Here is a 231,895-nt window from a genome sequence, read left to right as displayed (position 1 = left end):
AGCTCACTAGCTTGGGTGCAGGCTTTTAAGAAAGTAAGATTTTTTTTTAATTACCATGAAAGAAAAATCAGCACTACAAACAGAACCAATGCCATACTAAAAGCAACGTGTTCCATTTTGAAAGGCCTGGACAAATTTGATCCCTGAATGGAAGCTGACCATCCTGATTCTGTGACCACTGCAAGTTCTACACCAATTAATCAATTTTAAAATAAATTGTACTGTATTTTTTGACAAACAGGCATGCAAAACTGCCTTTCATAAGCATAGTTACCCTTCTTCTGCTTTAACAAAGCCATCCTTGAAAATAAGACTCAGCTCATTAACGTATTATAAAATTCTTGAAGGTGGGAAGGCCTCTCTAAATCTCTACTCCTGTGTGAACTTGTTTGGTATATCCTCAGCATCTGTTCAGAGTTGGGAGGAGGCATAAAACTTTCTCTTAAGTCACTTCCATTTTATTAGAACATCTTTTATGCCTCAATAATATGACAGCGTCGAGTAGTACATGTCAACATTGGGGTGGGGAAAATCTCTCATTGATTTCCATAAGCGGCAAAAATTAGGATACTAGTTTTTCACAAAACCAAATGTATTTGGTGTAAAGAGCTGTCTTTTCTTCTGAGATGGTCCTACCTACATCTTTAATGGTAAAATGACTTTCCATTTATGAAGTAATACTGACGGTAAATTGTAGTAGGATTTGAAAAATTGCTTTGAAAAAATGTCAAATCTCTGTTGGTCCCCCAAATTAGTATTTCATGTAATCCTAAAGTCACAGAACCACAAATCACCTCAATCTCAACTAACAGTTTCCACCCATATTATCAAGCCAGAGAGAGGAAAGAACTCCAGAATAATTTGTGTCAGACGAAGGGGGATCATCAACTCACTAGGGAAGTAATCTTGAAATATTTATTATATTCCTTATTAAAAATCCATTGCCTGCTTTTTAGCATCTTCCATAATTGACCAATCCTCACTGATATATGGCAGATATTGTCAATAAAACAGGACCTATTCATTTCTTACGCCTTCCCAAAAAGGATCCTCGAGTCTTCACATTGTGTCCAAGTGATCTCTGCTTATTTTAACTCTGTAAGACATACAAATCCCATCATTCCAGTCCACATTTAATTCACACTTCCTCTTTATCTTCCCCAATTACTCCATCCTACATCAAACATTTCCTTGTCCAGATGTGTTGTACTTACAAAATCTACACTATGTTAGCAATTATACATTGCCTTGGATTATTCTTCCAAACTACAATGAATTTGAACAAATGGCCTATGAGTATGAGCCCTTAATAAAAGGCAGCTTTGGACCAGATACTGGGTGCTTTGTGTGTGCTATTTTTAATAGTGAGATTAACCCTGCCTGATATTCTCTTATTTTAGACACAGAAACTTAAGATTCAGAAAATTCAATTTGTTCAGGGTCACACAGCTACAATAACCAATATTGCTTAAAATAGAGCGCTAAAGAAATGCTCTGGTGTGCCCTCTAGGGATTCAAGTTCCAGCTCTCCTGTGCAACGTTAGACAAGTCACCTATCCTCTCTAAGCCTATTTCCTCATCTAGGGGGAGAAAAGTTCTAGAGAAGGATGAACAAGATTAATTAATTTTTTTGAAGTTTGGGCTGGGCACAGTAGCTTATGCTTGTAATCCCAGTGCTTTGGAAGGCCGAGATAGGAGGATCTGTTCAGCCGGGAGTTCGAGACTAGACTGGGCAACATAGGGAGACCCCCATCTCTACCAAGAAAAAAAAAAATTAAAAGGTAATATAGCCATAGACCCATACAGCAAGGGCATCACAAAATAGAGAACGTAACAATTTAGCATATATGCTGTATACAGGTTAGTTGCTATTACTGCATGACAGAGCTGGGGTTTTCACCCAGATCTGATCCCAAAGCCTGTGCTATTCCAGAATGCCTCCATGCAGTCTTTTATAACCCACCATTTATATACAAAAGCACAGTGCTGCTGAGCATAGTGGGTGCCTAGGGATTGAGTGGAATATACTTATGTAGTATTTTCGTTGACAACACAAATCTATAAATGTCATGCATTTTTGAATTAAGAAAACATTTGAATGATCTAAGCCAGCATAAGCCTACTCTCATGAGGGCACAAATTCACCAGTAAATTGATACGGAAATAGAAAACAGGAGGGGAATGCAGAACCAACCTTCCCCAAGCATCTAGTGTGTCTGGCATCATGCTAGGGGACTTTCCAAATGTTTCTTTTTGGTTTACTACCGTGTATTTCGTCAGCATCACTACACACTGTAAATACACAATTTAAAGAGTTGTGATGATCTCATGAAGCATAGTTCTGGGCACTGGATCGAGGTTGTAACAATAAACATTGCCTTTAAAGAGTTGGAACACTTAGCTCAGAGTCAAATGCAAAACAAAACAAAAAAAGTTTCACTTTTGTTCACCAGTCAAGCAACCAAGTGGAGGAATAAGCATTTTTTAATTTCTTATATAAAATGCTAACTTCTTGTCAGGACATACTACGGACTATGCATTAAATTTTTTGACAAACTTCCTATAATCTTTTTATTAATTTACACTGAGGGAATATAGCACCTTTCATCCAAAGAACTGAAGGTGCTTTACAAACATTAGCATTTAAAAAACAATTACATTTAAAAATCTGGATTCTTGATGTTAAATCTCTTCGACTCCAGATACACAATTTCCTGGAAGCTGATGGAAAGTGATTCTATTTCTGACAATGAAAGAGGCTCAGAAAGAGTCCTAATTTGCTTTCACAGTACAGGCATTTTCCAAAACCTGGTTCTGGGCTTACAAAGCACACACACACAAATCTTAATGCAATGAACAATATTTCAAACCTTATTTCCCAAAGCAAAACCTAGGGCTTAAGACGTCAAAATCTTCCAACAGTTCTAGACATCCAGACAGAATAGGAGCTGATGCAGATTGCATATGAGATATACTGTTGATCCAGGTGTTTTAGGATCACACTCAAATGAATATAAAGTAGTGAAACTTTTTGGGGAAACACATTAACTTATAAAAAGCTAGCCAAGAGCATATCGGCCAAAGGAGGAAAGGGAGTAAATGGCAATTCAAAGTAGACAGTTCTCACTAGAGCCTAGGGCACTTTATTAGAAACCAAGTATATCATAGGCAAATAAAAATAGTTTTTACCCCCATTGATACAACATAAGGGATTTTACATTCAGCCTAGATATAGGGAGTAACAAATCCTCCTGCCCATAAATCTATGACTTGCAAGTATCTTCCACCACATGATAACTCTATATAGTACATATAGTACATAGCCCTTATTTATTGAAGGGATCCAAAATATTCCTTGTAGGCTCACAAAGTCCAATACATTAGCTCTCTCTTCCCTTTACACGTCTAATAGTAAAAACTATTTTTTCCATGCAAAAAGCCATTATTCAGTTGAAGAGAAATCAGGCAAAACAGAGATGGCAGATAAGGAATGGAGAGAATATTATTGGCACGTGCCCAACTAGTGACAAACAAATGCAGTACACAATGACTTAAAAATAAAAGTCACATTATAGGGATAACAAAAACAACTACATCAATCTAAGCTAAGGAGTGTCAAACAGGGAGGGCTGGGAGTTACCGGTTCTATTAGTACAACTTAAGTGGAAAGCAAGCACTTAAATACAATTTATGGTAACAGGAAAAAAAAAATACTGCAGAGAGCTGTTCAAAGACCACACCAAGTTGTCTGCATCATTAATTTCCAGTGTTTCACAATTAGTAAAATACATAGCTACATATCCCTGTGAGATAAAAATACCTTTCCACCTGAATTACACTGGGATCAGGGCAGTAACACGAAGCTACTGACCCAACATTAGTTCAAGCGTGTGCAGCAAATGTCTTAGCCACCTCTTTCATATAGCTACATAATTAAAAACTATGTAAGGAGCTGGGTGGTTTGAGGGAAAAAAATTAAATCAAAACAGTATTGTGCTCATTTAATAAAAGAAAACCCTGATGAAAAATTATATGCCAAGAAGCTTAGACTATAAAGATTTTTATTGCATTTTTAGGTAACCTGGAAGTTCTTATCCTGAAGGGGAAAAGTTGGTTTTCAAAACTACCTGAACAGATGCTAAAGTGCTTTATTAATTGGCTGGCTTCACAAGTATTTCCTGGAATAACAAAAATTAATCATAGTAAAGGGATACCAACTATTTCACAAAATGTACATTCCAACATCATTTATGACTACAGTCATAAGAGATACTGGAATACTTGTCCTTATTAAGTGGACAGTTGCATATTCAGAACTGATCATCACAACCCTTTGGATATTCAAATTACTTACACAAAGCTGAAATATGGTATCACAGACCTTTGCAAAAAAGAACAACTTGTTTCTTTTTCTACACTTTAAATAATCTGCTTCAGATTACAGTTCACAAATACAAGAGTCCTAACTTTTCAACCTTTCCAGTTGCAGTTTAAAAATGAACACTTTTTAAAAGTTAAGGTCAAGTGTTACAGCAAGAGAAGAATGATTCCTATTGAAAAGTACATAGATTTTAGTTAATAATACTCATGATAGATTGTAAACTGGATTGATCACATTCTACTCAACTGGTATCAAATTAACACATCAGCATTACAAGTATTAAATGTTTTTCTATTACTATAGAGGATATAAACCAAAACATTAATATGGCAGTTATGTTCTTTAGGCACAGTTTAGTGATTTTTTTAAAAAATAAATACTATTGAATTTCAATTGAAGTTTTAAACTCAATAACCAAAGGGTCAAGAACTCTGATTAGGAAAAAAGAAAAGACAACTTTACGCTAACAATGTAAGCTGTTTAAAATTTCTAACACTTAACCTATCTGAGTTTTATTTAAGATTACTTTATTAAAAAATACAAGGAATCTGAAAAAAGATCAATACAATTATCTTAAAGTACAAAGTCATAAGCTGTAGCAGTTTTTAACTAAAATTTAAAAACACAACAAGGAGGGCAGCCCTTTAGACCAATTTATTATATATCCATTTAAAATATCATCCAACAAAGGACAATGAAGTTTACATCTGGGACAGGTATACATAACTTGAGGCATTTGGAGTCCATCGTGCCCACTGAATAACAACTTTGCTGCTGAAATTTCTTAAAACTTACCAAACTAAAACAAAAGGCTGAATGATACAAAAGGAGGAGTATTTAGGTGTAATCTGTCAATTGGCTTTTAAAAAAAGGAAACACATCCTGTTTCCCAGACCAGTAAATAAGCAAGAGCTACATGCAGCAGTGTGAGTATTAAGACATTTCTCAAGTCTTCTCAAATGAGTCCAGGGTGGGGATGGGATGGGGGAAAACTGATAGAAAAACTTTGCTATAGACACCACAACAAACAATAAATTTAGATAATTTAAAATTAAAAAAAAAAAAGGCAAGAGGCAGCATTTCAGCAGCAAAGTGCTCAATAAAAAGTATATTGTAGAGGGCAATACAAGAAAATTGGGGTAAGAAGAGGGCAGAAAAATGGGTCAGCAGGATGGGCGAAGGCCTCAAAGGAAATATGGCGTTGTCGTTCTGGGAGGAATAACACGTTCTGAATCTGGAACTGCCCGGAATAACTTTGGTTCTCTTGTATTTACATCTTTGAAGACCATGATCGAAGCAATATTTCCACAACGATAGCAGTAATTAGGAGCAGACCATACTGTCACCAGCTTCTCATCAAACATAAATTTATAGCCTTCGTGCACTAGTTGATGTGCTCTGCAGATGAGTTTTAAGTTGTTGATATGAACAAACTGCAATTTAGAAAGGCACTGTAAGTACTTAGCACTTAAAAAACAATCGGCCTACATAATCATTTAAATAAAATACCAAATCCTATTACTACTAAAGGCATCAAGATTATAGAACGCACTCTATAATTATCTCCAACAATTTAATAAGTTTAGGCAAACAGCAATTTTGGCCTGAGTCAAGTGCACAACTATGGAAACTGTACAGCTACATAAACAGTTAGAAATTTCTGGAAGAAAAAGCATTCAATAGGTACTATGAAACAAAATTTTGTGTTTTCTGATTTAATAATAAAAATATTGCTATCAGTATCTACCATTTACTGAAGGTTTAGTATATGTAGATGTTGCAATAATTCTGAAAGAGATTATTCTTTTGCAACTTAAGGAAACAAAAGCTCAGACTAGATAAATAACTTATCTAAATTAAGATACACTGATGCAGGATCAGAATCTAGTTTTTTGACTTCATTATGATGCTGGAGCACTTCCCAATATAAGGGGTGTGTGTGTGTGTGTGTGTGTGTGTGTGTGTGTGTGTGTTTTAATTGAAAACAGTTGAAAGTCCAAAGTGTGTGTGTGTGTGTGTTTTAATTGAAAACAGTTGAAAGTTCAAAGTATTGCCTATCTTGAAGATGGCGGAGTAGCATCGCAAAGAGATTAGTATTGAGTCTCTGGGCCGACTTTGGTTGCAGTCTCTGCAGCAGCAGTGATCACTTAGTGAACAGTGCTTAGGGTAGTTGGCCAGGATCCTGAATATCAAAATCTTCAGCAGCAGCTCCCACCAGGGCTTATCTCAGAAAACTGCCAATCGCCTGGGCCTGCAGCTCGGCAAGGTAGTGATTGAGAAATTCAGCAACTAGGAGACCTGTGTGGAAATTGGCAAAAGTGTACGTGGAAAGGATGTCTACATCATTCAGAGTGGTTTTGGCAAAATCAATGACAATTTAATGGTGCCTTTGATCATGACTAATACCTGCAAGACTGCTTCAGCGAGCCAGCTTACTGCAGTCATCCCATGCTTCCCTTATGCCCAGCAGGATAATAAAGAGTCAGGTGACAATCTCAGCCAAGCTTGTTGCAAACATGCTATCTGTAGCAGGCGCAGATCATATTATCACCATGGACCTACATGCTTCTCAAACTCAGGGCTTTTTTGATAACCCAGTGGACTATCTGTATGCAGAGCCAGGTGTCCTGAAGTGGATAAGGGAGAATATCTCTGAGCAGAAGAACTGCACTATTGTTTCATCTGATGCTGGTGGAGCTAAGAGAGTGACCTCCATTGCAGACAGGCTGAATGTGGACTTTGCCTTGATTCACAAAGAAGGCCAATGAAGTCGACCGCATGGTGCTTGTGGGAGATGTGAAGGATCTGGTGGCCATCCTTGTGGATGGCATGGTTGACACTTGTGGCACAATCTGCCATGCAGCTGACAAACTTCTCTCAGCTGGAGTCACCAAAGTTTATGCTATCTTGACTCACAGAATCTTCTCTGGTCCAGCTATTTCTCACATCAACAACGCATGCTTTAAAGCAGTAGTAGTCACCAATAACATACCCCAGGAGGACAAGATGAAGCACCGCTCCAAAATACAGGTGATCAACATCTCTATGAGCCTTGCAGAAGCCATCAGGAAAATTCACAATGAAGAATCCGTTTCTTACCTATTCAGTCATGTCCCTTTATAATACAGTAACTTCTGAGGCTTTTTAAGAATAAAATCCACCCCACCCCTTGTTTTCCCTTGGTATTTGATGACGAATTCAGCAGAAGACCCAGCTTGCTCCAGTGTAGCTTTCTATATCCCACATCAGGTGTATCTGAGCTTATCCGAAATGAAGAAAGAAGGATTGAGATTAACTGCTGGGACTTCCTATCTGCATTGTCTCATTCTGGCTTCCTTGATGATTCTGTGAGCCTTGCAGCTTTAACTATAGCTCAGCTGTTACAAGATTTCAGACTTTTGAGGATGTTGTGTGGGGGTGTTTGACTGTGACTGGAGAAGCTCAGACTACTCTGCATGTGAATGCTTCAGGGTTTTCTTTGTTGAGAACAACCAGCAGCAAAGCCAACCCACGTGTGAGCAGTTCTCCCCAAGGTCTATGCTAAATTATGGCAAGAGCCCTGGGCAACCCCAAACCTAGTCCCGGTGGCTGAGCACCCTGTAAGGCAGGAGTAGGCAGTTGGGCTTGAGCAGCCATTGGGTAGGGGGTGGGGGGTGGTTGAGGGGGGAGGCAGCACAGTGCAGCAAATGTTTCTTGGGAGGAAGAAGCCTGATCCATCATCATCTGCTTGACTATGTAGCTTGGATTCTCTTTTGTACCTACTCCTTTGATTTGGCTTTACCTTCATCCATCTTGATCCTTTCCTGGCCAAATATCCTCTTGGGCCCAAATGAACACTGTACCGTAGTCTTCTGGAAAGCAAATGTGCTTCCTGCTATGTAATCGCTAACATTCACATTACATGATTTGCTGTAGCTTGATCTTCCTTAGCCTACTACCACTGCGGCAGTAGGTTTTAGGTGGTATCATAGTGCCTTTTGATTAACTTAAGTATTTAATTTTCATCTTCCTTCTTTGGATCTATTTGGCTTTTCAAATGAACAGAGATTTCTGTTAAAAAGAAAAAAAAGATTTGACGTAGGCTGGGCGCGGTGGCTCACGCCTGTAATCCCAGCACTTTGGGAGACCAAGGTGGGCAGATGACCTGAGGTCAGGAGTTCGAGACCAGCCTCACCAACATGGTGAAACCCCGTCTCTACTAAAAATACAAAATTAGCCAGGCGTGGTGGTGTACACCTGTAATCCCAGCTACTCGGGAGGCTGAGACAGGAGAATCGCTTGAATCCAGGAGGCAGAGGTTGCAGTGAGCCGAGACTGCACCATTGTACTCCAGCCTGGGCAACATGAGCGAAACTCTTGTCTCAAAAAAAAAAAAAGATTCATGTTATTGTCTCTTGTAGAGGAAACTAATAAAGTGTCTGTATCTGTGTGATTTGAGGTCTTTGAGAAAAAAAAAAAAGTATTGCCTATCTTGGTCTTGCCATTTTGTTACTTAACTATAGTACCTGAAAGGAAAGGGGCTGGCCAGGTGCGGTGGCTCACACCTATAATCCCAGCACTTTGGGAGGCTGAGGCGGGTGGATCACCTGAGGTCAGGAGTTCAAGACCAGCCTAGCCAACACGGTGAAATCCCATCTCTACTAAGAATACAAAAATTAGCCAGGCATGGTGGCGCACGCCTGTGGTCCCAGCTACTCAGGTGGCTGAGGCAGGAGAATGGCTTGAACCTGGGAGGCAGAGGTTGTTGCAGTGAGCCAAGATCACGCCACTGCACTCCAGCCTAGGTGACAGAGCAAGACTCCATCTCAAAAAAAAAAAAAAAGGAAAGAACATTTACTTTATACATTATTACCAAATGGATGCTGGAGTAGGTGCTTTCACTGTGTCATCTTATTTAACCATTAAAGAAAGACATACGTTAATAACTAAACTAGAAATTTAATATCCACAGCCACCATATTTTGAGTAAGCTAGACTACAAGTTTGTTATCTAGGGCCACCATAGTTCTCTATGCAGCCCATTAGCAATCCACAAATTACTTTTCCAAAAATGTTGGCTTTACCTCATTTGTGACCTTTGCTCCAAAAAGCCAACCTGCTCCTCGGGGACTGATAGCCCAGGTATCCACATCTTCAGGATCTGACCAAACCAGATCACAAAATGCTCCTTTATGAGGAATTTCCTGATTCCGTTCGATGGTTCGAATTTGATCCAGTGTTTTGATATCAGGAGATAAACCACCATGGACACACAAAATCTGCTCATCTATTAACTAGCAAAAAAGGATAACAAAGAGTTGAACATATAACCTCAGGCATATCTAAACTCATCAGTGAATACTAAAGATATCAGTATAATTGAGATGACAACTAGATAAAAATATGCAATGTGTTATTGGCAGGAACGTACATGAGACTTTAAAAATAGAAACTTACAGCTGCTACTGTGAGCATGTCAAAAACTTTGGTACAGTATCTCCAGGCATTAGCATTTCCATATTTGGTTTGGCACTCATCTGTGAAAGAAACAGAAGGGTTTTAATTAATGAATCTGCCAATAAAAATAAACAATATATCCAATACTAGAGCAGCCTTCAGTACAACAGAAATTCAGCTTAAACTAGGATAGCAAGATATGACACATATTTAGTCCTGCTAGGACCTCCACATAGAGCCAAAAGAACGCTAGTGACTAACTACATACAGTTATATGTCCCTTAACCATGGGGATACATTCTAAAAAATGCATTGTTAGGTGATTTCATCGTTGTGTGAACATCATCGGATGACCTTACATAAACCTAGATGGTCTAGCCTACTACACACCTAGGCAATATGATATAGCCTATTGCTCATAGGCTATAAATTTGTGCAGCATGTAACTGTACTAAATATCATAAGGAAATAGTAACACAATGGTAAGTATTTGTGCAATAGGAATTTTTCAGCTCCGTTGTATCTATGGGACCACTGTCATATATACAGTCCATCATCGACTGAAATGTCATTATGTGGCACATGACTGTATTTCCTAAGGATGTAGTACTGCTCTTCATTCCTGGAATGGACCTAAGAAGCAGCTGAAATTATTAGCCAAAATGCTATCATTAGAAGAGTTAAATACTAATTTCACACAACCTGAAGCAAATGTTTTAACAGTTATGTTAATATTAGGCAATTCTGGTAAGCAGATAAATTTATTTAAGGAGACAATTCTAGCAGGATAAACAGATCAAACAAATTAGAGGATCCTTAGTTATAGGAGCATGAGCAATTCCTAACTCTTCTCAGGGCTAAGTTGTCTCTTCTGAGATTTTCTGCAAATCGCGCGACTAAACACTTGAGCTTCAGTGGATCACAACTGAGGACAGATTGCCAATCAGGTTCTTACAAATTCTCAGTTGAACACTCTTTCTGCTGCCTACGTAGTTTTTTGTTTTTGAGACAAGGTCTCACTCTGTTGCCCAAGTTGGAATACAGTGGCACAATCAGCAGTGGCGCGATCACAGCTCACTGCAACCTCAACCACTTGGGTTCAAGCGATCCTACCACCTCAGCCTTCTGAACAGCTGGAACTACAGGCAAGTGCCACCACACCTGGCTAATTTTATTTCTGGTAGAGATGGGGATCTCCCTATGTTGTCCAGGCTGGTCTTGAACTCCTGAGCTCAAGCAATCCTCCTACCTCAGCCTCCCACAGTGCTGAGAATACAGATGTGAGCCACTGTACCCTGACTGTCTACATAGTTAATAGGGTACACACTTCCTTTGTTAACACCATGGAAGCTCTGTACTTTGGCTTCTTCCATAATTTTAGAAAAAAAAAACCTGACATATCACTATTGCCTTAAGTGAAGCTGAAAATGATATAGGAAAGAAGTCTGCAGGTTATGACCAATCCCCAAGATTTTCTCAATTATATATCTATGTGAAGCAAGATTGTTATGTAAACTTGCCATAAGAGAGCCCTAACAATGAGCTCAGGTTGCAGGCAGGGATCTTGAAGTTGGCTCAATATTAACTGCCCAGTATGTGTTTATCAGTGTGAACTGAAGTCCCAGTGTAAAGTCATACAGGGATATTTTACTCCTTGAAAATCAATATAAGTCCTATAATAACTAAAATTATCTTATTCAAAACATATGTCATATGGCTGGACATGGTGCCTCATGCCTGTAATCCCAGCACTTTGGGAGGCCGAGGCGGGCGGATCACAAGGTCAGGAGATTGAGAGCATCCTGGCTAACACGGTGAAACCCTGTCTCTACTAAAAAATACAAAAAAATTAGCCGGGCATGGTGGCGGGCGCCTGTAGTCCCAGCTACTTGGGAGGCGGAGGCAGGAGAATGGCGTGAACCCAGTAGGCAGAGCTTGCAGTGAGCGAAGATCGCACCACTGCACTCCAGCCTGGGTGACAGAGCGAGACTCCATCTCAAAAAAAAAAAAAAAAAGTCATATATTAGCCATATATAACAATATGTATTTTATATATTATACATGTAGCATTAGTTACATATATATAGTAGGTGTGTGTGTTTTTATAACATTAGTTTTAGTACTGTTTTCACTGAGCTAATATCATAGTATGTTATCCAAAATATTGATTATTTTGCAAAAGAATCCAAAAGTTGTATTTCAATTGGTGTTTATTTTGTGAATGAAAATAAAAAGTAACCTGTAGAAAGGAGATAAATATTACCTAACTTTACACGTATTAAAAAAATCATATAAAAACAATAAATTCTCAAAATTTCTCTAATTGATAATGGCAGACAAACTGAAGAGTAAGAGAGTTCAGATTATCTTTGCTTTGTTTCATTTTGAGACAGCCTCACTGTCATCCAGGATGGAGTGCAATGGTGCAATCTCGGCTCACTGCAACCTCCACCTCCCGGGTTCAAGGGATTCTCCTGCCTCAGCCTCCCGAATAGCTGGGACTACAGGCAAGTGCCACCAAGCCCAGCTAATTTTTGTATTTTAAGTAGAGACGGGGTTTCACCATGTTGGCCAAGATGGTCTCGATCTCCTGACCTTGTGATCTGCCTGCCTCAGCCTCCCAAAGTACTGGGATTACAGGCATGAGCCACCACACCTGGCCCAGCCTATCTTTATAATGAAAGAAGATAATTCAAAATATAAAATTTAAATCTAAAGGGTTCTGCAATTAATGTTTCCAAATCTCTCAATATCTGTCTTAATTGTGCTCAAGGAAAATCCAAATTCATAATCTTGACAGTTCTATTTCCCTGAAGGGGCTTCCTAATAAGCTCGCTCTCTCTTTCTCTCTCTCTTTCAACCAAATAAAAGTTTTAAAGAATTAGCTAGTTTGCTTTTTTTCCTTTCTTGAGACAGAGTCTGGCTCAGTTGCCCAGGCTGGAGTGGAATGGAGCGATCTTGGCTCACTGCAACCTCCGCCTCCTGGGTTCAATCAATTCTCCCTGCCTCAGTCTCCTGAGTAGCTGGGATTACAGGCCCCTACCACCATGCCCGGCTAAATTTTTTTTATTATTATACTTTAAGTTCTAGGGTACATGTGCACAACGTGCCGGTCTTTTACATATGTATACATGTGTCATGTTGGTGTGCTGCACCCATTAACTCGTCATTTACATTAGGTATGTCTCCTAATGCTATCCCTCCCCCCTCCCCCTACCAGTGCCCGGCTAATTTTTGTATTTTTAGTAGAGACAGGGTTTAGTTGACCAGGCTGGTCTCGAACTCCTGACCTCAGGTGATCTGCCCGCCTCAGCCTCCCAAAGTGCTGGGATTACAGGGGTGAGCCACTGCGCCTGGCCTATTTTGCTGTTTATGACTAAGTTCTGCTTCTGATCCCTGAGGTCCTAGCATTCTCTGGAGTGAGCATACAGAGATATATGTAAAAGGATGTATAACAGCAGCTTAAAAACAACTCTAAAGTCCAATGATAGAGGAAAAACTGATACATCAATTATGCTACATCCATATGGTATATGAAGCAGCCATGAAAATAACATTAATAAAGTGAAAAAATCAGGTATGTCCCCATTTTAGTGTGCACGTGTTTGTACATATATAAACACACATAAACACACACACACACATACAAAATGGATGAGAATGGACTCTCAAATTTGTGCAGAACATTCACCTTCAGCAGATTCTAGATTCCCACTCCAAAATATTTTGGTTAATAAATCTGTGGTGAGGCCCAGCATTCTCCTTTTTTTTTTTCTTTTTTTTTTTTTTTTTGAGACGGAGTCTCCCTATGTCGCCAGGCTGGCGTGCTGTGGCATGATCTCGGCTCACCACAAACTCTGACTCCTTGGTTCAAGCAATTCTCCTGCCTCAGCCTCCCGAGTAACTGGGATTACATGCACACACCACCACGCCCAGCTCATTTTTGTATTTTTAGAAGAGACGGGGTTTCACCATATTGGTCAGGATGGTCTCGATCTCCTGATCTTGTGATCCGCCTGCCTCAGCCTCCCAAAGTGCTGAGATTACAGGTGTGAGCCACCCCACCCGGCCGGCAATCTACATTTTTAATGAGAACCCAGGTGATTCCAGCTACACTTTGAGGCACAGATCTAGAAAGATGCACACCAAAAAGTTAACAGTGGTCTTCTCTCGAGCATAAGATTTTCAATTGTTTGGGAGGAGTGAAGGAGTGAGGATGTGGGGAAAATAATATACATAAAGCATGTGTATGACTTGTGTAGCTTTGTTTTCCAAAGAGGAAAGTAAAATAATATTCAGAATCAGAGAAATAGGAATTCTTACCATAAAATCCATAGACCTGTGTTATCTGTCTACTCTCATGATTTCCTCGCAAAAGTGTAATACGATCAGGCCATTTAGCCTTTAATGCAAGAAGGTAAGTGAAGGTCTCCAAACTATAGTAACCTCTGTCTACAAAATCACCCTGTGAAGTAAAAGTTTACAGTTACAAACAATACAATAGCCACAATATTCTTTTCAAATTATATCAAACTGTACAAACATGTAGTTTATAACTACAATAAAGAGTTACATACTGAATTATTTGGAAATTTGATTTTAACAAAAAAATAAAATAGACGTAAACAAATTTTTTCTATTAAATGTTTATACAAACAAGATTTTTGATTCCAGGGAAATCTACAAGAATCTGCTGTGCCATTCTCTCAAAAACTTTCCCTGAAAAAAAAAACCACCATTTTTTTTTTTCTTTTTTTTCTTTTTTTGAGACAGAGTATCACTCTGTCACCCAGGCTGGAGTGCAGTGGCACAATCTCGGTTCACTGCAACCTCCACCTCCCGGGTTCAAGCGATTCTCTTGCCTCAGCCTCCTGAGTAGCTGGGATTACAGGTACAAGCCGCCACCACGCCCGGCTGATTTTTGTATTTTTTGTAGAGACGGGGGTTTCACCAGGTTGGTCAGGCTGGTCTCAAACTCCTGACCTTGTGATCCACCCACGTTGGCCTCCCAAAGTGCTGGGATTATAGCTGTGAGCCACCACACCTGGCAAAACCACCATTTTTTCAATCCTCTATTACCTACATTAGTTGATTTGGTCATCTGCTAACCAGTATTTTTTAAGTTTTGGTTTTTTTTTTTTTTTAGATGGAGTTTCACTCTTGTTGCCCAGGCTGGAGTGCAATGGCGTGATCTTGGCTCACTGCAACCTCCCCTTCCTGGATTCAAGTGATTCTCCCGCCTCAGCTTCCTGAGTAGCTGGGATTACAGGCATGCACCACCAAGCCCGGCTAATTTTGTTGTTTTTTTTTTTTTTTAGTAGAGACGGGGTTTCTCCATGTTGGTCAGGCTGGTCTCAAACTCCTGACCTCAGGTGATCCACCTGCCTCGGCCTCCCAAAGTGCTGGGATTACAGGCGTGAGCCACTGCGCCCGGCCAAGTAATTTAATTTTTAAAAATTCAATTTTTTTTTTTTTTTAGAGATGGGGTCTCACTATGTTACCCAGGTTGGTCTAGAACTCCTGAGCTTAAACAATCATCCCACCTCAGCCTCCCAAGTAGCTGGGACTACAGGCATGTACCACCATGCCCAGGTAAAATAATTTTCTATTTTAAGAATCATTTTAACTGTATTGGAAGAGTTGCCTACTTGAAGAAAAAAATTTTTTCTAAAAGCAAATACCATAATTATAACAGCGTTCTAGGCTCAGTTTTGCATTTAACAACCATATATGATAATATACTATTTACACTTCCCATTAATGTCTGACTTGGGCCAATATTACACCAATAGGAAAACAGTTGAAAGAATAGGAAAGTGGCCGGCGTGGTGGCTCACCCCTGTAATCCCAGCACTTTGGGAGGCCAAGGCAGGGGCCGAGGTGGGCGGATCACGAGTTCAAGAGATCCAGACCATCCTGGCCAACATAGTGAAATCCTGTCTCTACTAAAAATACAAAAATTAGCTGGGCATGGTGGCGCACGCCTGTAATCCCAGCTACTCGGGAGGCTGAGGCAAGAGAATCACTTGAACCCAGGAGGCAGAGGTTGCAGTAAGCCAATCGCACCACTGCACTCCAGCCTGGCAACAGAGCGAGACTCCGTCTCAAAAAAAAAAAAAATAGTAAGAAAGTGACCCAGAAACTTTCAGAAGGAAAGAAAATGAGAGAAGGATCCAGAAAAAGTTCAACAGTAACATTACATTCCAAAAGAAAAGCAAACATCTATAGCAAATGTGTATGTGTGTATATTAATCCATCCATAGATTAACGAGAGATAAAAATGAATGCTCGAAAAGTCTGAATAAATAATAGTCAATTGAAGATTTTTGCCTTAAACCAAGGGTTCTGGGTTATTTTTTATGCCCAACCATTACTGACAGCTACAACCCAACCCTATCTACAGTGGCTTACTAAGGCAATTAATTAGAGGACATAGTTAAATGTAGAAAAGTATACAATCACCTTGATATGGTTTGGCTGTGTCCCCACCCAAATCTCATCTTGAATTCCCACATGTTGTGGGAGGGACTCGATGGAAAGTAATTGAATCATGGGGGCAAGTCTTTCCTGTGCTGTTCTCACGACAGTAAGTCTCATGAGATCTGATGGTTTTAAAAACAAGAGATCCCTGCACAGTCTCTCTCTCTTTGCCTGCCGCCATCCACGTAAGATGTGACTTGGTCCTCCTTGCCTTCTGCATGATTGTGAGGCCTCTCCAGCCATGTGAAACTGTTAAGTCCATTAAACCTCTTTTGTAAATTGCCCAGTCTCAGGTATGTCTTTATCAGCGGCGTGAAAACGGACTAATACACATCTTTTAATATACTGAAATAGGGACTGTCACATGGTAAAGAATTATTATGCAATTTACATTTAATAAGTCAGATCCTTTCCATTTTAAACAAGCACTTGATATCACTGGTGTTTACATACCATAAATATGTAGTTTGTGTCAGGAACCTGACCTCCAGTTCTGAACAGTTCACAAAGGTCATAAAACTATAAAAGAAATGCAATATATGCTGATTACAAATTCCTGTTAAGAAGCAAAGCAACAAAACTGAGAGTGAAATGTGTAAAGAAGCAGCTAAGAGGACTCCAAATATTTACATTTTTAAGAAATAAAGTGTAAGCCAAACTGCCAAGCACACAGTTCTCAAGACTAAAAAAAGCACTAAATAAAGCTCAGTTACCATAAAGTCACTCCTAGATTATTATCATAGGATTCCCTTTCTCATTTTCTTTCATACATCTCCCCATCTATCTGTTGAGAATTCTGACATCCTTTATCAATTGTCTAATTTCTCAGTAAGCTAATCTAACAGCCCACCCAAATTCTGTATCTATTTTAATGAGACAAAAGATTACAGAAACAAGTGGATACCTCTTTTTCTTCCAAACTGAACTTACATGACACTCCAGTGTTATACAGAGATCTTCCCACATTCTACAGTTAGAGTTATATACCCTCAGGCTCCACAGCCATGGAGTGTCTCCTCAATGATCAGTTAAAAAAAAATTATATATTTCATCATATTTTTTGTTTTTTGTTTTAAGACAGGGTTTGGCTCTGTTACCCAGGCCGGAATGCAGTGGTGCAATCATAACTCACTGCAGCCACAAATTCCTGGGCTCAAGTGACCCTCCTACCTTGCCCTCCTCAGTAGCTAGGACCACAGTTACACACCACCATGCCCAGCAAATTTTTATAGAGACAGGGTCTCGCTTTTTTGCCCAAGCTGGTCTCAAACTACTGGCTTCAGGCAATCCTCCCACCTCAGTCTCCCAAAGTGCTGGGATTACAAGTGTGATCCATGACACCCAATGATATTTCATCATATTTCTATTTACTGAAATTTGGTAACTGGCAAATTGTGCATTTGTCAAATTTCAGTCCACTAGATTATTACCCTAGCCCTAATTTCCAAAGAAAGCATTACAGTTTTTCTGGAAGAAAAACGATTTTGGATTAAGGGAATTGACTACAATACATTGGACCAACTACAACTAACAACTTCTAACACATTCATCTTTTACACTTGAAATAAAATTATCATTTAAACTTTTAACACTTAATAGGAATCTTACTCAAAGTGAAGAAAACTGAAAGTGAGATGTTAACTACTGAAAGAAATAAAGTAACACCTTTTATAACAATGTTCCATAAGTCTAAAAAGTCAGACAAAAAAAAAACAACTTTAGGAAGCTTAATATAAAATGTATCTGAAAATTAGCTAACAGGCCAAGCTGCTCACACCTGTAATCCTGGAACTTTGGGAGCTCACGCCTGTAATCCCAGCACTTTGGGAGTCCCAGGCAGGCAGATGACTTGAGGTCAGGAGTTCAAGACCAGCTTAGCCAATGTGGTGAAACCCCATCTCTACTAAAAATACAAAAATTATCCAGGGGTGGTGGCCTGCACCTGTAATCCCAGCTACCTGGGAGGCTGAGGCACAAGAATTGCTTGAGCCCAGGAGGCAGAGGTTGCAGTGAGCCAAGATCATGCCACTGCACTCCAGCCTGGGCAACAGAGCAAGATTCTGTCTCAAAAAAAAAAAAAAAAAAAAAAGTGTTATGGTCCGGGCACAGTGGCTCACACTTATAATCCCAGCATTGTGGGAGGCTGAGGCAGGTGGATCATGAGGTCAGGAGATCAAGACCAGACTGGCCAACATGGTGAAACCCTGTCTCTACTAAAAATACAAAAATTAGCTGGGCATCATGGTGGGCACCTGTAATCAATCCCTGCTACTCGGGAGGCTGAGGCAGGAGAATCACCTGAACCTGAGAGGTGGAGGATGCAGTAAGCCAAGATCACGCCACTGCACTCTAGCCTGGGTGACAGAGCAAGACTCCGTCTCAAAAAAAAAAAAAAAAAGTGGGCCAAGCACAGAGGCTCACGCCTGTAATCCCAGCACTTTGGGAGGCCGAGGCGGGTGGATCACCTGAGGTCAGGAGTTCGAGACCAGCCTGGCCAACATGGCGAAACCCAGTCTCTACTAAAAATACAAAAATTAGCCAGGTGTGGCGGCGGGCACCTGTAGTCCCAGCTACCTCAGGAGGCTGAGGCAGGAGAATCATTTGAACCTGGGAGACGGAGGTTACAGTGAGCCAGGATGGTGCCACTGCATTCCAGCCTGGATGACAGAGCAAGACTCTGTCTCAAAAAAAAAAAAAGTGTTATGACAACATTTAAAATATCAAAAGAAACAGCCTTCATGACTAACGTAAGTGAATATCTTAAATTAAGATCTAGGAACTCAAGGACCTTATGAGGCCATGAATAAAAATTATGACGAAAACCATGTAGCAAAATGCAAAAATCATTAGGGAAAAGAATGGAATACAAAACTATACCTATAACTACACAATTCTATTATGTAAAAAATTGAGTAGTTATATACACAAAGTCAGGAAGTGAACATTAAAAAGTTTTGTAAGTCAGTTTTTTAATAAAAATATGGTAGAAGAGTGAGTATCCTTAAACTTTTCTATTGATGTTTTACAGATACCTGTTTTTTTGTTTTGTTTTGTTTTTTTGAGACAGTCTCACTCTGTTGCCCAGGCTGGAATGCAATGGTGCAATCTCGGCTCACTGCATCCTCCGCCTCCCAGGTTCAAGTGATTCTCCTGCCTCAGCCTCCCGAGTAGCTGGGATTACAGGCGCGTGCCAACAGCCCCAGCTAATTTTTGTATTTTTAACAGAGACGGGGTTTCACCATGTTGGTCAGGCTGGTCCTGAACTCCTGACCTTGTGATCCGCCCGCCTCGGCCTCTCAAAGTGCTGGGATTACAGGCGTGAGCCACTACGCCTGGCCAGATATCTGTTCTTAAACAAAAGCTTTTAAAGTTTGTATTTACCAGACACACAGGTAGACGATTAAATATTCTGTGTCAGTGATACATAGGTTCCCATTTCCCGAGAACTTGGGCAATTCTTTTTTTTTTTTTTTTTGAGACGGAGTTTCGTTCTTGTTGTCCAGGCTGGAGTGCAATGGCACGATCTCAGCTCACTGCAACCTCCACCTCCTGGGTTCAAGTGATTTTCCTGCCTCAGCCTCCCGAGTAGCTAGGATTACAGGTATCTGCCACCGCACCCCCGCTGATTTTTGTATTTTTATTAAAGACGGGGTTTCACCATGTTGGCCAGGCAGATCCCGAACTCCTGACCTCAGGTGATCCACCCGCTTCGGTTTCCCAAATGCTAGGATTACAGGCATGAGCCACAGCACCCGGCCCTATTTTCATCCTACATTACTAGACACCTACCTCATCGTCAAATAATATCTACCATCTACTCTATGTCTCTCCCTCACTCTCTTTTTTTGAGATGGAGTCTCACTCTGTTACCCAGCCTGGAGTCCAGTGGTGCAATCTCAGCTCACTGCTGCCTCTGGCTCGTGGGTTCAAGCAATCCTCCTGCCTCAGCCTCCCAAGTAGCTGGGACTACAGGCACGTGCCACTACACCTGCCTAATTTTTGTACTTTTTTGTACAGAAAGGGTTTCGCCACATTGGCCAGGTTGGTCTTAAACCCCTCACCTCAGGTAATCTGCCCGCCTCAGCCTCCCAAAGTGCTAGGATTACAGGCGTGAGCCACTGCACCCAGCTACTCTGTTTTTCATATTTCAGATACTCTGCTCCCATTTTAAACCAAAAACAATCTTGAGAAGTAGATTTTTTTCTTTAATTATCATTATTTTTGAGATGGAGGCTCACTATATTGCCCAGGTTGGTCTCAAACTTTTGGGATCAAGCAATCCTCCCACCTCAGCCTCCTGAGTAGCTGGAACTACATATATGTACCACTTTACCCAGCCTGGGAAGTGGATTTTTTTTTTTTTTTTTTTTGAGACGGAGTCTCGCTCTGTCACCCAGACTGGAGTGCAGTGGCATGATCTCGGCTCACTGCAACCTCCACCTCCCAGGTTCACGTCATTCTCCTGCCTCAGCCTCCCGAGTAGCTGGGACTACAGTCATGTGCCACCATGCCCAGCTAATTTTTGTATTTTTAGTAGAGACGGGGTTTCACCACATTGGCCAGGATGGTCTCGATCTCTTGACCTCGTGATCCGCCCGCCTCAGCCTCCCACAGTGCTGGGATTACAGGCGTGAGCCACCGCGCCCGGCTGGGAAGTGGAATTTTTTTTTTTATCAGAGGCAAGGAAACATCCAGTCTGCCCAGTAGTTCTCAAACTTTTTGGTTTCAGGATTCATTTGTGATCTTAAAAACCAGAGGTCCTGAAAATCTTTTATGTAAGTTTTACAAATCAATATTTACCATATTAGAGATTAAAACTCAGAAGTTTTAAATATTTAAATGAATTTTTAAAAATTAATAACATAGGCCAGGCACGGTGACTCACACCTGTTATCCCAGCTACTTGGGAGGCTGAGGCAGGAGAATCGCTTGAACCCGGGAGGCAGAGGTTGCAGTGAGCTGAGATCACACCATTGCACTGCAGTCTGGGTGACAAGAGTGAAATTCCATCTCAAAAAAAAAAATCAATAACATACCCATCAAAAAGTATCACAAACACATTTTAATGAAAAATTAACTTTTCCAAAACAAAAAAAATTGTTTAGTGAGAGGAGAATTCACATTGTTTTACATTTTCACAAATCTCTTCAGTGTCTGGCTAAATAGAACATGGCTAGTCTTAGAACTTGCCTCTGCATTCAGTCTGTTGGGAATATACTAAGTAAAGCAGATGAAGAAAATCCAGCTTCACAAAGATATGCAGTTACAAAAGGAAGGAGTATTTTAATAACATTTTCAGGTAACTGTGCATACTCTTTAAATACTGTACCAAAATTTGACAAGTGGCAGTTTATGACACTTAAAAGTTAATCGCAATATGAAATCTGAAACCATAACAGTAATCTTTTGCTTTTTTTTTTTTTTTTTTGGAGACAGGGTCTCTCCCTGTTGTCCAGGCTGGAGTACAGTGGCACATTCTCAGCTCAGTGCAACCTCCACCTCCCAGGTTCAAGCAATTCTCATGCCTCAGCCACCTAAGTAGCCGAGATTACAGGCACGTACCTCCACACCTGGCTAATTTTTGTATTTTTAGTAGAGACAGGGTTTCACCATGTTGCTCAGGCTGGTCTCAAACTCCTGGGCTCAAGCGATCCGCTTGCCACGGCCTCCCAAAGTGCTGGGATTGCAGGTGTGAGTCACCAGGCCTGGCCTATAATAGTGATCTTTCACACCCTGTTACATTTGTTATCTTACACTTTGAGTAAATGGTAAACTAGTAATTTGAAAAATGAAAATGACATTGCATTTTATATCATCAAAAAACCATATTTGTTAATATCACTGCTCATCTCATCTCAGGAAAGTCTTGTAAGTGTCGGAAACTGTTAGCCCCATAGTGGTGGACTCAGATTTTCCAAAATTCCAATTTTTCATTAGTAAATTCAAATTTTGTCATCGGCAACAAATACTGTCAATTGTTCTCCTTGAAGTGACTGGCCCACTTCCTTCACTTTTGCAAATATAGTTGCCAAATACCCAAGTCTAAATAATCACAGTTTGTCAGTCATTCTCAAGTAAAAATAGTGTTCCATAAAAAAGCAGTTATTTTAACTCATGACTCAAAGAATTTCACAAGTATTTTTTTCTTTTTTTTTTTTTTTTTTTTTTTTTTGAGCAGAGTCTTGCTCTGTCACCCAGGCTGGAGTGCAATGGTGAGATCTCAGCTTACTGCAACATCCGCCTCCCAGGTTCAAGTAATTTTCCCTGCCTTAGTCCCTGAGTAGCTGGGATTACAGGCACCCACCACCACACCTGGCAAATTTTTATATTTTTTTAGTAAAGATGGGGTTTTGCCATGTTGGCCAGGCTGATCTTGAACTCCCGACCTCAGGTGATCTGGTGCTGGGATTACAGGTGTGAGCCACCGTGCCCAACCCACAACTACTTTTCCTTGAGTAAACTATCTTTCTTCAGCATGCAGTAGATATGCTTTATGCATACTTCCCATTTCATCACACAGACTTTTTTTTTTCTTTTTAGATGGGGTCTCACTCTGTTGCCCAGGCTGGAGTGCAGTGGCACAATAATAGCTGACTACAGCCTCAAACTCCTGGGCTCAAGCAATGCTTCCACCTTAGCCTCTTGAGGAGCTAGGATTTACAGACTCACACCACCAAACCTGGCTAATTTTTTTCTTTTTAATATTTTTAGAGATGGGGGCCAGGTGCAGCGGCTCACACCTGTAGTCCCAGCACTCTGGGAGGCTGAGGCAGGTGGATCACAAGAGGCCAGGAGTTCGAGACCAGCCTGGCCAACAGGGCAAAATCCCATCCCTACTAAAAATACAAAAATCAGCCAGGCGTGGTGGTGCATGCCTGTAGTCCCAGCTACTCGGGATGCTGAGGCACAAGAATCACTTGAACCCGGGAGGCAGAGGCTGAACTGAACTGAGATCACACCACTGTACTCCAGCTTGGGTGACAGAGCGAGACCCTGTCCAAAAAAAAAAAAAAAAAAAAACAAGAAATAAAAAAAAGGCCGGGCATGGTGGCTCACGCCTGTAATCCCAGCACTTTGGGAGGCCGAGACAGGAGACAGGAGGATCACATGAGGTCAGGGGTTCAAGACCAGCCTCAGCAACATGGAGAAACCCCATCTCAACTAAAAATACAAAAAGTTAGTCAGGCGTGGTGGCACATGCCTGTAATCTCAGCTACTCAGGAGGCTGAGGCAGGAGAATCGCTTGAACCTGGGAGGCAGAGGTTGCAGTGAGCCAGGATCGTGCCATTGCACTCCAGCCTGGATAACAAGAGAGAAACTCTGTCTCAAAAAAAAAAAAAATTTTTTTTTTTTTTAGAGATGGGGAGTCTCAGGCCGGACGCAGTGGCTCACGCCTGTAATCCCAGCACTCTGGGAGGCCAAGGCAAGTGGATCACCTGAGGTCAGGAGTTTGAGATGGGGGGGGGGGTCTCATTTGGTTGCCCAGGCTGGTCTTGAACCCATGGCTTCAAGTGATCCTCCCACCTCAGCCTCCCAAAGCGCTGGGATTATAGGCATGAGCCATCATGCCCAGCCAGACTTTTCAAATAATGGATATTCTAAAGGATTGAGAGTTAAGTGAAACTGGCATTTTATTTTACTGTGCAGGCATGTTGGTGAAGAACTCAATGATAATCAGCATATTCTAGTGTCATTCCCTTGGTTCATGCTAAGGCACGAGCAGTTTTACCCTCCATTGCCTCTGTACCACCTTAGAGACCCAAGGGTCCACAGGCCACACTTAACGAATTTGTGAGCTAGCTGAAATGGCTTCTTAAACAACTAATATATAGCCAAGCCAGGATTTAAACCAAGTTGTATCTGACACTGAAATCTATAACTCCTCACTATATTACACAGCTTCAATGCTTCTCAGCACAACATGCTTGCTAACATGTTTATTCATACTTATAACCCAATCCTGCAATTCCAGAACAGGCCCCAGAGGAAGATAAGTCCCAAAGGATACATTTTACATTGTATTTAATCAGTCAATAGCTATTTAGAGGCTCAAATCCCATGTTTCTGATTAGCAATCTTTTGTTTGTTTGTTTTTCATTTTTTTGAGACGGAGTTTCGCTCTTGTTGCCCAGGCTGGAGTGCAATGGCGCGATCTCGGCTCACCACAACCTCCGCCTCCCAGGTTCAAGCAATTCTCCTGCCTCAGCCTCCTGAGGAGCTGGGATTACAGGCGCCTGTCACCACACCTGGCTAATTTTTGTATTTTTAGTAGAGACGGGGTTTCACCATATTTGCCAGGATGGTCTCGATCTCTTGCCCTCGTGATCCACCCACCTCAGCCTCCCAAAGTGCTGGGATTACAGGCATGAGCCACCGCACCCGGCTTATTTTTTATTTTTTATTTTTTCGAGACAGAGTCTCACTCTATTGCCCAGGCTGGGGTGCAATGCATGATCTCGGCTCACTGCAACCTCTGCCTCCCGGGTTCTAGCGATTCTCCTGCCTCAGCCTCCCGAGTAGCTGGGATTACAGGCACGCACCACCACACCTGGCTAATTTTTGTATTTTTCGTAGAGACAGGGTTTCACCATGTTGGCTAGGCTGGTCTTGAACTCCTGACCTTCTGATCTGCCTGCCTCGGCCTCCCAAAGTGCTGGGATTACAGGCGTGAGCCACTGCACCTGGAACAATTGTTTTTTAAGGAACACATACAACATAAACAATTGTTCACGGTTTGGTGGTGGTCTTAAAATAACATGTACAAAAGAAACCCAAATTAGTTTCAAATCTCAATCTGCCCTGTAGTAGCTGTGTGTGAGTTTGGGCTATTTCTCTTCAATCTTTCAGTCTCCCTTTCATTGTCTACAAAATAATCCTATCTCACAGGACTTTGGGAAAAAAACTGACACAGAATATGTGAAAAAGTACTTTGTTAACCTCAAAACACAAGATAAATGTTAGCAAGAACTGCACATTTGACTGAAGGTATATATAATAGAAAAGTTCAATTTTATGCTTCCAATTTTAGTAGTTCGAGGTTGGTCTCTAACTTTCTGACCTTTGATCATGGCTGTACTTCACATCTTAAAAAGTCTACAACTGGGGGAAACACTACACTGGGGGAAAACATGACTTGGTTTATTCCAGTTTTCAGGAATGTGTTAAGACACTGCTTATATTAATATCCTTTATGTTAGCAAAATACAAATGTTTATTTTGAGAGAGAAGTTACATAGAAACTTCCACACTACACTGGGGGAAAACATGACTTGGTTTATTCCAGTTTTCAGGAATGTCTTAAGACACTGCTTATATTAATATCCTTTATGTTAGCAAAATACAAATGTTTGAGAGAGAAGTTACATGGAAATTTTAGGAAATCAATTCCTAAAGTCTACTCTAAAGAACTGTAATTTTAACAATCAAAGATGACATAATGGGACCTCCATCTAGGAGGTGATGACATGCAAGTGTCAGATTTTTTTATAATCTAAAAAATCCAGAAAACACCTTGAAAAACCAAAAGAAAATCAGCCTGTAAGTAAGTAGCCAAAACAAGACTTTACTCATGGAGCAGCCCCTAATCAGAGTCAATTTACACACATTTCTGCTCATTTACACAGTCATATTTAAGGCAGGGAAATTGCACAGGTGACAGTAAGTCCTGTCGGCATCCTTTAAAGACTACATTGTTTGCAATGTATTATTAAGTCTTATGGCCCCAACTACACTGTATGCATATAGCACTCTATGAGTAATCTGTTCAGCTTTCATTTCCCAGTGAAAAAATTCTACAAATATACATGAGACTAAACACTGACAACAGAATCTAAATATGAGGTATGCCCCTCCTGTTACTGCTTTGAAATTTTTTTTTTTTTTTTTTTTTTTTTTTTTTTTTTTTTTTTACACAGAGTCTTGCTCTGTTGCCCAGGCTGGAGTGCAGTGGTGCGGTCTTGGCTCACTGCAACCTTCACCTCCCGGGTTCAAGAGATTCTCCTGCCTTGGCCTCCTGAGTAGCTGGGATTACAGGCACGCACCACCATGCCCAGCTAATTTTTTTGTATTTTCAGTAGAGACGGGGTTTCACCATGTTGGTCAGGCTGGTCTCAAACTCCTGACCTCACGATCCACCCGCCTCAGCCACCCAAAGTGCTGGGACTACAGGTGTGAGCCACCACGCCCGGCACTGCTTTGAAATTCTTACAAACACCCAGCAGATGAAAAATTGAGCTAAATATTTTCTAGCTCATTCATCAGTGATTTGCTGTGACATCATGGACCAACAATTTTATTTTTCTGTACCTTTGCTATTCTCATTCCCACTAAAGAAATGATAAATTTTCAACAATATATGACAGGAGAACAGAAATGAACTGAATGAAAAAAGTGCCTGACACCAAAACATCTCCTGTTAATCATAGTTATTATGAGCAGTATGTGTTTGTACTTTATATCTTCTACCTACCCCCAACCCCACCATTCCACAGAAAACTAATGCTGCATTATTCACTTCACAAATGTAATTATCAACAAATTCCATCACTAATTTGACCACTGCTTTTATTCACCAAAAATGTAAACCAGGAATCATTTGTGTCACAGAGACTGAGGCAACCTAGCTTACCACCAGTTGTGTTTGTTGATGTTGTTGTTGTTTTAATTTTGCAGCACATGTGAAAACACACATGGATCATGGACAGTACAAAACTTAAAAATCTGCTCATGAAATTTTACCTGTCCATGGATATCTCCACACACTGTTACTGGTGTTGATACTGGCTGAACATTTGACTCTTCTAAGAGGAGGTCACAAACGTAGTCACATAGCCGCTATAAAAAGAGAAAATAAAAGGGAAACATTTACTGCAACATTAAAACTAAAGATAAAATACCAAAAAAGAAAAATACCAGGTCTAATACTTACAAAACCCAAGTATACTTTTTGAAAGGAAAGTACCCTGTGATAATTCGGGGGTTGGATTTCTGTCAGCTGTCACACAGAATTCTTAATGCAATGCAAACTACCTACAGAGACACTAAGGTTCTAGGAGACAGACAGCTTTACAAGAACTGTAAAATGATGCTTTTCACCAAACACACACACACATATACACACATATATATATATATGAAGAAATAATTTTAACAGTAAAAGGTTTTTGGTTTTTTTTGTTTTTTTTTTTTTGAAACGGAGTCTCACTCTATCTCCCAGGCTGAAATGCAGTGACACGATCTCGGCTCACTTCTACCTCCATCTCCCAGATTCAAGCAATTTTCCTGCCTCAGCCTCCCAAGTAGCTGGGGTTACAGGCATGTGCCACCACACTCGGCTAATTTTTGTATTTTTAGTAGACACAGGGTTTTACCATGTTGGCCAGGCTGGTCTTGAACTCCTGACCTCAGGTGATCCACCCACCTCAGCCTCCCAAAGTGCTGGGATTACAGGCGTCAGCCACCGTGCTCAGCCAGTAAAAGATTTTTATCTGGTAATTTAAAAAATAAATTGCAAACCACACACTTACCATTTGACCCAGCAATTGTAGTCTTGGCAATAAAAACATGTTCAAAATCTGTATATAAATACTCGCAGAAGCCTAATTCATAATAGCCCAAAACTAAAAACAAATCAGATATCCTTCAATGAGTGAATGGTTAAACACATTTTGGTACATCCACACCATGTAATACTACTCAGCAATAAAAAGAAACGAATACTGCCACACAACAACCTGGATTCATCTCAAGGCATTTATGTTGAGTGAAAAAAATGAAACAACAGAAAACTGTCCCAAAAGGTTATATACTGTATAATTCCATTTATATAACCTTCTTTTTTTCCCTTTTTTTTGAGATAGAGTCTTGCTCTGTTGCCCAGGCTGGAGTCCAGTAGCACAATTTCAGTTCACTGCAAACTGCCTCCCAGTTCAAGTGATTCCCATGCCTCAGTCTCACAAGTACCTGGGATTACAGGCACACACCATCATGCCCAGCTAATTTTTGTATTCTTAGTAGTTTCACCATGTTGGTCAGGCTGGTCTCAAACTCCCAACCTCAGGTGATCTGCCCGCTTCGGCCTCCCAAAGTGGTGGGATTACAGGCATTGAGCCACTGCACTCGGCCGTGTTTACACATTCTTGAAATGACAAAATTAAAGAAATGGAGAACGGATTAGTTGTTGTCAGGGGTCCAGCAGTTACAGGAAGGAAGTGGGTGTGGCCATAAAAGGGCAACATGAGGAATTCTTGTGATGATGGACCTGTTCTGTATTTTGACTATAGAGTTGGAAACATGAGCCCTTACCCAATAAAACTGCAAAGAACTGAATACACACACACACACACACACACACACACACAAACACAAGTAAAACTGAAGAAATCTGAACATCATGAGGTGATGATCTTGGGTTGTACCTAAAGATCATGAGTTGTATCAGTGTCAATGTTGGCTGATGTTGTATTGGTCGTGGCATTACACTATAGTTCTACAAAATGTTACCACTGGGGAAAACTGGGTTATTTTGAAATAAAAAGGCTAACTATAATTAATTATAAAATTCAAATCTAAAACTGAGGAGCCAGCTGGGCACGGTGGCTCTCGCCTGTAATCCTAGCATTTTGGGAGGCCAAAGTGGGTGGATCATTTGAGGTCAGGAGTTCAAGACCAGCCTGGCCAACATGGCAAAACCCCCTATCTCTACTAAATATAAAAATTAGGCTGGGCACGGTGAATCACGCCTGTAATCTCAGAACTTTGGGAGGCTGAGGTGGGTGGATCACGAGGTCAGGAGTTCAGGACCAGCCTGGCCAACGTAGTGAAACCCCGTCTCTATTAAAAATACAAAAATTAGCTGGGCGTGGTGGCAGGTGCCTGTAATCCCAGCTACTCGGGAGGCTGAGGCAAGAGAATCACTTGAATCCGGGAGGCAAAGGTTGCAGTGAGCCGAGATTGCACCCATTGTACTCCAGCCTGGGCAGCAGAGAGACTCCATCTCAAAAAAAAAAAAAAAAAAAAAAAAAAGGTAGCCAGGCGTGGGGTGCACAGCTGTAATCCCAGCTACTCGGGAGGATGAGGCAAGAGAATCGCCTGAACCCAGGAGACAGAGGTTGCCGTAAACCGAGGTGGCGCCACTGCACTCCAGCTTGGGAAACAGGGCGAGACTCTTTCTCAAAACAAACAAACAACAACAACAACAAAAAGATGAGCCTTTTTTAATTTTATTTTTTTGAGACAGAATCTCGCTCTGTTGCCAGGCTGGAGTGCAGTGGCGCAATCTCAGCTCACTGCAATCTCTGCCTTCCAGGTTCAAGCCATTCTCCTGCCTCAGCCTCCCGAGTAGCTGGGATTACAGGCATCAGTCATCATACCCAGCTCATTTTTGGATTTTTAGTAGAGACAAGGTTTCACCATGTTGGCCAGGATGGTCTCGCTCTCCTGACCTCATGATCCGCCCGCCTCGGCCTCCCAAAGTGCTGGGATTACAGGCGTGAGCCACCGCACCCAGCCAAGCCATTCTTTTTGTTAAAGGAACTCTAAATGTTTGCACTTCAAAAATATTTGTCCACTGAAAGTAATCAAACCAAAAAATGTCATAGAAAGCATATGATTCTCACACCAACGTTCTGGAAAAGGAAGTATACATCCCTGCTATATACAGGGAACTGGAGGTCTCAGGTGGAACCTTCCTTCCTACCTGAGACCAGTTTGTACGATTGCCAAAGGCTTATTGGATTTTACGATAGGTCTGCCAAGAAAGGAGAAATTAAACTAACAAGCATAATGAAATCACTTAAACATTAATTAAGGAATCTAAATGCTATAATCTCATTAATATATGAGAAACACTTTAACAGTTACAGCTACAACAATAGCTACACAGTAGCAAGAACAGAACTCAATGGGAGGGGGAGGAGGAAAAAAAGGGCTCCCAAAAGAAAATGAGGGGAAATAGAGTTGTTAATTTCCTAAACATTATACAAAAAATCAGAAAACTTCAAAATAAAATGATTTGCCTTCATTCCTAGGGTAAGTTCCTGATCTTAAAATAGCACCTCAAAGGCAAGATCTTCTTTTTGGCCTGGAATCCTTCTGGCCTTGAGTCCCTGGGTAGCTAGCTCCTGTTTGTGTTGAATTTTCCACACCTAGATGCTTCAACAAATCAATCCATGGTCCTGCCATATAGTACATCCATCACTCATTAAAAAAAATAACAAAAACAGGCCAGCCGTGGTGGCTCACACCTATAATCCCAGCACTTTAGGAGGCTGAGGCAGGTGGATCATTTGAGGTCAGGAGTTCGAGACCAGCCTAGCCAACATAGCAAAACCCTGTCTATACTAAAAAATACAAAAATAAGCTGGTCAGTAGAGGCACGTACCTGTAATCTCAGCTACTTGGGAGGTTGAGACAGGAGAATCGCTTGAGCCTTGGAGGCAGAGGTTGCAGTGTGCCGAGACTGCGCCACTGCACTCCAGTCTGGGCGACAGAGTGAGAACCTATCTAAAAAAAAGAAAAACAGGCCAGGTGTGTGGCTCACATCTGTAATCCCAGCACTTTGGGAGGACGAGGCAGGTGGATCACCTGAGGTCAGGAGTTCAAGATCAGCCTGGCCAACATGGTGAAACCTCATCTCTACTAAAAATACAAATACTTAGCTGGGCGTGGTGGCAGGGCGCTGGTAATCCTGTACTTGGGAGGCTGAGGCAGGAGAATTGCTTGAACCCAGGAGCAGAGTTTGCAGTGAGCCAAGATCACGCCATTGCACTCCAGCCTGGGTGACAGAGTGAGACTCTGTTTCAAAAAAAAAAACAAAAACAAAAGCAAAAAACAGATGCTGGTGAGTGAAACAATGTTTCTGAACTTTGAGCCTTAAACTTTATACTGAAAGATGTTCTCGAAGGTTCCATCAGAATTATAAATTCTGGTTTGCATTAGAAATTACCTACGCCGGCAGGGCGCGGTGGCTCACACCTGTAATCCCAGCACTTTGGGAGGCCGAGGCGGGTGGATCACGAGGTCAGGAGATCGAGAACATCCTGGCTAACACAGTGAAACCCCGTCTCTACTAAAAAAAAAATACAAAAAAATTAGCGGGGCGTGGTGGCAGGCGCCTGTAGTCCCAGCTACTAGGGAGGCTGAGGCAGGAGAATGGCGTGAACCCGGGAGGCGGAGCTTGCAGTGAGCAGAGATCGCGCCACTGCACTCCAGCCTGGTCGACACAGCGAGACTCCGTCTCAAAAAAAAAAAAAAAAAAAAAAAGAAATTACCTACACCAAATTTCTCACTTGACTTAGATAATAAGACTGATGTTACTTAATCTTAGCAACAGATCTAGAATCCAAGTTTCCTACCACTTTCCACTACACTATATTGAATATTTAGTTGTTCAATGCAACAAATATTTATGGAGTGCCTGGTATGTTACCAGGTATTGTTCTAGATACAAAGTAAATAGCAACAACCAAAACAGACTAAAAGCTCTGCTCTCAAGGGGCTTACATTCTAATAGAATGAGACAGACAATAAATAAGTAAAATATATAACAGTAATTTGTCACATAGTGGTATCAAGGAAGTATAGAGCAAACAGACACACTAGAAGAGGGATGGGGTGCTGGGGTGGAGAGTAGGTGCTGTTATTTTAAACAGGGAGAGTATGGAAGCCTCACTGATAAAGTGAATTTTGAGCAAAACTCTAAAGGAGGTAAGGCTATGGGGACACAATACTGCAGGCAGAGAAATAAAGACCAAAAGTCCTGATGTGAAGCATGCTTGTGTCTAAGAAACATCATCAAGGCTGGTGTGTTTAGAGTAAACTGAATGAGAAGAAAAACAGGAGAGCATCACAGAATTATTTAGGTCACTGGTGGTGAAAATAAGGACCTGGGCTTCTACTGAGTGTAACGGGAAGCCATTAGAAGTTCTAGAGCAGAAGACTGACATGATATTAAGTCAGCTGTTTTGAAAACAAACTGGCCAGGCATGGTGGCTCACACCTATCATCCCAGCACTTTGGGAGGCCGAGGTGAGCATATCACTTGAGCTCAGGAGTTCGAGACCTGCCTGGGCAACATGGCAAAACCCAGTCTCTACAAAAAATACAAAAACTAGCTGGGCGTGGTGGCATGTGCCTGAAGTCCCAGATACTTGGAAGGCTGAGGTGCAAGGATCGCTTGAGCCCGGGAGGTCAAAGCTGCAGTGAGCTGAGATTGTGCCACTGCACTCCAGCCTGGGTCACAGAGCGAGACCCTTTCTCAAAATAACAAGAAAAGAGAAAATGGATTGATGGTGGTGGAGGGGTGGCTGGGCTGGGGTTGGAATTGGGACAAAGGAGTAAGCAGGGAGATCAGTTAAGTGTCTTCTATAATAATCTAGGTAAAAGTTAACTGGCTTGGACAGGGTAGTAGAAGTAGAAAATAGTGAAAATAGATTCCAGATGTTATCTGAATGTAGCATCTACTAGATTTATGACCAGCTGGATACAGGGTGTTAAGAGAAAGTAAAGAATCAAGGATGACTCGGGATTTCTGGCTTAAACAATTAGAAGGCTGGAAATAATCATTACTGAGACAGTTACAACTCCAGGGAAAGTAGATTTTTTTATTGTGTTTTTTTAACCCCTGTAAATAGACTATTTTTTAGAGCAGTTTTAGCTTCACAGCAAAATTGAGCAGAAAAGTACAGAATTCCCGGCCGGGCGCGGTGGCTCACGCCTGTAATCCCAGCACTTTGGGGGGTCGAGGCAGGTGGATCACGAGGTCAGGAGAGTGAGACCATCCTGGCTAACACAGTGAAACCCCATCGCTACTAAAAATACAAAAAATTAGCCGGGCGTGGTGGCGGGCGCCTGTAGTCTCAGCTACTTGAAAGGCTGAGGCAGGAGAATGGCGTGAACCCGGGAGGCCGAACTTGCAGTGAGCAGAGATGGCGCCACTGCACTCCAGCCTGGGGTGACAGCAAGACTCTGTCTCAAAACAAACAAACAAAAAAAATCTTAAAGTACAGAGTTCCCCTGCTGGGCACAGTGGCTCGCGCCTGTAATCCCACCACTTAGGGAGGCAAAGGCAGGAGGATCGCTTGAGCCCAGGAGTTCAAGACCGCCCTCAGCAATATGGAGAGACCTCGTTCTCCATAAAAAGGGAAAAAAAGAAAAAGAAAAAAAGAAAAAAGTGCAGAGTTCCCATATACCCCCTGCCCCTCCCCACAGCCTCCCCGCATCAACATCTCACACTTGAGTGGTACGTTTGTTACAGATGATGAGCATCCACTGACATATCATTATCATCCAAAGGCCATAGTTTGTTTAAATTAGGGTCACTCCTACTGCACATTCTATAAGTTTTGACAATTGTATAATGACATGTACCTACCATTATAGTATCATACAGAATAGTTTCACCTATTCAAATTCACCTCCCTCCAACCTCTGAAAACCACTGATCTTTTTACTGTCTCTATAGTTTTGCCTTTCCCAAAATGTCATATAGTTGGAATCATATATATGTAGCCTTTTCAGGTTGGTTTCTTTCATTTAGTAATATGTATTTAAGGTTCTTCCATGTCTTTTTATGGCTTGATAGCTCATTTCTTCTTAGCACTGCATAATATTTCATTGTCTGGGTGTATTACAGTTTGTTTATCCATCCACCTAGTGAAGGACATCTTGGTTCCTTCCAAGTTTTGGCAATTATGAATAAAGTGGCTATAAAAATCTATGTACAGGTTTTTGTATGGACATAAGTTTACAACTCATTTGGGTAAATATCAAGGAGCAGGACTGCTGGATTATATGAAGAGTTTGTTTAGTTTTATAAGAAACTGCCAAACCGTCTTCCAAAGTGGCTGTACCATTTTGCATTCCCACCAGCAATGAATGAGAGTTCTTGTTGCTCCACATCTTCATCAGCATTTGGTACTGTTGGTGTTCTGGATTTTGGCCATTCTAATAGGTATATAGTGGTTATCTCATGGTTGTTTCACTTTGCATTTCCCTAATGACACGGAAGGTAGAGCATCTTTTCATACGCTTATTTGTCATCACTGTATCTTCTTTGATGAGGTGTCTTTTGTCCATTTTTTTGGCATATCTGTATTTATTTTACTTTATTATATCTTACTAATATTCTTTAAGGGACAAACCAGGCAAGTAAGCTACAGTGAGGAAATCTTAGAGAGTTAAGAAACCACTATGATACTTCCAGGTATTATCTTCAGTGATGCTTATCTTTATTCTGGGACTCCAAGTAATATTCAGCTCCTACAGCTACCACAAATGCAGCAAATCCCCATTTGAATCTTTGTAATAATGCACCAACAAAGGAAACATTTCTGCAAAGCCACCCACGTATCACCAAGCTTCACTGAGGCCCAATAAATCCCTTAGCCCTCCTGCAGCCAGCTTCTTCTAGACAGTTTCTACTGGTGTCCCTTCTATCTTCCATTGTTTATAATCTGGAAGTTCCATTTTACTATCTCCATGTTCATGTCCATGTCCATGTCCATGGGCCACGTCTTGCAAGACTGTGAGAATTGAGGAAAACATATTGTGATGTGCCTTCCACTTTCACACCTAGGTGGTGAAACTGTAATTTAGCACAACCATTCTGAAAAACTGGCATGATCTGACAGCAACTTTTGTCCATTTTTTAATCAGATTGTTCATTTTCTTATTGAGTTTTAAGAGTTATCTGCAGGCCAGGCATGGTGGCTCACGTCTGTAATCCCAGCACTTTGGGAGGCCGAGGAGGTCAGATCACCTGAGGTCAGGAGTTCGAGACCAGCATGACCAACGCAGAGAAACCCCATCTCTATTAAAAAATACAAAATTAGCCGGGTGTGGTGGCGCATGCCTATAATCCCAGCTACTCGAAAGGCAGAGGCAGGAGAATTGCTTGAATGCGGGAGGCTGAGGTTGCGGTGAGCTGAGATCGCGCCACTGCACTTCAGCCTAAGCAACAAGAGCGAAACTCCATCTCAAAAAAAAAAAAAAAAAAGAATTATCTGCATATTTTGGATAACAATACTTTATCAGACACGTCTTTCGCAAATATTTTCTCCCAGTACATGGATCATCATCTCATTCTCTTGATAGGGTCTTTCACAAAGCAAAAGCTTTTAATTTTAATGAAGTCTGGCTTATCAACTATTTCTTTCAAGAGCAGATTGTTTTGATTTGTTTAGGTTTGGTTTGGAGGGTGGGGAACTATGAATATAATTTTTTATTTTTATTTATTAGATAGAGTTTTGTTCTAACTCCTCTCCATGGAGGCTGCCCCACACACCAGCCTCACCAGGTCTGGGTGGCTACCTAGGCATGCTCCCTCCTCTGAGGCTTTGTACCTTCTGTTCACTCAGTCAAGAATGCTTTTCCCTAGACATGGGCTTGGCTATCTCTCTTCATCCAGCTTTCCTTTTCTCTCTCTGTCTCTTTTTTTTTTTTGGAGACAAAGTCTTGCTTTGTTGTTCAGGCTGGAGTACAATGGCGTGATATTGGCTCACTGCAACCTCCACCTCCCGGATTTAAGCGATTCTCCTGCCTCAGCCTCCCAAGTATCTGGGATTACAGGCACCTGCCACCACACCCAGCTAATTTTTATATTTTTAGTAGAGATGGGGTTTCACCACGTTGGCCAGGCTGGTCTCGAGCTCCTGACCTCAGGTGATCTACCTGCCTCAGCCTCCCAAAGTGCTAGGATTACAAGTGTGAGCATCACACCCAGCCCGAATATAATTTTTTAAAACAACTATTGCAACATAATTCACCTACATAAAATGCATCCCTTTGAAGGTAAGAGTCAATGGTTTTCATTATATTCACAGTGGTGGCAACCATCACCATAATCAATTTTAGAACACTTTCATCACCCCAAAAAGAAACCATATACACATTAGCAGTCACTCCCCTCATCCCCATACCAACACCCCACAGCCCTATGTATTACCTCATAAATAATAATAATCACAACCTTGACCACAACCACTCAATCCAGTTAGTCCTTGTGGATAGACGGCTGTCTTTCCAGTCAATTTCAAAATATCAGTGTTGCACAGCATCCTACTTCTATTAATAATCCATTAGACCTATGATACATATTTATTATTTTTATAATAATTAGCATCCAAAGTTTGCAACCTATTTGCATTAAAGAACAAATATGCCAGGAACTGATGAATGATTCTAAGTTTGGCCTGTAATTTTTTCTTTTTTTGAGATGGAGTTTCGCTCTTGTCACCCAGGCTGCAGTGCAATGGCGTGATCTTGGCTCACTGCACCCTCCGCCTCCCAGGTTCAAGCGATTCTCCTGCCTCAGCCCCCCAGTAGCTGGGATTACAGGCACACGCCACCATGCCTGGTTAATTTTTGTATTTTTAGTAGAGACAGGGTTTCGCCATGTTGGCCAGGCTGGTCTCAAACTCCTGACCTCAGGTGATCCACCCACCTTAGCCTCCCAAAGTGCTGGGGTTACAGGCGTGAGCCACTGTGTCTGGCCGGTTCCCATATTTCAATGTGCCAGAATTTTCGCTGACATGTAACTGGTTCTCCTAGTCCATAAGGCCTCCTAAACTTGAAGTCATCCCTGGTTATCACCCCATACACTATGTGCTAGCCTGAAAATAACAGTGGACTATAAACTGAAGAACATCGCTGTGAAACTCTGTCAATCTGAAAGATTGAGTGTCTGGAGAACACGTGTAAACTACCTAGCAGCAGCCTTCAACCAGGGCCCAGGCACACTAACTAGAGTAAAATTACAGCTGCGTCCTACGACTGCCACCTCTGCTGACCCCAACTGAGGATTTAGAGAGCTATGTCTCTAAGCCAAAGCTATTGCCTCTCATCTCTAGTTTGGCAGTAGCTTACAAATCGCTATCACGCGCACACAAAAATAAGAAGTCTATGCAATCTCACTATAAACGCTACGTGACTCAATCAACTACACTCACAGCGGCCTCAAAGAGCCCTGCCTTGTCATCATGGTGAAGACACATGCTCCTCTCCTCCCAAACCCTTTACAGCTTTATCCCAAATTTAGGGTAAACTATACCCCTTTCTCTTCATCGTGCCCAAATATTTTTTCTTTCTTTTTTTTGTGTTCTGTTTTCTATTTATTTATTTTTTATTATACTTAAGTTCTGGGATACATGTGCAGAACGTGCAGGTTTGTTACTTAGGTATCCACATGCCATGGTGGTTTCCTGCACCCATCAACCCATCATCTACAATCGGTATTTCTCCTAATGATATCCCTCCCTTTACCCTGGACCCCCTGACAGGCCCCAGCATGTGATGTTCCCCTCCCCTCTGCCCATATGTTCTCATTGTTCAACTCCCGCTTACGAGTGAGAACATGCGGTGTTTCGTTTTCTGTTCCTGTGTTAGTTTGCTGAGAATGATGGTTTCCAGCTTCATCCATGTCCCTGCAAAGGACATGAAATCATTCTTTTTATGGCTGCATAGTATTCCATGGTGTATATGTGCCACATTTTCTTTAACCAGTCTATCATTGATGGGCATTTGAGCTAGTTCCAAGTCTTTGCTATTGTGAATAGTGCTGCAATAAACATGCAAGTGCATGCATCTTTATAGTAGAATGATTTATAATCCTTTGGGTATATACCCAGTAATGGGATTGCTGGGCCAAATGGCATTTCTAGTTCTAGATCCTTGAGGAATCGCTACACTGTCTTCCACAACAGTTGAACTAATTTGCACTCCCACCAACAGTGTAAAAGTGTTCCTATTTCTCCAAATCGTCTCCAGCACCTGTTGTTTCCTAACTTTTTAATGATTGCCATTCTAACTGGCGTGAGATGGTATCTCATTGCGGTTTTGATTTGCATTTCTTTAATGACCAGTGCTCTTTTTCATGTGTTTGGTGCCCAACTACTTTCTAATCCTTGAACAGGAAGGGGTTCATAGCCATCATTCTTAGCAGACCTCTATGTCTCTTCTCTACCTTTTCCTCAAGACATTTGTTCACAGTTCCATTCTATTCTCTGTTCTGTCTCCCAGTTCCCTCTTGCCCCCACAAACACTGGGTTCTAAACTTTTAAAATTACTTGTTTAGTTGATCTTGTTATCTAAAACATACTACTTCCTTTATCTACTTTTACATACTGGTATTTATAAAACACTCTTAGCTTTAAAAATAAAGATCTCACAGCCACGTGTGGTGGCTCACACCTGTAAAATGAGCATTTTGGGAGGCCAAGGCAAGAAGATGGCTGGAGGCCCAGAGCTCAAGACTAGCTTGGGCAACATAGCAAAACCTCATCTCAACTAGCTAGCTAAATAACTAACTAAATAAATATCTAGCTAACATTATATTTCACACAGTCTTTATATAAAGTCTCTACTATAATACAGATCACTGGGAATGAGAAGTTAGAAATCTGGAATGACCATGATATTCACACGCTTATGATCCAGAAGGTAGTATCTGTATCCTCGGGCCAGATCAGAATTTCTCAACCATGGCACTACTAATTATTCATTGCAGGGGACTGCTTGCTGTCTTGTGGATGTTTAGCAAAATCTCCGACATCTACGCCTACTAGATACCCATAGTAACTTCCCACCCCTCCCCTGCCCCAGCTGTGACAACCAAAAATGTCTCCAGACACTGCCAAAAATTCTTTGGGGGGCAAAATTGCCCCCAGTTGAGAACGACTGGTCTAGATCTTTCTCCTGAGTTTAATACTATTAGAACAGTGTTTAGAGCACATTTGGCAATCAACAAGTAGTTGTTATCTAAGTAACATAAGTATCCAAGAGTAATTCTGGACACCTCTATCTCAATGTCTTAGCTTGGCAGCATCTCAAACTCAATATGGCCCAAACCAAACCTCCCGTATTCCTTAATCTAGTTATAGTACTAAGTAATCCTTGCCAGAAACTAAAAAATTATGCTAAACTCTCTTCATCATAACCTAGACCAAATCTGTTAACAGGTGCCACTATACCTTCTTCACTTCCTTTCCAACACAACAATCACTTATCATTGCCTTATCTCAGACTCTCATATCACCGGGCCTACTGCTTCTATGACATTTTTCCTGCATTCCAATCCATGGTCCACAATGCTGCCAGAATAAACATTTCAAAAGCCTACTGTCATTCTCCTTCTTAAAAACTCCTCAAGCGTATTCCTCCATTTATGGCAGTGTTTCCCAAACACCAAATACCATTTTCATTATTTTGTCATATTCCTACCACATACAACAGTGTATCCCTGTAATAATTTTCTTTGAATCTACTTTTATTTTTAGTTAGCTACATTTTAAACAGTATCACGAATCACAGTATGATTTTTCCCTAAAATATAAAAACATTTCATAGTGTTCATGCACCACCTAAAAGATAACAATCTAAGTTTAACAGCCTACTCTTCTATGATTTGGCATCTTTCTTTCCAGAACCACCTCCAGCCACACCAAACCACTTCAAGTTCCCCGAACCAGCCATGTTCTTGCAAATTACATTATACTATTGTACATGGTGTTTATTCTGTTTGCATGTTCTTTCCTTCTCATTTTGTCTACCTGAACTCTGCCCCTCGTAACTGCTCCTTTATGAAATCATCTCTGACTCTAAAGTTACATACTGCTTCTTCTGTTTGCCAACACCCTGGTCAGCCTCTATTACAGCCTTTGTTTACCTCCTTACCTCCCTTACTATATTGAAAGCCCCTCAAAGGCAGACACAAGTATCCGATTCTGCCCCTGGCACCCACAGGGAACAGTACTTAACACAAGGAACCATGTAAATAAGTGTTTGTTGGCTGGGCACAGTGGCTCACACCTATAATCTCAGCATTTTGGGAGGCCAAGGCAGGAGAATCACTTGAAGCATTTGGGACCAGCCTGGACAGCATAGCAAGACGCTATCCCTTAAAAAAAATATTTTTTTGCCAGGCGCGGTGGCTAACGCCTATAATCCCTGCACTTTGGGAGGCCAAGGCGGGTGGATCACGAGGTCAGGAGATTGAGACCATCCTGGCAAACACAGTGAAACCCCATCTTTACCAAAAATACCAAAAAACTAGCCAGGCATGGTGGCATGCATCTGTAGTCCCAGCTACTTGGGAGGCTGAGGCAGAAGAATTGTTTGAACCCAGGAGGCAGAGGTTGCAGTGAGCCGAGATCGCGCCATTACCCTCCAGCCTGGTGACAGAGTAAGACTCCATCTCAAAGAAAAAAAAAATAATTAATCAGCTGGGCACACTATTGCACACCTGTACTCCCAGCTACTTTTGAGGCTGAGGCAGAAGGATCAATTGAGCCCAGGAGTTTGAGGTTGCAGCAAGCTACAACTGCACCACTGCACTCCACCCTGGGCAGCAGACTGAGACCCTACCTCAAAGAAAAAAAAAAAAAAGAAGAAGAAGAAACAAGTATTTGTCATAAAGCAGTATACAGTTTGAGTCAATAAACCTTTACTGATTATCACATACAGGGCAGTGTTCTAAAATTGTGGAAAACACAAATAAGGAATGGCCAAACACAGTGGCTCACGTCTGTAATCCCAACACTTTGGGAGGCCGAGGTGGGTGGATCACCTGAGGCCAGAAGTTCGAGACCAGCCTGGCCAACATGGTGAAACCCCATCTCTACCAAAAAAAATATATATACAAAAATTAGCTGGGTGTGGTAGTGCGCACCTGTAATCCCAGCTGAGGCAGAACTGCTTGAACCCAGGAGGTGGAGACTGCAGTGAGCTGAGATGGTACCACTGTACTCCAGCCTGGGCAATAGAGTTAGATTCAGTCTCAAAAAAAAAAAAAAAAAAAAAAAAAAAACCTCAGGTAAACATGTCACCCTTAAGAACTGTCCAAGAGATTAGACAACCTCCAAGTTATAGAACCCCTGCTCCCCAAAAATATTAATACTTAAATATAAGTATTCAGTAAACCTGCCTTTATCATTAATTCTTCCATTTAGCCAGGTATGGAATCTGTACCTTTTATTAATCTCTCTGAAATCTTTCTTGTGGATAAAATCACATGAGCTCTTTATAAGAAAGGTTACACTGTGGTCCATTTACTTTCACATATGTCATTTTTTTTTTTTTTTGAGACAGGGTCTCGCTCTGTTGGCCAGGCTGGAGTGCAGCGGCATGATCTCGGCTCACTGCAACCTCCATCTCCCAGGCTCAAGCAATTCTCCTGCCTCAGCCTCCCGGCCCACATATGTCATTCTTATTCCTTCAAAACTGTTATGTATGCCAGGCATGGTGGCTCACGCCTGTAATCCCAGCACTTTGGGAGGCTGAGAAGGGTGGATCACCTGAGGTCAGGAGTTCGAGACCAGCCTGGCCAACATGGTGAAACCCCATCTCTACTAAAAATACAAAAATTAGCCAGGAGTGGTGGTGGGTGCCTGTAATCCCAGCTACTCAGGAGGCTGAGGCAGGAGAATCGCTTGAATCCGGGAGGCGGAGGTTGCAGTGAGCTGAGAACGTGCACCTGCACTCTAGCCTGGGCAACAGAGCAAGACTCCGTCTCAAAAAAACAAACTAACAGGCCAGGCTCACACCTATAATCCCAGCACTTTGGGAGGCCGAGGTGGGTGCATCATCTGAGGTGGGGAGTTCGAGACCAGCCTGAACAACATGGGGAAACCTGGTCTCTACTAAAAATACAAAATTAACTGGGCGTGGTGGCGCATGCCTGTAATCACAGCTACTCAGGAAGGCTGAGGCAGGAGAATCGCTTGAACCCGGGAGGCGGAGGTTGCAGTGAGCCAAGCTCACGCCATTGCACTCCACCCTGGGCAACAAGAGCGAACAAACAAAAACAGTTATGTAGATTTGATCCAGTACTAGTGATGTGACCATTTCCAACTTAGCGAAACAGAAATTGTGATTAAATCTGGAACATCGTATGCATTTAGTATTTTATCTTCTAATCAATTTAAAACACAAGTAAATTTCTGTCTTTTCTACAGAACAAATCTTTTCCATCATGCTCATTAAGTGGCCTCAATGATTACTTTTCTTAATAGAATGTTTTATTTTGCCTTTACAGCCTCAGAAAAAGTACTCCTGGCATACTTTCTTGGCCTAATTTTAGGTTGCACTTCATGCCAAGAAACAGAAAAAAATTAAATTTCTTTAAATACACCAGAGATGAGCAACTGTTACAAATTAAAATGATAAAAGCATTTCCAAGACAGAAAAAAAAGTCTCTACCTATAAAGAAAAATTCAGAATACTTTTGTCTTGGTTGCCCAAAACATATATTTTTAAGTTTATTAAGAAATGGAGGCCGGGCGCGGTGGCTCACGCCTGTAATCCCAGCACTTTGGGAGGCCGAGGCAGGCGGATCACGAGGTCAGGAGATCGAGACCATCCTGGCTAACACGGTGAAACCCCGTCTCTACTAAAAAATACAAAAAATTAGCCGGGCGTGGTAGCGGGCGCCTGTAGTCCCAGCTACTCGGGAGGCTGAGGCAGGAGAATGGCGTGAACCCGGGAGGCGGAGCTTGCAGTGAGCCGAGATCGCGCCACTGCACTCCAGCCTGGGCGACAGAGCGAGACTCCGTCTCAAAAAAAAAAAAAAAAAAAAAAAAAGAAATGGATACAGGCCAAGTATAGTGGCTCATGCCTGTTATCCCAGCATTTTGGGAAGCCAAGGTGGGAGGATCGCTTGAGCCCAGGAGTTCAAGACTGGCCTGGGTAACATAGCAAGACCCTGTCTCTACCAAAAAAATAAATAAAAATTAGCTGGTCATGGGGGCATGTGCCTGTGGTCCCAGCTTCTCAGGAGGCTAAGGTGGGAGGACTGCCTGAGCCCAGGAGGTCGAGGCTGCAATGAGCCATGATTGTGCCACCACACTACAGCATGGGTGAGAGTGAGACCATGTCCCCGCTCCCCCACCAAAAAAAAGATTTAAAAATTTTTTAAGAAAAAAAAAGAAACAAATACAAGTCAAGTACAATGCAGCTATGTTTCAACAAGAAATAAAATGGTCTAAAAATTGTACTTCCTTAAGGTAAGAAGGAAATCTAATGTTTATCAAACTAAGAGGTACAAAGAAGTCCAACAGATTTTTCTTTCTTTTTTTTTTTTTTTTTGGTGAGACGGAGTCTCCCTCTGTCACCCAGGCTGGACTGCAGTGGCGCAATCTTGGCTCACTGCAACCTCCGCCTCCCTGGTTCAAGCGATTCTCCTGCCTCAGCCTCCCAAGTAGCTGGGATTCCAAGCACCTGCCACCACCTCCAGTTTATTTTTGTATTTTTAGTACAGACGGGGTTTCACCATGTTGGCCAGGCTGGTCTCGAGCTCCTGACCTCAAGTGATCCACCTGCCTCAGCCACCCAAAGTGCTGGGATTACAGGTGTGAGCCACTGCACCTGGCCAGATTATCTTTCAAATCATTTCAGTGCCCAATTTCCTTTTTTTTTTTTTTTTTTTTTGAGACAGAGTCTCGCTCTGTCTCCCAGGCTGGAGTACAGTGGTGTGATCCCGGCTCACTGCAAGCAATTCTCCCGGGTTCAAGCCATTCTCCCTGCCTCAGCCTCCCAAGTAAGTAAACTGGGATTACAGGCACCTACCACCATGCTCGGCTAATTTCTGTATTTTTAGTAGAGAGGGGCTTTCACCAAGTCGGTCAGTCTGGTCTCAAACTCCTGATCTCAAATGGTCTGCCCACCTCAGCCTCCCCAAGTACTGAGATTACGCCACTGTGCCCTAGACACATTTTCATAAAAAGCAACATTTTATTCATCATAAACACAAAGTTCAAAAAAGCTTTATGCATGATAAATAAAAAGAAAAAATTCCACGTCAATTCACTGACATGCAATAGTCAACCTCACCTATGGGATTAATAATGCTACTAAGAGGTCTGGTTAGTTTTCCATGAATTGGGTCCCAATGCTAGTTGTATTCTTATTCCCTTAAAAAAACCACACAGCAGAAAGAAGCCACAAAAGGAATGTCTGAAGGACTCAGATGAGCACAAATGCTACATTACTACTAACGAAGGCTGTCCTTATTTGAAATTATTCTATTAAAAACGGGAGAATGCACAAGAATGACTCCCCTATCATATGCCACATAAAATTAACAGGTAAGTACAATTCAGTCACATTCACAACAGCACGTGTGGCCTCAAATATTATGCATACTTGTTGACTGATGTTAAGTATCAACTTACTGCACAAAGAAGAAATAAAACAAAACCCACAGTAATATATTTCCTTAAGAATACACTGAGTCGGGGCTGGGCACGGTGGCTTACGCCTGTAATCCCAGCACTTTGGGAGGCCGAGGCGGGTGGATCACGAGGTCAGGAGATCGAGACCATCCTGGCTAACACGGTGAAACCCCGTCTCTACTAAAAATACAAAAAATTAGCCAGGCGTGGTGGCAGGCACCTGTAGTCCCAGCTACTCGGGAGACTGAGGCAGGAGAATGGCGTGAACCCGGGAGGCGGAGGTTGCAGTGAGCCGAGATGGTGCCACCGCACTCCAGCCTGGGCGACAGAGCGAGACTCCGTCTCAAAAAAAAAAGAATACACTGAGTCGGATAAATACTAGCACGAGCTGATAAGCACTGCTAGAAACCTAAGCTCTGACTTCAGCAAATGCATAGAAACACTTTTCCAAGAAGCAGTATACCTAGGCCGGCGCGGTGGCTCACGCCTGTAATACCAGCACTTTGGTAGGCCGAAGCGGGCGGATCACTTGAGGTCAGGAGTTCAAGACCAGCCTGGCCAACACGGCGAAACCCCGTCTCTACTAAAAATACAAAACAGCCGGGCGTCGTGACGGGCGCCTGTAATTCCACCTAGTCGGGAGGCTGAGGCAGGAGAATCGCTTGAACCCGGGAAGTGGAGGTTGCAGTGAGCCAAGATCGCACCGCTGCACTCCAGCCTGGGTGACAGAGTGAGACTCTATCTCAGTTAAAAACAATAATAATAATAATAATTAAAAAGTTTTAAAAAAGAAAAGCAGTATACCAAAGTCATTCCTTTACCCATACATACATTTACTCTTACTTGGACTCAGGAGTAACAAGGAACTCACCTCCTTTAGAAAACGAAGAAAATGAAATACTGAGTTAAGAAGGGGTTAAGGAGAAAGTATTTGTATTTATTGAGAACCAACTACTTTATCTACTTCAGTAAGCTCAACAACATACTCAGAAACGGGATTCACCTCTGAATTAGCAAAAGAAAACCGACGATCCTAAAAAGCAATTTGGAGGAGTGGCAATGAAGAGGGACGACCTGACGTTCGCTCCCGCCAGTACCAAACCACTCGGGCCCACCGCCTTCCCCTTCCTCAGAGACCTAAACACACTGAGGCCGCGTTCCGGTAGCCGGTGGCATCTCCTGTCAGACGCGGGCCACTCCGCGCTCCTGTCACCTCCGGTGGAGGCGACCCCATCCCGAGGGCACTGCCGCGGGGGCTCGGCTCCGACTGCGGGAGACCCAGGGATGGGGTGGGGAGCCAAGCCTTCTAAATAAAGCTGTTACAGCTGCGGGTCCTGGGGCAGCCCGAAGGCCAGAAGGGGCGACCCTGGGACAGAGGCCGCGACATCCCTCGGGATCCCCACTGAGGCAACCGGGACAGCATTCGACGACTCGGCTCGCGCCACCCTCGGCGTGACGCCGGGTAGGACCGGGTCGACTGGCAATGGGGGAGGCCCTCCACCGCGACTGGACTGGATACCCGGCGGGGGTCCTGGAGAAAGGAAGGGCCGGCCGGCGGGCGCCCCACAGCCGGAAGGGGCGAGCCCGCAAATAGGGCTCACCTTCAGGTCGTTCTCTGGCAGGTACTTGCACAGCCGCGCTATTTCCACATACTTGTCCAGGTCTAGTGGCGCCATTTTAAGAATAACAAGCCGTGGCAACAGCGGCGGCGGCGGCTGTAGCAGCGGCGGCGGCAGCGGCGGAGGCCGAAGCCGGAACTTTCCCTGCGTCACGTCCGGCCCGTGAGTGGAGCCTGCGCAGCGCCGTTAAAGCTCGACCCGCTTCTCCCCGCTACGTCGGTACGCCCGGCGCCCCCTCTGGCTGAACCCCGACTGCAGGCCCCAAGAGAGCCCGCTTCGGTCCACCCGGCGAAACCTGCTGGGACCCGTAGTCGTCTGCCGCGGGGGTGCTGGGATGTGTAGTTTTCTGTTGTGGACAGCCACCCCTCTCTTTTCCTCCCGTTCCTCCAGACTTTCACCTCCCGGCAGCCGGCGAGGCTTTTCCGAGCCAAAACAGCGGAGTAGGTGGTCCTAGCCACTCACTGGTTTGTTTTTCCAACCCTTTTAAGCACTCTCTCTCCAGAATATCTTCACTTAACAATTGGGTAAGCCTGGCCGTAGTAACCGTTTGCACCTTTCCAAGTCCCTGTGAAAACCTCGCCTAAGCCTGTGGCAGAGATGTCAGGCCCCAGTCTTCCAGCCTGAAAGGAAGGGAAACGAATATTATTAAAGCATTTCTGATGCTAAATGCGATACAAATGATATTTTTCCTTTTAATCTTCGTAACGATTGATAGGAAAGTGAGGCTTGGAAACTGCAGTTCACCCCAAATCTCACAGGGAACAAAATGGTGGGGTCAAGATTGAAAAATGGCTTAAGCTTAAGCATGCTTCCCGTGAGAATCCCACGAGGGCAGGGAGTTTTTTGCTGTAACTCCAGCACCGAGAACAGTATCTGGTACTAGCATACCTTCAGCGTTCGTTTATCCAACCACTCTTTGCTGAGCAACAAAGATGCGCCAGGTACAGCTCAAGGCGCTTGCAGTACTTCGTGAACAAAATAGACAAAGATCTCTATTCTATCTGTAGCTACAAAAAGTACCAAAATTAGCCTGGCGCGGTAGTGCGTGCTTGTGGTCCCAGCTACTCTGGAGGCTGAGGCAGGAGAACCGCTTGAGTTGGGAGGCGGAGGTTTCAGTGAGCTGAGATCGCGGCACTGCACTCCAGCTTGGGCGACAGAGCGAGATCCTCCTCAAAAATAAATTAGTAAAAGGAGCTGCTGTATGGGACTAGGGGTGGGGGTGCAATGCCTATAGCTAAGAGACCAGTTAAGACACTGTTATGTAATCCAATAGTAGCAGGCGCTCAATAAATATTTGTTGCTCAAGAGACCCTGGAATTAATCCTCTTGCTCTCTAAAGTATATTTTGTGGACAATTGGCTAACCCTGAATGAGATATCTGGGTGAACTTCTTTGTATTATTCTTGTAACTCCTCTGAAAGTATGAAATTGTTTCAAAGTAAAATTAATTTTTAGAAGTTTGTTGCAGAATGAATGATGCCCACAAGCATTCATTTCTTCATTCATTAAACTAATAGTTACATAGTGCCTATTGGCCAGGCCGCGGTGGCTAATGCCTGTAATCTCAGCACTTTGGGAGGCCAAGGCAGGCAGATGACCTGACGTCAGGAGTTCAAGACCAGCCTGGCCAACATGCCGAAACCCCATCTCTACTAAAAATACAAAATACTGGGGAGGCTGAGGCAGGAGGATCACTTGAATTGCTTGAGGCAGAGGTTGCAGTGAGCTGAGATGGCGCCACTGTACTCCAGCCTGGGCCACAGAGTGAAACTCCATCTCGAAGAGAAAAGAAACCAGAGGTTACACAGTGCTTATGATGTGAATAAAACAGATATGATCCCTGCCCTAATCAGGCTTACAATCTGCTGGGAAGAGACAAACAGTATTTATTTATTTATTTACATTTACTGGTTTATTATTAATATAAAGGATATTACAAAGGATACAAATGAAGAGATGCATAGGGTGAGGTAATTAAAATTTTTGTTGTTGTTGAGGCTGGGTGCAGTGGCTCAAACTTGTAATCCCAGTAGTGAAGCCAAGGTGAGCAGATATCTTGAGGCTATCTGAGAATTCAAGACCATCCTGGCCAACATGGTGAAACCTGATCTCTACTAAAAATACAAAAATTAGCTGGGCATTGTAGCACATGCCTGTAATCCCAGCTACTCCGGAGTCTGAGGCATGAAAATTGCTTTGAGGTGGGGGTTACAGGGAGCTGAGGTCGTGCCACTGCACTCCAGCCTGGCCAACAGAAAAAAAAAAAATTGTTGAGGTGAGGTCTTGCTGAGGCTGGTTTTAAACTCCTGGCCTCAAGCTATTCTGCTGCTTTGGCCTCCCAAAGTGCTGGGATTATACGTGTAAGCCACCATACCTGGCAGTGAGCAAATATTTAATTGCAAATTGTGATTATACTCAAAAGGGAAAATAGGAGGTACTATAAGCAAGAAAAATGGAGTAGACGAGGTCTACCTTTGGCTGGGCACAGTGGCTCACGCCTGTAATCCCAGCATTTTGGGAGACCGAGGCGGGCAGGTCTTTTTGAGGTCAGGAGTTCCTGACCAGCTGAGATCCCACTACTGCACTCTAGCCTGGGAGAGAAAGTGAGACCCTGTCTAAAAAAAAAAAAAAACAAAAAACTACATTTTCTCACCTGTACTTGTGTCCTTTGGGGGAAAAAAAAGGGCCCAGCATGGTGGCGCAGGCCTGTAATCCCAGCACTTTGGGAGGCCGAGGCGGACGGATCACGAGGTCAGGAGTTTGAGACCAGCCTGGTCAATATAGTGAAACCCTGTCTCTACTAAAAATACAAAAAATTAGCCAGGTATGGTGGTGTGTGCCTGTAATCTCAGCTACTTGGGAGGCTGAGGCAGGAGAATTGCGTGAACCTGGGAGATGGAGGTTGCGGTTGCAGTGAGCTGAGATAGCGTCATTGCACTCCAGCCCGGGTGACAATGCAAGGCTCCGTCTTAAAAAAAAGAAAAAGAAAAAAAGAAAGAAAGAAAAAGAAAAACTTAGCCTGGTGTGGTGGCACATGCCTGTGATCCCAGCTACTCAGGAGACTGGGGCAGGAGAATCACTTGAACCTGGGAGGCAGAGGTTGCAGTGAGCCGAGATCGCACCACTGCACTCCAGCCTGGACAACAGAGCGAGACTCCGTCTCAAAAAAAAGAGGCCTACTTTAGGTTGATAACACAGAGGAGGTAAAGTACAGGATGTAGCTTCTAGCACCATGTGGGCAGAGTTCAAATACAGGCTCTACCACTTATTGTGTGATTTTGGTTTGGGGAAGTTATTTATCCTTTCTGTACTCCAGTTTTCTCAGCTCCAATATGGAGATAATAATAATGCTTACCTCCTCTGGAGATTGTAAGAATACTACTTACCTCATAGGCTTGTACAAAGGTTTAACAGAGTTGGTATATGAAAATGGCTTAAAACAATGTCTAGGCCGGGCACAGTGGCTCACACTTGTGATTCCAACACTTTGAGAGGTCAAGGCAGGAGGATCACTTGAGCCAAGGAGTTCAAGACCAGACTGGGCAACATAGTGAGACCTCATCTCTACCAAAAATAAAATAAAATTAGCCAGGTTTGGTGCTGGCACATACCTGTAGACCCAGCTACTCTAAAGACTGATGTGGGAGGATCACTTGAGCCCAGGAGGCCAAGGCTGCAGTGAGCTGTGATTGTGTCACTGTACTACATCAGGGTGACAGTGAGACTCTGTCTCAAAACAAAAAACAAAGACAAAAAAACATTGTCTAGCACAGAGTGAGTGCAATATGAGTGTTAACTCTGAGTATTAGGTGGGCAGGAAAGGCATTTCTGAAGGTGTAACATGTAAGACTTCAGAAAAACAAATGTAGGAGGCTGGGCATGGTGGCTCATGCCTGTAATCACAGCACTTTGGGAGGCCCAGGCGGGCAGATCACTTGAGGTCAGGAGTTCAAGACAGGCCTGGTCAACATGGTGAAACCCCGTCTCTACTAAAAATACAAAAATTAGCCAGGCATGGTGGTGCATGCCTGTAATCCCACCTACTGGGAAGGCTGAGGTAGGAGAATCGCTTGAACCCGGGAGGCAGAGGTTGCATTGAGCCGACATTGCGCCACTGCACTCCAGACTGGGTGACAAAGCGAGACTCCATCAAAAAGAAAGAAAGAGAGAAAGAGAGAGAGGGAGGGGAGGGGAGGAAAAAAAGGCAGGACAGGTGCAATGACTCATGCCTGTAATCCCAGCACTTTGGGAGGCTGAGGTGGGCAGATTTCTTGGGCCCAGGAGTTCGAGACCAGCCTGGGAAACATGGCAAAACCCCATCTCTACAAAAAATATAAAAATTAACCGGGCATGCTGGCATGTGCCTGTAGTCCCAGCTACTCGAGAGGCTGAGGCGGGAGGATTGCTTGAGCCCCAGAGGCGGAGGTTGCAGTGAGCCAAAGTTGTGCCACTGCACTCCAGCCTAGGCAACAGAGTGAGACCCTGTCTCAAAAAAAAAAGGAAAAAAAGGTAAAGGGATAATCTGCTCAGAATTTCTTGGAGAAAAAAATTCAAATGGAAGAAGATGCTGTTCTTGTTTAGATATTTTTCTTTTTTTTTTTTTTTAGAAACTGATGTTTATGGCCAGGCACGGTGGCCATAAACACACACACCTGTAATCCCAACACTTTGGGAGGCCAAGGCGGGCGGATGACCAGGTCAGGAGATCGAGACCAACCTGGCCAACGTGACGAAACACCGTCTATACTAAAACTACAAAAATTAGCCTGCCTGTAATCCCAGCTACTCAGGAGGCTGAGGCAGGAGAATTGCTTGAAACAGGGAGTCAGAGGTTTCAGTGAGCCGAGATCGCGCCACTGCGCTCCAGCCTGGTGAAAGAGCGAGACTGTCTCAAACAAAAAAAAAAGAAACTGATGCTTATTTTCCATCAACCTTATTTCCATGTTGCTTAAGAGTCCCTGCAAGAACAATTTAAGACCATTCAGTGGTCTGAACAGTGGGAGCTGCAGACCAGTCTTCCGTGGCAGGCTGAGTGCTCCAGTCTTCAGTAGGGAACTGCTGAATAGGCACAGAGGATACCTGCACCCTTCAGACCAGTCTGCAACCTCAGGCTGAGTAACGGTGAACTCAGGAGCTGGAGCAGTCCATTCACCCTGAAATTCCTCCTTTGTCACAGCCTTTTCAGCAGCAGCTTGCTCTTCTTTTTCAATCTCTTCAGGATCTCTGTAGAAGTAGAGATTAGGCAGGCCGGGCACGGTATCTCACGCCTGTAATCCCAGCACTTTGGGAGGCCAAGGCGGGCAGATCATGAGGTCAGGAGATTGAGACCATCCTGGCTAACACGGTGAAACCTCGTCTCTACTAAAAATACAAAAAAATTAGCCGGGCGTGGTGGCAGGCGCCTGTAGTCCCAGCTACCTGGGAGGCTGAGGCAGGAGAATGGCGTGGACCCAGGAGGCAGAGGTTGCAGTGAGCCGAGATTGCACCACTTGCACTCCAGCCTGGGCGACAGAGCGAGACGACGTGTCAAAAAAAAAAAAAAAAGAAGTAGAGATCAGGCATGACCTCCCACAGGTGTTCACAGGAAATGGTGCCACGTATGTGCAGAACTTCCCGAGCCAGCATCCACCACATCAAACCCACTGAGTGAGCTCCCTTGTTGTTGCACGGGATGGCAATGTCCACATACTGCAGAGGAGAATCTGTATTACACAGAGCAATGGTAGGTAGGTTAACATAAGATGCCTCTGTTTGAGGCTGGTGGTCAGCCCTGGGGTCAGTAACCACAAAAAGCTGTGGCTCCCGGAAGGAGCCTGGATCTGGTTAGTGAAGGTTCCAGGAGTGAAGTGGCCAGCAACTGGAGTGGCTCTGGTGGCAGCAGCAAACTTCAGCACAACCCTCTGGCCAGTATTCCTAGGGGATATAACACTGGCATCAGCAGGGTTTTCAATGGCAACAATGGCATGAGCTGCCAGCAGAAGCTTCTCCCAGGTCCTCTTCAGATTTATGATGTAGATGCCATCACTTTTCCTTTTATAGATGTACTGTTCCATCTAGAAGTCAAGATTGGTGCCACTAAGTGGGTTCCTACTGCAAGGAACTTAAGGACATCCTCCTCCTTCATTTGCAGGACAGCAAGGGCTCTGGACATTGTGAAAGTTTCCCTTTAAGTTATGATGGGAATCCATAACAACCCCATATGGACCCCTCTGTGGGTAGCATAGAAAACTGGCTGTTTTTCTTTCTTTCTTTCTTTCTTTTTTTTTTTTTTTGAGACAGGCTGTCGCCTTTTTTTTTTTTTCTGTCGCCTAGGCTGGAGTGCAGTGGCACAATCTCGGCTCACTGCAACCTCTGCCTCCTAGGCTCAAGCAGTCCTCCCACCTCAGCCTTCCAAGTAGCTGGGATTACAGGCATGCATCTCCACACCTGGGTAATTTTTGTATTTTTAGTAGGGACGGGGTTTCACCATGTTGGTCAGTCTGGTCTCGAACTCCTGACCTCAGTTGATTGGCCCACCTCGGCCTCCCAAAGTGTTGGGATTACAGGCATGAGCCACTGCGCCCAGCCACAATTCACTCTTAATCTCTGAACCTTAGTGATTGGGAATAAATCCTATTCAAGAAACCTTCTCAGAAGTGGGAAGGAAGACAAATAGGGAGATGGATGTGAATGTTCTTCATAAACTGTAAAGTGCTTAAAAGGAAGGTCTCACCGGCATTCATTACTTCCCTTGCTGATGCATCAGTAAAGAGGTCAGTGGTGTGCTGTTCCAGTGAAAATAGGTGGCAGTCCTCACATGACCACACTATCTGACAGGAGGAAGCTCCCTCCTGCAGACCCACCTCATTGAGTGAACATCATTCTTCACATCCACAGCAGAGAGAAAAGAAGAAAGCGTGCGTCAGAGTGTTGGGCAAGCTTTTAGGAGAGGTGTTAGACACTTCCAGTGGTTTGGTATGGAGATGGGGTAACAGAGCTTGATGACTGGAATGCATTCTTAGTCTTCCTTGCAAGAAATAAGAGATCTGGGTTCCTGGTTCTGCCATTTTATGTGGGGTAGTTATTTTAACTTCTCTGGGCCTTGATTTCCATTTTTAAAAATACATCTCATGCCAGGCACAGTGGCTCACACCTGTAATCCCAGCACTTTTGGAGGCAGAGGTGGGTGAATCATTTGAGGTCAGGAATTCAAGAGCAACCTGGCCAACATGGTGAAACCCTGTCTCTACGAAAAATACAAAAATTACCCAGGCATGGTAGTGCGCACCTGTAGTCCCAGGTACTCAGGAGGCTGAGGCAAGAGAATTGCTTGAACCTGGGAGGCGGAGGTTGCAGTGACCTGAGATCATGACATTGCACTCCAGGCTGGGCGACAGAACAAGACTCCATCTCAAAATAAGTAAATAAATAAAAATAGAAATAGAAAATACATCTCAGGCAGCCTGGCGCAGTGGCTCACGCCTGTAATCCCAGAACTTTGGGAGACCGAGGTGGGTGGATCACGAGGTCAGGAGTTCAAGACCAGCCTGGCCAAGATGGTGAAACCCCGTCTCTACTAAAAATGCAAAAAGCTCTATACTCCAGGAGCTCCTGTTTCTAACCTGAGCTGTTTTCTCTATTTCCTAGGACACAGCGACAGTTTCAGAGACTGGAGTTCTTTGAAACAGACATAAGAGAGCAAGCCACCTCTCTATTTTCAGGAAAGACACAGAGAACCTATGGTTATGAACTAAAACAAAGATAATGTAGATTCTGAATATGTCTAGAGACATTGTTCATTTATAGTCAGGAATAGCTTTACCCTTGACAGAGAACTCTGTGCCAGCTGCTGGCACTTTTATTTACATTATGTCATGTATTCCCCACCACAACTACGACATACATCTCTCTTTTTTTTTTTTTTTTTTTTTTTTCTTGAGACGGAGTCTGGCTCTGTCACCCAGACTGGAGTGCAGTGGCACTATCTCGGCTCACTGCAACCTCCGCCTCCCAGATTCAAGCAATTTTCCTGCCTCAGCCTCCTGAGTAGCAGGGATTACAGGTGCCCATCACCACGCCTAGCTAATTTTTGTATTTTTAGTAGAGACGGGGCCAGGTGGGGGGGGGGTTTCACCATGTAGGCCAGGCTGGTCTCGAACTCCTGACCTCGTGATCCGCCCGCCTCGGCCTCCCAAAGTGCTGGACTTATAGGCGTGAGCCACCGCGCCCAGCCTATGATAGAAATCTTATTAGCTCCATGGTTACAAACAGACAACCCTGAGGCCTGGAGGAAAGTAACTTCAGAACAGATACTCTCCTGGCTGAACTTTTTATTTATTGCACTCTTGGCAGTCGTCCCTAGTTGTCTTTTTCTTTGATCTCTCTCTAGTTAAGACTTGCTCCTGGAGGCAAAGGGTGGTGGTGTCTGGCTCAGCATAGCACCTGCCATAATTACAAATGGCAATTATGGAATGAATCAGCTGTTTAAAGCACCAAATCTTGAGCTGGCCCGAAGACTGCGCAGGAGGATTGCATGCTCAACTCTCCCCTTTAGAAACTGTTAACCGTCGTTGCAACTGGAAATGTAACTGTTATACCCTCCCCCCCTTTTATTTATTTATTTTTTTGAGAGGGAGTTTTTGCGCTGTTGCCCAAGCTGAAGTGTGGTGGCGCCCAGCCCTGTTAGTCCCTTACAGAGTAGATCAGCTGCCGCAGGCATCTGGGTTCCCCAAACGGACGCCCGAACCCGGCATTGCGCAAATCGTTGCCAAGTAGCCCCGGCTTATTTATCCCGTCCGGGAGGGAGGGACCCAGGGAAGGCCCACCCCACTTGGTTCCCGAGAAATGCAGAGCCTGGCGTCCACTCCCGGTCTGGGGGACCCCTCCACCGCCAGCCCAGGAAGTCAGCGCCGGGCCCTCGGGGCGGAGCAGGGAAGAGGGAGCGGTTGGCCCGGACGCTCTTCCGGGTCCTGGGAGGAGGGCCCGGACCTAAGCCCCGCCCCTCCGGGGTGGAGTCACGGCTCGCGACTGGCCTAAGTCGCCGCAGGTATTGCGGTCCGGGGCTGGAGGGTAGGGGCGAGGGTCCCCGGATACCGGGTCTATCACAGTCTCGGGCAGGGAGTCTGAATCTTTTAGGGGAGTGGGCCCAAGCCGGGTGCAAAGAACGGGGAAGGGCCTTCCCTGGCTCCGTCCCGGCCACTTTGACCGAATCAGCCTGTTCTTTCCCGACCCCGTCTCCTATCCCCTAGAACTGCCACGTGGGGATGAGATTTGCTGGGCTGGTAGCAGCGGCTGCTGCGGGAGGTCCCGCCCACGTGAAGCCAGCCTAACTGAGCTCTGGACTTTGGGGACAGCTGTCAGTGGCCTAGGCCGCAGGTGAGATTTATCCATTCATCTCTCAATCTATTTTCTTTCTTCATTCACTAGCCACTCCCCCACTTCTACTCTATGCCAGGTCCATTGGTAGGTTCTCGGAATGGATCTGACAGGCCCAGCCCTCTAGGAACTTAGTCTAGTGGAATTTAATCTAGAATCTAGTCTAGAAGCCTTAAATAGATAAACATTCGAAATGATTCCTGCAATGGTGATGGCTAATACCTTCAGAGCCCAGTGGGTGGAAGAAGGAAGTAACTTGGAAGTGGGTGGAAGAGAAAAGGGCAAATCAGGGAAGGTTTCATCAGGGAAGGGACTTTTGAACTGGGCTTTGAAGGTTAACTAGGAGTTTGCAAATTTCCCAGAAGGGAAGCGACATTCCAAATAGGGGAAGCAGAACAGGCTGCAAAATTATGAAAAGGCCTGCCGTATTACAAGAACAGCAAAAAAAACAATAATGCAAGAGATTGTGGAGGTGAGTTCACGGGAAAAAAGCTCAACAGCAGAAGGCCTTACTTTCTATGCTATGTTGAGGCCAAGATTTATCCCAGAGCTCAGTATTTCTCAGCTTCTTTAAATATTTTGTCCTTTGAGCAGAGAGCAGTGGCTCACACCTGTAATCCCAGCTTTTTAGGAGGCTGAGGTGGAAGAATTGCCTGAGGCTAGGAGTTCGAGACCAGCCTGGACAACAAAGCGAAACTTCCATTTCTATTTTTTTTTTCTTTTTTTTGAGATGGAGTCTTGCTCTGTTGCCAGGCTGGAGTGCAAGTGGCGCAATTTCGGCTCACTGCAACCTCCGCCTCTTGGGTTCAAGCAATTCTCACGCCTCAGCCTCCTGAGTAGCTGGGACTACAGGCGTGGGCCACAACGCCCAGCTAATTTTTTTTGTATTTTTAGTAAAGACGGGGTTTCACCATGTTGGCCAGGATGGTATCGATCTGACCTCATGATCCGCCTGCCTCGGCCTCCCAAAGTGCTGGGATTACAGGCATGAGCCACTGCTCCCAGCCCCGTTTCTATTTTTAATTAAAAAATAAATAAATGGCCGGGCTCAGTGGCTCACGCCTGTAATCCCAGCACTTTGGGAGGCCGAGACGAGCCAAGTTCAAGACCAGCCTGGCGAACATAGTGAAACCCCATCCCTATGAAAAATACAAAAAAAATTAGCCAGATGTGGTGGCACTTGCCTGTAGTCCCAGCTTACTCTGGAGGCTGAGGCAGGAGAATAGCTTGAACCCGGGAGGCAGAGGTTGCAGTGAGCTGAGATCCTGCCACTGCACTCCAGCCTGGGTGACAGAGTGAGACTCCATCTCAGAAAAAATAAAAATAAAAAATAAAGCCAGGCACGGTGGCTCATGCCTGTAATCCTAGCACTTTGGGAGGCTGAGGCGGGCAAATCACCTGAGGTCAGGAGTTAGTGACCAGCCTGGCCAGTGTGGTAAAACCCCATCTCTACTAGAAAAGCTAGAAAAATGAGCTGGGCGTGGGTGGGCACCTGTAATCTCAGCTACTCAGGAGGCTGAGAAAGGAGAATCATTTAAACCTGGGAGGGGAAGGTTGCAGTGAGCGGAGATTGCACCACTGCACTCCAACCTGTGCAACAGAGTGAGACTCTATCTAAAAATAATAATAAAGATAAATACATCCAGGCACGGTGGCTCACACCTGTAATCCCAGCACTTTGGGAGGCTGAGGCGGGTGGATCAGCTGAGGTCAGGAGTTCGAGACCAGCCTGACCAACATGGTGAAACTCCATCTCTACTAAAAATAGAAAAATTAGCTGGGCGTAGTGGCACATGCCTGTAATCCAAGCTACTTGGGAGGCTGAGGGAGGAGAATCGCTTGAACCTGGGAGGCAGAGGTTGCCATGAGCTGAGATCATGCCATTGCACTCCAGCCTGGGCAACGAGAGTGAAACTCCATCTCAAATAAATAAATAAATAAATAAATAATAAAAATAAAGATGAAAAGTTGGTGATTCTTATTCAAATCAATCAGGCCTAAAAATTAGTACATTCAACAGGAAAGGTTTAAAAAGGAGGTTGAATTGATTAAGATGATAATCATAAGTGTCTAAAAAGTGCCTTTCTTTCTTATGCATAGGACACCATGAAGCAGCTGCCAGTCTTGGAACCTGGAGACAAGCCCAGGAAAGCAACATGGTCTGTAAGGAAGGATCCAGACACAGAAAAGCATGAGTTTTTGTTTCATTTATAAGTAGTTTACTAACATATTTGATCATCAACAAAAAGGGGTAGAGATGAAACTGTCTGCAGTTTCTGGTAATTAGACTCAAACTGTCTGAGAAAGTCTTCAGAGGAAAGATAGGGGGGCAGTAATTATCACAGAGCAGATGTTAATTTTATTAAAATCCATTTACCAGAAAGAGTAAGGCACTGACCATCTGGCATCCTCAGCTCCAATGCTGTGTCTTCCCCCGAGCTCTGACTCATTTTTAAGATTTTTAGGAAATTAGATTTGGATTAAACTGGCTTCACTGTTTCTTGGCTGTTTGTTCAAACAACCCTTTATTCAACAACTAACATTGGCCTGATGGGGGCAGCTGCTCTGTGGGTGCTGGAGGTAGAATTGTAAATAGTCTCTGTGTACTGGGGACTACAGACCAAGCAGGTGATGGTGATAAAATGTGATCTGCTCTGAGTCAGGGCCCACAGAAGGTTGTAGAGAGGTGGCAGTTCTTCAACAGGACCTTGAAGGAGAGACTCCAGACTGGCTTCCATGCATCTGTCTTGCTCTGTACCCAGAATACAGCCAATCATGGCATTTCCTAGTTTAAAACCCTTTTGTGCCTCCCTGTTGGTGTTGGGATAAAAATCAGACTCCTGGGCTGGGCACGGTGGCTCATGCCTGTAATCCCAGCACTTTGGGAGGCCAAGGCGGGTGGATCTCCTGAGGTCAGGAGTTTGAGACCAGCCTGACCAATATGGTGAAACCCCATCTCTACTAAAAATACAAAAATTAGCTGGCATGGTGTTGTGCAACTGTAGTCCCAGCTACTAGGGAGGCTAAGACAGGAGAATTGCTTGAATCCGGGAGGCAGAGGTTGCAGTGAGCTGAGATCATGCCACTGTACTCCAGCATGGGCCACAGAGCAAGAATCCGTTTCAAAAAAAAAAAAAAAAAGGCCGGGCATGGTGGCTCATGCCTGTAATCCCAGCACTTCGGGAGGCCGAGGTGGGCGGATCACGAGGTCAGGAGATCGAGACCACCCTGGCTAACATGGTGAAACCCTGTCTCTACTAAAAATACAAAAAATTAGCCGGGCTTGGTGGCGGGCATCTGTAGTCCCAGCTACTCGGGAGGCTGAGGCACTCCAGCCTGGGTGACAGAGCGAGACTCCATCTCAAAAAAAAAGAAAAATCAGACTCCTGACCAGGCACAATAGCTCATGCCTATAATCCTAGCACTTTGGGAGGCTGAGGTGGGTGGATCACTTGAAGCCAGGAGTTTGAGACCAGTCTGGCCAACATGGCAAAACCCCGTCTCTACTAAAAATACAAAAATTAGCCAGGAGTGGTGGTGCATGCCTGTAATCCTGGCCACTCGGGAGGCTGAGGTAGGACAATTCTTGAACCTGGGAGGTGGAGGTTGCAGCAAGCAGAGATGGTGCCACTGCACTCCAGCCTGGGCGCAACAGAGGGAGACTCCGTCTCAAACAAACAAACAAACAAACAAATTAGACTTCTTAAACTGGCCCAATGGTCCCTGCAAAATGTTTCTGCCTGTATTTCCAACCTCAAATCCCATGACTTGTTCCTTTGTTCTCTTTCTCTTCTTTATTGTGCCCTGTGCACTGTTCCACTCAGGAGCTGTTCATGCTGGTCTCTTTGCCTGGACTGCTCTTTCTGCCTGGAGTGCTCTTTCCCTCCACTTTTTGTCCCTCTCTTTTCCCAGCTTATTTTATTTTATTTTTGAGACAAGTTCTTCCTCTGTGGCTGGCCACCCAGGCTGGAATGCAGTGGTACAATTGTGGCTCATTATAGCCTCGACCTCCTGGCCTCAAGTAACCTTCCCATCTCCATCTCCCAAGTAACTGGGACTGTTGGTGTGTACTACCATGCCCAGCTAATTTTTTTTTTTTAGAGACCCAGTCTCGCTATGTTGCCCAGGCTGGTCTCAAACTCCTGGGCTCAGGCGATCCTCCCACTCTAGCCTCCCAAAGTGCTGAGATTACAGGTGTGAGCCACCACACCTGGCCTACCCAGCTAATTTCTACTCATACTTTAGATCTCTCTCCAAATGGTGCTTCTTCAGGAAGCCTTCTCTGACCACCCTATCTCCCTGGCTCCTTACAGGGTGAGACCCTCCTAAGACATGCATGTCCTCATACTATATATTCTGTACTCGTTTCTACCACAATTGAAGTGAAACAGATAGTTGTGAAACTGTTGAATGTTTCTTTTCCCAACTAGTCTGTAAGGGCTATCAAGGCAGGGACTTTTTTTTGTTATATCCACCATCTCTGGATGGCTGTGTGCTTTTGGTAAATTACTTAACCTTTCTTAGCTTCAGTTCCTCCGTTGTAGAACTCAGATGATGGTAACAGCTGTTATCCTCAAAGCGTTTTTTTAGTTTTTGTTTGTCTTTGAAACGGAGTCTCACTCTGTTGGCAGGTTGGAGTGCAGTGGCACAATCTCGGCTCACTGCAACTTCCGCCTCCCGGGTTCAAGCGATCCTGCCTCAGCCTCCCAAGTAGCTGGGACTATAGGTGCATGCCACCACACCCAGGTAATTTTTGTATTTTTAGTAGAGATGGGGTTTCATCATGTTGCCCAGGATGGTCTCAATCTCTTGACCTCATGATCTGCCTGCCTCGGCCTCCCAATGTGCTGGGACTACAGGCGTGAGCCACTGTGCCCGGCCCTCAAAGGGGTTTTATGTAGATTAAGTGACATCAGAATAGAGATCTGAATGGGAAACAAATTTGGCAACCACTGATGAATATATAGATGAGTGATAATTGAAGTTATCACTACAGATAACATTAATCAGGTAAGCAAATGTAAAGTGAGGAAAAGAGAATCTTGAGAATGACGGAGAGTCAGGAGGTGGCTGGTAGGAAAGGAGTCGGAGAAGGAAGCAGAAAGGACAACCAGAAAAGTGAGTGCAGAACCAAAGGAAGGGATGTGGGAAAGCCTGGCTGGGAGAAAGGCACAAGAAGCGGGGAGAGGTCAGGAGTCTCAAACACCAGAGAGGTCAAATAAGACAGGGCCTGAAAAACAGCTACAGAATTTTCTTTTCCAATCAGGAAGCTTCAAGTGTGTTTTCTCAGTCAGCATTCAGAATCACTGTGGAGAGTGGAATGGGCTGGGCGCGGTGGGCGCGTCCCTAGCACTTAGGGAGACCAGGGCAGAAGGATTGCTTGAGGCTGGGAGTTCAAGGCTGGCCAACATAGTGAAACCCCATCTCTACTAAAAATACAAAAATTAGCCAGGCATGGTGGTGCACGCCTGTAGTCCCAGCTACTCGGGAGGCTGAGGCAGGAGAATCACTTGAAGCCTGGAAGTGGAGGTTATGGTGAGCCAAGATTGCACCACTGCACTCCAGCCTGGGCAACAGAGCGAGACTCCGTCTCAAAAAAGAAAGAGAGAGAGAGAGAGATAGTGGAATGACCGAATTCTGTATGTGATTTTTCAGAGTGCTAGCTTTGGCTTCCATCAGATTGAGCTTTGGGGGTAATCTGGAAAAGCTCTGAAATCAGTAAATTCTGGATAATTTTTTTGATGGAGAGGAATCACTGGCTAGTGGCAAGAGCCCCAAGGCTGTTGGTTACCATGTGGTGGCACATAAAGCTCTCGCCACCATTTATTGAGTCCTTCCCTGCCCTGTTTTGACGTCTTGTCTCAGTCTTCACAATCATCTTTTGCAGTAAGAACTGTTGCTGTCCAGCCAGGCACAGTGGCTCACGCCTGTAATCCCAGCAATTTGGGAAGCCGAGGCAGGCGGATCACCTGAGGTCGGGAGTTCGAGACCAGCCTGACCAACATGGAGAAATCCCATCTCTACTAAAAATATAAAATTAGCCAGGTGTGGTGGCACATGCCTGTAATCCCAGCTGCTAGGGAGGCTGAGGCAGGAGAATCGCTTGAACCCGGGAGGCGGAGGTTGCAGTGAGCCGAGATCGCACCATTGCACTCCAGCCTGGGCAACAAGAGCAAAACTCCATCTTAAAAAAAAAAAAAAAAAAAGAACCATTGCTGTCCTCATTTCACAAATGAGTAAACTAAAGTTCAGAAAGGTTAAGTGACTTCCAAAAGGTCACACATCTAGGAAGTACCTGAGCTGGAATATGAACCAGATCTGTCTGAATTCACACACCATGCTCACAGCCACCATCCTGTGCCAAGACCCATCACTGAACATTTGTGGAGGTCAGTTTCCCTATCTACCAAATGGGGAAAAATAAGCCCAGTGCATTCCTACCAGATTACTGTGAGATGAAGACAGTGACAAAATTGAAAAGCCAAAGAGTGTGTGCAAAGGGGAGGTACTATTATTAATCAGAGAAGTGCTGCTTTATTGGGTACAATTTAAAGTGTCTGCATAAGGCCCTTCATTCTGGTGAATATTTCATGAGGAATGGAAAGAACACACTACCGCGTTTATTCTCTGCTCAGGCCTCCTGAATACATCCTTCCTTTGGCAGGTACACCTTGACTGTCCCTGGAGACAGCCCCTGTGCTCGAGTTGGCCACAGCTGTTCATATTTACCCTCAGTTGGTAATGCCAAGAGAGGGAAGGTCTTCATTGTTGGGGGAGCAAATCCAAACAGAAGCTTCTCAGACGTGCACACCATGGATCTGGGTAAGATCAGCAGCTGCAGAGTACATGCCCTGTGGCCAGAGAACAGGGCTGTGTGCTGCTAGCCATGAGCAGGGCATTCCTAAAAACACCAGCAGGGTTTTCCTATAAGAAAAAATGGCCAGGACCAGGTGTGGTGGCTCACGCCTCTAATCCCAGCACTTTGGGAGGCCAAGGCAGGTGGATCACCTGAGGTTAGAGTTCGAGACCAGCCTGACCAATATGATGAAACCCTGTCTCTACTAAAAATACAAAAAAATTAGCCAGGTGTGGTAGTGGGCACCTGTAGTCCCAGCTACTCGGGAGGCTGAGACAGGAGAATTACTTTGAACTGGGGAGATGGAAGTTAAAGTAAGCCAGGATCATGCCACTGTACTCTGGCCTGGGTGACAGAGCAAGACTCTGTCTCAAAAAAAAGAAAAAAGAAAAAGTGAGCATCACTGACAGATCCCTCAGGTTTCTTAGTAGGCCCCTGGCACACATTCATCTGACCAGTACCTCCTTGTTTAGGGGGAGAGAACCCTTATGGAGCCCTGGTTGTCCAGCCATTTATTCATCAAATATTTCTGTAGGATACATTGATGACTACCACCACTCATTCTATTCACATATCCAATATATCACTAAGCCCTACATATCTCTTATCTTTGTTTTCTGTTTTTGTTTTTTTGAGATGGGGTTTCGCTCTTATTGCCCAGGCTGGAGTGCAATGGCGCGATCTTCACTCATTGCAACCTCTGCCTCCCAGGTTCAAGAGATTCTCCTGCCTCAGCCTCCCCAAGTACTTGGGATTACAGGCATGCGCCACCATGCCCAGCTAATTTTTTTTTTTTTTTAGACGGAGTCTCACTCTGTCGCCAAGGCTGGAGTGCAGTGGCGCGACCTCGGCTGACCGCAACCTGTGCCTTCCGGGTTCAAGCGATTCTCCTGCCTCAGCCTCCTGAGAAGCTGGGATTACAGGCGCCCACCACTACACCCAGCTAATCTTTTGTATTTTTAGTAGAGACTGAGTTTCACCATGTTGGCCAGGATGGTCTCGAACTCCAGACCTCATGATTCACCCTTCTTGGCCTCCCAAAGTGCTGGGATTACAGGTGTGAGCCACCACGCCCAGCCTACATATCTCTTATCTTTATCCATGTCTGTTCATTTCCACTACTACTACTGTAGTCCAAGCCACTGTTATCTCTCAACTAGACTTACAAGAGCCTCCTCACCAGCCTCCCTGCTTCCAAGTTTACCCCCTATACAGTGCATTTTCTCTACCTAGCCAGCGAATATCATCTAAAATACAAATCTAACCATGTCACTCCCTATTTCAGACCTTTCTCAACCTCCCTTTTTTTTTTTTTTTTGAGACCAAGTCTTGCTCTGTTGCCCAGGCTGGAGTGCAGTGGTGCTGCAAACTCAGCTTACTGCAACCTCTGCCTCCTGGGTTCAAGCAATTCTCCTGCCTCAGCCTCCTGAATAGCTGGGATTACAGGTGTGCGCCACCATGCCCTGCTAATTTTTGTATTTTTAGTAGAGATGGGGTTTCACGATGTTGATCAGGCTGGTCTTCAAATCCTGACCTGGTGATCCTCCCGCCTCAGCCTCCCAAAGTGCTGGGATTATGCATGTGAGCCACCACACCAGCCTTTTTTTTTTTGAGGCAGCGTGTCGCTCTGTCACCCAGGCTGGAGTGCAGTGGCACAATCTTGGCTCACTGCAACGTCTGCCTACTGGGTTCAAGCGATTCTCCTGCCTCAGCCTCCTGAATAGCTGGGATTACAGGCGCGTGCCACCAGCCTGGCTAATTTTTATATTTTTAGTAGAGATGGAGGTTTCACCATGTTGGCTAGGCTGGTCTCAAACTTCTGACCTCAAGTGATCTGCTTGCATCAGTCTCCCAAAGTGCGGGGATTACAGGCGTGAGCCACCGAGCCCGGCCCCAACCTCATTTCTTGGCTCTCTCCAACCCACATTTGCTGCACTGGATATCCTTCAGTTCCTTGAACACAGCTTGAGCTCTCTGGCCTCCATGCCTTTGCACACACAGATCCCTCTGCTAGGAATGTTTTTCCCTTTTCTTATCATCTGGCTTCTCTATATCTTTCAGATTTCAGATTAAATGTCACTTCTACCAGGAACCTTTCCCGTTACCTCTGGACTCGTTCAGGCGCTACATGACTCTGTATGTCCGTAGTCTCATGTGCTCTTCCATCCTGTCTGCCTTCACAGCCCTATCACATGTGATTGTTTCTTGTCCATCTGCCCCACGAGAACATAAGCTCCTCAGAAACAGATAGCATATTTTCCTCATCATTGTATCCCAGACACTACCACAGGGCTTAGTACAGAGTGGGTGCTCTATAAGTATTTAAATGAATGAATGAATGAACCTGCTAATAAGAAACAATTGGAGCTGGGCGCAGTGGCTCACGCCTGTAATCCCAGCACTTTGGGAGGCTGAGGCGGGCGGATCGCTAGGTCAAGAGATCGAGACCATCTGGCTAACACGGTAAAACCCTGTCTCTACTAAAAATACAAAAAATTAGCCGGGCGTGGTGGCGGGCACCTATAGTCCCAGCTACTCGGGGAGGCTGAGGCAGGAGAATGGCGTGAATCCGGGAGGCGGAGCTTGCAGTGAGTGGAGATCATGCCACTGCACTCCAGCCTGGGTGACAGAGCAAGTCTCCATCTCAAAAAAAAAAAAAAAGGAAATGATTATTAGCTGGGCGTGGTGACTCACGCCTGTAATCCCAGCACTTTGGGAGGCCGAGGCAGGCAGATCACAAGTTCAGGAGATCGAGACCATCCTGGCCAACATGGTGAAACCCTGTCTCTACTAAAAATACAAAAAAATTAGCTGGGCATGATGGCTCTTGCCCGTAGTCCCAGCTGAGGCAGGAGAATTGCTTGCATCTGGGAGGCAGAGGTTGCAGTGAGCCAAGATTATGCCACTGCACTCCAGTCTGGCAACAGAGCAAGACTCCGTCAAAAAAAAAAAAAAAAGAAAGAAAAAGAAACGATTATTCTTTGCTCTACACAAGGGCAGAAGTTGAACAATGGTGGCCCACTTACGTATTTTGTTAGGTCCATGTAACATTTCCCTATTGTTTTAATCTTAAGTTTTTTTTTTTTGAAATGGAGTCTCAAACTGTCACCCAGGCTGGAGTGCAGAGGCACGATCTTGGCTCACTGCAACCTCTGCCTCCTGGGTTAAAGTGATTCTCCTGGGCCGGGCATGGTGGCTCACCATGCTGTAATCCCAGCACTTTGGGAGGCCGAGGTGGGCGGATCACGAGGTCAGGAGATCGAGACCATCCTGGCTAACACGGTGAAAACCCATCTCTACTAAAAATAAAAATAAAAAATTAGCCAGGCGTGGTGGCGGGCGCCTGTAGTCCCAGCTACTCGGGAGGCTGAGGCAGGAGAATGGCATGAACTCGGGAGGCAGAGCTTGCAGTGAGCCAAGATCACGCCACTGCACTCCAGCCTGGGTGATAGGGTGAGACGCCATCTCAAAAAAAAAAGAAAGTGATTCTCCTGCCTCATACTCCCAAGTAGCTGGAACTACAGGCACGCGCCACCATGCCCCGCTAATATTTGTATTTTTAGTAGAGATGGGTTTTCACCATGTTGGCCAGGAGGGTCTTGAACTCCTAACCTCAAGTGATCCACCCACCTCGGCCTCCCCAAGTGCTGGGATTACATGCGTGAGCCACCACGCCCAGCATAATCTTAAATTGTTTACCAACCAATTATGCAGAAATCTACATATAAAAATTTAAATGGTTTGGCTTCTCTTGATAATGTTGGAAAATCTAATGTCAGTAGGCCTCCCTGTCTACATGGCAACAATTATTTGGAACTGAGCTGCCACCTATCAAGAGGGCTCTTATTCTCCAGTTTGCCACAGTTTTTGTTACTCCCACCTAGGCATTTGAATTTCTACTCCCTGCACTAAAAAAATCAAAGGTAGGCTGGACGAGGTGTAATCCCCCAGCACCTTGGGAGGCCGAGGCGGGCGGGTCACTTGAGGTCAGGAGTTTGAGGCCAGCCTGGCCAATATGGTGAAACCCCCATCTCTACTAAAAATACAAAAATTAGCCAGGCATGGTAGCTCACACTTTTAATCCCAGCTACTTGGGAGGCTGAGGCAGGAGAATCGCTTGAACCTGGGAGGCAGAGGTTGCAGTGAGCGGAGATCGCGCCAGTGCGCTCCAGCCTGGGCAACAGAGCAAGACTCCATCTCAAAAAAAAAAAAAAATTCAAAGATAAATCACTTCTAGCCCTCAATTACATTAAATTAGTTCAAGTTACATCTTTATTGCAACCTATTAATAGCTTTGTGACCCTGGCTACACCATCTCAACCATCTGGACCTCAGTGCTCTATAAAGTAGGGATAATAACTTGCTTCAGATCTAACAAGATAATGCCTGTAAAAGTCTTGTGTAATTGGTTAACCAAGTAAAATAATTGTTAATAATAAAGGTTAGGGTTTTTTGTTTGTTTGTTTGTTTTTTGAGACGGAGTCTTACTGTGTCACCCAGGCTGGAGTGCAATCTCAGCTCACTGCAAGCTCCACCTCCCGGGTTAATGCCATTCTCCTGCCTCAGCCTCCCAAGCAGCTGGGACTACAGGCGCCTGCCACCACGCCCAGCTAATTTTTTGTATTTTTAGTAGAGACAGGGTTTCACCATGTTAGCCAGGATGGTCTTGATCTCCTGACCTCGTGATCCGCCCACCTCGGCTTCCCAAAGTGCTGGGATTACAGGCATGAGCCACAGCGCCTGACCAAGGTTAGGTATTACTATTCTGTGAACTTGTCTTAGCCAGCCATCATTTATTTGCAAGTAACAGAATCTCACTTAAACCAGAGGAAAAAGGGGGAATTTATTTAGTCAGATACAGGCGTGTTTCTTTCTTTCTTTCTTTCTTTTTTTTTTTTGAGACAGAGTCTTGCTGTGTTCCCAGACTGGAGTACAGTGGCACAATCTTGGCTTGCTGCAACCTCCGCTTGGTTTACCAAGTAAAATAACCCCGGGTTCAAGCAAGTCCCCTGCCTCAGCCTCCCGAGTAGCTGGGACTACAGGCGCGTGCCACTATGCTCGGCTAATTTTTTGTATTTTAGTAGAGATGAGGTTTCACCATGTTGGCCAGGATGGATTCGATCTCCTGACCTCGTGATCTGCCCACCTGGGCCTCCCAAAGTGCTTGGATTACAGGCGTGAGCCACTGCACCTGGCTGATACAGGCGTGTTTCAAAGAATTCAAGGACAGGAAGTAGAGCCCAGGATCATGAGAAAGTGGAAGCACTTGATCTGGTTGGCTCATTCTGGTTTCATTGGCTACCTTCAACCCAATCAGCTAAAGCTACAAAGTCAAAGCGTAGTACAAACATGTCATCTGGGATCTATCCTTGTGGTTGACAAAGTGGGGACAGTTTCCATAGAACGGGGTCTATGGACTAGGCAGACAGCCCCCTAAGTATCTATTATAGAATTTTCTGGAGGTTGACAACATGCCCTTTAAGTGATTCAGTGGTTTTCATTTATGTTTATGGCCCTCTTCTCATGACCCTCCCCAAGTGTGCCAACCAATATAATAATTGGCAGCCCCAATCTAGGAACTGGGTGAAATGTTTTCCAGGAAAACACCAGTGGGACTTAGATACCTGCAAGGGCCTCTTGCCCCGGTATGAACATGCTAGCTTCATTCCCTCCTGCACACCTGACCGTATCTGGGTATTTGGAGGTGCCAACCAATCAGGAAATCGAAATTGTCTACAAGTCCTGAATCCTGGTAAGTAGCCAAAGGTTATTTTATTTACGTACATACAAATAAACTTTCATGCACACACACACATATATATATAAATCCAATTATAATTCCAGTACATTTGGATTATACTAATTACCATTTAACTTTGCTGACATAGAAAATAGGAATTTTAACTTGTAGCATAATCTGAAAACAACAGAATAAAAACAATTGTTGGTAACACATACAATTTTTAACTTGTTAAATGTCAAAGCTGGAAGGGACTTCAGAGAACAGCTATGTCAAGTGGGCTACTCAGGTTTATCAAGGGCAAAGTGACTTTCCTAAAGTCACAAGAGGCCAGGCATGGTGGCCCATGCCTGTAATCCCAGTACTTTGGGAGGCTGAAGAAGGCAGATCACTTGAGGTCAGGAGTTTGAGATCGGCCTGGCCAGCATGGTAAAACCCCCATCTCTATTAAAAATACAAAAATTAGCTGGGCGTAGTGGTGGGCACCTATAATCCCAGCTACTCAGGAGGCTGAGGCAGGAGAATCGCTTGAACCCGGGAGGCGGAGATTGCAGTGAGCTGGGATCATGCCACTGCACTCCAGCCTGGGCGACAGAGTGAGACTCTGTCTCAAAAAAAAAAAAAAAAAGAAAAAGGAAAAAAAAAATTTTTTAAAAATAAAGTCACAAGAGAGTCAGTGACTGAGCCAGGCTTAGAACCCAAGTCACCTAGATTAGTAGTCCTCCAGTAAAGGCGATTGTGCCCCCGGGGGACATTTGGCCATATCTGGAAACATTTTGGGTTATCACAACTGGGGGTAGCGTGGGCTACTGGCTTCTAGGGGGTAGAGGCCTGATATGCTGTATATATATCCTGTCGTGCCTAAGACAGCCATCACAGGGAAGAATTGTCTGGTCTAAAATGTCAGTAGTGCCAAAGTTAAGAAACACTGACCTGGATCCTCCTAGTATGTTTCTTTTAGCCAAAAGTACAAAGTTCCTAACTTGTCTCACTGGCAAGACATTTTGTTTGTTCGTTTTGTTTGTTTGTTTGTTTTTGTTTTTCATATCTTGCTGTTTCCATCACTGGCAGTTTTATTATAGAGAAAGCAGTTTGGGAACGTCACTACTGAGAGGAGGTTGCTAAACCACCTGTGGGGAAGTGGACTTGTCTTTTTGCCTTTTGTTTGTTTGTTTTTGTTTTTCTCTTTACAAATATTATTTATGTTCATTGTAAAATATTTGAAAAGTACAAATAAGTGGAAAAAGTCATCCACAATCCATTATTATATTAAGGCTATTACCAATTTTCTGTCTTTTTTTTTTTTTTTTTTGTGACGGAGTTTCACTCTTGTTGCACAGGCTGGAGTGCAGTGGTGTGATCTCGGCTCACCACAACCTCTGCCTCCCGGGTTCAAGTGGTTCTCCTGCCTCAGCCTCCCAAGTAGCTGGGATTACAGGCATGCGCCACCATGCCTGGCTAATTTTGTATTTTTAGCAGAGATGGGGTTTCTCCATGTTAGCCAGGCTGGTCTCAAATTCTTGATCTCAGGTGATCCGCCCACCTCAGCCTCCCAAAATGCTGGGATTACAGGCATCAGCCAATGTGACCGGCCCAGCTTTCTGTCTTTTTCCCGTCTTTTCTCTGTTTTTACAAGCCTGAGATCATACTATATTTACACATTCATAACTTTTTCCTTTTAATTTCATAATCCCAGGAGAAATAGGTGGTTTTTTTTTTTTTGGCTTTAGCAAAAATAATTGATTTGTTATTAATAACAATGCTTTGTTAATATAATATCATTTGTTTGTTTTGTTTTGGGTTTTTTTATTGTTGGTAACTTTTTTTTTTTCGAGGCAGGGTCTCACTCTGTTGCCCAGGCTGGGATGCAGTGGTATGATCACAGCTCACTGCAGCCTCGACCACCCAGGCTCAGGTGAACCTCCTACCTCAGCCTCCCGGGTAGCTGGGACTACAGGCGCTTGCCACCATGCCTAGCTAATTTGTTTGTATTTTTTGTAGAGATAGAGTTTTGCCATGTTGCCCAAGGTGGTCTCAAACTCCTGGGCTCAAGCAATTTGCCTGCCTCGGCCTCCTGAAGTGTTGGGATTACAGACATGAGCCACTGCACCTGGCCAACATCATTTTTAATGGCTGTATCATACTCCATTATATATAAAATACTCCATAATATCATAACTTCTCCATTTATGAACGTTTAGTTCTTTTCAGGTTTTTACCATTATAATTAACAAAGCAGTGAACATCTTCATTCAGAAGTCATAGACTGTATTTCAAATTATTTTCTTAGGGTTCCTGCCAAGAAATAAAAAGGCTGGGTAAAATACTGTGAACCTTTTCAAGGTTTTGATACATACTACCAAATTGCTCTCCAGAAAGATTTTTCCGGTTTATCCTCTCTCCAACTGTGTTTAACAGTGTTTCTTTCATTACTGACCAGCACTGAATTTATCAGTTTTAAACATTGCTAATTTGATAGGCAAAAAAACTTGTACATAGTTTAAATATGCATTTTGGGCCGGTGCGGTGGCTCACACCTGTAATCCCAGCACTTTGGGAGGCTGAGGTGTACAGATCACCTGAGGTCAGGAGTTCCAAAGCAGCCTGGCCAACATGGTGAAACCCTGTCACTACTAAACATACAAAAATTAGCCAGGCATGGTGGTGCATGCCTGTAGTCCCAGCTGCTGAGGAGGGCGAGGCAGGAGGATCGCTTGAACCCTGGAGGCAGAGGTTGCAATGTGCCGAGATCACGCCACAGCCTGAGCAATGAGTGAGACTCTCTCTCAAAAAAGCATTTTTTGACCTGGACATTTTTCACATGTCAGCCAACTCTTGCTCAGTTCCCTCTATCAACAATATATTTGGGGTGTTGCCCACCTACTACATTTGTTGAGTATTGCCCGATACAAAAATTAAAATAAAAAAGAAACTATTGTACAATAGTTGGTCAGAGTTCAGGAACTAGGACCAAATTTTCTTATATGTCAAGTATTTAAATTCCTTCAGCTAATTTAGACAGTATGTTATCTTTTAATTTGATTTATTTGTTTGGGTATTTATTTCCTGTCTTCCCTCCTCTTCCATGCCCTCCCTCTGTGGAACATAAGCGCTTTGAAGGGAAGAGTTTGTTTATTGTTGAATACTCAGGGTACAGAACACTGTCCGAAATAAAGTAGACACGGCTGGGCATGGTGGCTCATGCCTATAATCCCAACACTTTGCGAGGACGAGGAGGGCGGATCAAAAGGTCAGGAGTTCCAGACCAGCCTGGCCAACATACTGAAAGCCCGTCTCTACTAAAAATACAAAAAAAAAAATTAGCTGGGCTTGGTGGCAGGTGCCTGTAGTCCCAGCTACTTGGGAGGCTGAGGCAGGAGAATCGCTTGAACCTGGGAGGTGGAGGTTGCAGTGAGCCGAGATCGCGCCACTGCACTCCAGCCTGGGTGACAGAGTGAGACACCGTCTCAAAAAAAAAAAAAAAAGAAGAAAGTGATAGAGTAGACACTTGGCAGACCATTTGGCTAATTGTGAAGCAAATTTGCTTGGAGGACTAGCAGTATAATATGGTGGTTAAGGGCACAGATGAGGGTCTCTGTTTTGCTATGCACTAACTATGACCTTGGACAAGTGATTTAACCTCTGTCTGCCTCTGTTTTCTGTCACATTGGTTAGTAATAGTTTCTACCTTGTTAATTTGTCAAGGATTTAAATAAACTCAGTATCTGGCACGTAATTAATGCTCAGTAATTGTTGTGGTAGTTGATGTAGTTAAGGTTTGGCAAAGGGAAATCAGTTCTGGAACCCTGGCCTTTTGATTTTCAACAATGGTATCCATTGAAATAAAATAAAGTGAGAATTTGGAAAGCTGTCAAAGAGGGTGATTTTATTTTATTTATTTATTTATTTATTTATTTTTATTTTTGAGACAGTGTATCGCTGTGTTGCCAAGGCTGGAGTGCAGTGGCGCAATCTCAGCTCACTGCATCCTCCACCTCTTGGGTTCAAATGATTCTCCAGCCTCAGCCTCTCGAGTAGCTGGGATTACAGGCACATGCCACCATGCCCAGCTAATTTTTATATTAAAGAGGGTGATTTTCTATCATATCCCTTTTCTCTCCTAGAAAATGTAATTTGACATCATGCCCAAGAAATATGAAATATGTACTTAGTTGCATTTGTTACCAAGTCCCTCAAATGCTCAGGACTCCTTTGTGATTCTTTGTGCTGGTGTTTGAGTTGGCAGCAATACAGCCCTAGGGTCTTCTGGGCCTGGAGGTGACATGTGTACCTTTCTAGCTCCCTCTAAGATCCAAAAGCTCTCCAACATCTGTAACTATAGAGACAGCTACATTTTGCTTTGGATATAGGCTGAGACTTTTTCAGTCTCCAGGTCCCCATTTGAGTCCCACACATATTACAGATGTTTCCTGTGGCATTTTATATATTGGATGTAGACCTTTTACAAAAGACAGAATTTCTTGGTGTGTTATGGTAGAGCAAGTATGGGACTCTGATAGAACTGAGTTCAGGCCCGGCGCGGTAGCTCATGCCTGTAATCCCAGCACTTTGGGAGGCCGAGGCGGGCGGATCACGAGGTCAGGAGCTCGAGACCATCCTGGCTAACACGGTGAAACTCCGTCTCTACTAAAAAAAAAAAAAAATACAAAAAATTAGCCGGGCATGGTGGCGGATGCCTGTAGTCCCAGCTGCTCGGGAGGCTGAAGCAGGAGAATGGCGTGAACCCGGGAGGCGGAGCTTGCAAAGTGAGCCGAGATCGCGCCACTGCACTCTGGGCTGGGAGCCACAGCGAGACTCCGTCTCAAAAAAAAAACAACAACAAAAAAACTGAGTTCAAACTCCTGCTCTGCTACGCACATATGCTATAACCTGCAGGAAAGGATTTAAATGTGCAGAGCTTCAGTTTCCTCATCTAAAAGTAGAGATACTTCCGCTCACTTCCCAAGCTTGAGTGAAGACACCAGGGATGGCAGTGCCCAGGGCAATGATGCTGCCCATTGAGGGTGCTCAATTAATGCATCTGCTTCTATAAAACCCAGGCTTCATCCTTAAAAGAAATAAGCTTCTATACATCTATCTAGGTGGTGAAATTTTATTCTCCAGTCAGAGGAGTGGGAATTAGAAAGATCTTGATGTTACTGAAAGAGTTTAAATTCCAACTCAGCCATTTCTTAGGCATGTCACTTTATCTGTCTCTCTCTCTCTTTCTCTCTCTCTTTCTTTGTCTTATTCTGTAACCAGGCTGGAGTTGCAGTGGTGTGATCTTGGCTCACTGCAACCTCAACCGCTGCAGGCTCAGTATATCCTCCCACCTAAGCTTCTCCCGTAGCTGGGACTATAGGCATACGCCACCACACCCGACTAATTTTTTTTTGTATTTTTTTGTAGAGACAGGGTTTTGCCATGTTGCCCAGGCTGGTCTCAAACTCCTGGGCTCAAGCAATCCACCTGCCCCAGCCTGCTAAAGTGTTGGGATTACAGGCATGAGCCACCGAGCCTGGCTAGCCATGTCACTTTTAAAAAGTTACTTAATCCATCCCTACTTCAATTCTCTTATCTGTAAAATGCGGAAATTAATATTTGTTTAGCATTTACTGTTTAGTAGGGACTGTTATTACTGCTACTGAAATGTAATAGTATTGTCTTTTTTTTTTTTCATTTCTTTCTTTCTTTTTTTTTTTTTTCAAGATATGGTCTTACTCTTTTACCCAGGCTAGAGTGCAATGGCACGATCATAGTTCATTGCAGCCTCAAACTCCTGGGCTCAAGCAATCCTCCTGCCTTGGCTTCCCGAAGTGCTAGGGTTACAGGCCTTACAGCCACTGTGCTCAGCCTAATTTTTTTTAATTTTTAATTTATTTTATTTTATTATTATTATTTTTTAAGATGAAGTCTCGCTTTGTCAACCAGGCTGGAGTGCAGTGGCATGATCTCAGCTCACTGCATCCTCTGCCTCCTGGTTCAAGTGATTCTCCTGTCTCAGCCTCCTGAGTAGCTGGGATTATAGGTCCCCACCACAACACCTGGCTTGTTTTATTTATTTATTTATTTATTTATTTTTAGTAGAGATGGGATTTCACCATGTTGGCCAGGCTGGTCTAGAACTCCTAACCTCAAGTGATCCACCCACCTTGGTCTCCCAAAGTGCTGGGATTACAAGTGTGAGCCACTGCACCCCTGGCTGATTTTTTGTAGAGACAGGATATTGCTTTGTTTCCCAGTCTGGTCACAAACTCCTGGGCTCAAGCAATCCTCCTACCTCGATTTCCCAAACTGCTGAGGTTACAGGTGTTAGCTGCTGCACATGGCCTGCCTACTTTCTTTTATTGGCCGCATTTTCTGGGAAATCTGGCACACCTGGACTCTGGCATCTAGTGGGAATGAATGTTAGCAGATGTTAGGGGGAGCAATAGTGAGCAAAGTAGAAGAGGGTTCAGAGAGGATATTTGAAGGCCTCCAAAACAAATTGACCTCTTTTTTTTTCTTCTTTTTTTTTAATATGGAGCCTTGCTCTGTCACCCAGGCTGGAGTGCAGTGATGCAATCTCAGCTCACTGCAACCTTCACCTCCTGGGTTCAAGCGATTCTCCTGCCTCAACCTCCTGAGGAGCTGGGATTACAGGTCCCCACCACCATACCTGGCTAATTTTTCAGATTTTTAGTAGAGATGGGGTTTTACCCCATGTTGGCCAGGCTGGTTTCGAACTCCTGACCTCAAGTGATCCGCCCGCCTTGGCCTCCCAAAGTGCTGGGATTACAGGCATGAGCCACACTGCACCCAGCCTGACTCCATTCTTGTGCTTACAGCTTTTAAATCTTGGGGATTTTGGACTGTCTTGGCAAATCCTAAGTATCATCTTCATTCTTCCTTGATGTTTGTGAGTATGAGATCCCTGCCCAAAACTATGCTGGCCCCCCTGGGGATTGGAGTTTGGAAACTGACTTCACTCAGCCCCAGAGTCAAGGTCAGAAGCCCCTCTACCTGGGTATTTTAAGTGCCTGCATTCTCTCTGGCCCAGAAACCAGGACGTGGACCACGCCAGAAGTGACCAGCCCCCCACCATCCCCAAGAACATTCCACACATCATCGGCAGCCATTGGAAACCAGCTATATGTCTTTGGGGGCGGAGAGAGAGGTGCCCAGCCTGTGCAGGACACGAAGCTGCATGTGTTTGACGCAAGTATGGACTGGTGGGCACCTTGGGGCTGGTCAGGGCCATCCCAGTTTACACATTACCTAATATAAGAAGCAGAAGTTAGAAAAGGAAAGCCTGACTAAGTGTCTCACTTCTAGACTTCTTTGTTATATCTCTTAGCTGATATCTTTTTCCCACAGCAAAATTGGCATTTAAAAAGGGATAGTGAGGCCTGGCATGGTGGCTCACACCTGTAATCCCAGAGCTTTGGAAGGCTGAGGCAGGTGGACCACTTAAGGTCAGGAGTTCGAGAACAGCCTGGCCAACATACCTTTTCTCTACTAAAAACACAAAAATTATCCGGGCATGATGGTATGCATGTGTAATCCCAGTTACTCAGGAGGCTGAGGCAGGAGAATCGCTTAAACCCAGGAGGAGGAAGTTTCAGTGAGCCAAGATTGGGCCACTGCACTCAGCCTGGGCAACACAGCAATACTCCATCTCAAATAAATAAATAAATAAATAAATAAATAAATAAATAAAACTAAAAAGGTAGGCCGGGAACGGTGGCTCACGCCTGTGATCCCAGCACTTTGTGATGCCCAGGCGGGAGGATCACCAGAGGTCAGGAGTTTGAAACCAGCCTGGCCATCATGGCAAAACCCCATCTCTACTAAAAATACAAAAATTGGCCGGGTGCAGCAGTGGGTGCCTGTAATCCCAGCTACTCGGGAGGCTGAGGCAGGAGAATCACTTGAACCCGGGAGGCGGAGGTGGCAATGAGCCAAGATCGTGCCATTGCACTCCAGCCTTGGCAACAGAGCGAGACTCTCTCAAAAACTAAATAAAAAAATAAAAAGGTATAATGATCAAGTTAAAAAGTTTAAACCATACAATTTATAAGTAAAAAAGTAAAAGAAAGAATAAGAAAGACAAAAAACAAACAGAAGTAAAAGATTCCCCTTTAGCCTTTCCTTTCCCCGCCTCAGGTACATGCCTGGGTGATTTTTTTTTCTTTTCTTTTTTTTTTTTTTTTGAGATGGAGTCTCGCTCTGTTGCCCAGGCTGGAGTGCAGTGGCCCGATCTCGGCTCACTGCAACCCCTACCTCCCGGGTTCAAGCGATTCTCCTGCCTTGGCCTCCCAACTAGCTGGGATTACCGGCATGCACCAACATGTCCATCTAATTTTTTGCGTTTTTAGTAGAGACAGGGTTTCACCATGTTGGCCAGGCTGGTCTTGAAGCCTGACCTCAGGTAATCTGCCCACTTCAGCCTCCCAAAGTGCTGGGATTACAGGCTTGAGCCACTGCACCCGGCCAGATTTTTGTATTTTTATTGTAGAGATGCAGTTTTGCCATTTTGCCCAGGCTGGTCTCAAACTCATGAGCTCAAGCAATCTGCCTGCCTCTGCCTGCCCACCTCTGCCACCACACTCAGCCAAAATTTTTACCTTGCAAAGTAAAATTGGGAAAATTAAGAGATAGCACATTCCCAAGCCAGAGTATTTGGGGAAAAAAAAAAGACACATCACAGTGTGACTTTTCTCTTTCCAGAAAGAATGGGCTTTGTGATTCTTTTAAAGCAGTTTTAAAAGTTTAAATAATATTGGTTTTGAATATATAAAACTATAAGGAACAAGAAAAAAAATATGTATGTGTATATGTGTGTGTGTGTGTACATGTGTATGTACTATCACCCCAAAATTAAATTACTGTTAACGTCTCAGTGTATTATCAATCTTTTTTTTTAAGAACAGAGATAATTCAAACCAGATGTGGTGGCTCACGCCTGTAATGCCAGGACTTTGGGAGGCTGAGGAGGGCAGATTGCTTGAGGTCAGGAGTTCAAGAGCAGCCTGACCAACATAGTGAAACCTCGTTGCTACTAAAAATGCAAAAAATTAACTGGGCGTGGTGATGCACACCTGTAATCCCAGCTACTTGGGAGGCTGAGGCATGAGAATCACTTGAACCCTGGAGGCGGAGGTTGCAGTGAGCCGAGATCTTGCCACTGCACTCCAGCCAGGGTGAGGGAGCAAGACTCTGTCTCAAAAAAAAAAAAAAAAAAGAACAGAGATAATTCTATATGTTACATTTGCATCCTGTATTTTTCACTTAGGCATTGTTCCATGCAATCAGAAAGTCTTCACCAGGATTTTGAAATGATGATTATTATATAAATATTAGAGTCAGGGTCTCACTGCATTGCCAAGGCTGGTCTCAAACTCCTAGCCTCAAGTGATCCTTCAGCTTTGGTCCCTCAAAGTGCTGGGATTACAGGCATTGAGCCACACCACCCGGCCTTCACCATCATTTTTAATAAGTGCTTAGGCCAGGCGCGGTGGCTCACGCCTGTAATCCCAGCACTTTGGGAGGCAGAGGCGGGTGGATCATGAGGTCAGGAGTTCGAGACCAGCCTGGCCAAGATGGTGAAACCCTGTCTCTACTAAAAATACAAAAATCAGCCAGGAATGGTGGCGGGTGCCTATAATCCCAGCTACTCAGGAGGCTGAGGCAGCAGAATTGCTCGAACCCAGGAGGCAGAGGTGGGTGGATTACCTGAGGTCAGGTAATCCTGGGCAACATGGTGAAACCCTGTCTCTACTAAAAATACAAAAAATTAGCTGGACGTGGTGGCAGGTGCCTGTAATCCCAGCTACTAGGGAGGCTGAGGCAGGAGAATCCCTTGAACCTGGGAGGTGGAGATAGCAGTGAGCTAAGATCACGCCACTGCACTCTAGCCTGGGTGACAGAGCAAGGCTCTGTCTCAAAAAAATAAATAAATTTTTTTAAAAGTGTGTAATATTTCATCATGGCTATACCAATAATTAAACCTGCTCATGGACACTTAAGCTATTTCCAATTTTTCTCTATTATAAACAATACTGTAATGAACAAGCCAGGTATGCTGACTCATGCCTATAATCCCATCGGCTCAGGAGGCTGGAGGACCGCTTGGGCCCAGGAGTTTGAGGATGTAGTGAGCCATAATTGCACCACTGCACTCCAGCCTTTGCAGTAGAGCGAGACCCTGACTCTAAAAAAAAAAAAAAAAAAAAATGCTATAAGGAACATATTTATGCAAAAACCATTTCAGGTAATTTTAAATTAAATTCCTTGGGACACTGGGGACTCCTTGAACAACCAGCAGGCATACCATAAACAGTAATTCAAAGATAAATTGTTTGGCAGACCTTTGTTTCAAAGAGTTTTTGCAGGCCGGGCGCAGTGGCTCATGCCTGTAATCCTTTGGGAGGCCACTTTGAGACACCAAAGCAGGTGGATCCCTTGAGGTCAGGAGTTCAAAACTAGCCTTGACAACATGGTGAAACCCTGTTTCAACTGAAAATACAAAAAATTATCCAGGCATGGCGGCAGGTGCCTATAATCCCAGCTACTCGGGAGGCTGAGGCAGGAGAATCGCTTCTCCTGGAGGAGGCAGAGGTTGCAGTGAGCCAAGATCGCACCACTGCACTCCAGCCTGGGCAACAGAGCAACACTCTATCTCAAAAAACAAAAACAAACAAACAAAAAAAAAAACAGAGTTTTTGCAGTATCCTTTAAGACTTTTCTGGTATATAGAAATGATTAATTTTCCAGAATTCTATATATGTACAGCTTTGAAGATAAGAAGGGTTGCCTGCAGTAAAACATAATAATAATCATATTCATAACTCTCATGTATTGGGTACTTTTTTTTCCTTCAGGCTTTATGTATATTATCTCGTTTAATTCATACCTCAGCTCTTAGAAGTAGGTATTGTCTTTTTTTTTTTTTTTTGAGATGAAGCCACGCTCTGTTGCCCAGGCTGGAGTGCAATGACACAATCTTGGCTCACTGCAACCTCCACCTCCCGGGTTCAAGCAATTCTCCTGCCTCAGCCTCCCAAGTAGCTTGGACTGCAGGCACATGCCACCACGCCTGGCTAATTTTTTAAATATTTTTAGTAGAGATGGGGTTTTACTGTGTTAGTCAGGATGGTCTCGATCTCCTGACCTCGTGATCCGCCCATCTTGGCCTCCCAAAGTGCTGGGATTACAGGCATAAGCCACTGCGCCCGGCCAGTATTGTCTGTATCCTTATTTTACAGCCATAGAAACTGGAGCTTAGAGAAGTAATTGGTGAAAGGCCACATAGTTATATAGTGAGATAACCTGGTTTCAGCTCCAAATCCCATATTCTAACCATTATCCTATACTGCCACATCAGGAGTCCCTGCTAACTTTTATTTAAGACTAGTCTGTTTTTTTCCCCAACCCCTTCAGCAAATCAATTAAGTCTAGCAGGATGCAGTGGTGTGTGCCTATAGTCCCAGCTACTTGGGAGGCTGAGGTGGGAGGACCACTTGAGCCTAGGAGTTCCAGTCCAGCCTGGACAACATAGCAAGACCCCATCTCTAAAAATAATAATAAGGCTGGGTGTGGTGGCTCACACCTGCAATCCCAGCACTTTGGGAGGCTGAGGTGGGTGGATCACTTGAGCCCAGGAGTTCAAGACCAGCCTGGGCAACATGGTCAATCCCTATCTCTACTAAAAATACAAAAATTAGCCAGGCATGATGGTGTGCACCTATAATCTCAGCTATTTGAAAGGCTGAGGCAGGAGAATTGCTTGAACCTGCGAGGCAGAGGTTGCAGTGAGAGCTAAGATCGTGCCATTGCACTCCAGCCTAGGCAACAAGAGCACAACTCCATCTCAAAAAAAAAAAAAATGGCTGGATGCAGTGGCTCATGCCTGTAATCCCAGCACTTTGGGAGGCCCAGCGGGGTGGATCTCTTATGGTCAGGAGTTTGAGACTAGCCTGGCCAACATGGCAAAACCTCAGCTTTACTAAAAATATGAAAAAATTTAGGATGGGCGCAGTGGCTCATGCCTATAATCCCAACACTTTGGGAGGCTGAGACAGGTGGATCATTTTAGGTCAAGAGTTTGAGACCAGGTTGGCCAACATGGTGAAACCCCATCTCTACTAAAAATACAAAAATTAAGGGCCAGGAGTGGTGGCTAACGCCTGTAATCCCAGCACTTTGGGAGGCCGAGGCGGGCAGATCACGAGGTCAGGAGATCGAGACCATCCTGGCTAACACGGTGAAACCCCGTCTCTACTAAAAAACATACAAAAAATTAGCCAGGCTTGGTGGTAGGCACCTGTAATCCCAGCTACTTGGGAGGCTGAGGCAGTTGACTCACTTGAACCTGGGATGTGGAGGTTGCAGTGAGCTGAGATTGCACCATTACACTCCAGCCTGGGTGACAGAGGAAGACTCTGTTTCAAAAAAAAAAAAAGAAAAAGAAAAAGAAAAAAAATTTAGCTGGGCGTGGTGGTGCACACTTGTAATCCCAGCTACTCAGGAGGCTGAGGCAGGAGAATCGCTTGAACTTGGAAGGCAGAGGTTGCAGCAAGCCAAGATCGCACCACTGCACTCCAGCCTGGGTAAGAGAGTAAGACGTTGTCTCAAAAAAAAAAAAAAAAAAATTAGCTGGGTGTGGTTTTGGGTGCCTGTAATCCCACCTACTCAGGAGGCTGAGGCAGGAGAATCACTTGAACCTGGGAGGTGGAGGTTGCAGTGGGCGAAGATCGCACTTGTGCATCCTAGCCTGAGCAACAGAGCAAAACTCTGTCCCCCGACCCCCTGCAAAAAAAAAAAAAAGTTGAGTGCCACTGACATAGACAAGTAACTTGTCCAAATATTAGTCATTAAGGGATGAAATTGTTATTGAAACATTACTTATAAAATAAATAAATAACAAGGCTAGGCACAGTGGCTCACGCCTATATCCTAGCACTTTGGGATGCCGAGGTGGGCAGATTGCCTGAGCTCAGGAGTTTGAGACCAGTCTGGGCAACATGGTGAAACCCCGTCTCTATGAAAATACAAAATATTAGATGGGGCCGGGCACGGTGGCTCACGTCTGTAATCCCAGCACTTTGGGAGGCCAGGGTGGGCGAATCACGAGGTCAAGAGATCAAGACCAGCCTGGCCAACATGGTGATACCGCGTCTCAATTAAAAGTAGAAAAATTAGCTGGGGGTGGTGGTATGTGGCTGTAGTCCCAGCTACTCGGGAGGCTGAGGCAGGAGAATTGCTTGAACTGGGGAGGTGGAGGTTACAGTAAGCCGAGATTGTGCCACTGCACTCCAGCCTGGGCGACAGAGCGAGAGACTCTGTCTCCAAAAAATAATAATAATAAATAGAAGCCAGGCGTGGTGACTCACGCCTGTAATCCCAGCACTTTGGGAGGCCAAGGTGGGCAGATCACCTAAAGTCAGGAGTTCGAGACCAGCCTGACCAACATGGAGAAACCCTGTCTCTACTAAAAATACAAAAATTAGCTGCATGTGGTGTTGCATGCCTGTAATCCCAGCTACTCTGGAGGCTGAGGCAGGAGAATTGCTTGAACCTGGGAGGCAGAGGTTGCAGTGAGCTGAGATTATGCCATTGCACTCCAGCCTGGGCAACAAGACCGAAACTTTGTCTCAAATAATAATAATAATAATGATAATAATAATACATTAAATAAATGAATAACAAGAAGATGACTCTGAAGGGCTGTCACAGAAACAGACTCATTCATTTTGACTTTGTGGCAGTTTTAGTTTGAAGCTAAAGAGGAGATCGTTTTTATTTCATAGCAAGAAATGGCTTCCGGGTGCTGAGTAGAAGGGGCAGGCATGTTTGGTAGTGAGCTCTCCAGCCCTAGAAGCATGCACGCAGAGCCTCTGTAGGACTTTTTTTTTCTTTTTTTTAAGACAGAGTCTTGCTCTGTCGCCCAGGCTGGAATGCAATGGCGCAATCTCGGCTCACTTCAACCTCCACCTCTCGGGTTCAAGCAATTCTCCTGCCTCAGCCTCCCAAGTAGCTGGGATTATTACTAGGCACCTGCAACCACACCTGGCTAATTTTTTTTTTTTTTGTATTTTTAGTAGAGACAGTGTTTCACCATGTTGGCCAGGCTGGCCTCGAACTCCTGACCTCAGGTGATCCACCTGTCTCGGCCTCCCAAAGTGCTGGGATTACAACTGTGAGCCACCGCAGCAGCCTATAGGATGTAAAAGGAGGGATGCCTGGATTGGCTGGGGGAGTTGGAGTGAATGACCCCAAGGTTGCTTCCTGCATGGGACAGCTCCTCTTGCTGGGAGGTGCTACAGAGGCTTGGGCCTGTTTCTCGTGTTCTTGTTTAATAGTTTTGCCATTTGATGTTATTGAATTTACTTTTCTAGACACTCTGACCTGGTCACAGCCAGAGACACTTGGAAATCCTCCATCTCCCCGGCATGGTCATGTGATGGTGGCAGCAGGGACAAAGCTCTTCATCCACGGAGGCTTGGCAGGGGACAGATTCTATGATGACCTCCACTGCATTGATATAAGTAAGCAGGGCATGGGGGCTTGTCTGTTTAAAATTGTTATTTTTATTTATTTATTTATTTTTAGATAGGATCTCTGTCTGTCACTCAGGCTGGAGTGCAGTGGCATGATCTCAGTAGCCTCAGCCTCCAGGGCTCAAGTAATCCTCCTGCCTCATCCTCCCCAGTAGCTGGAGGTACAGGTGTGTGCCACCATGCTTGGCTAATATAAAATTTTATTTTGGTAGAGATGGGGTCTCACCATGTTGCCCAGGCTGATCTCAAACTTCTGTGCTCAAGTGATTTTTTAGTGTGCTTTGAAAGAATATAGCCTTGCTTGGCCAGGTGCAATGGCTCATGCCTGTAATCTTAGCACCTTGGGAGGCTGAGGCAGGCATATCACCTGAGATCAGGAGTTTGAGACCAGCCTGGCCAACATGGTGAAACCCTGTGTCTACTAAAAATACAAAAATTAGCCTATTGTCATGGCACATGTGCCTGTAATCCCAGCTACGTTGGTGCCTGAGTCAGGAGAATCGCTTGAACCCAGGAGGTGGAGGTTGTGGTGAGCTAAGATTACGCCACTGCACTCCAGCCTGGGCCACAGAGCAAGACTCCATCTCCAAAAAAAAGAAAGAAAGAAAAAAAAAAAAAAAGCCGGGCTTGGTGACTCACACCTGTAATCCCAGCACTTTGGGAGGCTGAGGCTGGGGGATCATGAGGTAAGGAGGTCGAGACCAGCCTGGCCAACATAGTGAAACCCCATCTCTACTAAAAATAAAAAAAATTAGCCAAGTGTGGTGGCATTCGCCTCTAGTCCTAGCTACTTGGGAGGCTGAGGCAGGAGAATTGCTTGAACCCGGGAGGCAGAGGTTGCAGTGAGCCGAGACCACACCATTGCACTCCAGCCTGGGTGACAGAGTGAGACTCCATCTCAAAAAAAAGAGCTGGGCACAGTGGCTCACGCCTGTAATCCCATCACTTTGGGAGGCCAAGGCAGGTGGATCATCTGAGGTCAGGAGTTCGAGACCAGCCTGGCCAACATGGTGAAACCCCGTCTCTACTAAAAATATAAAAATTAGCCGGGCGTGGTGGTACATGCCTGTAATCCCAGCTACTCGGGAGGCTGAGGCAGGAGAATTGCTTGAGCCCAGGAGGCAGAGGTTGCAGTGATCCAAGATCATGCCACTGCACTTCATCCTGGGCGACACAGCAAGACTCCGTCTCCAAAAAAAAAAAAAAAGAAAAGGAAAAAAAAATCAGCCAGGCGTGGTGACAGGCACCTGTAGTCCTGGCTACGTGGGAGGCTGAGGCAGGAGAATCGCTGGAACCTGGGAGGTGGAGGTTGCCGTGAGCCGATTGCACCCCTGCACTCCAGCCTAGGCGACAGAGTGAGACTCCGTCTCAAAGAAAAGAAAAAAGAAAAAGAAAATATAGCCTTGCTCTTATGTGTAGGTAACTTGACCAGCTGGCAGAATCTTCATCAGATTCTGTTACCTCTGGACAGAATACTAATAATAAAAAATCATAGCACTAAATAATCTCCTGAGTGCTTACTATGGACCCAGCCATTTATTGTCTCTTATCCTTCCAACAGTGCTCTCCTTTCATTACAACCCATTATGCTTTGTGTTGGCCTACTGGATTTCTTTCTGGTGTTAGCCATTAACCCATGAAGGATCTGGATAATGTGGATGTAGATGACTAGAGTTTCATGCTTTTCATGCTAAATGGTTGAAAACAGTGGGAAGAGGAAGGTTAGAGAGAACATGAGAAATATCTTTTAAGTATCTGAAGGGCTGATATGCTGTGGGGAGACCCTGGACTCATTCTGGGCAATTCCTTCAAGCTGTGAGGTCCATTATGGTAGGGAACTGGTCTATTTTGTTCTCCAGTACATTTCTAGCACTTAGCACAGTGTCTGGCAGATAGTGGGTGACAGGTACTTTCTTTTTTTTTGAGATAGCGTCTCACTTGGTTGCCCAGGCTGGAATGCACTGATGCAATCTTAGCTCACGGCAGCCTCTGCCTCTCAGGTCAAGTGATTCTCCTGCCTCAGCCTCCCGGGTAGCTAGGACAACAGGCACGTGCTACAACACCCAGATAATTTTTTTATTTTCTGTAGAGATGAGGTTTCACCATGTCGCCCAGGCTGGTCTGCAACTCCGGGACTCAAGGGATCCACCCGCCTTGGCCTCCCAAAGTGCTGGGATTATAGGCGTGAACCACTGCTCCCAGCTCATACCTGTTATTGAGTGGAGGGATGAAGAAATGAACATGTTCTGCATTGCTCCAGACTACAAGAACTGGAACAATGGGCAGAAGGCATGGGAAGTCCTGTGTAGTGTATCGGGCTAACTTCCCAAGCCCTGAATTCTCTGGCTCCGTGACAGCTGAGGCCAGGGGACACCGGCTTTGTATTCTTGCATTGGCTAGAATTTTGGCCACACCGGGTGATTCTCCCTTCTTACTCTGAGATGCTGGACCCCTGCCTTGCATTGACAGATGGAAACTATTTTTTTTTTTTTTTGAGATGGAGTCTCGCTCTGTTGCCCAGGCTGGAGTACAGTGGTGCAATCTTGGCTCACTGCAAGCTCTGCCTCCCGGGTTCATGCCATTCTCCTGCCTCAGCCTCCTGAGTAGTTGGGACTACAGGTGCACACCACCACGCCCGGCTAATTTTTTGTATTTTTAGTAGAGACAGGGTTTCACCGTGTTAGCCAGGATGGTCTCAATCTCCTGACCTTGTGATCCGCCCACCTCAGCCTCCCAAAGTGCTGGGATTACAGGTGTGAGCCACTGCGCCCAGCTGACAGATGGAAACTATTTACACAAAACCATTCCTTGCAGGCAGTCAGATGGGGTCTTAATGCTTATTTTTAAAAAGAGCCTTTTTCTGGTTTAGGAACTACTTGTTGACTATTTTTCCTGCCTACCCAAGTAGTTCTCTAAATCTAAAATCCAGTGATAGCTTGCCTTATTTAAATGCTTGTTTTGGCTGGGTGCAGTGGCTCACCCCTGTAATCCCAGCACTTTGGGAGGCCGAGGTGGACGGATCACCTGAGGTCAGGAGTTTGAGACTAGCCTGGCCAACATGGTGAAACCCTGTCTCTACTAAAAATGCAAAAATTAGCCAGGTGTGGCGGCACGTGCCAGCTACTCTGGAGGCTGAGGCAGGAGCATCGCTTGAATCCGGGAGGTGGAGGTTGCAGTGAGCTGAGATCGCGCCACTGCACTCCAGCCTGGGTAACAGAGTGAGACTCTGTCTCAAAAGAAAAAAAAATGCTTGTTTGAAAAGATGCAAGTTTCCCTGCAAAAATAGGTTGGAAGTAGGCGCTAAGGCAGCACATTATCGTGTAGAGATTTTGGAGACACAGGCTTTGGAGCCACACCTAAGTGCAGTCTTGCTGTGCCACTTACAAGCTATAGGGTCTCGGACAAGTCTCTTTCCTTCTCTATTCTTGTTTGCTCATTTGTAAGAAGAAAGGGGAGGCCAGGCACCAGGCCATGGCTCCTGCCTGTAATCCCAGCACTCTGGGAGGCCGAGGTGGGTGGATCACGAGGTCAGGAGTTCAAGACCAGCCTGGCCAAGATGGTGAAACACCGTCTCTACTAAAAATACAAAAAATTAGCCAGACCCGGTAGCGGGTGCCTGTAATCCCAGCTACTCGGGAGGCTGAGGCAGAGAATTGCTTGAACCTGGGAGTCAAATGTTGCAGTGAGCCAAGATCAAGCCACTGCACTCTAGGCTGGGCAACAGAGCGGAAAAAAAAAAAAAGAATAAGAAAGGGGATAGGCAGAAGTAATAGAAATTTCATAGGGCTGTTATGAAAATTAAGTGAGCAAAATTTGTTGTTTAGCCAGCACTTACAAAATCGCTAAGGAACTGTATTTTTTTTTTTTTTTTGAGACGGAGCTTCGCTCTTGTTGCCCAGGCTGGAGTGCAATGGCGTGATCTCGGCTCAGCGCAACCTCCGCCTCCCAGGTTCAAGTGATTCTCATGCCTCAGCTTCCTGAGTAGCTGGGATTACAGGCATGCACCACCATGCCTGGCTAATTTTGTATTTTTAGTAGAGACGGGGTTTCTCCATGTTGGTCAGGCTGGTCTCGAACTCCCGACCTCAGGTGATCCGCCCGCCTCGGCCTCCCAAAGTGCTGGGATTACAGGCGTGAGCCACCGTGCCCGGCCCAGGAACTGTATTTAAAGTACACACACACACACACACAGACACACACACACACACACACACAGAGACAGAGAGAGAGAGAGGAAGAGAAACTGAGCTAATTCGAGGCAGTTAATAGTGAATGGTTGAAGGTGACTGTTATTATAAAGGTTGTATCACATTTCTGTGTGATCCAAAGACTGCCTACATCAGAATCGCCTGAGATTCTGGGAATCACTGAGCCCCTCCCTGCCTTCCTCCCTGGACTACCCAATCATAATGTCAGAGTTCCCCAAATAATTCTTATGTGCACTAAACCTCTCAGAGCTCTTGGTGAATGACTTTCAGTGATTGGTGTGCAAACTACAGTAGATAGATAAGTTTGAAAGCACATCTTAGCCCATGCTGCGCCAAAGCTCTTTCTTTCTCTTGGCAGGTGACATGAAATGGCAGAAGCTAAATCCCACTGGGGCTGCTCCAGCAGGCTGTGCTGCCCACTCAGCTGTGGCCATGGGAAAACACGTGTACATCTTTGGTGGAATGACTCCTGCAGGAGCACTGGACACAATGTACCAGTATCACACAGGTGAGCAGGTGTCCATGGGGGATCTTTAAACAAATCTAAACATTCTTTGAAACGTGATGCAGTGGCCGAGTGCGGTGGCTCATGCCTGTAATCCCAGCACTTTGGGAGGCCGAGGCAGGCAGATCACGAGGTCAGGAGATCGAGACCATCCTGACCAACATGGTGAAACCCCATCTCTACTAAAATACAAAAAATTAGCCAGGCGTGGTGGCGGGCGCCTGTAGTCCCAGCTACTCGGGAGGCTGAGGCAGGGGAATTGCTTGAACCCAGGAGGCAGAGGTTGCAGTGATCTGAGATCACACCACTGCACTCCAGCCTGGTGACAGAGCGAGACTCTGTCTCAAAAAAAAAAAAGAAAGAAAGAAAAAAAAAAGTGATGCAGTGCTTCCAATTTGGTTCCTCTATATCTAAATCCAAAAGAATGAAAACTCTGTAGGGGATGACATCAGGAAAGCAGCAATGCTGCCATAAGGTTTTTTTCCTTTTACTCCTGTTTGTTAGGACTCGGCTGCTACAGTAAATCACTGAGCATTTCTAGAAATTTCATTACTTTTTTAAATTTTATTCAGATTTTGGCTTTCACTATCTGGAAATTTTTTTTTTTTTCTGAGATGGAGTCTCACTCTGTCGCCCAGGCTGTAGTGCGGTGACGTGATCTTGGCTCACTGCAAGTTCCACCTCCTGGGTTCACGCCATTCTCCTGCCTCAGCCTCCCGAGTAGCTGGGACTACAGGTGCCCGCCACCATGCCCAGCTAATTTTTTTTTGTATTTTTGGTAGAGACGGGGTTTCACCGTGTTAGCCAGGATGGTCTCCATCTCCTGACCTCGTGATCCACCCGCTTCGGCCTCCCAAAGTGCTGGGATTACAGGCGTGAGCCACCGTGCCCGGCCTATCTGGAAATTTCTTAACATGAAGCCTTTTCCCTCCCCAACATAGAAGAGCAGCATTGGACCTTGCTTAAATTTGATACTCTTCTACCCCCTGGACGATTGGACCATTCCATGTGTATCATTCCATGGCCAGTGACGTGTGCTTCTGAGAAAGAAGATTCCAACTCTCTCACTCTGAACCATGAAGCTGAGAAAGAGGATTCAGCTGACAAAGTAATGAGCCACAGTGGTGACTCACATGAGGAAAGCCAGACTGATACACTGCTCTGTTTGGTGTTTGGTGGGATGAATACAGAAGGGGAAATCTATGACGATTGTATTGTGACTGTAGTTGACTAATAAAACCCACATTTTTATTACCTGTCAGTTACTTTCAGAATAGTTAAGTAAAACATTAGCTGTTTTATACCTCCAAAATATCTTCTGCATTATATATCTGTTTTTCTCCTACTTTGGTAGGTGAAGAAACTAATGCAAATAATTCTTATGTGCACTAAACCTTGCTATATTGCCTCTCAGAGCTCTTGGGAATGACTTTCAGTGACTGGTTTGCAAACTGTAGTAGATAGATAAGTTAAGTTTTGCCCAATGCAAAAACCTCCCCTGCATTAACATAAAAGGCTTTGGGCCAGGCTTGGTGGCTCACGCCTGTAATCCCAACACTTTGGGAGGCTGAGGAGGTGGATCACCTGAGGTCAGGAGTTCAAAACCAGCCTTACCACCATGGAGAAACTCCGTCTCTACTAAAAACACAAAATTAGCCGGGTGTGCTGGCACATGCCTGTAATCCCAGCTACTCGGGAGGCTGAGACAGGAGAATCGCTTGAACCCGGGAGGCGGAGGTTGCGGTGAGCTGAGATCACACCATTGCACTCCAGCCTGGGTGACAAGAACAAAACTCTGTCTCAAAAAAAAAAAAAAAAAAATATATATATATATATATACACACACACATATATATGTATACATATATACATGTATTTATATATGTATACATATATATATATAAAAGGTTTTGCCAACAATACAAACCTAGGTAGGTGTGATTAGTGTATTAAATGCTAATCACAAGGTTGCAATATGGTTAGGGTTAAAAAAGAAGTTGCAGAATTATAATTGGTAAACAACTAACTATAGACATCAGACACATTTATTAGTTGAAGTCTATCTTTCTTTTTAATATTCAGTAACAGCTCCTCAGAAAGAGGTACAGACTAGGTGGTCCACGGTAGTGAGAGCCTTTGAGGTAAGGGAAGACTAGCCCTAGTTGCTAACTATCATTTAACCCTATTGCCCCAGGGTACACAGCACTGTGGGTCATCTTCAATGGCTGTATTGGGCTTGGCCTGAGACCAGTATTCTGCTCAGGGTCTGCCCAAATGCTTTTCGGGCAGTGCAGCTGAGGCCTAGGTCTAATTAAGAGTTTGGTGTTGGGATCCAGTTCTACTAGCCCTAGAAAATTAACCTTTCAGCCAGTTGCCCATCTATAAAATACCTATCCTTGGGCAGTATTGGATTCTTTTTTTTTTGAGGTGGAGTCTCACTCTTGTCGCCAGGCTGGAGTGCCGGGCTGGAGTACAGTGGTGTGATCTTGGCTCACTGCAACCTCTGCCTCCCGGGTTCGAGTGATTCTCCTGCCTCAGCCTTCAGCTTGCACTACCACGCCCAGCTAATTTTTGTATTTTCAGTAGAGATGGAGTTTCACCATATTGGCAAAGATGGTCTCTATCTCTTGACCTTGTGATCCACCCGCCTTGGCCTCCCAAAGTGCTAGGATTACAATATTGGATTTTATGTTAGCACCAGCCTGTCCTTTATTGATCATACCATTTACCTGGACTCTTTTCTTCAGGAACACAATCTAAGTAATCCTAAACCAGTTTTGACACAAATCATTGCCTTTAACAACCCATTCATAGTGAGGGGATTTAGTGTAGTTTCAATGTCACCATCCAAGATCCCACCCCAGTACCACTAATGAGAAATTTCAGGGATGGAGATTCTGACACAGCTAGGGTTCACAATATACCTTTACATCCTAAAGTTACAAATTAAATCCAAGTGTATAAAGTTAATAATACCAGTGATCACTCACTCCCCATCATTTCTCAGAGAATCCAAGCAGCTATAAAAGCATCATTAGTAATAATTAAAAAAAAAAAGCCACCAGAAAGGCAGTTTTAGAAAGATAAGGGGAAATAGGAAACCAAGTATGTTCAAGAAAACCCCACTCTTGGGCACTGTGAAATGCCCCTTGCCTGAGTAAAGATGTGGATTAACTTCTCTCTCCTTTTCTTAGATTAATGCAAAAAGCCGAGCATGGTGGTAACAAGCCTGTAGTCTCAATTAGCTGGGAGACTGAGGTGGAAGGATCACTTGGGCCCAGGAGGGTTAAAAAAAAAAAAAAAAAAAAATCCCTGGAAGCATTAAATAGAAGTGTTTCCTTATCCCAACATACCAAATACTCCCCCTCCCCTCAGCCCACACACGAGAATCTAGCCTTAAATTTCCTAAAATAAATAATTGATCTAATTAGAAGCTTCTCACAAACATTAGACCAGTGTAAATAACAAACATTTATTGGTGTCACTTATGGTAGAAAAAACTTCCTACACCAGATGCACATGACCCAGTTGTTAAATAGAACATTTTGAAGGTGAACACACACCCTAACCCAGGTTTTTTACCCGCTTTTTAAGATGGCCAATTCTTCTTCTCCCCCCCACCCAAAGACATGTGAGCAACTGCTAATGAAAAGCAGTAAACAGCCGCTTGGGCTATAGCAGTTTCAACTCCACTCTGAGGTGAAGATTCCAATTACATTCGAGACTTAAGTTCTTTCAATTTTTTCCTAACAAAAGTTCCTGAGTCCAGTATTTACAATATTACAGCACTAGCAGATCAGTGTCTACAACTCATCTTTTTCTGCTGTATCCTCTTCACCAGTTGGGGGAGGGCCTGCACTTCCATAGAGTTTGCTGATAATTGGTTGAACAATTTCTTCCAGTTCCTTCTTCTTAGCTTTGAAGTCTTCAATGTCAGCATCTTGGTGGCTTTCCAGCCATTCAATCTTTTCTTCTACAGCTTTTTCCATGGTCTCCTTATCTTCAGAGGACAGTTTACCTCCCAGCTTTTCTTTATCTCCAATCTGATTCTTTAGAGAATAGGCATAGCTTTCCAACTCATTTCTAGTATCAATGCGCTCCTTGAGCTTTTTGTCTTCCTCAGCAAACTTCTCAGCATCATTAACCATCCTTTCGATTTCTTCAGGTGTCAGGCGATTCTGGTCATTGGTGATTGTGATCTTATTTTTGTTCCCTGTACCCTTGTCTTCAGCTGTCACTCGAAGAATACCATTCACATCTATCTCAAAGGTGACTTCAATCTGTGGGACCCCACGAGGAGCAGGAGGAATTCCAGTCAGATCAAATGTACCCAGAAGATGATTGTCTTTTGTCAGGGGTCTTTCACCTAGAAGTTACATACAGAAAAACTTGTTAGTTGTTACTGACAAGCATTAGCACATCTAGATCCCCGCATTTCGTTCTGAAGCATAAAGTGACACTTTTGGTTTTATCGAGCTAAAAGTAATTTCATATTGGTCTACAAGGAGCAGCAACTAGTACTAACAATGAGTTAGGTTACTAACTCAACTGAATTTTACCTATTTTAAAGTACTGTGAACTCCTTTTTCTTGTACTCTAGGAGCCAGCTCAGATGCTATTATTAGTGAGAATGCTAATCATTGGCTGGGTACAGTGGCTCACACCTGTAATAATCCCAGTACTTTGGGAGGCCGAGGTTGGTGGATCACCTGAGGTTAGGGGTTCAAGACCAGCCTGGCCAACATGGCGAAACCCCGCCTCTACTAAAAATACAAAACTTAGCCGGGCGTGGTGGTGGGCACCTGTAATCCCAGCTATTCGGGAGGCAGAGGTTGCAGGTCATGCCATTGCACCCCAGCCTAGGCGACAGAGCAAGACTCCATTTAAAAAAAAAAAAAAAAAAAAGAATGCTAAATATCTAGATATAAAACATTATTCAAATTAAGACCTCCATCGGAAAACAGCAGTTACTTAGTTCCCTAGCCATTTCAATAGGACATATTAAGTCATGTTCTTTTAAAATATGCCATGATAGATAGATCTGGCTTGGTGGCTCACGCCTGTAATCCCAGCACTTTGGGAGGTGGAGGCAGGCAGATGACCTGAGGTCAGGAGTTGGAGACCAGCCTGGGCAACATGGTGAAACCCCATCTCTACTAAAAATACAGAAATTAGCCAGGTGTGGTGGTCCACGCCTATAATCCCAGCTACTCTGGAGGCTGAGGCAGGAGAATCACTTGAACCCGGGAGACAGAGGTTGCAGTGACCCGAGATCGTGCCACTGCAGTCCAGCCTGGGAAACAGAGCAAGACTTCATCTCAAAAAAAAAGCCATGATATTAACAAACTTAAGTAATTACCTTCATAGACCTTGATTGTAACGGTTGGTTGATTATCAGAAGCTGTAGAAAAGATCTGAGACTTCTTGGTAGGCACCACTGTGTTCCTTGGAATCAGTTTGGTCATGACACCTCCCACAGTTTCAATACCAAGTGTAAGGGGACATACATCAAGCAGTACCAGGTCACCTGTAAGGATAAGTTATTTAACTTTTAATTCAAGTTCTCCCTATGAGCTATGTAAAGTTTATCTCTCTAACATTTGGTTAGGTTCTAACACACACATTTTAAAGGCAGTGAATTAAACAGTTGCTAATGATCTTGAGACTACCCCAGTCTTGTCTTCACTTATACCCTTTACTAGCTGTGTGACCTTGTTGCTCATATTCTGGTATTTTCTAAAGCAATAGCTAATGAGTCTTCTATCAAGCTACTGAATCACTAAGAAAGATGCTGCGATGATGACCTACCTGTATCTTGATCACCAGAGAGCACACCAGCCTGGACAGCAGCACCATACGCTACAGCTTCATCTGGGTTTATGCCACGGGATGGTTCCTTGCCATTGAAGAACTCTTTAACCAGTTGCTGAATCTTTGGAATTCGAGTCGAGCCACCAACAAGAACAATTTCATCAATATCAGACTTCTTCAAATCAGAATCTTCCAACACTTTCTGGACGGGCTTCATAGTAGACCGGAACAGATCCTAGAAAAAAGACATGGTTACTGTGATGTCTGTTATCTAAGTATCTAGATGCAATGTCCTGAATTCAGAATCTAAGGAGATCTCATTAGCAAAGCAGAAAACAAGGAACATACCATGTTGAGCTCTTCAAATTTGGCCCGAGTCAGGGTCTCAGAAAAGTCTTCTCCTTCATAGAAGGACTCAATTTCAATTCTTGCTTGATGTTGAGAAGACAGGGCCCGTTTGGCCTTTTCTACCTCGCGCCGGAGTTTCTGCACAGCTCTATTGTCTTTCCTGACATCTTTGCCAGTCTTCTTTTTGTACAGTTTGATGAAGTGTTCCATGACACGCTGGTCAAAGTCTTCTCCACCCAGATGAGTATCTCCATTAGTGGCCACAACTTCGAAGACACCATTGTCAATGGTGAGAAGAGACACATCGAAGGTTCCGCCACCCAGGTCAAACACCAGGATGTTCTTCTCCCCCTCCCTCTTATCCAGGCCATAAGCAATAGCAGCTGCTGTACTATTAGATTGAAAAAGGGAAAAGTTTTGTCAGTACTTCACATTTCCACTATTTGGCAAATATGCCGTATCCCTGAATTTCATACTTACGGCTCGTTGATGATCCTCATAACATTTAGGCCAGCAATAGTTCCAGCGTCTTTGGTTGCTTGGCGTTGGGCATCATTAAAATAGGCTGGTACAGTAACAACTGCATGGGTAACCTAAAAGGATAAAAGATAATTAAGTGTATTGTCACATAGTTTAACCCTTAAATTACAGTCTGGCCAGGCGGTGGCTTGTGCCTGTAATCCCAGCACTTTGGGAGGCTGAGGCAGGAGGATCACCTGAGGGCAGGATTTCAAGACCAGCCTGGGCAATGTGGAGAAACCCTGTCTCTACTGAAAATTTAAAAAAAAAAAAAATTAGCCAGGTGTGGTGGTGTGCCTGTAGTTCCAGTTACTTGGGAGGCTGAGGCAGGAGAGCTGCTTGAACCCGGGAGGCAGAGGTTGCAGTGAGCTGAGATCGTGCCACTGCAGTCCAGCCTGGGCAACAGAGCAAGACTCCATCTCAAAAAAAAAATTATAGTCAAACCATCACTTTAGTTTTTAAGCCAACTTATTGATGAATACAACATACAAAATTTTATGTCCCTGGAATTGTAAGCATTAAATAATACATGAAAAGTCTATTTTGTTTGGCTTATAGTAAGGGACTCAATAATTAAACCTGACAAGCATGAATACCATTCTGATTAAAATTTTTGAAACCCTTCACGAAGGCTTCTATACATGACAGCCAACCGAGAATACTAATGATCAAAAAATACTTAACATTGTTCTAGAAATATTTACCTTCTTTCCCAAATAAGCCTCAGCGGTTTCTTTCATTTTAGTGAGAACCATGGCAGAAATTTCTTCAGGAGCAAATGTCTTTGTTTGCCCACCTCCAATATCAACTTGAATGTATGGTTTAGTTTTCTTTTCAACCACCTATTTTAAAGAATTATTGTTTTCAGACACAGATACAATGACATCTCAAAGTTTAAAAGACACACTACCATCCCCACAATTTGGTTTATTTTGGTCCCTTGGGGCTGCAAATTGACTAGAAATACTTCAGGGAGTATAGGTGTCTTACAAAGTTCAGTTTTAATCGGTCTTTTATTCCTAAACTATCGTAGACAGTACGACAGCAACTGTCTTAAGTTTTGTAACATACTAATAGTATTAAAGTTATTACATACATCATGTCTATAACCTTCAACTGTTGTCTCAACACTTTTCCAGAGACTTATAACTCTAAATACTCCCACCACCCACCCGTTCTCTAACTGGATGAGAAAAACCCGGTCGAACCTTGAACGGCAAGAACTTGATGTCCTGCTGCACAGACGGGTCATTCCACGTGCGGCCGATGAGCCGCTTGGCGTCAAAGACCGTGTTCTCGGGGTTGGAGGTGAGCTGGTTCTTGGCGGCATCGCCAATCAGACGTTCCCCTTCAGGAGTGAAGGCCACATAGGACGGCGTGATGCGGTTGCCCTGATCGTTGGCGATGATCTCCACGCGGCCGTTCTTGAACACGCCGACGCTGGCAGAAAAACCCGACAGAGGGACATCAGCACCGCACTTCTCACGCCAGGCCAGGCGGCCACGCCCCGTCCCCCTGCATCCGCAAACCCCACTTACCAGGAGTAGGTGGTCCCCAGGTCGATGCCGACCACCGTGCCCACGTCCTCCTTCTTGTCCTCCTCCTCGGCCCGCGCCGCGCTGAGCAGCAGCAGCATCGCGGCCACCAGGGAGAGCTTCATCTTGCCAGCCAGTTGGGCAGCAGCAGGCAGTCCAGCCACAGGCCGGAGCACAGCGCAGCTTCCGACTTGCAGACGGCAGGGGCCCGGGGTCACAAGGCGCCACGAACCAGGCGAAGGGCAGGTCTAGAAATACAGGCCGCGGCGCTTCCCTCTCACACTCGCAAAACACCCCAATAGGTCAATCTGTCTGTGCTGTCTTGGCCGGCGTCGACCGCGCCGTCGCCTACTCGGCTTATATACCCTCCCCCCAGCCCCGTCGTGGAGGCCGCCGATTGGTGAAGGCCCTGCTCGTTGGAGGCCGTTCATTGGCCCAGTCCACCAAGCTGGCCGCCGCCGATTCGAAGCGGCCCCCTCCGCAATAAACGTCACTGCTCCGCCCCCCCAGCTGATTCATTGGCTGCTATTCGTTTCTAACGTTCACCAATGGTAGATAATATCCGCCCCATCCGCTGGTCCCATTGGTTCAGCAGCTGTCTATCTCTCCTGCGACTTCTGACCCTGAGGCATTTCCGCTGGTAACCGCACAAGTCCCGTCTTCACTCCCGGCCCTAGGGGGTCGGAGTAGGTCCAGCACGAGTGACCCCCCGGGGCTGTGGGATCTGAAACTTTTCCTTCTCTACTGCTTGTTCTCCCTTCCTCCATCCCTCACCCCGAAGCGGGAAGCAGCTTTCTCTTCCCAGCTTCCATCCAGTCTCTGAGTAGACCAGTCGCAGCTTAGATGCTGGGATCGCCTCAGAACACATTTCTTTGCCCTTCACGGCCACTACCGGTACTGGGGTATGCGAGTCTCAGGGCCGTTCGTTGCTCACAGGTCGAGCTGGTCTGGACTCTGTTCGACCACGAATCATGACTCCTTCCTGCCAGTTATGTCCCCTCCGCACCCTTGCCCAGCCATTTTACCAGGCCTCTCCACATTGCGCTGCCCCACGGTAAGTCGCAGGACAAGCCCGGCCAAAGGAATTGCCTCCAGCTCTGAGTCCCCTCCCTACTGTGGCAACCCACTCCAGTGCCAGCCCTCCCACACTGGATGTCTAATTTTTCTAGCTTGCCACCCTTTACTTTCCCCTCCGCTGCCTATCGTTTCCCTCTGGGGCAAAGGTTATCATTTACGGGGCTTTCTCCATCCTTTATTGTTGATACTTTTCTACCTTCATTCCAGGAAAAGGTCTGATGTACACGCAGACAACACATTTGATAGGCGAAAATCGTCTTGATAATGCCTTATTCTTATATAACATCCTGTTGCAAAAAATAATAGAGACCACTATTTGCTGAAAGCCTACCGTGGATTAAGCATTGTTCAGTGTGCTTTTCATGTGTCATTTAGTCTTGACAGTTCAATACTCGGTAGGCATTTCCCGTTTTCCAGATGAGGACATTGAAACTGAAAAAGATTAAATAACTAAACAAGTCACAGAGCTGGTGAGTGATGGAGTTAGGATTGATAACCAGGTGGAGTTCACTCTATTGCCAATACTTTTTTTTTTTCAAGACGGAGTATCACTCTGTCACGCCCAGGCTGGAGTGCGGTAGTGCAATCTCAGCTCACTGCAACCTCCGCTTCCGGGGTTCAAGCGATTCTCCTGCCTCAGCCTCCTGAGTAGCTGGGATTACAGGCACGCACCACCATGCCTGGCTAATTTTTTTTTTTTTTTTTTTGGTGGAGATGAGGTTTCACTATTTTAGCCAGGCTGGTTTCGAACCTCCCAGCCTCAAGCGATCTGCCCACCTCGGCCTCCCAAAGTGCTGGGATTACAGGCGTGAGACACTGTGCCTGATCTCTTAACTTTAAAACAAAAAATTCATTTGTGGCCGGGCGTGGTGGCTCACGCCTGTAATCCCAACACTTTGGGAGGCCGAGGCGGACGGATCACGGGGTCAGGAGATCAAGACCATCCGGGGTAACACGATGAAACCCCGTCTCTATAAAAATCCAAAAATTAGCTGGGCGTGGTGGTGCATGCCTGTAGTCCCAGCTACTCGGGAGGCTGAGGCAGGAGAATCGCTTGAACCCGGGAGGTGGAGGTTGCAGTGAGCCGAGATCACGTCACTACACTCCAGCCTGGGCAGCAGAGCTAGACTCCATCTCAAAAAAAAAAAAAAAAATTCATTTGTTTGAGGAATGTTTTTGGAGGACCTACTATGGAAAGGGCAAAGCTCTGATATGAAATATTTGAGATTCATGGGTATACTGTGTCCAGATACCACTAAAACATCCTAAACACACTTTATTAAGATGTTGAGCCTGTGACTCAGTACTCAAGAATTTTCTTTTTCCTTAGTGCTTCTCAAAGGTTAGACTGGTGACTCAAGAGTTGACTCTGTTCACTACAGAGGTTGCATCATGCATCTCTTTCAGCAGGGCTTGTAATCCTGCGGCAACATTGACCCTCTTTGGCTTGCATCAGTCCAGCATTAAGATAGAAATCATCATTTGACCACATTACAGCTTCTTTCATTTCAATCAAATGTTTTTATAGTGCAGTCCATTTCCATTAAAAAAAAAAAACTCTCCATTTCAGCCTTATCCTTGATTAACAGAGTAACGTTTTGTAACTCTCCTTTTTGTAAAATTTAGAAAAGCGATACATGGCTAACTTCCAAAGGGAATTGAGTATATTGTGGTTTCATCTTTTTAAAACCAGACATTTTACATACATTTTCTAGTATATTCCAAAGCACAGTCACTTACGAATAGGAAAGTACATGGTCAAAACTAGCTTGCTGAACATTAAATGCCAAAAATAATATCCAGGTCAAGTTATCAATACTCAACTGTTAGACACTGTGCTAAAGACGTACGTGCGTTATCTCTTTTTATCTTTAAGAAAGCAGTTTTTTGTAATCCCAGTATTTTGGGAGGCCGAGGTGGGCGGATCACGAGGTCAAGAGATCGAGACCATCCCGGCCAACATGGTGAAACCCAGTCTCTACTAAAAATACAAAAATCAGTTGGGTGTAGTGGCGCGCACCTATAGTCCCAGCTACTGCTACTCAGAGGATGAGGCAGGAAAATCGCTTGAACCTGGGAGGCGGAGGTTCAGTGAGCTGAGATCGCACCACTGCACTCCAGCCTGGCCACAGAACGAGACTCTGTCTCAAAACAAAAACAAAAACAAAAAGAAACAAACAAAAAAGCATTTTTTTCTTACCCCTATTTTAGAGTGAAGGAATCTGAAGCCCCAGGAGGTAAAGAAACTTGCCCAGGAGATTGCACACCTAAGATAATGAGCCAGTATTTGAGCCTTGGCAGTTTGATTTTTAACCTCTATAGTTTGTCATCTTGAGCTTCAGATTTATAAGACTTAATTTTGGGTTTGTGCATGGTGGCTCAGATGTGTAATCCCAGCACTTTGGGAGGCCAAGGTAGGTGAATCACTTGAGGTCAGGAGTTCGAGACCAGCCTGGCCAACAGGGCAAAACTCCATCTCTAATAAAAATACAAAATTTGCTGGGCATGGTAGCACACGCCTGTAATCCGAGCTACTCGAGAGGCTGAGGCACGAGAACCACTTGAACCTGGGAGGCAAAAGTCACAGTGAGCCAAGATTGCACCACTGCACTCCAGCCTGGGCAACAGGGTGAGACTGTCTAAAAAGAAAAAAAAAAACCTTACATTTTGTTTTAGGATATAGAGTAGTCACATATTTTGGGTTTTAAATTTAAAGTTTATAATTTTCATAGATATGGGGTCTAGCTACATTGACCAGGTTGGTCTCAAACTCCTGGCCTCAAGCAATCCTCCCACTTCAGCCTTCCAAAGTGTGGGAATTACAGGAATGAGCCACCACATCCAGCTCCAGTTACACATTTTGTAAATATTTTGATAACAGATGATATGCAAATATAAATTTTTATCCAGAAATTTAAACCAGCCCATTTCACTTGTGCTCCTATGGGTAAGAAAATTGCTTTCCAGGCTGGGCCTGGTGGCTCACACCTGTAATCCCAGCACTATGGGAGGCCGAGGCAGGCGGATAACCTGAGGTCGGGAGTTCGAGACCAGCCTGGTCAAAATGGAAAACCCCGTCTCTACTAAAAATACAAAATTAGCCCAGCGTGGTGGCTCATGCCTGTAATCCCAGCTACTCGAGAGGCTGAGGCAGGAGAATCACTTGAACCCGGGAGGTGGAGGTTGAGGTGAGCCGAGATCATGCCATTGCACTGCAGCCTGGGCAACAAGAGTGAAACTCTCTCTCAAAAAAAAAAAAAAAAAATTGCTTTCCATTTCCTACCTGATCTCAGAAAGCTAATTAAGCAGAGGTAAGACTTATTAGGATTGGATGTCATTTAGCTCTTAAATCTTCTTTTGTGGCCGTGCGCGGTGGCTCACGCCTGTAATCCCAGCACTTTGGGAGGCCGAGGCGGGTGGATCACGAGATCGGGAGATCGAGACCATCCTGGCTAACACGGTGAAACCCCGTCTCTACTAAAAATACAGAAAATTAGCTGGGCACGGTGGCGGGCGCATGTAGTACCAGCTACTCGGGAGGCTGAGGCAGGAGAATGGTGTGAACCCAGGAGGTGGAGCTTGCAGTGAGCTGAGATCGCGCCACTGCACTCTAGCCTGGGTGACAGAGCGAAACTCTACCTCAAAAATAGAAAGTAAAAAATAAATCTCCCTTTGTGAAAGAGGACTAATAATAAATGACAAGCATCCAGCAGGAAGAAAAAGGAAAGGACCTATGTAATTTACAAGTTTAATATTAACATTTAGATCCTGATAATTGAGAATTTTCCATATGTTTTGTTAGAACATTCAACTAGGTGATAGGGCACATAACTTTGACAAAAACCAATTTCTCAGAGCCACAGTTTTTTTTTTTTTTTTTTTTGAGATGGAGTCTTGCTCTGTTGCCCAGGCTGGAGTGCAGTGGCATGATCTTGGCTTACTGCAGCCTCTGCCTCCCCGGTTCCAGCGATTATCCTGTCTCAGCCTCCTGGTAGCTGGGATTACAGGCGTACACCATCATGCCCAGCTAATTTTTGTATTTTTAGTAGAGATGGGGTTTTGCCATGTTGGCCAGGATGGTCTTGAACTCCTGACCTCAGGTGATCTGGCCGCCTCGGCCTCCCAAAGTGCTGGGATTACAGGCGTGAGCCACCACGCCCGGCCAAGCTCAGATTCTTAATCTATTGAATGTCAGGAATTTCTGTCCTGCCTGTCTTACTGGACTGCTTCAAGGATCAAATGAGATATTGTATGTGAAAGTAGTGTGAAGGTTGTAGAACAGTGGTAATGCCATTGCTAATCATAGAAATATAACGTGAGAAGAAATTTTAGAAGTAAGGCCAAGTGCAGCGGCTCATGCCCATAGTCCTGCCACTTTGGGAGGGCGAGGTGGAAGGAAACTTGAGGCCAGGTGTTTGAGACCAGCCTGGGCAAAACAGAGAGATCGCCTCCTTCTGTGAAAATATTTAAAAATTAGCCAGTCATTGTGGTGCGTGCCTGTAGTTCCAGATACTCAGAAAGCTGAGGTGGGAGGATCACTTGAGCCCAGGAGTTTGAAGCAGCAATGAGCAATGATTGTGCCACTGCACTCCAGCCTGGACAACAAAGGAAAACACCTCTCAAAAAATAAAAAATAAATGGTACATCTAATTATTCCTATATTGGTCACATAGATGTCTTTTTTTTTCTTTCGAGACAGAGTCTTGCTCTGTTGCCCAGGCTGGAGTGCAGTGGTGCAATCTCGGCTCATTGCAACCTCCGCCTCCCGGGTTCAAACAATTCTCCTGTCTCAGCCTCCCGAGTAGCTGGGATTACAGGCACACAGCACCACACCCAGCTAATTTTTGGATTTTTAGTAGAGACAGGGGTTTCACCATGTTGGCCAGGCTGGTCTCAAACTCCTGACCTCGTGATCTGCCCGCCTTGGCCTCCCAAAGTGCTGGGATTACAGTTGTGAGCCATCTGCATCCAGCCCACATAGATGTCTTTATTAAGGTGCTAAGAATAATTTATTCACCCTTCATCAAACAACTCTCGAATAAAACAAAAGTGTCACCTTAACACCTGAGCCAGAAGCAATAGTAGGTATAAATCATGTATTTTATTTTTTTTGGTACTTCTGAAAGTACAATGTGCTATGCAATTAATTTCCTTCCTTGTCTTCAGTTTCTAAAAGTAAATTTATAATAGAGAACTTTCCCCTCTCCACACATACATAGAAATAGTGCATTTTCTATCACATTTTGTGCGTGTGTGCCAAAGGCATTTAGGAGGGCACACTGTGTTAGATAATGTAAAAGAGAGGCAAGACCATAGGATTTGGAAGCGCTAAAACTATTTGAGTTCCAGTTGTGTTACTTACTGGCTGTGTAACTTATGGCAAGTCAATCTCTCTGAGGCTCTGTTTATGAGTGTGTAAAATGGATATAATTCTGCCACTTAACAAGGCTGGTTTTTGTTTGTTTGAGACAGGGTCTCACTTTGTCACCCAGGCTGGAGTGCAATGGTGCCATTATGGCTCACTGCAGCCACAACCTCCCAGGCTCAAGCCATCCTCTGGCCTCAGCCCCCCGAGTAGCTGGGACTACAGGCACACACCACCACAGCCTACTAATTTTTGTATATTTTGTAGAGACAGGGTTTCACCATGTTGCCCAGGCTGGTCTTGAACTCCTGGGCTCAAGTGATCTGCTTGACTTGGCCTCCCAAAGTGCTGGGATTATGTGAGCCACTGTGCCTGGCCAAGACTGTTGTCATGATCAAGTAAGGTAATACACGGTATTAGAGATGTCCATGTAAACTTAAAAAGAAAAATAAGAACAACAGAAAAGAAATAAGGTAATATAAGTAAAAGTGAAGCTGGGTGTGATGGCACCCCCTGTAGTCCTAGCTACTCCAGAGGCTGAGGTAGGAAGATTGCTTGAGCCTAGGAGTTTGAGGCTACCCTGGGAGAAATAGGAAGACTGTCTCAAAAATTGTTTAACTGGAAAGCACTTAATTTTATATAAAAAAATGCTACTTTTATTTTTTAAATTTCTTTCTTTTATCTTGAGACAGGGTCTCCTTCTATTGCCCAGGCTGGTCTCGAATTGCTGGCCTCAAGCAATCCTCCTGCCTCAGCCTCCCAAAGTGCTAGGATTACAGGCATGAGCTACCACACGCGGCCAAAATACTACTTTTAATTTTTCTTCCTTCTGTCTTATAGTTTCCTTTGAAGTAAAATAAGCTGCAAAATATGAAGAGCTGGCCGGGCGCCGTGGCTCACACCTGTAACCCCAGCACTTTGGGAGGCCAAGGCGGGCGGATCACGAGGTCAGGAGATCGAGTCCATCCTGGATAACACGGTGAAACCCCGTCTCTACTAAAATACAAAAAATCAGCCGGGCGTGGTGGCGGACACCTGTAGTCCCAGCTACTCAGGAGGCTGAGGCAAGAGAATGGCGTGAACCTGGGAGGTGGAGCTTGCAGTGAGCCGAGATCATGCCACTGCACTCCAGCCTGGGTGACAGAGTGAGACTCCATCTCAAAAAAAAAAAAAAAAAAAAAAAGACGAGCTACCTGTATAGAATTTGATAATATTTGATATATCTTAAATTTAAATTGTTTTTCTTTTCTCATTTCTTTCCTTCCTCTTTTTTTTTTTTTTTTTTTTTTAGAGATAGGGTTTTACTATGTTGTCCAGGCTGGTCTCCAACTCCTGGGCTCAAGCAATCTGCTTGCCACAGCCTCCCAAAGTGCTGGGATTGCAAGCATGAGCCATTGCACCTGGCCTTAAATTTAAAATTTTTAAAATAGTAAATGTATATACAAGGCATAAAATTCAAAGGGTCCAATAAGTCTCCCTGCCACTCAGTCCTCAGCCCTGTTCCCCTACACTGATAGAGGGAACCACTGTAACCACTTTCTTGTGGAGCCTTCTAGAAATGTTTTACTTTTTAATTGATTATTTTTTTCGAGACAGATCTCACTCTGTTGCCCAGGCTGGAAAGCAGTGGCTCAATCACAGTTCACTGCAGCCCCCATCTCCCAGGCTCAAGCAATCCTCTGTCTCAGCCTTCTGGGTAGCTGGGCCTACAGGTGTCTGCCACCACACAGCACTAATTTTTTTTTTTTTTTGAGATGGAGTCTTGCTCTGTCGCCTAGGCTAGAGTGCAATGGCACAATCTTGGCTCACTGCAACCTCCGTCTCCCGGGTTCAAGCGATTCTCCTACCTCAGCCGGATCCCAACCTGTAGCTGGGATTACAGGTGCCTGCCATTGCATCCGGCTAATTTTTGTATTTTTAGTAGAGATGGGGTTTCACCATCTTGTTCAGGCTGATCTCGAACTCCTGACCTTGTGAACCACCCACCTCAACCTCCCAAAGTGCTGGGATTACAGGCGTGAGCCACCATGCCCGGCAATTTATTTTTTGTAGTGACAGGGTATAGCTATGTTGCCCAAGCTGATCTTGAACTCCTGGCCTTAAACAGTCCCCCTGCTTCACCCTCCCAAAGTGCTGGGATTATAGGCATAAGCTGCTGTGGCCAGCTTAGAAATGTTTTATTCACACACAATACGTGTGTTTGTGTGTGTTTTCCTGTTTTATTTATTTTATTTATTTATTTATTTTTATTTTTTGAGACAGAGTTTCACTTTTGTTGCCCAGGCTGGAGTGCAGTGGCTCTATCTCGGCTCACCACAACCTCTGCCTCCCGGGTTCAAGCGATTCTCCTGCCTCAGCCTCCTGAGTAGCTGGGACTACAGGCGCCCACCACCATGCCCAGCTAATTTTTGTATTTTTAGTAGCAAAGGGGTTTCACCATATTGGCCAGGCTGGTCTCGAACTTTTGACCTTGTGATCTGCCCACCTTGGCCTCCTGAAGTGCTGGGATTACAGGCATGAGCCACCACACCTGGCCTATCTATTTTATTTTTTGAGATGGAGTGCACTGGAATGATCACGGCTCACTGAAGCCTTGACCTCTTAGGCTGAAGTGATCCTCCTGCCTCAGCCTCCTGAGTAGCTGGGACCACAGGTGTGCGCTACCATGGCCAGATAATTTTTAAATTTTATTTATTTAGAGACAACATCTCACTCTATTGCTCAGGCTTGAGTGCAGTGGCCAGATCATGGCTTACTGCAGCCTCAATCTCCTGGGCCCAAATGATCCTCCCACTTCATCCTCCCAAGTAGCTGGGACTACAGACATGCGCCATCACCCCCAGCTAATTTTTTTTATTTTTTGTAGAGATAGGGTTTCACCATGTTGTCCAGGCTGGTATTGAACTCCTAGGTTGAAGCAGTTCGCATGCTTCGGCCTCCCAAAGTGCTGGGATTATAGGCATGAGGCTCTGTGCCTGGCCATAATTTTTTCATTTTTTGTAGAAATGCTTTACTATGTTGCCCAGGCTAATCACGAACTCCCAGGCTCAAGCAATCCTCCTGCCTCAGCCTTCTAATGTGCTGGGATTACAGGTGTGAACCACCCCACTCTGCCTAGAAATGTTTTATTCATATAAAAAATGTAGGCCAGGCGCGGTGGCTCATGCCTGTAATCCCAGCACTTTGGGAGGCCAAGGTGGGCGGATCACCCGAGGTCAGGAGTTCCAGACCAGCCTGGCCAAGATGGTGAAACCCTGTCTCTACTAAAAGTACAAAAATTAGCCAGACATGGTTGCATGCGCCTGTAATCCCAGCTACTCAGGAGGCTGAGACAGGAGAATTGTTTGAACCTGAGAGTCAGAGGTTGCAGTGAGTCAAGATCACACCACTGCACTCCAGTCTGGGCAACAGAGCAAGACTCTGTCTCAAAAAAAAAATTATATATGTATATCTACACACACACACACACACACACACACGTGTATGTGTGTGTGTCTGAGTATATCCATGTTTTAATTTTTTTTAATTAATTTTTTTTTTGTGATGGAGTTTCACACTTGTCTCCCAGGCTGTAGTGCAGTAGCACGATCTTGGCTCATTGCAACCTCCACCTCCTGAGTTTGAGTGATTCTCCTGCCTCAGCCTCCCGAGTAGCTGGGATAACAAGCATGCACCACTACACACAGCTAATTTTGTATTTTTAGTAGAGATGGGGTTTCACCATCTTGGCCAGGCTGGTCTTGAACTCCTGACCTCAGGTGATCCACCTGCCTCGGCCTCCCAAAGTGCTGGGATTACAGGTGGGCCCACCCGCCCGGCCATATCCATGTTTTAAAACCAGTGATGGAGCACTGAAGCATAGTGCATATATGGTTCTGTGTCTTTATTCAATTAACTGCATTTCTTGGAGATTGTCACAAATCAGTACCTGTGGAGCTGCCTTTTTTTTTTTTTTTTTTTTTTTTTTTTTTGAGATGGAGTTTTGCTCTGTTGCCCAGGCTGGAGTGCAATGGTGCGATCTCGGCTCACTGCAACCTCTGCCTCCTGGGTTCAAGCAATTCTCCTGCCTCGGCCTCCTATGTAGCTGAGATTACAGGTATGCACCACCAAGCCCGACTAATTTTTGTATTTTTAGTAGAGATCGGTGCGGGGGGAGGTCTCACTGTGTTGGCCAGGCTGGTCTTGAACTCCTGACCTCAAGCAATCCACCCGCGTAGGCCTTTCAAAGGGCTGGGATTACAGGTGTGCGCCACTGCGTCCAGCTGGAGCTGCCTTTTGTTGATATGTAAAGAGTAGCTACCCTTTATGTATGATGTGCCGGATGTTTTATTTTTTAATTTTATTTTATTATATATATTTTTGAGACGGAATCTCGCTCTGTTGCCCAGGCTGGAGTGCAGTGGTATGACCTCGGCTCAATGCAATCTCTGTCTCCTGGGTTCAAGTGATTCTCCTGCCTCAGCCTCCCGAGTAGCTGGTATTACAGGCGCCCGCCACCACGCCCGATTATTATTATTATTATTTTTTTGTATTTTTAGTAGAGACGGGGTTGGTTTCACCATGTTGGCCAGGCTGGTTTTGAACTCCTGACCTCAAGTGATCTAGCCACCTCAGCCTCCCAAAGTGTTAGGATAACAGGCATGAGCCACCGTGCCTGGCCACGCTGGATGTTTTAATTTTTTTTTTTTTTTGAGATGGAGTCTTGCTCTGTCGCCAGACTGGAGTGCAGTAGCATGACCTCAGCTCACTGCAACCTCTGTCTCCTGGGTTCAAGCAATTTTTGTGCCTTAACCAGCTGGGACTACAGGCACGTGCCACCACACCCAGCTAATTTTTGTATTTTTAGTAGAGACGGGTTTCACCGTGTTGGCCAGGATGGTCTCAATATCCTGACCTCGCGATCCACCCGCCTTGGCCTCCCAAAGTGCTGGGATTACAGGTGTGAGCCACTGGGCCCGGCCTTTTTTTTTTTTTTTTTGAGACAGGGTCAGAGCACAGTGGTGTAATCTCAGCTTACTGCAGCCTTCTCCTCCTGGGTTCAAGTGATCTCCTGCCTCAGCTTCCCAAGTAGTTTTCTTTTCTCAAAAAAAGAAAAAAAAAAGATATTCTTTTTTTTGAGACAGAGTCTCGCTCTGTCACCCAGGCTGGAGTGCAATGGCGCAATCTCAGCTCACTGCAACCCCCGCCTCCCAGGTTCAAGCGGTTCTCCTGCCTCAGCCTCCCGAATAGCTGGGACTACAGGTGTGTGCCACTACACCCGGCTAATTTTTTTGTATTTTTGTTAGAGATGAGATTTCACCATGTTGGTCAGGCTAGTCTCGAACTCCTGACCTCATGTGATCTGCCCACATTGGCCTCCCAAAGTGCTGGGATTACAGGACTTTGTAATCAGGACCATGCCCAGCCAAACTTTGTCTCACTATAGCTTTCTGATGTACTTATTTATTTATTTACTTATTTTTTAAATCTGTATACTCAGAGTGCTTTATGATGTCTTGATATCGTTTAGAACAAGTCCTTCCACATTGCTCTTCTTCTTCAGGAATGTTTCTGACTATTCTTGGCGTTTTGTATTTCCATGTAAGTTTTAGAATCAGTCTATCAAGTTCACAAACCAAACCTGTTACATATTGTTAAGTTAGAAAAAAAAAAAAGCAGGGCCTGGCGCAGTGGCTCACGCCTGTAATCCCAGCACTTTGGGAGGCCGAGGCGGGCAGATCACGAGGTCAGGAGATCAAGACCACCCTGGCTAACACGGTGAAACCCCTATCTCTACTAAAAATACAAAGTATTAGCCAGGCATGGTGGCAGGCACCTGTAGTCCCAGCTATTCAGGAGGCTGAGGCAGAAGAATCACTTGAACCCAGGAGGCGGAGGTTGGAGTGAGCCAAGATCTTGCCGTGAGCCAAGATCTTGTCACTGCACTCCAGCCTGGGCAACAGAACGAGACTCCGTCTCAAAAAAAAGAAAAGAATATTGTAGGCTGGGCAAGGTGTGTTCCCAGTGCTTTATGATGCCAAGGCGTGAGATCACTTGGGGCCAGGAGTTTGAGAGCAGCCTGGGCAAATAGCGAGACGCCATCTCTACAAAAATATAAAAATAAAATAATAATAATAATAGAATTAACCAAGCACAGTGGTGCACACCAGTAGTCCCAGCTAGTAGACTGAGGCGGGAGTATCAGTTGAGCTCAGCAGTTTGAGGCTGCAATGAGCTACAATCACACCACTGCACTTCAGCCTGGGTGGAAGACGAAAACTCTGTCTCAAAAAAAAATAAATAAATAATAAATGGTATAGTACTATCATACTTTTGAGTAATCTGCTTTATTATTTTTTCCTTTTTTTTTTTTGAGACGGAGTTTCACTCTTGTTGCCCAGGCTGGAGTGCAATGGCACGATCTCGGCTCACCACAACCTCAGCCTCCTGGGTTCAAGCGATTCTCCTGCCTCAGCCTCCCAAGTAGCTGGAATTACAGGCATGCACCACCACATCCGGCTGATTTTTTTGTATTTTTAGTAGAGATGGAGTTTTGTCATCAGAAATAAAAAATTTCCATTTTGAAGTGAAAAATTAGGATACTTCAGTATGGCTGGGCGCAGTGGCTCATGCCTGTAATGCTGGCACTTTGGGAGGCCGAGGCAGGCAGATCACTTGAGGTCAGGAGTTCAATACCAGTGTGGCCAATATGGTGAAACCCTGTCTCTACTTAAACTACAAAAATTGGCCAGGCATGGTGGTGCATGCCTGAAATCCCAGGTACTCGGGGGGCTGAGGCAGGAGAATCACTTTAACCTGGGAGGCAGAGGTTGCAGTGAGCCGAGATCACTCCATTGCACTCCAGCCTGGGCAACAGAGAGATACTCTGTCTAAACCAAAAATAAATAAATAAATAAATAAATAAAAAGGAAGGATACATCAGTACATCAGTATGATAAAATATTCAGGAACCATTAAAATTGCTGATTTTTGGATAGGAGGGGATGGAGGAAAAAATTGCTGATTTTTATGTTTTTCAAAAAGTAAATTATGTCCACTCCACTGCTTCACTTGAATAGCCTTAAAAAAACAAAGTAAATTGTTAGTTTTTTCATCTACATCTTCTTTTTATTTAAACACCTGTTTATCTATTAGGACCTTATCAAGCTTGAAGATCTTTAAAAAGAAAAGTAAAAGTAATGCAAGAGAACAAAAAAGATTGTCAGTGAAAGATATATAATTGCATTAAGGTAAGACTTTTTTTTTCCTTTCCTTTTTTTTTTTTGAGACAGAGTCTCTCTCTTTCACCCAGGCTGGAGTGCAGTGGCACCATCTCAGCTCACTGAAATCTCCGTCTCCCAGGTTCAAGCGATTCTCCTGCCTCAGCCTCCTGAGTAGCTGGGATTACAGGTGCCCACGACCATGCCCGGCTAATTTTTGTATTTTTAGTAGAGACAGAGTTTCACCATGTTGGCCAGGCTGTTCTTGAACTCCTGACCTCAAGTGATCTGTCTGCCTTGGCCTCCCAAATTGCTGGGATTACAGGCGTGAGCCACTGTACCCGGCCAAGGTAAGATATTTCATATGTTATAATGAACGATGGGTTAAATTCAAATACAAGTAATATACCACTTTTTTTTTTTTTTTTTTGAGACGGAGTCTTGCTCTATCGACCAGGCTGGAGTTCAGTGGCGCGATCTCGGCTCATTGCAAACTCCGCCTCCCGGGTTCACGCCATTCTCTCGCCTCAGCCTCCCGAGTAGCTGGGACTACAGGTGCCCGCCACCGCGCCCAGCTGATTTTTTGTATTTTTAGTAGAGACGGGGTTTCACCGTGTTAGCCAGGATGGTCTTGATCTCCTGACCTCGTGATCCGCCCGCCTCGGCCTCCCAAAGTGCTGGGATTACAGGTGTGAGCCGCCGCGCCCGGCTGTAATATACCACTTTTATGTTGCATTAACTTTACAGCTCCTGGGCCAGACATGGTGGTTCATACCTGTAATCCCAGCAGTGTGGAGTCTGAGCCATCAGTATTGCTGGAGCCCAGGAGTTCAAGACCAGCCTGGGCAACATAGCAACACCCTGTCTCTACAAAAAGTTAAAAAATTAGCCACGTGTATGGAGAGTGCCTCTAGTTCCAGCTACTTGGGAGCATGAGGCAGGAAGATCACTGGAGCCCAGGAGTTTGAGGTTGCAGTTAGCTATGATTGTGCCACTGCACTCCAGCCTGGGTGACACAGTGAGACCCTCTCTCTAAAAAACAACAAAGAATTACAGCTCCTATCAGTTTGGATGTCCCTGGTACTTGTAGAAAAATAAGGATTACAGTAGACTTCATTTGGCTGAAGTCTTTGAGTTGCAGGATTCATAAGCCTGTTCTATAGGAGCCACTTTCCTCATTTTCAGTTTTCTCAGGTTTTTTTTTAATTTTTTTATTTAGAAATTTTTTTAGAGACTAAGTCTTGCTCTTTTGCCCAGGATGGAGTGCAGTGGTAAAATCATAGCTCACTGTAGCTTCAAGCTCCTGGGCTCAAGCAATTCTCCTGAGTCAGCATCTTGAATAGCTGGGATTACAGGTGAGAACCAGTGCACTCGGCCAGCTGATAATTTTAACTCCTTGCTAAATGTTGCAAAGCCATATGACTGTGAATACATTGCTAGGATCTTTGAAGAGTCTCCAGGCAAGTGAGGGCCCCTAAATCATAAGCTCCATTAGCTTCATGGATCTCAGTATTATTATTTCTGAGCCTGCCAGTGGGGGCCAGTGTAGGACCACCAATGACCCAGAACATGGACTATGGCTATGACGGGAACAAATTAATTGCTCCAAAGTGAAAAGTATTTTTTTAAGGAATACTTTCTACCACCTGGGTCTTACTGGATTTTTTTGCTTGCAGGATTCCTAGAGCTCTAACCTGGGAAACACAGCAAAACCTCATCTCTACAAAAAATAAAAAAGTTAGCCAGGCATGGTGGTGCGTGCATATGATCCCAGGTACTCAGGAGGCTGAGGCAGGAGGATTGCTTGAGCCCCGCCCAGAAAGTAGAGGTTGCAGTGGGCTGTGATTACATCACTGCACTTTAGCCTGGGTGACAGAGAGAGACCCTGTCTCAGAATTAAAAAAAAAAAAAAAAAAAAAAAGCTGGGTGTGGTGGTTCCTGCCTGTAATCCCAGCACTTTAGGAGGACGAGGCAGGAAGATTACTTGAGTCCAGGAGTTTGAGACCAGCCTGGGCAACACAGTGAGATCTTGTCTGTATAAAAAATAAAAAAATTAGCCAGGCACGGTGAAGGGACTTCGCATGTGTGAAGTTCCAGGTACTCTGGAGGCTGAAGTGGGAGGATGGCTTGAGCCAGGGAGGTTGAGGCTGCAGTAAGCAGTGATGGTGTCACTGAGCTTTAGCCTGGGTGAAAGAGCGAGATCCTGTCTCAAAAAGTAAATAAACAATGAAAACTATTTTAGAGTTTTTTAATGGTAAAATTATGATTTCTATTCATGTTATTGCTGTATTTACTTACTGCCTAGTTTATAATTTGCTTGACTCTTCCAGATGTGGCCCTAATCTTTCCACAGTCAAGCGTGTACTACTATTTCACAGCATTTTCCTTTCCAAACTGTGTGCCAAATAAATCGGGGTCTCCAACCCCAGAGCCGTGAACTGGTACCGGTCTGTGGCTTGTTAGGAATGGAGCAGCACAGGATGAAGTGAGTGGTGGGTAAGTGAGCATTACCACCTGAGCTCTGCCTCCTGTCAGATCAGCAATGGCATTAGATTATCATAGGAGTGCGAACCCTATTGTGAACTGCGTATGCAAGGGGTCTAGGTTGTCCACTCCTTATGGGAATCTAATGCCTAATTATCTGAGGTGTAACAATTTCATCCCGAAACCATCCCCCCGACCTCCTCCACCCCCTACCACCATTTCCTGGAAAAACTGTCTTCCACAAAACCAGTCCCTGGTGCCAAAAAGGTTAGGGACTGCTGAAATAAAATCATGTCATAGGTGAAGTCCTTGTTTCTTCCCTTTTGTCTTCCTCTTTCTCTGTAATCTTTATTTCTTATGGCCTGTTTTTCTTTCTGGTGTGGTTTGGTCTCACTTAACTCTCATATTTCTTTCCTAAGTGTAGATGTATTGTAACTTAAACAATGTTACTTTTCGGTCTTGATGGATGGCTCACACCTGTAATTCCAGCACTTTGGGAGGCTGAGGTGGGCAGATCACCTGAGGTTGGGAGTTTGAGACCAGCCTGACCAACATGGAGAAACCCCGTCTCTACTAAAAATACAAAATTTGCTGGCGCAGTAGCTCACACCTGTAATCCCAGCACTTTGGGAGGCCGAGGCGGGCGGATCACGAGGTCAGGAGTTCAAGACCAGCCTGGCCAACATAGTGAAACCCTGTCTGAACTAAAAATACAAAAATTAGCCAGGGATGGTGGCGTGCGCTTGTAGTCTCAGCGACTCTGGAGGCTGAGGCAGGAGAATCACTTGAACCTGGGAGGCGGAGGTTATGGTGAGCTGATATCGCGCCATGGCACTCCAGCCTGGGCAACAAGAGCGAAACTCCATCAAAAAAAAAAAAAAAAAAAATTAGCCGGGCATGGTGGCCCGAACCTGTAATCCCAGCTGTTCGGGAGGCTGAGGCATGAGAATTGCTTGAAACTGGGAGGCGGAGGTTGTGGTAAGCCAAGATCGTGCCATTGTACTCCAGCCTGGGCAATAAGAGCGAAACTCTGTCTCAAAAAAGAAAAAGAAAAAGAAAAATTAGCCAGGCATGGTGGCGTGCACCTGTAATCCCAGCTGAGGATTAGGCATGAGAACTGCTTGATCCCAGGAGGTGGAGGTTGCAGTGAGTCGAGATCATTCCACTGCACTCCAGCCTGGGCAACAGAGTGAGACTCCATCTCAAACAAAACAAAACAAAACAAAAAACAAACAAGCGAGCCCAGCACAGCGGTGCAAGCCTGTGGTCCCAGGTACTCAGGAAGCTGAGGCATGAGGATCCCTTGAGCCCTCACGATAGCACCTGTGAATAGTTACTGCATTCTAGCCTGGGCAACATAGCAAGACCTATTTCTACAACAAAAATGTAGACAAATTATTACATTCTAGGCAGTACGCCCAGTGGTGAATAAGATGGAGTCTGCGCCCTCAGGGACTATGTGTTGGTTTAAATTTTCGCCTCAAGTTAACATTTGTGATTCAATATAAGTGATGAAGTTTGGGGGCCTTTGAGGGACCTGGGGATAAAGTGTTTTTTTGTCCAGAAATACTTGCCAGAGGCCCCTTAAATCACTTGGCCATAGCATCTGCTTTCTTGGCTTACTTCTAAGACTGGCTGTGTACACATAGAAGGAAAAAGAACATTAAAGAAAATGTTTTGCGATTCTAAGGCAGAGTAGTTTAATAGAGTATGGAGTTGGGAAGCTGAAGAACTAAACTCTACACAAGGTCCAGTATGAATCTTGTGACTATGAACAAGTAACTTCATATCCTTCTATGTCAGGGAAGACTGAGTTGTGTAGTGGAAAGAAAGGGGCTTTGGACAGAGTTTACTGTGTATTCATCCATTCATTTAAAAAGCAAAAAACAAACATTACATTCTAGGTAGTATGCCAGGTTCTAGGGAGACAGTGATCTGCCCTCAGTGAGTACTACTTATTGATTTTGAGCAAATTTTCACCTCTTGAGTTTACTTTCCCATGTGTAAAAGGGATGAAAATAATACCTATTCCATATTTCCCAAGAATCACTGTTGTAGTGATCCATAGTTCTAGCAGGAGATTTGAATTCCTTGAGTGTGCTGACTGGAAAAAAAAAAAGAAAATTGCTTGTTAGTTCAAGTTCTTCATTTGTAGGTGACAGAACAGGGCTCAGAAGATTAACTGACCATTCTAGTTCCTTTTTTACTTCTCACATGCAATGCAGCTTCCCTGAAGATTCTTTTGCAACTTTTGGGGCCTCTCCTTCCCTTCCTCCCTGGCCTGGGTGCTCCAGCCTACCCAGACGCAGTGTTCCAGAGCCCACTGTGAATGTGGTTTTGCTAAGGCTGAGTTCTTCCTTAGCAGTCCATGAATGCCATCTCTTGTCTTGAAATCCAGCCATCCAGTAACTCCTAACTGTCACCTCTTCCATAAGGTCATGACCCCTCGACTTGAAAAGGCCATTCTCTCTGAGAATCTCAGAATGCTTTGTACCTTGGCTTATTATGATGATCCTTAATCTGTGGCAGTTTCATCCCACCCTAGACTGTAAATTGTATCCTCTTGCTTATTTCTTTTCTTTTTTTTTTTTTCTTGAGACAGAGTCTCGCTCTGTCGCCCAGGCTGGAGTGCAGTGGCGCGATCTCCACTCACTGCAAGCTCCGTCTCCCGGGTTCACGCCATTCTCCTGCCTCAGCCTCCCGTGTAGCTGGGACTACAGGCGCCTGCCACCATGCCCGGCTAATTTTTTGTATTTTTAGTAGAGACAGGGTTTCACCGTGTTAGCCAGGATGGTCTCGATCTCCTGACCTCGTGATCCGCCCACCTCGGCCTCCCAAAGTGCTGGGATTACAGGTGTGAGCCACTGCGCCCGGCCTCCTCTTGCTTATTTCATGCCAGCGGTGCATTGAGTAATGTCTTGTAACAGAGCTGATTGAATTCCTGAATGAGTTGAATGGCAGCACGATAGCAATAACATCTGACCAGCCTACCATAGGTGGTTCTATTACTACCTATGTAGTCATAAAACGAGGCAATAAATATGAAGTAATTCTGTCAATGTTGTTGTTGCTGTTTTGTTTTGAGACAGGTTTCACTCTGCTGCCCAGGATGGAGTTCAGTGGCATGATCACAGCTCACTGCAGCCTTGACCTTTTTGGGCTTGGTGATCCTCCCACTTCAGCCTCCCTAGTAGCTGGGACTACAGGTGCACGCCACCATGCCTCGCTGATTTTTGTATTTTTTGTAGAGTTGGGGTTTCACTATGTTGCTCAGGCTGGTCTTGAACTGGGCTCAAGCAATCCTCCTGCCTTGGCCTCGCAAAGTGCTAGGATTATAGGCATATGCCACCATGCCCCTAAAGGTGACATCAAGAGAGGTGAGTAGATGGAAAGCAGTTTGGGAGTTGATTGACATTTGAAATAGCTGGGGAAATGATTATTACTTTTTTCCTTTTTTTGCCTGGAGACTCCCAGTATTGGAGGATATAATCATTGTTCTCAATTTTTTGAAGAACTGTCAAGTGGAAGACATTCTGTATTGCTCCAGGCAGCCTAACTACCAGCAATGGAAGGAAATAAAGGGAAACAGATTTCAGCTCAGCAGGAGGCAGAACTTTCTAACATTTAGAGCTGTCCAACAGTGGAGCAGGCTGCATTACTTGAGGGAGTGAGCTCCCTGAAATTTGAACTGTTGAACAGGAAGATGACCATCTGGCTGAATGTACAGGAGGGAATTCCTGCCTGGGCAACAGTTGCACTAGTGACCTTTAAGCAGGTATCTTCCAATTTTAAGGTTTCTAGACTGTTCAACTCAGCTAACTTGACCTCTGAATATATGAGTTATGGTGTTACAAAAATTATTAGACAGTTCATTTATTGACTTACCTAAAATAACTGCATGGTGAAGTTTATGATAAGCAAGATTTTAGAAACTGAGAAGTGGGAAGGCAGGTTTTACACTGAAAATCCAGATACCATCCAAACCAATTAATGGCACTTAGAACAAAAGGGAAGGGAGGGGCCGGCGGCGGTGGCTCACGCCTGTAATCCCAGCACTTTGGGAGGCCGCGGCGGGCGGATCACGAGGTCAGGAGATCGAGACTATCCTGGCTAACACGATGAAACCCCGTCTCTACTAAAAATCAAAAAATTAGCCGGGCGTGGTGGCGGGCGCTTGCAGTTCCAGCTACTTGGGAGGCTAAGGCGGGAGAATGGCGCGAACCCGAGAGGCGGAGCTTGCAGTGAGCCGAGATTGAGCCACTGCACTCCAGCCTGGGCGACAGAGCCAGACTCCGTCTCGAAAAAAAAAAAAAAGGGAAGGGAGGTTTGTAAGTAGTGTGTGCGTACGTGTGAGAGAGAAACAGAGAAGAGAGACAGAGAGTCATTCATGCGAATAATGTGTCCTGGGCAACTGAGCGTTGTCACAGAAAGCATAAAACGCTCTACATTTTTGCTTTACACATACTTGCTCAGTCGGATTTTTCACGTCCAGCATTACTGCAGGCGGAAACCAGGGCCCAGGCCTGGTGAACAGCCTTCCGGAAGACAATTCCGGACCCGGACACCCACGACAGCCTCAGGGGGCAGCTGACCTAGGGCTGCCTAAGGCGGAAGTGGGAGCCCGTAGCCGCCCGGGCGGAACTACAGCTCCCAGGGGCCCCCGCGGCGCTGCGCACGCGCGCTGGCGTGGCGGCAGCGCCGCTGCAGGACGCAGGGAAGCCAACAGCCGAGTGGCGAAGGTGGCGGCAGCGGCGGCGGGGGCAGTCACCGGCTAGGGCGACGGCTCCGAGGCCGAGTGGCGGTCCGACAGAGTCCTCCGTGTCCTCCTCCGCATGAGCCCCTTGGTGAGTACGCGTCCCGATTTAGTCCGCGCGCTGTGCGCGGCTCCCTGCCTCGCGGCCGGGTTGCTCCGGCCTAGGGCCGCAGCCTGTCTCTGACTGCCCGGCCGTCAGGTCCAACTGACCCCGGGGTCCTGGGCTCTTCCCGTCAGTGTCGGGCGAGGTAGGGGTCGGGGGACACTGGGTTAGACCCAGGGGAGAGATGTGGCGGCGCGCAGGAGCCAGGGCGGCCTGGGGCTGAGGAGAGGGAGAGACGCGTGGGGGATGGGATGGGAAGGGACAGGAGGACCGCGGGGCGGCCTCGGGTGGGGGCCAGAGACGAGAGGCCTGGCAGGTAGGGAACTGAGTATAGGAGGCGAGAACGAAATGGAATGTCTTCTGAGTGTCGCTGATAAAGATGTCGTGCTGCAGGGAAGCTTGACAAGCTGGACACACGGGTCTGGGGGCAGCCCACCTAACACAGACACTCACTATACTTGGCATCTTTCCACTTGCTGTCGGAGGTCTGAAAGTGAGGGAGCTGTTGGTTGTTTCCATCCCTTTTCTTTTAACTTCACCTTTTATTGACTTGCAAAATTGTAATGAGTGCTGGCTAGGCAAACCACAGAAGTACACCCAGGGTTCTGTGTATAAATGTGCATAAAAACAGGGAGACATAGTGATAGATTCAGATGAGAACTAGGTCAAAGGAGGAATCAGTGTTTTTATTTTTAAATTTATGACGAAAGTCAGTTCTGAGCAGGACTTTGAACTAGAGAGGGGTTTTAAACTGGAGTTCATTGATGGATAGAATTAGAAGGGTCCTTTCACTAGAAGGAGGATAAAATGACATCATTATTTTTATTGACTGCTAACTGAAACTTATTATTTCCTTCAGTTACGAATGTGGACAACAAGCCAGAGTAGCATTAGCAGCGCCTATGACTTTGTGATCAATAAAAATTACGGATATTTTTGCATCATGTTTACAGTTGCAGATAGCTCAGAATATCATTTATGGTTATCACTTCTTTGAATTTCTGGTGTTACTAGACCCGCCGTTAGACATTGTTATTTAATGTGATAATAAGGCTGTACATATATTATGACCATATTAGTTTGTTGTTTTGCTAATATTTCCATATAATTGGTTTCCCTTGTAATCACATGTATTTAATTATGCACTTAAAAGAAATCTGAGAAAGGGACCATAGGCTTCACCAAACTGCCAATGAGGTCCATGCACAAAAAGATTAAGAACTCCTGAAATACTTTGGGAGGCCGAGGCGGGCGGATCATTGAGGTCAAGAGATTGAGACCATCCTGGCCAACATGGTGAAACCCCATCTCTACTAAAAATACAAAAATTAGGTGGGTGTGGTGGCCCATGCCTGTAATCCCAGCTACTTGGGAGGCTGAGGCAAGAGAATCACTTGAGCCCGGGAGGTGGATATTGCAGTGAGCCAAGATCACGCCACTGCACTCCAGCCTGGCAACAGAGCGAGACTCCGTCTCAAAAAACAAAACAAAACAAAAAAACTCCTGAAATAGAAATAAGGTTTTTTGGATTTATAAGTCTACTTAGAAGAACTGTTGTTTTTTTTTTTTTTTTTGGTTGTAAGTTTATTCAATGCAAAAGAATCCTCTCCAATTTTACTGAGGTGGCTGACCACGTCCACGACCAAATCCATCTCTAAACTGGAATTTGGCTGCTGACCCAGCCCCAGCCTCAGCTTTCTTGTCGGCACTAAGTGGCACAGCACTCTGTCTGTAGGTATGTCTGTCAGCTTCCCCTCTTGTGAGTCTCGCAGGTCACTCACCCTCCAGACCTTTAGGCTGAGGCCTGCCGGTCTCTGGACGGCTATGGCGTAGGGTAGCAGGTACAGTCTCCGGGGGCAGATGAAGGTAATCCCGGAGATACTGGATACCCTCATTGGTAAGGTACCAGTAGAAATGTCTCCAGGCAAACTGTTCCTTCATGTAGCCTTGAGGCTTGAGAGACTGCATGGCCTTCATGACATGAAGGTTGGGCACGTTCTTGTCTGCCAGCTCTGGGTGCTTAGGCATGTGGACATCCTTCTTGGCCACCATGACTCCCTCCTTAAAAAGGAGTTCATAAATGGCAATCTGGTTCTTTAGAAGAACATTTGAATTATTGAAGGCAGACAGGATGACAGTGTAGACGAAAGAGAATTTCATAATCAGGGAGATAAAAAATTTGGATGGGATCAGGGTAGTCTTTTGTTTTGTTTTGTTTTGAGACGGAGTCTGGCTCTGTTGCCTAGGCTGGAGTGCAGTGGCATGATCTCCGCTCACTGCAACCTCAGCTTCCTGGGTTCAAGCGATTCTTGTGCCTCAGCTTCCTGAGTAGCTGGGACTACAGGCACCAGCCACCACGCCTGGATAATTTTTATATTTTTAGTAGAGGCAGGGTTTCACCATGTTGGTCAGGCTGGTCTCAAAGTCCTGACCTCAGGTGATCTGCCTGCCTCGGACTCCCAAAGTGCTGGGATTACTGATGTGAGCCACTGCGTCCTGCCCAGAGTAGTCATTTTGAAAGAATAGACCATAGATATTTCATTCAGGGTAATGGGGAATGAACAAAATAATCGGAAGAAGAAAGAAAAGTGAATATGTTGGCCTTTAAATTTTTGTATTAAGGCACCTCCCCACTTCCAAGGGATTGCAGCTCTACAGAGCTGCTCTAATGTAAGCCTGAGAAAAGAAATTTTACTGTTTGCTGGTTTTCTTTAAATCATGGAGGTGGATTTTTTTTTTTTTTTTTTCTGAGATGGAGTCTCAGGCTGTCGCCCAGGCTGGAGTGCAGTGGCGCGATCTCAGCTCACTGCAAGCTCTGCCTACCGGGTTCATGCCATTCTCCTGCCTCAGCCTCCCAGGTAGCTGGGACTACAGGTGCTGCCACCATGCCTGGCTAATTTTTGTATTTTTAGTAGAAACGGGGTTTCACCATGTTGGTCAGGCTGGCCTCGAACCTCCTGACCTTAAGTGATCTGCCCGCCTTGGCCCCCCAGAGTGCTAGGATTATTGGCGTGAGCCACCGCGCCTGGCCATCTTACATTTTTTAAAAGACAGAAAATTATTTCCCAGCACTATGTTGTGCTTTTGTGAGCATTTGGTTTCATATGGGGACTAATCATTCTTAGTACATGCTGCCATATAGGTTTGATTATTCTTCATTTTGTATGAGGTAATAAAAGGGAAAGTCTGTAAGTGAAGTTCTTGTTTTGCTGAGGTTCTTTTACCTTTTACTGTGTGATCCTAGGTTGTTTTATTTCTCTTCATTCTTCTTCCTTCTTTCTTCTTCCTTCTTTTTTTTTGAAACAAGGTCTTGCTGCATTGCCCAGGCTGGACTTGAACTCCTGGACTCGAGTGATCCTCCTGCCTCAGCCTTACCAAGTAGCTAGGACTATAGGTCGGCACCACCACACCTGGCATTGTTTCTTTTTCTGTTCTTCTTTTTGAGAGGGAGTCTTACTTGTCTCCCAGGCTGGAGTGCAGTGGTGTAATCTTGGCTCACTGAAACCTCTGCCTCCCGGGTTCCAGCGATTCTCCTGCCTCAGTCTCCCTCCTGGGCTGGGACTACAGGCGGGTGCCACGATGGCTGGCTAATTTTTGTATTTTTTAGTAGAGACGGGGTTTCACCATATTGGCCAGGCTGGTCTTGAACTCCTGACCTCGTGATCTGCCCGCCTTGGCCTCCCAAAGTGCGGGGATTATAGACCACACCCAGCTGCATTGTTTCTTAATTGCTCTCTTATTCAGTATGTTGAGGGCCACAAATTTGCTTCTGTCAAAATGAAAGCAAAGGAGCTCTAGAAAGGGGTATTGGTGCTAGAATTAACATTGAATTATAATCAGTATAACTGATTAGTAATCAAGGAAGTGAAAGCCAAAATAAGTGAAAATGCATCAGATTGAGATTTCAGATTGATAACAAATCTAATGTTTTTCACATCAGATTGATAAAAAAAATTTTCATGTCTGGGCTGGGTGCAGTGGCTTACGTCTGTAATCCCAGCACTTTGGGAGGCCGAGATGGGCGGATCACCTGAGGTTATGAGTTCGAGACCAGGCTGGCTAACATGGCAAAACCCCGTCTCTACTAAAAATAAAAAATTAGCTAGGTGTGGTGGTGCATGTCTGTAATCCCAGCTACTTGGGAGGTTGAGGCAGGAGAATCCCTTGAACCCGGCAGGTGGAGCTTGCGGTGAGCCGAGATCGCGCCACTGCCCTCCAGCCGGGGCGACAGAGCCAGACTCCACCTCAAAAAAAAATTTTTTTTTCTTTTCTTTTTTTTTTTGAGGCGGAGTCTGGCTCTGTCGCCCCGGCTGGAGGGCAGTGGCGCGATCTCGGCTCACCGCAAGCTCCGCCTCCTGGGTTGACACCATTCTCCTGCCTCAGCCTCCGGAGTAGCTGGGACTACAGGTGCCCGCTGCCATGCCTGGCTAATTTTTTGTATTTTTAGTAGAGGCGGGGTTTCACTGTGTTAGCCAGGATGGTCTTGATATCCTGACCTCGTGATCTGCCCACCTCGGCCTCCCATAGTGCTGGGATTACAAGTGTGAGCCACCGCACCCGGCCAAAAAAAAAATTTCATGTCTGACGATATCAAATGTTGGTGAAGATGTGGCAAAAATGGTAATTTTGAAACTACTGGCCAGGCGTGGTAGCTCATGCCTATAATTTTAGCACTTTTGGAGTTTGAGGGCCACTTGAGTCCTTGAACCCGGGAGTTCAAGACCAGCCTGGGCCTCAAAGTGAGACCCCTGTCTCTATTAGAAAAAATTTATTAAAAAAAAAAAAAAAGAAACTGCTACTGGTTACTGTTAGGAGGAGAAAAAAAAACTGTTGGTTGAGTGTAAACTGGTATAGCTGCTTTTGAAGACAGTATTTGCAGCCCTTAGTAAAGTTGAAGATAGGCGTACTCTATAATTTCACGTCTATAAGGGATTATGAATGGGAGGTAGTGGCAAAGGGGATGATATCTATAATTTTTTTTTTTTTTGAGGTGGAGTTTTGCTCTTGTTGCCCAGGCTGGAGTGCAAATGCGCGATCTCGGCTCTCTGCAATCTCCGTCTCCCGGGTTCCAGCATTTCTCCTGCCTCAGCTTCCCGAGCAGCTGGAATTATAGGCATGCACCACTATGCCCGGCTAATTTTTATTTTATTTTATTTTTTTTAGACGGAGTCTCGCTCTGTCGCCCAGGCTGGAGTGCAGTGGCGTGATCTTGGCTCACTGCAAGCTCTGCCTCCCGAGTTCACGCCATTCTCCTGCCTCAGCCTCCCAAGTAGCTGGGACTACAGGCGCCCGCCACCACGCCCAGCTAATTTTTTGTATTTTTAGTAGAGACGGGGTTTCACCATGTTAGCCAGGATGGTCTTGATCTCCTGACCTTGTGATCCACCTGCCTCGGCCTCCCAAAGTGCTGGGATTACAGGTGTGAGCCACCGCGCGCAGCCTGTTATCTATAATTTCTTTTGAGGATATCTATACTTTTTTTTTGAGACTAGACACTACTGTGACAACAGTTAATTCTGGGAGGCAGAATATACGTGCTAAATTATTATTTGTATCTTTCCCTATTTTCTGCTGTTCGTTTTGTTTTTTTCTTTTTGTTTGTTTTTTGAGACGGAGTCTTGCTCTGTGGTCCAGGCTGGAGTGCAGTGGCGCCATCTCAAGTCACTGCAACTTCCCCCTCCTGGGTTCAAGAGATTCTCCTGCCTCAGCCTCCTGAGTAACTGGTACTATGGGCACGTGCCACCACACCTGGCTAATTTTTTGTATTTTTAGTGGAGATGGGGTTTCACCATGTTGGCAAGCCTGGTCTTGAACTCCTGACCTAAAGTGATCTGCCTGCCTCGGCCTCCCCAAAGGGCTGGGATTACAGGCATGAGCCACTGTACCTGGCAGGCTTTGTTTTTTTGTAATCCGTAACTTCTAAATATTGTTTTTGCAACTCTTTGAAAAATTGTAAGCCTACAGAAGGGTTGTTCAGTAAACATTCATATACCCTTCACCTAGATTTGCTGTTAACATTTTGCCATGTTTACTTTACACATAGAAGATGCACATTTTACTTTGGGAATCCGAGACGGTCAGATTACTTGAGCCTAGGAATTTGAATTTTGAGGCAAGGTCTTGCTCTGTTGTCTAGGCTGGAGTTCAGTTGCGCTATCAGGGGTCATTGCAGTCTCGACCTCCTGGGCTCAAGCTGTCCTCCCACTTCAGTCTCCTGAGTAGTTTGGGATGTGCTACCACACCCGGTTAATTAATTTTAGTTTTTTATTTTTTGAGGTGGAGTTTCACTCTTGTTGCCCAGGCTGGAATACAATGGCACAATCTCAGCTCATCGCAGTTTCTGCCTTCTGATTCTCCTGCCTCAGCCTCGCGAGTAGCTGGGATTACAGGCATGTGCCACCATGCCCAGCTAATTTTGTATTTTTAGTAGAGACGGGGTTTCACCATGTTGATCAGGCTGGTCTTGAACTCCTGACCTCAGGTGAACTGCCCGCTTCGGCCTCCCAAAGTGCTGGGATTACAGGGGTGAGCTACCATGCCTGACCAATTAAAAAAAGAATTTTTTTTTTATTGGGGAGACAGGATCTCCCTATGTTCCTCAGGCTGGTCTCAAACTCCTGGGCTCAAGCAATCCTCCCACCTTGACCTCCCAAAGCTTTGGGATTACAGGCGTGAGCCACTATGCCTAGCTGCTAGAATTTAAAATAAACTTTATTCGGCCAGGCACAGTGGCTCACACCTGTGATCCCTGCATTTTGGGAGACCGAGGCGGGTGGATCACCTGAGGTCAGGAGTTTGAGACCAGCCTGGCCGACATGATGAAATCCCATCTCTACTAAAAATACAAAAAATTAGCTGGGCGTGGTGGCTCGCGCCTGTAATCCCAGCTACTCAGGAGGCTGAGGCAGGAGAAGCGCTTGAACCCAGGAGGCTGGGGTTGTAGTGAGCCGAGATCACGCCACTGCACTCCAGCTTGAGCAACAAGAACAAAACTCTGTCTCAAAAACAACAACAACAACAAACAAACAAACAACCCCCCCCCCAAAAAAAAAACCAAGAACTTTATTCTACTGGTGCTTTCTTAGCCACCGTCACAATGTTGTCACTTCTCACTTTACGCAGCTGGCTCCACTGAGGGTTTGTGAGCTGGTCTCCAGTGATGGCACATTACCTTACACGGTAACACTACCTGATCATGGCGTTCTGGAAATTGTGACAATATGTACTGATCTTTTGTTGGTGCAACTAACAATACAAAACTTGCTGCTCTGTAAATGTATGCTTCAGTTTCATTAGTTTATTTGGAATAATTACCCCTAACATTGTTTTTTTTTTTTTTTTTTTTTTCGAGACAAGGTCTTGGTCTGTCACGCAGGCTGGAGTGCAGTGACGCTATCACAGCTCACTGCAGCCTCCACCTCCCTGTCTCAAGAGATTCCCCTGCCTCAGCCTTCTGAGTAGCTGGGACCACAGGCACATGACACCATGCTTGGCTAACTTGTATTTTGTATTTTATTTTTGTTTGACCAGACGAGTTTTAAATACAAGTTTTGTAGTTTTTGTAGAGGTGCCCACACTGGTCTCGAACTCCTGAGTTCAAGTAGTTCATCTGCCTCGGCCTCCCAAAGTACTGGGATTACAGGCATGAACCACTGCGCCCAGCTACTTGTAATGTTTGTAGGTAGTTTAATAGCGAAAGTAGGTACATTCCAGTGATAAGACATTCAGTTTATTATTTTTTCCTTTTTCCTTTTTTTTTTCTTTAGGGGTAAGTGTACTGGAGAGAGTTGGTTATACATTCCAGGAATCTCAAAGGTAAAGTATGATTTAAAAATATTTTTTTAAAATAATTTTTTTAAGTTTGCCTACAGCTACAAATTTTTAAGTTTTATGTAAGTGGAATCCTTTTTTTTTTTGAGACATATTCTCACTCTGTCATCAGAGTGCAGTGGTGCCATCATAGCTCACTGAAGCCTCAAACTCCTGGCCTGAACAGGGCGATCCTCCTGCCTCAGCCTCCTGAGTAGCTGGGAATACAGGAGCATGCTACTTTGCCCAGCTGAGTCCTTCTTATTTGCTTTGGACAGACTAGTACTTGAAAAAATAATTTTCAAATGTTTAGTTGAGTGTTTTTTTTTCCTTCAACTTTTGGGAGGCTGTTTTTTTGTCATACATATTTCCTTCTCTGGAGTTAATTTTCTGTTAAGCAAGAAGGATTTCAGTTATGTATTTTTTACACTTGAACTGCCTAAACTTGTGCTTGCATAGAATTATTTTCAACTTTAACTCCTTAAGTAATCGTTTTCAGGATATTTTAGTTTTTGTTCTTGTTTTTTTTTTTTTTTTTTTTTTGAGTTGGAGTCTCGTTCTGTCGCCCAGGCTGGAGTGCAGCCTCCCGAGTAGCTGGGATTACAGGTGCTACCATGCCCTGCTCATTTTTTATATTTTTAGTAGAGACAAGGTTTCACCATGTTGGCTAGGCTGGTCTTGAACTCGTGACCTCTGGTGATCCACCCGCTGTGCTGGAATTACAGGCATGAGCCACCATGCCTGGCTTTTTTTTTTTTTTTTTGGAGACAGAGTCTCACTCTGTTGCCCAGGCTAGAGTACAGTGGCACGATCTCTGCTTACTGCAACCTCTGCCTTCCAGGTTCAAGTGATTCTCCTGCCTCAGCCTCCCTGGTAGCTGGGATTACAGGTGACTGCCACCATGTCCAGCTAATTTTTTTTATTTTTAGTAGAGACGGGGTTTTACCATGTTGGCCAGGCTGGTCTTGAACTCCTGCTCTCAAGTGATCTGCCCGCCTTGACCTCTGGAAGTGCTGGGATAGGTGCAAGCCACCATGCTTGGGCAGATGTTTTAATTTGTAAAGGAACTAGGACCAATAATTTTTTTTACTGTATACACATTTTAGAATAAGTTTTAGGCACCTAGCTGTTTGATTTCTGGTAACTAAGATTATAGTCAGTTAAACTTTACTGCTGGCCAGGCATGGTGGCTCATGCCTGTAATCCTAGCACTTTGGGAGGCCGAGGTGGGCGAATCACTTGAGGTAAGGAGTTTGAGTCCAGCCTGGCCAACATGGAGAAACCCCGTCTCTACTAAAAATACAAAAATTAGCTGGGTGTGGTGGCGCACACCTGTAGTCCCAGCTACTTGGGAGGCTGAGGCAGGAGAATTGCTTGAACCTGGGAGGCAGAGTTTGCAGTGAGCTGAGATTGTGCCCCTGCACTCCAGCCTGGGTGACAGAGCTAGAGTCTGTCTCAAAAAAACAAAAAAGAATCTTTCCTTCTTTATGCTTACCTATATTTTCTAACTTTTCTGGATATGTTTCAATATGTATTATGATTTTGTAAAAAATTTCAGAAGGGTGGTTATTTTTTGTTTCAAAGCTGAAACCCAGTTTAAAACTCTAATACAGTGGTCAGAGGAAGTGGTGAATATCTTGATACTTCAGTTTCTAATATTTAATATATATATAAGTGAATGGTTGAGGCCGGGCGCAGTGGCTCACGCCTGTAATCCCAGCACTTTGGGAGGCTGAGGCGGGTGGATCACCTGAGGTCAGGAGTTTGAGACCAGCGTGACCAACATGGAGAAACCCCATTTCTGGTAAAAGTACAAAATTAGCCAGGTGTAGTGGCACATGCCTGTAATCCCAGCTACTCAGGAGGCTGAGGCAGGAGAATCTCTTGAACCTGGGAGTGGGAGGCAGAGGTTGCGATGAGCCGAGATCGTGCCATTGCACTCCAGCCTGGGCAACAAGAGCGAAACTCCATCTCAAAAAATAAAAAAGAATGGTTGAGTGAAGGACTTAACAGACTACATAGGGGTTTCTATAAATTTTTTTTTTTGAGTTTGAAGATGAACCAGATACCTGATAAATGCTTGTGTCTGAAAGAAAAGTATAAAAGTATAATTTAATTCTAATACTCTTTGTGTGTGTGGCCAAAATTATGTTTTTGTATACCTTTTTTTGTAAGCCATTTAAAAAATACAGGCTTTAAACATACTCTTGGAAGTGTATAAACAGATACTGTGTCTGCTTGTTAATCTAAGATGTCTGTCCGAAAAGGTGCTTGCTTGGTCTTGCTCCCTTATAATGCCGGTACACCCACGCTGGAGACTAGTAGAAAGCATGTTGTCAGACGTGTTTAGTTCTTTTTTTTTTCCTTACCAACTTATGTGTTATTATTTATTTTCTGTGAATCTTTGGAAGGATTAAACCCACATGGTTTTTCTATCAGAAAAAAGACAAAATTAGTCAAGGCATATTAGTCTTTTTCCTTTTTCCTAGGATCAGAGTGTAGTAATATCCTGCCAATCTTAATTTTAACAGATACTTATATTTTTCGGACTTAGATTAACTTATTTTTTTATTTTTTATTTTTTGAGACAGACTCTTGCTCTCTTGCCCAGGCTGGAGTGCAGTGACCTGATCTTGGCTCACTGCAACCTCTGCCTCCTGGGTTCAAGCGATTCTCCTGCCTCAGCCTCCCGAGTAGCTGGGATTACAGGCACCCACCACCACACCTGGCTAATTTTTGTATTTTTAGTAGAGACGTTGTTTCACCGTGTTAGCCATGCTAGTCTTGAACTCCTGACCTCAAGTGATCCACCTGCCTCGAGTGCTGGGCTTACCCACCGCACCTGGCCCTCCTTTCACTTTCTAATGCAGAATTCTAATCTATCCCTTTGTTTTACTTGTGTTATTTATATTTACTTACTTCCATTATCTTGGCTACTTTACAAAAATGCATTAGGTCTAAAAGTTATAACATTTAAGGCTGAATTGCCAAATGTTTAAAAATATAGATTTCTGTACCAGAAAAACTTTGGAAAAACTACATTAATTCTTTTTTTTGAGGTGGAGTTTCACTCTATCTCCCAGGCTGAAGTGCAGTGGCATGATCTCGGCTCACTTCAGCCTCTGCTGCCTGGGTTCAAGCGATTCTCCTGCCTCAGCCACCTGAGTAGCTGGGATTACAGGCGCCTGCCACTCTGCCTGGCTAATTTCTGTATTTTTAATAGAGAAGGGGTTTCACCATCTTGGCCAGGCTGGTCTTGAACTCCTGACCTCGTGATCCACCCGCCTCGGCCTCCCAAAGTGCTGGGATTACAGGCGTGAGCCTCCGCGCCCAGCCAAAAATACATTAATTCTTTATGCAGAGATTATTTCATCTTTACTAACTCCTTTGGAACCCGAGGAATCTAACTTTGATTCCTCTAAAACAAAGTCCTTTTAATATCTAACTATTGCAGGTTGTGATAGGCCAACTTGGATTCTGACAAAGTAACTTCTTATTAAGGCCTCTCTATGAATAAGTTTCTGTTCCTTAGTTTGAAAACATTACCATGATAATAGTAATGGTAATAGCTGACATTTATTGGATTCGTTCTCTTTTTCTTAGGCATTATGCACATTATTTGAAATTATGAATTCCATAATTCTATAGAGACATCTTAATGATTGATTTCTTTTTGAAAACCTATTTTAACAAACTGGATAATATTGTTGACTAGGAGGTTTCTTTTGGGTAGAACCACAGTAATGATGGTAACGCTGTTTGGAGTTTGATAATGAATATGTATACTTTTTATGAAACACCACTCTGGTAAATGTGATGAAATGTACATGACAGCCCTCTGTTTACATTCTTTAATTTTGAGGGTGGACTCTTGGATCTTGAAACAGGCTTTACCAGTATTACAGCTCAGCAAAAATGCAGCTGAGGCTCAAAGTTCTCTTTCTGCTCTTTCATTCGGTTGTTTTGTGTACCCGCTGTATTTATGGAAGCAGCTTAGTTTATCCAGGGAACCAAAGCTTCCTCAAAGCATGGGGGTTGTGAAAACTTCCTCTAAGTTTACAGTGTTCTAAGGATTTTAGATTGTTCTTAGTTACTTGGTTTATCTTGATCTCCAGATTTATATATATCTTACTGAGTTGTCATTAGAGATTGTTAAATTAGATTTGGTGGTATTTAATTTCACACTCATACAATTAATGGAGGTTTATCTAATTGTGAAAGTTCCAGATAGGCACCCATTTCTAGATTGGTTGGATACTTCTATGTTATTTGTTTCCTCTGGGAAATAATGGGGTATAATTTTAATGCCATTGCAGTTCTGCTTATTAGTGTGCAGCTTGTTATTGTTGAACTATGTCTTATTTTGAAGTTTAGTACTATGCCCTTTTTGTGGCACTTAAAAATTTTCTCATTTTTACAGAATTTGTCTTGTCTTGAGTGTTTCAGTAATTGCACTAGTAGGTCTTCAGCAGGGAAGAGCTTGGTGCCAAATTTTTATGGTTTTTCTTTTCTTTTTTTTTTTTTTTTAAATTCTTCAGCTAAGACTGCAGAAGAGGTGATTTATTGTATGGATGTTATACTTGGCCACAAGGAAACACAGAAATAGTGCAGAATGTCACAGGTCCAGGGCAGAGGACCAACATGGGCAGTTTTGGTTATGAGCGAGGTGGGTCTCAGGTGATCGGTGATCAGAGGGCGATGAAGTTCTAGATCCATTGAGACAAGCTCTAGACAGTAGCATGCAGTCCCACAACTTGTACCAGCATCCCCAGCATTCCATGTTTCTGCTCCTGTGGCCTCCACAGTGCAACAAGCTAGCGGTTTTCTTGGACCTCTGCCTTATCTTTCTTCTTTTGCGTATTCACTTCTTCCTCCACTTGGCTGTCATGGCGCAGAGGTTTCCAAGAAAATGGCGCTAAGGCTGAGAGCTCTTTTCTTTTTTTTTTTTTTTTAAATTACTAGAGTAATAAATGTTCTTTGTTTTTTATTTTTATTTTTATTTATTTATTATTATTATTATCTTGAGATGGAGTAGTGCTCTGTCACTTGAGCTCAGGAGCCTGCACTTGGCCAGGCTGGAGTGCAGTGGCGCAATCTTGGCTCACTGCAACCTCTGCCTCCCCGGTTCAAGCGATTTTCCTGCCTCAGCCTCCCAAGTAGCTGTGATTACAGGCTAACGCCACCACGTCCAGCTAATTTTTGTATTTTTAGTAGAGACGGGGTTTCACCATGTTGGCGAGCCTGGTCTTGAACTCCTGACCTAAAGTGATCTGCCGGCCTCGGCCTCTCAAAGTGTTGGGATTACAGGTGTGAGCCACTATCCCAGGCCTGTTCTTTGTTTTTTTTAAAAAAACCTAAAAACAATGGAAAAAAAATGAAGGGTTTTCTTTCTCACATATGCATGCACTTACCATTTGATTTGAATTATTTTCCCCCAAAATTATAGTTAACATTATATATAATAAGCGCTTTGTACATTTTTTTTTTTTTTTGAGTTGGAGTTTCACTCTTGTTGCCCAGACTGGAGTGCAATGGTGCAATCTCGGCTCACTGCAACCTCTGCCTCCCGGGTTCAAGCGATTCTCCTGCCTCAGCCTCCCAAGTAGCTGGGATTACAGGCATGCACCACCACGCCTGGCTAATTTTGTATTTTTAGTAGAGACGGGTTTCTCTATGTTGGTCAGGCTGATCTTGAACCCCCAACCTAAGGTAATCCACCCACCTTGGCCTCCCAAAGTGCTGGGATTATAGGCGTGAGCCACTGTGCCTGGCCGCTTTATTCATTTTAATTCATTTAACTTTCAAAAGCCTGTGAACATACCCTATGAAGTAGGTTCTGGTGTATGTGTTTGCAGATGAAGAAACTGAGTCATAGAGAAGTAAAGTAACTAGCCAAAGATTGCACAGCTAGGGAGTGGCAAACCTGAGACTTGAGCCCAGGTACTCTTGCTCCAGCGTTTAACTCCTAGACTGCCTCTGGGATCTTATGCATATTGTTCTGCAGTTTGCTCATTTCGCTTAATGATGTCTGATGGACATCTTTCTTTTTTGTTGTTGTTGCTGTTTTTCGTTTTAATTTTTTTCAATTTTTAAATTAAAAAAAATTTTTCTTTGAGACATCTTGTCACCCAGGCTGGAGTGTAATAGTGTGATCTCGGCTCACTGCAACCTCTGCCTCCTGGCTTCAAGTGATTCTTCTGCCTCAGCCTCCCAAGTACCTTGGATTACAGGCGCCTGCCACCATGCCCGGATAATTTTTGTATTTTTAGTAGAGACGGGGTTTCACTATGTTGGCCAGGCTGGTCTTGAACTCCTGACCTCAGGTGATCCACCCACCTGGGCCTCCCAAAATGCTGGGATTACAGGCGTAAGCCAGCACGCCCAACCTAAATTGTTTATTTTTTTGATGGACATCTTTCTACATGGTTTGAGTGTACCATTACTTATTTAACTTAATGCCTTTCAAACTTAATCTTGTTGCCAGGCATGGTGACTCAGGCCTATAGTCCCAGCACTTTGGGAGACCAAGGTGGGTGGATTGCTTGAGCCCAGGAGTTTGAGGCCAGCCTGGCCAACATGGCAAAACCCTGTTTCTGCAAAAAATACAAGAGTTAGTTGGGCATGGTGGCACATATGTGTAGTCCCAGCTGCTCGGTGGGAGGCTGAGGAGGTAGGACGATCACCTGAACCCGAGGAGGTTGAGGTGGCAGTAAGCTGTGATCTAGCCACTGCACTCTAGCCTGGGGGACAGAGCGAGACTCTTTCTGAAAAGAAAAAATAAAAAGACAATCTTGTTTAACATTGCCAATTTCATTAGTAATGATTTCAAGTTATATAAAAAGTCAAGGTTTTTGAATTGGAATAGTCATGGAACATTAGTATTTCCTAAGTAATGCATATTAGCTATTCATGTGTATTGATATTGTCTCAGTTGAGTTGTATAATAAAATCCGAGCTTAACCCACAAACCATTTATTACGAATGAGTTTAATTATTTTTGTAGTTATTCTGTCTTCTTTAGCTCTGGAAAATTAGTGTATTGAGGGTAAAATCAATAATCTGTTTGGATTTCGTTTACTTTTGACATCTTCCAGAATTCTGTTGTTGTCACAAGAAGTCTGTTGTGTTGATTTGAACTGTGAATACTATCTGACATTATATTACCTGTATTTTCAAAGTAATTTGCCTTTCAATTCCTTGTGCTTGTGCCAGGCAGCGTTAGTTGGTAGTAAGCCCATTCTTTTTTCTACAATGTTTCACTCTTGCTTCAAATATACCAACTATTCTGTAGGCCAGAGTTCAAAACAAAACAAAACATACGAAAAACCAAATAATACTGACTAAAGATACTAAAATGTCACTAGTTTCAAATTTTTTCTCATTTAATATTTACTGCCTAATTTTGAAGAAATATCTTTCCAGTCTTTAATAAAAATGTTACACCTGTAATCCCAGCACTTTGGGATTACACAGGCGGATCACTTGAGCTCAGGAGTTTGAGACCAGCCTGAGCAACATGGTGAAACCCCATCTCTACAAAAAATACAAAAATTAGCTGAGCGTGGTGGTGTACGCCTGTAGTCCCAGCTACTCAGTACGCTGAGGCAGGAGAATTGCTTGAGCCTGGGAGGCGGAGGTTGCAGTGAGCCGAGAGTGCACCATTGCACTCTAGCCTGGAGAACAGAGTGAGACCCTGTCTCAAAACACACAAACAAATTTCAGATGTGCTCATTGGAATGTGAGAAGATATTTTCAACTAAATTTAGTTGCAGGTTTTTTTGTTTTGTTTTGAGACAGGGCCTCGCTCTTGCCTGAGATGAAGAGCAGTGGGACCATCACAGCTCACACCAGCCTCAAACTCATGGATTCAAGCAGTGTTCTCACATCAGCCTCCTGAGAACCTAGGACTACAGGTGCATGCCACCACGCCTAGCTAATTTTCTAAATTTTTTTTTCGTAAATATGGAGTCTCCCTATGTTGTCCAGGCTGGTCTTTTGAATTCCTGGCTTCAGGCGATCCTCCCACTTTGGCCTCCCAAAGTGCTGTGATTATAGGTGTGAGCTACCATGCCCAGCCTTAATTACAGTTTTCTAATAATGTTTTCTAATAATTTTGGAACTAAGTAGCAGCTTGACTGATTCCTAATTGGAGCATTGCTCTTTATCAGTCAGTCATTTTTAAAATTAATTATAAATTCAAACATTCATTCAGCACCTGCTAAATGCCAGTCACTGTGCTAAGTAATGGGGATACCAGCATGACAATGTCCCTACTTCAGGGAACTTGGAGTTTTGTTGTAAAAACAACATTTTGTTGCAGACAATGTAAAGTGCTGTGGGAGAGATGAACCCAAATGAGGAAATATCTGAGTCAAGGGACTGTACTTGGTTTGAGCTACACCCTGATACCTAAGTGTGATTTAACTGGCCAATGAAAGGAGTGGACACAGGGCTCTAAAAACAGAATGTATAGAAGTGTAGTTTGTGAAAACTAGTAGAAATTGTCACTGGAAAGTCATGTATCCCTAATATATTGTGTATCCTTCAGTATCCCTAAGGTAATATGCCCTCCATCAAGATCAGACCTTGCCTGTCTTGTTCATCAGTGCTTAGCACATAGGAGGTATTTAATAATTAACATCTGTTGAATGAATGAGTGAAGGAAGTGTGTTAAGTAAAGCATACTATGCTTGTCTGTCTTTTTTTTTTTTTTTGAGACAGGGTCTTGCTTTGTATCCTAGGCTGGAGTACAGCTCACTGCAGCCTTGACCTCCTAGGCTCAAGCAGTCCTCCTACCTCAGCCTCCCAAGTACCTGGGACTCCAGGTGCATGCCACACCCAGCTAATTTTTAAATTTTTTTATAGAAACAGAGTCTCACTATGTTGCCCAGGCTGGTCTTGAACTACTGTACTCAAGTGATCCTCCTGCCTCAGCCTCCCGAAGTGTTGGGATTATAAGCGTGAGCCACTGTACCTGAACTTGTCAATTTTTTGGAACGAGAATGAACTCATTATTTTAGTATATTATTAATGCCTGACAATTTTTAGATCATGTAATTTCACAAAACATAAAATGAGCAAGAAACTGCTCCTGCACTGAAGGGAGTAAGTTCTGTAAGGAGAAGTAAATGTAAATAAATCGTCGTGATTCAACATGATATTTGTAAAAAATATTTGCAAGAGACACTCATCTATTGTATGGATTGGTTAAGTCCCTGAAAAGTGGTGGATAATTTAAAATGCTCACATTAGGCTGGGTGCGGTGGCTTATGGCTGTAATCCCAGCACTTTGGGAGGCCTAGTCGGGCGGATCACCTGAGGCCAGGAGTTGGAGACCAGTCTGGCCAACATGGTGAAACCCTGTCTCTACTAAAAATACAAAAATTAGCCGGACGTGGTAGTGGGTGCTGGTAATCCCAGGTACTCGGGAGGCTGAGGCAGGAGAATCACTTGAACCTGGGAGGCGGAGGTTGCAGTGAGCCAAGATCATGCCACTACCCTCCAGCCTGGGCGACAGAGCGAGACTCCATCTCAAAATAAATAAATAAGTAAAATGTTCACATTAGGCCAGGCAAGCTGGTTCATGCCTGTAATCCCAGCACTTTGGGAGGCCGAGGCAGAAAGATTGCTTGAGCTCAGGAGTTCGAGACTAGTCTGGGCAATGTGGTAAAACCTCATCTCTACACAAAATACAAACATTAGCTGGATGCGGTAGTACATGCTTGTAGTCCCAGCTGCTTGGGAGGCTGAAGTGGGAAGATTGCTTGAGCTTGGGACATCAAGGCTGCGGTGAGCCATTATCATGCCACAGTACTCCAGCCTGGGTGACAGAGCAAGATGCTGTCTGGGAAAAAAAAAAAAAAAAAAACTCACATTAAAATTATTTGATTGATAAAATGCAAGGGATAACATTATAGCAGGTCATTTTAAAAATGGCAGTCATGGCTGGGCACAGTGACTCATGCCTGTAATCCTAGCACTTTGGGAGGCCCAGGAGGGCGGATCATCTGAGGTCAGGAGTTTGAGACCAGCCTGGCCAATATGGTGAAACCCCGTATCTACTGAAAATACAGAAATTAGCCAGGTGTGGTGGTGGGCGCCTGTAATCCCAGCTACTCAAGAGGCTGAAGCAGGGTAATCACTGGAACCTGGGAGGCAGAGGCTGCAGTGAGCCGAGATCACACCACTGCACTCGTCTGGGAGACAGAGCAAGACTCCATCTAAAAAAAAAAAAAAGACAGTCATGTACTCTTTTGCCCTATTACATTAATGTGAATATTACATAAATACTATGAGGAAGGCCGGCTGCAATGGCTCACGCCTGTAATCGCAGCACCTTGGGAAGCTGAGGCAGGTGGATCACTTGAGGTCAGGAGTTTGAGAACAGCCTGGCCAAATGGTGAAACCCTGTCTCTACAAAAATACAAAAAAATTATCTGGGTGTGGTGGCACACGCCTGTAATCCCAGCTACTATGGAGGCTGAGACAGGAGAATCACTTGAACCAAGGAGGCGGAGGTTGCAGTGAGCCGAGATCGTGCCATTGTACTCCAGCCTAGGTGACAGAGTGAGACTTCATCTCAAAAAAAAAAAAAAAAAAAAATTAAAAATTAAAAAAAAAAAAAAAAACACTGAGGAAAAGTATGTGCACAATAAAAAAAATAGTTCTGCCAAAGTGTAGGCATCGGTATATAAAAATCTTTCCCATACATAATCCTCAGATAACATCATGATTTTTCCCAAATGTGCTTACTATTTGAACTATTATTTATTCAGTGACTTTTTTTTTTGATATGGAGTCTTGGTGCGATGTTCAGGCTGGAGTACAATGGCGAGATCTTGGCTCCCTGCAACCTATGCTTCCTGAGTTCAAGCGATTCTTCTGCCTCAGCCTCCTGAGTAGTTGGGATTACAGGTACGCGCCACCATGCCTGGCTCATTTTTGTATCTTTAGTAGAGATGGGGGTTTCACCATGTTGGCCAGGCTGGTCTTGAACTCCCGACGTCAGGTGATCCACTCAACCTTGGCCTCCCAAAGTGTTGGGATTACAGGCGTGAGCCGCTGCGCTGGCCAAAACATAGTTATTACAACTATTTCAGGAATGTTATATAGAATAAATGAGAAGAGCCGGGCACAGTGGCTCACGCCTGTAATCCCAGCACTTTGGGAGTCCAAGGCGGGCGGCTCACCTGAGGTCAGGAGTTCAAGACCAGCCTGACCAACATGGAGAAACCCTGTCTCCACTAAAAATACAAAATCAGTCAGGCATGGTGGTACATGCCTGTAATCCCAGCTACTTGGGAGGCTGAGGCAGGAGAATCGCTTGAACCCAGGAGGCGGAGGTTGTGGTGAGCCGAGATTGCGCCATTGCGCTCCAGCTTGGGCAACAAGAGCAAAAGTCCATCTCAAAAAAAAAAAAAAAAAAAAAGAATAAATGAGACCATCCATGAAAAGCCCGTAGTTGGTGTCTAGCACCTGGCAGGCCTGAAATGTGTGGTAGTTATTACTGTTTTTATTTCCTAAGCACCCTATTCTTTACTGTTGATCAGTTAAAACTCTTCAAGCTCAACTGTTACTACTACTTTTTTTTTTTTTTTTTTTTTGAGACGGAGTCTCACTGTGTTGTCCAGACTGGAGTGCAGTGGCGCAATCTTGGCTCACTGCAAACTCCGCCTCCTGGGTTCGCGCCATTCTCCCACCTCAGCCTCCCGAGTGACTGGGATTACATGCACCTGCCACCACGCCCAGCTAATTTTTTGTATTTTTAGTAGAGATGGGGTTTCACCGTGTTAGCCAGGATGGTGTCGATCTCCTGACCTTGTGATCAGCCCGTCTCGGCCTTCCAAAGTGCTGGGATTACAGGCGTGAGTCAACGTGCCCAGCCAACTGTTACTACTTCTAATAGCCTAAAAAAAGATTTGCTATTAGGTGGAAGTCAATATAAAAAGTAGCTTTTCTTAAACTATTCTGGCTGGAAAATATATTTCCTTTGCTTCAATTGATCAGAAATTAGTGCAAATGTAATATAGCTATGGAAATTTTGTTTCATGAAGTTTCTGTGTTTCATTTGTGATCACAGTGAACTGAAAGAAAAAATATTTTTAGTGTGATAAACACCATAATGTGTTAACAAATGTTAATGTGTTCCAGAATGTCATATGGGAGCCGTTCCCTTTTCTAGGCAGTGGTGGTTAGAGATTGTGATAATTACAGTGTTCGAATGCTGCTCTCAAGTTTGTATAATTTTTCTTACTGAAAAAAGTTGCTAACTCAGATACTTGAATTTAGAAGTATATTATTTGTTTAATTTAAAAGGTAGACTTAAATTTTTGTTATTTTTGTAGAGAACAGTCTTGCTATATTGTTCAGGCTGGTTATGAACTCCTGACCTCAAGCAGTCCTCCTGCCTCAGCCTCCCAAAGTGCTGGGATCACAGGTGGGAGCCACTGTGCCCAACCTAGAGTTTATTTTTTAGATCAATTTTAGCTTTACAGAAAAATTGAGATGATGGTACAGAGACAGCATCAAGATCAAGTCTTCATATTATTAACATCTTATATTAGCATAGTACATTTGTTTCAATTATGACAGTTTGTTACAATATTGTGAACTAATATCGATACATTATCATTAAATAAGGTTCATACTTTATTCCAATTTCCTCAGTTTTTACCTAGTGTCCTTTTTCTGTTCAGGATCCCATTCAGCATACTATATTACATTTAGATGTTATTGTGTAATTTTTAATTAGATTGTCTTGAATTAGATACATTAATGTATGTGTGTGGATGAAGCACACTATATTACTCATAATGCTCTTAAAGATAATTGGCTTTTTTTTTTTGATGGAGTCTCGCTCTGTCACCCAGGCTGGAATACAGTGGTGGGATCTGGGCTCACTGCAATCTCTGCCTCCTTGCTGGTTCAAGCGATTCTTCTGCCTCAGCCTCCCAAGTAGCTGGGATTACAATAGGCACCTGCCACTACACCTGGCTAATTTTTTAAAAATTTTAATTTTAGTGGCTCATGCCTGTAATCCCAACACTTTGGAACGCCGAGGTGGGCGGATCACAAGATCAAGAGATTGAGACCATCCTGGCCAACGTGGTGAAACCCCGTCTCTACCAAAAATACAAAAATTAGCTGGGCATAGTGGCGTATGCCTGTAGTCCCAGCTACTCGGGAGGCTGAGGCAGGAGAATCACTTGAACCCAGGAGGCGGAGGTTGCAGTGAGCTGAGATCACGCCACTGCACTCCAGCCTGGCAACAGAGCGAGACTCCGTCTCAAAAAATAAAATAAATAAAAAGTTTTAATTTTTATTTTTAGTAAAAACGGGGTTTCACCATGTTGGTCAGGCTGGTCTTGAACTCCTGGCCTCAAGCAATCCACCTGCCTTGGCGTCCCAAAGTGCTGGGATTACAAGCATGAGCCACCACTCCTGGCCTGATAGTCGGCTTTTACTTTTACTTTTACTTTTAGTTAAGTCTTTTACACATGTAAGTTTCATAATGTTAGCAGGTAGTCTGTTTTACCTCTTTAGTTACGACTTTGATATTTCCCACTTACTTTGATGAAAAAGTCATTTTGGTCAATTTTGTCATGTGATGGATATGGCGTCTTGTCTCATTGCCCCTAGGAAATGATAAAAAGTTACCCTACCTTTTAATTGATAAGAATAATGATATCCTACACTCTGCAGCAATTTATACTTTACAGTTATCTTACAGTATACCATCTGAGATAGATAAGGGCATCATCCCAATTTTGAAGATGAGGAAATAAACTTTGGTGAAGTGCCTAGCCACAAGTCACATTGCCAATAGGTGTCAGAGTTCAGTCTTAAATTCATCAGATCTTCTGACTCCAGTTTTAGTATTCTTTCGCCTATGTTAATTAAAATAGTCTTTGTAGAAATTAAGAAAGTAGGAAATGGTCTTTTTTTAATGACTTTCTAACAACATTATTTCTGAAATTATTGGGTTAATAAAGAGGTGATTCATTTGTTTACCTGAATTCTAGCTGTTACTTAAAGTTTATTTTTATATTTATTTATTTATTTATTTATTTATTTATTTATTTATTTATGTTTGAGAGGGAGTTTTGCTCTGTCACCCAGGCTGCAGTGCAATGGCGTGATCTCGGCTTACCACAGCCTCCGCCTCCCAGGTTCAAGCAGTTCTCCTGCCTCAGCCTTCTGAGTAGCTGGGATTATAGGCATGCACCACCACACCCAGCTAATTTTGTATTTTTAGTTGAGACTGGGTTTCACCATGTTGGTCAGGCTGGTCTCGAACTCCTGACCTCAGATGATCCATCCACCTCGGCCTCCCAAAGTGCTGGGATTACAGGTGTGAGCCACCGCGCCCAGCTTATTATTTTTATTTTTTAGACAGGGTCGTGCTGTGTTGCCCAGGCTGAAGTGCAGTGTGGCGCAGTCTTGGCTCACTGCAGCCTTGACATCCCCGGCTCAAGTGATCCTCCGCCTTCAGCCTCTGGAATAGCTGACACCACAGGCGTACATCCCTCCACCTGGCTATTTATTATTATTATTATTTGTAGAGATGGGGTCTCCCTGTATTGACCAGGCTGGTCCCAAACTCCTGGGCTCAAGTGATCCTCTCACCTTGGCCTCCTGAAGTGTTGGGATTATAGGTGTGAGACACCACACCTGACCTTACTTTGAGTTTTGAATTGCTAGATACATATCATTAATTTGGGATACCATTAATTAGAAATTCTCAATAGCGAAAACTTGAAATGTGATTCTTATCCCATAAAAAGTTGGAAATATTTTTTTTCCTACCTTAGAGACCTTCTCTTTAGTCAGAGGAGTTCATTTAGATATAGTTGTTAACATTTGTAATATATGTATTTTCCTTGAAACTTTTTTTTTTCTTTTTTTGATATGGAGTCTCGCTCTGTCACCCAGGCTGGAGTGCAGTGGCATGATCTCAGCTCACTGCAGCCTCTGCCTCCCGGGTTCAAGTGATTCTCCTGCGTCAGGCTTCCCAAGTAGCCAGGACTACAGGTACGTGCCACCATGCCTGGCTAATTTTTTTGAATTTTTAGTAGAGATGGGGTTTTGCCATGTTGGCCAGGCTGGTCTTGAACTCCTGACCTCAAGTGATCCACCCGCCTTGGCCTCCCAAAGTGCTGGGATTACAGGCGTGAGTCACTGAGCCCCGCCAGAACTTTTTTTTTTTTTTTTTGAGATGGAGACTCACTCTTGACACCCAGGCCGAAGTGCAGTGGTGCGATCTCAGCTTGCTGGAATTTCCACCTCCCAGGTTCAAGCAGTTCTCCTGCCTTAACCTCCTGAGTAGCTGGTGGTGCACACCACCATGCCCAGCTAATTTTTTGTATTTTTAGTAGAGATGGGATTTCACCATGCTGGCCAGGGTGGTCTCGATCTCCTGACCTCATGATCCGCTCGCCTCGGCTTCCCAAAGTGCTGGGATTACAGGTGTGAGCCACCGCGCCTGGCAACTTTTTTTTTTTTAAGGAGACAGGGTCTCATTATGTTGCCCAGGCTGTTCTCGAACTCCTGGCCTCAAGTGATCCTCCCTCCTCGGCCTCCCAAAGCACTGACTGACAGGCTTGAGACACCACACCTCTGGCCTCCTTCAGAATTTTAATGTGCAGTCATGGGTCCTTAATGAGAGGGATACATTCTGAGAAATGTGTCATTAGGCAGTGTCATTGTGTAAACATTATAGAGTGTGTTTACACAAACTTAGGTGGCATAGTCCCCTGCTCTCCTAAGCTATATGGCATAGCCTATTTTCTTCTGGGCTACAAACCTGTATAGCATATTACTGTACTGAATACTCTAGGCAATTGTAACATAATAGTAAGTGTTTGTGTATCTAAACATAGAAAAATAGTACAGTAAGAATATTGTATAAAAGCTCCATTATAATCTCATGGGCCCACTGGAGTTTCACCATGGTTGACTGAAAGGTCTTTATGTGGCGCATGACTGTATTTTGTAATTCATAAATTTCACCTTATCAGGCAGTGCCTCCTCTCTGTGCTTTGCGTTAGAGTAGATGTGCTTGCTTATCAGGGGTTGGCAGAGTTTTTCTGTGAAGGGCTAGATAGCAGATATTTTGGACTTGTGGGCCACATGGACTGTGGAGGACTCTGGCAACTATTCAGCTCTGCCATTGTGGCATGAAACCAGCCATAGATAATATATAAACAAGTGAGTATGGCTTCGTTCCAATACAACTTTTATTTATACAAACAGGCAGCAGGCTAAATATGACCTGAAAGTCATATTTTGCTGGCCCCTCCTGTATACCATTATGGAAAGATATAGAAATCCAGTGTGCTTCACTCTTGCCACTAAAATCTCCTTACTGTGCTCTCAGTGATAAGTGTTAAAACATGAGTTGAAAAACTTGAACTTCTCAAAATCTGATTAATATGCATGGGCATAATCTATTTCTTTTTTCTTTTTTCTTTTTTTTTTTTTTTTGAGGTAGAGTCTTCCTCTGTTGTCCAAGCTGGAGTGCAGTGGCCCGATCTCGGGTTCAAGTGATTCTCCTGCCTTCTGGGTTCAAGTGGTTCTCTTGCCTCAGCCTCCCGAATAGCTGGGATTACAGGCATCTGCCACCACACCCGGCTAATTTTTCTATTTTTGGTTAGAGATGGTCTTTTGCCATGTTGGCCAGGCTGGTCTCAAACTCCTGACCTCAGGTGATCCACCTGCCTCGGCCTCCCAAAGTGCTGGGATTACAGGTGTGAGCCACTGCACCTGGCCCATCTGTTTCGTTTTTATAGAAAATATGGTAATGCTGTTGAACTTATTTTATTTTATTTATTTTTTGAGACAGGGTCTCATTCTGTTGGTCAGGCTGGAGTGCAGTGGCTCAGTCTTGGCTTACTGCAGCATTGACCTCCCTGCTCAAGTGATCCTCCTACCTCAGCCTCCTGAGTAGCTGAGACTACAGGCATGCGCAATCACACTCAGATAATTTTCGTGTTCTCTGTAGAGACAGGGTTTTGCCATGTTTCCCAGGCTGGTCTCAAAATCCTGGGCTCAAGTGATCCACCTGCTTTGGCCTCCCAAAGTGCTGGGTCCATAGATGTGAGCCACTTCACCTGGCCATATATATATTAATATACGTGTTTTGAGATGGACCTTGCTCTGTCACCCAGGCTGGAGTGCAGTGGCGCAATTATAGCTCACTGCAACCTCTGCCTCCTGGGCTCAATCAATCCTTCCACTTCAGCCTCCCAAGCAGCTGAGATAACAGCTGTGTGCCACCATGCCCAGCAAATTTTTTTATTGTTGTTGTTTTCTTTGTTTTTTATTTATTTTTTGATAGAGATGGAGTTTTGCCATGTTGCCTAGGCTAATCTTAAACTCTTGGGCTTAAGCAATCTGCCTGCCTTGGCTTCCCAAAGTGCTGGAATTACAGGCATGAACCACCACTCCTGGCCAGCTCTTGACCTTACAGGTTTTCAAAGTCTAGTTTTTTTTTTTTTACTACAAAGAAACTAACTTAGAAACTGCTCGTGAATTTCAGGAAAAAATTATATTTGTTATTTTAGGTATGCCTAATGTTAATTTAAAAATTCTTTGATTTTACTTATGTTCTTATTCATAGAGCAACTGCTGACAATGCAAATATTAGCAAAGATAAAATATTGAGAGCTGCTTATGTTTGGCCATGGTTTGGAGGCTGGGGATAGATACGCCTAAGAGATGCCCTATGCCTTTGAGGACACGGAAAGACAGGATATAGACATTAAAGATGAAAGTACAAAAAATGGTTTCAAATTGGTGGTATCAAAAGTTTCACCGGGCTCGGTGGCTCACGCCTGTAATCTCAGCACTTTGGGAGGCTGAGGTGGGTGAATCACCTGAGGTCATGAGTTTGAGACCAGCCTGGCCAACGTGGCAAAACCCCGTCTCTACTAAAAATACAAAAATTAGCTGGACGTGGTCGGGGGTGCCTGTAATCCTAGCTACTCGGGAGGCTGAGGCAGGACAATCTCTTGAACCCAGGAGGCAGAGGTTGCAGTGAGCTGAGATCGTGCCATTGCACTCCAGTCTGGGCAACAAAAGTGAAACTCCATTTCAAAAAAAAAATCAGTGTGTCAGGAGTTCAGAGTTGAGATTTATTGCCATGTGCATACTGTATGGTTGGAAAGGAAGGTTTTATTGAGTCTGGTCTTGGAAATTGGAACATCTGCATGAGAGGGGGCCAGATATAAATATAGAAACATGACGATGAACTCAAAGTAAAAATGGGCCGGACGCAGTGGCTCATGCCTGTAATCCTAGCATTTTGGGAGGCAAAGGCAGGTGGATCACTTGAGCTCAGGAGTTTGAGACCAGCTTCTACAACATGGCTAAACTTTGTCTCTACAAAAAATGCAAAAATTAGCTGGGCATGGTGGTGCATGCCTGTAGAGGGAGGATTGCTTGAGCTGGGGAGGCACAGAGCCATGATGGTGCCGCTGCACTCCAGCCAGCCTGGTGACAGAGCAAGACCTTGTCTCAAAAATAAAAAATAAAAGAAAAATGGGAAGGCCAGTTTGGCAGGAGCAGGAAAGTTTATGTAGGGAAATAGCATAAATTAGGATTGGAGGGGTGGATTGAAGCAAGATTGTGCTTTGAATATTAAACCAAGGAGTTTGGAAATTATCTCTGAGGGGTAAAGAATAACTGAAAATTTTGAGCAACTTTGTACCTTTATTCCTACTTTAAGTCATTTATTTATTTACTTATTTTATTTTATTTTATATCTTTTGAGATGGAGTCTTGCTCTGTCACCTAGGCTGGAGTGCATTGGTGTGATCACGGCTCACTGCAACCTCTGCCTCCCAGGTTCAAACAATTCTCCTGCCTCAGCCTCTTGAGTAGCTGGGATTACAGGTATGTGCCATCATGTCCAGCTAGTTTTTGTATTTTTAGTAGAGACGGGTTTCACCATGTTGACGAGGCTGGTCTTGAACTCCTGACCTCAAGTGATCCGCCTGTCTTGGCCTCCCAAAATGCTGGAATTACATGTGTGAGCCACCGTTTCTGGCCTACTTTAAGTCTTATATGAAACTTCCAGATGTTGTTTTTAATGTTTTTGGTGCAGTGTGTTTATTTTAGTTAATTTTTTTTTTTTTTTTTTTTTGAGACGGAGTCTCACTCTGTCGCCCAGGCTGGAGTGCAGTGGCGCGATCTCGGCTCACTGCAACCTCCTCTTCCTGGGTTCAAGCGATTCTCCTGCCTCAGCCTCCTGAGTAACTGGATTTACAGGCGTGCACCACCACACCTGGCTCATTTTTGTATTTTTAGTAGAGATGGGGTTTCACAGTGCTGGTCAGGCTGGTCTCAAACTCCTGACTTCATGATCCACCCGCCTCAGCCTCCCAAAGTGCTGGGATTACAGGCTTGAGCCACTGCACCCGGCCTTAGTTAATATTTAATGACAATTTATATTGTTCACATCTTCTTTTCCCATCCACCAAAGGACTACATCCTTGTTCCGTGTTATTTCTACCTTTTGTTTTGAAGCCTCTAATAATAATATGTCATTGAAATACCTCCTTTTCATTTTTTTAAGAGACAGAGGTCTCACTATGTTCCCCAGGGTGGTCTTGAATTCTTGGGCTCACATGATCCTTCCGCCTCAACTTCCCAAAGTGCTGGGATTACAAGCGTGAGCCACCAGGCCCGGCCCATTCTTACATTCATTTAGCAAGTACATACCGAAGTCTTGTGATGTGCCAGGCTCTCTTATGGTCAGTGATGACTGCAAGGGAACCAATTAGGCAAAAATCTCTTTTCTTATGGAGTTGAGATTTTCTTACAGAGATGGTCAATACATGAGATAAATAAGTAAAATGTATAGTATGCTCAGTGCTAAGGAGAAAAAACAATGCAGGGAAAGTGTGTGGCATAGTAGAGGCTGAAATCTTACATAGGGTGGCCAAACTCACTGAAGAACATGATACTTTGGTAAAGACCTAAAGGAAGTGAGAGGTCTGGGATGGTGAGCAAGTGCAAAGGTACTAAGGTAGAAGTGTGTCTGGCACGTCTGACAATACGGCTGGAGCAGAATGGATGAGGGAGAGAGTAATAGAGTGACTATATGTTCTTGTTTATGTCTGTTGTCTTGAAATTATTGATACTGCCTACTTTTACTCCCAATAGAGTCCAGATATTGAGTGATGAATTTTATGGTCTCCTGGTAATAGGAGGTGAGGTAGGAGAGGTAAGGTGGTGAGGAGCAGATAATGGAGAGCTGAGATGAACATATGGAGGATTTTGAACACAGGAGCCCTATGATTTGACTCATGCTTTACAGGCTTACTCTGGCTGCTGTGTTCATAGTAGACTAGGAGCAAAGACTGAAGCAGAGTTAGTTAGGAAACTATTGCAGTAATCCAGGTGAGATATGTGGTGCTTTGGGACAGGAGGATGGTAGCAGTAAAAGTGTTGAGAAGTAGATAGATTCTGGATGTGTTTTGAAGATACACATCAGGATTTGATATGGATTGGGTATAGGATTTACGAGAAAGAAGGGAGTCAAGAATGATAGAGTTTTTGGCCTGAGCAGTTGGAAGGATGGAATTGCCATTGATTGAGATGGGAAAGGCCATCTTTTTGTGGGGAGGGAAACAGGTGTTTTTTAGGGGAAGATGAGGTCAGTTTTGGACATGTTTTAATTTTGAGATGCGTATTAGACAACCCAAGGGAGATGTTGACTAGGCAGTTGCATATATGGATTTGGCATTCAGGGGAAAGGGACAGACTGGAGGTATTAATTTGGGAACTGTTATCACTTTGATGGTACTTAAAAATGATTGAGACTGAATGAGATCGCCTAGGAAGTGAGTTTAGTTAGAAAAGAAAAAGGTCTGAAGATTGAGCCTTGGGGTAACTTATCCAGTGTTTCAAAATCAGGGAGATAAGGGAACCAACAAAGGAGATAGACTGAGTGGAGAAGGACAGGAGCAAACCCATGAGAATGTGGGTGTCCTAGAAGTCAAAGAAAGTTTCTTAAAGAGGAGAGAGGTCAACCATCTCAAATGCTTCTGTTAGGTCAGGAAGAGGAGGAATGATATTTACCATGGATTTAGTAGCATGTTTATTGTTGAACACTAGTAGTTTTGAGTAGTGGAGCAAAACTGATGAGTGCGGGTTTAGGAGTGGATGAGAGGCAAGACACCTTTTTGAAAGAGTTTTGTTGTAAAGGGAAGGAGAAAAAATGGTATGGAAGCTGAGAGGGGAAAGTGAAGTAGAGAGATTTCTTTTTGTATAAGATGAAAAATGACAGCAAGTCTATATGTTGGTGAAAATGATCCAGTAGAGAGAAAAATATGAACGTGGGGATAGGGTGGTTGGATTTCTTTAGCATTGCTTTTAAGTAAATATGAAGGGAGGAAGCCAGTGTTCAAGTGAGGATTGGCAATGACCAGTAGAAAAGCAGTTCATTCAAAGTAAAAGCAAGTAGAAAGAGCATAGATGTAGATAAGTCAATGTAAGTATGATACTGTGAGCTTGTGGAAAGTCTCTTTCTCATTGCTTCATTTTTCTCAATGAAGACAAAAGTGCGGAGCTGAATAAGGATAAGGGAAGAGGTGTTGGAAGTTTGAGAAGAGGAAATGGTATGAATTAGCTGCCTTGGAGAGTGGGACAGTGGGGGATGGATTGGGAAAATACAGTGTGCATGTGCCACAACAGTAAGCGTCCATCTAGGGTTTGTGATAATGGGGTTAAAGTGATAATAGCCAGACATGGTGGCTCACACTTGTAATCCCAGCCAAGGCCAGGAATATCACTTGAGCCCAGGAGTTTGAGACCAGCCTAGGTAACACAATCAGACCCCATCTCTACAAAATAAAAAATTAGCTGGATGTGGTGGTGTATGCCTGTGGTCCCAGCCTCTGGATGCTGAGGTAGAAGGATTGCTTGAGCTTGGGAGGTCAAGGCTGCATTGAGCCGTGATCACATTACTACACTCCAGCCTGGGCAACAGCAAGACCCTGTCTCAAAGTAAAAAAAAAAAAAAAAAAAAAAAAAAAGACTGGGCATAATGGCTCCATCCCAGAACTTTGGGAGGCCAAGGCAAGAGGCTCACTTGAGCCCAGGAGTTTGGGACCAGCCTAGGCAACATAGGGAGACCTCATCTCTCAAGAAAAATAGAAGAAGATAGCTGGGTGTGATGGCACACACCTGTAGTCCCAGCTACTCAGGAGGCTGAGGAGGGAGGATTGCTTGAGCCTGGGAGGTCGTGGCTACAGTGCTGTGATCATGCCACTGCACTCCAGCGTGGGCATCAGAGAAAGACCCTATCTAAGGAAAAAAAAAAAAAGATACTAGCGTTGTCATGTGTGTTTGTTTCCCCATCTACATGTGTGGATGAGGCAGAACATTTGATTTAACTGGGATTGCGGTTTAGTCTAGTGAGGAGGGCAGGTTGAGGGTGCATTCAAGGAAGTGATTATAATGATTGGCCATGGGATTTACACTAGCTAGGTAAGGAGGGAAGCAAAAACAGGAAGCAGGTGAAGGTTAGTTAAAAAGGTGGTAAGATCAATGGCTTGAAAGTCTTGTTGTGGGGTCATATGATTGTTGGAGTTGTGTGGTGTTGGAGAAGTAAGAAAAGACTGTAGTATGTGCCTGCAAGAGAGGGAGGATGATAGGTGGTATGGTTTAATGAAATGAGATTCAAAGCTGGGGTTTTTAATGGTGGAGGGAGGAAGAGTGGTGTGAAAGTGGACCCATAGTGTGAAGGATATGGGAGAGAAAACAGTCTTACCTAAGAGGTCTATAGAGGAAGCCATGTTTCCATGGGAAAGCCAGATTTTAGTTAAGGCAGGAAGGTAAAGAGAACCTCTCCAGAAAAGGTTCAAGTTACAGATTTTCTGATAATTGAACTTGTGTTCCAGGAGCCACTGTGAAAAGGATTGAAGAGGTAAGGAGGAGCAGGAGGTGAAGTAGGAAGAGGTGATGTACAAAGCTATCCAGGTGCCAGGCACGGTGACTCACACCTGTTATCCCAGCACTTTAGGAGGCTGAGGTGGGAGGATTGCTTGAGCCCAAGAGTTTGAGACCTGAGCAACATGGTGAGACTCTGTCTCCACAAAAAGCAAATTTTAAAAATTAGCTGGCTGTAGTGTCATATACCTACAGCTACTCGGGAGGCGGAGGTGAGAGGATTGCTTGAGTCTGGGAGATAGAGGCTGCAGTGAGCCATGATCCCGCCACTGCACTCCGCCTGGATGACAGCAAGACCCTGTCTCAGCAAACAAAACCAAACCATAAGACAACAACAACAAAAGAAACACAAAGCTGTTTAGAGATTTGGTTTTGCAGGATAAAGGATGACCTGGAAGTTCTGACTTTATTATGATTGACATGAACAGAAATAAAGGGCAGACTAAACTAAGACTTGGTGGTCCAGGGTAGATTTTTTTTTTTTTAGACACTCTTGCCCTGTCACCCAGGCTGGAGTGCAGTGTTGTGATCTCAGCTCACTGCAACCTCTGCCTCTCGGGTTCAAGTGATTTTCTTGCCTCAGCCTCCTGAGTAGCTGGGATTACAGGTGTGCACCACCAAGCCCGGCTAATTTTTGTATTTTTACTAGAGGGATTTCACCATGTTGGCCAGGCAGGTCTTGAACTCCTGACCTCAAGTGATCTGCCTGCCTCGGCCTCCCAAAGTGCTAGGATTACAGGCGTGAACCACCATGCCCGGCTGGTCCAGGGTAGATTTTGATGGGGTTGGCAGTAAGGGCTGAGGGAATGGAGAGGAGAAGATCTTCTTGCCAAATACATGCAGGATTTTCTGGGGCTTCCATTTGGCTTCTGATACTGGAAGTATGGAGTATTAATTAAGGGGAGTCTTAATTGAGCACACAGGCTCTCCTGACTTCTGCAGATGTTTTAATATATTCTGGCACTATTGGGAAATCATTAATGGCTTTCAAAAGGAATTCTGGAGGGATTGGGAAGGATTATATTAACTGTTGCTTTGGAAATACCAATCTGACAGTGTAGGGTAGGTTGGAGAGAGAAGAAACTTGAAGTATAGGAACATGTTAGGAAATTTTTCCAGTTGTCATGGATTTATGATATGGAATTTGGTTATTTGCAGAACAATTCAAAAGGAAAGGACAATTGTGAGAGTAGAACTTGGTGACAGACCTTGCTGAGGAGAGGATGGTTCCTGAGTTTGGAGTCTAGGAGCCTGTTTGTGCCATGACAGAAATAGAAAAGTCTGAAAGAGTTGCTGGTTTTAGAAGGGAGATTGCTATGCTCTAGGATATGTTTGAATCTTGGGTGATTGGACTCTTAGGTCTCCTTTCATCATACCTGTAGTGACTTGTAATTTCCTTGTTCTTAGCTTCACAGTTGACTAAGCTTTATGAGGACAGAGATTGTGTCTGTTTTGTTCTGTATTGTCAGTGCCTGGCACAGTGAATACATTTCAGAAATAATTGCTGAATTAAAGTAGAGAAATGGCTTTTTTTTTTTTTTTTTTGAGATAGAGTTTTGCTTGTTGGCCAGGCTGGAGTGCATTGGTGTGATCTCAGTTGACTCTAACCTCTGCCACCCGGGTTCAAGCGATTCTTCTGCCTCAGCCTCCCGAGTAGCTGGGATGACAGGCAGCTGCCACCATGCCCAGCTAATTTTATATATTTTATATATATATAATATTAAAATATATATATTATGTTTTATATATAAAAATATATATTTATATATATTTATTTATATATATTTATATAAATATATATATTTATATAAATATAAAAATATATTTATATAAATATATATATTTATATATATTTATATAAATACAAAAAAATATAAATATGTATTTTATGGTTTTATAAAATATATACATTTTTATATTATATATAATATAAAATAAAATATATAAAAATTTTATATTTATATATAAAATATAAAAAATATATATATAAATATATTATATATATATAAATATATTATATATATATATATAAAGTTTTTGTTTCTGGTTTTGTTTTTTTGAGATGGTGTCTGACTCTGTTGCCAGTCTGGAGTGCAGTGGTGCAGTCTCGGCTCACTGCAACCTCCGCCTCCTGGCTTCAAGCGATTCTTCTGCCCTAGCCTCCCTAGTAGCTGGGACTACAGGTGTGCACCACCATGCCCAGCTAATTTTTGTGTTTTTAAGTGGAGATAGGGTTTCACCATGTTGGTGATCTCGATCTCTTGACCTCGTGATCCGCCCACCTCGGCCTCCGAAAGTGCTGGGATTACAGGCGTGAGCCACTGTGCCTGGCCAATTTTTATATTTTTAGTAGAGACAGGGTTTCACAGTGTTGGTCAGGCTGGTCTCGAACTCCTCATCTCAAGTGATCCACCCGCCTCCACCTCCCAAAGTGCTGGGATTACAGGCATGAGCCACTGCGCCCAGCCAAAATGGCTTTTTTTTTTTTTGAGACAGAATCTCGCTCTGTCGCCCAGGCTGGAGTGCAGCGCGTGATCTCGGCTCACTGCAACCTTCACCTCTTGGATTCGAGCAATTCTTCTGCCTCAGCCTCCTGAGTAGCTGGGACTACAGGCGCGTGTCACCATGCCCGGCTAATTTTTGAATTTTTTAGTAGAGACGGGGTTTCACCATGTTGGTCAGGCTGGTCTCAAACTCCAGACCTTGTGATCCACCTGCCTCAGCCTCCCAAAATGCTGGGATTACAGGCGTGAGCCACTGTACCCAGCTAAAATGGTTTTTTTTTTTTTTTCAAACTTTCCTATGGTGCTGAGAGAAATGGCTTTTAATAGACTTTTCAATTCTGAAATTCTGTCTTGATATTCAGATGTTTTGCAGGTAGAGGAAATAAAGAATTTAAGCTCAGTCAAGAGATAAGGGCTGGAGACACTATGTTTTGTGTGGTATTTCGGTGTAAACTCAAATGAAGTAGATGTCATCAGAAGCCAAATAAAGTTCTATAAAAACCAATAGGTAACAGGAACTTTAAGGAGTAAATTTTTAACAGAACTAGAAATTAAAGTAGATGTTAGTGACAAAATGTTTAGATTAGTTGATTGAGAGCAAGTGCTTCTTTCGAGTCAGACAGAACTGAGTTTGTTTGAATCTTGACTTAGCTACATACTAGATATGTCAATACTTTTCTCAACTGTCAAATGAGGATAATGAGAGTACACCTGTCACAGGGTTGTAAGAGTTCAGTTAGGAAAAAGAATAGCAGAGTACTTGGCATAACTCCTAAATAAATGCTAGTTTGATATTAATATTATTATTGTTAGTTTGATGGTCATGTTATTGATACTTTTCAGGAAACAAACTGATTTATTTCCTAATGTCTGTACTTTTCTGTTGTCTTTAGTATTGTAAAAATTTTCCTACTTTTAGTTGTTCATGTCTAAATTTTATTTAAGCTATTCCTGGTGACCCTGAACTCCTCTGATATTATAGTGGTGTCTTAGAAAAGCAGAACAAATTGGTATACTTTTTAAATTACCAAACCCTTTTCCTCAATCTTTTTTTTTTTTTTTTTTTTTTGAGACGGGGTCTGGCTCTGTCACCCAGGCTGGAGTGCAGTGACACGATCTCAGCTCACTGTAACCTCTGCCTCCCGGGTTCAAGCGATCCTCCCATCTGACCCTCCCAAGTAGCTGGCATTCAGGTATGCGCCACCACACCCGGCTAGTTTTTGTATTTTTAGTAGAGATGGAGTTTCACCATGTTGGCCAGACTGATCTTGAACTCCTGAGCTCAAGTGATCCGCCTACATTAGCCTCCCAAAGTGCTGGGATTACAGGTATGAGCCACCATGCCCAGCCTCATGTGTTAATTTTTTAAAGTTGTGTTTGAAGACTTTAGTTTCTAAATTGCATGAATTGGCTCATATTTTGCTGTGTCATTGAAAACATTTTATGTTCTCTTTCTATCTTGAACAATATTTCAATTGTAATTAGGTTGTGAGCTCCTTGAGATTAGGCGATTTGGCTAGGCTCCAGCGAAACTCAGTCATATATTTGTTCAATTACATTGAATTAAGCAGCAAGAAAGGCACAGTTTGAGAATTTCTAAAGTATTTTACCCCATTTTTTAATTATGAAAAATTTCTAACATACAAAAACCATTGAAAGATAGCACAGCGATCATTATATACCTACCACCTCAGTTCAACAGTTTACATTTTGCTATATTAAAAAAAATTCTCTTAATGTTTTTGCTGAACCATGTACAAGTTGCAGACATCCTAACACTTTCTTTCTTTCTTCCTTTTTTTTTTTTTTGAGAGAGAGTCTTGCTTTGTTGCCCAGGCTGGAGTGCGGTGGCACAATCTTGGCTTACTACAACCTCTGCCTCCCAAGTTCAAGCGATTCTCCTGCCTCAGCCTCCCAAGTAGCTGGGATTACAAAGTGCACGTCACCATGCCTGGCTAATGTTTGTATTTTTAGTAGAGACGGGGTCTCACCATGCTGGCCAGGCGGGTCTTGAACTCCTGAAGTGATCCACCCGCCTCGGCCTCCCAAAGTGCTGGGATTACAGGCCTGAGCCACCATGCCTGGCCCTAACATTTTATTTCTAAATATACACATAAGCATGCATCTCTTAAAAGCAGTGTATTCTCCTATGTAATCACAATACCAATATCACACCTAATAATAATTAACAATACTTTTCTAATATCATCTGGTATCCAGTCCATATTTAAATTTCTCCAGTTGTCCCTAAAGTGGCTTTTCTCTCTTTTCCTTCTAATCAAGAGCCAGTCAAGACTCTTGCATTGCATTTGGTTATGTTGTTTTAGTTGCTTTTAATCTAGAACAGTTTCTCTTAAGCTTTTTCTCCCATTATAGCAATATAACTACAAGACAAGCAGGAAATCTTGTAGGCAAATACATATTAGAATTCATCTGATTATTTAAAAAAATTTATCAATGATTTTGTAAAAGAATGTGTAAATTTTATTTTATTTTATTTTATTTATTTATTTTTTGAGACGGAGTCTCATTCTGTTGCCCAGGCTAGAGTGCAGTGGCACAATCTCAGCTCACTGAAACCTCTGCCTCCCAGGTCCAAGCAATTCGCTGCCTCAGCCTCCGGAGTAGCTGGGATTACAGGCATGTGCTACCACGCCTGGCTAATTTTTGTATTTTTAGTAGAGACAGGGTTTCGCCATGTTGGCCAGACTGGTCTCAAACTCCTGACCTTGTGATCCACCCACCTTGACCTCCCAAAGTGCTGGGATTACAGGCATGAGCCACCACACCCAGCCCCAAGAATGTGTAAATTTTAACAATTATTTGTTGATTTTCTACATTTATGTTATCTTTGTAGCCATGAGGGTTGTTAGGAAAATATATGTAAACATCTATGCAAAAACTCTAAAGCAGGGACTCTAAATAATTTGTTTTTGTTGTTGGTGGCGCACACTTGTAATCCCAGCTACTCAGGAGGTTGAGGCAAGAAAATCGCTTGAACCTGGGAGGCGGAGGTTGCAGTGAGCTGAGATCGCTTGAGCTTAGGAGTTCAAGACCAGCTTAGGTAACTTAGTGAGACCCTGTCTCTACAAATGTTTAAAAATTAGCCAGGTGTGGTTTCACACGCCTATAGTCCCAGGTACTCAGGAGACTGATGTTGGAGGATCACTTGAGCCCAGGAGGTCAAGGCTGGAGTGAGCCGTGATCGTGCCAGTGTATTCCAGCCTGGGCAACAGAGTGAGGTCCTGTCTTTAAAAAAAAAAAAAGTCCCAAGAATCACTGCTACAATTACAGAGAAACTTATTTGAACATTAATTTTGGTGTGGTAAGCCTGCTTATATTTAAATTTAAATAGGAGAAATGGGTACTTGTTTTTTGTTTTGTTTTTTTTTTGAGATGGAGTCTCACTCTATTTGCCCAGGCTGGAATGCAGTGATGTCATCTTGGCTCACTGCAACCTCTGCCTCCTGGGTTCTACTGTGCAACCTCCACCTCCTGGGTTTTAGTGATTCTCCTGCCTCAGCCTCCTGAGTAGCTGGGATTACAGGCCCTTGCCACCATTCCTGGCTAATGTTTTTGTATTTGTAATAGAGATGGAGTTTCACCATGTTGGCCACGCTGATCTTGAACTCCTGACCTCAGGTGATCCACCCACCTTGGCCTCCCAAAGTGCTGGGATTACAGGTGTGAGCCATTGCTCCAGGCCAGAAATCCGTACCTTTTTCTTTTTCTTTTTTTTGTTTTGAGAGGGAGTCTTGCTCTGTCGCCCAAGCTGGAGTGTAGTAGCGCAATCTCAGCTCACTGCAACCTCTGCCTCCTGGGTTCAAGCGATTCTCCTGCCTCAGCCTCCCAAATAGCTGGGATTACAGGTGCACACCACCACACCTGGCTAATTTTTGTATTTTTAGTAGTGACGGGGTTTCACCATGTTGGCCAGGTTGGTCTCGAACTCCTGACCTCGTGATCTGCCCGCCTCAGCCTCTTAAAGTGCTGGAATTACAGGCACAGAAATGGGTACTTTCAAAGTGCTTACTCTGTGCACATTATGAGGAACTCAACGTTGAATCAGACACAGTTTGTACTCTAGAGCAGTGCTATTCAGTAGAACTTTCATCATTCTGTGATGGTGGAAATGTCCTATGTCTGCATTGTCCGGTGTAATAGCTGCTAGCTACATGTGGGTCCCCAGTACTAGGAATGGCATCTAGTATGACTAAGAAACAGAATTTTAAATTAAATTATTTTTGTTAAGATAGAATTTGCATACCGTACATTTTGAATTTTAATTTAAAATTTAACTTTAATTAATTTAAACAACCATGTGTGGCCAAAATATTGCACAGCACAGCCCCTAGAGTCTTTAAATCTATCGTGGGAGACTGATGGGATGTGAACATGTGAAATGTAAGTTAGTAAAATATTTAAATAACAGGGCAATAGCGTAAGTGTGCTGCAGGACATGTATAGTTGCCAGATTGACAGCATGGGCCGGGTGCAGTGGCTCACTACTATAATCCCAGCACTTTGGTAGACTGAGGTGGGAAGATCTCTTGAGCCCAGGGGTACAAGACCAGCCTGGGCAACATGATGAAATCCCGCCTCTACTTAAGATACAAAAAATTAGCTAGCAGCATGCCTGTAATCCCAGACCCAGGAGGCTGAGGTGGGAGGATCACCTGAACCCAGGAAGTCAAGGCTGCAGTGAGCCGTGATTGTGCACTGCACTCCAGCCTGGACAATGGGCGTGAGACCCTGTCTCATGCCAGAACAAAAACAAAACAGTGCAGAAATGCAGGAGCATGTGAGACACCAGCAATCAAGGAAAGATTAGTGTTTGGGATATCAAGTAAGATATTTTTATGAAGTCAAAGGTTCATATAGTGGAGTAATGGAAGGTGGCCTGGGAAAATAGTTTGGGACCAGATTTTAGAAGACTGTACATGTTATAAACCTAAACAATTAGCTGTTTTCCTGAAGTAGTGGGAAGCCACTGAAGGTATCTTAGGCAGAACAATAATATAATTTTGATGGCAATTTAGATATATTAATGTGTTTGTGTGTTAAGAAATAATTGAGACACAGATTGGCCTCAGGGATGGAATGGAAATTCAGATGAGAGAGACTCTGTGAAGAATGCTGGCTGTCAACAGGCAGCAGTTGGTCAGAAGATTTAAAAACAAAAAAAAGAGGTCCGGGCGCGGTGGCTCACGCCTATAATCCCAGCACTTTGGGAGGCTCAGGTGGGCGGATCATGGGGTCAAGAAATCGAGACCATCCTGGCCAACATGGTGAAACCCCGTCTCTACTAAAAATACAAAAATTAGCTGGGCATGGTGACGCGCCCCTGTAGTCCCAGGTACTTGGGAGGCTGAGGCAGGAGAATCGCTTGAACCCGGGAGGCGGAGATTGCAGTGAGCCGAGATTGTGCCATTGTACTCCAGGCTGCTCCAGCCTGAGCGACAGAGCAAAACTCCGTCTCCAAAAAAAAAAAAAAAAGAATACCGGCTGGAAATACAGCAAGATGCTCCTTCCCTATTGGAAGAATGGTATTGAGTTATTAACAGAGGTAAAAAAAAGTTGCAGAGGAAAACAATGGTTTTAACATAGTTGAATTTAAAGTTGTGAAAGATTATCTAAGGCATATATCTGAGTGACGCTGTAAAGAAAGGAGTGCTTCTAGGTAGATCAATATGGATTTAGGAGTTTTTCATGTAGACATTAGGGTAATAGCAATAGTGTACTGACTCTATCACCTTTCACCTGTATGGCCTTGAGCAAATCCCCAGGCCTCAGTTTTCTTAGCTGCAAAATACCTGTCTTGGAGGGAATATTATGAAGACTAAATGTGCAAAGTTCTTAGACCCATTCCACGCAGTTTTCAGTTTATAAACTGGTTTCTCATAAGATAATCATGATGAATAACGCCTTCTCTGTATGGAGATGTCAGCACCTTGTATTTCCTGCCTTTTAACTTCTCTGGAATTTGCCATGTTCTTTCCATTTCCCACTGTCAACGTTTCTTGCTTATCAGCAATTTCTTTGTCTCTCTTTGTCTATTCCATCCCCACCTCCTCACACTTTCCCTTGGTACCAGAGACTTTATGTAGTCAAATATAAATTTAATTGTGTTAATCCCGTTTAAGCCTCTTCTCCATCACATGCAGTGCAAAGTTCTTTTTTTTTTTTTTTTTTTTTTTTTCGAGACAGGGTTTCACTCTGTCACCCAAGCTGCTCTAATGCAGTGGCATGATCATGGCTCACGGTAGCCTCAACCTCCAGATGCTCCCACCCTAGCCTCTTGTGTAGCTGGGACTACAGGCGCCTGCCACCACACCCAGCTAAGTTTTGTATTTTTTGTAGAGATAGAGTTTTGCCATGATGCCCAGGCTGGTCTCGAACTCCTGGGCTCAAGTGACCTGCCTGCCTTAGCTTCCCAAAGTGCTAGAATTATAGGTGTGAGCCTCTGCCAAGTTTCTTAACTCTTGAGTTTTCTATGCCTTCTGTCTCTGTAGCCTTATCTCTTAGTATACACTTTCTCCCTCCTCCCTCCATCCCCACTCTTAACTGCACAAAGATACATGGCCCCAAACTGAAATAAGCCATGTGTAGGTCCCTAAATAGACTTCGTGTCATATATATATATATATATATATATGCCTTTGTTTGGTTGGCTCTTTCTATCCAGAATATTCTACCCCCACCTGTCTGGCAAATAGTTTTTTTTTTTTTTTTTTTCATTTTTTAGACAGAGTCTTGCTCTGTCACTCAGGCTGGAGTGCAGTGGTGCAATCTCGGCTCACTGCAACCCCCACCTCCCAGGTTCAAGCAGTTCTCTGCCTCAGCCTCCTGAGTAGCTGGGATTACAGGTGCCTACCACCATGCCTGGCTGATTTTTTTGTATTTTTGGTAGAGATGGGGTTTCACCATCTTGGCCAGGCTGGTCTTGAACTACTGACCTCGTGACCCACCCGCCTCGGCCTCCCAAAATGCTGGGATTACAGGTGTGAGCCTCTGCGCCTGGCCAGTTTTTTGTTTTTGGGTTTTTGCACATACTTGTCTTTTAAGACTAAGTTGAGGAATCTATTTCTTCAGTCATTCCTTTTATTTTTGTCCTTACTCTGTGTTGTGTAGACTTGTAGCGTAATACTCATAATGTTTTTGGGCAGCCATTTGCTTGCATGCCTGCCTCATTCCACTAGTTTAGAAAGTTATTGAGGGCACAGACTAGGTTTTCTCCTTTTTTTGTATTTCTGGTGCCTAATATGTTGCTTGTGCCAGGCACAGAATAAATTCAGATTTTGTCAACTTTGTTTTTTTTGTTTTGAGATGGAGTTTCACTCTGGTTGTCCAGGCTGGAGTGCAATGGCGCGATCTCAGCTCACCGCAACCTCCGCCTCCCGGGTTCAAGCGATTCTCTTGCTTCAGCCTCCTGATAACTGGGATTACAGGCATGCACCACCACACCTGACTAATTTTATATTTTTAGTAGAGACGGGATTTCTCCGTGTTGGTCAGGCTGGTCTTGAACTCCCGACCTCAGGTGATCTGTCTGCCTCGGCCTCCCAAAGTGCTGGGATTACAGGCGTGAGCCCCCGCGCCCGGCCTTGTGCACATTTTATACATGAAAAGAACTGAGGTTAAGAGGTTATATATTATATATTCAGGGCAACTGAACTAATTAATGAAGCATATAGGGTTTTTTTTTTTTTTAGATGGAGTTTCTCTCTTGTCGCCCATGCTGGAGTGCAGTGGCAACGATCTCAGCTCACTGCACACCCAGCTAATTTTTGTATTTTTCATAGAGATGGGGTTTCACCATCTTGGCCAGGCTCGTCTTAAACTCCTGACCTCAGGTGATCCACCTGCCTCAGCCTCCCAAAGTGCTGGGATTACAGGTGTGAACCACCACACCCGGCCACATATAGTTCTTAGTTTTTTTTTTTGTTTTTTTTTGAGATGGAGTCTTACTCTGTCACCAGACTGGCGTGCAGTGGCGCGATCTCAGCTCACTGCAACGTCTGCCTCCCGGGTTCAAGCAATGCTCTTGCCTCAGTCTCCTGAGTAACTGGGATTACAGGCATGTGCCACCATGCCCGGCTAATTTTGTATTTTTGGTAGAGACCAGGTTTCTCCATGATGGTCAGGCTGGTCTTGAACTCCTGATCTCAGGTGATCCCCTTGCCTTGGCCTCCCAAAGTGCTGGGATTACAGGTGTGAGCCACTGTGCCTGGCCTTTTTTTTTTTTTTTTTCTCCTATTTTTTTGGAGACAGTCTCGTTCTGTTGCCCATGCTGGAGTGCAGTGGTGCGATTTCAGCTCACTGCAACCTCTGCCTCCTGGGTTCAAGTTTCTCCTGTCTCAGCCTCCTGAGTAGCTGGGATTGCAGCCACCTGCCACCACGCCTGGTGAATTTTTGTATTTTTAGTAGAGACAGGGTCTCACCATGTTGGCCAGGCTGGTCTCGAACTCCTGACCTCAAGTGAGCCACCTGCCTTGGCCTCCCAGAGTGCTAGGATTACAGGTGTGAGCCACCGTGCCCAACCCAAGAAATTTTTTGCTAACTTGATGACTCTCTGCTGCCCAGACACACAATATTATGTTTTGTTATCTGTGCCACAGGTATTTCTGTTGTTGATTTAACATTTGTGATCTGGCACAAATTCTAGATTCAAGGGCATAGCTTAAATAATAATGCTTTAAAATATGTGTGCTATTTGTATCAGTTTGTTTAGCTGCTAGATAAATAAGAGTAGTGAGATTTCATTTATTCCTTTGGCAAATATTTATTCAACTCCTGCTGTGAACTAGGCCGTCTCCTAGTCCCTGAAATTACAGCTGTGAATGAACAAAGCAAACAAGGCTTGGCCCTGCTGTCACTTACCTTCTAGTGGGGAAGCCTCACAATAAGCACGATTAACATGCAGGTAGATATCTGTAATATAATGCTAGATAGGGGCAGTGCTTTTTTAAAAGGCCAGAAGAGGGATTAGGAAGTTATATTTTCTATTGTAGAAGGAGTTGTCTGAGAAGGCCTTTCTAAATACATGTTTGAGTGGAGAGATGTGAATGGAATGAAGATACTGGATAACCTTCCAGACAGAGAGGTCAGCAAATGTGGACACTTTGAGAGAGGGACATGCTTGGCCTGTTCAAGGAACAGCAAGAAGGCAGATGTTCTGGAGCTGTGTGAACTAGGGTGGGATTGTAGGAGAGGAAATTGGAGAAGTAGCCAGGGGTAGATCATATAGGACCTTCAGATTTCATTCTGTCATGAAATAAAGCCTGTGGATGGTTTCCAGTAGGGGAATGAAGTGATCTGACTTAAGTTTTGTTTTGTTTTGTTTTGTTTTTTGAGATAGAGTCTCACTCTATTGCCCAGGCTGGAGTGCAGTGGCATGATCTCGCCTCACTGCAACCTCCGCCTACCAGGTTCAAACAATTCTCCTGCCTCAGCCTCCCGAGTAGCTAGGACTACAGGTATACACCACCACACCCAACTAATTTTTGTATTTTTAGTAGAAATGGGGTTTCATCATGTTAACCAGGCTGGTCTCGAACTCCTGACCTCAGGTGATCCACCTGCCTTGGCCTCCCAAAGTGCTGGGATTACATGCGTGAGCCACCGCGCCCGGCTGTGATCTGACTTTTTAATTCACTATGCTATGTAGAGAACAGATTCTAGAAGTACAAGAAAGGAAGCAGCGAGATCACTTAGGATGTGGTGATTATGCACCTCCTAGTGAGAATTGATGTGATTAGCAATGGAGGGGGGAATAAGTAGTCAGATTTTAAATATATTTTGAAGATAGAATCAACAGGATATTTTGATTGTGATTAGAAAGAGCACAGTCAAGGATAACTCTGGGGTTAACAAATAGACATTGTATTTGAGGATATACACAGGGTTTACAGCACCTGTCTCTAAGCGGTGGCTTAGCAGTGAGCTTTTTTTTCTTTTTGCTTATCTGTATTTACCAATTTTTCTATGCTGAACCTGTAATACTTCTGTAATAAAAAGATAGAGATTATTTGAAAATTAGAGTTAAAAGTGGTATCAAATGTAACCTAATTTTTTATTTATTTTTTATTTTTTGATGAGCTCTGTCATCAGGCTGGGGTGCAGTGATGCAATCTCAGCTCACTGCAACCTCTGTCTCCCGGGTTCGAGGAATCCCCCTGCCTCAGCCTTCTGAGTAGCCGGGACTACAGGCGCGCCCCACCGCGCCTGGCTAATTTTTTGTGTTTTAGTAGAGACAGGTTTCACCATGTTGGCCAGGGTGGTCTCGATCTCTTGATCTTGTAATCCGCCCTCCTTGGCCTCCCAAAGTGCTGGGATTATAGGCATGAGCCACCGCGCCTGCCCAAATGTAACTTAATTCTTAAAGTGTTCTCCTGTCCCTTTTGATTTTAGAAAAGAACTTAAGTGACATACATAAACTTTAAATCTTTATCTTTTTACTCTTAGTGATCAGCCTTTGAGCCTTTCCCACATTGAAGATGGTGAAACTAGATATTCATACTCTGGCTCATCACCTCAAGCAGGAACGCTTATATGTAAACTCTGAGAAACAGCTTATTCAGAGGCTCAATGCAGATGTACTTAAGACAGCTGAAAAGTTGTATCGTACAGCATGGATTGCGAAGCAACAGAGAATCAATTTGGATCGGCTTATCATAACCAGGTAAAGAAATGATTTTCAGGTTTTAAGTTTTGTGAACCACTATGATTCTGTAAATAAATTAGTAACTGTAAATAAATGAATCTGTTTCCAACAAAGTGCATTATTTAAGATAATTTACATCAATGTTAAGGTGAGTCTTTGCTTATAATACAGTTTATTTGGATTATTAAGTAACTTAGGCACTTTTATAGAAAATTGTAACTTAAGCATTGACATTTTATGTCACACCAATTGGTTTTGTGTCTTTGTCTATATAAAATGTTATTGTTGGCTGGGCGTGGTGGCTCACACCTATAATCCCAGCATTTTGGGAGGCCAAGGCGGGTGGATCATGAGGGCAGGAGTTTAAGACCAGCCTGGCCAAGATGGTGAAACTCCATCTCTACTAAAAATACAAAAATTATCTGGGCATTGTGGTAGGCGCCTGTAATCCCAGCTACTTGGGAGGCTGAGGCAGAGAATTGCTTGAACCCGGGAGGTGGAGGTTGCAGTGGGCCGAGATTGTGCCACTGCACTCCAGCCTGGGCCATAGAGCCAGACTCTGTCTCCTCAAAAGAAAAAAAAAATGTTGTTGTAGAGAGTAAATTATCTGTTCTGCTTTTCTCCTAATATTATTTAATATATAGGTTTCCAGCTGGGTGTGGTGGCTGACACCTGTAATCCTAGCACTTTGGGAGGCCGAGGCGGGTGGATCACGAGGTCAGGAGTTCAAGACCAGCCAGGCCAAGATGATGAAACCCCATCTCTACTAAAAATACAAAAATTAGCGGGGCATGGTGGCATACGCCTGTAATCCCAGCTACTCGGGAGGCTGAGGCAGGAGAATGGCTTGAACCCGGGAGGTGGAGGTTGCAGTGAGCCAAAATCGCACCACTGCACTCTAGCCTGGGTGACAGAGTGAGACTCTGTCTCAAAAAAAAAAAAAAAAAAAAAAAAAAAAATATATATATATATATATATGTTTCCATGTTTTGATATTGTATAGCTATTTTTCGGGTTTAGAAACCACATTTTATTGTCTTAATACCTACGAAGAACATTTATTTTATTTTATTTTATTTTTGAGTCGGAGTCTCGCTCTGTCCCCCAGGCTGGAGTGCAGTGGCATGATCTCAGCTCACTGAAACCTCTGCCTCCTGGGTTCAAGAGATTCTCCTGCCTCAGCCTCCTGAGTAGCTGGGATTACAGACTTGTGCCACCATGCCTGGCTAATTTTTGTATTTTTAGTAGAGACGGGGTTTCATCATGTTGGTCAGACTGGTCTTGAACTTCTGACCTCGCAGTCTGCCCCCTCGGCCTCCCAAAGTGCTGGGATTATAGGTATGAGCCACCCTGCCTGGCCAAGAACAGTTTTTAACTCTAAGAATATCAGTGCTGTTGAGAATATAAGCCAGATGCAAAAGAATACATACTGTATGATTCTATTTGTATGAAGTTCAAAAAGAGGCAGGACTGATCTTTGATGACAGAAATCAGAATAATGGTTACTTTTTGGGCTTGAGAGGGTGGTATTGACTGGGAAAGGGCACGTGAAAGCATTCTTGGGTTTTTAAAATGTTCCATGTCTTAATCTGAGTGGTGATTACTGGGTGCATGTATGTGTAAAAATTGTTCAAGCTGAACACTTGACATTTGTGCACTTTACTGTATTTTACCTCAATAAAAATGAGTTAAAAAAAAAAAAAGAACAGTGCTGTTGTGGGCATTGTGGTTTTTTTCCCCACATCTTTTAGGCTTATTTTATTTGGATTTGTTTCCAGAAGCAAAAAGCCTAGTTAAAGGATGTGATGCTGCAGGTCATTACATACTGGCATGTTGCTGTTGAGAATGGTTGAGCAATATGCTGATATCGACTTCATTTTTATTATTTTTTAGTACTTGAGTATTTGTAAACTTTCTTATGTCCATAAATAAGCATAAGCAGTTTAACTGTAGCTGATTTTTTTTTTTTTTTCAGACAGGATCTGGCTGTGTCGCCCAGGCTGAAATGCAGTGGTATGATCTTGAGTCACTGCTGTCTCAAGCTCCTGAGCTCAAGCGATTTTCCCACCTCAGCCTCCTGAGTGCTGGGACTACAGGCACACGCCACCACATCTAGCTAATTTTTGTATTTTTTTGTAGAGATGGGGTTTCACCATATTTTCCAGGCTGGTCTTGAACTCCTGGGCTCAAGTGATCCTCCCACCTTGGCCTCCCAAAGTCTGGGATTACAGGTGTGAGCCACTGTGTCCTTCCTGTAGCTAATTTTAATTTAATCCATAAGAGGGCAGCTCTGGACAGTTTTTAGGATCTACAAACTGATAATTTTCTCTTTCTTTCTTTCTTTTTTTTCCAGACAGAGTCTTGCTTTGTTGGCCAGGGTGGAGTGAGGTGGCATGATTGCAGCTCACTGCAACCTCTACCTTCTGGGTTCAAGTGATTCTCCTGCCTCAATTTTCCAAGTAGCTGGGATTATAGGTGCCTGCCACCATGCCTGGCTAATTTTTGTATTTTTAGAAGAAATGGGAATTTCGCTGTGTTGGCCAGGCTGGTCTCGACTTCCTGGCCTCAAGTGATTTGCCCGCCTCGGCCTCACAAAGTGCTGGGATTACAGGTCTGAGCCACCGCACCCAGCCCCAATACTTTTCATTGATTCTGATTTGATAAGAGGAAATTGTCCTTTGTACTTTTTAGTTTTGTCGTCCTTTACTCATTGAGTTGCTGTTAGTTTAAAAAATTTTAGCAGTTCAGAGTGACCTCATTGTTGGGACCATAATCAACTCACATATCCATGTTTGGATATAGTATATGTGTTATTATTAATACTATTATTTTGCTTGTTTGCTCTTTTTTTTTTTAGTGCTGAAGCTTCCCCTGCTGAATGTTGCCAACATGCCAAAATTTTGGAAGATACACAATTTGTTGATGGGTATAAGCAATTGGGATTTCAGGAGACTGCTTATGGAGAATTCTTGAGTCGATTGAGGGAAAATCCTCGTCTTATTGCCTCCTCTTTGGTTGCTGGAGAGAAACTTAATCAGGAGAACACACAAAGTGTTATTTACACAGTTTTTACCTCCCTGTATGGCAATTGCATCATGCAAGAAGATGAAAGCTACCTCCTTCAGGTTTTGCGATACTTGATTGAATTTGAACTTAAAGAAAGTGACAACCCTAGGCGACTTTTGAGGAGAGGAACTTGTGCCTTCAGCATCTTATTTAAACTTTTTTCTGAAGGACTGTTTTCTGCCAAACTTTTCCTCACAGCCACTTTACATGAGCCAATTATGCAACTGCTTGTTGAAGATGAAGATCACCTGGAAACAGATCCAAACAAGCTAATTGAGAGGTTCTCTCCATCTCAGCAGGAAAAACTCTTTGGAGAGAAGGGCTCAGATAGATTCAGGCAAAAAGTTCAAGAAATGGTGGAGTCCAATGAAGCCAAGCTAGTGGCTTTGGTGAACAAATTTATTGGTTATCTCAAACAGAACACATATTGTTTTCCACATAGTTTAAGGTGGATCGTGTCTCAGATGTACAAAACCCTCTCCTGTGTAGATAGGCTGGAAGTTGGGGAGGTCAGGGCAATGTGTACTGATCTCCTGTTGGCCTGCTTCATTTGTCCTGCAGTTGTCAATCCAGAACAATATGGAATAATTTCCGATGCTCCTATTAATGAAGTAGCACGATTTAATCTGATGCAGGTATGCTTTTGCTATTATTATTAACGTGGCATTTAGTTTAAAATTCAGTTGATTGGGCTGTGGGGGTGGGAACAAATAATACGATGACAGTATTTGTATATTCTTACAACTTTTTCTCAACCAGTCCTAAGTATTTGCATCTTATTAAATAAAAGCAGTAATACTGGGATTTAAAATTATTGCGGTCACAAAACATTTTGTCTTTGTCTGTTTTTTGAGACAGGGTCTCACTCTGTTGCCCAGGCTGGAGTGCAGTGGCGCAATCTCAGGTCACTGCAACCTCCGCCTCCCGGGTTCAAGCAATTCTCCTGCTTCAGCCTCCTGAGTAGCTGGGATTACAGGCACACACCACCGCCCTGGCTAATTTTTGTATTTTTAGCCATGGGGTTAAAATTTAGTCAGGCTGGTCTTAAACTCCTGACCTCAGATGATCCGCCCACCTCGGCTTCCCAAAGTGCTGGGATTACAGGCGTGAGCCACCACTCCTGGCCTTGGGTGATTGTTAAAAAATGATTAGCTCAAGCTGGGTGTGGTGGCTCTCACCTGTAATCCCGGCACTTTGGGAGGCCAAGGTGGGTAGATCGTTTGACATCAGGAATTTGAGACCAGCCTCAGCAACATAGTGAGACCCCCAACTGCCCCGTATCTATTAAAAAAAAAAAAAAATTGGCCGGGTGCGGTGGCTTACGCCTGTAATCCCAGCACTTTGGGAGGCCGAGGCGGGCGGATCACCTGATGTCCAGAGTTTGAGACCAACCTGACCAACATGGAGAAACCCCATCTCTACTAAAAATACAAAATTAGCGGGGTGTGGTGTCACATGCCTGTAATCCCAGTTACTTGGGAGGCTGAGGCAGGAGAATTGCTTGAACCCGGGAGACAGAGGTTGCGATGAGCTGAGATTGCACCATTGCACTCCAGCCTGGGCAACAAGAGCGAAACTCCATCTCAAAAAAAAAAAAATCAGAAAAAATGATTAGCTGTTTTTAATGATCAGTTATATCACCTTGGGATGTTTAGCAATTCACTGTATAGAAATGCCTGAAATAAAATTTTTAACTTTTTTTAACGTTTATAAATTTTAAAAAATTATAATATGGAACACTTCACAAATTTGTGTGTCATCCTTGCACAGGTGCCATGCTAATCTTCTCTGTAGAGTTCCAATTTTAGTATATGTGCTTCTGAAGCGAGCACAAAATTTTTGACATGAAACAGTAGGTTTTTTTTTGTTTGTCTGTTTGTTTTGAGACAGTCTCACTCTGTCACCCAGGCTGGAGTACAGTGGTGCCATCTTAGCTCTCTGTAGCCTTTGAACTCCTGAGCTCAAGTGACCCTTCTGCCTCACCCTCCTGAGTAGCTGGGACTACAGGTGTGTACCAGCACACCTCGCTCATTTAAAAAATGTTTTTGTAGAGACAGGGTCTTGCTTTGTTGTCCAGGCTGGTCTTGAACTCCTGGCCTCAGGTAATCCTCCTATTTTGGCCTCTCAAAGTGCTGGGATCATAGGCGTAAGCTACTGTGCCTGGCCCATGAAACACTTAAATTTATTCTTATGGTAGATAATGTATTTGTAGTTTTTTTTTTTTTTTTTTTTTTGTCATTCCAGTAGAGATCGAATTACATATTTTCAGAATCAGTAAAAAGGGGGCTTGTCCCAGATATTAAGAAGAGGATGTTGTAATAACTTTCATCATTAGCCTTTAAAAAGAGTGCAGTAACAAATTTTGCCAGTAAGGTACTTGTTCTATGAATTAGTATTTACTTTATCAAACCAGCTTATGTTAGGAATCATTTGCTTTTAAATCTAGGAAAAAAATTATACCTTGATTGCTTTGTGAACGCTATAAGGTAATGTTCTTAATATTAACTTAAGGCAATTTAATGAATGAGTCAGCTTTTACAAATTAATTTAAAAAGCTCTAAACAAATGAAAAGTACAATGTCAGAAACAAATGTATTGTGCTTTTTTCCCCTAATGTTGATATCTTATGTGTTAAAGAGAAATTAAAGCAAAAATTTATACTTTCTCTAACTCTTAATCTAAAAATAGTAAAAGCTGACATAAGGTACACATTTTTTGGGGGATACTATTTCATATGCCTGGTCAGGTGATATGAATAGTATTATGAAACAGATTTTTAGAACAGAATAGACGTGCTTGCGTCCATAGAGACGTATTTGTGAGTATCTGTCTGTAGCTTATGTCTCCCTACCACTGCTTTGGGTTGCAGGTAGGCCGCCTTTTGCAGCAGTTAGCAATGACTGGCTCTGAAGAGGGAGATCCCCGAACAAAGAGCAGCCTTGGAAAGTTTGACAAAGTAAGAATAAATATGATTTATAGAAAATTCTGAAGTATTAGTGAGCCTAACTGTTCTCTTCATTAAATCTTGTCCTTAGGTGATATCTAAATTAAATGTTCTTTTAATTAGCTACAGTATTGGATCAGCAGCATTTAAAGATGATTAATTCCCACAGATGTATTGAGGAGATGCCGTCGTAAGAGAATCAAAGAGCTGTTAAGATTATTTTATTTTAAAAAGTTTTTTTTTTTTTTTTTTTGAGATGGAGTCTCGCTCCGTCACCCAGGCGGAGTGCAGTGGCACGATCTTGGCTCACTGCGACCTCTGCCTCCGGGTTCAAGCAACTCTCTGCCTCAGCCTCCCCAGTAACTGGGATCACAGGTGCCTGCCACTACACCCAGCTAATTTTTGTATTTTTAGTAGAGACGGGGTTTCACCTTCTTGGCCAGGCTGGTCTTGAACTCATGGCCTCGTGATCCACCTGCCTCGGCCTCCCAAAGTGCTAGGATTACAGGCGTGAGCCACCGCGCCTGGCCAACTTTTAAATTTTCGAGTCAGTGTCTCACTCTGTTGCCCAGGCTGGAGTGCAGTGGTGTGATCACGGCTCAAACTCCTGGGCTCACGCAGTCCTTGCACCTTAGCCTCCCAAGTACCTGGGCTATAGGGGCACACCACCATACCCGGCTAAGTGTTTTTATTGTTATAGAGACGAGATCTTGCTATGTTGCGCAGACTGGTCTTGACTCCTGGCCTCAAGTGATCCTCCTGCCTCAGCATTCCAGCGTGCTAGGATTACAGATGTCAGCCACCATGCCTGGTCGATAATTGTTTAATTTTAAGTGTAGTTTATAAGTTAACATCTATGACATTGTTCAATTAATTTAGTTAAATAAAATTTTAATCAGTCTTACTTTGATTAAGCTGTACATTCAACCAATGAAAATTCAAGGATATTTGAGTAAAATTTCCCTTCCACGTCTCATCTCTAGTCTTCATTCCCTGCCCCCACAAAACATTCTTTTTTTTTTGAGACAGAGTTTTCTTCTTGTCACAGAGGTTCGCTGTTGTCACCCAGGCTGGAGTGCAGTGGTGAGATCTCGGCTCACTGTTAACTCTGCCTCCCAGGTTCAAGCAATTCTCCTGCCTCAGCCTCCGAGTAGCTGGGATTATAGGCGTGAGCCACCACGCCTGGCCCCCAAAAGATTCATGATGTTATTAGGTTGTTTTTCCTTCTAGAGGTCCATATGTTTACAGGCAAATTCCTACGTACACTACATACTTCCAACCATCCCTTCCTTTCCCTTTCAGAAATAGTAGCACAATGTGTATGCTGTTCTGTGTTGTGTTATGTTTGTCTCCAACATCTTATTGTTATTTTCTTTTTTTTTTTTGAGACAGGGTCTCACTTTGTCACCCAGTGATGCCATCTCAGCTCACTGCAGCCTCGACCTCCCTGGCGCAAGCAGTCCTCCCACCTCAGCTTCCCAAGTAGCTGGGACTACAGGTGCGCGCCACCACACCTGGCTAATTTTGGTATTTTTCATAGAGACAAGGTTTTGCCCTGTTGCCCCAAGTGGTTTTGAACTTCTGAGCTCAAGCAGTCCACCCACCTTGGCCTCCCAAAGTGCTGGGATTGCAGGCATGCACCACCACACCCAGCTCCAAGATCTTAGACTATATCAGTACAAAAAGAGTTTAATTTTTTTAGGTTGGGTGCAGTGGCTCATGCTGGTAATCCTAGTGCTGAGCGCACTTTGGGAAGCTGAGGTGGACGGATCACTTGAACTCAGAAGTTTGAGACCAGTCTGGGCAACATGGTGAAACCCCATCTCTACAAAAAATACAAAATTAGGTCAGGCGGGGTGGCTCACATTTGTATTTTTGGCACTTTGGGAGGCCGAGGCGGGTGGATCACCTGAGGTCAGGAGTTCAAGACCAGCCTGTCCAACATGGCAAAACCCCATCTCTACTAAATATACAAAAATTAGCCGGGCATGGTCGTGGCACCTATAATCCCAGCTACTCGGGAGGCTGAGGCAGGAGAATCACAGTCGGGGAGGAGGTGTGCAGAGGTTGCAGTGAGCTGAGATGGCGCTATTTCATTCCAGCCTGGGTAAAAGAGTGAAACTTTGTCTCAAAAAAAAAAAAAAAAAAAAAATTTAACATCTTAAAAAAATATGATTTTTAAGATGTTTAAATTTTTTCATGCTTGTCCACCTTAATGAGAAATTTCGTTCCAGTATTTTAAAGGGAAATGTTTCACTGTTTTTTTCCTGTTTTAACAGAGCTGTGTTGCCGCTTTCCTTGATGTTGTGATTGGGGGCCGTGCAGTGGAGACCCCTCCATTGTCTTCCGTCAATCTTCTGGAAGGATTGAGCAGAACTGTGGTTTATATAACCTACAGTCAGCTTATTACTCTGGTAATGGCTTCATTGTTTAAGAGAATTTCTCAAAAGTCTTTTAGCTAAGCGTGAGCAAAAACATACATGAGTACATTGTGTGGGAAATACATATTGTATTTGAAAAAGTGATTTCACTAGCTAATGTTCTTTGCTTTTGCCAGGTGAATTTTATGAAGAGTGTGATGTCTGGAGATCAACTGAGAGAAGATAGAATGGCTCTTGACAATTTATTGGCAAACCTACCCCCGGCCAAGCCAGGAAAAAGTAGCAGTTTAGAAATGACTCCCTACAATACACCTCAGCTATCTCCAGCAACCACTCCAGCAAATAAAAAGAATCGATTACCTATAGGTAAAGAGAATTTCTCGTATCGGAGCTTTCTCTTAAATCTAATATTTCATTAGCCTTTGTTATTGCTCAGTGTTTTGGAACATATGTTTAAGTACTTGGGAAAGTCTTTCTCTTCATGTTTACTGATGGTATTTCAGTTTTTAGAAATCGTATCAGATTAGTTAAGGTTTATCAGTAGTCTTTAGCTTTGCCTACATACTTTTCATAATTAATTGAAATCATGCTATCCACAGTATACTTTCTTTAAATTTTATTGTCTTTTCTTGAAAAAATTTTGGAAATGTTATAAGTAGTCATTTTTAAAACTATGTAGCCCTCAGCCTGGTGTGGTGGCACGTGCCTGTGGTCCCAGCTACTTGGGAGGCTGAGATGGGGAGATCGCTTGAGCCTGGGAGGTCGAGGCTGCAGTGAACCATGATCGTGCCACTGCACTTCAGCCTGGGTGACAGAGTGAGACCCTATCTCAAAAAAAAAAAAAAATTATGTAGCCCCCTCCTTTCTACAAAGTTCTAAATAATATAATAAACAATATTATTTTAGAAGTTTCCATCAATAAAGTGGAAAATAATAGTATTTTCTATTATTTTCATTAATAATCAGTCTTTTATCAACTGAGCTAAGATATCTTAATGTTACAAAATGAAGCAAAAGTTTCATTTTATTTTTTCAAGTTTGTTTATTTAAGAATTCTATTTAATTAAGCCTTATTTGCTTGGTTAACATTTGTTATCTATCTGTCTATAAAAAAATTAATTGAGCATATACCATGTTCCATACTGTGGGTAGGCACTTTATAAATGTTGTTTCATTTAATCCCCACAGAAGTCCTGTGAGAGTGGATGTGTCTTGCCCATGAGGCACTGTGATAGACACTGGATACAAAGACCATTAGGACCTGCCCTTACTGTCAAGTTGGCTGTTGATAGTTTAGTTAGGGAGAACAAGAAGAGACTAGTACCCTTCAGCATACTAAGCATTCTGAGGAGATAAATATGAGGGTTATGGGGACACCTAACTTAGCCAAAATGGTGGTGGTATCAGGAGAAGATCTTGGAGCAGGTGAAGTCTGTTTGCACTTTGTGATGAATGGGAGTTAGACAAAGTAAACAAGATGAGGAAAAAGTGTTTAAGCCAGGGGAACAGGAGTATTTTAGTGCCTGCCTAATTATAATGAGGAACTCAGCAACACTTAGTGAACATAGTTCTTTTTAATTTATGCATTTTGAAGAGAGGGATTTTACTTTTAAACTTCTGTGAGCTAATTTTTTAAGAACTGCCAGTTTCTTAAAATTAATCTACCTTATATTTAACGTAATGTGGAATTGTATCAACAGGAGTGTGGCATCATACTCTTCAAGTCTTTGTCTTATTGTATCACCCCAAAATGTCAGTTTTCAAAATAAAAAATAGAAAAAGCGATTTTACACTTATTGGTGTTTTGTTTGTTTGTTTGTTTGTTTTTTGTTTTTTTTTGAGATGGAGTCCCCCTCTTGTTGCCCAGGCTGGAGTGCAGTGGCACAATCTTGGCTCACTGCAACCTCTGCCTTCCAGGTTCAAGCGATTCTTCTGCCTCAGCCTCCCCAGTAGCTGGGATTATAGATGCCCACCACCACGCCCGGCTAATTTTTATATTTTTGGTAGAGACAGGGTTTTGCCATGTTGGCCAGGCTGGTCTTGAACGCCTGACCTCAGGTGATCCACCTGCCTCGGCCTCCCAAAGGGCTGAGATTACAGGTGTGAGCCACCGTGCCCGGGCACTTAATGGTTTTTTGTGGGCTATTTGCACTCTGTTCACATGATGAAGTAAATGATTTTTAGTAAATCAGAGATTTTTTTTCCATTGTTCACTGCTATACATTAGTTTTTTCATTTCCCATTATCCAAAAGTGTCATTAAATATGAGTCTGATGGAAAGTGAATTTCAAATGTATGCCCAATATTATTTTGTATAGTCTTGTTACCTGGCTATTGCATTTATTTCGTATCTTAAAAAATCTGTCCATTGTTCAGAGGGTTGATTTTCTTTCTATTTAATGCTTTCGCAACCCAGGACAACAGTTAGCAGCCATCACTGCCTGGGATTCCTCAGCTACCAATATTACCTCTCATATTACACTAGTAACCCCGTTTGGTGGGTAATAGGCTGTTCTTCCTCTTCTTTTATAATTTTATTTAAGAAATAGTTTATAAAAGTATGCTCCATGTGCATGTTGCTTTTACTTTATGTAAATTGCTACATAAAATTTGATTGCTTGCATTTTTATAAATTATAGTTACAGAGTTTGTTATGATTCGTAGATCTGTTTATGAACTTGAATTTAAATTTGCAATTCAGTAAAAGATAGGGTGAGCAAATAAAGGTATGAGTAGGCCTATTTTAGACTTGGAAATTGATGTGTGCTCTGAATTTTCAGATTAAAAGTGATTAATGAACATTAATCAGCATTGTAAAGAAAGGTGATTGTTTATATTTCTGCCTCTGTCTTCAAGTGGGTCAGCTTTCATACAATGTGAAGTTGACTTTTGCTGCTACTATAGTTGTTTTTGCTTTATGTCTGTATTTTTTATTATTTTGTACCAAAACATAATTTCTATTTAGTATTCTGGTTGTACTGCATTTTATTGTCTTCTGAAAGAAAATAGAAACTTTTTTTCTTGATTTTTTTTTTTGAGGCGGAGTCTAGCTCTTGTTGCCCCGGCTGGAGTGCAATGGCGTGATCTCGGCTCACCGCAACCTCTGCCTCCTGGGTTCAAGCCATTCTCCTGCCTCAGCCTCCCAAGTAGATGGGATCACAGGCGTGTGCCACCACGCCAGCCAATTTTGTATTTTTAGTAGAGATGGGTTTTCTCCATGTTGGTCAGGCTGGACTTGAACTCCCGGCCTCAGGCGATCCACCCACTTCAGCCTCCCAAAGTGCTGAGATTACAGGCATGAGCCACCGTGCCCAGCCTTCTTCTTTTTTTTTTTTTAGACGGAGTTTCGCTTTTATCACGCAGGCTGGAGTGCAATACTGCGATCTCGGCTCACTGCAACCTCCGCCTCCCGGGTTCAAGTGATTCTCCTACCTCAGCCTCCCAAGTAGTTGGGATTACAGGTGCCTGCCACCATGCCTGGCTAATTTTTTGTATTTTTAGTAGAGACGGGGTTTCACCATGTTGGCCAGGCTGGTCTCGAACTCCCGACCTCAGGTGATCCACCTGCCTCAGCCTCCCAGAGTGCTAGGATTACAGGTGTGAGCCACTACACCCAGCAATTATTTTAGGAAAAAGTATTTTTCATTTGCTTATACACAGGGGAAAGAAACAAAAATAATTGAAGCCTTTATTAATTTATACTGTTTCCAAAGCAGAAAGGACCTCTTCTCCAAACATAAATAAATTTTCTCTCTTTTATCTTTGAAAAGACATTAATGCATTTCAGGGGGGAAGGTACATTTAAAAACTGATTCTGGGCTGGGCACGGTGGCTCATGCCTGTAATCCCAGCACTTGGGGAAGCCGAGGTGCGTTTATCACCTGAGATCAGGAGTTCAAGACCAGCCTGAGCAACATGACAAAACCCCGTCTCTACTAAAAGTACAAAATTCACCAAGTGTGGTGGTGTCTGCCTGTAATCCCAGCTACTTGGGAGGCTGAGGCAGGAGAATTGCTTGAACCCAGGAGGCGGTGATCGCAATGAGCTGAGACTGCGCCATTGCACTGTAGCCTGGGCAACAAGAGTGAAACTCCGTCTCAAAAAAACCAACACTGATTCTGGTTTTGTTAACAGTTGCCTAACTTAAAGTATCTTATTTATGTGGCTATTAGGTTTTCATATAAAATTTTCTTTTTTCTTTCTTTTTTTTTTTTGAGATGGAGTCTCACTCTGATGCCCAGGCTGGAGTGCAGTGGTGCAAACTTGGCCCACTTCAGTCTCCGTCTGCCTGGTTCAAGTGATTCTCCTGTCTCAGTCCCCCGAGTAGCTGGGATTACAGGTGCATGTCACCATGCCTGGCTAATTTTTTGTATTTTAGTAGAGATGGGGTTTCACCGTGTTGCCCTGGCTGGTCTCGAACTCCTGAATTCAGGCAATCCACCTGCCTCAGCCTCCCAAAGTGCTAGGATTACAGGAGTAATCCCTCATATGAAATTTTCTAATGCTTGTAAGCTCAGTTATTGGTATGGGAGACCTGTAGCAGTTACATCAATTTATAGGAAAAATAGTTAAGGTATCTTAAAAAGATAAGAAATGAGGTAATGCTTTTCTTGTCACTCCAAGTCTTAAATTTATTGTGACATGTTTGCTGTTCTGCAGATGTGATCATCTGTGTGGCACTTCCTGTCAGATGCACTTGGATCATTGTTCTTGATTATCAGTTTTGAAGGAGAATCTTTATTAGTCAGTAGAGTAACTGGGAGGATCTGGTTTGTTTTGTTTTGTTTTGTTTTTTCTTATTTATATTTTTTACCACTCTTGTGCATGTGCAAATGTTCTGCACTAATAGAAAATATATTCATATTTAGTATACCATTTTCTTCATTTGTCTATTTCTCTAAATTATTTTATTTGAAATTTTTTATTAGCAACTCGGAGCAGAAGCCGCACCAATATGCTAATGGACCTACATATGGACCATGAAGGATCATCTCAAGAAACCATCCAGGAGGTGCAACCAGAAGAGGTGTTGGTCATTTCCTTAGGTACAGGTCCCCAGCTTACTCCAGGGATGATGTCAGAAAATGAGGTATGAATCAGTTGCTTCTATAAATCAATATGTCTTAGTCCATACAGGCTGCTGTAACAAAACACCAGAGGTTGGGTGGCTTATAAACAACAGATATTTATTTCTCACATTTGTAGAGGCCAGGAAGTCTATAGTCAAGGCAGATTCAGTGTCTTGTAAGGATCTGTTTACTGGTTCATAGATGATGTATTCTTGCTGTGTCTTTGGGCTTATTTTTTTTTGAGATGGAGTGTCACTCTTGTTGCCCAGGCTGGAGTGCAATAGCACGATCTCGGCTCACTGCAACCTCCCAATCCCGGGTTCAAGCAATTGTCCTGCCTCAGCCTCCTGAGTAGCTGGGATTACAGGCATGCATCACCATGCCCAGCTAATTTTGTATTTTTAGTAGAGACAGGGTTTCTACATGTTGGTCAGGCTGGTCTCAAACTCCCCAACTGAGGTGATCCGCCTGCCTTTGCCTCCCAAAGTGCTGAGATTACAGGTGTGAGCCACCACGCCTGGCTGGTTGGGCTATTTTATAAGGGCACTTATTCCATTTGTGAGGGCCCTGCCTTCATGACCTAATCACCTCTCCAAAGGCCCAATGTCCAAATACCATCACCTTGGGGGTTAGAATTTCAGCATACAGATTTTGGGGGAGCACAAACATTCAGATCCTAGCAATGAATTTTTTTTTTCTTTTTCTTTCTTTTTTTTTTTTGAGACAGAGTCTCACTCTGTCACCTAGGCTGGAGTGCAGTGGCACGATCTCAGCTCACTGCAAGCTCTGCCTCCCGGATTCACACTGTTCTCCTGCCTTAGCCTCCCAAGTAGCTGGGACTACAGGTGCCCGCCACCACGCTCGGCTAATTTTTTGTATTTTCAGTAGAGAAGGGGTTCCACCGTGTTAGCCAGGATGGTCTCGATCTCCTGACCTCGTGATCCACCTGCCTCGGCCTTCCAAAGTGTTGGGATTACAGGCGTGAGCCACTGTGCCCAGCCATTTTTTTCTTTTTTTTTGACATGGAGTCTCACTCTGTTGCACAGCTGGAGTGCAATGGTGCGATCTTTGCTCACCGCAGCCTCTGCCTCCTGGGTTCAAGCAATTCTCCTGCCTCAGCCTCCTGAGTTGCTGGTCTTACAGGCATGTGCCACCGCACCTGGCTAACTTTGTATTTTTAGTAGAGACGGGGTTTTGCCATGTTGGCCAGACTGGTCTCGAACTTCTGACCTCCAGTGATCCACCCACCTTGGCCTCCCAAAGTGCTGGGATTACAGGTGTGAATCACTGCACCCAGCCAGTGAATTTAATGCTTAATTCTTTGTTATCTTCAGTGGTCCCACCATGACACACCATCACATGCTAAGCTCCCTGTGAACAGTTGTGAGGCCCTTCACATTAATACATCTGTGGCACTGAAGTTGGTGAATAGGTCCAAGCATAAGGAATTTTCCAGGCAGTAGCAGAAGAGAGATGAAGCCAGGAGATTGTGGTATGGAAATTACAGAGACTTTTCCAGTGACTTGTAGGAAATGTTTTGTGTTCATTTTCTTTCTAGTGGTATACTAGTAGTATTCCTGCATTATAGAGCCAAAAATATGTTGAGATGTATTTTGAGATACATGTTGTATTCTTTGGCTGGTCAGGAAAAAATGGAAGAGATAATGGAAAACTAAGAAAATAAATTTTTTTAAGAAATGGAGTTTGAGGCTTGGGAATCATTTTTAATATATTTGTAACAAAAAGCTTGGCTTAAAGGTGAATGAAAAGAAGGTCAGGCCTGGTGGCTCACACCTATAATCCCAGCACTTTGGGAGTCTGAGGTGGGTGGATCCCCCGAGGTCAGGAGTTCGAGACCAGCCTGACCAACATAGTAAAACCCCATCTTTACTAAAAATAAAAATTAGCTGGGTGTGGTGGCGCATGCCTGTAATCCCAGCTACTTGGGAGGCTGAGACAGGAGAATCGCTTGAACTGGGGAGGTGGAGGTTGCAGTGAGCTGAGATCGCCCCATTGCACTCCGGCCTGGGCAACAAGAGTGAAACTCTGTCTCAAAACAAAACAAAAAACAGAAAAAAGAAACAAAAAGACAAGAAGAAGAAATCTTGACTCCCTAAAGATAGGAGTCTCTTCTCATAGAATTGTGAAATTGTGACCTCCTGAAAAAGTAGCAGCTTCTTTTTTTTTTTTTTTTTTTTTTTTTTGAGACGGAGTCTCACTCTGTCACCCAGGCTGGAGTGCAGTGGCGCGATCTCGGCTCACTGCGAGGTCCACCTCCCGGGTTCACGCCATTCTCCTGTCTCAGCCTCCCTAGCAGCTGGGACTACAGGCGCCCGCCACCACGCCCGGCTATTTTTTTGTATTTTTAGTAGAGACAGGGTTTCACCATGTTAGCCAGGATAGTCTCGATCTCCTGACCTCGTGATCCGCCCACCTCGGCCTCCCAAAGTGCTGGGATTACAGGCGTGAGCCATCGTGCCCTGCCAGTAGCAGCTTCTTATATTCAACAGTGATTGCTTGTTATTCAAGAAAATGGGCTAGGAAGAAGAGGCCAGTTTTAGTGATTGATAAAGTGATGGTGGTAAAGTGATGGTGGTTGGTAAAGCTGTGTTTGGGACTATGACATGATACCCCATAGGGAAGAAGACCAACAATCTTCGAAACTCCATCCTCCACACACACACAGATAAGCTGGCAAAAACTGTCAGAATCAACTTATTTGGAACTCTGGAATCTAATAAAAAACTTTTAACAACAAAGGAATGCTTAATGAAGAAAAAGACTGCTGAATTTTGTTAAGAGAGCTCTGTGATCCTACCCTGTTACCATCTTCAACCCCCAGCCCAGTGGCTGCTTTGAAGACAGCTTATATTACTGTGCAGTGTGCTGGTACTTGAGGGAGGAATGTGGACCTTATTCTGAAAGCAGCATGGTTGTGTATTTTGATCTGTCTGGTAGGTCCTGAAAGATCGTCTCAAAGGCTTGGCTTTGTTTTGCCTGTCTCTGATCTTTCCCAGGGCCGAGGCAGCTACACAGGTGGCATTTGTCAAAAGTATTGAAAAGCAGATATATTAGTTGCTTCTGCTTGCATTAAGGGATAACAGTCAGGGCAATCCGCATACAGATCCAAATGCTTATGAAGGAAGAGGCTTGGGAAGGAGACACCAGGGGGCACAAAGGCTTTGAAAAGCTCCCACGTGTTCTGGGGAATCTACCAGGTTGTACACATACCCAGGGCTGGTCATGTGCTCAGGAAAGACCCTAGAAGATCCAAGCTCTCACTGCTGGGTAACCTTCAGGCTGAACCCAAGTAGGAAGTGAAGGCTAAGGTACAGTTGCAAACTGCCTGGCTAAGTGTTGAAGTTCCCCAAAACAGAGCCAGTCTTCAAAGACTTGGAAATGTTTTGTTTTATTATTCCAGGTGTTAAATCTGCCAAATCACGTGCTCACCACTAAGCTAACAGAACAGAAACTTCAGAGGCCACACATGACAGAAAATTTAGAGAGAACATTAAATAGTCACTACAACAAGCAGCAACAACCAACTAGGGGTTAAGGGTATATAATCTGATTTCCAGAATTGCCACTTTGTAACATTTATTTGTTTATTTTTTATTTTAATTTTTTTATTATACTTTAAGTTCTGGGATACATGTGCAGAACGTGCAGGTTTGTTACATAGGTATACATGTGCCATAGATCTACATTAGATATTTCTCCTAATGATATCCCTCCCCTAACCCCCTACCCCTGTGACAGGCCCCAGTGTATGATGTTCCCCTCCCTGTGTCCATGTATTCTCATTGTTCAACTCCCACTTATGAGGGAGAACATGCGGTGTTTGGTTTTCTGTTCCTGCATTAGTTTGCTGAGAATGATGGTTTCCAGCTTCATCTGTATCCCTGCAAAGGACATGAACTAATCCTTTTTTATGGCTGCATAGTATTCCATGGTGTATATGTGCCACGTTTTCATTATCCAGTCTATCGTTGATGGGCATTTGGGTTGGTTCCAAGTCTTTGCTATTGTGAATAGTGCTTCAATAAACGTATGTGTGCATGTGTCTTTATAGTAGAATGATTTATAATCCTTTGGGTATATACACCCAGTAATGGGATTGCTGGGTCAGATGGTATTTCTGGTTCTAGATCCTTGAGGAATTGCCACACTGTCTTCCATAACAGTTGAACTAATTTACACTCCCACCAACAGTGTGAAAGTGTTCCTGTTTCTCCACATTCTCTCCAGCATCTGTTGTTTCCTGACTTTTTAATGATCACTTTGTAATATTTAAAATGTCTGCTTTTCAGCAAAACTTATGAGGCATATAAAGAAACAAAAATATGGCCCTTTCACAGGAAAAAAGTTAATAGAAAATGTCCTTGATGGGCCAGGCACAGTGGCTCGTGGCCGTAATCCCAGCACTTTGGGAGGCGAAGGTGGGCTGTTCATGAGGTCAGGAGTTCGAGATCAGCCTGACCAACATGGTGAAACCCCGTCTCGACTAAAAATACAAAAATTAGCCAGGCGTGGTGGTGTGCACCTGTAATATCAGCTACTCAGGAGGCTGAGGCAGGAGAATCGCTTGAACCTGGGAGGCGGAGGTTGCAGTGAGCCAAGATTGCGCCATTGCACTCTAGCCTGGGCAATACAGCGAGACTCTGTCTCAAAAAAAAAAAAAAAAGAAAATGTCCTTGATGGCCGGGCGGTGGCTCACGCCTGTAATCCCAGCACTCTGGGAGGCTGAGGTGGGTGGATCACCTGAAGTTGGGAGTTTGAGACCAGCCTGAGCAACATGGAGAAACCCTGTCTCTACTAAAAATACAAAATTAGCTAGGCCTGGTGGCACATGCCTGTAATCCCAGTTACTCGGGAGGCTGAGGTAGGAGAATCGCTTGAACTTGGGATGTAGAGGTTATGGTGAGCTGAGATTGTGCCGTTGTACTCCAGCCAGGGCAACAAGAGCGAAACTCTGTCTCAAAAAAAAAAAAGAAAGAAAAGAAAGAAAATGGCCTTGATGAAGCACAGACATTGGACTTACTCAAGACTTTAAATCAATTTTTTTTTTTTAATATACTTAAAGAGCTATGGAAACCACGGACAAAGAACTAAAGAAAACCAAGAGAACAAGGTCTCACCAAATAGAAGATATCAATAAAGGGGTAGAAATTACAGAAGGAACCATATAGAAATTCTGGAGTTGAAAAGTATAATAACTGGAATGAAAAATACACTAGAGGGGTTCAACAGCAGATTTGTACGGGCAGAAAAATCAGTGAACTTGAAGATGGATCAATTGAGATTATCTAGTCTCAGGAGCAGAAAGATTACAAAAGACAAGGACATTATATGTTGATAAATAGTCATTAAGAAGATACACCCAGCACTTTGGGAGGCCACTCTCACTGCAGCCTCCGCCTCCCCTGTTCAAGTGATTCTCCTGCCTCAGCTTCCCTAGTAGCTGGGACCACAGGCATATGCCACTATGCCCAGCTAATTTTTGTATTTTTAGTAGAGACAGGGTTTCACTTTATGTTGGCCAGGTTGCTCTCAAACTCCTGACCTCAGGTGATCTGCCCACCTCAGCCTTCCAAAGTGTTGGGATTAGAGGCGTGAGCCACTGTGGCCAGCTAAAGTTTTTTTAGCACTCAGATTCTGTGGTTTTAGTTTAATCCAGAGTTTGCAGATGCTCTGATTTAGAAGAATGAAATTAGATTTTCGTATTTTATACTCCAGTGTGTATTTTGTATTTTATACTCCAGTGTGACTGACTTTGTACAGTGGCTTTCTGTATGGCGTCTCAAAATTGCTTGCCTTTGGATATGATTTGGAAAAATATCTTCATTGTGTTATATAATCCCTTTTCTGTTAATTCACGTGAATCTCCAGACCTTGAAATGATTTTTCTCCTGATGTTTTAGTTTCACATCACTCACTATGGTGAATAGTTTAAGTTATCTTAAAAATAAAAAATTTAAAATATTTATGTTGGCCAGTTATGGTGGCTTATGCCTGTAATCCCAGTATTTTGGGAGGCTGAGGTGAGAGGATTGCTTGAAACCAAAAGTTCAAGACCAGCCTGGGCAACATAGTAAGACCTTGTCTCTACAAAAATAAAAAAATTTCCAGGGATGGTGGCTCACACCTGTAATCCCAGCGCTTTGGGAGGCTGAGGCGGAAGGATCCTTGGGTCCAGGACTTCAAGACCAGCCTGGGCAACTTGGCGAGACCCTGTCTTAATAATAAATAGGCCAGGCGCAGTGGCTCACACCTGTAATCCCAGAACTTTGGGAGGCCGAAGCAGGCAGATCACTTGAGGTCAGGAGTTTGAGACCAGCCTGGCCAACATGGTGAAACCCCATCTTTACTAAAAATACAAAAATTAGCCGGGTGTGGTGGCACATGCCTGTAATCCCAGCTACTTGGGAGGCTGAGACAGGAGAATCGCTTGAACCTGGGAGGCGGAGGTGGCAGTGAGTCAAGATCATGCCATTGCACTCCAGCCTAGGTGACAGATTGAGACTCTATCTCAAAAATATAATAATAATAATAATAATACGAAGAACTAAAAATAAAAAAAATTAGCTGGGCTTGGTGGTGTGTACCTGTAGTCCCAGCTACTCAGGAGGCTAAAGCAGGAGGATTGCCTGTGCCTAGGGGTTCAAGGCTGTGGTGAGCCATCATTGCACCACTGCACTCCAGCCTGGGCAACAGAATGAGTTCCATCTTAAAAAAATTTTTTTTAATAAAAATTTTATGTGTATTTAATTTTTTTTTTGAGATGGAATCTCCCTCTGTCACCCAGGCTGGAGTGCAGTGGTGCAATCACAGCTCACTGCAACCTCCACTTCCCAGGTTCAAGTGATTCTCCAGCCTCCTGAGCAGCTGGGATTACAGGTGTGTGCCACGACGCCTGGCCTATGTCTATTAATTTCAAGCAAATAGGGAAAAAAAAACTTTTTTTTTTTTTTTTTTGAGATGCAGTCTTGCTCTGTCACCCAGGCTGGAGTGCAGTGGTGCAATCTCAGCTCATTGCAACTTCCACCTCCCGGGTTCAAGCGATTCTCCTGTCTCAGCCTCCCAAGTAGCTGGAATTACAGGCGTACACCACCACACCTGGTTAATTTTGTATTTTTAGTAGAGATGGGATTTTGCCACGTTGCTCAGGTTGAACTCCTGACCTCAGGTGATCCACCGGCCTTGACCTCCCAGAGTGCTGGGGTTACAGGCATGAGCTGCCACCGCTCCCAGCCAAAAAACCTGTATTTAAAGGCATCATGTGTAAATGTATAAAACCATTTCAAAACCTTTAATTTACTCAGAGCCAAAACAGCAACCAAGAATTTTTTTTTTCTTTCTGTTTAAAAATCATTTATCTTTTAGCTGACAAAATTGTATCTATTTATGGTATACATGTTTTGATATACATTGTGGAATGGCTGAATCAAGCTAAATAACCTGTATCGCCTCACATATTTTTCATTTTTTGTGGTAAGTTTTTTTCTTTGTAAGTGAGGGTACTATTCTTCCTTCATATTTCAGCAACAGCCAAGGGAGCCAAGGCCTCTGAGTTCAAGTCCAAGGTATACCTAAAACATGCTATGTGACTTTCAACAAAGCACTTAATTCTTCATTAAGGTGGAGATATACACACAAAGCTGAGTTGTGAGGCTTGTAGGGAGTAGTGAGATGTAGTTATGTTATTTGGAAGTCATCTGGCAAATGGAAAGCATATAAAAAGGCCATCAGTCTAAGCTGGAGATGTCTGTGAAGTCATACTTCAGTTTCTGGTGTGGACTTTTGTGGCCCTGTATGTATGTTGTGATCAAGTGGACGTTCAAACTAGATGGATTAAATCTTGATGCCTACAAAATAACATGATTACACGTTTTCTTCTAGTTGAATTTATTTACTTTTATTTACTTTAAATTTTATTTAAATTTTGCAAATTTAGTATGTTTAAAAATTTTATTTATTTATTTTTTATTTTTATTTTTTTGAGATGGAGTCTCACTGTATCGCCCAGGCTAGAGTGCAGTGGCGCGATCTCGGCTCACTGCAAGCTCCGCCTCCCAGGTTCACGCCATTCTTCTGCCTCAGCCTCCCAAGTAGCTGGGACTACAGGCGCCCACCACCACGCCCGGCTAATTTTTTTTGTAGTTTAGTAGAGATGGGGTTTCACCATGTTAGCCAGCATGGTCTCGATCTCCTGACCTCGTGATCTGCCTGCCCTGGCCTCCCAAAGTGCTGAGATTACAGACGTGATCCTCTGCGCCCAGCCTTGTTGATTTACTTTCTTTAAATTTTGCAAATTTAATATGTGACATGACAACTGTTTTATGTGCATCTTTTTACTTAATTCTCAACAATTACATGGCATACATACTGTTACTGTCACCATTTTATAGATGAAGAAACTGAGGCTTAGAGAATTTCAATAACTTGCCTATCCAAGGTTACATAGTTGACACATGACAGAATTAGAAGGACCAGCGTGCTGACACCAAAGACTTCTGATTTGTATAATTCTCACCACTACTCATCTGGTAGTCTGGTTGCCTGTTCTATCTGTAACACTCGTAGGGTAATGGAAAGGCATGGCTTCAGCTGCTTTAATTTATATACTTTTATTCCACAGGTATTTAAAAGCTTGACAGACCTTCTAAATAGGTTTGTAGTTAAAAATGGATAGTTTAAGATTAAGGAGTTAAATATGCATTTGCTGTGGTTTGTTTCCTTATCAGTAATCTTTCCATTGATAAACCAAAATTGACATTTTATTTTTTAGGTCCTAAACATGCAGCTTTCGGATGGAGGACAAGGAGATGTCCCTGTTGATGAAAACAAACTCCATGGTAAACCTGATAAAACCTTGCGCTTTTCCCTCTGCAGTGATAATCTGGAAGGAATATCTGAAGGTGAAGGGTTACTTCATTCAAGGAGTTGTGTGATTCAATTAATAGTTTGTTTTGTGTTTTTTAAAGGAGCTTATAAATTATAATTATACCATCTGTGCTTCTCACTGAGGAGACTAATGAAGATTTCCTCTAATGAGCCTGAACAGTTGGCTGTGAAGATTGTTTCCTGAATAAAATTAAAATTGCAAGATGCCTTTGGTCATATAAAATGGAGAAGATATGTCTTTATTCAGACTTAAATAGAATAACAGCAAGTTCTGTTTCTGCAGTATTAATATATACCAAAGCTTATAGAGCTCCTTTAGAAGGATATCATGCATGTCTAAACGGGAAAAAATGGACTTACTAGTATTTCAACCTGTTGCACATACTCTTAAATGTTCTGTATTCCTTTACTCACACTCACACATACCTTTATGAAGCAGGAGACAATGGAAATAGGTATTAAAAAGAAAATTCAAAGCCAAGATTGTGAAATGAGAATATGTCATTTTGCCTACTAGTACCAATTTTTTTTTTTTTTTTTTTTTTTTTTTTTTTGAGACAGAGTCTCGTTCGTTGCCCAGGCTGGAGTGCAGTGTCGCAATCTCGGCTCACTGCAAGCTCCGCCTCCCGGGTTCACGCCATTCTCCTGCCTCAGCCTCCTGCATAGTTGGGACTACAGGCACCCGCCACCACGCCTGGCTAATTTTTTGTATTTTTAGTAGAGACGGGGTTTCACCGTGTTAGCCAGGATGGTCTCGATCTCCTGACCTCGTGATCCGCCCGCCTCAGCCTCCCAAAGTGCTGGGATTACAGGCGTGAGCCACCGCGCCCGGCCCCAGATTTTTTTTTATTTAAAGACAACAGTTCAAATTTACTGACATTTAAAAAGAAACCTAAAATATAATAACTTCATATTTTAATCTGACTTTTCCAAAAAAAGACATGTAATGTATGTTCATTCTACAAAATAGAGAAATAGAATCACCTATAATCTCAAAATTTTGTTGATAGCAGTTGACGTTTTAGATTATTCACAGCAAAATTAGGTTTATCCTGTTTTGTAACCTTTTGTAATTTAATAATATGGCATTAACATTTCCCTTTGTAATTTAACATTCTTAAATAACATGGTTTTTATGGCTGTTTTCCTTACCTCACATGGGCATATCATAATTTTTTTCAACTTTCTTCTGTGATTAAATCTATGGATTTCTTCCACTTTTCGGACATAATAACTTCTGGGCTGGGCGAAGTGGCTCATGCCTCTAATCCCAGCACTTTGGGATGCCAAGGTGGGTGGATTCACTGAGCTCAGGAGTTTGAGACCAGCCTGGGCAACACGGTGAAACCCCATCTCTACTAAAATACAACAAATTAGCTGGGTGTGGCAGCGTGTGCCTGTAGTCCCAGCTACTCGGGAGACTGAGGCAGGAGAATTGCTTGAACCGGGGAGGCGGAGGTTGCAGTGAGCCAAGATGGTGCCACTGCATTCCAGCTTGGACGATAGAGCGAGACTCTCTCTAAAAAAAAAAAAAAGAAAAAGCTCTATAACAAGCAACTTTAGATTAATTATTATTATTATTTTTTGAGATGGAGTCTCACTTTTGTTGCCCAGGCTGGAGTGCAATGGTGCGATCTCAGCTCACTGCAACCTTTGCCTCCCGGGTTCAAGCAATTCCCCTGCCTCAGCCTCCTAAGTAGCTGAGATTACAGGCATGTGCCATCAGGCCGGCTAATTTTTATATTTTTTGTTTTGTTTTGTTGTGTTGTGTTTTGTTTTGTTTTTTGAGATGGAGTCTCGCTCTGTCGCCCAGGCTGGAGTGCAGTGGCGCGATCTCGGCCCACTGCAAGCTCTGCCTCCTGGGTTCACGCCATTCTCCTGCCTCAGCCTCCTGAGTAGCTGGTACTACAGGTGCCCGCCACCACGCCTGGCTAAATTTTTATATTTTTAGTAGAGACGGGGTTTCACCATGTTAGCCAGGATGGTCTCGATCTCCTGACCTCATGATCCACCCACCTCAGCCTCCCAAAGTGCTGGGATTACAGGCATGAGGCATTGCACCCAGCAGATTAATTTGTTATTAGCACCTTAGGATAAATTCCTAGAAGCAGAATTTCTCAAAGGGCATGTGTTTTTTTAAGGTATAAAAAGTATTAAAAACACTTTAATCAGTTGTTAGTGTTTTATCAAGGCATGAAAAATTGTGTGGTGGCTCATGACTGTTTTAAAAAGATTGCTCACACTATAAACATTTCTCTAGGTCCTTCAAATCGCTCCAATTCCGTGTCCTCCCTAGACCTAGAAGGAGAGTCTGTGTCAGAACTTGGAGCAGGACCTTCTGGCAGTAATGGAGTTGAAGCTCTACAGCTGTTAGAACATGAGCAAGGTAAAGTGAAGTTGAACACAGTTGCCTAAGTAGCAAAGAATTTACCTGATTGCAAGATGAGCAGTGTGTTTTCATTAAGTTGGCTTGGTTCAGTAAGAGATTAAATCACCATTAAACTTAACATTTATTCATCATTCCTTCAGTTTTTCAAAATGTATTTAGTTGGTAAGTGGATTGTTTAGGCTTAATAAATTAATATAAATTACTTGAAATTCAGTAATATTTGATATTTTAATTATGTAATATTTTGGGGATACAATGTAAATACTCAAGGCTCAAGGAACTTAGAATAGGGAAAGAATAGTACACAATTGATTTAAAGTATCATAAAAGTATTTGGCAGTTCTGAGTGAGAGATACATATGGTTGAAAGTATAGGGAAAGCTGCTGGGCCTGGTGGCTCACACCTGTAATCCCAGCACTTTGGGTGGCTGAGGCGGGTGGATCACCTGAGGTCGGGAGTTCAAGACCAGCCTGACCAACATGGAGAAAGCCCGTCTCTACTGAAAATACAAAATTAGCCAGGGTGGTGGCGCATGCCTGTAATCCCAGCTACTTGGGCGGCTGAGGCAGGAGAATCGCTTGAACCCAGGAGGCGGAGGTTGCGGTGAGCCAAGATCGTGCCATTGCACAACAGGCTGGGCAAAAAGAGCAAAACTCTGTCTCAAAAAAAAGAAAGTATAGGGAAAGTTTATTGGAAGAAAATATTAGCCTTGAGGGCTGGCTGGCATTGCCTTGGCAGAAGTTGGAGATAGGTCATTCTAGGTGAAGGACAAGCATAAGCAAGTCAAAGAGGTGGGAAGCCATAGTACTTTTTCAGGTATCAGTTAGGGAAATAGAGTGAGGTAAGGATTAAAAAGTAGGTGGATCCCTGTTGTGGAAAGAAGGATATCAGTATTTTAGTAGTAAGCTGGAAGCCACTGAAGGCTTTTGGTTCAGTGAAGATGAGGAAGTGAGGTGCCTTAGGAAGATTAAGTTGAAAGAGTTTTTTGGATTTGTTCATTTAAGATGATGCCCTTGGCCAGGTACAGTGGCTCGCGCCTGTAATCCCAGCACTTTGGGAGGCTGAGGCAGGTAGATCATTTGAGGTCAGGAATTTGAGACCAGTCTGGCCAACATAGTGAAACCCCATCTCTACTAAAAATACAAAAATTAGCCAGGTGAGGTGGTGAGCACCTGTAATCCCAGCTACTCAGAAGGCTGAGGCACGAGAATCGCTTGAACCTGGGAGGCAGGGGTTGCAGTGAGCTGAGATCGCACCACTGCACTCTAGCCTGGGCGACAGAGTGAGACTCTGATTGAAAAAAAAAAGATGGGCCAGGTGCGGTGGCTCATGCCTGTAATCCCTAGCACTTTGGGAGGCCAAGACGGGCGGATCACGAGGTCAGGAGATCAAGACCATCCTGGCTGACACGGTGAAACCCTGTCTCTACTAAAAATACAAAAAATTAGCCGGGCATGGTGGCAGGCGCTTGTAGTCCCAGCTACTCGGGAGGCTGAGGCAGGAGAATGGCCTGAACCCGGGAGGCAGAGCTTACAGTGAGCAGAGATCACACCACTGCACTCCAGCCTGGGCGACAGAGCGAGACTCCATCTCAAAAAAAAAAAAAAAAAAAAGATGATGCCCTCAACTAGGTTTGACACAGTGATTTTAGCATGCATAAGAATTACCTGGTTAGCTTTTTAAAAATTCCATTTCCCAAGTTTTACTTCTAAAAAAGAAGTCAGTTTTTAGAAAGAAAAAGAGTATTGTCATTGGAGTGTGTGTGGCTTGAAAAAAGTAATGCTGTATTTTACTGGATTTGTTTATCAGTGTATTAATTAGGATTAAGTTTGTTGCAAGCAGCAGAGAAAACTCAAGTAATAAAGTAGTACCTCCTTATCCATGGTTTCACCTTCCATGGCTTCAGTTACCCATGGGCAAACTTGGTGCAAAAATATTAAATGGAAAATTCCAGAAATAATTCATAAGCTTTAAATTCTGTGCCATTCTGAATAATGTGATGAAATCTCACACAGTCTCACTCTATCACATCCAGGACATCAGTCATTCCTTAGTTCAGTGTATCCACATATACACTACCTGCCTATTAGTCACTGCTTATCAGATGAAAATAGCATGGAATATATAGGATTTGGTACGATCCGAAGCTTCAGTTATCCACTGGAGGCCATTGCATAAGTGGAGGAGGAACTTTCATATGAACTTATGAAAGAAGTTGAACAAATGTCACCTCTTTAGCAAGCTTCCTGGGAGATTCTGAGATAGGTGGTTGGCATATGCAAAATGCTAGATTAAGAAGTGAATTGATAGGCCGGGCACAGTGGCTCACGCCTGTAATCCGAGCACTTTGGGAGGCCGAGGCGGGCGGATCACCTGAGATTGGGAGTTCGAGACCAGCCTGACCAACATGGAGATAAAATTCTTTAAAGTTGATTAAAAAGTCATAGCTGTGCTACTATTTTAAAAGTGCTTAATTTTGTTTTTGATAGCTACAACACAGGATAACCTTGATGATAAGCTAAGGAAGTTTGAAATTCGTGACATGATGGGATTAACAGATGATAGGGACATATCAGAAACAGTGAGTGAGACCTGGAGTACAGACGTCTTGGGAAGTGACTTTGACCCTAATATTGATGAAGATCGCTTGCAAGAAATTGCAGGTAACTGCCATTTAATGTCTCTGAAATATCACAGTTTAGTTATTCAAATCCACCAACCTTTCATAGGAGGGAGCACCAGTGCCCTGACAAACATTGTGTGTGTTAGCACCATCTGGGAAACTGTTATAACTGTATGGAACAAGGCATTTGGGTACTTTTTTCTTTACTTAAATATAACTAGTGTTTTTCCTTTCTACATTTAATCCCACCCCTTACCCATCCTCCTCCCAGCTGCCCCCAAAAAAAAAAAAAAGAAAGAAAAACCAGTGTTTTGAATTAGCTTCTGGTCAAGTGTTGTTTGCAGGGCATAGTATAAGTTCTTAGTCTGTCTCTAATTAGTATATTCTCTGTTTGAAGCCAAACACCTAACCTTAAGATGAAAATTCTTATAGATTATAGCCATAAAATCTTTCACAACAATATGATACTGCTGTTCTCTAAAAAAATGAATTCGCTTCTGGAAGAGTTAATTCAGTTCCTAAGGGTAACCAGGTTTTTCTTTTTCTTCTTCTTACATTTTTATTTATTTTCAAATAGAGACAGGATTTCGCTTTGTTGCTCAGGCTGGTCTTGAACTAATGAGCTCAAGTGATCCTCCTGCCTTCTTTTTTTTTTTTTTTTAATGTGAAGTTTATTCAGGTGCTATGTACATACACTAAAATTCGCTCCTTTTTGGATACTGTTTTATGAGTTCTGAAAGATATATAGTCTTGTAACCCTCATCTTCATTTTGTTTTTAAATCATGGAAAATTTATTGATATGTTTATTTATTTTTCTTCAACTTTTATTTTAGGTTCAGGGGGTACATGTGCAGATTTGTTACATGGGAAATTGTTAGAGCAAATTGTATGTTGCTGGGCTTTGGTGTACAGATGATTTTGCCACCCAGGTAGTGAGCATAGTAACCAATAGGTTTGTTTTTGTTTTTGTTTTTTTAATTTAAGATGGAGTCTTACTCTGTCGCCCAGGCTGGAGTTGCAGTGGTGCGATCTCAGCTCACTGCAACCTCTGCCTCCCTGGTTTAAGTGATTCTCCTGCCTCAGCCTCCCGAGTAGCTGGGACTGCAGGTGCCCACCACCACACCCAGATAATTTTTGTATTTTTAGTAGAGACGGGGTTTCACCATATTGGCCAGGCTGGTCTCGAACTCCTGACCTCAAGTGATCCATCCGCCTCGGCCTCCCAAAGTGCTGGGATTACAGTCATGAGCCATTGCTCCCGGCCTAAATCATGGAACATTTTAAACAAATACAAGAGATGGTGGTATCATGAACCCAGTGTACCCATCACTCAGCTTCAGGAGTTAGACCCACATGGCCAGCTTTGTTTCTTCTGTTCTCCTATCCACTACCCTCTTCTCTCCCCTCATTATGTTTAGGCAAGTTCCAGACATCATTTTATTTGTAATTATTTTATGATATAGCTTTAAAAGGTAACTTTTATTAGTAACTTTTTTTCTAATTTTTTTTCATGCCCTGAAGTAGAATTGTTCTTTTATTAAGGTTTAATCCAAAGTAGTGAAGCCTTTTGAACTTCAGTGTTTTTAACACAGACGTATAATAATGTTTAATACTTTCGATTTGTATTTTTAAGTAGTGTAAATAGATTTCTTAATTGGTTTTACATTACTTTGTTCCAGATGCCAAAGTGGTATTATTCTTGGCAGTTAGCTGTATTTGCGCAATAAGCTGTATTTGCAGTTGAGTGAGTGCTATGAAGATGTGTATTTTCCTGTGAATGTATCTTATTGCCCTGAATAGTGACTAATATGCTGGAAGAAAAAATATTTGGCCAGCATAACATTCTGTGGTTAAACTCTCAGTGTTTTTAATCTTTGTAGGGCTATAAATTTTAGAACGATATTAAGGACCCCTGTAAAATTTGCTGAGAAATCAAAGCTAAAGCTGTTGAAATTACTTGACTTAATGATGCGTGTTTTCTCTATGGAGAGTCAAAGGTGAACTGGAGGAAACTGGTGAAAAGGGTATTGTGCCATTGTGACCAAAGTAGGAACTTGTGTTTTTAGTGGTGTGCTTGATTGAAGTTATTCTTACTTTGGCCTCTTTCTTGTAGGTAGAGAGGAATTTGGTGTTTTTTTTTTTTTTTTTGAGACAAAGTCCCAAAATGACACGGCCATTTTTATTTTTGAGACAGGGTCTCACTCACATTGACCAGGTTGGAGGGCAATGGCATGACCTCGGCTCACTGCAGTCTCTGCAACCTCTGCCTCCCGGGTTCTTGTGCCTCAGCTTCCCAAGTAGCTGAGACTACCGGTGCACGCCACCATACCTGGCTAATTTTTGTATTTTCAGTAGAGACGGGGTTTCACCATGTTGGCCAGGCTGGTGTTGAACTCCTGGCCTCAAGTGATCTGCCTGCCTCAGCCTCCCAAAGTGCTGGGATTACAGGTGTGAGCCACCGCGCCCAGCCAGGAGATTTTGTTAGCTAGTGTTTGGCTTTTCTCCACTATCACTGCACTTTCCTCCAGGATCTTTGTTAACCCTTTGCTTCCCACTGGTTATACAGGTGCTGCAGCAGAGAACATGTTAGGCAGTTTGCTGTGCCTCCCAGGTTCAGGGTCAGTGCTTCTTGACCCCTGCACTGGTTCTACCATATCAGAGACAACAAGCGAAGCTTGGAGTGTAGAGGTATTGCCAAGTGACTCAGGTTAGTATGCTGTCATTGTTTGCTTTTTCATTTATACAGAAGTTTTAATTAAATGCAAGGTATCCCAAGTCTGTATTATGTATATTTTGTCAAATACACTTTTTTTTTTTTTTAATGGAGATGGAGTCTTGCTCTTTTACCCAGGCTGGAGTGCTGTGGCGCAATCCCAACTTACTGCAACCTCTGCCTCCTGGGTTCAAGCAGTCTTCTCGCCTCAGCCTCCTGAGTAGCTGGGATTACAGACATGCCCCACCATGCCGGGTAATTTTTGTATTTTTAGAGAAACGGGGTTTCACCATGTTGGCCAGGCTGGTCTTGAACTCCTGACCTCAGGTGATCTGCCCACCTCGGCCTCCCGAAGTGCTGGAATTACAGGCATGAGCCATCATGCCCAGCCAGTTATACATTTGACAAAGATGAGGTGATCACATTGCTAAGAATGTCAAATGGAAAATTAGTTTAGGGCATTTTCTGTCCATTAAGGGAAAATGCTCTGTTAGATAGCATAGACTGTGATGGCAGGTGCTTTCAGACTCTGTGTTGAGTTATTTTGAAAGCAATTTTCTGTGATTATCAGAGTCCGTGTGAATCATTGAATTTAGTATCTTCCACAAACTCATGACAGGATAAGAGTAGCAACACAGTTCAAACTGAGTGCTTGCTTGGTAAACACGTTTAGATTTATCACAGGGAAGAACTTGACTCTCTAAAACATGCTTAATGTGTTTTTGAAATACGTTGAAATTGAGATTCTGTAATCCTGAGGATTTTTTTTGTGCAGGTTATTATAAATGTATATAAAGTGTTTTGTACTTTGTCTTTTTATATGCATTGCATTTTTTTCTGATTATGAAGACACATCTTTGCCTTCAACTAAATGTCAACTACCAGAATGTAAATATAAGTAACTATATATCTGCATTACATTCTGTTGATTTACTTGGTTCAAGAATTATTAAGTGATCCTGATATGTGTTTTATAATTTTTTTTTTTTTTGAGATGGAGTCTCACTCTGTCACCCAGGCTGGAGTGCAGTGGTGCAATCACGGCTCAATGCAATCTCTGCCTCCTAGGTTCAAGTGATTCTTTTGCCTCAGCCTCCCAAGTAGCTGGGATTACAGGCACCTGCCACCACGCCCAGCTAGTTTTTGTATTTTTAGTAGAGATGGGATTTCACCGTGTTGGGCATGCTGGTCTCGAACTCCTGACCTCAGGTGATCTGCCGGCCTCGACCTCCCAAAGTGCTGGGATTACAGGTGTGAGCTACCACGGCTGGCCTGTTTTATAATGTTAAAGCATTCAGATATGCTAGCCTTGTTTGAAGACCAGTTGGGGACAATAGGATTAGCTCACCAGCTGTTGAGTATTCATAGGAGTTACTTTTTAGGAAGTGGTTGATTTAATACCAGGCTATTCCATACTCTCTTGTCCAGTTCACATGTTAATCAATAGCATACTCTGTGACATTAGTGATCTAGAACCACGTTTTCATCTGTGCACAGTGAACTGGCTTATATTGGGATGAAAATCACAACTTTGACTTAACACTTAATCTAACTAGCATTAACTAGTCCAGACTTACACATGTATTTGCACTGATTTTATTCATGCCCTGGTAGCTTTGTTTATCTGGGTCACAAAAGCTGAAATTGTGGTGTGCTAAGAGAATCACAAGTGTAACATACCTCTTATCTTCTATTTAGAGGCCCCAGACCTAAAGCAGGAGGAGCGTCTACAAGAACTGGAGAGCTGTTCTGGACTGGGTAGCACATCTGATGATACGGATGTCAGGGAGGTCAGTTCCCGCCCCAGCACACCAGGCCTCAGTGTTGTGTCCGGTATGTCTGTCTTGTTTTAAGGAGTAGGGATTTGAAGGTGTTCACCCCCTACCCCCTCCTATTTATAAAGTTGATACAAAAAGATATGTTATATTTAAGAGCTGAGTAATTTCCAGAAAACAAACTTATTTCCATTGCACCTGAAATCTTTGAGAACTTAATGTGTGGCTTTATGGAGCCTGTTGAAGTAATTGGCAAACAGTCTCTCTACAACTGTTTCTGTTCTTAGTAGCCTGTCCTACTTTAGAATTGTACGATTCTGATTATGTTGTGTAAAGCAAGGTAAGTATATTTAAGCAGTAGTACCATAAAGGATATAATACTAAACTCACATGTATAGAACTGGGACACAAAATTCGAGAATGTTTCAGTTTCTCCAAATTTCATATACTTTTTGTGTGGATATTTTGTTCTTCTTCCTGTTTATTTTTTACTATTGTTTTTTAAAGGCATAAGTGCAACCTCTGAGGATATTCCCAATAAGATTGAAGACCTGAGATCTGAGTGCAGCTCTGATTTTGGGGGTAAAGATTCTGTCACTAGTCCAGACATGGATGAAATAACTCACGGTAAGAGGGGGAAATGAGGATGACTTAAAAAATGACCACATCCGTGGTTGAAACTGGCACTGTGACACATTGCTGGTGACAGCATCTGTTGGTATAGCACTTTGGGACATACTTTGTCGGTATCTATTTAAGGTCTTAAATGTTCACATTCTAAATTTAGTCAGGTTAGTTCCACTTCTAGGTGTCAGTCATAATGAAAAAGTTCCATGTGTAGAGAAAGTCCTTAGCACAAAGATGTTCTTTATAATGTTTTGTATTGGCAGAAAACCAGAAATAACTTAAAAAATTGAAAAGTGGAATGGCTAAATAATTTTGATGTAACTGCTTATTGGAATTTATGTAGCTATTTTAAAATGCATTAAGGAATATGAAATGACTTAGAGAAAGAACTAGAACATACTACATGGAATTTATTTTGTAGAACTTTACACACAAAATAATAAAACTTCTGTTTTTTTTTTGAGACGGAGTCTTGTGCTGTCACCCAGGCTGGAGTGCTGTGGCACGATCTTGGCTCACTGCACTTCCGCCTCCTGGGTCTGCTGGGTTCAAGCCATTCTCCTGCCTCAGCCTCCCCAGTAGCTTGGATTACAGGCACCCACCACCACGCCCAGCTAATTTTTCTATTTTTAGTAGATACGGGGGTTTCATCACATTGGCCAGGCTGGTCTCGAACTCCTGACCTCGTGATCCACCTGCCTCGGCCTCCCAAAGTGCTGGGAGTACAGGTGTGAGCCACCGCACCCGGCCAGTAAAACATTTTTTAAAAACCTATGCAAGAAGTACTGGAAATACCAAAATGCTAGCAGTGGTTTTATATATTGGGTGTTAGGTTTTGAGGTACCTTTTGTCTTTTTTTTTTTTTTTTTTTTTTGAGACAGAGTTTTGCTCTTGTTGCCCAGGCTGGAGTGCAATGGCGCAATCTCGGCTCACCACAACCTCTGTCTCCCAGGTTCAAATGATTCTCCTGCCTCAGCCTCCCAAGTAGCTGGGATTACAGGCATGCGCCACCACGCCCGGCTAATTTTGTATTTTTAGTAGAGACAGGGTTTCTCCATGTTGGTCAGGCTGGTCTGGAACCCCCAACCTCAGGTGATCTGCCTGCCTCGGCCTCCCAAAGTGCTGGGATTACAGGCATGAGCCACCGCGCTCTGCGAGGTACTTTTTCTATTTTTACAATTTTTTTTGTTCTAAACCAGGGTTTTTTAACCTTAACACCATTGACATTTTGGGCTGGGAAATTCTTTGTTGTGGGGGCCTGTCCTGTGCATTTTAGGAGGTTTAAGCATCTCTGGCCCCTACCAGTAGTATATGCCCTTTACCCCCTGGGGTTGTGACAACCAAAAATGTCTCTAGACATTGCCAAATGCTCTCTTGGGGGACAAAATAGCCACCAATCAAGAACCACTGTTCTAAACCAGCAGTCTCAAAGCATGGTCTCCATGGACCACTGAGGTCCTAAGACCCTTTGAGGGAGGAGTGTAGATGAAGTCACAACTGTTTTCATAAAAATCAAAGTTAACTGTCCATTTTCACTGTGTCGACATTTGTACTTACGGTGCATAGGCAAAGTGGATAAAATTTGCTGGGGCCCTAGCAGGATGCAAGGGCACCACACTGTATTCTTCACTCACAGTTAAAAAAAAAAAAAAAAAGTTTTACTTAGGAATGTCTTTGATGAAGGAATAAAAATTACTTAATCACATCTCAACCCTTGAGTATACACCTTTTTAATATTCTGTGTGAAGAAATAGGAAGCACCCATATTGCATTTTCACCGCATTCTGAGATATGATGAGATGTCTCAAGAAGCACTTATGGATTATTTGAGTTGTTAGCTGAACTAGCCAATGTTTCCCCTTATTTTTATTTGGTTTTTCATGAAATATTATTTTTACTTGGAAGAATGACAGATAAACTGTATTTCTTATGAATACGTAGTTGGGTATTTGGCAGACATCTCAAAAATTAACAAAGTGCGGCCAGGTGCGTTGGCTCACACCTGTGATCCCAGCACTTCGGGAGGCTGAGGCTGGAGGATTCCTTGAGCCCAGGAGTTCGACATCATCCTGGGCAACATGGTGAGACCTCGTCTCTACAAAAATAAAAAAATAAAAAAATTAGCCAGGTGTGGTGGCGCATGCCTGTGGTCCCATCTTTAAAAAAAAAAAAAATTAACAAAATGATCCTGTTACTTAGAGAAGCAACTAATAGAGTGGAGTTTGTTGCCAGTGATGAAATTCAAACTTTTGGACAAAAATTAGAATTTTGGAAACGTGTGTCTACCTGCATGAGTTTGACAGCTTTCTGTTGTTTAAAGACTTTTCTGGTGAGATTGGTGGTGATATGAAAAATGTGAATTTAGCAGAGGACAAAAAGTTCATTGATTTGGTTTCAAATTCTACCTTGTAGCTATCCTTTAAAAAACTATACTTCTCAAGATGTGGTAGAGTATCAAAGAATAATATCCACAATTTTCTGAAAAGGCTACTAACATATTGTTCCTTTTCCAACTACATGTCCGTGTGAGGCCAGATTTTCTTTATATACTTCAGCCAAAACAACATTTTCAACACATTGAAGCAGAAGCAGACATGAGAATCCAGCTGTCTTCTAGTAAGCTGTACATTAAAAATACTTGCAAAAAATGTGTCATTCTCTTCATTTTTTATTTTGGAAAATAATAGTTATTTATTTATTTATTTTTAATGCTTTTTTGTGTTACCATTAAAATTTTTTCTTTTTTTTTTAAAAATGGGGCTGGGCGCGGTGGCTCACGCCCGTAATCCCAGCACTTTGGGAGGCCGAGGCAGGCGGATTACGAGGTCAGGAGATCGAGACCATCCTGGCCAACGTGGTGAAACCCCATCTCTACTAAAAATACAAAAAATTAGCTGGGTGTGGTGGCGTGTGCCTGTAATGCCAGCTACTCGGGAGGCTGAGGCAGGAGAATCGCTTGAACCCAGGAGGTGGAGGTTGCAGTGAGCTGAGATCACACCACTGCACTCCACCCTGGTGACAGAGTGAGACTCTGTCTCAAAAAAACAAAAAAAATGGACAGCCTCCCAAACCAGAGTAGGTTCAGAGAGACTCTTGTATTACCATTTAATGGGTATATTTAAATGAATTAATAAATATTTAAACTTCAGTTTTCTAATATAGAATATCAATAGATATAACCACCATAAACAAAAGCTATTAGGGTCAGTAATTTTTTAAGTTGTAAAGATATCTTGGCCAGGCATGGTAGCTCATGCCTGTAATCCCAGCACTTTGAGAGGCAGAGGCAGAAGGAGTGCTTGAGCCTAGGAGTTCAAGACCAGCCTGGGCAACATGGTGAGACCCTGTCTCTACAAAAAATAACATAAAAATTAGCTGGGTGTGGTGTGCTCACAGCTATTTGGGAGGCTAAGGCAGGAGGATCACTCGAGCCCAAGAGATTGAGGCTGCAGTGAGCTATGTTTGCACCACTGCACTCCAGCCAGGGTGACAGAGCAAGACTTTGTCTCCAAAAAAAAAAAAAAAAAGCCTGAGACCAAAATTTGAGAACTGCTGTTTTAGTCCATCTTTTATAATGATCTAACTATAGAACAAAAGTAAAAATCAAAAGGCATAATAGTACTCTCATTCATTATCAAAAGATATAGCTTCAGACCAAAAAAAACCAAAAAAACAAAAAATAGCTTCAGACTAAAAACATTTAGATTAATAATTTTTTTATGTTTGAAATTTCAATCCTCTGCATACTTATCTATTTTAAAGTTATTTGCTGAGAGCAGTGTTAGAACTTCAAGATTTACAGCCTTTTATTTGTACGCTGTCTGTACAGAGTATTGCCCCTATGTTTATAATTTATTTATTTTTTAATTTTTAGTTCTTGTAAATTTTTGTAGAGACCAGGTCTCACCATCTTGCCCAGACTGGTCTTGAACTCCTGGGCTCAAGCGATCCTCCCTCCTTGGCCTCCCAAAGCACTGAGATTAAAGGCATGAGCCCCTACACCTAGCCTGCCCCCTATATTTTCAGGTGAGGGGAAGGCGAGGCTCAGGGAAGCTGTGACATTCTCAAAACATTGATGGTTTAGGTCTTCCAGCTTTGTTCTCTTTGCATGAACCATACTAGCATTTGGCCATTAGAAGTAACAGGCATGTAGATGCCAGACCACTTAAATGTAAAGAAAATCTGTGTATGAAGATACTCATAAAAACAGAAAATGAATTGGAAGTAATCATAATTTGATTTTTTTTTCTGGTATGCCTCTCAAGTTCTAATGGATCAAAAAAGGAACCGTCAAAGAATACTTAAAACCCTTTAAACTGTGTTGAGACCGTCTGTCCTGCGTCCTGGCTTGGTCTCACAGTTTCCCTCCTGTTTTAGGTGCCCACCAGCTGACCTCTCCTCCTTCTCAGTCAGAGTCTCTGCTGGCCATGTTTGATCCACTGTCTTCACATGAAGGTAAACCAGTGAAATGAACTTTTTCACTTATGTCATAGACAGGAGGAGGAAACCAAATCCCCTTGTTAATGCCTTTGTTAGATATGTTGTGTCTCAGTTACAAAACTTTTTTTCCTGTGTTGCAGGGGCTTCTGCTGTGGTAAGGCCAAAGGTTCACTATGCTAGGCCATCGCATCCACCACCAGATCCCCCAATCCTGGAAGGAGCTGTGGGAGGAAATGAGGCCAGGTTGCCAAACTTTGGTTCCCATGTTTTAACTCCAGCTGAAATGGAGGCATTCAAGCAAAGGCATTCTTACCCTGAGAGACTAGTTCGAAGCAGGAGCTCTGATATAGTATCTTCTGTCCGGAGACCCATGAGTGACCCCAGCTGGAACCGGCGTCCAGGAAATGAAGAGCGAGAACTCCCTCCAGCTGCAGCCATTGGTGCTACTTCTTTGGTGGCTGCACCTCATTCATCATCTTCATCCCCGAGTAAGGACTCCTCAAGAGGAGAGGTATGGGACATAGGCCGTGAAAAAGAATTATGTTCTGCCTGCCTAGTTCTCTTGATATCTGAAATTAACATGGAATATATAAATCTAGGATTACAGATAGAGAGTAGTCATGATTAAAGATGATTTGTCAATCTGTGGGCCCACAACCATAACCGCAGGAAACCTGTACAACTTTGGTTTTGTAGTGATACTATCTTGCATTTTTATGACACTTTTAGTTTCTCCAAGCAATTTTGTATCTGATTTTATTTAAACCTTACAATATCTTTCTGAGATGTTAGATGAGTTGTTTTTTGTTTTTTGAGATGGAGTCACACTCTGTTGCCCAGGCTAGAGTACAGTGGCGCAATCTTGGCTTACTGCTACCTCCGCCTCCCAGGTTCAAGCGATTCCTCTGCCTCAGCCTCCTGAGTAGGTGGGACTACAGGCATGCGCCACCACACCCGGCTAATTTTTTGCATTTTATTAGAGACGGGGTTTCACCATGTTGGCCAGGATGGTTTTGATCTCCTGACCTTGTGATCCGCCTGCCTTGGCCTCCCAGAGTTGCTGGGATTACAGGCATGAGCCACCGCACCTGGCCCCATGAGTATTTTTTATTTTAAACAATTATAAAGTTACAAACTAGTTGGAAGTACAATAAAAGAACACTCCCTCCCCATTTGCGAGCAAGTTGCCAACCTGATGCTCCAGTACCCCTAAACACTTAAGTGTAAGTTTCCTACAAACAAGCAGATTCTCCTACACCTCATGGTACAGCCATCAGCTTCAGCAGATGAACATTGATACATTACTACCAGTTACTTATCACACCGCATTCATGTGTCCCAGTTGTCCCTGTAACATTTTTTATAGTAAAAAGATTCTATTCAGAATCACAGACTGCTTTTAGTTGTCATGCCTTTTTAGTCTCCTTCAGTCTAGAACAGTTCCTCAGTTTTTTCTTGACTCATATGACCTGGACACTCCTGAAATTTACAGGCCATTTGTTTTCTCGAATGTTCCTCAGGTTAGGTTGTTTGATGTTTTCTTGTGATTAGACTGAGGTTATTCATCTTTGGCAGGAATATCACTGAAATGACACTTTTTTTCATTGCGCTTTGTCAGGTAGCACAGTTTTAATTTGTCCCATTTCTACAGTGTTCATTTGGATAATTTGAGGAAATGTTGTCTTCCAGCCTTTGCCACTGTAAAGTTACTCTTTTACCTTTATAATTAATAAGTATTTAGGGGGAGAGGGTACTTTAAAAATATGTAACTATCCTGTTCTCCATCAAATTTTTAACTTACCTACTTATTATATCTGTGGTCTCATGGTTTTCTGTCTTTTAAAAAAATTTGTGTGTGTGTGTGTGTGTATATATATTTTGTTGTTGTTGTTGTGGTTTGTTTGTTTGTTTTAGATAGGGTCTTGTTTTATCACCCATGCTGGAGTGCAGTGGTGCCAACACTGCTCATTGCAGCCTTAACCTCCCAGGCTCAGACAGTCCTCCCGCTTTGGCCTCCCAAGTAGTTGGGAGTATAGGCATGCACCACATGCCTGGCTAATTTTTTCGTTTGTTTGTTTTTGTAGAGATGGGGACTCACTGTGTTGCCCAGGTGCTTATCTTGAACTCTTGGGCTCAAACAGTCCTCCCACCCCAGCCTCCCAAGTGTTGGGATTACAGGCGTGAGCCACCCACAGTGCCTGGCCCAGTTTTCTGTCTTGGTTAGGGTTTGTCACTATTACTTATTTTGAAGCCCAGTTGTCCCTAATTGGGCCAGTGAGAGCCCCTTCAGGCTGGCTCCTGAGTTCTTTTGATGCACTGCTACTATTCTTTGAGCATATCTTTACTTTCTGGCAAAAGATGTTTTAGGCGGATTCTGTACTTTGTCCTAGTTAGCTCTTTCTCCAAGTACCCTTATTTCTTTTAATGAAAAATGCTTTTTTGGAAATTGAGATCTGGATACAGTGTTTATTTGCTGTAGGAGTGTTGCTGCTCCCAGGACTACTCAGTGAATAGAGCTAGGGAGTGTGTGTGTTACCCACACATTTACCTGTATATTTCATTTATCTACCTTTCTCCATAAATAAGACCATGAACTTACACTGACACATTCAATTCTAGTCCAAACACAACAGAGTTTGTTTCGTCTTTCTTCCTTTCCAAATTTGTAACTCATTTCTCCAACAGTGAGAAATCTACTTTCACTGTTCTTCATGTGCATATTTATTCCATCAGTTCTCCTGTATGTATTCAATTTCTCATCCCCACTGTTAAGTTAACTCTTCCCTGGCACAGATGCCCTCATCTCTCTGCTAGAGTTCTGATAATTCTTTATCCCAGGTATGTAGATGAAAATGGAAATTAAGTGATTTGTCCATGGTCACATGATAGGCTATTAAAGGAATTACAGTCCCTGTCCTTTGGCCTGTTTTTTGTTTGTTTGTTTGTTTTTGAGATGGAGTCTCACTCTGTCGCCCAGGCTGGAGTGCAGTGGTGCGATCTCGGGTCACCACAACCTCCACCTCCCGGGTTCAAGTGATTCTCCTGCCTCAGCCTCCCAAGTTGCTGGGATTATAGGCGAGCACCACCACGCCCAGCTAATTTTTGTATTTTTAGTAGAGATGAGGTTTCACCATGTTGGCCAGGCTGTTCTTGAGCTCCTGACTTCAGGTGATCCACCCACCTCGGCCTTCCAAAGTGCTGGGATTACAGGCGTGAGCCACTGCACCCAGCTCCTTTGGCATGTGTTAATGATAACTTAATATAATTGGTGATCAAAACATGAACTTTAAGGTTGCTTAGGTCTAGGTTTGAGTCCTCAGCTGTGCCACCTATAGGCTGTGTAACTTTGAGGAAGAGGGGGAGGTAACCTTTCTTTAGTCTCATATTTTTTATCGATAAAAAAGGCCGAATATAGGACCTATCTCTGAGGTTACTGTAAAGATTAAATAAGATTATACATATCCTTACTATACTCAGCATTTGGCACATAGTACACACTTGGTTTTATTATTATTAATACTACTGCTACCATCTCTACTGCCCTTCTGGAGTTTATTTGTACTGCATTTACTTTTTTCATAAGTATTTATTGAGTGCCTAGTCTATACCAGTCTCTGTATTAAGGCTTCAGTTTATTAACAGTAATGAGATAGTGCCTGCCCTCAAGCAGATGACAGTGGTGCTGAAAAGGTAAACTACCGTGCTCCAAAAGTCACCTACGTGGCAATAAGAGTTGTGCCTTAAGGCAAACAAGACTGACTTTCTTATTTCACAAACTTACTTAAATCCTTTTTAGCCTGAGCAGCATAGTAAGACCCTGTCTCTACAAAATAAAAATAAAAAATTAGCTGGGCATGGTGGTGTGTACACCTGTGGTCCTAGCTACTTGGGAGGCTGATATGGGGAGGATCGCTTGAGCCAGGGAAGTCGAGGCTGCAGTGAGCTGTGATTGTGCTACTGCACTCCAGCCTGGGCAATAGAATGAGATCCTATCTCAAAACAAAACAAAAACAAACAAAAAGAAATCCTTTTCTTAGTAATTTATCCTGCTATCCAACTCCAAATAAAGCCTCCAACTTTTTCTACAGACTGAAGAACGCAAAGATAGCGATGATGAGAAATCAGACAGGAACAGACCTTGGTGGAGAAAACGTTTTGTTTCAGCCATGCCTAAAGGTAATTTTATAAAATATTAGAACGCTGTATTAGCAATAAGAAGCAAAGCCCCAGAATCTCTTTCAGAGAGCCAATGTCTCAACTCCTCTGTAAGACTTGCTGGGCTTAAGTTTCTAGCTACTTTGAGGGTGTAGAAAGTGGTTCCACTCAGATGAATGCTAAGGCAGAGCTTTAGAAATGTTCTTGTTCTTTGCAGGAAGTGATAGTGGTTTCATAAATGGAAGTCATGCCTGTCACTATTGTTTAAATATCATATACCATTGAAGTTAAACATATAGAGGACTTCTGACATATATATTGCTATTAATTATTGCAGGAAAATGGGACGTTATTGGTAATTAAACATTGAAAACTCATCCTTTACATTCCTGGAATAAGTTGAAGCTTTTTATGTCTATGTTCATTGAGAATGTTTATACTGTAAATATCAGTGAGTGTTTATTTTGGAAGGTAGCTGTATAAAATTGTTTACTTTTTTGGTGAACAGCCTGGCATCATTTGAGTTGGCAAAAGCATCTCTTCCTGAAAGAAGAGAGCATCCAGGAGTAAAGCTAGAAACTTCTTCCAAAGGCCTCTTCTCAGCACGGTGGCACTCAGGAACTCTGGGGAGAGCTGCTTTCACGCCATACTCAAGCGCTTGATGAGGAGGAGAGAATGAAGCTAGGAGTTTTGAATGTGTTTTTGAGCAGAGGTTAAGAGTCAGTGGTTTTGATTTTAGTCCCAATGGATTCCTGTTAAATTATTCTTCCTATGACAGATGACTCTGAAGCAGGTTCTGAAAGCTCCTTTAAAAACCTTCATTACTATTTTAAGGACAATTATCAGTCAACACTTGGAATTTCTTAGCTTTTAAACTTTTCAGCCTCCTTTCACTTAGAAATGTTGGCACACCAGTTAACTTCCGAGTAGTGCAGTATGTTATATGTCACACTACTGACTTTATTTAATTTCCAGCTCCTATACCATTTAGAAAGAAAGAAAAACAAGAAAAAGACAAAGATGATCTGGGGCCTGACAGATTCTCAACACTCACAGGTTTGTAGACCCATGGACTTCCTGGCTCCTTCATTCCTAGAGCACATATTTCATAACACTTTTTCTTGGGTGCCATAAGCGTTGCCTTTCTAGAAGAGTGTGTCTGTGTGTACAGTGGGGAGTATGTTCTTCATAGCTCTGTGGTTTCCAGTTGGTGGCCACAGTAAACCTGTGTGCTCTTCCTGCAGACTGCCACCACCATCATCATCCTCATTATCATAACTCCGTTTATGATGAGGCCCCTGATCCTGAGCCTCTAGGCATACCCTACAACTCAACATCTAGTGGGATGATGACACACAGTGCCTTTTAGGAAAGTGTGGTGACAGTTTTGGTGCTGTGCATGCTGTATCTTTGGATCATTGATTGAATAGTTTTCTCTAACATTGATCGTAGAATTCTACATTTATTTTCATCTACAGTTTGTTCTTGATTATTCAGGATCACAGTGAAATTCTGTTTTACCTAATCATTTCCTTTTTTGTGATAAAGTGTTTGTTCAAACAGTATCATAAATGCCAACCATTATAATGAAAGTTTTAAAAACTTTACTAATTTTTTACAGCTTGAACCATTTTAACATTGCCATCTGACCCAAGGAAAATACAGCTGGGGGTTGGGTTTTTACCTGATTAAGCGTTTGTATTTCTGCAGCTGCTTTTTGGCACATTACGAATGAGCACCCTAAAAGGACAGTTTGAGAGTAGTGTTAATGACCCAGTCTTGGGTTTGATAGCTGTGTATTGTTTCCAGTGGCTATTATAGAGCATCTTGAGCAAGTTTGTTCAACCCACGGACCGCAGACCACAGGCAGCCCAAGACAGCAGGACAGCTTCGAATGCAGCCCAACACAAATTCATAAACTTAAAACAGTATGAGATTTATGCAGGAACCCTTTTTTTTTTTTTTTTTTAAGCTCATCAGCTATCATTAGTGTTAGTGTATTTTATGTGTGGCCCAAGACAATTCTTCTTCTTCCAGTGTGGCCCAGGGAAGCTAAAAGATTGAACACCCCTGGTCGAGAGGAAAGTTCATTTCTCACCTCTTTTTTTTGATTTTGAATTGTTTTCCTACTAAGTTAAAGTGAAAATTTTTTTTCATTAAACAATTTTATTTAAAAATGGGATAGATAATAGGATAAGAACATCCTCATCAAAGAGTTCAGCATTACAGGTAGAATCCCATTTTAATGCCTATTATTCTAATGGTTGGTTCCATATATTTATATGTATTTCCATATCCTAGCATATAAGTCCTTGCTTTATTTGAAATGGTGATTTCCCCAGAATAAAGGGTTTTGAACAGCAGGAGATGTGCTTACAGGCCACAGTTCCCTGCTGAGAGCAGCTAAGCCTGTCCTATTCAATCAGTAAATACTTGTTGACCATGTGACTCATGCCAGGCACTGTGCTAAGTGTTGTGGGTATTAAGTCAAATCACACATGACTCTTCAGGACCTTCCAGTCTGATTGGGAAGAGCTGGAAAGACATTGTCCTTTTGGCAAAGTATTTCTGTATCCTTACGACATGTTCCTAATGTTAGAAGAAGACCAGCGTTTACAAAGTGAATTACTCTTAATGACATCTCATGTTTTTAAAATGTTGAATCAACAATTCTGAAGAAGTTATAAATTATTATTATGGTTGTTTGTTTGAAGGAGTTATATTTTCCTTATCCTCTTTAGGCAATATATTTTTCTTGGTTCTTGATACTGGAACTAGAAGCTAAGTAGAGTAGAATAAGTCTTTTTCATAAAGTAATTTATTTTCTTTGGCTGTGATTCAAGCAGGTTAGCTTCCTTACTGGTCCAGAAATTTCTACCCAGTCCTTATTAATGACTCATTGAAAGTTTTCATTAAACCAATTTAAAAATGTTATAGGAGGAAATTTCCTAGCAGTCTGTTCATAATTCTGTGACCCTAACTACTGTTCTTTTCCTGTTATCTCCTAATCTTTTTCCATATTTGTACGTGGCTTTTTCTTGACTGAATTAGATTATGCATGTGACTTTGTATTCTTCTTTTACCAAGTTATTTTATAAAACCTCCCCCAATTTCTAGACATAGTTGGGTTTTATATCATTTTTTTAGCTATAAAATAATCTGTCATGGTTTTACTGCAGTGTAAACGTTCTCTTACTAATGGCTATTTAAATTGTTCCCAATTTTTTATTATGAAAATATTACAGATTTATATAAATTGCATTTTTTGTTTAATTATTCTCTGGGGGTAAAATTTTTAAGAACAGTGTTAATAGAAATAAAGATTATAAGCAACATTGTGGCTCTCACTGTGTTTGGCCATAATGTATTGTATTGTCCCTTTTTCAGACCTCTCAACAGCACTGAAAAGTAATAACCAACTGAGTGAGGTGGGGCATGCCTATTATCCCAGCTCTTTTTGGGAGGCCAAAGTGAGAGGATTGCTGGAGGCCAAGAGTTTGGGGTTACATTAAGCTATGCGCCACTGCACTCCAGCCTGGGTGACAGAGCAAGACCTTATTTCTATTAAAAAAAAAAAAGGCAGTAGCCACAACGTACTTCCCCTTCAAAACAAGATTCTGTAATGATAAATGCTTTATCAGTTTACATTTGGAGACAGATCAGATTTTATTAAGAATCTCTTATGAATTCAAATACTGTTATAGCAAAAATACTAAATTACTTTGGGAATCCTGTCTATATACAATTGTCCTTCAGCATACTCAGGGAATTGGTTCCAGGACTCTTGCCCCCCACTTCATACCCTAATCCGTGCATACTGGAGTCCTGCAGTTGGCCCTGTGGAAACTGTGTATGTGAAAAGTTGGCCTTCCCTATATGCTTGTTTCACAGCTCTCTGTGAAATGTAGTGTTTTCTTTTTCTTTTCTCTCTCTCTCTTTTTTTTTTTTTCTTTTGAGACAGTGTCTTGCCCTGCTGCCCAGGATGGAGTGCAGTGGCGCGATCTCAGCTCACTGCAATCTCTATCTCCTGGGTTCAAGTGATTCTTCTGCCTCAGCCTCCCGAGTAGCTGGGATTATAGGCATGCGCCACCATGTCCAGCTAATTTTTGTATTTTTAGTAGAGTTGGGGTTTCGTCATGTTGGCCAGGCTGGTCTCGAACTCCTGACCGTGGGTGATCTCCCCGCATCGGCCTCCAAAGTGCTAGGATTACAGGCGTGAGCCACCGTGCCCAGCCTAATACAGTATCTTCAATCTGCATTTGATTGCAAAAAACTGTGTATAAATGGACCTGTGCAGTTCAAACCCATGTTGTTCAAGGGTCAACTGCAGTTTACTACAAGTTCATGGAGACATGAAAACCATGTGTTTGTTTCATGAAAACAAAAGAAGAGCCTATGAGCATGCTACTTAAGCTGTCTATGTCTTGATTTCGTCTTCTGTAAAATGAGGATGATAACAACATTTCTCTGTAAGGTTGTTTGATCAGTAGTTGAGATAATCTCTGTAAGGTACTTAGCACAGTTCCTGGCATGTGGTAAGTGCTCAATAAATGTTAGCTGCTATTAGCTGCTGGAAACACACACAACACACACACACAAAATACGTACATGTATATATACACATATAAGTGTGTGTGTGTGTGTGTGTGTGTGTATATATATATATATAATCTAGTGATTTCGATGTGTTTTTATAATTTTTAGAAAATGGGATTCTACCAGAATGTGAACATTTATGGTCACCTGCCTGGCCTAGGTCTAACCCAGGAGTTTGTGTTTCACTATGGAACTTTGTCCTGTAGATCTATAGCAATCCCTTGCTTTAACAACCCAGTAGACTACTATTTTAGATTCCAGGATAATATTTTTGATGTGCTGATTTTGACAGAGTAATGGTCCTGTCAGTAAACAGTGCTGCATTTGTGATTGTGATAAGTTTTTTCTCTATGCATCCCAGGTACAATTCCAGCACTCCCCAAGAATGTCTAGATTCTCTAGGAGTGCCTCTGACATCATTGCATGCACAAAAGTGCTCTATTCCAGCAGCAGCACTGTCATGGTGAGATCTAGTGAGATAGAATATGAATATTGTTAGTTTTCAAATGCGTGGAAAGAGATTCATAAAGGAAGAATGGAAAAAGACATTTGTTATTATTTAAAGGGGTTTAAGTCTAAATTTGAATAGTTTTTTTTCCTCCTTCAGCATAGAGATGTCTGAATAAATGAAGTCTGCATGTAAAAATGCACTGTTGGAAGTTCTGTTAGCATGAATTGCTGATAACAGTGATTTGAGTGCAAACACTTTAGAAATCCGTCATCCATTCAGTCTGCCCTGAACTTTGACACTGTCATTCTGGTGATGATGAGAAGGTGGAGCTACTCTTCCCAATTTCCTGCTTTGGCAAGGCTCTCAGACCTAGAAATGGGATGAGTAGGCAGCTGCATGGTGCCTCTTAACATTGAGATATGTGCTCTTTTTAAGTCTTACCTCCTAATCCGCCTTTGGGATTATGCTACTGGTGTCATACTAACATCAGAGGTGGTACAAACCCAAGGGGCTAATTCTCTCACTCTCCTTTCCCTTGCAGATGATCCCAGCCCTAGACTCAGTGCACAAGCTCAGGTGGCTGAGGATATTCTGGACAAATACAGGAATGCCATTAAACGGACCAGCCCCAGTGATGGAGCAATGGCAAACTATGAAAGTACAGGTGATAATCATGACAGAGATTTGAGTAGTAAACTTTTATATCATAGTGATAAAGGTAATCTGAATTTAAGTGGCCTTTAAAAGAAAGAATAGCTAAGGGAGTCAGTTTACTACCTCAAAATTACAGACTGCCTAAACAAATGTTTAAATTGATGTCCTTCTCTGGATTCTCCCACTAGCCCTGGGTACCCCTGAATGTTCAAATGCCTTAGAGTTGTCCTCCTTTGCATCTGGGGTGACTGGCCCACAGGGAGTTGGGGCATATTTTAATGGGAGGAGGTTCTTTTTCAATGTCTACAGCTTTGTAATTTTATCCAGTTATGCACTCTCAATATAGCTGTGGGAGCAACTTGTCCCAAAAGGGACAAGTTATCCATTGTCACCTGGTACTTATTTTAAAGGATTCTGTTTTCCTCATAATAGAATACCGAATAGCTTTCAGAAAAATGAGATATAGTCCCCAAGATAAATGAAGAGAAAAAGTGTATAAAAGTATAAATAGGGGCTGAGCACGGTGGCTCACACCTGTAATCCCAGCACTTTGGGGGGCCGAGGTGGGCAGATCACTTGAGGCCAGGAGTTTGAGACCAGCCTGGCCAATGTGGCAAAACCCCATCTCTACCAAAGATACAAAAAATTAGCTGCAAGTGGTGGCAGATGCCTGTAATCCTCAGATGGCTGAGGCATAAGAATTGCTTGATCCCAGGAGGCGGAGGTTGCAGTGAGCTGAGATGACGCTTACTGCACTCCAGTCTGGGCAAAAGAGCAAGACCCTGTCTCAAAAAAAAAAAAAAAACATAAATAGTATACTGCATAAATATGTGTTTATGCTTATATGCACGTAGAGTATCTCCTGGAAGAATCTCCCAACAAACTGGTCACATGAGTTGGCTCTGAGGAAGACTCCTAGGAAGCCTCAGAGGGAGAGTGGGCAGAAAGGAGAACTTCCTGTATTTTTTTATTTTGAATAGTTTCCAAATAGCAGAAGAATTCAAAGAATAATACAATGAAGGTTCATCTACCCTCTATCTAGACTTATCAATTCTTGACATTTTGCCACATTCCGCCATATATAGAGAGTGTGTGTGTGTGTGTATATATATATGTTTTGTTTTTGTTTTTGTTTTTTTGTGAGACAGTCTCACTATGTCACCCAGGCTGGAGTGCAGTGGCACAATCATGGTTTACTGCTGCAGCCTCAACCTTCCCAGGCTAAAGTGATCCTCCCATCTCAGCTTCCTGAGTAGCTGGGACCACAAGCACATTCCACTGTGCCCAGCTAACTTTTGTATATTTTTGTAGAGATGGGGCTTCGCCATGTTGCCCAGGCTGGTCTCTCCCTATATTTTTTCCTGAAGCATTTGAAATTATTTCCGAAGAATAAGGATATTTTCATATATGAACACAATATATTTATTATATATATATATTTTTTTGTAGAGGTGAGGTCTCGCTATGTTGCCCAGGCTGGTCTTGAAATCCTGAGCTCAAGCGATCTTCCTGCCTCATGCCTGTCCAAAACTTTTTATTCATTTTGATTGTATACATGTATGTGTTGTATTATATGTTCTTTTGTGTGTGTGGTTTTTTTCGAGATGGAGTCTTACTTTGTTGCCCAGGTTGGAGTACAGTGGCGCAATCTTGGCTCACTGCAACCTCCACCTCCCGAGTTTAAGCAACTCTCCTGCCTCGACCTCCCGAGTAGCTGGACCACAGGTGTGTGCCACCATACATGGCTGATTTTTGTATTTTTCATAGAGACAGGGTTTCACCATGTTTGTCAGGCTGGTCTTGAACTCCTGACCTCGTGTGATCCACCCACCAAAGCCTCCCAAAGTGCTGGGATTACAGGTGTGAGGCACCGCACCCAGCCGTGTATTCTTGATTAAGACATAAAACCAACTTTGGAAACCACAGATCTGACTTTGTTGCATGTGTGATTTGGTCCCTTGACTCACTCTTGGGTGTAGCAGGAAGACCTCCAGTAGAGAGAATCAGGAGACCTTAACCCATAGTCAACCTTGGCCATTGGCCAACCAAGGAATTTAGAGCAAGCCATTTTCTGACTGGGCAGGAGTCCATGTCTATAAAATGAGGGTATAAAATGATTTTTGAAGCCTCTTTTAGTTCTCTGGTTCAGTGATTCTAAGATGTTAACTTTATTAAGTTAATGTGAACTTTCATTATTTTGCATTAGTTCATTGTTTTGCATTAGTATTGGGATAAGAAGTAAAACCACTCTCTTCTCAGCAACTAGTCTCTTGATACATAATTGTTGCTATTGATAATTCAGTTAAGTATTTGAAGTTTGTTTTTTTCTTTTTTTTCCAGAGAACTCTTATTGTTAGTCAATGGTAATTTATTCTTGAGTTGCTCTGAATACCTACTCATGCCATAATATTCCAAATGAACCTCGTTATCCATTTCTTGGGGGTGGGTTTTGTTTAGAGGTTATGGGTGATGGTGAAAGTGCACATGATTCTCCCCGTGACGAAGCACTGCAGAACATCTCGGCTGATGATCTCCCAGACTCTGCAAGCCAAGCAGCCCACCCGCAGGATTCAGCTTTCTCTTACAGGTATTTCTTTTATAGGATTTGGGACTTTAGGGTTTGGACTTTTCAGCACCATTGCAGTCACGTCAAGTCAAGTGATGTTTTGAGTCAATAAATGTATAAAGCAGGGAGAGAAAAATGAAATGCTGTTTACTAAGAAGACTTTGTTTCAGTTGTAGATGTTATGTACCAAAGGTGTTAATTCAAGGATTTAAAAAACTCGCTGGGCGTGGTGGCTCACGCCTGTAATCCCAGCACTTTAGGAGGCCGAGACAGGTGGATCGCTGGAGCCCAGGAGTTGGAGACCAGCTTGGGCAACATAGCAAAATCCCATCTCTATAAAAAAGAAAAAGGAAAAAAAAAAAAAGAAGAAAGGGTTTCTTGTCAGGTAGTGAGCTTATTTTGTGGCGTCATCAGCGTTTCTAAAGAGATGTGCCAGAAGGCATTCCAAATCTGGGTGTTGGGGGCTTCTGACTTCCGTGGTCCCTCCCATTCTGCCATAATATGCTTTTCCGATTCTTATAGCACCCGTCATAGAACTCAGTGTATGAAAAAAGGTCAGAAAGGATTTGTTGTTTGATTCTGGTGCTTTAAAGAATGGTCCTTGCCCCGAGCACACCTGGCTCCTTGGGTAATTAGAAAGCCTGTTCTTTTAAGTGGAGTGTCAGTTAAGAATCATCTTCTTTAAAATGTTTGAAACATTTGAGTCCTAAGGTAACATTAATTTATATAGTAAATATTCGTAAAATGTGACCATATCTGGATAAAGAAATTAATGTATTTTCTACTCATTTTTCAGAGATGCAAAAAAGAAACTGAGGCTTGCTCTTTGCTCTGCGGACTCTGTTGCCTTCCCAGTGCTGACCCATTCAACAAGGAATGGTTTACCAGACCACACAGACCCAGAAGGTAAATTGCTGCAGGATCGTTTAATTTTTCCTATGTTTATGGGTTGCACCATATGAAATTGCCAGTATTCAGCTGTTGAAGCTGTACAGCAATTCCATATGGTTCAACTTAATATGTTTACATTAGTATCACTTAAGGGCACTTTGATTACTGATGATTTATTAAAGTATTTTCTAATTGGGAGTGGCAATACAGCTTAGTTCTAATGATACATGACAAAGCAGAATTGACGTCCCAAATGCTGAATTAGCTTAATTAAGCACATGGAAATTCTCAAGAATAACAGAATTCTTGTATCTTTTATTTAGACAATGAAATAGTATGCTTCTTAAAAGTTCAAATAGCTGAAGCAATTAATTTACAAGATAAGAATCTAATGGCTCAACTTCAAGAAACAATGCGCTGTGTGTGCCGTTTTGATAATAGGACTTGTAGGAAACTGCTGGCTTCGATTGCTGAGGACTACAGGTAATATACCCCACCTGTTCAGCTTTTAAACCTAGTTGTTAGCTGCAAGTGTTTTCTTTTTTATCCTTATTTCAGAAATGAATCTAGGCTTCCTACAAAGTGCTTGGCTATATTTTCCTGGATGTAGATTTCTGTGTTAGTCTGTTCTCACGCTGCTGATAAAGGTATACCCGAGACTAGCCAATTTACCAAAGAAGAGGTTTATTGGACTTACAGTTCCATGTGGCTGGGAGGCCTCACAATCATGGCGGAAGGTGAAAGGCACATCTCACATGGCAGCAGACAAGAGAAGAGAGCTTGTGCAGGGAAACCCCCCTTTTTCAAAACCATCAGATCTTGTGAGACTTATTCACTATCACGAGAACAGCACAGGAAAGACCTGTCCCCATTGATTCAATTACCTCCCACTGGTAATTGAATTCCCACAACACATGGGAATTCAAGATGAGATTTGGGTGGGGACACAGCCAAACCATATCTTTCTGCCCCTTGCTTCTCCCAACTCATGTTCTCACATTTCAAAACCAATCATGCCTTCCCAACAGTTTCCCAAAGTCTTAACTCATTTTAGCATTAACTCAAAAGTCCACAGTCAAAAGTTTCGTCTGAGACAAGGCAAGTCCTTTCTGCCTATGAACCTGTAAAATCAAAATCAAGTTAGTTACTTGCTAGATACAATGGAGGTGCAGGCATTGGGTAAATACAGCCATTCCAAATGAGAAAAATTGGCAGAAACAAAGGGGCTACAGGCCCCATCCAAGTCTGAAATCCAGCAGGGCAGTCAAATCTTAAAGCTTCAAAATGAACTCCTTTGACTCCGTGGCTCACATCCAGGTCACGCTGATGCAAGAGGTGGGTTCCCATGGTCTTTCTTTTTTTTTTTTCCCCCCGAGATGGAATTTCACTCTTGTTGCCCAGGCTGGAGTGCAATGGTGCGATCTTGGCTCACTGCAACCTCTGCCTCCTGGGTTCAAGCAATTCCCCTGCCTCAGCCTCCCAAGTAGCTGGGATTACAGGCATGCGCCACCATGCCTGGCTAATTTTGTATTTTTTAGTAGAGATGGGGTGTCACCATCTTAGCCAGGCTGGTCTTGAACTCCTGACCTCAAGTGATCCACCTAACTCAGCCTCCCAAAGTGCTGGGATTACAGGTGTCAGCCACCACACCCAGCCAGGGTTCCCATGGTCTTAGGCAGCTCCGCTCCTGTGGCTTTGCAGGGTATAGCCACTTTTCCGGCTGCTTTCATGGGCTGGTGTGGAGTTGCTGGCTTTTCTAGGTGCATGGTGCAAACTGTCAGTGGATCTGCCATTCTGAATTCTGGAAGACAGTGGCTCTCTTCTCACAGCTCTACTAGGCAGTGCCCCAGTAGGGACTCTTTGTGGGGGCTCCGATCCCACATTTCCTTTCCGCACTGCCCTTGCAGAGGTTCCCCATGAGGACCCTGCCCCTGCGGCAAACTTCTGCCTGGGCATCCAGGCATTTCTATACATCTTTTGAAATCTAGGTGGAGGTTCCCAAACCCCATTCTTGACTTCTGTGCACCCACAGGCTCAACACCTCATGGAAGCTGCCAAGGCTTGGGGCTTGCACTCTCTGAAACCACAGCCTGAGCTCTGTGTTGGCCCCTTTCAGCCATGGCTAGAGCGGCCGGAGGGCAGGGCACCAAGTCCCTAGGCTGCACACAGCATGGGGACCCCGGGCCTGGCCCATGAAACCATTTTTCCTCCTAGGCCTCTGGGCCTGTGATGAGAGGGTCTGCCATGGAGACCTCTGACATGCCCTGGAGACATTTTCCCCATTGTCTTCGGAATTAATATTCAGCTCCTCATTACTTATGCAAATTTCTATAGCCAGCGTGAATTTCTTCTCAGAAAATGGGATTTTGTTTTCTATCGCATTGTCAGGCCACAAAGTTTCTGAACGTTTATGCTCTGTTTCCCTTATAAAACTGTATGCTGGCCAGCACGGTAGCTCATGCCTGTAATCCTAGCACTTTGGGAGGCCAAGGCAGGTGGATCACCCGAGGTCAGGAGTTCAAGACCAGCCTGGCCAACATGGTGAAACCCTGTCTCTACTAAAAATACAAAAAATTAGCTAGGTGTGGTGGTGGGTTCCTGTAATCCTAGCTACTTGGGAGGCTGAGACAGGAGAATCGCTTGAACCTGGAAGCGGAGGTTACAGTGAGCTGAGATCACGCCACTGCACTCCAGGCTGGGCAACAAGAGTGAAACTCTGTCTCAAGAAAAAAAAAAAAAAAATGAATACCTTTAATAGCACCCAAGTCACCTCTTGAATGCTTTGCTGCTTAGAAATTTCTTCTGCCAGATACTCTAAATCATCTTTCTCAAGTTCAAAGTTCCACAAATCTCTAGGGCAAGGGCAAAATGCCACCAGTGTCTTTGCTAAAACATAACAAGAGTCACCTTTGCACCAGTTCCCAACAAGTTCCTCATCTCCACCTCAGCCTGGACCTTATCGTTCATATCACTGTCAGCATTTTCGTCAAAGCCATTCAACAAATCTCTAGGAAGTTCCAAACTTTCCCACATTTTCCTGTCTTCTTCTGAGCCCTCCAAACTGTTCCATCCTCTGTCTGTTACCCAGTTCCAAAGCTGCTTTCACATTTTCGGGTGTCTTTTTAGCAGTACCCCACTCTCGGTACCAATTTACTGTATTTGTCTGTTATTATGCTGCTGATAAAGACATACCTGAGACTGGGCAATTTAACAAAAGAAAGAGGTTTAATTGGACTTAACAGTTCCATGTGGCTGGGGAGGCCTCAAAATTATGGCGGAAGGTGAAAGGCACATTTCACATGGCAGCAGACAAGAGAAGAGAGCTTGTGCAGGGAAATTCCGTTTTTTAAAACAATCAGATCTCTTGAGACTTAGTATCACGAGAACAGCACAGGAAAGACATGCCTCCATGATTCAATTCCCTCCCACAACACATGGAAATTCAAGATGAGATGTGGGTGGGGAATACAGCCAAATCATATCAATTTCTAAGCAACATATTTGGATATTTACTCTGGAAATGTAGTTACAAATGAGCAGTTCCAAATAGAAGAGTGCAATTTACTTCAGCTTTGCACAAAAGCAGGTAAAGAGGTATGCCTATATTTTGAGGCTAGGACAACTAGAATATCATATTTCTTTTTTTAGTGGTGATAGGAAAGCCTACTTTCCTGGACCAGAGAAGCAGATGTAAGTAGCCTTAGGAATTGCTGTGCTTTTTCTGCTGCCAGTCCCCTGCTCATGATTATGGAGAAAAATGTAACTGAGATGCTTAGGTAGTGAGGAGGCTTCAGGGCTTAGGGAATGGGCACTCTAGTGAATGTGACATTTAGACTATAAGCAAGTAATTGGTGGGGGATGTTTGTGACCTAGTGACATATAACCTGTATTTGTTGTTATTGTTGGTCATCTGTAGCTGTCAATTTCCTATTAAGTATGAGGTCCTATAGCTCCAGTGTAAAATACACCAAGTATGCAGAGGGGCTTAGTAACATTTAGTGAATTAGGTAACTAAGTCTTCAGCCCCATAGATCCTCCCAAACAAAATGCAGAATGGGTCTGTTCTGCAGCTGGCACCATGATCAGTCTCTACCATGTCTGCAGCCTGACATGCTACTTTGTGTATGTGCTACTGAAGAGAGCACAGACATGCTACTTTGTAAAACCAGTCTGTGCAGTAATTTTTCTAAAGAAAAGTTAGGACCCTTATTCTTCAAAGAGAGTATGCACTGAATATATCTGATGTCATGCAAAGTATTTTTCCTTTTAGAAAAAGAGCCCCATATATTGCTTATCTCACTCGTTGTCGACAAGGACTACAGACCACACAGGCTCACCTGGAAAGGCTATTGCAAAGAGTTTTGCGGGACAAAGAAGTGGCCAATCGATACTTTACCACTGTCTGTGTGAGATTACTGCTGGAGAGCAAAGAAAAGAAGATCAGGGAATTCATTCAAGGTAACTCAATACCTTTAGTTAAAGCATCTCTTCACCTGTAATACTGTTGGGAAGATTTAGAAATACTGTTTTGTTTTGCTAGTTTGTTCAAGTATCTGCATGCCTTAAATACCCAATTATTTTATGGAATCTTAATAAATTAAACTTTGATGTCAAACCAATAAATTGCATTTTTCTCCTGGATTGAATATCTGTAGCTTACTTTTTAAATTGGGGACATTGGTAAATTTTTGGATCTATACAAATTTTCTCATTTTTTTAAAAAAGCCAAACATATTTTTCTTAGAAACTTTTGAGACGGAGTCTTGCTCTGTCGCCAGGCTGGAGTACAGTGGCGCGATCTCGGCTCACTGCAACCTCTGTCTCCCTGGTTCAAGGGATTCTCCTGCCTCAGCCTCCCAAGTAGCTGGGATTATAGGCACGCGCCACCACGCCCAGCTAATTTTCATATCTTTAGTAGAGATGGGGTTTCACCATGTTGGCCAGAATGGTCTCAATCTCCTGACCTCGTGATCCGCCCACCTCGGCTTCCCAAAGTGCTGGGATTACAGGTGTGAGCCACTGTGCCTGGCCTAGAAACATATTTTTATAACAAATTCCTTGCACTTAAACTTTCACATATTTCTTACTTTTTCTCCTGATTTAATTATATAGCTACATATTGTCCTAAAATAAACTACACTGAAACACTTTTGGCTTTAAGATCATGGTGTCTGCATAGCTAGTGATTAAAATTATTTCTATGATTTCCTTTTTAAAATTATTTAGATAGTTTTTATTAAACTATTTAAAAATTATTATTTTGCTTTGGAGACTTTCAGAAACTCACTGCAGCTGACGATAAAACTGCTCAGGTAGAAGATTTTCTGCAGTTTCTTTATGGTGCAATGGCCCAGGATGTCATATGGCAAAACGCGAGTGAAGAACAGCTTCAAGATGCACAACTGGCCATTGAGCGAAGCGTGATGAACCGGATTTTCAAGCTCGCCTTCTACCCTAATCAAGATGGGGACATACTTCGCGACCAGTGAGTACTTCTATGTTGAGTGCCTATGTGGAACTACATAGGGATCTACCAGGTAGCCCATATTTTAGGCAAGCTATATGTGTAACTTAGTGTCTGATTGTAAAAGGAAATGCATTGGTTACCATTTTTCACCTGTCAGAGTTACATGATCACAAAGAATAATACCCAGTTTTCAGGGATGTGGGCAGTCAAGCTGGAAGGAGTAGAAATTGGTATAGCCTCTTTGGAAAGCACTGCTGTTTACTCTGCCTTAACTAATCTTCCCTTCCTTCTCGTGATTAAGTCTTACTTATGCTTCAGGTCTTGACTTAAGTATCGTTTCCCTGATGAAGCCTGTCCTGACTAGGTTACATCCTGTTAGGGCTCTCTCAGGCCTCGGTGCCTTTCTTTAGTACTTGCCACAGTTGCCATTTGACATCTGTTTGAGTCATGGTTTCTGAACCCAGCCCTACTAACATTTGGGGCCAGATTGTTGATGATGTGGGAGGCTGTCCTGTGCATTATAGGATCTTTAGGAGCATCCCTGACCTCTACACACATGATGCCAGTAATACCCCACCAATTGTGACAACCAAATGTCTTCAGACATTCCCAAATGTCCCTTGTGGGGGCAAAATTCTCCCCTGTTCTTTTTTTCTTTTTCTTTTCTTTTGAGACAGGGTCTTGCCATGTCACCCAGGCTGGAGTGCAGTGGCATGATCACAGCTCACTGAAGCCTCAACCTCCCAGGCTTATGTGACAAGTGATCCTCCTACCTTGGCCTCCTCCCAAATTGCTGGTACTATAGATGCACACCATGACACCTGCTGATTTTGTTTTTATTTATTTATTTAGACGGAGTGTCACTCTGCTGCCTAGGCTGGAGTGCAGTGGTGTGATCTCAGCTCACTGCAGCCTCTGCCTCCTGGGCTTAAGCGATTCTCCTGCCTCAGCCTCCCAAGCAGCTGAGACTACAGGCATGTGCCACCATGCCCTGCTAATTTTTTTTGTATTTTTAGTAGAGATGGGGTTTCACCATGTTGGCCAGGCTGGTGTCGAACTTCTGACCTCAGATGATCCACTCGTCTTGGCCTCCCAAAGTGCTGAGATGACAGGCATGAGCTGTTGCGCCCAGCCTTGTTTATTTTTTGTAGAGACGAGGTCTTGCTGTGTTGCCGAGGTTGGTCTCAAACTGCTAGACACAAGCGATCCTTCTGCTTCAGCCTCCCAAAGTGCTGGGATAAGAGCTAGGATAACAGGGCATGAGCCACCATGCCTGGCCTCTCCCCTGTTCTTAATCGCTGGTTTGTGTGATCCTTTGATGAATGTTCTCTCCACACTGCCTTATTCCCTCTGCGAGACCAGGAAATAATGCTTTTATTAACCATTCTAACAGCACCAGGCACAGTGGTTGGCTTCTAATATATGCTCATTATATATTTATTAAGAATGAACAGTTGGTCGGGCGTCATGGCTCACACTTGTAATCGCAGCACTTTGGGAGGCCAAGGCAGGTGGATCACCTGAGGTCAGGAGTTCGAGACCAGCCTGGCCAGCATGGTGAAAACCCATCTCTACTAAAAATACAAAAATTAGCTGGGTGTGGTGGCATGCGTGTATAGTCCCAGCTGCTCAGGAGGCTGAATAGGGAGGATCACTTGAACACAAGAGGCAGAAGTTGCAGTGAGCTGAGATCGCGCCACTGCACTCCAGCCTAGGCAACAGAGTGAGACTCTGTCTAAAAAAAAAGAGAGAGAGAGAATGAACAGTTAAGTATTTGAATACCAGAAAATGCTTGGAATTGTATGGCTTGTGAGTTATATCTCAATAAAGCTGTTTAAAAATATTAATCCTGGCTGGGCGCAGTGGCGTATGCCTGTAATCCCATCACTTTGGGAGGCCGAGGCAGGTGGATCACCTGAGGTTCAGGAGTTGGTGACCAGCCTGGCCAACATGGTGAAACCGTGTCTCTACTAAAAATACAAAAATTAGCCAGGCATGATGGCTCACACCTGTCATGCCAGCTACTTGGGAGACTGAAGCAGGAGGATTGGTTGAACCCAGGAGGCAGAGGTTGCAGAGAGCCAAGATCACACCACTGCACTCCAACCTGGACAACAGAGCGAAGCTCTGTCTTTAAAAAAAAAAACACACACACACACAAAAAAAACAATTAATCTTGGAAAAAATTAACCTGGAATAGTAATAGCGATTATTTTTGCGTAAAGAGACTAGGGAAGATTTTGCAGTTTTATTTTTCCTCCTCTGTATTTTCTCCTTTTTTTGAGATAGTCTCGCTCTGTCACCCAGGCTGGAGTGCAATGGCGCAATCTTGGCTCACTGCAACCTCCACCTCCCAAGTTCAAGTGGTTCTCCTGCCTCAGCCTCCTGAGTAGCTGGGATTACAGGCACATGGCACCATGCCCAGCTAATTTTTGTATTTTTAGTAGAGATGGGTTTTCACCATGTTGCTCAGGCTGGCCTCGAACTCCTGACCTCAAGTGATCCGCCCACCTTGGCCTCCTGAAGTACTGGGTTTACAGGCATGAGCCACCCCGCCTGGCCTTCTGTATTTTCTTGAGCACTGCTTCATAACCCTGTTTCTGACCTCAACCATGTTAAAGTTGTTACCATGCTTCTTAACAGTGACAGTGGCTTACTGTGCCTGACTCCCAGGGGTCCGTGTAATAGGATCCTCGGGGTGTGGGTTATGTTTGTATGAAATATTTTTCATGGAGATTTTCAGATGTTGCATAGATATTTGAGAGAATTCACTTTCCTGTGAAATGGGTTAGGATCCTTCCAATCTGCCTTCCTCATTTGTTTATGGTCTCACAGTGTTTGGCCCACCCCAGACTTCTGTGCTTAATATGCCAGATGGGGCCTGTTTTCTCTCCAGAGCACTAGTTTTTGCCTTTAGGCATAGGATAAGGAATGGGGACATTCAAACCATATAGACTACAAACAGCAACTTTGAAGGAGATTATTTTTCCCCACCCTCCATGGCATTTCTGTGGGGTTTATAGAGGGTGGAAAGCCAAAAGAGGAATTGGAAGGAACACGAGCAGCCAGGAAGCTGGGTTCAGCCCCTGTTACTGACACCTGTGTAGCTTAGGCAAGGCTTTTCCCTTTTTAAGCCTACTTCTCTTCATCTACAAAGTGAAAGATTGGGTGAATGGTGGAGGCCCTTCTCCATGTAATTAATATCTTTGGTTTCTGGCTTTTGATCCTTCTACTTCCTCTCACTTTTTCCTCCCCTGTCCTTTTCCTCTACCTTACAAAATAATGTGTCCAAGCAGCTCCTACCAAGGGCTCCTCTCCTTTCTCCCTTGCAGTGCTGTCTGGTCCAGAGAGGAAAGACTCCCTCCCCTCCCTGCATCCCCTTGGCTCACTCAGCATTTCTGAGCAGATTGGAAAGAATACTTATCTAAGAGGCTCAACTCTAACTGTAATCCATATCTAGCTGTAATCCATATCTAGTCAACATGTTTCACGTGTTTTGTAAAAGTCAATGATGACTGTTTGTGTACCGTATTTTCTGAAATGAATATTTACATGTGTATTTTGGGGAGTTTTCAGGGTTCTTCATGAACATATCCAGAGATTGTCTAAAGTAGTGACTGCAAATCACAGAGCTCTTCAGATACCAGAGGTAATACAGGTTTATATAGCATGGGTAATGTTAACTAAATGCTGCGTGTTATTATACCATATAATGTTACCACGTTTTCAAGGAACTGAAATGTGAGAAAATATAAAACATCATTTTCACTCTATGTAATTCAGTCTAACTGCGAAGTTCCTGAAGATGCTTTCAGGGATTAAAATTCCCTGGTATGAAATAGTAGAAAGCCAGTTGTGAGGAGCCCTTCCTTGATGCCACTTCTCAAGCCAGCCCTGCTCTCAGGGGCAGTACCTCTCCATCAGTGCTTTTATAGTCAGGTTTCTACAGAAATGTTTTGAAGAAGTGGGAGGCTGATAGCACTCCAAAGAGTGAGATATGCTGTCTCAGGAGAGGTCATTGAGTCTGCATGTGATCTCAGATTACCTTTTAGTCATTGATGTTAGCATTTTTACCTGTCCTACATCTCTTAGAAAATAAGAAAACATGAAAATTTCAGGTATTTGAGCTTTCTGGTTGTTTTTGTTACAACCCCCACTAATGAGACATGAATTAGCATAAAATTTTAAATTGTCTTTGGTTTTTTGAATCTGTTATTTCTGGAATTACTGCAACAACGGTACATATTTTTAATTAACCTCTTTTATCACATGTGATAAATCTAGTTCCTGTGTAGAGCCAGTTTAAGCTAGTTTTAAGGAAAAGTCCTCTTTTAGTAGTTTGTACTTCTGGAATCAGCTACTAAATGTAGAGAAGTTCCATTCTAGCTATTTAAGAAAGAGAATGGTTTGAAATTTTGTGAATTCTAGCTTCTGTGCTGTTGAATGCCCTTTTTCTATTAATGGATATCTGGTTTGCTGTATTTTAAAATTCAGAGCAACTTATTTAAAAGTTTTAAAGTTACGCTTCAATCTTTAGTGAAGGGGAAAGGGGCCTGCAATATGGTTTTACCAAAGAGAGGAAAAAGCAACCACATTATCCTCTGCCTCCCAACATGGAGGTTGCAGTAGTCACTGCGCGGGGTTGCCACTGGATTCAGAATCTGTATATTGTCTATGGTCTCACTTAGGTTTATCTTCGAGAAGCACCATGGCCATCTGCACAATCAGAAATCAGGACAATAAGTGCTTATAAAACCCCCCGGGACAAAGTGCAGTGCATCCTGAGAATGTGCTCTACGATTATGAACCTCCTGAGCCTGGCCAATGAGGACTCTGTCCCTGGAGCGGATGACTTTGTTCCTGTGTTGGTGTTTGTGTTGATAAAGGTGGGCCCCTTACTACTATCAGTTAAGGAGTTATGTGGCATTCTGAGCAGGTGGCACAGGGCTTCACACAACCGTAGATATCTTGGCTCTTTTCCAAGTCACAAGCTCTGGGTTACTCAGAAAGAAAGTGCCTAATGTCAAGATTTGTTCTTTTGAGACAGAATCTCACTCTGTCACCCAGGCTGGAGTGCAGTAGTGTGATCTCAGCCCACTGCAACCTCCATCTCCTGGGTTCAAGCAATTCTCATGCCTCAGCCACCCAAATAGCTGGGATTACAGGCGTGCGTCACCATGCCCAGCGAATTTTTTTTCATTTTTGCTAGAGACAGGGTTTCGCCATGTTGGCCAAGCTGGTCTCGTGGTCTCCAGCTGGCCTCAAGTGATTCGCCGGCCTCAGCCTCCTGAAGTGTTGGGATTATAGACATGAGCCACCGCGCCCAGCCAAGATTGTTCTTACCTTAGGATTTTCGAAAGAAAGGATGGGAGTACTAGATTCCTAGATGAACATTTTCAGCTAAAAAGCAGTGCCTAGGTTGGGCGCGGTGGCTCACGCTTGTAATCCCAGCACTTTAGGAGGCCGAGGAGGGTGGATCACGAGGTCAGGAATTCAAGACCAGCTTGGCCAAGATGGTGAAACCCCATCTCTACTAAAAATACAAAAATTACAGGCTCCTGTAATCGCAGCTACTTGGAAGGTTGAGGCAGGAGAATCACTTGAACCTGGGCAGCAGAGCTTGTAGTGAGCCGAGATCACACTGCTGCCCTCCAGCCTGGGCAACAGAGTGAGACTCCATCTCAAAAAAAAAAAAAGCAGTGCCTGAAGTTCTTAGTTGGGGCTCAGTATATAATTATTGGATGAATGGATGAGGGCAGGTTCTTTATATTATACTTTTACCATCTTCTTTAATATGGAATTCCTTGCAGTACTTGTCATATAGGCTACCAAACTTACCAATCTCCTTCCTCTTTTAGCTTCTTATTTTGTAATTGTAGTATAAAAGTACTGACATCTCTAGTTCTTGTTGACTTTAAAATTAAAGTTTCATCATTTAAATGGTTTATTTTGAACATTTTGAGGGTGACCATGTAGTTTGGGTGCACACAGCCACTAAGTGATCGTATCACTTGTGTGTTGCTGTCAGCTCAGCCCAGCTGTTGCTGTCTAAAGCGTGTGTGACATATGTCTTACTATTTCTTAGTGTTGTGATATTTCTACAACCTGAACACTTAGCTTGGAGGGAGAAACCCATGGGGTTGGTCGTCACAGCTCCTCCTGTTGGCCATCGCTCTTCTGGCTTCCACACGTGATAAATCTAGTTCCTGTGTAGAGCCAGTTTAAGCTAGTTTTAAGGAAAAGGCCCTAGCTCTTCCTCTTAACCATTTAACAGCCTGTGCCCTTTCTCACCACATGAAAAAGGTAAAAAAAATTCAGGAGATGTCCTCTGTTACCTCTGGCAACAGAGGGCATGTCATCTTTTTTAGTTTTTTCTTTCTCAGCTTATTCTCCCTGGACTTACCAGATATAACTCAGTTTGCTTACAGCATTTATTTTGTTATCTAACATTCTGAAATCCTGGGATGTTGAGTAAGACCACAGAGATTAGTTCAGCCTTCTTAGAAACCAGTGAGGTTAAGGACTTGTAAGGATAGAAACCTCTAGATAGATTAGCTGAGATTAGAACCTGGGTTGCCTTTCCAGCATATTATTGCTACTCCTGGAAACTAGGGTTCACAGATTACTTCCAAAAAATAACTTTGGGGTTGTTTTCAAAAGGATTGGTATGTCTTTCATAGAAGAACATTCGAAGAACACTTACATGATTTTGGCAGAGCTATGACATCTGAGTAATTGACTCTTTTTTATTTTTCACTTCTCTAGGCAAATCCACCCTGTTTGCTGTCTACTGTGCAGTATATCAGTAGCTTTTATGCTAGCTGTCTGTCTGGAGAGGAGTCCTATTGGTGGATGCAGTTCACAGCAGCAGTAGAATTCATTAAAACCATCGATGACCGAAAGTGACCAAGACCAAGGCCCACCAAGGCAGCAGACTGTTAATCAGACAAACAGATCTCTGAGAAGGTGCATCAGCTGCTTTGAAGGCTGAAGATTGTTTTGTATGATACTGCACAGCATCAGGCATTTTAAAGCAGATCTTTACTAAACAGGTTAATGAGCTAACAAGCAGGTTCTCTCGTCTTTGGGCTCTTTCCTTTCTGAGTTGCATATTCTATTTTCTTGTCCCCAAGTAGAGACTAGTACTACAAAAAGGGACCACATTTTTCAAGTATTTCTAAGTATAAAAAACAAAACAAAAATCTCTTAGGAAATTTCTAGACCTCCATTCTTGGATTCCCTTTCTTTCCTTTTATTTTAAAAAAGAACAGTACCCCTCTTTTAAGATGCTGTCTTACATTAATGAGCATCTAATGGAAAGAAGGTATGAGTTGCACTGAGGATTAGAATAGTGGTGCGTTAGTGGCATTATCTATAAATACACTCACCTAAATTGAAAGCTAAGAAGGAAATGTAAATATAATATATATTTATATTCGATGTAATATGGACATCTGCAGATTCTAATAAACAAGGACTATTGCTGATAGTAGGCTGTGACATACTGTCTTGTGAAATGGTTTCCTTGACAAAATTTAAGCTGAGCTTAAAAGCAAAAAACAAAAAGTACACAGAAATATTTATTAAAATGTAATACAGTTTATTGAACTTTCTAGGTATGGAGTTTGATGGACAGGGCTGCCTTTAATGAGTGTGAAAGTCACTAAGTCACTTAGACATCTCACCGTGGAAGTTTGTGAACCTGCATTAGGAGATAGACTGATTACCATACATGACGTAAAAAGGAACAGTGGATAGCTCATACTTTATGGTGGTTCTTCTCCTCCGAAATAATATACTGCAGAAATCCCAGACAGAGCTCCTTACAAACCTTTAATTGTAATATATTTTTGATGATTATTCACATTGAATGCACAGACCAAGAATTCAGTGAATGTCATTTTTTAAAAAACTAATTTGTATTGTCTGCTCTAGTGATACAAGTTTTACTAGTGATAAACTATTTTAATCAACCATACTATTCTTATGGAAAAAAATATCTATTTTGGCAGGTTTCTGTGCCTTTATTTCCCTCTTCTGAAAAAAAGTTTGTGTTTTCATAGTTTGGTTTGCATTGTATATCAATAATTAATCAGGAATGGGTTTTGGTGCCTGAAAAATTGGCCATGGAGGCACACCGAAGCTTCAAGCACAAGTCTTGTACGTGGGCCATCACTGTCTGGTTTCACTTCGTGTGTTTCCTAAACACATTTAGCTGCTTTTATAACAAACTCAGCCCCATACTTGAGTCCCTTGTTGTTGGGAGCATTTCCAGGCATCTTTTAAGGGAACTGTGACAAACAGCCTCGGGCAGATGAATACAGAGGCTCTCTGTTGTCTGTCTCTGAGATCTTTGTGTCTGGGAATGCCTAAAGATTTTATTTTTTTTTCTTTGTTTTTATTTTATTTTATTTTTTTGAGACAGAGTCTCACCCTGTTGCCCAGGCTGGAGTGCAATGGTGCGATCTTGGCTCACTGCAACCTCCACCTCCCAGTTCAAGTGATTCCCCTGCCTCAGCCTCCCGAGTAGCTAGGACTACAGGCGCATGTCACCAAGCCCGGCTAATTTTTGTAGTTTTAGTAGAAACGGGGTTTCACCATGTTGGCCAGGATGATCCTCAATCTCCTGACCTCGTGATCCACCCGCCTTAGCCTCCCAAAGTGCGGGATTACAAGCGTGAGCCACCCTGCCCAGCCAGAAACTAGATTTTCTTTATGCCTCCACCCCTTCTTATTCATTTACTTTACAATACCAAAATAACAAATTGCATAGGAGTGTGGGATGTGGTTTCTGCCTTCTAGAGAGAGATCAGAATTAAACTAGTACTATGAAATGTCCTTTTGAATGTTAGGTCAAGAAATCCATGTACAGAGTCATGCGCTTCATTGGCTGTAACTGTCAAACTTGCCTTGTATTAGAAGTTAAATCCCATCGTAAATACATCACGAGGCCAGCTGTGTGATTTCTGAGACCTAGATGAGAGTCCATTTACTTCAGCCTTTGATTCAGTAAATGTTAAGCAGCAGAAGACTTCGAATGGTTGAAATTCATTGTTACAGGATTTAACTCGTAAACCAATGAGAGATTTTTTTTTTCTCTGCAATGGTTGCTAAATCTATTCCATGTTAACACTGTGGAAATAAATATGAAGATGTGGACATTGCATCGGGGCTCTTTTCTGTGGAAGAGAAGGTGGTGGGATTGGGGTGAAGGGCTACGCTGGAGGCAGGAGATAGGGCTGTGCTGTGTTGGAGCTGGGGCTGAGGGTAGACCCCCAAGAGATTTGGCATCTGTGACACCTGTGAAATGGGTTCGGGTGCTCATGACTCCGTAGCTGGCGGAGGAGCACAGCACAGCTGTTGCAGGGGCAGCTAAGGTTTCCTCTGAAAATCTGTCAGGAGCAAGGACTACTTTGGCATTAACCATCACTGTTTGATTTCTTGACAGGTATGTGAGATGGGGAGTGATTTGATTTTTTTTTTTTTTTTTTTTTAGAAAAGAGGAATAGTTGTTCCCCAAATGTTTCTTCCTCCACTGCCTTCCAGTACTTTCTTTACATGAAAGATTAGTGTAAAAGTACAAAATCAGCCCAGGAAACATTCAGCAGCCACTAGTTACTACATAGAATTTATAAAGTGGATGTTAAATGGAGAGAGAGTTGGCTCAGGTCCCCTGAAATCTTGTAGGATTAACTTCTCTGAGGAAAAGAAAAATCAGGTTTGCATTTTGTATTGATATTCTGCTTTTAGAAGTAATAGAAATACAAGTTGAAGATTGTCTTTACTTACAAAATTATATTTTAATTTTTTTTGAGACATAGCCTTGCTCTGTCACCCAGTCTGGAGTGCAGTGCTGTGATCTCGGCTCACTGTAACCACCATCTCCCAGTCTCTAGTGATTCTCATGGCTCAGCCTCCCTGGTTGCTCAGATTACAAGTGTATGCCACCACACCCAGCTAATTTTTGTATTTTTTGTAGAGACAGGGTTTCGCCATGTTGGCCAGGCTGGTCTCGAACTCCTGGCCTCAAGTGATCCGCCTACCTCGGCTTCCCAAAGTGCTGGGATTATAGGCGTGAGCCACCGCGCCCAACCACAAAATTATATGTATATATATTTAAACGTGTCAAACATTTTGCTTTCTCCATTTTAGGTAAAATCTCAGCCACAGTAATTGCTTTCTTCTGCTTTTTCTTTATAAAAACCTGCTTATGAAAGCCTTCTGATACAGATAGTTAAATCGCTGTAGTAGGAGGCTCAGGTTTTCTAAGGGATTGCAAATGTGCTGCATGGTTTTTCTTTTCCTATGTCCTGGAAGCCTTTGTTTAAAGTGGGCTTTACAAATGTGTCCCTGAGGTGCGTGAGCAAGAGAACAATCTCAGCCCCAATACAGGGGCTGTGTTCTTGCCGTAAGAATCTGTAGCTGACTGGTGTGCTGAACCCGGGCACTCTTTTTCCTATTGTTTGCCATGGAAATTTCCACTTTGGACCGAGTAAGGTCAACTAGGTGTTTTAAAATTGTTTTTCTCCCATGTGATTGGGTGTGAAGAGGGAAAGTAGGAATACACTCAGGATTATTACTGGATTGCATAGAAGTGATAGAAGTGTAGTGGGGTTCACTTCCTCAATTGGTGCTTCCTAGATTTTTCTCTCCTGTCTCTTCCTGCTTTGTTTCTTTAAAGAAAAGGCTGTTGTCTCTCTTTTTAAATATTTAAGTCTAGTGAGTTTATTTTGTACGCAATTGCTTGAATTTTAAGGGAAGTAAATCTGAAACGATCTTGAAGCCCAAAGGATTTTTAGTAAGTGGATTAACAGTGATGAGGTATTTGCGATTACTTTAAATGCCAAAATGCTTGAGAACTTTGCCAGGTTAAAAATTACTTAATATATTTTAGAATGTAGGTTAGAAAGTAGTAGGACAAGGAATAGCTTTATTACTCTTGAGAACACTTGGATAAATGAAAATATAGTTTGCTTCCGTGTTAAGTTGTGGTTGAGCTATGGAGTGACCCTGGAGCTGCCGCATCCCACAGGCCTGAGCTCAGCAAGGGTTCAATTCAAGAGAGATGACGTCTCCACTTGGATAATGGCAGACAGTGTGGGTAGCGGCCATGCACTAAGGGAATTCATCTCTGTCAAATTAATACTCTCTTGTCTACTGGATTCTTCTTGTGCTTCACCTGGATTAAAAAGCTGTACTGCCTCTTTTGAAACAGATAAAACCTTTCTATAAGTCTCAATTAATGAGCTTGCACAATCTTGTATATGTACAGGAAACCCATCCTGTCTCCTAATGTGATTAGTACTGTAAAATATTCTATAAAACTGATTAAAAGGGGAGAGCAGTTTGATTCACTGGGTTTTATGTTTCTGTCATCTATTTTATATTCAGAAGCATTTCTGAAAACGTATTTGACTTCCGAATGTTCTGATGTTCTCCGTGAATTCACACACATCTTTTTTGTCTGAACAATAAGGGTGTTTGCTAAGTATGGCACAAGAAGGAACTAGAATGACCTGGCAGTAACTAACACAATGGTGAACATCTAAGGTTTTTTTTTTTTTTTTTTTTTGAGACAGGGTCTGGCTCTGTCGCCCAGGCTGGAGTGCAGAGGCAGGATCTAGGGTCACTGCAAACTCTGCCTCCTGTTCTCAAAGATCCTCCAGCCTCAGCCTTCCCAGTAGCTGGGACAACAGGCATACGCTACCACACCTGACTAATATTTGTATTTTTTGTAGAGGCAGGGTTTTGCCATGTTGCCCAGTCTCCTGAGCTCAAGCGATCTGTCCGCCTCAACCTCCCAAAGTGCTGGGATTACAAGCGTGAGCCACTGCACCCAGACCTTCATCTATGGATTTAACAGTTTCTGCCTAATGCCTATATTTGGTAGCTATTTATCATTTTTCATTTTGAAAGCAAAAGTGTTGCCATCTAATCACAATATTCATTTAGGCCTTTATTAATCTTTTCAGCCAAGGGAAGTTACTTTTGACAAGGAGTACTAACTCATTCTTCAGGCTTCCCTTGCTGGTGAGAAGGCGCTTTTCTTATATTGATTGCACTTCATTTAGAAGGAAATAGTTAAAAACTTGCTTATGGCCCATTTCCATTTGCTCTGTTCAGTATTTTTTTTTTTTTTTTTGAGGCAGAGTTTTGCTCTTGTTACCCAGGCTGGAGTGCAATGGCTCGATTTTGGCTCACTGCAACCTTCGCTTCCCAGGTTCAAGCAGTTCTGCCTCAGCCTCCTGAGTAGCTGGAATACAGGCATGCGCCACCACGCCCAGCTGATTTTGTATTTTTAGTAGAGACGGGGTTTCGCCATATTGGTCAGGCTGGTCTCGAACCCCTGACCTCAGGTGATCCACCCACCTCGGCCTCCCAAAGTGCTGAGATTACAGGTGTAAGCCACCGCGCCCGGCCCACTCTTCAATATTAAAACGAGTGGTATGACGCCTAGAACCAAAAATAGCATTCAGCTTTTCTTGCCAACTTGGAATTTACCTGTGTCGCTTGGACTGCTGTTATGCTTGTACCCACTCAACCCTTTCTGCAAGTACAGGGCTCCGTAGCTTTTCCTCACAGGATGCTGAGCTACTGACACTAGCTTCACGAGCCTGCCTGCCATGCTGCTGCAAAATGGGTGGTGATCCTGTAGAGAGAAACCAGGGCTGAAGCTCCTCTTGGCCATAAATGTGTCCTCCACCTAAGGATTGAAGTATTCAGCGAAGAGCTTTTGCTTCACTTATTTCATTCCAGAAGAATCCTTTCCATCCACTTAGGGTAGTAAAATATAGCCCATAGATTAAAAAAAAAAAAAAAAAAAAGACCCATGGCCAGAGAAAGTGTTTTAGCTCATGCCTGTAATCCCAGCACTTTGGGAAACCAAGGCGGGAGGATCACTTGAGCTCAGGAGTTTGAGGCCAGCCTGGGAAACAATGAGACCTGGTCTGTACAAAAAAAAAAAAAAAAAAAAAAAAAAAATTTAAATAAGCCAGGCATGGTGGCACATGCCTGTAGTCCCAGCTACTTGGGAGGCTGAGGTGGGAGGATGGCTTGAGCCCAGGAGTTCCAGGCTGCAGATTGGGCCACTGCATTCCAGCCTGGGTTACAGGGCGAGATCTTGTCTCTAAAAAAAGAAAAAAAATATATGACCAAAGAACCATATAGGCTATTGTGGAGATCCAGAACACCGTCCACATTTTATGCTAAAGCGGAAACAGCTCTCAGTTCCAAGTCCTTGGACCTGTTGTAAACAATGAATGTGAAAACCATGGTAATCTTATTTCTGTTAACTGTTTAGGAATTCAGCGTATTGCTGGTCGAAATATATGCTGTGACCCACCCTGACCAACTAGATCATCTTTGGGGATGGGGCCCAGGATTTGGTGCTCTAGGGAGTTATACTATATAAACTGTTTCCCAAACTTCCCTGTTGAGAATCACCTGGTATTCTTGTTGGTATATAAGAGTCCATAGGGGAGGGAACCAGGAATCTTTAAACAAGTCCTCCCAGTGACTTTTATTTTCCAGAGAGTTTTTGTTTTTGAGACAGGGTGTAACCCTGTCACCCAGGCTAGAGTGCAGTGGCATGATCCTAGCTCACTGTGGTCTCAAACTCCTGGGCTCAAGTGATCTTCCTGCCTCAGCCTCCTGAGTAGCTGGGACCACAGGTGCATGCCACAACACCTGGCTAATTTCAAAAAAGTTTTTCAGAGATGGGGTCTTGCTTGCTATGTTGCCCTCTCTGGTCTTGAACTCCCAGGCTCAAGCGATCCTCCTGCCTCAGCTTCCCAAAGTACTGGGATTACAGGTGTGAACTGCCATGCCCAGCCTCTCCAAGAGAGTTTGAGAAGCACCAGGAGAGCTTGCACTTGATGAAGAATGAACCAGTGGCCCGCCTACCCTCATCGCCCACCTGGGGAGGTTCATAAAACCACAGACTCATGATCCCACCCCATATCCATTGAATCAATTTCTGGGGAAGATGCCAGGAATCTGCATTTCTAGCAAGCTCCCCATCTCACTGAAACTCATGAAAATGTATGATCCACTGTGAAAGTGGTTAACTCCTAAACACTTGGCTTCATAGCTCACAAGGGTAATAAGCATGAATGGGGAAGCCCCTTTAAAAGAATGAGAATTGTTAGCCTACAGCCAATCCAGTGATTCCTTTAAGGATAGCTCTTTTTATATGCTTAGAATGAAGCATTTTCTTTACTCATAACTGCCTGTTATGTAACGCTGTTTCCTTAGCCTCAAATTGCTAAACATTTCCAGAGAATCATGGTGTTCAATGACATACCCAAATTTATGTATGAAAAATTCTTAGAGTCTAATCTTTCTGTGTTTAAGCTTTTAAAATGTTTTTTTGTTTGTTTGTTTGTTTTGTTTTTGGGTTTTTTGTTTGTTTGAGGTGGAGTCTCACTCTGTCACCCAGGCTGGAGTGCAGTGGTGCGATTTCGGCTCACTGCAAACTCTGCCTCCTGGGTTCAAGTGATTCTCCCACCTCAGCCTCCCGAGTAGCTGGGATTACAGGCATGTGCTACCATGCCTGGCTAATTTTTGTATTTTTAGTAGAGACTGGGGTTTCACCATGTTGGCCAAGCTGGTCTCAAACTCCTGACCTCAAGTCATCTCCTGCCTTGGACTCCCAAAGTGCTGGGATTACAGGCGTGAGCCACCGCGCCCAGCCAGTTGTTTCATTTTGATTGTTTTGTGACCATTCATAACTGGTGTCCCATGTAAAATAACTGCATTGGTTCCCACAGCCCTTGACCTCTGACTTCACTTTTGTTTCCCCAGTGCTGCCTCTGCTGAAAGTAAAAGAATTTCTCCTCTTCTACTTCTCCTCCCACATTTGATGTGTGGACTTTCATGCCTGGGTTCCCTCCCCTAGGTCCCTTTACATTTTGATCACTGGCGACCCTATTTTCCTTTTCGTGTGGCTGTGGCGGTGACAGCAGAGGCTGCATCTGCTGCTGCTGCTTTGGGGCAGCATGCTGTGAGGAGAAGAGTGCAATGGAAGGGGACAGATGACAGGAAGTGCTCAGGGCCATCCGATTGTCGCAGCGTCCTCAGGGATGCCCCCGCCACAAGCCCCTCCACAGCTAAGTGGGCCATACCAATGAGCCTGAACTGGTCCTTTCCCTCCCTGGGCCACTCCCGCCATTACTGAAAAGCCACAGGTTCCCAGCGGTGTTTGGTTATGTTGCTAGGCTCAGGAACTGGAAGATGGATCTAATCTGAGCTCTGTCTCTAACCAGACCTAAGGCAAGTGGCAACTCCTTTGAAGGCGTTTCCTGATTTGGGCTTTATTACCTCACGGATCCCCTGCTGTTTTACCATCTACATAAAATCTTGAACTATTTCTCCTGTACTGGCCTTTAATGGAGGGGGTGGTTAAAGTGCAGGGACACAGTGGAGGCTGCCAGGAGCACGGGGGTGTCCGGGACCCTTGATCAGGAAGGCTGCCCACTGAGCTGACTCAAGAGGGGACTTGATAGTCTTGCCACTGAACACAAGTTCAGGCCCCAAGCTTCTTTTTGTTTTTTGAGATGGAGTTTTGCTCTGTTGCCCAGGCTGGAGTGCTATGGCGCGATTTTGGCTCACTGTAACCTCCACTTCCCAGGTTCAAGCAATTCTCCTGCCTCAGACTCCCAAGTAGCTGGGATTACAGGCACATGCCACCATGCCTGGCTAATTTTTGTATTTTTAGTAGAGATGGGGGTTTCACCATGTTGGCCAGGCTGGTCTCGAACTCCTGACCTCAGGTGATCTGCC

At 43.5% G+C, this 231,895-nt stretch overlaps 4 protein-coding genes, 2 long non-coding RNA genes, 1 other non-coding gene and 4 pseudogenes across 59 annotated transcripts; 4 read left to right on the top strand and 7 right to left on the bottom strand.

Annotated features, from left to right (window-relative positions):
- Positions 1-3,120: 3,120 nt before the first annotated feature.
- Positions 3,121-46,393, bottom strand: PPP6C (protein phosphatase 6 catalytic subunit). 4 transcript variants are annotated; one of them, XM_003312282.6, is made up of 8 exons: positions 45,977-46,339; positions 45,329-45,357; positions 27,035-27,130; positions 16,751-16,816; positions 14,141-14,282; positions 9,818-9,897; positions 9,445-9,654; positions 3,121-5,814 (listed from the first exon to the last, which is right to left on the bottom strand). In XM_003312282.6, exons 1-8 carry the CDS (start codon positions 46,131-46,133, stop codon positions 5,566-5,568), a joined length of 1,029 nt encoding a protein of 342 aa, XP_003312330.1. In that variant the 5' UTR covers positions 46,134-46,339; the 3' UTR covers positions 3,121-5,565. The 4 variants fall into 4 exon arrangements, with proteins under 4 accessions (XP_003312330.1, XP_003312329.1, XP_016817142.1 ...); XM_003312281.6 differs by lacking the exon at positions 45,329-45,357 and having other exon boundaries at positions 46,059-46,393; XM_016961653.4 differs by lacking the exon at positions 16,751-16,816 and having other exon boundaries at positions 45,977-46,225.
- On the top strand, positions 6,690-7,504 carry LOC129135982 (ribose-phosphate pyrophosphokinase 1-like; annotated as a pseudogene).
- LOC134807715 (NADH dehydrogenase [ubiquinone] 1 beta subcomplex subunit 3-like) lies at positions 34,424-34,932 on the bottom strand (annotated as a pseudogene).
- A 4,569-nt stretch (positions 46,394-50,962) lies between the features above and the next one.
- LOC107976775 (small ribosomal subunit protein uS2-like) lies at positions 50,963-52,303 on the bottom strand (annotated as a pseudogene).
- A 2,067-nt stretch (positions 52,304-54,370) lies between these two features.
- LOC107976776 (uncharacterized) lies at positions 54,371-54,861 on the bottom strand. Its single transcript, XR_001721008.3, has 2 exons — positions 54,750-54,861; positions 54,371-54,497 (listed from the first exon to the last, which is right to left on the bottom strand). It is a non-coding gene; the product is annotated as an uncharacterized LOC107976776 (long non-coding RNA).
- On the top strand, positions 54,445-88,533 carry RABEPK (Rab9 effector protein with kelch motifs). 9 transcript variants are annotated; one of them, XM_063788331.1, is made up of 9 exons: positions 54,445-54,639; positions 55,304-55,430; positions 57,531-57,589; positions 62,095-62,252; positions 67,886-68,038; positions 75,066-75,227; positions 82,405-82,554; positions 87,133-87,282; positions 88,221-88,533. In XM_063788331.1, exons 3-9 carry the CDS (start codon positions 57,537-57,539, stop codon positions 88,511-88,513), a joined length of 1,119 nt encoding a protein of 372 aa, XP_063644401.1. In that variant the 5' UTR covers positions 54,445-54,639; positions 55,304-55,430; positions 57,531-57,536; the 3' UTR covers positions 88,514-88,533. The 9 variants fall into 9 exon arrangements, with proteins under 9 accessions (XP_063644401.1, XP_063644403.1, XP_001139548.2 ...); XM_001139548.7 differs by lacking the exon at positions 54,445-54,639 and adding an exon at positions 54,906-55,101; XM_063788330.1 differs by lacking the exons at positions 54,445-54,639; positions 55,304-55,430 and adding exons at positions 55,621-55,692; positions 55,793-55,902.
- Positions 88,534-90,737: 2,204 nt separating this feature from the next.
- Positions 90,738-96,591, bottom strand: HSPA5 (heat shock protein family A (Hsp70) member 5). Its single transcript, XM_520257.8, has 8 exons — positions 95,496-96,591; positions 95,166-95,397; positions 94,662-94,799; positions 93,919-94,031; positions 93,439-93,829; positions 93,088-93,325; positions 92,639-92,806; positions 90,738-91,645 (listed from the first exon to the last, which is right to left on the bottom strand). Exons 1-8 carry the CDS (start codon positions 95,615-95,617, stop codon positions 91,083-91,085), a joined length of 1,965 nt encoding a protein of 654 aa, XP_520257.2. The 5' UTR covers positions 95,618-96,591; the 3' UTR covers positions 90,738-91,082.
- Positions 96,139-115,392, top strand: LOC112204403 (uncharacterized). Its single transcript, XR_008537180.2, has 4 exons — positions 96,139-96,546; positions 109,069-109,163; positions 111,464-111,629; positions 115,130-115,392. It is a non-coding gene; the product is annotated as an uncharacterized LOC112204403 (long non-coding RNA).
- Positions 115,393-116,107: 715 nt separating this feature from the next.
- Positions 116,108-225,279, top strand: GAPVD1 (GTPase activating protein and VPS9 domains 1). Of its 42 annotated transcripts, none has more exons than XM_063788309.1 (29): positions 116,280-116,461; positions 124,240-124,288; positions 143,052-143,173; positions 160,204-160,420; positions 163,260-164,103; positions 166,338-166,424; positions 168,692-168,826; positions 168,970-169,159; positions 173,722-173,882; positions 182,651-182,717; positions 185,027-185,152; positions 187,646-187,819; positions 190,347-190,487; positions 192,192-192,326; positions 192,776-192,895; positions 195,431-195,511; positions 197,273-197,350; positions 197,476-197,846; positions 201,424-201,511; positions 202,466-202,546; positions 207,079-207,201; positions 209,649-209,778; positions 210,554-210,663; positions 210,972-211,131; positions 214,919-215,106; positions 215,920-216,133; positions 219,692-219,764; positions 220,804-221,001; positions 222,881-225,279. In XM_063788309.1, the coding sequence occupies exons 4-29, from the start codon at positions 160,236-160,238 to the stop codon at positions 223,019-223,021; spliced, it is 4,401 nt and encodes a 1,466-aa protein (XP_063644379.1). In that variant the 5' UTR covers positions 116,280-116,461; positions 124,240-124,288; positions 143,052-143,173; positions 160,204-160,235; the 3' UTR covers positions 223,022-225,279. The 42 variants fall into 42 exon arrangements, 40 of the variants coding, with proteins under 40 accessions (XP_024201648.1, XP_016817150.1, XP_016817154.1 ...); XM_054658417.2 differs by having other exon boundaries at positions 182,651-182,780; XM_016961661.4 differs by lacking the exon at positions 143,052-143,173 and having other exon boundaries at positions 116,131-116,461.
- Positions 118,028-118,633, bottom strand: LOC738578 (small ribosomal subunit protein eS10-like; annotated as a pseudogene).
- Positions 165,194-165,300, bottom strand: LOC112204517 (U6 spliceosomal RNA). The gene has a single exon (XR_002938149.1). It is a non-coding gene; the product is annotated as a U6 spliceosomal RNA (small nuclear RNA).
- Positions 225,280-231,895: the final 6,616 nt, after the last annotated feature.

This window comes from Pan troglodytes, chromosome 11 (assembly GCF_028858775.2).
Source record: "Pan troglodytes isolate AG18354 chromosome 11, NHGRI_mPanTro3-v2.0_pri, whole genome shotgun sequence".
In the NCBI taxonomy this organism is placed as follows: domain Eukaryota; kingdom Metazoa; phylum Chordata; class Mammalia; order Primates; family Hominidae; genus Pan; species Pan troglodytes.
This window is presented reverse-complemented; position numbering and strand designations above follow the sequence as displayed.

Coding starts and splice junctions, on each gene's coding strand:
- PPP6C (XM_003312282.6), bottom strand. CDS start 46,133: ATGGCGCCACTAGACCTGGACAAGTATGTGGAAATAGCGCGGCTGTGC. Junction 14,283..16,750: donor ACACAAACTACATATTTATG/GTATGTAAACAC, acceptor TTTACTTCACAG/GGTGATTTTGTAGACAGAGG. Junction 9,898..14,140: donor ACAGGTCTATGGATTTTATG/GTAAGAATTCCT, acceptor TTTCTTTCACAG/ATGAGTGCCAAACCAAATAT.
- RABEPK (XM_063788330.1), top strand. Junction 57,590..62,094: donor AAGCCCAGGAAAGCAACATG/GTCTGTAAGGAA, acceptor TTCCTTTGGCAG/GTACACCTTGACTGTCCCTG. Junction 62,253..67,885: donor CGTGCACACCATGGATCTGG/GTAAGATCAGCA, acceptor AATGTTTTCCAG/GAAAACACCAGTGGGACTTA.
- HSPA5 (XM_520257.8), bottom strand. CDS start 95,617: ATGAAGCTCTCCCTGGTGGCCGCGATGCTGCTGCTGCTCAGCGCGGCG. Junction 93,830..93,918: donor ATGAGGATCATCAACGAGCC/GTAAGTATGAAA, acceptor TCAATCTAATAG/TACAGCAGCTGCTATTGCTT. Junction 93,326..93,438: donor AATTTGAAGAGCTCAACATG/GTATGTTCCTTG, acceptor TCTTTTTTCTAG/GATCTGTTCCGGTCTACTAT.
- GAPVD1 (XM_016961658.4), top strand. CDS start 160,236: ATGGTGAAACTAGATATTCATACTCTGGCTCATCACCTCAAGCAGGAA. Junction 169,160..173,721: donor AAAGAATCGATTACCTATAG/GTAAAGAGAATT, acceptor ATTTTTTATTAG/CAACTCGGAGCAGAAGCCGC. Junction 197,351..197,475: donor TCCACTGTCTTCACATGAAG/GTAAACCAGTGA, acceptor CCTGTGTTGCAG/GGGCTTCTGCTGTGGTAAGG.